The 288,358-nt window shown below is 43.8% G+C and overlaps 2 protein-coding genes and 1 long non-coding RNA gene across 19 annotated transcripts; 1 reads left to right on the forward strand and 2 right to left on the reverse strand.

Moving 5' to 3' along the window:
- The first annotated feature begins 1,499 nt into the window (after window positions 1–1,499).
- Window positions 1,500–7,410, forward strand: TMEM200B (transmembrane protein 200B). The gene is made up of 2 exons (XM_073666098.1): window positions 1,500–1,757; window positions 3,074–7,410. Exon 2 carries the CDS (start codon window positions 3,086–3,088, stop codon window positions 3,923–3,925), a length of 840 nt encoding a protein of 279 aa, XP_073522199.1. The 5' UTR covers window positions 1,500–1,757; window positions 3,074–3,085; the 3' UTR covers window positions 3,926–7,410.
- Window positions 7,411–30,543: 23,133 nt separating this feature from the next.
- EPB41 (erythrocyte membrane protein band 4.1) lies at window positions 30,544–206,764 on the reverse strand. Of its 17 annotated transcripts, none has more exons than XM_073666146.1 (23): window positions 206,624–206,764; window positions 139,195–139,654; window positions 138,096–138,296; window positions 126,074–126,178; window positions 117,361–117,403; window positions 103,079–103,154; window positions 92,567–92,785; window positions 87,316–87,403; window positions 82,703–82,855; window positions 82,322–82,419; window positions 81,119–81,291; window positions 79,701–79,811; window positions 69,378–69,562; window positions 69,125–69,184; window positions 66,562–66,603; window positions 62,730–62,792; window positions 56,681–56,860; window positions 53,745–53,795; window positions 33,985–34,113; window positions 33,543–33,644; window positions 31,484–31,564; window positions 31,261–31,367; window positions 30,544–30,595 (listed from the first exon to the last, which is right to left on the reverse strand). In XM_073666146.1, the coding sequence occupies exons 1-22, from the start codon at window positions 206,635–206,637 to the stop codon at window positions 31,269–31,271; spliced, it is 2,733 nt and encodes a 910-aa protein (XP_073522247.1). In that variant the 5' UTR covers window positions 206,638–206,764; the 3' UTR covers window positions 30,544–30,595; window positions 31,261–31,268. The 17 variants fall into 17 exon arrangements, with proteins under 17 accessions (XP_073522247.1, XP_073522211.1, XP_073522209.1 ...); XM_073666110.1 differs by lacking the exon at window positions 206,624–206,764 and adding an exon at window positions 182,782–182,888; XM_073666108.1 differs by lacking the exon at window positions 206,624–206,764 and adding an exon at window positions 182,522–182,667 and having other exon boundaries at window positions 82,322–82,416.
- On the reverse strand, window positions 120,008–122,489 carry LOC141252862 (uncharacterized). Its single transcript, XR_012314135.1, has 2 exons — window positions 122,427–122,489; window positions 120,008–120,281 (listed from the first exon to the last, which is right to left on the reverse strand). It is a non-coding gene; the product is annotated as an uncharacterized lncRNA (long non-coding RNA).
- Window positions 206,765–288,358: the final 81,594 nt, after the last annotated feature.

A 288,358-nucleotide genomic window follows, 5' to 3' on the forward strand; every position in this document is an offset into this window, starting at 1 on the left:
GGCATGACAACCCTAGGTCTGCAGCAGACCCCAGTGGTTGTCATGTAAAGATTGCTATGAGCACCACCTAGTGGTCGGGGTTGAAATCATTTTTCAAGCTGGTGTTATAAAGTATTCTAATTTGCTGAGATAATGACTTTTGTGTTTTCATTGGCTGTAAGCCATAATCATCAACATTAACAGAAATAAACAGAGCTTAACAGGCCATCACTGCTATAAACTTTCTTACATTTATCATCTCATAACTATTAATGCAGTTATAGAAATGTATAGATCAAATCACATGTTCTAGGTCAGTGTTTCCCAAACTCCAGTCCTCACGGCCCTCCAAAGGTCATGTTTTCAGGATCTCCTTAGTATTGCCCAAGTGATGAAATTATCATCAAGGCATCAGGAATTCTCTCACCTGTGTAATACTAAGGAGATCCTGAAATCATGACCGTGAGGACTGGAGTTTGGGAAACATTGTTCTGGGACAAAAGTCTAAAAACATCCGACCATGACAATTTAATACATTAGAAAATCCCATTCTCAACGTTTCTTCCGGCGGGATGGGTAAAAGCCTCCTAAACTACTACTCGATATGTTAATGACGGCTAGTTGCTTGATTGCTCTCCATTGGATAAAGAAGAAGAATCCCCCCTCTCTTCATGCCTTGCTCTACAGAATCTCTGATGTTCAGAGGATGGAATATAAGACGGCTATCATGAATGCAAGAGTTGAATTATTTAAGTCAATTTGGGCGCCTTGGATTATTTTTGGGCTCAATACATAATTTCCACCTTACCCTCATTCTCCCTGTGTGTCTGTGTCTTTTGTCTATAGTCAGCTGGTTATGTTATAGATTGGATATGGCGGAGTAATGTAATCTAGTAATAAGAATGGCGCCTTGGAGTACATTGCTTATGTTAAGGGTTTGCTGAGGTTTTGCGGTGGTTGTCTGCGGGATTTCTGCTGACTTTTCACTCCCTTGGATAAAAGTTTAATTGAGTGTTACTCTGCCATACAAACTACATGTGAATGTTTTTTCATTTCTCTATACATGTGATTTGTAACACTCAAAAATTTCAATAAAAATTACAGTTTAAAATAAAAAGAAAGTCCCATTCAGCTTGTTGTAATATGACAAGGGGAAAGCCTTCATTACACATCAAGATCTGATCCTTTTTCATCTCTAACTGTATCACACCAACAGCTGTCTGAATACGGCCCTAGCTGGTATATCTCCTGGAGACACTCTGAGAGTTCAGTATGTTTTCAGACACAGAATAGCAGTTTTTATAACCGATTTCAAGATTTTAATTTTATTTGGACCCGTCTTCATAGGTTCACTATTCTTATAAACTTTACTGTATATGATTATCAGGTCCAGATCCGACCAGGTTTAAGTGTTAAATTTTGGTGGAAACTGTAACACATTATAGTAGCATGAAGTAATTTACAGCAGAGAGGAAAAGCATATGTGTTTCTGTCTCTTTAACACTGCCCTCCTCCCTACTTCCCCATCTCTCGCCTCCTCCCAATTCCAGAAACTCTGATTCTTAACCCAAACCTTCAGTCCTGGGACAGTTACAACAAAAGCAAGCATCCATAAAAAAAGCTAAAAGTAATGTCTTGGTTCTGTCTGGATGGAAAGACGACACTTGGGGAAGAAGTAACAATATACAGAATTTCTAAATAAAATCTAATCTGGTCCTTTACTAGAGAACCAGCGGCTGGCACCCAACCTGGACGAGATTCATGCAGCGCACGCAGAGGTATGTGCGGTGTTGTGCAGTTTAGGCTTTCTGGATATGTAGACTGTAACGGGAGGACAATGCCCCCCACTGCATGTTCCTTCTTTGAAAGCTATTGATACTGTGGAGTATTATAAACTATTGATATACCATGGGTATATAGATTACATGTACTCACAGATCTCAACCTCTGGTTTGTAGGCGTAGGGGTCCCAAATGAATGGCCCCCTCTATGTTACAGGATGGAATAAAGGGAACCGACAAGAGCCATAGAACATTGTCCATCTCCGGCATGACACTTGTTAGCTGGGCTTCTCCTGTGATTACAGTGTTGTCCACGCAGGCCGCAAGGATGTGGAGTGAGACTCTCTCTGGGTGTATGTGACATCTGGTCAGACGGCATTTTTATGCTGTTAGCCGTTTTAGATTCTTCGTTTTTGAAGCTTTAATCCACATTTCTCTCTGTTTCTTTCACGTCCCAGTTCTGATATTCCCTCTCACTATACTGCCATATAAGGCCCTTTAGTGCTATTTCCCTGGACACCGCTGACCTTAGATGTGTGGGAATTGTTTTTTGCCCAAAGATGAATGGTTGTGGTAAGACAGAATTATTTGGCTTTCATCACTGAAACCATTTTTAACTTATAAGTGGACTACATATGCTCTCTACTGGATCTTTTAATCGGACTGGATATTAATGCCACAAACTACATATTAAATTAATATTCCCAAGTCTATACTATATATGAACTGATGGCTCTTCACAAAACTAGTTATAAGTAACCACCAGTGATGCCATTGTAACAGTAGAAAGAACTTTTCAGAACAACCAAGAATCAGACGCCAGTTTGATTTAAAACTCTCCAGATCATAGTGAAACGAGGGCTTTGTCTGGGAGTACACCGCTTATTGGATTTTGTTCTGACTTTCTTGTCATGGTTGCAGTACCCTTGGGGTCGCAAGAACTTGTATTGTGCTGCGATGTAGCAGCGACACCAAGCAGACTTTGGCCGCATGACTTGTGTTGTGGCCAAGGTCGCTGTGTAGCCCTTGCCTAAATGAAATGTCTCATTACTCAGTGACAATCCTTAATGACCTATTTGTTTTACTCGCATTATTAAAATACAGTATTCATGCCAAGGTACAAACAAAAAAACATTATGTGGGCCACAGCCAGTGCCATGGTGGTCTGATGGTAAACTGATCACTATCTACTGACATCTGAGCATCTGTGACAATCATCGCTTGATATAGGGTCACTATCGAGGTATATTCACGTCTCCTGTCTGCACATTAAAGTTGACTTTACAATTGGAATGTCTTTTATCTCTACACAGCTCTCCCTCATCATGAAACGCTTGACAACTCATCATCTCGATGTGCGCCTCTTCCCTCGTTTTTTGGGTTTGTTTAGAAGATGCCGATCCTCTCCTCAACCACTTGATGCACCTCCTAAGGGGCAGTTACGTCTTCGCTCACTTCCTGGAGCTTTTCTATTTGTAGGTATATTTCTTGTATTAATAGGTCTAACTGTGGCTGTCATTGGCTACTGGCCTCCCAAATCCAACAGCCAATTGCCATCAATGCCTCCTTCACAACCCCAGCAATCTGAAGAGAGACTGAAGCTGATTGGTCCTGTTATAATGGGATTTGGTCTTTTTGTATTTATATGTGCTAATACACTTTTGTATGAAAACCGGGACATGGAAACAAGGAGGCTCCTCCAAACCAGTGCCGTCACACAGGAACATGCTGACATGGCTTTATCTGCTAATAGTGGGGTGAAGGTGCAAGCCCAGCATACATGGAGTGACAGTTCTGGAGAGCTGGACAACAGGAGGAATATATTAATCAGGGCTCAACTTTTGTGTCCCCCCATGAATGACCTCTCTCTTTCTCTTGTGAGTATACACTCAGATCCATGTATTTCATCGCTGCCACAACTGGGCGAGAGAATCAAGCTCAAGGAGGAAGCAGAAAGGTGCTACAGCTCTGATGTCAAGTTAAATTTGAGTATGAGACCAGTAAAAGAAGGCGTTCTAGAGATTCCTCATAGAGGCCAAAAATGTCGTAGCTGGCCAAGACTGGAAAACGTTGATGATGGGAACACAAAAGTAAATGAACCTTCAGAGGAAGTGTTAAATGGAAGCAGGGAGAGTAGCCAAGAGACTGTACCTGAAGTGGTGTGAAATATCACCATTTGTAAGACGTTGATGAGTTCCCAACATTTATTTCTGATTGCTAGAGTAGGATGGCTTTATAGTGCTTAGGGTAAAAAATGGTCTGTTAACGTGAGGCTGTCCATGAATATGGGTATACCTGTATCCTGCCTGAAATGAAGCTAGAACAATGTGCCAGCAGAATTCTGTGGCTCCAGTGTATTATGTAGCATGTGCCATCATGATAAATCTTACAAAATGTGCACCAAATAAATGACAGATTTATATATTGTAAAGTTCCATTTTTACAACTTTATTAGATATTTTTTCTGTATGTACGGTATTCAATAAGGCCAAACATATTCCATCATTGAACGTGACTATCGAGTCTACCTTATGTACATGTGAATCACACTATAGCAGTCCCATGTTCATGTCCTTAGGCATCACACACATTTATTTCTGTATGGTGCCTTGATGAGGCATTCTTCCTTAGAAGCAATGTTACTAGGGTAGAATAAGGCACAGGATGGAACATGACATTATTTTTACCCTCATGAATTCTGGATGAGACAATAGATTTCCACCTGTGGTTGAGAGCAATTCACAAATTTTACTAGAATGAGCAAAGTAATGTTATCTGTAGGCGTTTGCAGTAATTTGATCTCATAGTATACATTATAGCTGTGATGTTTGTGACTTGGTGCTTTTTATCTCTTTGGATGTCACTACTATCAGGTAATGGTCTGCTTTCATGGCATCCCTTGCTTTGTGTGTGGTCACAGACATTAGAAGTCTGTCCACCAGACATGTTGGGAGAAGGCTTATCTCAGGAATCAGATATGCCCGATTATCATCTCACTCATCAATCAGTTGTCCTGGCTCCCATACACATTAGACTGTCAGATTAGCCCATCAATATCAGTGTGTTCTGCTGACTTAAATCTAATGTGTATGGGGGCCTTAAGAACCTGTTCACATGGTGGTAGTATTTTGATAAATATTTTCCATCTTTATCTGTAGGTCAAAACTAGGAGTGGGTTATAAATGTGGATGAAGTGCAAATGTTTTCATTATACTTTTTCATAGTTTGTTCCACTGCGGTTTTTGACTTACAAATGCTGATCAAATACAAACATGTAGAACATGGAGTCACTATAGGTTCATGATATTATTATTATTTTACTCACTTATATAGCGCCATTAATTCCACAGCACTTTACAGATATTATGGGGCACTGTCCCCATTGGGGCTCACAGTCTAGATTCCCTATCAGTATGTCTTTGGAGTGTGGGATAAACCGGAGAACCCGGAGGAAACCCACACTATATGAAGAGAACATACAAACTCCTTGCAGATGTTGTCCTTGGTGGGATTTGCTAGGCTGCATTGCTAACCACTGAGCCATGATATGGACCCATAACCATTCAGCGTGCCTCCATAAAACACCGTGTTCTTCCATAGAAGCAGTGCTTTATAGAGATAGTAGCTTTATAACATGACTTGAGTGGAGAAAGCCTTTGACCTTTTGTAGGACTACAATTGTATGAAGAGAGAAGTAAAGGTTTGTAAGCTAGTTTATCCACATGACTATGCTTAGTGGACACTGGCTGCATTTAAATAATTTATTATGAATAACAATAATAATCTTTTTATATATATAGCGCCAACATATTCCACAGCGATTTACAATTTAGACAATTTACAGACATTATGGACACTGTCCCCATTGGGGCTCATAATCTACATTCCCTATCAGTATGTCTTTGAAGTGTGGGAGGAAACTTTGTGGGCATGATGACATGATTTGCAAGAGCTGGCATAATCACTAGCTCTCTGCAAGACTCTAGCATGCACACAACTTTCTTTCATACAAGTCATTGTGCCTCTGAAGCCAAGAAGGAGATTGATGGGGTGCTACGCCAGATAACCTGGCCTCCACAGTCACCAGACCTGAACCCAATCGAGATGGTTTGTGGTGAGCTGGACCGCAGAGTGAAGGCAAAAGGGCCAACAAGTGCTAAGCATCTCTGGGAACTCCTTCAAGATTGTTGGAAGACCATTTCCGGTGACTACCTCTTGAAGCTCATCAAGAGAATGCTAAGAGTGTGCAAAGCAGTCATCAAAGCAAAAGGTGGCTACTTTGAAGAACCTAGAATATAAGACATATTTTCAGTTGTTTCACACTTTTTTGTTAAGTATATAATTCCACATGTGTTAATTCATAGTTTTGATGCCTTCAGTCTGAATGTACAATTTTCAAAGTCATGAAAATACAGAAAAATCTTTAAATGAGAAGGTGTGTCCAAACTTTTGGTCTGTACTGTATATGGTATAATTCGATCACTATGTAGTGGTAATGTGTGGTCTGGTCATGGTGTGGCAGTATGTGCCCCTTGTATGTGATATGATTCGGTCATTATGTGGTGGTAATATGTGATCTGGTCATGGTATGACGCTATTTGTCCCTTGTATGTGGTATTATTCAGTCACTATGTGGTGGTAATATGTGGTCCGTTAATGGTATGATGGTATTTGTCTCTTGTATGTGGTATTATTTGTCATTTTAAAAAATGTATATGACTCATTCCCTTAAAGAAAACTGAACAAAAATATACCTAAAAAGCGTATTGGATATTTTAAGAAAATTGTAAAAGGTTAGAGTAGAGTAGGGCCTGGCCAAAAGAGTCTACCTTGTCATGGTGGCAGCTTAAAAAATCTTTTGGCCAAAACAAAAGCTGATGGCTATGTATGTGATATGTTGTTTGATGGGAACTGTTAATGTGTGATTGGTGAGGATGTGGTGCAGAAGTGGAGTTTTCCAAGTGAGCGGTGGGACCATGGAAGGTTCGAGGGGTAGAGGCAGAGCTGCAGTGGAGCTTGGGCGGAGTCTCAAGGGGGCCTGAAAATTTTGCCACTATGGGGCTTGGAAATTACTGGTGGCAGCCCTGGGCCTGAGGCTCGAGGCAAGATCTTGCCTCATGGGGTAAGGATTCTAAGAAAGGTCAGGAATCAGCCCAGAACTACATGGGAGGACCAGGTCAATGACCTGAAAAGAGCTGGGACCACATTCTTAAATATAACCATTAGCAACACACTACGCCGTAATGAATTAAAATCCTGTATGGCAGGCAAAGTCCCCTGCTCGCACTAGCACATGTCCAGGCTCGTTTGATGTTCAACAATGACCATCTGGATGATCCAGAGGAGGCATGGGAGAAGGCCATTTGGTCAGATTAGACCAAAATCTAACTTTTTGGTATCAACTCCACTCGCCGTGTTTGAAGTAAGAAGAATGATGAGTATAACCCCCATTAAAACCGTCCCAACCTTGAAGCATGGTGGGGGAAACATACTTTGGGGGTGCTTTATGCAAAGGGAAACTGCACCATATTGAAGGGAGGATGAATGGGGTCATGTATCGTGATATTTTGGCCAACAACCTCTTTCCCTCAGTAAGAGCATTGAAGATGGGCCGTGGTTGGGTCTTTCAGTATGACAAAGACCCGAAACACACAGCCAGGACAACTAAGGAGTGGCTTCGTAAGAAGCATTTCAAGGTCCTGGAGTGGCCTAGCCAGTCTCCAGACCTGAACCCAATAGAAAATCTTTGAAGGGAGCTGAAACTCAAATGTTGCCCAGCGACAGCTCTGAAATTTGAAAGATCTGGAGAAGATCTGTATGGTGGAGGGGGCCAAAATCCCTGCTGCTGTGTGTGCAAACTTGGTCAAGAACTTCAGGAAACATCTGACCTCTGTAATGGCAAACAAAGGTTTCTGTACCAAATATTAAATTCTGTTTATCAAATACTTATTTCATGCAATAAGATGCAAATTAATTATGTAAAAATCATACAATGTCATTTTCTGGATTTTTATATTCTGTGTTTCACAGTTGAAGTGCACCTACGATAAAAATTACAGACCTCTCCATTCTTTGTAGGTGGGAAAACATGCAAAATCTGCAGTGTATCCAATACTTATTTTCCCCACTGTGTGTGTGTGTATATATACATGTAAAATAATATAATGATAACTACAATTTTAAGTACTAACCAATATACGTATAGAGGGGTCAGCCAATACAATGTGTTAACATAAATCCTCTAAAAACAAGTTTATTATTTATTTACCAGACCTATCTTGTCTAGTCACAGTTTGTGACGGAATTACGGAATTGGATCTTCCTTATCACATGAGATTATTTGGTGTTTTTTAATAGTATAATAATAAACTTGTTTTTAGATGATTTATGTTTACACATAACTACAATTTTAAGACTGAGGCTACCTGTTAACGTGTCCCGCTACAGCAGTTCTCAGACAAGTCATGCAAATTGTTATTTTGCAGTAAAATAAAAAAAATATTATCAGATTACAGATATATTGCTTGCAAGTCATAGTCGCATGTGACAGTCTTGTGCAACTTGCAACCAGTTACAGAAAACCCAATGCATTTACAACTCTGTTGCAGTAGCAGGAGAGCGCAGGTCATAGTGCAACCCAATAGGAAACCATACGTGCGGCGTTCCAAGCCCTAACCTAATACATCGTAACGTAAAGAATCGTGTTTGCTTATCCCATGTAGCAGCGATGTTACCAGTTTTAGATACTTTAGCCACAGCATAGTTTTTTATGGTTCCGGTAAGAGAATAAGAAACAGATGACATCCAGTAGTTATTTATAGTGACCTGTGAAGATATTCCTTAATGCACAAGATTTTATAGTGAAACATCTGTAAATGAATGATTCCGGATTTCTTTTCTTAGTCGTCTGCAGTGTAGGGTTGTTCATGGGTACTGCACGGCACTGGTTAACTGGCAAGAGTATTCAGTGCTGAGAGATTTAAGAACATTTCGTAGGCGCCCCATCTGGGAGGAAGTGATTGGATCCAGATGTGGAATCTGTGCTTCCCGGCTATATAGCCCTTCTGCAGGAGACATTGTGGAGTTTAGAGGTTTTCTTAACTATCTCAGTTCTGGATGTGGAAGTGGAATCTAACACCTAACTTTTTTTTACATAGGGAAGTAATATTATGGCTGTGCAAGGGCATGTTCCCAATAAAAATGATACAGTTCTAATGTGCCAGTCAGGCTGGAAATACACCGGAGCGTGCCAATGCACAGAAGAAGCAGCCCAAGTACATTGACACGGCGGCCCCTTTGTACATCCAGCCGGATTTGCATGTGGCTTCCACATTAGATTTCTCATGACTGCCACATCAGATCACTACAAAAAAAGTATCCATTTTATTGGGGGACAAGCGCCTATACAGCCATGCTACTACTTCCTTATCTAAAAAATGTGAGACAGGTTTCCTTCAAAGGGAAAAAGAAACTGCTACTAACTTGCAGATATGGGGTTTACCTGCAGATATAAGGTTAATATGCAGCCTGGCTGCTGGTAGGAAATTAACTTTAATTCTTCCAGAAGCCTCTGGCTTTGAGTTATACAGGTGCGGCTTCAGTCATAGTGAGCGGAGGCTGAAATCACACCCCAGCACTGACAGACAGCTAGCTCTAGAGTGCATCAGTGTAGAGCCGGCTGTCCATGAGCAGCACCTGTTACCATGCCCAGGCACTGACTGACAGCCGACTCTTTACTGATGCACTGTAGAGCCGTCTGTCAAAGAGTCAGCTGTCTGTCAGTGCCAGGGTGTGATTTCAGCCTCCGCTCACTATGTACTGAGCAGTGACTGAAACCATGCCGGCCCACCCCAATAACTGAGAGTCTGAGGCTGCCGGGAGGAATAAAGTTCATTTCCTCCCAGCAGACGGGCTTTCAGTGTGGCAGCCGGGCTTTCAGTGTGGCAGCCGGGCTTTCAGTGTGGCAGCCGAGCAGCTTCAGAACGCTATTGACCTGCAGACTAGCCCCATATATGCATGTTAATAGTGTTTATTCACATGACAGGTTTCCTTTAACAATATCTCAAACAAATTGGCTGTACCCAAAAGAACGTGCAGAAAATATAATAAAATCCCATAATGTAAAGAAAAATAGAATAAAAACATTTCTACAATCGGAAAATAAAAACAGATAAAAAATAATATGTATCGCTATCTACTTTAACCCCTTGATGTCACAGCCAGTCTTGGCTTTTATGACAAAATCATTTTTTTTACTTTTATTATCACATTCCAATAACCATCATTTTAGAGAACATATTTCTTATTACCAAACTTTTATCAATTCTTTATGGGAAAAAAATCTAAACAAAACTGCAAATTTTAATTTATTTTTATCATTGAGTTGCACAAATAAAGTCTAACTTTATTTTGTGGGTTAGCATGATTATGGCAATATTAAACGTTTATGCTTTAATTAATTATTTTTTTATTGCTTTTGTACAAAAAAAATACACTGACAATTTTTTTTTGTGTCGTCATAAGTTTTGCAATTATCTGTCAGCAGAACTGTGTTTTTTTTGTGTGATAAGTTATAGTTTTCATTGGTACCATTTTGTGGTACATGCAACTTTACCTCACTTTTGATTACTCTCCTTGGGATGCAAAATGAACAAAATAAAAACAGCAATTTTAGATTTATATCCTATTTATTTTTTCTAATCACCGTTGGTCGTTAAGTATAATTGTCAGGTTATCTTAATATGGGTTCGCTCACATCTGCGTATAAAATCGAGTGCAATGTGAGAAAAAAAATCACATTGCACTCACTCCAATATTGTTCAATGAGGGAGTGTTCATCTGCGAGTTTTTCCTCAACTGGAATTGAAAAAATCGCAACATGCTGCGTATGGCTGCGTAAAACGGCTAATACTCACCAATGCAAGTCAACGGGAGCAAGAAAAAAATCGCACGGCACATGGACCATGCGTTTGCCGTCCAAGTTTTACGCACCCATCTCATAGGAAACCCAACATTTCATCAACCAAGTACAGTAAATTCACAGCATGAACCATCAGAATAGATAGAAAGATGTCAGTGACATATATAATCAGTGCTTGTATATGTATTTTTGTATACTTGTATTTAGCTAATAAATAAATGGGGTGGGATCCCCCTTATTTTTACTTACCAACTGAAGGAAAGCAGACAGCTGCAAGCTGGTGTTATTATTCTGGGAAGGGGCCAATATCCATGGAGCTTCCCAGACTATTAATATCCTGCATCTGTCTGCTTAGCCGTTACTGGTTATTAAAAAGGGGGGACCCAAAAAAATGACGTGCAGTCTGCCCTATTTTTAAAATTCAGGGCAGCTTGGGGCTGATATTAATAATCTGGGAAGGGCCATGGACAGTGGCCCCTTCCCAGACTAATAACATCAGTCCTCAGCTGCCCCAGAAATGGTGCATCCATTACAAATGCTGTGAACTGCGATAACCTTACTGACATCACCGCTCATCACAGCCTCCGAATGTAGCAGAGTTGGGGATCGTCATGGGACGTCCATATTATGGATTGAGGTGGACCCTTTGAATTACTTTTTTTTTATGGTATTAAATGGGTAAATAGGGTAATTGTCAGGAGTGCTTTTTAAAAATAAAGGACTTTTCTGTGTTTTTTTCTTTTAAGTTAAGGGGTTAGTAATGGGGATGTGTGACTGACACCTCTCCATTTCAAACTCTTGGGCTTGATGTTAGCAGGCATTACAATGCTGACATTAACCCCAAAACCCATAACCTCAATTGCCAACACACCAGGGCAATCAGGACGAGCAGAGGCTAAGTGCCAAAATTGGCACATCTAATGGATGAACCATTTCTAGGGCAGCTGAGGGCTGATGTTAATAGTCTGGGAAAGGGCCAATATGCATGGCCCCTCCCCAGCCTATTAATATTGGCCCACAGCAGTATTCTTAGCCTTTGCTGGTTATTAAAAATATGGGGGACCCCACGTCATTTTATTTTGGGTTCCCCCCTTTTAAAAACCAGTAAATGCTAAGTAGACAACTGTGAGCTGATATTAATGGGCTGGGAAAATGCATCAATATTGGCCCCTTCCCAGACTATTAAGACCAGTCCCCAGCCATCTGATTTCCCTTTGTTGTTTATTAAAAATAAGGGGGACCCCACGCCATTTTTTCTTTATTAGCTGAAAGCTACACACGCAAAGCACTGATTACATATATCATTGACATCTATCTATCTCTATCTGTACATAAGATTGTTTTATTAATTAGAAAACTAGCTTGAAATGACAGAGAATTACTGTATGTAAAAGATGATGTTAAAAACGCATTGCATACGGATTGCATACACGCATAGGCGGATTATAATGAGTGCAATCTGGGCTACCGCCTGGGGCTCGAGGCTCCAAGGGAGCCCATGACCAGATTGTCCTCATTATAATGTTTTATGCGCCATGCCGCCGATGTGGCTCACATATCCCAGAAATTCAGGCAGGGGCGGGCTGGGCCGAGGGAGCCCTTGGCCGCTCCCCCAGCTCAGGGAGCCCTTGGCCGCTCCCCCAGCTCAGGGAGCTCTTGGCCGCTCCCCCAGCAGCTATGCACAGAATAGATAGCAGACACGGCTCTGTGCGCAGCCGTGTCTGCTGAAGTGACATCACGCAGTGTGCGCCTGGTCTGCACTGCTGCATGTTTACCACTGGAGAGGACCTGGACCGGAGACAAGCCCGGGGGATGGTGAGTGCTTCCCAATGTGTCCCCCTGTGCATTTATGATTGTGTTTATCTATGTATATGTGTGTTGTCTGTTTATATGTATTGTTCTGCATGTCTTCAAATATGATTTAGGCCTGTATATGTCTGTATATGTGTCTGTGTGTGTGCACATTTCTGCGACCCGTATATGTGCAAATCTGCATGTGTACTGTACCTAGTGAGCTACGTGCGGCCCCATACTATACCCAGGGAACTACGTGCAGCCCAATACTGTACCCCTTGAGCTACGTGCGGCCCCATACAGTACCCACTGAGCTACGTGCAGCCCCATACTGTACCCAGGGAGCTACGTGCGGTCCCATACTGTACCCAGGGAGCTATGTGTGGCCCCATACTGTACCCAGGGAGCTATGTGCGGCCCCATACTGTACCCAGGGAGCTATGTGCGGCCGCATACTGTACCCAGGTAGCAACGTGCGGCCCCATACTGTACCTAGTGGAGCTACATGCGGCCTCATACTGTACCCACTGAGCTACGTGCGGCCCCATACTGTAGCCATTGAGCTACATGCGGCCCCATACAGTACCCCTTGAGCTACGTGCGGCCCCATACAGTACCCAGGGAGCTACGTGCGGCCCCATACTGTACCCAGGGAGCTACGTGCGGCCCCATACAGTACCCCTTGAGCTACGTGCGGCCCCATACAGTACCCTTTGAGCTATGTGCGGCCCTATACAGTACCCAGGGAGCTACGTGCGGCCCCATACTGTACCCAGGGAGCTACGTGCGGCCCCATACTGTACCCAGGGAGCTACGCGCGGCCCCATACTGTACCCAGGGAGCTACAGTACAGACCAAAAGTTTGGACACACCTTCTCATTTAAAGATTTTTCTGTATTTTCATGACTATGAAAATTGTACATTCACACTGAAGGCATCAAAACTATGAATTAACACATGTGGAATTATAAGCTTAACAAAAAAGTGTGAAATAACTGAAAATATGTCTTATATTCTAGGTTCTTCAAAGTAGCTACCTTTTGCTTTGATGACTGCTTTGCACACTCTTGGCATTCTCTTGATGAGCTTCAAGAGGTAGTCACCTGAAATGGTCTTCCAACAATCTTGAAGGAGTTCCCAGAGATGCTTAGCACTTGTTGGCCCTTTTGCCTTCACTCTGCGGTCCAGCTCACCCCCAACCATCTCGATTGGGTTCAGGTCTGGTGACTGTGGAGGCCAGGTCATCTGGCGTAGCACCCCATCACTCTCATTCTTTGTCAAATAGCCCTTACACAGCCTGGAGGTGTGTTGGGGTCATTGTCCTGTTGAAAAATAAATGACGGTCCAACTAAACGCAAACCGGATGGAATAGCATGCCGCTGCAAGATGCTGTGGTAGCCATGCTGGGTCAGTATGCCTTCAATTTTGAATAAATCCCCAACAGTGTCACCAGCAAAGCACCCCCACACCATCACACCTCCTCCTCCATGCTTCATGGTGGGAACCAGGCTATTCGTTCACCTTTTTTGCGTCGCACAAAGACACGGTGGTTGTAACCAAAGATCTCAAATTTGGACTCATCAGACCAAAGCACAGATTTCCACTGGTCTAATGTCCATTCATTGTGTTCTTTAGACCAAACAAGTCTCTTCTGCTTGTTGCCTGTCCTTAGCAGTGGTTTCCTATCAGCTATTTTTACCATGAAGGCCTGCTGCACAAAGTCTCCTCTTAACAGTTGTTGAAGAGATGTGTCTGCTGCTAGAACTCTGTGTGGCATTGACCTGGTCTCTAATCTGAGCTGCTGTTAACCTGCGATTTCTGAGGTTGCTGACTCGGATAAACTTATCCTCAGAAGCAGAGGTGACTCTTGGTCTTCCTTTTCTGGGGCGGTCCTCATGTGAGCCAGTTTCTTTGTAGCGCTTGATGGTTTTTGCAACTGCGCTTGGGGACACTTTCAAAGTTTTCCCAATTTTTCACACTGACTGACCTTCATTTCTTAAAGTAATGATGGCCACTCGTTTTTCTTTATTTAGCTGCTTTTTTCTTGCCATAATACAAATTCTAACAGTCTATTCAGTAGGACTATCAGCTGTGTATCCACCAGACTTCTGCACAACACAACTGATGGTCCCAACCCAATTTATAAGGCAAGAAATCCCACTTATTAAACCTGACAGGGCACACCTGTGAAGTGAAAACTATTTCTGGTGCTAAGCATCTCTGGGAACTCCTTCAAGATTGTTGGAAGACCATTTCAGGTGACTACCTCTTGAAGCTCATCAAGAGAATGCCAAGAGTGTGCAAAGCAGTCATTAAAGCAAAAGGTGGCTACTTTGAAGAACCTAGAATATAAGACATATTTTCAGTTGTTTCACACTTTTTGTTAAGTATATAATTCCACATGTGTTAATTCATAGTTTTGAGGCCTTCAGTGTGAATGTACAATTTTCATAGTCATGAAAATATAGAAAAATCTTTAAATGAGAAGGTGTGTCCAAACTTTTGGTCTGTACTGTACGTGCGGCCCCATACTGTACCTAGAGGAGCTACGTGCGGCCCCATACTGTACCTAGAGGAGCTACGTGCGGCCCCATACTGTACCTAGAGGAGCTACGTGCGGCCTCATACTGTACCCTCTGAGCTACGTGCGGCCTCATACTGTATATAGATGGATATGTGTGGCTACTGTATGTAGGGATCTATATGGGGGCTCATACTGTATGTAGGGAGCTATATGGGGACTCATATTGTATATAGGGGGATTATGTGGGGGCTCATACGGTATGTAGAGGGCTATGAGGGAGCTCATATTGTACGTAGGGGGCTATATGGGGGCTCATACTGTATATAGTGGGATGTCAGCATACTTAATTGTGCTCAATATTAAGTCATGCAATTAATTACAATTAATATGATAATATTCATATTGTGCAGAATTAAATTCAGCCTATTGGTGTGGCCTCCACAACAGCTATGCGCGCCGCTTTCTGTCTTTTTCCGTCTATGGATATGCACCAAAGCACCTGTGTGTTGCTCACATGACCTATCACATGATTTGTCAAAGGGGATCATGTGACAGGTCACGTGATACATCAGATACCAGGGTGAGGGGGGCCTTCGTTTTCTAAAAAACCCAGGGCCCTGGCTACTCTTAATCCAACACTACGCATACGCGTGTCATACGGATGCTAGGTGAGAAAAACCGCATGACACTCTCCAACTTTTCTGGCTGAGAATCTTAGCGAGTTTATATATGCAGATGTAAGTGAACTCTTATGTGGGATGATACGATCATGGGAATACCAAACTTATATAGTTTTTTTATGTTTTTCTATAGTTGCACAAGAAATTACTTAATAATAATCAGTTTATTTTGATCACTATATTCTTATACCAATATCTTTCCAACTATTCTATAGACAGAGCTGTATAATGAATGGCTTGATTGTTTTCTATTTATTTTTATTTTTTTCATGATGCAAGCTGTACTTTTTAATTATATTTTTTTAGTAGTAAGCATGAACAAAAATCATTGATTTTATTTTTTGCAGAGTTCACCATGCACGAGGGCTTATTTTTATTTTTTACAAAATAATTTCTAGTTTTTATTTGTAAAAGTATAATTGTGGAGTATGGTAGAAAGCTAGGTTACAGTGGCTAGTTCAGACCTAGCACATATGAAGCCCAATAATAAAACTGGTATTTATGAGCTAAGCACCAAGATGATGGAAATTTTTAGAGAATATTAACAATACTATAAATTTGGACCTATAGTGGCACAATAGCAAGCGCACTAAGGTCACCCAAGACAGGAGACAGTTATCATTCCGCCTGATATTTTAACAAAATTACCACTATATATTGATTTAATTTATTAAATTTGTAAATAAGCAAAAATAGTCTAATATAAGACCTACCAATTGAAAAAGTGTGCAGGGAATGACTCGCTTACTAAGGGCGCAGTTAGACGGCCATATAACATGGACGACAATCGCATCGCAATGCACAAGACTGGCTGGCGGCTCTCCTGAACAGAGCGTGACAGCATGTATATATATGCAGCTGTCACAATTGGGTCAGCAGTGCTGCTAGCCAGTCCGAGCATTGCGGTGTGATCGTTGTCCGTGTTATATGGCCGTCTGACTGCGCCCTTAGACTGCTTGTGTTCTGCTTTCAGGTATAAACCTAATACTTAAGAAGCATATATATTCTAATATCCAACTATAGGTCCAATAGTTAAAATCCTCAGACAGTGGAGTTCCCTTTTACTTTTCACGGCTGGCTGGTAGTGCAGTCCACATTCAGCAAGTAACATGAGTCCTCAGCATGTGAAGTCACAGCTAACTCCAGGTGGCCCTCTAGTGTTCACAAGACAATATTATGCCGATGCGTTTCAAAAGAACATGGCTTTCTTCATCAGTGAATATCTGTATTATTGCCTTAGTCTTCCTCGGATGTGGATGGTTGTGCATGCATGTTTGTTACTCCACAGCTGATACAGCGCTTCTGTGGATCCCATCACGATTGTCTGTCATTACACTCGACCCAATGAACGGTTGCATACACTATATGTGCGCATTAAAAAATTTAATTTTATTCACATATTGAAATAAAAGGCACAATAAAAAATGTATTTTTAGATACTGTGTGTGTAAATGAAAACCTAAAATTTCAATTTATTACGTAAATACAAGCAGCCAGTAATACAGGTCTGCAAGGGTAAAATTGTTTGAAAAGAGGTGATTTTTATAGACTTCGCTGAACTCAGTAAAAATATCCAAAAAATTCCATCACGTACAGTTTTTTCACAAACACTGACTCCATAGGCTTTTTCTTGCACCATACTTTCACCCCTTGCTTGACCTTTGATGGATGATTTTGGTGTCAAAAATTGGTTAGAAATGAATGGATGCTGTGCTGCGATTGGCTGCTGTGGGCAGAGAAGATTTTCTTAACCCACTAAAGTTCTAAGCTTGGACTGATCAAGCAGTTTGTGAAAGCTCTACCCAAAGAAGGAGGAGGGACTTTTAATGACATGTGTACCAAGGTTCAGGGACTGTCCGAAGCAAAACTGAAGGAATGCATTTTTGTGGGTCCAGATATTCGGAGATTCATAAAGAACACCGTGTTCAAAACAAAGATGAAAGCTGTTGAGAAAAGGGCTTGGGATGATTACTTTCCTGAAAACCTTGGTGCTGTTAGTGAAGAGCAAAGAGAAAGATTTTATCAAGATATCAAGAAGATGGAACGATGATACCAAGGTAGATGAAACGTGAACATGATGGGAGACCACTGCTAGATGCGTTACAGAGAAGAAAGATATGCAGGCCTTCTATAAGAGAAAAGGGATCAAGAGAAGCTTTGAAGAGATGAGGAAAAGGCACAAGAATTATTTTCCAATAAAGTTGTAGAATGAATATTCAATACATTTTTATATATAACATTGTGTACATTTGTGCCTACAATAAAGATTTTTCTTGTTCATCTCGCTTGTACTTAATTTCACGCTCCTTTTGTGCAAAATCCATATATGATGATTAAAAATAGAAGGGTTTTCTGAAATCCAGGTATAAGAAAACATAAGAGTTAGTAATTGGATTTGAACCAATTTTCATAAACCCAAATTTTGCATATCTGTGTTATTTGTACCCTGGTTCATCAAGTTACCATCAAGATTGAGCATAATAAAGAATAATATAAAATTAGCTATTTATATGTTAATTTTCAAGTATGATACAATGGTTATAACCTCCAAGTTATCTATACCTTTCCACTATTAAATATTGAATAATATTATAAAAACAGCAACATACGGTATATATTTAAATGAATAAATATCCCCCCGGTAGAAACTAAACATGAAATGTACATTGTTTTTTATTCTATATCAACCCAGCTGTTTTGCCATTTACTACTCCATATTACTTTCTGTACTCACATTGAGCCATTTCTTAGCAATTTGCGTCTACACTTTGTTCAGCTGTCTGGCCTAATGGCCCGTTAGACTGAATATTGTGACTGGCCACTTGGCTTTACATAGGGATTCACCTATATTCAGCTGTCTGACACCTTTCTAACACTATTACCCTGCAGATTTACCCTACATCTGTAGGTTAGTAGTGTTATCCAACATGAGAGATTCCCTTTAAAGGGGTTTTCCAGTACTCAGACAACCCCATCTCAATCTGTGTGTTCCCCCCTTGTAAAACAGCAGCATGTATACTTACTGCCGATGCCGTACCAGCAGCACCGTTGGTACGGCACCGGCGGTGAGTATAAGTGCTGTTATTTTACAAGGGGAAAACACACAGATGATTGAGATGGGGTTGTCTGAGTAGTGGAAAACCCCTTTAAAGGAGTTAAAAGCAGCCAGTGCAGCTCAGCTGCACCCGTGGCTCTGAGAGACAGATCCTGGCTGTAACTGCGCTGTGGCACTGACAGCTGCTCTGCATTGGAGCAAGCTGTCAGTCAGTGCAGGGGCGCAGTTACAGCTGCCGATCAATATGCACTGAGCAGTTACTGAAACCGCCCAGCAGCACCTCTATGACTGAAAGCCTGAGGCTGCCGGGAGGATTAAAGTTGATTTCCTCCAGGCAGCTGGGCTCTAAGGGCTCGCTTCCACTTGTGATTAAATCGGACGAATGCAATCCAATAAAAAATCGGATTGCATTCGGTCCAATGTTAATCAATGATTCTGTGCTCATATGTGTTTTTTTTTCAGCTCTGATCAGATCAAGATCAGACTGAAAAAAACCCTGCAGCATGCTGGATTGAATGCGAAATTTGGATCGCACGCACCCATAAAAGTCTATGGGTACGTGTGAAACATCGCACTGCACTCGGATATCACACAAGTGCAGTGTAATTCCCCCGGATGCCAGCAACAGAGGAGATGGAGAAATTACTTTCTCCATCTTCTCTGCTGTGATTCTCTCATACGAGAGGATCGGAGCACGGAGCACTGACACTTGGCTCAGGCTCGCAGCAGAGCAGGAGCCGAGTGTCATTAGCATATCGCATCGGATGCCATACGCTAGTGCGTCTGTAGCCTAAGTGGTGGCCGCACAATTTCAGAACGCTATTAGCCTGCAGATTAACCCTATATCTGCAGGTTAATAGCGTATATTTTACTAGACAATTTCCCTTTAAAGGACTTCTCGTTTCCTAACATTAGTCCGCAGTCACTATGTGCCTGCAGACCATGAATCAGTGACAGTAGTATATTTGTGTCTGACAGCCTTGGGATTCATATGAAGTCAAAATACCATATTGGGAAAACTGGGGAGAAAAAGTTCTGAAACGAACCTATTGGTCAGGTCACTAGGCAATTTCTTGTACGTTTTCACATCAACAAATAGGTGTTATTGTGAATATGAAGGCATATCATAATGAGTATTAATAATTCCCTTACTTTTTTCAGAAGGGCAGATGATATTGTTCTCTTGTTGTAAAGCCATGATTTCATGGTGTTCATCATTCATTAAAGAGTGACCAAACTTTTATGCTTTTTTTCCCCAATATTTTGCAGATACTGTACATGCCTGCAAGTAGGTGGGGATTTGGTTAATAAGACCCCCACCAACACTTCAAAATATAGCAGAGAAGTTTGCAGGTGCAAGGCAAAAGCCGTACTCTGTTGTGTGTGCTCGCTCGGGTAGGACCTGTGCGCTCCTGTGCTGTACATTTCTCTGCGGTATTTTGAAATAACATTGATGTAAGGTAGCCAGATCCCTCCAGTCTTCATTCCAAGTACACTAACAGTTCAGTGTTGCATTTATTTGGTTGTGAACCAGTGGTACAGCCATTTCTCCAAAGTGTTCAAGGAGCTATTTTTCCAACATGACAATGCCAAGTTACTTGTTGCGACTGTGAGGAGCCTGTGTGGCCTAAATGTGCGACAATGGCCTGTAACATCTCTGGACTTGTATCCCATCTAGGACATTATTACAATTGCAAAAGGAGCTGCCAGCAGTGAATCTTGATGATTTGCGTGCCCACATGCATTCAGAGTTGGAGAACATTCCTCAGACAACTATTAACCTCATTAATAGCAGCGAAGCCATGTAAGAGCATGTATTTCTGCATGTGGTGCTCATACTCGATACTAAACAAATGGAGATGTTTTGAAAATTTTGTTCCCATTTTTTTCATCATTTTGCATATAATTAACATGTTTATCGATCCTGTGATTTCCAGAATGATGCAACTTTTGCTTATTGGCGCTGCAATTTCAATGCTGAGAAGTGTAAATACAGTTGAACATAACAGTGGAGCAGGGAGCAGTCTGATCCCTTGTCTATCGTTCACTCTATGTAGAGTCAAGTGAAATGCTCAGATCACTTGACGAGGCAGCGCTAATGAGCAGGACACACACACATTCAAGCTGTGGGTCTGTGTGTTGATGTAGCAGAGCTGTGTGTACAGTAGTGTTCAAAATAATAGTAGTGTGTTTAAAAACATGAGTTAAGCACAAAATCTTTATAGTAGATTGTATTTCCATGCATTGGGAACATTGCACACTGTTTTCTAATTCAAAACATGAAGACAAATGTATAGAATTTTTAACTACTTAATGTTCATTTTTTGTTGAGCTGTTCTAAAAAAAATAGCAGTGTCTGCATTTGTCTTTACAAACTCACAATATGTACTCTTTTTGAGGATTTAGCATTCCTGTGAATCACTAACCTAATATTTAGTTGTATACCCACAGTTTTTTAGAACTGCTTCACATCTATATTGCATAGAGTCAACCAACTTCTGGAACCTGTCAACTGTTATTCCAGCCCAGGATGCTTTGACTACATCCCACAATTTTTGGGCGTTTGTTGGCTTTGCCTCAGAAACTGCATTTTTGATGTCACCCCATAAGTGTTCTATCGGATTAAGGTCCGGGAATTAGGCTGGCCACTCCATAACCTCAATTTTGTTGGACTGGAACCAAGATTTTGCCGGTTTACTGGTGTGTTTAGGGTTGTTGTCTTGTTGAAACACCCATTTATAGGCAATATACTCTTCAGCGTAAGGCAACATAACCTCTTCAGCTATTTTAATATATGCTAACTGGTCCATGATCCCTGGTATACGGTAAATAGGTTCAGCACCATAGTAAGAGAAACATGCCCATATCATGATGCTTGCACCACCATGCTTCACTGTCTTCAGAGTGTACTGTGGTCTGAATGCAGAGTTTGGGGGTCATCTGACGAACTGTCTGCAGCCCTTGGACCCAACAAGAACAATTTTACTTTCATCAGTATACAAAATTTTTCTCTATTTCTCTTTAGTCCAGTTGATGTGGCAAATTGTATCCGCTTCAGTACATTATTATTATTTTTTTTTAACAGTGGGTCTTTGCGGGAACTTCTTGCTAAGAGATTAGCTTCACACAGGCGTCGAACTGTCACAGTATTCACAGGTAAAGGGAGAATGGCTTTGAAAACACCTCCTTTCAATTAATTATTCAAATACTCAGACTCAAAAACATGCCGATCATGAATGCGGAGTCTGTTGGTTTTCTTAGAATCTACTGCAACTGGTAACCAGTTTGATTAATCATATTGGACTGCTATTATTTTGAACACTACTGTATGTACATTGTGGAACCATCATACTGTGGGGGGTTGGGGTTGTGATAATATACTGTGTGGACATCCATGTGTGTGCGTGCATCAATGTGGGAGAATTATACTGTGTTGGGTAATGTTCTGTGGCGGCATCATACTGTATGTGGGGGACTGTATGGTGGGGACATCATAGCATATGTGGAGGAGTACAATACTGCATATGGTGGGCACTGTGGGGGAGGACTATGAAAGAAGGACCAAGCTACGTAGGAACAATAATGAGCTTCACTAGTAACAATATTTCTACGCATATAAAGCACTGAGTAAGGTTTGTGTATTGTGTGGCGGAAGATAAAAATAGCCAAGATATGTTCCTCTTTCAAAATTGAGAGGTACGATAGTAGTTCATATAAAGGTGGATTTCTGCATCCTTTTACCCAGGGCCATGTTTAGTGTTCATACTGCCCTAGGCACTTCAAATTGTCATGCCCCCTACTGGTAAGTCAGACTAAGTCTATGTGCACAAGACATCTTTTTCAGGTGGAGCCGCCCCCTAACGCACCTGAAAAAGCACTAAACTCTGAAAAGACTGAATATATGTGTTGCATTGTAAAGATGACTTGCTGATCATATGTTCAGCCTTTTGAGCTTCTTTTAACTGATTCAGGTTTTCAAAGATGCAAAGTGGTTAAACAAAGTGACCCGACCATTCCTCAAGCAACTTCAGCTTGGAAGCTGCACACCAGTTTATTTAATACGTGAGTAATACAGCAGGCTTATTAATTATTAATTAGCCATCCGTTTATCTTCCACTTGAACATGATCCAGTAAGCAACCAAAAAACGATCCTTTTAAAATGGAATAAAAACATATGGATAATTAACGGATCTGTTGTCCATAGACTTCAATGATAAAAAAAAAAACCGGATCCAGCTGAAATCAGTTTTCTAAAAACGGACAAAAAAGTTGCCTGCACAACATTTTTTGCCAACAAATTGCTGCTAGATCCCTTCTAAGGCCGGAGTCACATTACCGTATAACAGGGCCAAGTGCTATGCGATAAAACATTGTATAGCACTCGGTCAAGTGTTATTCTATGGGGCAGTGCAGATCACAGTTTGTTTTCTCAGGTGTATTCGGCGTGCGTGCAAAATCGCAGCATGCTGCCATTGTATGCGTATATTGTGCGAGACTCGCCAATGCAAGCCTATGGGTGAGAGAAAAAAATCGGGACGCCACACGGACCATCCGTATGCCGGAAGATTTTTACGGATACATTATCATTCTGTAGCATAGAACACTGTAAATGTTCCTGTAAATGATTGAAGAATAATAGTCGCAGAGAAAAAAAGCACTGCATACGAATGTCATATGGCTACATGGGCGAGAAAATATCGCATCATCGCATTACACACGGATTACCATACAGACAACACTCGTGCGACTCTCGGCACTGAGAATCGGAACGATTTAGTCTACGTGTAATGTGACTCCGGCCTAAGGCTACGGCCCCACTATCAGTATTTCTCCTCAGTATTTGTAAGCCAAAACCAGGAGTGGGTGATAAATGCAGAATTGGTGACTTATACCTTTTCTCTGATTGTTCCTTACCTGGTTTTGGCTTACACATACTGAGGAAAAATATTGACCAAATACTGATAGTGGGGCCGTAGCCTAACGGATGATTACTGGACATATGAACAAAGATTAGGCTATGATAAACCAGCAAGCAATTACACATAAGGAATAAAAAATACAGGACCACCTACTGCAACAGCCGCTGCACATAGCAGTAGTAAAGCTGCTGGACTTTATTAAAAGGAACCTGTCACCAGGTTTTCCCCATATAACCTACGGCCACCACCTTACAGCCTTGTGTTACAGCATTCTGGAATGCTGTATATAAGTCTCCAATCCTGCCTGCAAAAAAAAAAAAAAAAAAAAAAAACCTTTTACGTTTCTCACCTACGGGGTGGTCCAATCCAATGGGCAGCGCTGGTCTGAATCTGGCACCTCCTCTCTTCTTGCAATCATCCAGTGTTCCCCATCGCGCTCCTGCACAGGCGTACTTCTTTCCCTGCACATGCGCTGAACAGTACTTTGCTCTGCCTTCAGCAGGGCAAGGCCACAGAGTGCTGGCGCATGCGCCCTACAGTACTTTGCTCTGCCCTCAGCATGGCAGAGACAAGTATGCCTGCACGGGAGCTTGATTTGGAACACTATGTGGATGACATAGGACGCGTCATCGACACAAAGAGGAATATGGCGATCGCAAGAAAAGAGGAGGCGCCGGACCTAGACCAGCACGACACCCATCGGACTGACCCGCCCCATAGGCAAGTATAATAAAACGTCTTTTTTATGCTTTGCAGGACGGCTTGGAGACTTAAATACAGCATTCCAAAATTCTGTAACACAGGCCTGAAAGGTGGTGGCCGTAGGTTATATGGGAAAAACCCGGTGACAGGTTCCATTTAAAGAGGAGGATCAGGCTTGTAAGGACTTGCCCCCAATCCTGTAATCTGCTCTGCTTGTCTGTAACTGTGGATGGATTAATTTTATCAGGCAGTGTATACCCAAGCACCCATAACAATAGAGCAATTTTTTACTAAAGATAAAACCGAAACATCTTTTTGGTAATGAAAATATATTGCACTTTTGATATTAATATGCCAAAGCAGACGCAAAAAAAAAAAGTTTCAGGAAAGAACAGAATTTTGGTGTTGACGATCCAAGGGTTAGTTACTGTCGAGAAAGCTTTGGTCACTAAGCATTGTAAAACGTACTCTTGAATCCATTCATGGTCACAAAGATCTTGCTTCTAAGACCACGTTGTGACAAGACTTAAAGTGGGGAAAATAAGTATTTGATAGACTGCCAATTTGGCACGTATTCCCACCTACAAAGACTGGAGAGGTCTGTAATTTTTATCGTAGGCACACTTCAACTGTACAGAATCTAAAAATAAAAAAACAGAAAATAACATATGATTTTTTAAATAATTAAATTACATTTTATTGCATGAAATAAGTATTTGATCACCTACCAACCAGCAAGAATTCTGGGTGTCACAGACTTGTTAGTTTTTCTTTATGAAGCGCTCCTACCCTGCACTCATTACTAGTGATGAGCGAGCATGCTCGGGTGTTATGTTTGAGTCACTCTGTGCGCATGATTTGCGACAGTTTGACAGGCATTCTGCACATGTATTAAAGCTGTCAAACAGTCGCAAATCATGTACACGGCGTGGCTAACATAACACCCAAGCACGCTGAAGATACTCGGCAAGCACCCGAGCATGCTCGCCGAAAGGGTTAACAGAACATACTCGCTCATCACTACTCATTACTTGTATTAATTGCACCTTTTTGATCTGGTTACCTGCACAAGGCTGGGATGGGCTACAGGACAATAGGCAAGCAGCTTGGTGAAAATGCAACAACTGTTGGCACAATTATTAGAAAATGGAAGAAACACAAGATGACTGTCAATCTTCCTCCGTCTGGGGCTCCATGAAAGATCTTGCCTCATAGTGTGAGGATGATTCTGAGAAAGGTCAGGAATCCGCCCAGAACTACACGGGAGGACGTGGTCAATCACCTGATTAGAGCTGGGACCACAGTCTCAAACATAACCATTAGTAACACACTACACCGTCATGGATTAAAGTCCTGCAAGCCACGCAAAGTCCCCCTGCTCACGCCAGCACATGTCCAGGCCTGTTTGAAGTTCGCTAATGACCATCTGGATGATCCAGATGAAGCATGGGAAGAAGGTTAAGTAGTCAAATGAGACCAAAATAGAACTTTTTGGTATCAACTCCACTCGCTGTGTTTGGAGGAAAAAAAAGAAATGAGTACAACCCCAAGAAAACAGTCCGAACCGTGAAGCATGGTGGGGGAAACATCATACTTTGGGGGTGCTTTTCCGCAAAGGGGACAGGACAACGGCACCGTATTGAAGGGAGGATGGATGGGTTATTTGTAGCAATATTTTGATCAACCTTCCCTCAGTAAGAGCATTGAAGATTGGTCGTGGCTGGATCTTCCAGCATGACAATGACCTGAAACACACAGCCAGAGCAACTAAGGAGTGGCTCCGTAAGAAGCATTTCAAGGTCCTGGAGTGTCCAGACCTGAACCCAATAGAAAATCTTTCAAGGGAGCTAAAACTCAATGTAGTTCAGTGACAGCCCCAAACCTGAAAGATCTGGAGAAGATCTGTATGAAGGAGTGGGCCAAAATCCCTGCTGCACTGTGTGCAAACTTGGTCAAGAACTACAGGAAACATATGACCTATGTAATGGCAAACAAAGGTTTCTGTACCAAATATTAAGTTCTGTTTTTCTATTGTATCAAAATACTAATTTCATGCAATACAACGCAAATTAATTATGTAAAAATCATACAATGTGATTTTCTGGATTTTTTTTTTTTTTTTTAAGATTCTGTCTTTCACAGTTGAAGTGTACATACGATAAAAATTAGACCTCTCCATGCTTTGCAGGTGGGAAAACATGCAAAATCTGCAGTGTATCAAATACTTATTTTCCCCTTTGTATGTTGGAAAATATCAGTACTTTAGACAATAGAACATAATAAATAAATGTGTGCAGAATAGTGGCTAGCACTGTTGTGTTGAAGTACTGTTGTCCTACCAAGTTCAACAGCTGAAGGAGATTGCGTGTCCTCACTGTGCTTGGAGTGAGGGAGGAAACCGGTGTACTCAGAAAATCTACGCAAAGACATCCCGATAGGGAATTTAGATTGTGAGCCGTAATGGGGACAGGGACGATGATGTCTGTATAGCGCTGTGGAATATGATGGTGTTGTATAAGCAAAATAAATAAAAACAGAAGATTTTTACTCCTAGATATCCACTTGGACTCTATCATTCTGTGTGTAGAATAAATAGTTGAAGGGAGATCTGTTAATGTGGTTGTAGAATTTACGGTATGGTCTCATGATGTTTTTTTTTTTTGGAGACGAACCGCTTCTAAACCCCACTGCAAACGCCCTACGAAAACACTCAACAGAGTAATTCTAATCATTTCTATGTACTAAAGACTTGCTGTTCATATTTTCCAGCTTTTGAGTGCTTACTAGTGATGGGTGAGTGGGCTCTGCATTACTCGTTAGAGCATCGGGGTGCTCGATCGAGTATCAAGAAGTGCCGAGTATGGCGTGTTGTTCGAGTCTCCGTAAGAAGCTGATTTGATTCTTTCAGGAGTTTTCTTGTTGGAAGATGCTCCATACTTTACAACTGAAGTCAATGGGAAGGCAAAGATCAAGCCCAGAAGTTATATAACCATCTTTTGAAGCAAAAAAACAAAAAGCATTTTTTTTTTTGCAAAAAAAAATCAGATTTTTGATTGGTAACCTTTATGAAAAAAAAAAGAAAGCAACAAAAAAAAGTTTACAAACCGCTTCAGAAAAACCCTCGAAAAATGTGCAAAAAAAGGCATTTCCTCTTGAAAACCTTGCTGGTTTAGTCGGCCTGGAAAGTAAATTGCGTGCACATACAGTACAGACCAGAAGTTTGGACACACCTTCTCATTTAAAGATTTTTTTCTGTTTTTTCATGAGTTTGTAAATTGTACACTCACACTGAAGGCATCAAAACTATGAATTAACACATGTGGAATTATATACTTAACAAAAAAGTGTGAAACAACTGAAAATATGTCTTATATTCTAGGTTCTTCAAAGTAGCCACCTTTTGCTTTGATGACTGCTTTGCACATTCTTGGCATTCTCTTGATGAGCTTCAAGAGGTAGTCACCGGAAATGGTTTGCACTTCACAGGTGTGCCCTGTCAGGTTTAATAAGTGGGATTTCTTGCCTTATAAATGGGGTTGGGACCATCAGTTGTGTTGTGCAGAAGTCCGGTGGATACTAAGCTGATAGTCCTACTGAATAGACTGTTAGAATTTGTATTATGGCAAGAAAAAAGCAGCTAAGTAAAGAAAAACGAGTGGCCATCATTACTTTAAGAAATGAAGGTCAGTCAGTGCGAAAAATTGGGAAAACTTTGAAAGTGTCCCCAAGTGCAGTTGCAAAAGCCATCAAGCGCTACAAAGAAACTGGCACACATGAGGACCGCCCCAGGAAAGGAAGACCAAGAGTCACCTCTGCTTCTGAGGATAAGTTTATCCGAGTCACCAGCCTCAGAAATCGCAGGATAACAGCAGCTCAGATTAGAGACCAGGTCAATGCCACACAGAGTTCTAGCAGCAGACACATCTCTACAACAACTGTTAAGAGGAGACTTTGTGCAGCAGGCCTTCATGGTAAAATAGCTGCTAGGAAACCACTGCTAAGGACAGGTAACAAGCAGAAGAGACTTGTTTGGGCTAAAGAACACAAGGAATGGACATTAGACCAGTGGAAATCTGTGCTTTGGTCTGATGAGTCCAAATTTGAGATCTTTGGTCCCAACCACCGTGTCTTTGTGCGAAGCAGAAAAAGGTGAACGGATGGACTCTACATGCCTGGTTCCCACCGTGAAGCATGGAGGAGGAGGTGTGATGGTGTGGGGGTGCTTTGCTGGTGACACTGTTGAGGATTTATTAAAAATTAAAGGCATACTGAACCAGCATGGCTACCACAGCATCTTGCAGCGGCATGCTATTCCATCCGGTTTGCGTTTAGTTGGACCATCATTTATTTTTCAACAGGACAATGACCCTACACACACCTCCAGGCTGTGTAAGGCTATTTGACCAAGGAGGAGAGTGATGGGGTGCTACGCCAGATGACCTGGCCTCCACAGTCAACAGACCTGAACCCAATAGAGATGGTTTGGGGTGAGCTGGACCGCAGAGTGAAGGCAAAAAGGGCCAACAAGTGCTAAGCATCTCTGGGAACTCCTTCAAGATTGTTGGAAGACCATTTCCGGTGACTACCTCTTGAAGCTCATCAAGAAAATGCCAAGAGTGTGCAAAGCATTCATCAAAGCAAAAGGTGGCTACTTTGAAGAACCTAGAATATAAGACATATTTTCAGTTGTTTCACACTTTTTTGTTAAGTATATAATTCCACATGTGTTAATTCATAGTTTTGATGCCTTCAGTGTGAATGTTCAATTTTCAAACTCATGAAAATACTGAAAAATCTTTAAATGAGGTGTGTCCAAACTTTTGGTCTGTACTGTACATTTAGATAGTTGTTAATGATTAATTAGTCCTCACTAGCCTTAGCTAAGTTTGCATACTGGGGAGAAGTTAATAAGCCATTGCGAGACACCATTGGTGATGTTTTAAAAAAAAAAAACAGCAACCAAAAATAAAAATCCATCATGCCCGATTCATTAATTATGATGCTTCCCCTGATATCTGTACTTGGGTGGGGGGTCGGGGCCACCCCCAAAACATTAAAGTGGTTGGCCAGTCCTAAAAAAAAAAAAATCAGTTGGTCCAGCTTAAATTCATTTAATATTGTATTAGATAGAGAGAAATAAAGGAGAGAAAAAAAACAGACAACACAATTCAGAAGCTACAAATATTTACTTCAATGTGCAATCCTGCAACGACATGAGAACTTTACTTGTCACACCTCAAAAGCCAATAAAATGTGCTAAAATACGACCTATCACAACTTATATATAAAATTGAATTAAAACACATTTACAAATATCCTTCATTATTTAAAAGTAGAAAATAATACATCATGAGTTGTTTTATTTGTAAATTCCTCTGAATGAGAATCAATTATTGTAAATATACGAAAATGTTAAAAAAGCATATTTCGCACACAATTGTTTCATTGTAATGACCCTCACCCCTGTATCCTCATTACCATGAAAATCAAGATCGTTTTGAAACATTCATGAGTCCCATGGTCTCAGAATACAAACACGCAGGAGAAGATGGGCTACACCCCGTGGTACTGTGGAGTATGCTCGTAGTTGGAGTTGCCGACATACTGATAGTGACAGGTGGAAAGTGATAGACCCGTAATGTGACAGATGCAGGGAGATAATCTATATCCTTAGTAAGCAGTAATACAGGTGACTAATATTGAACTATGGTGAATCATTACCACCAACACGGAGTGTAAACTTATTGGTATATCATTTCCAAGAACTAAAAAAAGACAAAAATGATGAAACACAATTACCTCTCTATACCAGTTGTGGCTGCCTACAGAAGTACTTAGCAATTCAATATTTGTACTGCACGCTATAGCACCTGTGTGTCCTACAAATAATTCTGTGAAGACCTCAGACACATCAGTCTCTAAATTTCCATTGTAATAGTCACGTTCATTATTCACAGTATACAAATAACTTCCAGGTGTACTTTAATCTTCAATAAGACGTTCTAAACTCTCTAGATATGTGAAGGTCCCATTCATGTTATATTCATTTCACTTTAAAAACGTGAGGTTATAAAACTGGTTGTTATGTTAAAGCAATGGTCTTAACTAGTGAAAAGTTATCTTTGTCAGACTCTGAAAAACAGTCCAGGGGAGGGGGCATCTTTTGGAAAATGCTGGTTTTCTTTGAAGAAAAAAAAATATCTTTGTCCGTGGTCCCAATTAAAGGCTTGCAATGAAGACCTGAAAAGAAAACAACTGGAGCTTAAGCTATACCAAAAAGTAACAGTTTGACCATTTTTTGCTTTGATACAATTATAAGTTTTACTAGTACATGGATCTTATGTGTATAGGGACATTGAGAATGAGTCAATCTTTTTATTTGACATCTGCCCATTCTTTCTTTCTGCATGAGTGAAAGAGAGTGCAGAATTAGAAAATCATAGGTGTGCTTCAGTTTCTGAAAGAAACCGTGGTGTACGCATTGTGTTTGACATTGTAGCTGAAGTCCATTCACTTCTATACAATTTAGCTGCAATAACAATATACAACTTGTAGACAGGTGTGGAACTGTTAATGGAAGAAAGCAATGTTTTCTAATCATGCACAACCCCTTTAGAGTTATATAACCGCCGCCAACTTCCCTCCCAAATAAAAAAACACACTCAACCGAGTGACAATGTTAAGTCGTGTAACAGAATTACTGACAAACACATTCAGAAATTTCAGTCTAAATTCTGCACTCCTGCTTGGTCAACTGCACAACTGATCCGAATAGCTGACAATTAAGTGAGTACTACTGGAAAAACAATATTAAAAAAAAAATAGAAAACCCCCCATGATATTGGAAAAACAATATGCCTATGGAACGGGAAGCTGCCAACCAGGGTATGATACTTGCTGCCTACCTCTGTATTTATTCCTCGGCTATTTCGGTCTCCTGGTGAACCACCACCTTGGTCACTGACATGTCTGGGTGTTGCTCTTTTGCCTCTTTGATAGCTTGCACCAGGACCTGATGACATGTAAAACACAGAAATAACCAAAATGCTATAAGGCGTTTTTGAATTCTAAACCATGTCATTTTGAACTGTGAAGACTACTATAGCCACTGGTATGTGGCAGGATTACCTGATCATGATCCAAGTCTCCATCACCTGTAATAACTATCCTCTTCTCTATTCGGGTTTCTGAAATGCCTCCTTTCACTGTCTGAAGAAGAATAAAAGAACATTTAGAAAAGAAAAAGCAACAACCACACGTTAGTAACACTGGGTAACGTATTGCAACTTGTAAAATCATGCCAAATATCTAAAAGGATATTTAATTTAAACTGGCATTTATAGCACATACATTTATGATATACCCACCAGATATGGTATCAATGTCTAACCAATTAATGGTGGGGGGGAGGAAATGTTCAGAATGTGGAAGCCCATTTAATGAGGTGACCACCAGTTGACACATCCAAGCAGAAGATTAATAAAGAAGTGGCAGTGCATGTGCCAGCTGAACATGGATGCTGCTTGGTACAAGAATGACTTTTTGTTTTAAAAAAAAATTAAAAGGTTAATTGTACTTTCAAGTAACTTTCCAGAATAAGCTGTTGTGTGTGCGTACCTAAGGAATAGCATTAATTCTAGTCACTAAAGGACTAGTATACTGCATTTTCACCAGTTTTCCCCAATGCAAGCTCAATCTCTAATTTGCAATTGATTGAGCTGATGGGAAGACATGATCTGCTGCGATCTCTCCAATACATTTCACACTACACAAATTCCTGCCCTGAATTCCTTTTTAGCACACAAAAAAAATCAACAGCAGCATGGAGAATATACACCAGTCCTGAGATGTCTGGATGGGAGGTAAACTTGTTAGAAAACTCAGCAGTGTGTTTGTGAAAATCGGACCTCACTAGGATGTCATCCATGGACCCACAGACATGAACATCAATACGACAAATAGCACTCATCCAATTTTTACGGTTATGTGCACGAGCCCAAACCATGTAAACCATGGCAACTGGACAAGGTCTTCAAATCAAGGAACATTTCACTGCCGACGAAGACACTACTCTTACATAGTTTGGTCTTTTCTGTAGTAACATACAGATATGAAACTTGGACGATAAAGAAGCAAGACAGAGGAAGAATTGACGCCTTCGAAATGTGGTGCTGGAGAAGAATATTCTTAATACCATGGATTGCAAGGAGAACAAACAAGTCAATTTTGGAATAAATCAAGCTAGATATATATAATGATCACCAAGCTTTGACTTGCCTACTTTGGACATAAGAAGAGAGAAATCACTGGAGAAGGTCGGAAGAATAGAAGAAACAAGGCGAAGAGGAAGACCAGCAACCCGATGACTTGACACTATGAAGATAACGGCAGATAATACCCTGATGGACGTATCTAGGCTTGCACAAGATCGATCTTCTCAGAGAGCATTCATCCATCAAGTTGTCATGGCTTGAGATCAAGCCAAAGGACGTTAAATAATGCATGGTAAAACAGCATTTGTCAGAGATACCTTTCCGGGGACATGACAGCTGATCTGATCACGATCCACCCACGGCTGTTGACATGTTAAATGCTGCTGTCAATCTCTGTCATTACCGGGATGCTATTAGCGCTCATAGCAAGTGAGCATTTTTGCTAAACACAGCAGGACTGAAGCCCTGCTGTGTAGCACAGACGATCTGCAGCTTCTAGTTTCCCATGGAGACTGTTGAAGCCAGTGCAAAGTGAAAAAATCTATTTTTTTTAGAAATATAAAAAAATAATTAAAAAAATATAAAAGATCAAATCACCCATCTTTCGCCCCATTCAAAATAATAAAAAAAAATAAATAAAAAACGCCAGAATTAAATTTTTTTTGGTCACCGCAACATTGCAATAAAATGCAGTAACAGGCAATCAAAACATTGTATCTACCCCAAAATGGTATCAATAAAAAGGTTGTTGGCGTGCAAAAAATATGCCCTCACCCGGCCCCAGATCCCAAAAAATGGATCCGACCAACAGATCATGTTTTCACGATTTCCATTCACATTGCACAAGTGATGGAATTATCACCTGGGCAAAACTAAGGAATCCTGAAAACATGACCTGTTGGTGGGCCTTGAGGACAGGAGTGAGTAACACTGTTCTAGAGGATCTCCTTTTAGCTGATAATGCAATAGCTTACCTTGGTGATTTGGGTTGTTGTGGTGCTGCTGGTTGTTTCGGAGGTAATGGTATGTGCAGTAAGCAGGATGCCAGGTTCTTGATCATAGTTAACATCATCATTCTATAGACATAAAAGTTTGCATTTAAAACGTTTAAAATGTACAGTGGCACCTAATGTTTAATGGGAGAAATTTTATGAAAACGGGTCCATTTTGTTATAGAAAAGGTGCTCCCACTAGGCTTTTTGCATAAGGCAGTGTAAGCACATTATTCACATTTACTGGTGCATGACAATACATTTATGATGACCTCTGGTTGCTGCACATCACTTAGTTATGATGAACTATGCTCTTCTTATAGAATCAAGCATTAACACATGTTGGGATCTGCTGGGGAAGATCTTCTTTCCAAAGATTGTATATCAGAGAAACTTACTAACAGACAAGATGGAAAATACTAACTTTTGCAGCTTCATAAGTGATGGTCTTAGTCTCTGTGTGCACCAAGGGGACTTCTTTGGTGGGGATTTGCCCCTTCTCACTGGTCGAAGCATTAGATATGGTTACGGTTTGAGTTTTCACCAATGGGGGCTATTAAGAAGAGGAAAAATAATTAATGAAAAGACATTCAGTCAAGTGCTAGTTTTACTTGTGTTGTAGAATAGTATGGTATAACATGTATGCAGTGTGTTCATTTTGTAAAAAAATAGCTTATAACACTCAGAAGATAAAAAGATTAATTACAAGTAATATGGCCTGTAACCGCACATTAAAGAGGCTATATCATTTTAATATACGACTTATGTGAAGATAAAGGCCTACACCTGACAAATGCATTGCTACGAGGTTTTTATGAGAACATGTCTCTTCTGATTTGTTAGGTGAAGTATGGACGCCTACATCGATTGATATAATTCAAACCAGTAATTAGTATAGATTGATATAAGGCTACTTGCACACAATACTAGGCAATGTCTGCTTACTGTAAGTGATGGAAAAGTTTCCGATATCCATATCAAATGTAGCAATAGGCTGACATCAGATCGAGACAAAACGCAGTGTGATAAGACTTTTATCAAATACATCTTCCTACTTCCGGTCTTGAATTGCTGCAGTTATTGTCGTATCAATGATAACACTGCAAATGACAGAATTCAGCTCCGGAAATGTGATCAGACATTAGGCTTGTAACTTCAAGCCATCATATGTTCTCATTGTTTAGTTTTGATGTACATTAAAAAAACCCTTTTATTATAGGTTACAGTGCTTTTGGTCTTATTCGAATTTTGCATTGGTATATAATAATGCCAAAGTTTCAAAATTACAGTATTTCGAAGAAGTGTCCTTGTTGTCCAGAGTTTTTCCACCATAGATTGCAAAGCAAATCTACAGCAAAGTCCGATTTTGCCTAGATTTTTGTGAAAAAAATTGACCCATACATTTATATAAATATTAAAAGGGGGTGGGGGGGCATGAAGCAGATTTTGAAAGCCACACCCTCAAAGTACATGCAGATTTTTCCCTGTGTGCAGATAGAAATACTTAACATTTTCAACCTATTTAGCTTAAGATTTCCTCTTTGCAGAATCCGTCCCAATTTCTAGATTCACAAGGAAGGCTGGAAACAGGATATATGGCAGTTTTTGGAGACAAAAATCAGGAAATCTAAAAAGTACAATGCACAGACTGATTCCTCCCCTCCCTTGCATCCACTTATGCTTTGCTCAATCAAAAAATATGTGCGATTTCTGCCTTAATTACTCAATTCTCCAATGCAATTTAGAAAATAAAGGCTGAACTCTGATGGGTAATCTACTTAGAAAGATTGGACACATTTATAGGAATCTGCATTTTGAACCCTCATGAACACTTACCGACCGTGAACAAATCTTCAGTGCGTTTGTCAAGCTTTATTATATAAAACAGAGCAATCACTACAATCCTTGAGTAACAAGAGAACACAATTTTCCATACTTGGGTTTCAACTCCTGTTGTCAATCTCTGTCTTAGGTCAATGGATCATATTTCTATCCAGCGATTAGAGAGCTCTGATACACCTGAACCCAGCACCACAGTGATAAGCAGGATCAGGCAGGTCTCTCATGCTTTCTTGCGTCTATATTGTGGCCACATACCCTTGACTCCTTCCTGTAGAACCCACTAAACCGAAAACTTAAAAGGTGCTCTCTCGGAATATAAAAATAAAATAAAAAGGAAATTTCATTATAAAATTACTTCTTAAATACTTTTAATTAGCAAATCAGAGTGGTTTAGTCTAAAGACACAGTCACCATAGAATTAAAATGGCCACCACCTTATTACACTCAACGAGACCTGCTGTAGAATGATCGGACCGATGCCTGTGAGCATGTGCAGTAGGAAGCTTTTTTTGCTTTGACCTAGAAAGAACTATATCATGTTTAGTCATTCAGAAAGGCAGGGTGGACAGCAGTGTGAGCAGCTCCTTCTTACCTTAGCACTCTTGGTATCTTCAGTATCAGATTAGAAAAACAAAAGTTGACAGCAGCCCCTTCTTAACTCAGCCCACTTATCTCTGGATTACATCAAAAAGATATAGTGGAAAATAGTGTGGCTAGCTTCTTATTAAGTCCCCCCCCACCCTCTGCAGGATTAGATCAGAAAGCAGAAAGACATGGTGAAATGTAGTGTGAGCAGCCTCACCTTACCTCAGCACCTCTGGTATCTCCAGTATTACATCGGACTATCTACTGGAAAAACATCTTCACTCCATGAAGGGAGGAAGTAGAGCTTCTTACTGCACATGCTCACAGGCACTTGTCCTAACATTCTAGGATAGGTTTAGGTCTGTGTAAGGGTATGTGCAAATGTTAAGTATTTGCTGCTGACATTTCTGCACCCAAAAAAAGTGTCTCTTGGCAGGAAAAATGCATGATTTTTTGCTGCGTTTTTCCCATGCATTGAAATGGGTGAAAAACACTGCAAAAACACTGAAAGAATGCTGCAGATTTGCAACTGCTTCAAATCTGCAAAGAAAAAAAAAGGCAGTGTGCACATCAGATTTCAGAAATCTTATTCCCATTGTTGACAGTAGGAAAGGTTTCAGTTTCTGTGGCAAACGGAAGGTGAAAGAAAGCAGCAAATACAAGATGGTTATTTTAATTCTATAGTGATTAACTGCCAAAATAAAACAATTGTGATTTGCTAATTAAAATATTTAGGAATTTATTTATAATGACACTTACTTTATTTGTATTTGGTCCTGAGGATTTTATTCAATAACAGAGCAGACCTTTAAAAATTGTGAAGAATTTAAATACACTGTTCTAAAATTAATAATTTTATCGAGACGAGTTAATCCTTTAAAATCACGTAAGTGGAATGATAAATTTGGGACAACCTGCTAGACAGTTTATGATAAATATTAAACAAAGAGGGAGTAACAGAACTCATTCAGTACAATCTCATCATTTTTAAAAATTGGCAAGGTGTCGTAAACAAAAAGGTGGCGTACGGGGGGGGGGGGGTGTACAAAATTTATCAGGTGTAAATTTCCCCAAAGTACTCTCCTAAATGTAGAATGATGCAAAATTATGTGTTACAGTAAAAAAAATTAATCCAGGTTCATTGGGTCTGAAAGGTTACTAGACATTTTGGATTATAGATCACTCATATTATATTCATTTCAGATAGAATTGAAAACTTAGTTAATAACAATTCATGTCCAGACACCATCACAGAGTGAATAATTATTGGATATCTGTAAGAGGGTCGTATACTTTTTTTCCCTCACAATAAGAACAACATACATTGTTGGATAGATCTTAGACCTGATACTGCTGGTGTACTTAATTTCTGAAAGTATTTCCAAAAACCGCCCAAGAAAGATTTAATTCTGTTGTTGCTAGTATCTCTGCTGTGTATAAAAACATTATACATCACATTGGCTAAAAGTTTCCAATAAAGTTTCACATTTTTAATGGTTATAAAAAAGGAAATTTGGACACACTGATGGCTCTTTTTCTGATTTGGGAAGGACTAAAATGTGAGCCTTTAACTACACGTGAGAAAACATTCAACAGGGATTATCCAGACATTTTGAATGTTTTCCAATGTGATATTATGATGAGCATCAAAGTTAAAGGCCCACATTTTAGTCCTTCCCAAACTGGGAAAAGAGACATCCATCTGTCCAAATTTCCTCCCCAGATCATTAAAAATGTGAAACTTTAATCTGTATTGCAATGAGAATAGCCAATATGATGCTTAATAATCAGGTCAACTTTATACAAAGTAGAGGTGCCAGCAACACTATAATTAAGTATTCTTAATTCCTAAAAGTATTTCCGAGAAAATTCATGCCTTCATCCTCTCAGATGCTAAAAAGGCCTTTAACTGGGTCATTGCTTCAAAGTACTCAATCTCAAATAGGTCAAGACCCTATACTATTGCACAAGATCATGGTCTTATACCATGGGTCTATTGAAAAATACAAGCCAATTGGTTTCTATCTAGCTCCTTTTTTTATGGTCAATGGACCCCAAGTCCTTGTAATGAGCATGTAATGAGTCTGGCAACAATCCAATATCACAGGTATAACAGTAAAGTGCACACAATACACATTTTGTTGCATTTAACATTTCCATGCATAGACTACCTTAGATATTTAACCTTTCTTGCAGCAGCAGATTTTTTTTTTTGCTCTAACTTTTAATTTTTCCATCTACATAGACATATGAAGGATTGCATTTTTTGGTGGGACGATATGTAGTTTTGAATGACACCATTTATTTCATCAACGTTGTATTGAACAATGGGAAAAAGTCAGTGTTGTGAAATTGTAAAAAAAAAAGCAAAAACAAAAAAACAACCACAATTCTTACTGTTTTTTTGCATTTTTTTACATTCATTGTGTGGTATAAATAACCTGACAACATGATTCTTCACATCAGTTATATTTTGTAATAGTGAAATAAAAAAAAAAACAAAAAAACTTAATTCAGTTTAAATGTGCATTGAAAAAAAATTGGCTTGGGTTGCCATTCTCGGAGACCCGATAATTATTTTTCCTTCAACTGACCATTGTGAGGGCTTGTTTTCTTGCAGAGAAATCTGGACTTTAGACTTTTATAAAAGTTTAGCAACAATTCTCCAAAAAAAACTTTCAGAGACGTATTTTTTTTACGGGCTGATTCAGTTTTTAAGTGTCCAATATATTAGAAGCCCCACACATCACCCAATTTTAAAATGTGCAGGCCTTATAGTCTACAAAATAGTATTTAGGACGTTGTGTTCGTTCATGTGAAGCATCTAAATAGTTACAGTGGAAAGAAAAAAAATGAAAAATTACAACTTTTTTTTTTTTTTTTATTAAAAATTAGTTTTAGCCCTAAGGTTTTAATTTTTATTTATACAAAGAGTAACAGGAGAAAAGCCACCTCAAAAGTTATCCAATTTCTGCCGAATATGGCAATATATATGGACATACTGCACTGTCTGGGAGCATGGCACAGCTCAGAAAGTAGCACCCATTGGTTTTTGGAGTACAAATTTTGTTGAATTGGTTTCCGTTCACCATATTGCATTTGCAGAGCTCCCGAGGTATTAATTTAGAGGAAAACACCCAAAAGTAACTACATTCTGGAAATTACACCCCTCAATGAATACATTTTTACACCACTAACAAATTACTATTGGACTGTGAAAAAGAAAAATTGTGTTTGTTTCAATATTATGTAGACTAAGTATCTATCTATCTATCTATCTCTATATATATATATATATATATATATATATATATATATATATATATATATATATATATATATATATATATATATATATATATATATATATATATATATATATATATATATATATATATATATAAAGTTTGTGTTTCATAATATTGTTAGAGCCATAACTCTTCTTTGTATGACGAACTGTAGTATTTATTGGCATCATTTTGGGGGTTCAAAGACTTTTTGATTGCGATTGTTTTGATTCAAAAATGAATAAATCATAAAATATGCATATCCGGTTTTGTGGTTTTTTTATGGCAATTAGTAGGTGTTGTGGACACAGTGAAACCAAATATGTATAGTCTATTTATACTTCATATTTTAATATATAACTTATTTAAAAAAGAAATTCTTGAGCTCTGACTTATTTTAGTGGTGACGGACATACGAGGGCTTGATTTTTTCCCGCAGAACAAACATTTTAGTTGCTATAGTTTTTGGGCACAGGACTATTTGATTGCTTTCTCTGTAATGAGTAATGACCAAAAAAATATCAATATTTGCTTTTTTTATGGCGTTCACTGGGAAAGCCAAGTGACAAACCAGTTTCTTTATAGCTTCATTGGGGGACACCGGTAAGCATGGGTGTGTTCTGCTGTCGCTAAGAGGCTGACATATGACAAGAAAAAATTAGCTCCTCCTCATCAGTATACACCCACTGACAGGCACAAAGCTCATTAGTTTAAGCTTAGCGTCTGTAGGAGGCGGACCTGGATCTGATCCCAGATCTTTTCTTTTTTTTTCCCTTTTAGGTACCCTGTTTTGTTTTATTAATTTTTTTCAATTTCTCTTACAGATTCTTCTCTTCCGGGTAACAGGGTGTAATGTCTCACCCTGTTTTTCCCCACACACGAGCGACCGAGAGAGCAGTGTGATGTCGTCCACATCGCCCACTCTCGGAACCCGCTGGTCAGGACCCTTATTCCCTATAACCCAGGGTGTTTCAGGTTGAATCCCGGTGCCTGGTTCTGCCAGTTCTCCCATCCCCCTCCTCGGAGCGGCCTGGAAGGAAGACTATAGGCCCTTCCCCCTTCTTCCAAAGGTGACAGTCTTCTGCACGGTCTAGGACCGGACAGTGCGGGAAGGAGGAGTTCGCCAGGATTCCCCCTTTCACCAACGGATCTCCTGATGCTGCCCTAATGAAGCGGAAAAGAAGCAGTTGGGACTTACAGCAAGGTACTGTCCCTCTCTTCCCCACAGCTTCCGAAAGCAGGGTTGCAGTGGCGGTCTCGGCACCGGGGCACCATTTTAACCTTTCTGCCCCGTCCCACATACGTCCCTCCCCCTCCTAACTTCACGCGCGGAAAAAGCTGCGCACTCCTTGTTCTCCCCTCATTCGGCGCTGCGGTTGGCCACGGCCACACCCCCCGCCAGTTCACAGCAGCCAATCAGTGCGCGGGTAACTTTCCTACCGAGCTAACCACGCCCCCACCGACAATCTAGCCAATCAGCATGCGGGGCAGGACACGCCGCTTTCCCACTCCCATCCTACCAGAAGTCATGTTTCACTGTGTACCAAGCTCAGACACGCCCCCTCCACAGAATTCCTGTTCTTCCCTGCATCTCTCCGCCAGCCTGCTTTTGCTGACATCAGCTCTGTTGCTCAGCGTTCAGGACCAGCACCTCTTCTCCAGCAGTCACACAGGGCCGGGGAGGCTCTCTTCAGGCTGCGCACTGCCCTCCTGGGCCCGCTCCTCAGCAGTATCCCTAAGGCCTAGGCTCTTTTCTCAGCAGTAGCCCCCAGGGCCTGACATATGCCCAGACCCAGGGAGAAAACCTCTCGTCCCTCTCCCGCCATCATTCACTACGCCTGTGCGCTCTGTAAAAAGAAGTGGCCCACAGGTCAGTCATGGGCCTTCTGCTCTACTTGCAACCCTTCCACTACACCGGCATCTCAGGAGACCCCGCCGCCCAGGATGAGTGCACCCCCTTTCCTCCGGAGTGGGCTGTTGCCATTTCTCAGTCAGTATCTGACCTCACCAAGTTATCTCAGTCCCTGGTTCAGGTCCTGGAACACTTGCCTAACTTATCTAATGCCACCAGTGCCCTGAACGTTCCTCTGGACGATTCGCAGGCACCTCACCATACCCCCCTCAGAAGGGCAGATAAAGAATCCGTTCCAAGAAGAGAGCTCATGCAAGCTCCTCATCTAGTTCTCCAGTCCTGTCAATTTCATCCAGGATGCCCTCAAAAATCGCACGCCTCCTCTTCCAAGTTGCCCTTAGGGTCAGAGTCCAGAACGGATTCGGAGTCAGACTTTGATACGGATCAGACCTCTAAGATCCAGGACATTGTTGACAGCCTCATTTCGGCCATCAACCAAAACCTTAACATTAAGGAGCACGTGGGTCCTTCCCAAGACCACTCTGTCTCCTTTAAGAGGATTAAACGTCCCGACCGGACATTTTCAAATCATAGGGAGTTTGACGGTATTTTTCTTAAGCATTGGGAGCATCCTGAAAAACGCTTTTCGGGAAAAAAGTTAGATATTCTGTATCCCTTTAAGCAGGATCTGGTTAGCAAATGGACGGAGTCCCCAGTCGTTGATCCTCCTGTTTCCCGCCTCTCTGCTAGGACGGTCCTGTCTCTCCCTGATGGTTCCTCACTTAAAGATACTACAGATAGGCAGGTTGAGGCTCTTGCAAAATCAGTCTTTGGAGGCGGCTGGCGCCTCCCTCTGTCCAGCCTTCACTTCCATATGGGTGGCAAAGTCGGTTTCCGCCTGGGCAAAATTTCTCCAGCAGGGCATTAATCCTCGGCCCCTCCAGATGAACTTGCTGACCTGGCAGACCAGATCGCCCATGCAGGAAAATACTAACCGCTTCACTAGACACGGTCACCTGCTCAGCTTGCATCACTAGCAATATTATTGCTATACGCAGAATTCTTTGGCTTAAGGAGTGGAATGCGGATCCAGCCTCCAAAAAGTCCCTTACTAATCTACCCTTCCAGGGCTCAAGACTCTTTGGTTGTAAGTTAGACCAAATTATTTCAGATGCCACAAGGGGCAAAAAAGCACCTCCCTTCCCCAGCCCAACCCTAATCGTCTAGTTACAAAAAGACGCTCGCTTCCATTTAGTCCCTTTCGTCAATTCATTTCGCAGGGCTCTTCTTCCCAACAGAACTGCCTCCGGCGCAGCGGGAGAGGCGTAAACCATCGTTTGAGCCTACCCCTAACTGGCACACAAAAATCCGCTCTTCCAAGTCTTCCGGATCACATTCCCGTTCCAATAGATTCTCTTCAGCATGACGGGCCACTCCCACCTCTCTTCGCCCTATCCTGGACCTCAAATGCCTAAACCGACTAGTGCGCATCCGTCACTTCAGAATGGAGTTGCTCCGCTCAGCGATTGCTTCAATGGAAGCCGGGGAGTTTCTCTGCTCGGTGGACATTCAAGATGCATACCAGCACATTCCGATTTGCGCGTCACAGAGATTCCTTCGTTTTGCAGTTCAAGGGAAGCATTACCAATTTGCAGCGCTCCCCTTCGGTCTTGCGACAGAACCAAGGGTCTTCACGAAAGTGATGGCCACGGTCATGGCCATCTTGCGCTCCACGGGGATTGTTGTTATCCCTTATCTGGACGATCTATTGATCAAGGACCCCTCTCTCAGGACTTTCGCCAAAGCCTTCACATTACTCTTGACACTCTCGCCCGTCTGGGCTGGATAGTCAATGTTGCCAAATCTTCCCTAATTTCATCTCAGTGTCTGACCTTCCTGGGAATGCTATTCGACACGGCACGCTCCAGTTTTTTTTGTCCCAAATGAAATGATGTCCTCTCTCCGTCAGGGGATTCGTCTTCTAAAGAACCCATCTCCTCACTACCTCAGTCTCTCTCTGCATGAGCGATGTAGCAAAAATGATCACTGCCATAGCCCACTTCCATACCCGTCCTCTTCAGTTGACCCTCCTGTCTGCTTGGGAGAAGAGGGTCTAGTCTCTGGATCGACCCATCATCCTGCCCCCCCATCCCCGCGTGAGGCAGTCTCTGGCATGATGGATTCTGTCATCCTCCATTTGCCCCGGGAGATCCTTTCTTCCTCTCCAGTGGCAGATAGTTACGACTGACACCAGCCTTCTCGGCTGGCGAGCAGTCTTTCTTCACCACATGGTACAGGGTCGCTGGAACTCTCGGGAAGCTTCCCTACCGATCAATTTCCGAGAAATCAGGGCAATCTACCTCTTCTTAACCCATTGGCAGGATCTTCTCATAGGATCACTGGTCCGCATTCAATTGGACAACGCCACGGCTGTGGTGTACATAAACCACCAAGGCGGAACACGCAGAAAGCCAGTCATGAAGGAGGTCTCACAAATCTTAATGTGGGCTGAAGGAAGTGTCCCTGCTATCTCAGCGGTACACATTCCAGGAGTGGACAACTGGGCCTCCGATTTGCTCAGTCCCAGGGCCTCGCCTCAGGAGAGTGGTCTCCCAACCCGGACGTATTCCACCAGATATGTCAGCGATGGGGCATTCCCGACATTGATCTGAATCACAAAGTTCCCAACTTAGTAGCCAGATCCCGCGATCCTCTAGCGATCGATCAGGACGCTCTGATCATGTCATGGTCTCAGTTCCAACTACCTTACCTCTTTCCCCCTCTCCCATTGATTCCATGAGTCGTCAACAAGATCAAGACAGAAGGGGTACCCGTAATCTTGATAGCCCCAGACGAGCATGGTAAGCAGAGTTAGTCAACCTGCTCGCAAACCCCCCCTGGAAACTCCCAGAACATCCAGATCTACTCTCACAGGGACCGCTATTCCATCAGAATTCTCGGTCTCCCAATTTAATGGCATGGCTGTTGAAGCCGCAGTTTTGAAGGAAGCAGGTTTCTCTCCCAAGGTCATTCACACCATGATTAGTGCTAGAAAACCCGCCACTTCTCGCATTTATCATAGGACCTGGAAGGCATTTTTGCTCTGGTGTGAAGACAAACAACGGACTCCCTTGTCATTCTACCTTCCCCCCATTTTGGCCTTTTTACTATCAGGACTTGATGCCGGCCTGTCTTAGTACACTTAAGAGCCAGATTTCTGCTCGCTCAGTCCTTTTTTAGCGAAACTTAGCCTCTTGGCCACAGGTCAAGACCTTCATCCAAGGAGTTGCCCATCTGGCACCGCCATATCAGCCTCCTGTGGATCCGTGGGACCTTAACTTAGTCTTAACTTCTCCAGCAAGCTCCGTTCGAACCCATGCAGGACGCCTCATCGTCGCTCCTTTGCTGAAAGAAGTAATGGCTACAAGGAAGGCAACCTATCAAAAGAGTTTGAGCTGGCAGCACTCTCGTGTCATTCTCCTTTCCTCATTCTCCACTAGGACAAGGTGATCCTCAGACCTGTACCTTCCTTCTTACCCAAGGTGGTCTCCTCTTTCCACATCAATGAGGATATAGTTTTACCTTCCTTCTGCCCAGCTCCAGTTGCTCTCCTTGAGAAGTTGCTCCACAAGCTGGTCCTCGTCAGAGCCTTGCGCGTCTATCTTGCAAGGACCGCTTCCTTTCGGTGCTCGGACACCTTATTTGTCATTCCTGAGGGTCGTCGCAAGAGACTCCCTGCTTCTAAATCTACAATCGCCCGATGGATCCGTTCGGCCATACTGGAGGCATATCGCGTTAGGAATAAGCCTCCTCCGGGAGTAAGGACCCAACTCTACCCGGGCGGTGGGGGCTTCCTGGGCTGTTCGGCACCAGGCATCTGCGCCCCAAATTTGCTGGGCTGCGACCTGGTCCTCGCTTCACACTTTCACAAAGTTTTACAGAGTTCATACTTATGCCTCAGCTGATGCCAGTCTAGGACGGAAGGTTCTGCAACAGGCGGTCACCCGCCGTCCGGCCTAGGCTGTTTCTAATTACTCTGTTCCCTCCCTAAGGACTGCTTTAGGACATCCCATAGTTACCTGTGTCCCTCAATGAAGCGATAAAGAAAGATGGATTTTTAGTACTCACCGTAAAATCTTTCTTGGAGCCTTCATTGGGGGGACACAGCACCCTCCCTGGTTTTGTGCATATGTTGGGCCTATGGTCTACGTTGGGCCTAAGCCCCTGTTGGGCCTGTACATAGTTACGTTTTGTTGTAATTCCTCCTACTGCTTTTATCACTAACTGGTGAGCTTTGTGTCTGTCGGTGGGTGTATACTGCTGAGGAGGAGCGAATTCTTTTTTTGCCTAGTGTCAGCGACAGCAGCACACACCCATGGTTACCTGTGTCCCCCAATGAAGCGATAAAGAAAGATTTTACAGTGAGTACCAAAAATCCATATTTTCCAGTTTGGGTCTTCACCGACCCAACAATGTCAAATATGTCGTTTTTTGTTGGTCTTTCAACAATAAAATCTTTAAAAAAAAATTGAAAAATGTATTTGGCACTTATTTTTGTTTCTTTTTCTTTGGAGGTGTGATACTTAATACCTAGTGTTATAGAGGGAAAGGAGAACATTACACGTCTCTCTCCTGCCTGCAGCGTACCAGCTCCCCCCACAGCCACCCCTCTCCTCCTTCACGCTGGTTGAAAAAGTGAAAAGTGGAGAGGCGGATGTATGCCTATGAAGATGCATAATTCAGGTCATGAGACCCACAGCCTGTCCGTGTACATTCCACAAAACATGGATGGGTGAAACCGGCCTCAAAGTGAAAGTCGAGACAGCTGGCAGTTAAGACACTTGCAGCTCTCACTTGAACCCCCTGATATCTCTGGCAAGGTTGCGGCTCCTGTGCCCTCGTGATTACCTGGATGTATCAGTTCATTTGCGGGAACACTTTGGCATATAGGATATACTATTATGCCAATGTTGCGAGGGGTCAATTATCTCAAATCGTATAAATTAGGCTTAGTTTTCATGGACCGGCAGAATAAATGTCCTCAAGGAGGGTATCTGTATCAATCATTTTAGCAGTTTCTGGTCACTTCACTGGCTCTTCAGGTCCTAGTAGGACATGTCATTTTCTTTTTGGATGTGAAAAGGCAGCGAATTTTCCCTCTAGGATTGTGATCCCAAGGCTCCCTCCGTCTAACTGGGCTCACTCCCAACTGCTACAACTGAAACAGCAGCAGAGAATGAGTGGCGTTTGCAGTGGCTCCATTAACCAGTTACATGTCATAGTCAATAGCAATTGAAAGCAGCATGTAGAGAGTTTGACAGAGGGAGATCACTCCCTCTGACTCTCCATCAACTCCCTGGATGTCAAGACTCCTGTTGTGGCGGCTAGAACACAATGTATAGAGCCATAACACCATAGCTCTATACATGGGGCAATACTCTGAGACTGCAGTTCAGCTTCCAATGAAGTGAAAGAGGGTGTAACGGGTGTAGGGACTCCTACCAATCTGATACTGATGACCTATCCCAATACCATGTTCACACGTTCAATATTTAGGCTAAGTGCCCACGATGCAGAAATGCTGCATATCTTTTCCGCATCTCCCTGGCAGAAAAACACATGCGGATTTTACATGCGTTTTTCCTGCCAGGTAGAAGATTTTGTCAAGCGTTTTTGTATCCATTTCTGCAAGCGGGTTATAAAGTGCTTTTCCAAGCGATTTTAGCATCACTTGGAAAGTGCTTGACAACTTGGTCACACTATAAAAATCCATGCAACCGGCATGGATTTATATAGTGTGATCAAGTAATAGTTAAAAAAAAAAAAAAAAAAAAAGGTAAAACATAAAAAATAAAGATTATACTTACCTTTCGATGGCCCCCGGTCTCCTCAGCGATGCGTCCGATGTGTTGGGCGGCTCGCGATGGTCTAAAAGGACCTTCCATGACGTAATTTAGTCATGTGACAGGTCACGCGACCGCTGACGTCAGTGGTTGCGTGACCTTGAATCGCTTAATATCCGCATGTGCACATGTAGTCATGCGGATATTAAGCGATTCAATGCAAGTCAATGGAGGAAATTTCGCAGCGTGTCCGCAAAATTAATGGACATGCTGCGAATTTTTCCGCAATGGAAATTTCCGCAGCATGTGCACAGCACATGCGGATTATCATTGGGAAACCATGGGGCACGTATTACCAAGCGTTTTCGCTGCGGAAATTTCGCGGCAAAAACGCTTGAAAAACGCAGAGTGGGCACGCAGCCCGAGTCCGTATTTTACATCAGTATTTGTAAGCCAAAACCAGGTGTGGAACAATCAGAGGAAAAGTATAATAGAAACACCTCACCACTTCTGTATTTATCACCCACTCCTGGTTTTGGTTTAGAAATACTGATGGAAAACACTGACCAAATACTAAACATGTGAACATGACCTAAAAAGTCATTAATATATTGATCCTGAACAGTGTATGCAGTATCAGGTGACAGATACCCTTTTACACATAGGATAATCAATAAATGACTGCACAAACACCTATAATAACAAACAGTTTTTATTTCCCATTAGCATACATACAATTGCATATTCCAGCTTACTTCTGCTGTAGTGTCTTTAACACATACACTTACCTACAATTGTGATGAAAACAGAAAAAGAAATATCCGCAACAAGTATTAAAATTAAAGATTTAGAAAAGAAAATAGAAAAAAAATGGATAGTATTACTAAAAAGATGAACCACAAAATAAAAAAACAGGATAAATAGCAACAACACTTTACAAACTCACCGATTATACTCTCCCAAAAATAAGGAGCAATATGCAGAAATTCTATAACAATCATAAGAAAGAAAAGGCAAAGGATCAGATGCTAATTTTTAATCATCTATACAAATTTGGCAGGACCAATAAAGTGGTTTGTGGCTAGGCCAGTAAACAATGACAAACTACCTGAGGAATACTCTACTCTTACAAAGCCACTGACAAAGTTATAACCAGTAACGAAGTACTCTAACATTACCTTTATTATCAGGTCAGTAATGGACAGAGCTGAAGCATCTGGCAACTATCGTAACTACTGTACAACAGGTCTTATAAATAACGCCCATGATTATGTGAATGTGGGATCAGAACACGCTTTTGGTGAAGCAGTTTTATTTATTGTCTGTGTGCAAACCCACTTTCACTTAACACAATCCAATAAATGTAAAGAATTCAATAGCTACGATTTCCAAAAATATTGTTTTCACCATAAAGAATCCTACTGCTGTGGATATCATTTACAATCTGGCACAAAAAGCTTGTGGACCTTTTATATTATTCTGTAACTACACAACTTATGAACGGCCACACCGTACGAGCCAAACTCGCATTCACAGGATCACTCACATCACATACAAAAGGCACTACAGTTTATTAAAGTGTCCTTCTGAAGCCATGTTTTGTTACTTTAGTCATGTGCAGTGACTGCAGTTTTTCCTTCCCATTCTACTTTGTTAGACTTTCTAAATACGGTAAGTGTCAAATTTCCCAATTTCTATGTAGACTATAAAGAGTTAATATATTGCCGAGTACTTTTTAGCTACAAGAATGGATACCAACATGCATCAAACTAGCAGCTTTGTGTCCAATGAAATACACAATTCTTATAAGTATAAGGAATAACAAGAGACATCTAATACTGAGCAGAAACATGTGGCCTTTGTGTTTTAGGTTTGCTAAACTGTAGGAAAATACACAATATAACCGATTTTCATTAAATCTAATACTTCTACAGTTCTAAATTACATTAATGCACTTGTAGACTTCAGAAGAAAAAAAGGAGACTGAATTCAAAAGAAAAAAAAATGAGACTGAATTCAAAAGTGTTTTCTAAAAAGAGGAAAATGAAGACCACTTTGAGCACGGAAAAAGCAAAGTTCAGAAATGGGGGAGTACAAAGTCCATTATGCATGACAGGCAGTCCAATATTAGAGGAGTAAGTTGGTTTTAAGACCATGGTACATGTGGGAAGGCAGTGTAATGCAGAGGTGTAGTATTTAGGTGTCTTTATATAAATACACCTACTTCGGAAAAATCCTTATTTAGAAAAGAAACAACCAGATGCACAAAAACCTTTCAAAAATCACAAGGAAGAGTAAAAATGCAATAAAAGCAAAATAAGAGACAATTTATAGTCTATAGAAGAAAGGAATGTTAGAAGCCATCTCCTCGTGAGTGAAGTGGTGTTTTATACAGCAAAAAGGACTGGCTACTTAATACCAGATGTACTCAGCCATGCATACATTGAATGAGTTGGCTCTCCCATAATGTGAGAGATCATAAAAACACTAGCCACCAGAGTGTCACTGCCAAGAATATTACAAAAGACATAAGGAAAGGGAGTCGGGGGGTTGGCAGTAAAAGTGGGTGCAGGCGGCACTTTTCCATAGACTTCTCCTCTGGCATTGGGATGGAGACTTTCGGGAGGTTTCCCCGATGGTCTGTGCCAGATGGGTTTACAAAGTCTTCGCCCTGCCCTGGAGGCTCACCCCGAATCTGCCCACATAGGGATGGCAGAAGAGAAAGAGACAAGTGAAACCGAAAAAAAAAAAAAATACAGATGGCAAATGGAACAGGAAATCAGAAGTACGTCTTAGGTATGTGCAAAGGATCTGGCAGATTAGGTATAAGGGTTTGGTTTAATAATGTACAATAGGATTTATCTAACGTAGGCATATCAGGACCATTACGTATACAAATGGCAGTGAGATTTTAGGGATAACTATTAATAAGAAAATGTGGGCAGTAATGTTTGCCCTGTCCCTTCACTTTTTACCAGAGGCAGGTAATTTTATATAGACTTGTGTATTTTGGGTTAAGAAAATCTATGTGTAAATGAGGAATGTATCTCAATGTGGTGGAAAAGCTCATTAATAGGAAGATGTTACAGAATATTTTATTTCCTAGTACATTCTGACTATTCATGAAACCTCATATGGTCTCTAAGATAGAAAGAATCGAGCTCTCAGTTCCCGTAGGGGGGCAGCTGAATGCGGATTAGTTTGTGGACTATCGGTTGGATCTTTGCACATCCCTGAGTAACATTTCTCTGCAACGTCACAGGCAGACGGCTGAGCAGCACCAAATAATTGTGCGAGATCAGAATTAAATATGAAAAATAAGCAAAAGAAAACATTTAAAAATGGTGTCAAAATGTAAAGAAAAAAAAATAAAGATGACAGGGTAAAGAGTGGAAGAAAAAGAAGAGAAGGGTACAGTTAAACTTTGCGTTGCAAGCTGCGAGAACTTAGGAGATTCCCTTAAGTGTTGCAGAAGATGGTTTACCAACACAAAACTAAGAGGCTTCAAGAACGGACATTGCTGGTAACCCATCTCCTGAGGTCCTTAATGTGAAAGGGATTTTTGTGCAAGTATCAAAAGGAGGCCAAAAGTGTCAGTCTAAAATGCATCAGAAGCCCAAAGCACACAGGAAGATGATTGAGCTGGAGTGTCCTAAGCATACAACCAGAACTTTGGTTACTTTTATAGCGCAGGAGCCTTGTTAAAATGTATATTACATATTTACAGTTCTGCTCCAAAGTTTGCGAACTCTTCAAATTTTTCCATATTTCTGAAAAATTTGAGCTAAAACATCAGATTTTCACAGGAGTCACGTCCTAAAAGCACATAAAGTGAATCAAATAAAACAAATTTGCCGAATATTAGACAGTATTTTTTATTAATAAAAATGATCCACTATCACAAGTCTGCATGTATTTGCATTCAGCATCTGATGTGACCCCCTTGTATCAATAACTGCATTTAAATGTTTCTGATAATTGTTGATTAGTCTTTAACATCATCTTATAGGAATTTTAGCTAATTCCTCTCTATAAAACAGCTAAAAGTCTGTTATTTTGGTAGATTTTCTCTCATGTACTGTTCGCATCAGCTCCTTCCATAATATTTATACAGGATTGAAGGTGAGGACTTTGACTTGGCTATTCCAAAATTGTAACTTTACTCTTCTTAAATCATTCTTTTCTACAGCAACTTGTGTGGTTTGGTTGTCTTGCTATATGACCCATCTTTTTTGTCGTCTGGTTACATGACCCACATCAATGATGGCAAGCCGACCTGGCCCAGAAGCAGCAAAAAAGGCTGAAACTATAATACTACTACCAACAAGTTTCAGATATGGTATGAGGTTTTTATGCTGTAATGGAATGTTTTTGTTTCTCCAATTATAATGCTTTTCCGACAAATCAAAAAGCTCAATTTTGGTCTCATTCATACACAAAACATTGTTAAAGATGGCCTGGACAAGCCAAAGGTCTATACGAACAAACTGCAGATGGGTAGCAGTGTTCTTTTTGGAGAGCAGTGGCTTTCTCCTTGAAATCCTCCCATGCACAGAATTGTTCAGTGCTCTCCTGATGGTAGACTCATGAATACTAATGTGATAGAGGCCTTTAGTTGCTTAGGGTATCTGCACACGGTGCGTTTTTGATGCGGTAAATCCGTGCGGATTTGGCCCCAAAAACGCATTGCAAACCTTATCCCAGCAATTTCTATGAGATTTTGCAAGATCTGAGAACATGATCAGGATTTTTCCTTACAGAATTTCATGTGCGTTAAAAGTGGCATGTCCATTCTTTGTGCGTTTTTCCTATACAAGCATTGGAAAAAATGCATGTAAAATCCAAAGGCAAAAACGCATCAAAACCGCTGTGTTTTTGCTGCCAAGAGGTGCAGAACCTTGCAGAAACGCTGCAGAAATTTCTGCAAGCAAATCCTGATCGTGCGCACAAAACCTTAGAGGTTACTTTAGATTCCTCTGTGACCTCAGAGACAATCATAAGCTTTTCTCTTGAAGTGATCTTTGTTGGGCGACAACACCCGGAGAGGGTTATAATGGTCTTGCATTTCCTCCATTTATACACAACCTGACTGACTGTGGTTTGGTGGAGTCCAATTTTTAGAGAGATGTTTTGCAACCTTTTCCAGCATGTTGGGCATCAACATCTCTTCTGAAGTCCTCAGAAATCTACTTTGTTTATGCCATGATACACTTCCACAAACATCAAAGCATAACCACGGGCACTGAAAACAAGCCCAACAACCAAAGTATAATTAACCATAAATCTATTAATTACATAAAAATTCAAACAATGATAAAAAAAAGGGCTGCTGAAAAAAGACAGGGCTGCACACTCCTTAAATCATAGTATCTCTGATTGTAAACGCACATATTCTCATCTGTGTATATAGACAAAACTATACAGTGACAAATAGTCACTACCCACTCAAACCATACATTATAATACCCTAGTTATCCAATATCTCCATATCATAAATATAATATACAATTATATTATATACTCTGCAATATATATATATATATGCAATATACTCTGGTTGTTGGGCTTGTTTTCAGTGCAAGTAGTTATGCTTTGATATCCATGTGGAGTTATGGCCTTTTGAACAAAAGTATGTATTCTGGAATGAGTTAATTCTGTGATTAATACTTCCACAAACATGTTGTGAAGAGCAGACTTTGATACATCCCTGTTCTTTAAATAAAACAGGTCAACCTCTCTCACCTGATTGTCATCCTATTGATTGAAAGCACCAGACTAATTTCATCTTCAAATTGTCTGGTAATCTTAAAGGTTTACACACTGTTGCCACTCAGACATGCAATGTTGGATCATTTTTTTTTTTTTTTTTTTTTTTTTTAAAAGATGAAGAAAAAGTCTAATATTTTTTATTTTTTTGGTTCTCTTTATCTGGGACTTCTTAAAAAGCTGATGTATATTGTAGTTTTTGATTACATTTCTGCAAAAATATGAAAAATTCTGAAGGTTTCACAAACTTTCATGCACCACTGTACATAAGAATTCCACATAATTTCCAATAATGGAATATTTAACATAACATAATGCAAATTAATGAGTTGACTACAAAACCACCGACACCAGATTAAGAATAAAGGCCTCCATAAATAAAGTGGCCGGACTCGCTGACCATGAGAAATTAATGTCTGATTCTTTTCTCTGGGAAATAAGCTGCTGCCAAAGCCATGTGTCAGCAGATGACTTCACTTGCACATTTGGCTAAACATTTGTGTGTATGGCGGAGTTGATGGAACAAGTGCTTGTCTAACTGCTAACACATACACCTTTAGGCCACTAAAGCACTAAGTGTTGGCAATTCTTTTGAGATGAATGAATGTAAACTTCCTTTGGCTCCATGGCACCTAAAAAGACCATACGGTTGCTTGTGTTTTAGATTGTAACTGATGACTATATATCATTTATTAAACACAAAACATAGGCTCCTGCGAAAAAGCGTTGTGTTTTGGGTCCCATTAGCATTTTGCAGGTGATGAAACTGAACATGCAGCCGTTATCTCAGCCGCCAATACAAGCCTCCCCTTAGCAGTCCTCAATTCTTATGTGCCATGCAAATCTTCATTTTGTAACATTATTCATGTGAAATGGCAGCGGTACAGCACTAATACAGCCTTTATAATCTCGGCTTCTATTAGCAAAAAAAAAAGAAGCAAGGAATGGTTTGCACATTGCCAGTTTGTGTAAATGCCTGGCCAGAGCATGATCTTAGCATTGGCATTACCTCTGACCCGCATACTTTCCGCTCAGTAGGTAAAACAAGAGCACGTTTAACCTGCATCCACATAGGAACAATAAAAGAATACATGAATATAGATAGTTGAAGCGAGAAATTAAGAACAGTTAAATTAAGAAAGTAGTAAATTCACAAAAAATGTCCACAACTTCTGTGTTTTTTACAGATACACAATGAATATACAAATAAAACACAATGGGATCATCACTCTGCAGTTTACTTAGTGGGACATGTAGGTGTTCTAGATTGGATCTGTAAGGAGAGAACCCAGGCATCACCATCATAAAAATGGTGCCGCTAGTTGACTCCACCTTTAACAAGTTCAGACATCTCTTAATGAAATTCGACAAGATCACATTGGGGTGTGCGCGCCAGTCGGAAATCGCTTTTAAAATGTAAGTCTATGGAGCCTCATTCGAACGGTCCCCAGACTTACTATGTAAAAGCCACTTCCGGCTCACACATGGAGCCCTGTGTCATCCGGCAAGTCAGAATAGACATTATATGACCAAGCAGAGGACAAGTGCAGCATTGGGAAAGGGGGAAAACGGCGATTGGTGAGTATATTACAGCACCTACCCTACATATACATTTACACCGTTTTAGGCAAGACAAAGGGTGGTAGGAGTGCGTCTTTAAGATGCACACGCACTAATGAAACTAAACCACGTGTTACACGCAATTATATATTTCAGTTCTTACCTTGAATTTTATTATTAATAGGAAAAAATATAAATGGAGATTTATTTTTAGAAGTCCAAGTCCATTAGTGAAAAACTGGAAAATGAGAGAGACAGAAAGCCCCACTGCTGCCTTTATCCTTTTCAATTGCACTAATACAAAATTAATAAAAAAAAATACTCACTAAGAAATCCACTATCCATACATACTCGAGTATAAGCCGAGTTTTTCAGCACATTTTTTGTGCTGAAAAAGCCCCCTTGGATTATACTTGGGTGTATATGCAAGTATACACATATTCCGTTAGTGGATAGTGGTGGGGGGGTTGCGGTGGTGGAGGAGCGGGGCACACACAGTAGCCGCTGCTGCAGCTACCACATGTGCCCGCTGCTAAAGGAAAAAGAAAATTCTCTCTTCTCCACTCCCATGGGCGTGGAGAAGAATGAATATTCATTCTCTTTAGTAGCAGCCAGAGGAGCGCTGAGCCGCAGCTCCTGCTGACAGTGCCCGCTACTAAAGAGAATGCATATCCACTCTTCCCCACACACATAGTCCCAGCGTGGAGAGGAGTGAATATGTCGGCAGCTCACATCAGCGTCTGAGTGCGCATGGCGTCACATGGCAGTGACGCCATGCGCTGCTCAGATGCTGACATAAGCTGCTGCAGCAGAACAGAACACAGTGCTTGAGTAGAGGTGAGGAAAAAAGTTGAGTATTAGGCTATGTGCCCACGATGCAGAAATGCTCCGGATTTTTCATGAGCGTTTCTGCATCTCCCTGGCAGAAAAAAAGCATGCAGATTTTACATGCGTTTTTATCTGCCAGGGACAAGCGTTTGTAGCATGCGATTTCGCATGCTTTTGTCAAGCGCTTTTCCAAGCGATTTTAGCATCACTTGGAAAAAGTGCTTGGGAGTTGGTCACACAATATAAATCCATGCAACCGGCATGGATTTATATTGTGTGACCAACATAATGTTAAAAAAAATAATAAAAAAAGAATTAGAACGTAAAACATAAAAAATAACCTGATACTCACCTTTCCCGGTCTGCTCCTGGCATCGCTGCTGGCTCCGTGGCGGGTACCAGGAATGTAAAATGACCTTCCATGACGTCAGGGGTCGCGTGACCTGTCACATGACCGCTGACATCATGGAAGGTCCTTTCAAATTACCGGTACCTGCTACGGAGTCAGCAGCGACGCTGGGAGCAGACAGAGGCCGCCAGAAGGTGAGTATATGGTTATTTTTTATTTTAATTCTTTTTTTTTTTTTTTTTTTTTTTTTTTTACTTACAGGTACTATGGTACCCAGGTCTGGAGGAAAATCTCCTCTTCTCCAGACCCGGGTACCATTGAATCGCATAATATCCGCATGTGTACATGTAGTCATGCGGATATTATGCGGTCCAATGCAAGTCAATGGCGGAGATTTTGCTGCGATTCCGCACAATTAATGGTTGTGCTGTGGATTTTTCCGCAATGATAATCCGCAGCGGAAATTTCCGCAGCATGTGCACAGCACATGCGGATTATCATTGAGAAACATGGGAGACCTATTAACAAGCGATTTTAATGCGGCGGAAACGCATTAAATCTACATTGTGGGCATACAGCCTAAGTGTTTATTTTTTTTTTTTATGTATGCAGTGATGGGGGTGCCATACATACCAGGATTGGAGGGATGAGGGGGCCATACATACCAGGATTTGGGATGAGAGGTGCCATACATACCAGGATTCGGGTTTCCTACCCTAGGCTTATACACGAGTCAATACGTTTTCCCAGTTTTGTGTGGCAAAATTAGGTACCTCGGCTTATACTCGAGTATATACGGTGTATGGATTTACCCTATGGCTCATCAAACACTATGAAAGTTATAATGCCAGATCTTGGCCAAAGCATTATTCGAATAATTACAACAGGAAGTTCCATTTTTCACGGTCCTCAGTTAACGTGGGCTAACAGACCAGATTAATAACAACTACTAATGTTAGCACCTTGATGCTATCGTTTACCACATGGTAGCCCACATGAAAACGTGGTTAAAAATCTTAATTCTCGTACTAGACTAATAGCAACAAGACCAGACTTTGTGACAAATTAAGACCTAAATTAATAAAAAAAATGAAAAAAAAAAAAAAGAGGTGTAAACTTAAAAATTTTTATTTTACATAGGAAAACTTATGAAATTAACCTTACATTTTTCACAGCCATAATGTCTGCATTTGGGCATTAAGACTTACCCCGTCATTGCCCGTTTGAACCTGTCCATTGAAACTGAGAGTACGGAAAGGAGAGTGGGTAGAAAGGCGTTTATCCCACTCGTTGGGACGTGGTGCAGGAACAGACTCCATAAAACTTTTCTTCAGCTCACGAATACTGGCATGGTGGCGAATTATTTCATCTTGAGTTTTCTCCAGGTCCTAATAGAATTTGATGGTATAGTGGATAGTAAGATCAATACAATGAAAAAATACAAAGATTGGAGAATACTCAGCAGAATGAGCATAAAAAAAATTTGAGGCAGAAAAGAGAAAAGTAAGGAAGCAAAGAAAGAAGAATGTTAAATGTTGAAGAGCTGAAGGCCATAGGAACCAAGGAACATGGACTGTAAAATGTTATGATCAGTGCCAAGAAAACAGCAAATGTGCTAAGCAAGTCACACTGCAAATCACATAGGTAAGAAAGCAACATAGAAAGCCAGTGTTAATTACAAGAGGGGGAAATACATCCACTCCCCAGAGAAAGCAGAGCCTGAAAATTCACTCCGCTCAGGAAAGTGGTTTATGGACTATTCATAAATGCCTTAATGTCTAAAAATGGAATAGTGTGCAATGCTGACTTATTTTATACAGATGCAGGTTTACTAGAACTTTTGGTGTTCGTAGGGATAAATATATGCAACATACTGTATATAACTACCAGACAAAATCCTCATTATGTTCTCGCCTACTCCGAATATATTGGAGGCCAGTGGACTTTGACATAAAGGACAATTTCCACTAGTGCCATCGATAATGGCTAATCATATCATATAAAATGGAGGTCACTGGAGTTGGACATAAAGTAGTTTCCACTAGTCATATCGAATAGATGTCGACCCTATACTAAACACTACTAAATAGGACCTTTCACCAGTTTTAGCATGTTAAACTGACCACATCATGGAATAGAAATTAATGAAACCGTTTTTATTTCTCATCTCTGTTACAAGGTAAGAGCAAGGGGGCATTAACATAGATAGGTTTCTTGGAGAGTGTACTTTTTCACCTTCAGGATACTGACCAATCAAACAGGAGCATCATGCTGAAGATAAGAGTACAGTCCCCCAGAGATGCTTACAAACAGGCTCTGTATGAAATATGCATTGACACACAGCCTTGCTCCCCTCACTGATCTCTGCAGCACCTTGTGTAGAGTACCACAGAGCTATGTGTCATTACAAACAACTCCTGCAGATTCCAACTCAACGCACTGTCAGCTCTGCTGTACTTCTAACTCCCCACACACTGACTGATGAGAGATGAAAGCTGCAAGGAATATTTGTAATGACACATAGCTCTGTTCTACAGAGTAGATGTTGGAATTGAAATCAGGGGCGTGTGTCATTACATGTCTTACATTCTCTGGGGCATGTTCTTTTCCTTCTCCCTTATACTTATGATTGTTCAACCTCATGCAGGGGAAGAAGTACACGTCAGCAAAAGCAAATCCCTGTTAATGCTCAGTTGAGCTCATCATAAAATTATAACCTAAACTGTAGAAGCAAATATTTCTGCAGAGTAAAGGAGAAATTAAAAACGACATACATTTTATTCAGCTCTGCAGCCAGTATTGCATGATGTGGCCAGTTTAACATGATGGAACTGGTGAAAGGCCCTCTTTAAAAAAAACAAACAAACAAAACGCTCAGGTCGCATAACGCTAAACCTACAGATATTTGGTTAATATGTGGTTAATAGCGTTATGAAGGTGCTCATCCTCCATAATGAAAGGCCGGTACCTGAGAGAAAACTAACTTTAGTCCTTTAGTCTAGAGCTGCTGGCTTTCAGTCCCGCAGGCATGGCTCACAATTCAGTGACCGTCGGCTGTAAGTATGCCCTGGGACGGTGACTGACAGCTGGCTCAGCAGTGGATCACTGATGTATAACTTAATGCATCATTGCATAAAGTTAATTTTCTCCTCCCAGGTGCTGCAGCACTTTTAATACAAATGGCCTGGAACCTTTATAACACTATTAACCTAAGTTATGAAAACAAAATAATTGAAGTAGAAATGTAAAGTCATCGTACAATATGGAGGTAATACACCATATTTGCAAGTTAATACCGTTATATCACCAGACAGGTTCCTTTTAAGTGTAGAGTCAGTGACGGCAAATAATTTGCCATTACATTGCGATTCTGACTGACAGTTACAAATTAATTTAAGTCTTTGATTCTTAGAAACTGAACATGGTGGACAAGTCATACTTTTTCGGTTTTGTGTGCTACAGCTTTACAGTAAGCAGAATTATGATTGCCAGCAACTCTAAAAACAAATAATAATAAAAAAAAATCCTATGGGGGATACTCCAGATGATTAATAGCAACATACATTAGAGGACATCATAGTCTTCTGGCACATCTGTAATGTCCAGTGTCCCAGTGTAATGAAAAGTATGATACAAAGATACCAGCATGTAGTTCTGCAGTCTTGAGAAATTGCTATATTTTATTTGCAGTTGTATCAGCTGTACATGTTGCTACATGCAGGCTAGCTGACAGTATTTCACATGACATTTAGATCAAGTACTTTTTGTGTTCTCACCACAAATTAAAAAGTAAAGACGAATAAATTCACAAGTGTGATTAACTCTTTGCAAATATTTACCAGTGTTATCCTGACTTTTCAGCTCTAACCAGTAAGTATTCAGTCAAATGATGTATCATACAAAACAGTGTTCACATAATAATAATAATGACAGTTCTAGATAAGTAAATGCTCGATTCAGGAGATGGGCTGTAATTGGATGGATGAAAACATGAAGGATGGATCTTGCCAATATTTGGCATGGGCAATTGTACCAAGGGCATAGACAGACTAACAACCTATTCTGTATCTTTAGAACATTTTTCTACTGTTACAAACTACACAAAACTGTGGAGCCACAAATTTCTTGAGAGTCAAAGAAAACAAGAACGCCATAATTTTTTTAGCGACAGGTTACAGACAAAAGCCCTGTAAGATGACTTTAGTGCTGTTACAGGCTGTGTCTTATTGGCATGCATTAAAACTTCACATCACAGGTATACTAGCTGGCATACACACAATGAGCCTTGTTAAAACACGTATAAGCACAGAATTGCAAAACATAAAGTTATAACCAGCTTCACTGGTAACAAAATAGCAGACAACTCAAACACAAAACAACCTGAAGACAAATTATAAAACATTCTTTTATGGCACGTATAATTATGCAGCAGAGGTCCTAACATGAAGACAAGATGTACTATATCCCATCCTTAGCAGGTACATCAACTTAGGTAAATTTGCCTGCTCCGGAGCACCAAAGGTCTGGTATACAACTTTCAAAAGCATCAAATACACATATAGATGCGTTGCAAAGCCATTATTCTTATGAGCCCCATCTCCCATCTGTGATAGAGATGTATACCGTATATTAGGAAAGGATAATTATAAACAGTGGGGGAAATAAGTATTGAACAAGTCACCAATTTTCTAAGTAAATATATTTCTAAAGGTGCTATTGACATCAAATTCTCACCAGATGTCGGTAACAACCCATCCAATGCACACAGGCAAAGAAATCAAACCATAGCTATTCATAAATTAAGTTATGTGTAATAATGAGAAATGACACTAGGAAAAAATATTGAACACGCTTAATGAAATGTATTTAATACTTTGTAGAAAAATATCTGTTGGTGATGACCTCTTCAAGACTCCTCCTGTATTGAGAAACTAGTCACATGCACTGCTCATGTGTGATTTTGGTCCATTCTTCCACACAAGCACTTTTCAAATCCTGAAGGTTCTGTTGGCTCCTTCTATGTGAAGGACTTGAGATCGCTCACTACTTTTACCCATCATGAGATGTTTCTTGTCTGGAACCATGGTAATAAGATACCTTTTTATAGGCCATCAGTTGAACCAGTTGAAATTATTTTTCACTAAGTGGCTGGATTGCTTTCCAATTACTGATAGTTTTCGGCTGGTGTCATTTCTTTCCATGGCTTTTTGCACCTCTCTTCCCTCATGTGTCCAATACTTTTTCCCTGTGTCATTTCTTATTATTACACAACTTAATTTACGGATATCTATGGTTTGATTTCTTTGCCTGTGTTGATTGGATGGGATGTTACCGACATCTGGTGAGAATTTCATGTCAATATCAGCCTTAGAAATATGTTTACTTAAAAAATTGGTGACTTGTGCAATACTTATTTCACCCGCTGTGTGTAATATAGATATCACTGTGAAAGTGTTTGCCCCCTTCCTGATTTCTTATTCTTTTGCATGTTTGTCACTTAAATGTTTCAGATCACAAAACAAATGTAAATATTAGACAAAGAAAACACAAGCAAACACCAAATGCAGTTTTTAAAGGCAGCTGAAGTGCACTAAGGTTATGCAGCAGGACAATGATCCAAAACACACCAGCAAGTGCACCTCTGAATGGTTTAAGAAAAACAAAATTAAGACTTTGGAGTGACCTAGTCAAAGTCCTGACCTTAATCCAATTGAGATGCTGTGGCATGACCTTAAAAAGGCGGTTCATGCTTGGAAACCCTCCAATGTGGCTGAATTACAACAGTTTTGCAAAGATGAGTGGGCCAAAAATCCTCCAGAGTGTTGTAAAAGACTCATTGCCAGTTATCGCAAACACTTGATTGCAGTTGCTGCTGCAAAGGGTGGCCCAACCAGTGATTAGGTTTAGGAGGCAATCACTTTTTCACACAGGTCCCTGTAAGTTTGGATTTCTTTTTCCCTTAGTAATAAAGACATTCATTTAAAAATCGCATTTTGTGTTTACTTGTGTTATCTTTGTCTAATATTTACATTTTTTTGTAAGCTGAAACATTTAAGTGTGAAAAACGTGCCAAAGAATAAGAAATTAGGAAGGGGGAAAAACTATTTTTCACACCACTGTATATATATGCGTTCTTTCCTTACTCGGTCATCTGCTCACAGAAAGAACAATGGATTACATATTATGAATGCATTATTAAAGGTTATACTTTTAGCAACCAGTCTTTGTAGTCTCAGTGCATCAAAAACTAAAAATATAGCAACTTTGTATTAGGTCTTAATTTTACAAATTTTGTCTGTGCAGATACTTTGCAAAAGTATGTACCTCCATGGTAACCAAACAGACAAAGCAACCCTGCTTAGTCTGCCATTTAAAAGTGTAACAGTGGTTTTCATTTTTATTTAATTACTCAATAGAACATATGAAAATAAGCAACTTTGTAATATATTTTCAGAGAAATCTGCTTCCTCCTTCTCCTGGATTTATCTTTCATTCTTAATTCAAGGATAATATTTGTATTTTTTTAAAAACAGATTTTCCAATTACGGAGATAGGAGGAGATGCTAGTTGGTGCTTGTAAAATTCTATGGTGAGGGAAGAAGGAGGAGGAGCAGGAAACAAACATTTTTCTGAAAGTTCTCCTGAAATGACAGTTTTTCATAGAACTTTATGAGCACCAACCATCATCTCCCATCTTAGCAGTGGGAAAATCTGTGTCTACTGAAGACAGATTTTACCTATGATTTGAGAATTTTGAGAATGAGTCCAGTAGTAGAAAGAAGCAGATTTCTCTAATAAGATATATTATAAACTTTTGTAGTTTTCATGTGTACTATTGCTTTAAAAAAAAATAAAATATTAGATACTCCAAGTCATTGCTCTTCCATCTATCCCCTACAGAATATATAGGTTTGTATAACGTTGGCGACATCTAGAAGAAAATATGACTGCAGAAGCAGACTGCATTGGGGTTGCCTGTTTGTTGCCATGGATGTGCATAGGAGCTGTAGAACTAGAGTTGTAGTTTTATTTTGGATGCAAATGGAATCAAAGTAAAAAATGAAGCTCAGGAGCATTCAAATATCTTCTAGATGAAATTATTCAAACTGAAGACTCAGCTTTGGAGACATGCAACAACAAAACAAACAAATTGTAAAACATGCAAAAATAAATAAACACGCAGACAGTCGGCACAACAAAAAAAAAAAAAATAAATTACAAAAGAAAAAAGTGTAAACCGCATGATTTAATACCAACCTCCAACATTAAATTGCTATGTCTGATATATATGTTTTCACCCTCTAGTTTCTTTGCTCTTTTCTGTGAACGTGAACAAAAATAAATAGAAAAAAAAAAACAATGAAAATTAAAAATCGTTAATTCTACAGTGGGGAAAGTGACAAATGAAAGCCATAGTCAAAGGTATTTTATTTTTTTAATTTTTCCTCTTCCACTCATAATAATGGTGCAATTTTAGTGAAACTAATATGTAAGAAAATGTATTAGATTTCAATTTAAATTGTTCTCCATTACTTTGCCAGAGCAGAGTTGCAAAGAAAAAAAAAAAAAAGGGATTTAAAATCATAAAAGGGCCTCAAGTATAAAACTACTAATTATTGAAGATAATTCATAATGCACGTCATACAGTATATGAAATCTGCTGCAGACAAAAGTGGAGAATTTTGTGGTGCTTATTAATATGGAATAATTCCAGGTTTATCTCTAATGCAGCCTTCCTCACAGATCTGTTCTCAAAATGGCTGCACCAAGCCCTGCGTACCCAAAGCCCCCTAATTTACATAGTTAATCATACTGTTTTTATATAAAATGATATTACTAACATCTACAGTATCAGGAAGAATTCTATAGGGGCTAAGTCCCTTATGTGAATGTCTAAATAGTTCAATATCATTTTGGGTTTGATAGACTGCCTTTAAAATGATAAACTGGAGAGTGCAAAAGCAGGAGACAACGATCACATGGCCATGATATGAAAAACGTATATAAACTTTATTCAAACATTTATTTGCATACAAAAAATATAGAACAGAATGTCAAGAAGACAAATGAGTACCAAATCGACATACAATTTATAAAAGCATGAATAAAAACAAGCAGGTAACACATAAGATGCAGGTGTCATGTCTCACCACTACTTTCCTCTCCATTGTCAAGTGTTAAGAGACTATAACAAATGTATAAAGAGGGACACCCCGAGGAAAATCAATATATATTATAAATAGCCATATCTCAAGGTGAACATCTCATATCCTTAATGTCTCACATAATCAGCGATTAAACAGTTACCTAGGTGGGAGGCTGAGAACCCGCACGATACGTGCTTCCCCAACGCGCTTTTCGGCGCCGAAACGCGCGTCGGGGAAGCACGTATCGTGCGGGTTTTCAGCCTCCCACCTAGGTAACTATGTTTAATCGCTGATTATGTGAGACATTAAGGATATGAGATGTTCACCTTGAGATATGGCTATTTATAATATATATTGATTTTCCTCGGGGTGTCCCTCTTTATACATTTGTTATAGTCTCTTAACACTTGACAATGGAGAGGAAAGTAGTGGTGAGACATGACACCTGCATCTTATGTGTTACCTGCTTGTTTTTATTCATGCTTTTATAAATTGTATGTCGATTTGGTACTCATTTGTCTTCTTGACATTCTGTTCTATATTTTTTGTATGCAAATAAATGTTTGAATAAAGTTTATATACGTTTTTCATATCATGGCCATGTGATCGTTGTCTCCTGCTTCGGCACTCTCCAATTTATAGTTTTTCAACGATTGGCCACCTATGTATATATCCAATGAGTGGGTTGCACCATGGATGGTTCATGTTTACCCTTTTTGAGAGAGATATATATATATATATATATATATATATATATATATATATATATATATATATATATATATATATATATATATATATATATATATATATATATATATATATATATATATATATATATCTATCTATATCTATATTGTGCAACTCTATACTCTGCTCTAATTCACATCTTTGCTTTTAAAATGAGGCTGATGGACCGGTCTCATCACATGAATGGTTATTAATCGCCATATGTGCAGTGTGAGAAAGAGCGATGAAGGGGGAGAAACTCATTTATTGAGAAATGCAACAAAATCATGTCCCCTCCACGTTTGTTAAAATAAAACAAAGGATTTTTTTTAATGTACTTTACTTTAAATGCCTGAATTTACCTATTATGGAATCATTTCTCTTTCTTACTGAAGTGTATTAGTATATACATATTTTAATACTGCAAAGTAATTGTGATCAGTTTTGCATAACTGTTAAATAAAACTATAAAAACAAAACAAAAACAAACACAACATAAAATAAGCACATGCAAAGGTTTCTTCATGAATTTTGCATGTCTTCGTAAATGCAGAATAAGAACAGTATATAAAGTAAGCTGGTAAAGCTCCTGTGTTTTACAATGTCCATGCTTTAGAATGGCTGGCAATAGAAAACACTGGGCCTGGTTTATCTAAGATCACATAAAAACCAAGCACTCTGAAGCTTCAGTGATGTGCAGGAAATTAGCTTCACCAAGATTAGTTCCTGTGGGGCGTATGGTCACTTTTGATAATGGAGGCCCCAATCTTTCATGGCTTGGTTCTTATTTATATTATTGGAAGTTAAAAGGTTTTTTCCATCAAGTTTTAAATCCCAATTGGCTTGCTCTATCAAGATATAACGTTACCCACCTTGCCCTGTTCTCAGACGCTGCGCCCAGTCTTTGTGGACAAGCAGCTGTCATGACTACAGTACACTAGACCAAGACCACTGCAGTCAATCATTTGGCTCAGCTGTCTTGTGCCAATTACATCGGCAACATTGCTGAGCGGTGATGTAGTTACGACTACAGCCGGTCAGCGAATCTAGGGAGAATTCGGTGGAGAGACAGCTCTGGAGCATGGAAAACAGAGTAACCTACCTTAGTATATTATTTTGAACAAGAAAAGGCTGATAATCATAAGCAGCCTATTAATGGAAAGTCCACTTCAAATCTTCGGAAAATAAGTATTATAAGGAAGAGTCATAAAACGGTCTTAACACCCTCCACTCTGTCCGTCCCCCAAAAAGAGCCTGTCCTGCCCAAAGCAACCAATGTGTTATTTCTTTAATCAGCAGGAGACTGCAAGAGGGGTTCCACCTATCTTTGCTTTCAGCTTACAGTCTTGAGACCATGAGGAAAGCGAGTTTTTTAGCCCTTTCACTAGCTGTTGGTGCGGCCTGTAGTCTTGGGGCACAGCCTTGCTGCATGGGTGTGATGTGGCACCAGTTGGCGCATCATCTTTAAGGTCAGGGACCCACTGAGATTCGTTGTGATGTGGCAGTGGACTTCATACAGTCTGAACATGCAGTTCTTAGTTTAAACATTCTGATCAGTTTTGTAAATTTTTGCTTAGCCGGAATAGATCAACATACAAGTTTTGTATGTGCAGTCCATGCCTTTCTACAGCTATGATACAACTAGTTTCTTTCTTAAAGTGTTATAGAGAAATGAAAACAGCTGTTGGCTAATTGGCCATTGCTTTGACAATACTGGGTGAATATTAAGTTCATCAAACCTGCAGATTTTCTATTGGATAGCAATTCGTAACAATTGGGGGGGAATGAGACATTTTATAAATCTGTCACTCTTTACCTTACACTGTGTAGAAATATCATTTGCCCAGCTTCCCATCTTCTCTAGTACACTCCCAATAAACACCCACGAGGGATTAGGTCAAGATCACCAACTTCTTGTTACAAAGCCATGTGAGGATATTTGGTGAAGGGAAAAGGATGTTTGTACCTCAAGTCAGAGCTAGCAAGTTTCTATGCAACAATGTAAAGGTCTTTGCACCACTGTGGTTCGCATTACCACTTTTCTTGCTGTAGTTAATATAGAATAAACCATAATGTACACAGGCCAATAACACAACATTCACTTGCTAGTTACCGGTGAGTGCTTTCTAGGTACATGGTTGGAGGGTGTCTCCAATATGCACAGGACCAATTAGTAAAACACATAGTAATAGTAAAACCAACACTGTGCTAACCTTCCTCATGCGAACTATCTCTTCCTCTTTTTCAGCTGGTTGCTATAGAAAAGACATGGGAGAAAATTAAAAAGACAAATTAATACTTACAAACATTTAAAACCAGGCCTATGGAGTTGGTGTCTATTTTGGTGGAGTCGGAATAAAATGGACCGGCTCCAACTCCTAAAATATATAATAAATTGGGTAGAGTAGATAAATGCAGTTTGTGGGGAATATTTTTTCATAAGAATTTGGGAAAGTTATGAAATGTCCTATAAATGTCTGTCCTATTCCTGATCTAAGGGTCTAGACTTTTAGCTGAGATTAATCTGTGATACAGTAAATTTATCACTTAAACATGAGCCATGTATGAGGGAGTCGGAGTTGGAGTCGGTGTCATGGAAATTGAGGAGTCGGAGGTTTGGCTTACCGACTCCACAGCCCTGGTTAAAACTCAAATAAAAATGAACAAAAACATAATATACAGTAGAAACTAAGCAACTAAACTAACCATTACACATCAGGTCACTACATTGGCTCCCAGACAGAGGAAGATCTGAGCCAGGGTAAATTTTTGATCTTGTGACATTTAGTCTATACATTATAATTAAACATGGTTCGACCACTCCCAGCTGAGCAGGCGGGGAGAAACCGGCAGGGACCTTCCTCCAGGCCTAGTCACCTTGTCCCAGCTGTGCTTTCAAATATGTTTTTTATCCGGAAATGCTGCAGCGTTTCAGAGCAAAACACTAATGATTAGAAAGCAGGATTCGGTCTCTGATTCAAGCTGCACATCCCTCAGGCAGCAGGAATCAGCTTATAGTCATTTAATAAACTCTTGAAGGGAACCTACTTTTAAAAATGTTGTAGAGAACAAATGGGATAATCTCCTGCACGGTCCTGATCGGTTTCATCGGCTAGTGGCCAAATTAAGCTCTGCCTCTTTGTAGTAGGACAAAAGATTGCTAAGCCCCGCGCCCTTGACAGCCAGGGACAACAGCAGGGAGGTTTCTGCCTCAGACAGTTGTATTACAGCCAGACGCAAAAAAAACAGTAACGAGAAAGGAGGAAACATGACTAAGCACCAGAAAAGAGGCAAACAATTCTGTAATCCGAGATGAAACGACATTGAAGAAAAAGAAATTAAACCCTTCCAGACATGCAATGAAGAAATGAAATGGGATACAAGTGTGGAGCTCATTACACTGCACAGACTGAAGCAAATGGGGAACAGGGTTAAGTGAGAAGCTTTACTTATTTATTAGTACTTGTGGGAAATAGTTGTTGGCTTTGGGGACATCATACAACGTGAGGGGCATCCTACTGCATGGGGGGGTTGTGTGAAAAACATCATACTGTGTGTAAGGACATCATACTCTGGGGTGCTGTTGGGGACACCATACTATGTGCATCATATTGTGATGGAAGCTGTTAATCAAAATACAAAATGGGCCTACTAACAGGAGCGGTATGATTTACTTTGTTTCATAAACTATACAAAATAGCAAAAAAATTATTATTTTTTTATTAGCAGCTACAGGTAAGAAAACATGTTACTATAAGCTCTATGGTAACATGTAGTAGCAGTAGCAGCGAGTCAACATACTTAATTCTACTCATTGTTATTATTGATATATATTATTACTGCTCGATATTAAGTGATATTAAGTGATTGGTGATGAACATTAAGTTCAGCCTGTTGGTTCAGATACTGGAAGCCTGTGCTAGAATTTCTTCTGCGGTGTTGCTATCAGTGTGTCAAGAGTGGGAGAAGAGGGTTGCATTGACAATCCAACACTTTGCAGCACTTTGAACACATTTTATAAGTGGTCATAAACTTGTAAAAAACTCATGAAAGAATAAAGTTACGTTAAAACCAAGCACACCATTGTTTTTCTTATGAAATTCTCAATAACTCTGATGTCTCACATGACCCTCTTCCCATTGAAAAAAATAAAGTTGGATCCAAAATGGCCGACTTCAAAATGGCCGCCATGGTCACCACCCATGTGGAAAACTTTTCCCCCTCCCATATACTAATGTGCCACAAACAGGAAGTTGATATCACCAACCATTCCCATTTAATTTAGGTGTATCCATATAAATGGCCCACCCGGTATAATGGAAAGATTTACATCTCTTGTGTATTTTGGAGACACTTCTGATTCCAGCTTACTGATACAGAAAAGTGAAAATGTCTGAAGAATAAATGGATGTGTGGAGATATAAAAACATATTAGAAAGTCAGTCATTCATGTAGGAGACGGGAGGTAGACATGAAGGGGGAAAAATACCAAAAAACAGTTTCTTAAATAGTCTATTAAAACAACTTATTAATTGGCCCAGAGTGCTGTACAAAGGCAAATAAAAACAAAGAACAACAAGTCTAGAAGGAAAGTATACTTTTTTTTACTTTATGCAGCACTCTGGGACAATTAATAACTTGGACAACCACTTTTGAGAGGACCATGCATACATTACTTAGCAAAAATCACCTACTACCATCAATACGTGCACACATTCCTATTCCTCTTAATAAAATGTGGACATCATTCTGTATTAAGTATGCTGCCAAACTAACCTGCACTTGGTCGCCATTGACAGTGGGAGAAGCTTTATTCTGTGGTGGAGTTTTTGCACCCTAAATTAATAAAAATAACAAATATAAAATATAGACAAATATTGCAACTCACATTGAAAAGCAAGACTATTGTTAATTTGTACAACTAATTAACTAGCACAAAGTGGCACATGACTTCTAGTAAAGGATAAATGGCACTCTACGGTCTACAATGAACCTGAATGAGGGAGTACAGGGCGAGGAATGGACAGACCTTAGGAGAACTCTTGGGCTCTTTGACTTGGTCCTGTGGCTTCCTCTCCTCTCTCTTAGTGGAGGAATCCTCTACTCTGCGTGCTGCAGACTCTCTGGATGGGGTAGGCTGTACAACTACTTGGCTGTGAGTAATGACAGGAGCAGAGACAGGACGGGTATTGCGTTCTGGGGTCGCCACTGCAGCTATCAAATAAAGTAAAGAAGATTAGTGTGCCAATAAATGACATTACCTCAATGTTTTATTTTCTAGTTTAATGTAACCAAGATTGGCTGCACATAAAAGCACAATAAGAGAAGAATAAAAGAAGAACAGCTCTGGTTCTGTAAAAGCCAGTCTGCTCTGCAAGGAGCTCCCATTGAATCTGATACACAAGTCCAATACTAGCTCTATTCACAGTGTAAAGGCATAATGTCAGCATCATGGCTTAAAAGCAATGTGTCATCACAAAAGGAGCTATTAACTTTTTATCCTGAAATATTGGCAATTTCACTCTGGTCACTGGGCCTCATAATAGACTTGAGACTTCCTATAGAGATCACTGCTCCGCAGTTATCACCTCGTCACAGGTAGGATTACAATGACTGATAATGTCTCTATTATATGATGCAGCACTGACAATAAGCCTTGGTCACAGATCACATCCACCTTGCACAATGCAGAGCTGCAGCTCAAGCAAGATGTCTGACCTCATAATTATGTACAGAAGATGGAATATAACAATCTAATATTAAAAAAATATGCCTTTATTGTATCCCTAACACACATTACAAAGCAAAAAATGGCAGAGTAAGATCACTTCATTTTCGAACTCAGGCAGTTGTATTCCATTTAAAGAGAACTTGTCACATGAAAAAATTATTTTAACTCTTCAGATATGGGGTTAATCTGCAGGTTACTAACGTTCTGAACCTACCCACTGCCACTTAGACCCCCACTGCCAGGAGGAAATGAGCTTTACTCCTCCCTGGCATGGCTCTGGTTTCAGTCAGGAGGCAGAGCAGTCACGGGTTGAGTTACTGCTCTGTGTATAGAGAGCGGCGACTGGTACTGCACCCGCCAGCACTGACTGACAGCTCACTCAGCATTAGGGTCGGCTGTCAGTCAGTGTCAAGAGTGTGGTTACAGCTGCCGCTTCCTATACACAGAGCAGTGACTGAACTCAACCAGCATCGCCCCTGTGACTAAATGCCTAACACTGCAGGGAGGAATAAAATTAATTTCTATATGACAGTTATCCAAAAGTGACACTATTCTAAAAATGGAATCCCTCAAGTTGCTCAAAACCACATTCAAGAAGTATATTAACCCTTTAGGTGTTTCACAAGAATTGTTGGAATGTGGAAGAAAATGAACATTTAACTTTTTTTCACAAAAATTTTACTTTAAACCCAATTTTTTTAAATTTTCCCAAGGGTACTAGGATAAAAATGGACCCCAATATTTGTTGTGAAATTTCTCCTGAGCATGCAGATACCCCATATGTGGAGAAAAAACACTGTTTGGGCGCTGTCACGCCAGGTGTGGGAAAGACTTAGCGCAACACAGAGGGAAAGGGAGCCTATACACTAGGAAAAGGGGGAAGTGGAGACCTCCTAGACTGGCCTAGTGTCACCCTGTCTCAACTACTGTCCCTATATTGCTTCTTCAGCAATCGCTGAACGTGTGCCTCGCCTTGTCTTTCCCTGGTGTACGGCTAAGGCTAGGGATGGGAGGAGATGAGCACTAGTCGATCTCACTAAACTCTATAGACAAACAGGGGGAGAATGCTTAGCTTTAGGCGACTCCAAACAAATGCGAAGTCTGCCTCAAGCTCCAGAGAGGACGAAGTACTGCTCTTGCTAAGCCTTTCACAAGTATAAATGAATATAGCTGGCACCTTCCTCTCAGACACACCAGGTACATACCCAGGCCAGGGAGCTAATTACCAGAGGGAGGTAGCCGCTAAGTCCTAGAGACAGCCTCTCATCTAAGAAGATGTCTGTAATGCCAAACAGAGATCTCCTGCAACCAACTGCAGGGCGACTGTCACCTCTGATACACCAGTGACAGGCGCATGGCAGGGCTCGGAACGGAAGGAGCGCCATTTGACTTTTTGAATGCAAAATTTGCTGAAATAATTAGCGGACGCCATGTTGCATTTGTAGAGCCCCTGATGTGCCTAAACACCACAAGTGACCCCATTTTGGAAACTAGACCCCCCTCAAGGAATTTATCTTCACAGAACGTTGAACTGTGAAATTTAAAAAATATTTTTTTTTCACAATAATGTTGTTTTAGCCCCCAATTTTTTCATTTTCACAAGGATAGTAAGAGAAAATGGACCCCAAAATTTGTTGTGCAATTTCTCCTGAGTATGCAGATACCCCATATGTAGTCAAAACTACTATTGAGGCACAGGGGAAAGTTCAGAAATTAAGACGTGCCATATAGAAGTTCATATTTTGCTGCACTGGTTTGACGGTGCCATGTCACATTGGGAGAGCCCCCGATGTGCCAAACAGCAGACCCCCCAGACGAGACCCCATTTTACAAAATACACCTCTCAATGAATTGATCTAGGCGTGCAGTGAACATGTTGACATCACACGTGCCTCAAAGTTTTATACAAATGGGCAGTGAAGAAAGAAATTATATTTTTACCACCAAAGTTTTGTTTTAGCCCCAGATTTTACATTTTCGCACTAGGAAATGGTCAAAAATGGCTCCAAAATTTGTCACACAATTTCTGCTGAAGGTAGAAATACCCCATATGTGGCTGTACAGTACTGCTTAGCCATACAGCGAGACTCGGGAGGGATGGAGTGCTATTTGCCTCCTGGAGCACAGATTTTCATAGAATAGTTTGCGGACTCCATATACAGAGCCCCTAAGTGCTAGAAGAGCAGAAACCCTTAAGTGCCCCCACTTTGGAAATTATACCCCTTTAGGAATTTATCTACAGGTGCTGTGAGGATTTTAACTACATGGGTGCTTTCCAGAAACAAGCAGCAGTGGATGTTGCGGAGTGAAAATTGCAAACTTCCGTTGTTGTGACCAGTACATTATGGCCAGCTCATGCTTCTGGAGACATGCACCCTTAAATATGGCGGGTTCGCATCGCTACAGAAATGCCAAATATGTGGATGCTAACTGCGGTTTAAGCACACTGTGGGGCTCAGAAGGGAGGGGGGGCCATTTGGATTTGGGAGCACAGAATTTGCTGAATTTCTTTTGGAGGGCACAGGCCATTTCGCTTTTCCAGAGCCTTTGTGCTACCAGTAACGAGGAAGCCCCCTATATTTCCATCAACAGGTGATGGACCTGAGTGGGGACTTGCTTTTTTGTGATCCAAAATGTAATGTAAAATGTTACCATTTATCTTGTGCTCTACGCTGAGCACTGGGTATCGGGGTTTCCAGTTAAATCTACACGTGATGTAATTCAGATGAAACCCCCCGAGGGATCCATTCACTATAATGAGGCAGCAGAGTTACTCTGGACTCAGTCTGGCCTCTGTTCAGCGGTGTCCTTATTTTCAGAGGTGCACAAAACTGTGTCTGACGGCACTTTTATGCATACCTAAAAAGACGGACACTGCCGGCTCATAGACCAGACAGCATCCACAGAGCCTCCATCTGCCTCATTATTGGTACTCTTCTGCCAGGGGTTCTGTCTGAATTACATATTTCAGAGATTTACATGGAAACCCCGTTGTAAGCGCTCAGCACAGAGTGCAAGATAAATGTGCACCGAGCCATGCTGCGATCTTTGGGAGGCAGAATGAACTAATCAACAGGAGGTGAAGAATAGGTTTTATTTATTGTTTACACCGTTCCTCGTGCGGTATAAGTAGACTAGACTACTCTGTGCGATACCAGATTTATATCGGGTTTTAAGGTTTGGCTGCTGTCACACACTAAAGACGCTTTTTTTTTTTTTTTGCAAAAACTAGTTTTTGCATCACCATATTTGAGAGCTATAATTTTTCCATATTTCTGCCGACAGTCATGTGAGGGCTTGTTTTTTTGCGGAACGAGTTGACTTATTTATTGGTACCATTATCAGGCACATTATATTTTTTGATCGCTTTCTATTGTGATCTTTGAGAGGTAGAATAAACAAAAACCAACAATTCAGGAATCACTTTATTCTGAGAGCTATAACTTTTATTTTTCGGCTGATGGAGCTGTATGGAGGCTTGTTTTTGCGAGACAAGATAATATTTTCAGCGGTACCATTTTTATTTACATTCGTCTTTTTGATTGCGTTTTATTCCACTTTTAGATCGGAGGTATGATGATAAAAAAAAAAAAGCAAAAAACTATGCTTTAACAGTGTTCACTAAAGGAGCTACATAGTGAGACAGTTTCATAGGTTGGGTCGTTCCGGATGCGGCGATGCCAAACGTGTACTTTTGTTTATTTTTTCCATGATATTTATTCATGGGTACAATATAGTTTGTTTTTTTTTATTATTATTATTTTGTGTTTTTTTTTTAAATATATTTGTACAAATTTTTGTTGACTGTTTTTTACTTTGTCCCACTACTTTCAGCTAGCTGATCAGTGTTATGTTGACCCGGATGTCGTCAAGTCATCATGGCAATGATAATGATAAGTCTCCCGCGATGACGTCGCAGGGGAGCCGATCCATGAGCAGAGGGGCTTCTGTCCCTCTGCCTGCTCGCTAAATTCTGTGATCGCTGAGTCAGAATCAGCCGACACCCGGAGGCAATCCTGCGTGTGCGCAAAATTGCCTAGACGTATACATACGTCCAAGGCCGGTAAGTAACAGGCGATCGGAACGTATGCATATGTCTAAGGTGGTAAAGGGGTTAATATCACCCATAATCTGTATAATCCAATTCAAATACAAAAAATCTTTTCAGGTAGAAAAACAAAAATAACTAACTAAAACTAATGTGGTTGCATAAATACGCACACCCTTAAAGTAATACTTTGCTGAAATACCCTTGAATTTATAATAGCAGTCTTTTTGAGTAGAAGTCTATCAGCATGGCACATCTAGATTTGTCAATCTTTGTCCACTGTTCCTTGCAGTAGCCTCCAAATCTGTCAGGTTGTGAGGACATCACCTGTGTACTGCACTCTTCGGGTCAATCCACAGATTTTCAAGTGGATTCAGGTCTGGGATATTCCAAAACATTCATCTTCTGACAAAGCCATTTTTTTAAAGGTATGCTTAGGGTCGTTGTGGTGATGAAAGGTGAAATTCCTTTTCAGCTCTTTTTTTCGCAGAGGCCTGAAGGTTTTGGTGCAAAGTTGAACGATATTTGGAACTGTTCATAATTACCTCTATCTTGACTAAAACTGTGAGAGTTTATTCTTGATATTTATGCAGTGCTAATGTATATTCAACTATAAGAGTTAGTGGAAACTTCTAGGTAAGTTTGGAAAAATTCCAGGAGTCAGATATCTCATGTGTAAATGCACAACTAATATAAATGGCCTAGATTTATCATCGGAATGACTATATTTCATGGTGTTAAAAAAAAATTAAAAAAAAAAAAGTGAAAAAATTTGGACACCATTATATTTACAATGTTTATCCCCTTGTACACTTTCTACCAATCTGACAAATATTCTATTCTTGTCCTGGGCTGTGTGTCTAAAACAAATTTACCACCTATATTCAAAAACCCTCTCTCCCCCAATTATTGTTAAAAAATTACATCTTTATTTCAATTTATTAAAAATCCACATTACAAAACAGGGACGATGAATGAATGAATGAAGCAATAATATAAAATACAGTTACAATATAACAGTCACAGTAACAGTCACATTGGTATTAATTACTGGGCATTACTACTGTGACTATTATTATGCCATGGCTGTATTCTATGCTACCATTTCTCCCATTATGGCAGCTACTTCATTGTGATGCACCTTCCCTGTCTATTGTAATTTAGTATAAATTTTCCAAAAATTGTTGTGTGCTAGAAAATACCATCAGCTACAGTTTATAGCAAGCTTTTATACTACATTTTTTGGTGGGGTGTTTTTTTTTCCCCCTTTTTTATTTTCAATGTAACATCTATATTTTTCACATTGGTCACTCACTGGTCCTCAAAATAGATTTTTTCACTCCCTGTTCTGTAGACATCACTTAATAAATCTTAAAAAAAAAAAAAAAAAAAAAACCCTAACTTTGCTGAAGCCACAGCCAATTAAGAAATATCCCTGCAGCAAGGTAAAATGTAGGAATTACATGTCTATATATTTAAAAAAAAGTAAAACTTGAACATTTTCACTGTGGCCAAAGGGCCCAATATTAACATTGCTAAAATGTCTTCCGTACAAATCAGGAAGTACAATCTCATTATCATAGCAGACAGCATTAGAATGACAGAAACACCTCCTCCATACACCAGCTAATACAAAATCTATCATTCAATATAGGTGATGTCACAGCTCACCTCCTCCTCCCTCCTTTCACAATGACCTTTGCCATGACGAGCGCATGTTCATGAACCACTTTAGGCAGTGCACACGGTGCATTTTTAGTGCGTTTTTGCGGCGCGGAAATTTGCCAAAAACGCTAATTAATCCTTGTGCTAGCTAATACAACGACAATCCCGAAGTGCTGTGCACATGATCAGGAATTTTCTGGTCAGGATTGTCGCTGCATTTAAATCTGCAGCATGTCAATTCTTTGTGCGTTTTTAACCCACTGACTTAAATTGAATCAGTCAAATCCGCAGCAAAAACGCAGGTATAAAAATATTTGCGGATTAGCTGCGGATGTTTGCTTATGGCCTCACTTATGGCACTGGCGCTGCCTGAGAATTTTCTCACGCCGCACCGTGCTGTGAGGTCACCAGAGCTCTCAGCTGATCATTAGCTGTTTGAACTCCAGTGACCTCACTCCCGGCAGCTCAGCGTTACACACTGACAGGAGTGATTACACTCCTGTCAGTGTATACAGTGCTGTCCTCTACAACAGTCACACCAGTGATTGCTGATGTGACTGCTGTAGAAGTGATCCAGATCTTCGTGGGACACTGGATTATGTCATCACGGCGGACAGGTGAGGGATATGGTTGTTTTTTACTTTTGGCTTCTTACAGGTGACAATGGCTTCAGTGGATTAGGCATTAAGTGAGTATATGGTGTTTTTTATTTTTAAATAAATGATTAAAATTGTGTGGAATTTTATTTAAAATGAAAGACTTTATTCTGACCATGTTTTTATTTCAAAATCTTTACTACAGGGTTAGTACTGGGGGCGTCTTCTAGTCGCCCACCATTACTAACCTGCGCTTCAAGTCAGCTGCCAATGCAAGGCTGACATGAACCTCAACCCTATTACCCCACTTGCCACCGCACCAGGGCAAGTGGGAAGAGAGGAGGCTAAGCGCCAGATTTGGCGCATATTATGGATGCGCCAGTTCTGAGGCCACTGAAAGCTGATATTATTAGCCTCGGAGGGGGCCAGGATCCACGACCACTTTCCTGGCTTTTAGTATCAGCCCGCAGCTGTCTGCCTAACCTTTACTGGTTAGATTTTATTGGGGGACCCTACGTCAATATTTTTCTGGGGTCCTAGTAATCTAGCCAGTAGAGGCTAAGCAAACAGCTGTGGGCAGTTATTAATAGCCAGGGAACATTTGGCCCCTTCCCTGGCTAGTAACATCAGCCCCCAGTGGCTGGCTTTCCCTCTGCTGGTTATGAAAATGAGGCAGGAGCTTATGACATTTTTTATTAAAAAAAATGTTAAGCTTTTGCCCACGATCCAGACGTAGCAGCGCTTTGGACGCAGCATATTTTTGCTGTGTCCAAAATGCTGCGTTCTATTGAACACAGGAAAATCCGCATGTGTTCACTGAACCATGCGGATTTACAGTATTCAATATATTCTAGTGGTCAAATTTCTGTTGCGAAGACTAGCGACTCCGCAAGTGAATTTCACATGCTGTGGTCCTGAAAAAAAGAGCCGCATGTCAGTGTCCGAGCGTGATCCGCAGCCTTAGATGCATACATAATGGACATGGGATTTCTAGAAATACCATCCACTATGCTGTAACATCTTGCAGCTGCGGGTTTGATGCTGCATAAATACACAGCTTTAAACCCGCAGCATTTCCTGATTATGGGAAAGTACTTAAACTCACCCACAGCATGTCAATTTCTGTAGCGGACACGCTAGTCTCCGCTGCAGATTTTGACCGACTGAAATGTCAAAGCGCTGCTAGTTGATGATCGTGGTGATGTAGCGGCTAACCAAACAGCTGTGAGCTGTTATTAATAGCCAGGGAACACGTTGGCCTAATGGCCCCTTCATAGGGTAAAAATAGAAGCTCAAAGCTGCCTCAGAAATGGCATGAATGGGAATTAGGGCTAATGGGATTAGGGTTTATGGTATTAGGTGTCGCTGACACCAAGCCCTTTGTTTAGTGATGAAGAGATGTCAATCAGACACCCTCATTACTAAACCTGTAAGTAAAGAGTTAAATAAACACACAGAGTAAAACACTTTATTTGAAATATAAAACACATTCTTTAAATCATTTAAATTAACCAATATACTGACCCCAGGTCCGACGGTAATCCAAGGGTTAAAGCGATGTCCCACGTTTCTTTTTTCAAATAATTTAGCTCCAAAAAGCATTCATTGCTTTTTGAAGCAGCGTTTTTACCGCCAAGAGATGCAGAAACCTTGCAGAAATTTCTGCAATCAAATCCTGAACATGCGCACATACCCTAAGTGTCATGTCTAATTTAGCCTAAAGGTCACACTTTTTTTTTTCGATTGTCACATCTCAGGAGAGATCACTTTTTTTTTTTTTGTTCATTTATATAGTGTTTTTTTTCTTGGATGAGTTGTTGTATTTGTCAGCGATTCTGCTATTGTTTTTTGAAATTTTAAAATAAAGTGTTAAATTTATTCTGTGAGTCAGATTCATTAAGGCGATACCAAACTTATTTAGTTTTATTTAAGTTTTATTTCTTTCAGACAATACTCTGAAAAATTATCATTTGTGTCATCATATTTGGAGATTAACATGTTCCTTCTTTTTTTGTGATAAGAAGAAAGATATAGTTTTATAGTACAGGTTGAAATGATTACAGTAATACATAATTTGTAACTTAAATGCTATGTGCCCACGATCCAGAGCTGCTGCGGGTTTGATGCTGCGGACTTATGCAGCGTCAAAACTGCAGCGGCCAGATGTTACAGCATAGTGGATGGGATTTATACAAATCCCATATCCACTATGTGTCTGCGGCTCACTCGCGGAAACAGACATGCGGCGTGTCTTTCCAGACCGCAGCATGTTAATTTCTACGGCGGGTCCGTATGTAGGCTTTCCCCATAGACCTAACCTCTATGAGGAAAGTCCGCATGTAAAAAAAAATGGTGCCACTCATTTGCATAGATGAGCAGAAGCAGCCGGCGGCTCTTTCGCGTCGGGCTGCATTGTAGGCACATACCCTAATATTTACCACTACTACTGCACAAGAAAATCACTTAAAAATGTTTTGTATCATATTCTGAGAACCATAACGGTTTCATTTCCGCCGGTCTTGAGGAATATCAAGTTTGAAAGTTATCCACTATCCACGGGATAAGGAGTGACTTTCCAATCACTTGGGAGTCCACTCACTGTGATCCCCACAGATCCAGAGAACCGTGGCTCTGAAGAGCCCTGACAATGGAGTGAAGGTTGATCATGCACATTGCCTCCGCGATCTATAGATGGGATCAGTGCTGGAAATGTGAGAAGTCAAATCTGTCTATTGTAAACTTTGCAGACGAGTTGTTGGTGGAAGAAGTTGTCATGGAGGTACGGGCCAGATGAGAAAAGAAAAGAAAATACCTCCATCAGAAAAAATGGCACCTGTAAGTAACTATATATAACTATACTGTAATCTCTTTATATATTCTGTGGGACTGCTATCTACTACTATATAGTAATATCCGTGTCGGTCTTTGTATAAAAATTTATTTTCAGTAACAGCATGGTCATCTGCTGAGGTTCTCCTACATCCATGATTAGGGTGCGCAACTGCAGTTGTAAGTAGGTTTACCTGGTTATGGGCCCACTCAGATGTGTTTTGCGCCCCCTGCCTATGCTGAGCCCCTAGCCAAGTCCCTTGCAGTGACATTATTTTAGCTTAGAAGCAAAACTGTAAAACAGAAAAATATATACGGTATTTTCTTAGGAAGATGTTAATTTAAAAAGCTGGCTGTATAATTAGTGCAGCTTTACAGCAGGGAATATATTAAAACACAGCAAAAAGAAGTGGGCAGAAAAAAAGAAAAGCAGCAGGAGCAAGATAAATAATACAGCTACGCAACAATGAATAATTAATATACCTTCATGTTGCATAGTTCCTGGTACAATACGAATTGGTATCTTTAACTCAAGCACTTCATCATTATCCTCTTCAGGAGAAATGAATTTAAATGAAGGGTGCCCTTTTTCCACTAAGGCAAAAATTAAGAAAAAATTGGAAGTTGTACAATTTTAATTACAACACGATAGTGTTGAAATGACAGATAACGCAGAAGAAAGAAAAATCTATAAAAGGCTCTGTGCACACCATATTACCTTTGGTGTTTTAACTTGAAAGCACTTGCAAAATGATGGTGTTTTTAAAACCTAAGCAGAGAGTGGGTGGTAGAGGAATTATACATGAAGGATTCTACTTTTCATTTCTTTTAATTCACTCCCAGGTTTGTATAAAAAACAAAAAAAAAAACTATCAATGGTAGATGTGCAAGTCCAATTTTAGGGAATGTTCTGCTGCTAAATTAAAAATTGCAAATGAGCTTTTTTTGTGTCTTTTTAAACTGCAAGCAGATTGGTGGGAGTCAAAGTCCTCCATGTAGAAGCTGTTCTCTCCTGCTTATTCAGCATGATGTGAAAGTTACTGTTTACACCCGCAGCACAAGCTGACATGCTGTAGGCTGCAGACTCTCGACAGTGTGTGAATGAGCTTTAGGGAAACCTCATTCATAATTACACTTCTTAAATATGCAGCGATTTTTCAACAAGCAAACCCACAGTGGGAAATCATCTGTGCATGCGCTGCATGAAAAAGCTAAAAGGATTCGTTTTTATTAATATGGAATAAAGTGAAGCTCCACAAATGTTTAACCGTAATAATAAAATTCTTATTTCCTCATTATTTTCATTGAATTAAGTTAGCCATTATTGTAAGCTGTATGTGGGGTGATAAAAACTCTTGCGGCTATATCCAGGGATCCATGTTGCTAAATTGTACAGTTCTAGCACTAATGTGATTGCGTTAGTTCATCATATGATTTTGTGTATAATGTTTCCCTTTCTATAGGTGTACAAAGAATACTGTATTTGAAGAAAAAAAATAACAGTATGAACATGGAAAATTGGATGTGATTACTCTCCCCATAGGGTTCTGTAAAAATTGTAAGCATATCATTTGCTGTGAAGAGGCTTTGTATACCATCACAGTAGATGACTACTGTGGCCCTAAAGGTGGCTCAGTGGTTAGCACTGCAGCCTTCCCACACTGGGATGCTGGGTTCAAATCCCACCAAGGACAACATCTGCCAGGAGTTTGTGTGGGTTTCCTCCCACACTCCAAAGACATACTGATAGGGAATTTAGATTGTGAGCCCCAATGGGGACAGTGCCGATACTGTCTGTAAAGCGCTGTGGAATTAATGGCGCTATATAAGTGAGGAAAATAAATAAATGAGATAAGAGCCACCCAATACAGATATGTCCAGAGAAGCTGAGGCTCACTCACCTCCATCAAGGCTGCGCGTGGCTCTCTTGCTGGCAGTTCGCTCAAACTGGGGAGCAGGACGATCTATGAGAGCGCTGGCATGCCTTGTCTGTGCCTGAGTGCGCCCACTGTAACGAAATTTGGATCCCAGTGACAGGAACCTGTGTTTAGGAATGGTCTCTGTAGATGTTAACCTATTAAAATCAAAGAAAATGTTACGTTTTTAATGGACTATTGAGAAATCAATTGGTGTAACTCAGGGCACAAGCTTTACCTGTCTAAGGCCTGCATTGTCACAGACATTCTAATGGGTCGCGGCAAAACATTAAAAGGGCTATTTTACTCTGCAACATGTAAGCAATATTGCCAGAATAAAGGTATGAAAGGTGGAGCTTTCACTTTTAGAACTCCAGACCTTTTGAGAGAAAATGGAAACAGGTTACAAGTGTTTTGTAACTGGAATAGAAAGCGAATACATGGCTACCTCATCTTTGAAAAGCTGAACACGGGAGCAGGGGGGAAACCATTAGCTTGATATATGGGGATACGATATGCATATGCCATACATTTCTCAGAGGAGTATCCCTTTAAGATCAGTGTGGGTAAAACGGCCACATTGTGTTCTGCCTAGTACAGGTTGTGTAGCATGACACAGGAAGTTAGAGGGCACCGACATGAGAACTCCAGTCGTCATCTACCGCTCCTCAGGGCTTGCACTCGGCATAACACATTAACAGTTTGGGTTTGTATGAGGTTTATTTTAAGCAACTCAAAGAGCAATCCAGACTACTGTCCGCTCATTGGTGCCAGCTCTGCACAGCACTCATCAGCTGCCTCATAACCGTGCAAGCCACACAGTGTCCACCATAAGTCCCAGACAGACTGGATCCCTTCATTACCATTATCCCTCCTTATGTCCCCCTTCCTGTGTTACGCACAGCTCCATTTCCTTGTGACATGGATGATACAAGCAACAAGTCATTACAGGTAGTATCATGTATTTCCCAATACCTGCACTGATCTCCATGATACTTTAGGGCGTCTAGGGATGAGAGAACTGTGCTGCCATGTAATAACACGACTTCATTTTATGAATAAAAGGGATGCAGCGGTGGCTTTCAGAATTGTTGGGTTACGCAGAATGACATGAAGAGCTGAAAGTGCCTTCAGGGCCGCAGGTTTTCTACTTTGTGCATAAGAGTTCAAATGTAAATTATAACTTACCTAAAAAAGGTATGATGTTCCACACAGACCTTCCAAAGTTTCTTTGCTGCTCGATAACTTGGCAACTTAAACCCTATTGTACTTTCGTATTGCTCCTGCTACAGAAGAAAAGCCAATTAGGGAGATTTGATAGACCTATTCAAAGTCCTTTCAGCCATACAAAAGGATCCTAAAAGCTCACAATGGATTAAATATATCTTGATGAATAATTATCTGTCATATTTCCTGCCCGACCCAGGGTCAACAAAGCCTTAAATAAGGAACTTCGTTTGCATACAATATTATATCTACACTAGGCTATTTAGTGAAATAAGTAAAACTGATTCCTAATATATGGTACGTGTTCAAAAAAAAAAAATCAAAAGAAAGTAGTTTTCATACCTCACCAGGGCGAATCTTAATGAAAAAACTGCTTCTTTTATATGAGATTTTCAAGACTTTGGGCCATGGGAAACGATTAATCCTTAGATTGTCTTTAAAGACCATTAGACCTCCAGAGCAAACTCCAAGTTTTATGTCTACGCCTTCCAAGTCCTGGATAAAAGTAGAGGTACACTATTTATAATATACACACACAACATTAATGCAGAAAAGATAATTATTAATACCAACAACAACAATATACCAGTACACAGCTAGTCAGGCACAAAACTAGCTACTCTATTGCCATCAGTAGATCCTTGAAAAGTATTGCTTAATTTAAATGCACAGACTGCTTTGGACAATGCCTTTTAGCCAATAGGATCCTGTTATATAGGTAATCCCATTATTGAGACCCCAACGATAAGCTGTAAACTGATCAGCATAGTATTAGAGCTTGCTCACACTGGAAGTACCAGCGTATAACTCGGATGAGTGCTATATGACGTTTCATCGGACAGCACCAATGTTATACTATGGAGCAGTGCTGACTAGTGTTCATTTTCACATGCCGAGTCGACATGAGAAAAGAAACTCGCTTCATGCTGCGGTTGGCAGCGTATATCAGAGGGTGCGCACCCATACAAGTCTATGGGTGTGTGAAAAACGTCAGACTGTACTCGGATGTTATCCGAGCACAGTCAGATACACAGACTCATAGAATGGAGAAGATTGAGAAATTAAGTTCTCCGTCTTCTCCGCACTTGTGATCTGATTCTCACATACGAGAAATTTGAATCACAGTAAAAGGACACTCAGCTCATGCTCGCAGCAGTTTAAGCGAAGGGTCATTTGCATATAGCATCCGATTCTCTCACATGAGAAAATCATGTATGCTACTCGCAAGTGTGAGCGAGCCCTTACACTCTTCTTACTGAAATTAATTGGCGATCCATGTATCAGGACATGCTAGCTCCCCTTAGCAAGAGAAGCCAATCTCTACACTAGCTACTCGATCAGGGTCATGACAGAAGTATCAACTATTACACTCAAAATTTTCAAATTTAGTCTCAGAATGTTTGGCGTATAGTCAAGAGCTCCTCGTGCATACATCCAACTAATCAAAAGGTCAAAATTCACACTATTGTAGGCCTGTACTAATGTCATTTTGGCTTCTATCGGGTTGGTATATCTGCTGAATCTACAGTACAGACCAAAAGTTTGGACACACCTTCTCAGTTAAAGATTTTTCTGTATTTTCATGACTATGAAAATTGTACATTCACACTGAAGGCATCAAAACTATGAATTAACACATGTGGAATTACATACTTAACAAAAAAGTGTGAAACAACTGAAAATATGTCTTATATTCTAGGTTCTTCAAAGTAGCCACCTTTTGCTTTGAGGACTGCTTTGCACACTCTTGGCATTCTCTTGATGAGCTTCAAGAGGTAGTTATCGGAAATGGTCTTCCAACAATCTTGAAGGAGTTCCCAGAGATGCTTAGCACTTGTTGGCCTTTTGCCTTCACTGTGCGGTCCTGCTCACCCCAAACCATCTGGATTGGGTTCAGGTCTGTTGACTGTGGAGGCCAGGTCATCTGGCGTAGCACCCCATCACTCTCCCTCTTGGTCAAATAGCCCTTACACAGCCTGGAGGTGTGTTTTGGGTCACTGTCCTGTTGAAAAATAAATGATGGTCCAACTAAACGCAAACCGGATGGAATAGCATGCCGCTGCAAGATGCTGTGGTAGACATGCTGGTTCAGTATGCCTTCAATTTTAAATAAATCCCCAACAGTGTCACCAGCAAAGCACCCCCACACCATCACACCTCCTCCTCCATGCTTCACGGTGGGAACCAGGCATGTAGAGTCCATCCGTTCACCTTTTCTGCGTCGCACAAAGACACGGTGGTTGGAACCAAAGATCTCAAATTTGGACTCATCAGAGCAAAGCACAGATGTCCACTGGTCTAATGTTCATTCCTTGTGTTCTTTAGCCTAAACAAGTCTCTTCTGCTTGTTGCCTGTCCTTAGCAGTGGTTTCCTCGCAGCTATTTTACCATGAAGGCCTGCTGCACAAAGTCTCCTCTTAACAGTTGTTGAAGAGAGGTGTCTGCTGCTAGAACTCTGTGGCATTGACCTGGTCTTTAATCTGAGCTGCTGTTAACCTGCGATTTCTGAGGCTGGTGACTCGGATAAACTTAGCCTCAGAAGCAGAGGTGACTCTTGGTCTTCCTTTCCTTGGGTGGTCCTTATGTGAGCTAGTTTCTTTGTAGCACTTGATGGCTTTTGCAACTGTACTTGGGGACACTTTCAAAGTTTTCCCAATTTTTCGCACTGACTGACGTTCATTTATTAAAGTAATGATGGCCACTCGTTTTTCTTTACTTAGCTGCTTTTTTCTTGCCATAATACAAATTCTAACAGTCTATTCAGTAGGACTATCAGCTGTGTATCCACCAGACTTCTGCACAACACAATTGATGGTCCCAACCCCATTTATAAGGCAAGAAATCCCACTTATTAAACCTGACAGGCACACCTGTGAAGTGAAAACCATTTCCGGTGACTACCTCTTGAAGCTCATCAAGAGAATGCCAAGAATGTGCAAAGCAGTCATCAAAGCAAAAGGTGGCTACTTTGAAGAACCTATAATATAAGACATATTTTCAGTTGCTTCACACTTTTTTGTTAAGTATATAATTCCACATGTGTTAATTCATAGTTTTGATGCCTTCAGTGTGAATGTACAATTTTCATAGTCATGAAAATACAGAAAAATCTTTAAATGAGAAGGTGTGTCCAAACTTTTGGTCTGTACTGTATATTACAGTGGTCCACAGCAAAAAATGTGTATGCCTCACAATATGTTTAGCAATGTGGCCTATAAGCGACTAATGGCATGGTCATATACAATTCTTGTCTGATCAGTGCTTGGAGACCATCACAATTTCTGTGACTTTGTCCACCCATCCGTTTTTTGAAGATCGACCACAGGTTCTGAATGGGAATGAGACCCGTAGAGTTTCTTGACAATGGATTCAAAATGTCAATGTTTTCACTACCGAGCCACTTAATTATTACTTTTGCCTAGTGATATGGTGCTTTAAGTGGCTTGGTGAACAAAACATTGAAATTTTGGATCCATGGTCAGCAAAGTCCCCAGATCTCAGTTCCATTGAATACCTCAAAACACAGGTGAACAAAGTCACAAAAATTTACAAAAATTGTGATAAAAGTCCAAGCATTGATCAGACTGGGTGGCCATCAGTCAGGATTTGGCCCAGAAGCGGACATAAAGCATGGCAGGGCGAAGAGCAAAAGTCTTGAAAAATAAAAGGTCAACACTGAAAATATTGAGTCTTTAAACTGTATTTGCCAATAAAAGTGTAAAAAGTTATAAAATGTTTATAATTGTACTTTAGCAACCATAGAAATATCTGTCTAAAAATCTAAAACCACTGAAGAGGCAAACTTTGTGAAAAACAATATTTGTGTCGGTCTCAAAACTTTTGGCCACAAGTTTATGTTTGACAAAGTGCTGAAAAATTCTCTTTTTACTTAGACTGCCTGCCAGGGCTTTCACCTGAAGTAGGTACAAAAGGTAAAATCCCAACTTATGCCACTGGAAATACCATAGAAACATCTGACTAAAAGATTTAAAAAAACAGAAGCCGCAAATTGTGTGAAAAACAAAGCTTGTGTCAGTCTCAAAACGTTCGATCACGACTGTAGAACGCATCTTTAGTTCATTTTTTGGCCAAACTGCAGTGTGAGGTCAGCATAAAAATAAGACTAAGCAGTGCTTCATTGGCTTGTAGAAGGTATGCAGACTTGCTCAATCAGTATGTTTTGCATATCCAATAAGTACATTTTGGCACTATAGAGGGAATTTGTTAATGGCTGTATGCCATTTCCAGTTGAAAAGAAAGGAGCAAATTACAATGAACGCCATTTTTGAACATTATTTTGGAATCTATTTCTGTTTTTCCACGGCCCTAGCCAATATTGAAAAGTGGTCGAGGTTAATTGGGAGTGGCAGGGTCACTGAAGCCCGCCATATTTACTATAATTAGTGCCAGAAATGTATGTAAATTATAGGGAAAAGCTACACTAGCTCATAGTTAGCGGAGCCTATTAATAGAATGTCATCAAAAGAGAAAGATCAGCCTTATTAATAGTGAAAACTTGACCAATCTTAACACATCTCCCCAATGGTTTATAAAACATAAGAATGTGCTTCCTACAGTTTGATTGAACTTCGGATTAAACAGATGTGCCATATCTTTTTAATGTGCTTTGATAGTAGTAGATTGGAAAGCCTATTTGATGTGTATAGAAGTAAAGAGCCTTAAAGAGTTGTCCAGATATGGCATGAAAGTCAGCTCTCACCATAACTTCAGACTGGTGGATCCTAACATCACACACAGTGCACGCTGTGAGGATTCTCCGCTGCTGGTGGACGGCATGAGTCTGCAAAATGCGTACGGCAGATCACAATCTGACTAGACGTGCACGGCCTCGCTCAATTCACTTGTATTGCAGACTTTCATACCTGGATAATCCCTTTAAGAGTTTCCCTAGACTACAATATCAAATTGGAAAATAGTGACATTTAGAAACCTACCTTGGCTTGGTGAATATCTACACCGTACATCGTTAATTTCTTGGCATTTTCTAGAAACTCCAAGTCAGCTTGGGCTGGAGTCATTGATCTGAATAATACAAAAAAATGGAAAGGATTTTAAATATCATGTTTAGGCATTCTGTTAGCGATCGTAAGGGATTATTAGCAGTCATCTATTCATCGTTAAGGTGATAACTTGTGGATCAGTAGGGGTCCGACTACTGGGACCACCACACACCCTGAGAAAAACTTCCCAAAAAGCTCCACTGTCTATTGGTCTGCAATAAATAGCCAAGTTTGGTGCTCAGTTATCTCACAGTCCCATTGATAAAGTGATCATGGTCACGGCATGTCATTACACTCCATTTTTTATGAATCAGCTCTGCAATCACCACATCAGTTGTGTCCATGATGATTATTGTAATATTTAAATTATATTAAGTATTTATATAAGTAAATATTAATATTATGATGTATTCTAGTAATACATTATTACTAACTTATCCCTATAATTTCATAGCTTTCGGTTTGGTGTCTATTTGGTCTTTCTGCTGTTATGCTTGTGATGGGGTATCAGGTCCTGTGATACAAGTGTAAAACCATTTCTGTGTAGAGATATTACTATGTGTATTCGCAGGGGTGTAATTTCTTAAGGTGCAAAGGTTGCTGTTGCCATTCCACAGCTGTGGTAACAATTGACAAAACGTTTATTTAAAAATAGTGAAAACATTACACCAATTTTTCATGTATAAAATATTACATTTATTGAATGGAAAAATAAAAGTAAAACTACCACAATACATAATAAAATAAAATATTCTAAAACAATCGGAATCCAGATGATAGAACCGTGGACACGTGGGACTCTCATGTGGTCTCAGAAAAAGGTTATTCATAATTAGCTGTCATCTTCTAAATATAAATATAAAGTACCTGTAATTTATATGAACAATGAATACAATTATGAACATAATTAACAAATGTATTTTTTATGTAGGAAAAACGTAATTCCTTCACCTACGTGTTTTTGTTAAATCTGTTTTAGATCTTTGCATATTAATGATATTATAGATTGTGTTCTTGATTCAAGGTCAACAAATAGGGTTATTAGTTTTATTAATTTAGTTTATTAACACAATCTATAATACAGTTAATATGCAATAACCTAAAGCAGATTTAAGAACAGATTTAAAAGCATTAGTAAAGTGATTGCATTGGCGTTTTTCCTACATAAAATGCAGGTCTTTGGGTTTGTTCAGAATAGTTATAATTATACCTCCTGGATTTCCATTGCTTTAGAATATTTTATGGAATTTAGTAGAACACATTTTGGCAGTGTTTTTTTTAAACTATTTACAGACTGCCCACAGACTTTAAATATCCGGATGGTCTACATTTTACTATGCAGTGAAGTTTTAAAGCATCATTGCAGAGAAAGAAGCTGCTCAAGATCGTGCAACTGGTTTTCAGACACAGCCAGACCTAACTTCCCATAAAAAAGCCAGAGAGGGTTTATTACCATATTTGCATTCCCACTCACTTTATGAGGGCTGTGCATACAGTATAGGAAGCACTGACAGTGCTTCCCTCTCCAGACTCGACAATCATGTGAACATAAAGTGTCTGGAGGGAGCAGGAGCTGCTACAGGAGGTTAAATTTGCTCTGTAACTGGGGCTAATATACAAGAAGACAAATTTACATTTCTTTTTTAGTGGTTACTGGTAATCGTAAATGTAAAATTATACACTGATCAAAAAAATAAAGGGAACACTCAAATATCACATCCTAGATCTGAATGAATGAACTATTCTCATTGAATACTTTGTTCTGTAAAAAGTTGAATGTGCTGACAACAAAATCACACAAAAATGGAAATCAAATTTATTGACCGATGGAGGCCTGGAGGCCTGGATTTGGAGTCACCCCCAAAATTAAAGTGGAAAAAAACACTACAGGCTGATCCAACTTTGATATAATGTCCTTAAAACAAGTCAAAATGAGGCTCAGTATTGTGTGTGGCCTCCACATGCCTGTATGACCTCCCTACAACGCCTGGGCATGCTCGTGATGAGGTTGCGGATGGTCTCCTGTGGGATCTCCTACCAGACCTGGACTAAACGCATCCACCAACTCCTGGACAGTCTGTGGTGCAACGTGACGTTGGTGGATGGAGCGAGACATGATGTTCCAGATGTGCTCAATCGGATTCAGGTCTGGGGAACGGGCGGGCCAGTCCATGGCTTCAATGCCTTCATCTTGCAGGAACTGCTGACACACTCCAGCCACATGAGGTCTGGCATTGTCCTGCATTAGGAGGAACCCAGGGCCAACCGCACCAGCATATGGTCTCACAAGGGATCTGAGAATCTAATCTCGGTACCTAATGGCAGTCAGGCTACCTCTGGCAAGCACATGGAGGGCTGTGCGGCCCTCCAAAGAAATGCCACCCCACACCATTACTGATGCACTGCCAAACCGATCATGCTGAAGGATGTTGCAGACAGCAGATCACTCTCCACGGCGTCTCCAGACTCTGCCACATGTGCTCAGTGTGAACCTGCTTTTATCTGTGAAGAGCACAGGGCGCCAGTGGCGACTTTGCCAATCCTGGTGTTCTGTGGCAAATGCCAAGCGTCCTACATGGTGTTGAGCAGTGAGCAAAACCCCCATCTGTGGACGTCGGGCTCTCATATTACCCTCATGGAGTCGGTTTCTAACCCTTTGTGCAGACACATGCACATTTGTGGCCTGCTGGAGGTCATTTTGCAGGGCTCTGGTAGTGCTCCTCCTGCTCCTCCTTGCAAAAAGGCGGAGGTAGTGGTCCTGCTGCTGGGTTGTTGCCCTTCTACGGCCCCATTCACGTCTGCGGGTGTACTGGCCTGTCTCCTGGTAGCGCCTCCAGCCTCTGGACACTATGCTGACAGACACAGCAAACCTTCTCGCCACAGCTCGCATTGATGTGCCATCCTGGATGAGCTGCACTACCTGAGCAACTTCTGTGGGTTGTAGAGTCCGTCTCATGCTACCACGAGTGTGAAAGCACAACCAACATTCAAAAGTTACCAAAACATCAGCCAGAAAGCATTGGTACTGAGATGTGGTCTGAGGTCCCCACCTGCCGAACCACTCCTTTATTGAGGGTGTCTTGATAATTGCCAATAATTTCCATCTATTGTCTATTCCATTTGCACAACAGCATGTGAAATTGATTGTCAATCAGTGTTGCTTCCTAAGTGGACAGTTTGATTTCACAGAAGTTTGATTTACTTGGGAGTTATATTCTGTTGTTTAAGTGTTCCCTTTATTTTTTTGAGCAGTGTATTAAATTATACATGTACATACACACACACAGTGGTGTGAAAAAGTGTTTGCCCCTTCTTGATTTCTTATTCTTTTGCATGTATGTTACACTTAAATGTTTCAGATCACAAAACAAGTTTAAATATTAGACAAAGATAACACAAGTAAACACAAAATGCAGTTTTTAAATGGTCTTTATTACTAAGGGAAAAATAAATCCAAACCTACAGGGCTCTGTGTAAAAAAGTGATTGCCCCCTAAACCTAATAACTGGTTAGGCCACCCTTAGCTGCAGCAACTGCAATCAAGTGTTTGCGACAACTGGCAAGGAGTCTTTTACAACGCTCATCTTTGCAAAATTGTTGTAATACAGCCACATTGGAGAGTTTCCGAGCATAAACTCGGTCATGCCACAGCATCTCAATCAGATTAAGGTCAGGACTTTGACTAGGCCACTCCAAAGTCTCAATTTTGTCTTTCTTAATTGAGTCAGAGGTGGACTTGCTGGTGTGTTTTGGATCATTGTCCTGCTGCATAACATAAGTGTGCTTCAGCTTGAGGTCATGAACAGATGGCCAGACATTCTCCTTCAGGATTTCTTGGTAGAAAGCAGAATTCATGGTTCCATTTACCACACCAAGTTTTCCAGGTCCTGAAAGCAAAACAACCCAAGACCGTCACGCTACCAACACCATATTTTACTGTTGGTATGATGTTCCTTTTCTGAAATGCTGTGTTACTTCTATGCTAGATGTAATGGGACATACACCTTCCAAAAAGTTCAACTTTTGTTTCGTCAGTCCACAGAATATTCTCCCAAAAGTCTTGGTGATCATCAAGATGTTTTCTGGCCAAACTGAGATGAGCCTTTGTTCTTTTTGCTCAGCAGTGGTTTTGGTCTTGGAACTCTGCCGTGCATGCCATTTTTGCCCAGTCACTTTCTTATGGTGGACACTTACCTTAACTGAGGCATGTGAGGCCTGCAGGTTTTTGAATGTTGTTGTGGTGTCTTATGTGACCTCTTAGATGAGTCGTCGCTGCGCTCTTGGGGTAATTTTGGTTGGCCAGCCACTCCTGGGAAGGTTCACCAATGTTACATGTTTTCACCATTTGTGGATAATGGCTCTCACTGTGGTTCGCTGGGGTCCCAAAGCTTTAGAAATGGCTTTATAACCTTTTCCAGACTGATGGATCCCAATTACTTTGTTTCTCATTTGTTCCTGAATTTCTTTGGATCGAGCATGAGGTATAGATTTGAGGATCTTTTGGTCTACTTCACTTTGTCAGGCAGGTCCTATTTAAGTGATTTCTTGATTGAGAACAGGTGTGGCAGGAATCGGGTGTGGGTGTGTGTGTGTGTGTGTGTGTGTGTGCGTGTGTGTGTGTGTGGGGGGGGGGGATGGGGGGGCGAACGCAATCACTTTTTCACACAGGGCCCTGTAGGTTTGGATTTCTCTTAACCTTTGTGTTTACTTGTGTTACCTGTCCTAATATTTAAATTTGTTTGGTGATCTGAAGCATTTAAGTGTGACAAGCATGCAATAGAATACACACACACCACAGCAATAATAATAATAAATAAATATTATATTATATATTACACATACATCTATCATTTTTTTCCTCTATGCCCCTTTGCCCACAAAGAAAAAAATATTTGGATACGCAAATGAGAATATTTTTTTTATAGAGTTAAGTCCACATGTATGAAATAACCCAAAATTGTACCTGTTGAGGAAAAGGGCAAAATGGTACTAAACTTCTTAAATATAAATCATCTTTTTTGTTTAGGTTTTATCTGTGACTTTCTTTTTTTTATTCTCTCTTTAGAATTTCTTATCATCTTAAGATATTAGAGATCACCGAATTGCTCAATTCCATTAGCCAAGTAGTAGCATGTCATCTAAATAACAAATATATAGGGAATGGGTCAAATTTTTGCAGGTTTACCTGTAGGACTTATGTAGCTCTGCAACTTTGACCTCAAGATCCTTAGTCTGATTGGGACTCAGTTTAAACTCGCTGACATATTCTGTGCCATGAAGATCTTCATCATAATCTCCCACTTCTGACTGGACAGTGTATGAACCCAAAAGGGCAAGAGTAGCAAAAGAGCAGGGCAAGCGGCCACCGAGTATATCTTTACGAAGTTGGAGGCAAAGATAATACCTGTAAAATATCAAAGTACCAAAGTCAGAAAGTATATATGATGGTGTTCATTTATCAGAACAGCAAAGACAACTCCTACCCCCATGCAAACAGTAAGAGTCAACATGATCTCACAAATGCATATAAAAGTAGTCTGGCGCAAATCAAGCAACACAAATTACTTTTTATCATTTCTGTGGTTACATACAGTTAGTGTAATTATGCAAAACATACAAGCCATGGCCACCATTTTTTTTACCCATTTTGAGTATTTAAACCATTAAAAAAAATTATAATTTTGTTATTTTAAAATATATAAAAACACTGTATTTGTATCTTCAACTCCTAAGCAAAAATACATTTTAAATTTAAGTCTAATCCTAAAGTCAAATTTGCTCCTGTTGGTCCACAGTTTTTGCTAACCCTCTGAATCTAGGTCTGCAGTACAATCATGGAAATTAATGAAGCAAAGTACAGTATTTTTTTCCTTCAAAAAGTACTGCAACAGAGATAGACTTCATTAAATAGAATCTGTCACCAGGTTCTTCCATTCTAACAAGTTGCCACCACCTTTTAGTGCTTTGTAGAAACATCCCTACAACCTCTTTACATAAACTTGGATGGCTCACATCACGTGTCAAACTGTCGCCCGCAGGGTGAGTATATTTGGCCCGCGATGCTGAGCGGGTCATCCGCCTGGCATTGCACTTTCAACTGTATCGGCATCCTAGAAGCAGAAGATATGAAAATACCATGAAGACAAGGGAGCAGAGCGGGAACCAGCAGAGGTGAATATATTATACAATATAATATAGTATAATGGGCCCCCACATTAAAAAATATATTATATATATTCTTTTTTAATGTGGGGGCCCACTATACTGTATGGGGGGGGACTATGTGGGGCCCACTATACTGTATGGGGGGGGGGACTATGTGGGGCCCACTATACTGTATGGGGGGGGACTATGTGGGGCCCACTATACTGTATGGGGGGGGGGACTATGTGGGGCCCACTATACTGTATGGGGGGGGGGACTATGTGGGGCCCACTATACTGTATGGGGGGGGACTATGTGGGGCCCACTATACTGTATGGGGGGACTATGTGGGGCCCACTATACTGTATGGGGGGACTATGTGGGGCCCACTATACTGTATGGGGGGACTACGTGGGGCCCACTATACTGTATAGAGGACTACGTGGGGCCCACTATACTGTATAGAGGACTATGTGGGGCCCACTATACTGTATAGAGGACTATGTGGGGCCCACTATACTGTATGGGGGGCCCACTATACTGTATGGGGGGACTACGTGGGGCCCACTATACTGTATGGGGGGACTACGTGGGGCCCACTATACTGTATGGGGGGACTATGTGGGGCCCACTATACTGTATGGGGGGGGACTATGTGGGGCCCACTATACTGTATGGGGGGGGACTATGTGGGGCCCACTATACTGTATGGGGGGACTATGTGGGGCCCACTATACTGTATGGGGGGACTATGTGGGGCCCACTATACTGTATGGGGGGACTATGTGGGGCCCACTATACTGTATGGGGGGACTATGTGGGGCCCACTATACTGTATGGGGGGACTATGTGGGGCCCACTATACTGTATGGGGGGACTACGTGGGGCCCACTATACTGTATAGAGGACTATGTGGGGCCCACTATACTGTATAGAGGACTATGTGGGGCCCACTATACTGTATGGGGGGCCCACTATACTGTATGGGGGGACTACGTGGGGCCCACTATACTGTATGGGGGGACTACGTGGGGCCCACTATACTGTATGGGGGGACTACGTGGGGCCCACTATACTGTATGGGGGGACTATGTGGGGCCCACTATACTGTATGGGGGGACTATGTGGGGCCCACTATACTGTATGGGGGGACTACGTGGGGCCCACTATACTGTATGGGGGACTACGTGGGGCCCACTATACTGTATGGGGGACTACGTGGGGCCCACTATACTGTATGGGGGACTACGTGGGGCCCACTATACTGTATGGGGGACTACGTGGGGCCCACTATACTGTATGGGGGGACTATGTGGGGCCCACTATACTGTATGGGGGGACTACGTGGGGCCCACTATACTGTATGGGGGACTACGTGGGGCCCACTATACTGTATGGGGGACTACGTGGGGCCCACTATACTGTATGGGGGGACTACGTGGGGCCCACTATACTGTATGGGGGACTACGTGGGGCCCACTATACTGTATGGGGGGACTACGTGGGGCCCACTATACTGTATGGGGGGACTACGTGGGGCCCACTATACTGTATGGGGGGACTACGTGGGGCCCACTATACTGTATGGGGGACTATGTGGGGCCCACTATACTGTATGGGGGACTATGTGGGGCCCACTATACTGTATGGGGGACTATGTGGGGCCCACTATACTGTATGGGGGACTATGTGGGGCCCATTATACTGTATGGGGATTACAGTTGGAAAATCATACTTGGGTCACCATTCTTTTTCCGGGGGATTGAGGTAGGGGGGTACAGTGAGGTCATAATACCGTGCATGTGGAGGGTACCGTGGGGGTATCATACTGTGTTTCGGGGCACTTTTGTTTGCATCATACTATATTATTCAAGTTTTTTTTATCCTTTGTTATTATACATTTAAATTATGCCATTGGGTAATATGCTTTTAGCTGCCCTTACATAACATATTATTCCAATATTTTAGTCTAAGAACTATTAATTAAAATGTACTTTGTTCGGGGGAAAACCCATCCCCTTTAAGTTTATTTCCATATGAAATGGTTCATCATTATATTTGTTAAGGAAAAAGTTTCTCAATTGTAGACTTTTTTTTTAAATAAATATTCAAGCTGGCCCATGACTTTGTCCAAGCTTTTAATTTTGACTCATTTTTATAGCTGTCCTGCAGTGTTTGGTAATGGACCACGAATGCTACTATGGTCTAGTAGTCGTCTCTTGACCATGCTCAGCACTCCTTAGTCTTTGATTAACATGGATGACATCTACTGGACCATCCGCACAGCTCGAAAAAACCTTGTTCCTGCGCAGATGTAATCTAGCCCGGCGCATGCACGATTTGCTCTTTCGTATTGAGGGCAGAGCAACCATTTCATCTGTGCACGAGCAGGACGGGCTGCGTGGATGATGTAGGAAATGTTATCCACATCAATAAAAACCAAAGTGGTGGCAATTGCATGGACACAGTCCGGAGATGCCCATCGGGCTGCTCAGTGCCCCTTATATAGCATAGCATAATTCTAAAAGACATTTTATGAGGTTTTCAAGGCTACTGGATTTATACAAAAGGGTTGTAGGGATGTTAATAAAGATAGCCAAAAGATGGTGGCAACGGATTACATAAGGAATACCTAGTAACTAGCTCTCTTTAAAGTCAGTAGAAACTTTTAATGTCTCTTTGTATCTGTCAAAAAAAGGATGCCACAGGGGTTATAACTCAGATATGATCACAATCAATGACACTAATGTCACCAGAACCTTAAAAAAAATAAAAAAAAAAGATATAAGAGCATGGGGGGCAAGTCACTGCACTTGGAAGAAAAAGTACAAGTGCAATGACTCACCCTCGTCCAATTTAATTTGTATTTGGCTTCTACGTTTGATGTCTCATGACTAGCACATCTGATTTCTAAAAAAGGTATCTTCTATTGTGGGACAAGCACCAAAACCTTCATTTACATATGGTTAAAACATGGCTCCGTGCAGTCTCCATCCCCTCGATGTCACCAAGGGAAGGGGTTAAAGGGAATGGGTCATCAGAAATTTCCTTTTGCTTTAATCCCTTCCCCCCCTACAAGACTGTTTGCACATTAATGACCAGGCCAAGTTTTACAATTCTGACCACTGTCACTTTATGAGGTAATTACTCTGGAACGCTTCAACGGATTCAGTGATTCTGAGATTGTACTTCATGATAGTGGTAATATTTCATCGATATGACTTGCGTTACTCTGTGAAAAAATTTGGTGAAAATGTAGCAATTTTCAAACTTTGAAATTTTAAGCCCTTAAATCAGAGCGATGTCATAAAATAGTTAATAAATAACATTTCCCACATGTCTATTTTACATCAGCACAATTTTTTAAACAATTTTTTTTATTAGGAAAGGTTATTATAAGGGTTAAAAGTTCACCAGCGACTTCACATTTTTCCAAAAAATTTACAAAACTTTTTTTTTTGTTAGGGACCACATCATATTTGAAGTGACTGAGGGGCTTTTATGACTGAAAATACCCAAAAGTGACACCATTGTAAAAACTGCACCCCTCAAGGTGCTCAGAACGACATTCAAGAGGTTTATTAACCCTTCAGGTGCTTTATAGGAATTTATGGAAAGTGAAAGAAAAAAAATTAACATTTAAGCTTTTATTCACAGAAATTTTACTTTAGAGGCAATTTTTATTTTCGCAAGGGTGCCAGGAAAAAATGTACCACAAAATGTGTTATGTAATTTCTCCTGAGCATGCAGATACCCCATATGTGGGGGAAAACCACTGTTTGGGCGCACAGCAGGGAAGGAGCGCCATTTGACTGCAAAATATGCTGGAATAATTAGCGGACGCCATGTTGCATTTGGAGAGCCCCTGATGTGCCTAAACAGTGGAAACCCCCCACAAGTGACACCATTTTGGAAACTAGACCTCTCAGGGAACTTATCTAGATGTGTGATGAGCACCTTTAACCCCCAGGTGCTTCACAGAAGTTTATAACATTGAGCCGTGAAAATAAAAATTTCACATATTTCCCACAAAAATGTTTATAACCCCAAATTTTGCATTTACATAAAGGTAACAGGAGAAATTGCATTGTACAATTTGTTGTTCTCTTGAGTACGCCGATACCCAATATGTGGAGGAAACTGTTTGGGCGCACAACATGGCTCGGAAGGGAAGGAGCGCTATTTGACGTTTTGAATGCAAAATTTGCTGGAATAATTAGCCCCTGATGTGCCTAAACAGTGGAGAACCCCCACAAGTGACCCAATTTTGGAAACTTGACCCCTCAAGGAATTTATTTAGATGTGTGGTGAGCACCTTGAACACCCAGGGTGCTTCACAGAATTTTACAATGTTGATCTGTGAAAATGAAAAAAAAAAAATGCTGTTTTAGCCCCCAATTTTCTCATTTTCACAAGGATAGCAGCAAAGAATGGACCCCAAAATTTGTTGTGCAATTTCTCCTGAGTACGCAGATACCCAATATGTGGTCGAAAACTACTTTTGAGGCACAGAGGAAGGTTCAGAAAGGATGAAGCCCCATATACAGTAAAGGAAATAATTATTTGATCCCTTGCTGTTTTTGTAAGTTTGCCCACTGACAAAGATATGAACAGTCTATAATTTAGTCTATAATCATTTAGGCGTGCAGTGAGCATGTTGACACCACATATGCCTCTCAGAATTTTATACCATTGGACGGTAAAGAAAGAATAATTACATTTTTATCAAAGTTTTGTTTTAGTCCCAGATTTTACATTTTCACACTAGGAAATAGATAAAAATGGCACCAAAATTTTTTGTCAAACAATTTCTGCTGAATGTAGAAATACCCCCTATGTGGCTGTACACTACTGCTTTGCCATACAGCGAGACTCGGGAGGGATGGAGCGCCATTTGCCTTCTGGAGCACAGATTTCCCTAGAATAGTTTGTGGACTCTATATACAGAGCCCCTAAGTGCTAGAAGAGCAGAATCCCCCCTCAAGTGACCCCACTTTGGAAACTATACCCCTTTGGGAATTTTTCTACAGGTGTGGTGAGGATTTTAACTACATTAGTGAAGACTTGCTTTTTTATTGGATTGAGTCTATGCTTTTATTGTGATCCAAAATGTTAAGTAAAATGTTCCCATTTATCCTGTGCTCTACGCGGAGCACTGATATTGGGGTTTCCATTTAAATCTCCAAGTGACGCAATTCAGATGAAACCCCAAAGGGATCCATTCACTATAATGAGGCAGCAGAGTTACTATGGATTCAGTCCAGCCTCTGTCCAGCTGTATCTTTTTTCCAGAGGTGCACAAAACTGTGGCCGACGGCACTTTCATGCACGCCTAAAAAGACGGACACTGTCTAATCATAGGCCAGACAGTGTCAACAGTGCCTACATCTGCCTCATTATAGAGAATCTTCCACCAGGGGCTTCTATGATTCAAGTATTTCAGAGATTTACACGGAAACCCAGGAGTAAGTGCTCTGACTAGAGCACAGGAAAAATGTGCGCCGGGCATTACTGCAATCTTTGGGAGACAGAATGAACAAATCAGCAGCAGGTGAAGAATTGGTTTTATTTATTTTTTACGCCGTTCCTTGTGTGGTATAAGTGATTAGAAGTCTTTATTCTTCGGGTCGATGCGATTACAACGATATCAGATTTATATCGAGGTTTTATGTTTGGCAGCTGTCACACACTAAAAGACACTTTTTGTTGCAAAAACTCATTGCCATATTTTTGAGAGCTATAATTTTTCTATATTTCTGCTGACAGTTGTGTGTGGGCTTGTTTTTTGCAGAATGAATTGACGTTTTTATTGGTATCATTTTTGGGCACATGACGTTTTTTGATCGCTTTCTATTCTGATTTCTGGTAGACGGAATGAACAAAACCCATCAATTCTGGAATGGTTTTGTTTTTTTTTAATGCTGCTCCGAGTGTGGTAAAATTGATAAGACCGCTTTATTCTTCGGGTCAGTAGAATTACAGCGATACCACTTTTATATCGTTTTATGTTTTGGCGCTTTTACACAAACACTAGCGTTATTCTTAGAGCTATAACTTTTTTATTTTTCCGCTGATGGAGCTGTATGGTGGCTGTTTTTTTCCAGGACAAGATGACGTTATCAGCTATACCATGTTTTTTTACATTCATCTTTTTGGTCGCGTTTTATTCTACTTTTTGTTCGGTGGTATGAGGATAAAGCATCTTTTTTTTTTTTTTTTATGGTGTTCACTAAAGGGGCTAACTAGTGGGACAGTTTTATAGGTCAGGTTGTTCCAGAAGCGGTGATAACAAATATATGTACGTTTATTGTTTTTTTTTTCCCATAAAATATATATTAGACCCATAAATATTATGTGATTATTTTTTTTTAAATATATATTTGTACAATTTTTTTTTTAACCTTGTCCCACTATGGCATTTTCACTTTCTGCTGTGTGATTGCAGTTATAAAGCATTGCAGTGCTCCTGCATTGCTATGCCTTATAACGGTCAGCCCTACAGACACAAGTTAGTTAGATCATGTGTGGCGCCCCTGAGGGTTCGGTCGCCACAGAGGTACTGCATCTCACCCAGAGGTGTGGCATCTCACTCTCAGGTAAGGAAGGAGTACAGCTCGGGACCCTAACACCTGCATCCAACACGTACCAGCAGTGGGGGCAGGGCAAGATTGCTCCTAAGGGAGAGCATAGTCCCGGGTCCCTAGCTGTTGGGAGTAGCTATGTACTGGGTGTGGGTGGAGGAAGTAGCTTAGGGGAGCACATGAGAGGAAGGTATAAATAGAGAAGCCATCTTGTTTAGAGGAGAACAGAAGAGATCAGTCTGAGAGGAGAAGTGGAAGGGGCAGAGGCTTTGCAGGAGCTCTGCTCAGGCGGAGGGCCTGAGGAGAGGCCCAAGACTGAAGGAGAAGGAGAGAGGAGCAAGAAGGGCTCCAGGAACGAAGAAGGGACCCCAGGGGTACGGGCAGTGCTGGAGGCCACCCGTACGCCCAAATCCACCAGGAGGTGGAGGGGTCAGGCCACCCAAAGGGGACCGGTCCCTCAACTAGCAGAGTACTCTATGTCTCAACTAGAAACCGGAGGCTGCAGTATTTCAAGTCCTGCAGCCAACAGTCCATATCAGTCTCACCAAGAAGGTAGCTATAGAGGACCCAGGGGACGGAACAGACGTCGCCCGACAAGGCCCGCAGGTACTGGATTGGGACACTTGGTATGAGGTGCAGGGAAACGGCCAGAGAAAGAACACACAGAAGGGGTTCCCGCTAAGTACTCTGGAGATATCTGAGGGTGGACTGAACCCCTCCCTGAGTAAGCGCAGCACGACGAGGGAAGTTACCCTGGTACCTGTAACTTGGACTGCAACAACCGTGAGTAAAGACCTTGAGGACTGCTCCTACTATCTCTGATTATTAGCTGTGCCATCACCCCTGCACTACAACGCCCAGCATCATCTACTTCATTACCTATAACATCTACACTGCCCTGGAGCTAAGCTCTACCTGTGGAGAGCCACACCAGCTTTGCTGCAGTAACATCAGCTCCAGAGGACCGGCTCTGCAGTGGCGGCTCCCTTTAGCCGCATACCACAGGTGGCGTCACGAACTTTGTACATAAATCCCCTGTAAATATTCCCCTTTTGAACGACCGCCCTGGGTCACTGCCACTGTGACATCTCCCCAAGCAACAACCGGCCCGGCACCGAGTACCCCACGGCCCAGGGGGCGCGTCACATGCCCTGCGCAACTACCTTGATGCAATCACGGGGTCTCCGATCCAAGAGCAGAGGGACTTCAATCCCCCTGCCTGCTTGCTAAATGCTGCGATCGCAGCATTTAGGGGGTGAAAGTGCAGGGAGTGGAGCGGGCACCACTCCTCGCACTGAGTGCCGGGTGTCAGCTGCCAGAATCAGTGGACACCCAGCGTCAATCACGAGCACAAAAATCGCCTGGATGTACTCAGTACGTCCAAGGTCGGTAAGTATTTACTAACCAGGATGAACTGAGTACTTCCAAGGTTGGGAAGGGGTTAATAAGGTTTTTATGCCAAATGTTTTTTCTTTTTTTTTTTTTTATTCTATTCTTGTAATGTACTATCATTCCAGTTATCACAAGTTTTTTCTAATGTTTCTTTGATATGTTCACACTGGCCATTGGGGCTTTTTTAGATTTCAACTTCCTGTGTCAGGAACCTACACATTTTCATTTGTCACAATGTACAGATTCCGGCATATCTTTCGTATTGAAGCATCAAATGAGCATGTGCAAATGTCACTGAAGAGAGAAGGAGCAGAGTCCGCTATGACATCGCCTATCATTAATGGTGGATCCTGTATTAATAGCTGTGTATACAGGCATCATCAGTCACGGTAATTCTGCCTCCGATAAGGAAACTGCTGGAAACTTTCTAAAGTGACAGGAAGTAGGAGTCTAGTGGGGCATTAAGCCTGAAAGATAATCGTGAACGATCATTGTTAATTCTTGTTTCACAATTATCTTGCGCGTACAGTAAAAGAATAATTCTCGGCGGCGCATCATCCTATGTAAACTCTCAGTGCCGAGAACCATGGCAGCCTATGCAGACTGAGCCATCTAGTATAGATGGCTAAGTGCACATTGTTTGCTTTGGTCTACCTGTGTAAAGGAGCATTCAAACGATCACCGATTGGCAAGTTTACTGATCGGTGGTCATATCATGCCGCTGGTCAAAATTCTTATGGTCAGCATTGCAGTATAAGCTCCCTGATACATCCAGGCCAAGGTCCACAATGTCTGAAAAATTGGTCATTATACATATTGTACTTTATGCTGACACTAATAATAATAATAATAATCTTTATTTTTATATAGCGCTAACATATTCCGCAGCGCTTTACATACATTATCGTTGCTGTCCCCATTGGGGCTCACAATCTAGATTTCCTATCAGTATGTCTTTGGACACTACAATAAAGCCAAATTTGATTTTGTGATTGCATCTCCTCAAGTGTCGTGGTTATTTTTCATGTGTGAAAACGACAAGATTACTAATTTTACGTTTAAATAAAGATCGCTATACTGGAGGGAAAAACAAAACTGTGCCAACATTTAACAAAAAATAAATAAATGGAACACAAAAACCTCATTTCAACGAGTCATTTTTTAATGACAAATTCCTTTTAAATTAATTGACACAAATTATAATATTGCATTGTGGCACTTACTTGCAATGGTTTAAACAGGGTTGTCCAGATGTCCATGTGACTTAAGACTTATGAATCCTCACATCACGCACCATGAGTGCTGTCAGGATTCTCCAGTGCCGACAGCAAGACTGGGTGGTCATGTGACCCCAAGTATGTGATACGCATATTTCCAGCCACATTTTGACTAGACATGGAGTCTAGTCGCTCTCTCGCGCTCATCTAGTCGGAATGTGGCCAGGAGTATACATAACGCATTCTTCCAATCACATTGCTGCCTGCTCCTAGTGTCAGTAAATCCTGACAGTGCACGCTGTGGAAATTGAAAACACACTATTGTTGGAGCCGAGCATATGACAATAGCATAAGAGACTTTACCTGGTTATATCTTCTGTCAGCTGAGCAGGATCAGGAGGATAAAATTTCACATTAAAGGTGAAATCCCATGGGGCTCCTATAAATTAACCAGAAATTTACAAATTACAAATTGAGGGGGGAAAAAAAGTTAATATTGAACCTTTTACTATTATAAGATGTGACATCTTGCTGAGGCTAATCAAGAGTTAAATGGAAAATCGCATATTAAAAGCCAGACTTACAGCGCAAAATAATACCAAAGTAGTGAGGGGGCACGAAGCTGTATGTGACAGAAGGATGATCACACAAAGGTAAAGAATCAATTTTTCTTTGTTATCAAACAAACCCCTTTCACAGGATGCAAGTGAAGATACTCAAAGTTGTAGAAATAGCAGATAAGGAATAGTACAATGAAGAGTTCCAAGAAAAGATGCCCCAGAATTATTATTACATTGAGAATAGTTAGTTGTTCACTAAAACAGACAAGTCAGAAGCTGACAGATCCTCTAAGTTCAAGGTGCGGTAATTTCCCCCTTGATTGATTGGGCATGATCCACTATTAAGTTAATAGACTGTTTATACGCTTTAGCTGAATACCTGCTCCTTGCGATTCTGTGAGGAAACCGCTCAAGAGCAGCTAAATGTGCTGAGCTGCTCTGGCCACCGCCTACAATTGCGGCCTAATGGCTTTGCAGTTATTTTGCACTTGACCCATGATCAATGGACATCTGAATTTGGCCTAATGCTCAAGTTTGGGGCTTTGAAATGCTACATTAATTGTCAATGGAAAAAGATAAGTGCTGTTCTCTGCTATCTTACAATACATTTTAGAGCCCTGTTCACAAGGATCAGTGGGGATCCAAGCAGTTAAACTCCACCGACATGTAGCTCTTTGAAATACAAGACCAGCAAAACCTTTACATAGCCAGTCCTTTCTCCATTCCTGAGAAATCAGTGTTTGAATGGATATGCAAATGATGCTATAGCGCTGAAGCCTCTGTCACTCCAGCTCTATTGCCTGCCCAGTGCCGCCTCCTCTGGCTTGACTGACTGCTTCTTTGTCCTAAGTCACACAACATAGAAGCTGGCAGTCAAGCAAAAGGAAGCAGCGCTGGGAGGGAAATAGAGCTGGAGTGACAGAGGCTTCAGATCTATAGCGTCATTTGCGTATCAATTCAAAAGCTGATTTCTCAGTAACAGAGGAATGTTCTGACCATGTAAAAGTATTGATGGATTGGTCTTTGAAAGCGCTACATGCACATATAAATAGTTTGGGGGTGAAATGCTTCTGACAGATTCCCTTTAAGTAGAGTGCTGTGTATTTAGTGAAAAATCTAATGCATAAATGTAAGTTGAGAACTGCATTGCTTTCAGCTGTCTAACGGTGCCAGAAAAGTTTATCTTTTTTGCCATTTCAGAATAACACTTATAAACGCCATTTCAGAAATAGCTAAACAACTAAAACGCTTTCTTTGGAAAAGACTTTAAATGAAGGCCACATAAAAATTGCTGGTTAATAGCTCAGATTTCTTCTTACAGGCAAATAAACTAGAAATATTCCCGATTCTTACTCTCTAATCACAGCTCGTTTACTTGGTACTCGGTTTTAACCCACTTTAATGTGGCAATTTTCATACTCTTCCTGCCCTTCTTCCAAGAGCCATAACTTTAATTTTCCTGTCGGGGGTTTTTTTTTTGCATGACAAGTTAGGTTTTTAATGACACCATTTATTGTACCATACAAATGTACTGGAAAATGGGTAAAAAATTCCAAGTGTGGTGAAAGAAAAGCAATTCCTTTACAGTTTTTTGGCTGATGTTTTTCCGGCATTTAATGTGTGGTAAAAATGACCTGGCAACATGACGTTCCAAGTCAGTATTATTATGGCGATGGTTTTATGAAGAAAAATAGAGATATAAATGAGCATTACAGTAGAAGTAACATTTCATCCACAGGTTAAACTGACTGGTGCAATAGGATTCACCCCTTAGAGGAAACACTTCACCTTTGTCTGGAGAATAAGGGCTTTGGGAACTTTTAGGGCATGTGCACACATTGAGTATTTGAATGCACCATTTCGAAATCTCTTGGTAGGAAAAACGCAGCATACAATACGCGTGAGCTTGATGTGCTTTTGGACAGCAATGAATACTATAGAGATAGATATACTGACTGACAGACATGATTGCACAATCTCGACATAAAATTGCACCCTGTGGAGCTTATTAGACATTTTTTTATGATTAAATAAATGAATGATTGAATAATGAAAAAAAATAAATGACATAGGCCCCCATTTTTTTGTAACCAGCAAAGGTAAAGCAGACAGCTGAGAGCTGATATTATCAGGTTGGGAAGTTTCCCTGGTTATTGAGCCCTTCCCAAACTAAAAATACCAGTCCGCAGCCGCCCCAGAAGTGGAGCATCACATTACATGCGCCAACTGTGGCGCTTTGGCTCTTCCCAATTGTCCTGGTGCGGTGGGAATCAGGGTAATGGTGCTTGGGGTTGATGTCAGCTGCGTAGTGTCCAAAAACACAGCTTGGATCAAGCCCTGATCCTAGTAATGGAGAGGCATCTATCAGACACCCCCACTGCTAACCCAGAAAGAAAAACAAACATAAAAATACTTTATTGAAATAAACCTTGTCCGACAATCCCTGTCTGTCTATATCTATTATCTATCTCTATAGCATTCACTGAGGTCTAAAAACAAAATAGAAAACATGCAGCAAACCCACAATCATTTTTATAGTGGTTTTAACTGCCTAAAAGTATATATTGTGTTAAGCTTCCTGCTTAAACTTTAGGGTACATGTGCACACACACAGTCCAATAATTCTTACTTAGATTCTCACAGGAATCTGGATGACAAATTATTAATCTAGTTTTGATAAATTAACTCTCTATGCATACTGAAACTGTTGTATACATGCCATGGTATTAACAAGTGAATAGCATTTTTTATCATATTTTTTATATATTTTTATCTATTCACTATCATTTGTGCATTACCCAAATCAAATCTGCCATGCTTGAATACCCTGAGAACACTGAAGAAAAGCCATACTAGTTTTCTTTAAATGACATATGAAAGGCCACTAGGTGTCAGTATAATCTTCCTGCAGACTTGCCTATCAAAATATGAGGGTAAAAATCCATATTCAGGTGATCAACTGTCCAAACGATAACGTATATTACCAAAAAGGTGGTTGGAAGAAACCAAAGTAGGAAATGTTGAACAGCAATTGCCAAAGAAAAACATGTGAAGTAATGGCCAATATTTCTATTTAGGGCAATAACAAAAGAAATTCATAAAATTCAAGCGTCAGTAGCAATGCAAGCAGGAATTAACTATTCCAGGAGATCTCTTCTACAGGAGCTGTGATTGACTGCAGTCACTAAAGCTACACATCACAATCTGCAGCCAACTTTATCTCCGGAGGCTTGTTTTTTTACTGAATGGCAATAACTGCAAAGGAAAAAAAAGACCCAAAGCAAAGATTCCACACGTTCTTAAAAAAAGGAATATATGAATGAATACAGTAGCTCTTCAATATTACATGCAATTCCGAGGAAACTTTGAGATGCATTACATGCCAATTCAGACCACATATATAATCACCTTGAGCTTTGTCCACAATGTGGAGGAAAATCACACCAAACTTACTCTGGTGACACCCTTATTTGAAAGTACACCCTATTTAAGTCTGTACAAGCAGTTGTATCTCTAGCTTGTTCCTAATGAAAAAGTCGGATGACTTCGAAACGCGTTGATAATAAAATGCATCGCTACCAATCCGCTCTCCCGCAATCTTCCTTTGGATTTTTATTATCAGCAGAGGAGAAGATCCACTTATTCCATCTTGGCATGTAAATCATGAGAGCAAACTGTCAGTCATTACATGTTTCACAATGGTAACGCACCCTTTAATTTAAAACAAGCTCTGGAGGCAGACTCTCCGGGAGATCTATGTCTCGCCCATAGATCTTCACATTTACATATAATAAAAAAGTGGATTTCTCTGTAAGATATCAGATTGTAGATATCAAGGTACTATTATATTCAACTTTCTATGATGTACATACCTACAGAGACAGCTTAGGAAGGTTGATCCTACTGACAGATTCACTTGAAGGGCTTAAACATTCTGGACTGCTTAGAAATGCCGTGGTACCTAAATACACCCAACCACAGCTCAAGAAGACCACTTCTGGCCAGACTTCTCCGTGTAAAACCATACTGTCGACTTGGAAACAAGACCAAGTGTCTCAACTATGCACAAAAACAATGGAAGGAGGTGAGAAAAAAAAGTGGCCTGATGAGTCAACTGTTGAAATATTTGGATGTAACATAAGACAGCTTGTTCACCAAAAGACTGAAGAGTAGAACAATGAGGGCATGCAGACAACAGAAGCATGTTGGAGGTTTATTGCGAGTTTATTGCTGCATTTCAGCAAATTAAGTCAGGGATTTGGTCAGGATTAATGACGTCCTCAATGAAAGGAAATACAGGCAGAAACTTATATATCATGCAAAACCATCAGTGAGGCATATGATTGGCTCCAATTTTATTCTGCAGCAAGACAACGACCCAAAACAAAAGGGAATCTGTCAGTAGGATCAACCCTCCTAAGCCATTTATATGGGCATGTAGGACATAGGAAGCTGAATAAAACGATACCTTGATATAAGTGGTCCGGTGTCTTTTTCCAGTGAAATACACATTTTTATTAATATGTAAATTAGTTGCGATCTATGTGCAGGACACTGATCTGAATGAGAATCTGCCTCCAGAGATGATTCTAAATGAAAGGGGGCGTTACCAATGTGAGACATGTAATGACTGACAGTCTGCTCTTCTGATCCACATGACTCACACCAGCAATGCCCCCTTTCATTTATCCCTATCCCACGCGATCAGCACACCCGCACACCGGATCGTAGTCATGACAACCTATGGGTCTGTAGGCTACAGTGGCCCGTTTAGACCATGCTAGGAGCACGGTCTGATAGGCGTCCATTAGTGTAACACTGACAGGTACAATAGCAGTGCTGGTGCATTCCAATGCATTATACCAGTGATCAGTGTCCAGAACGGCCCAACCTACAAACTAGTTAACCCCTTCAGTGAACACAGTTAAAATAAATAAAAAAACTAGGCTTTCAGTATACTACCGAACAAAACACGATTAAAAAGTCGTATAGAAATAAAAATTGCACTGCTGAGAAAGTCATCTGGTCCCGCAAAAAACAAGCTACCATGCAGCTCCATCAGTGAAAATAAAAGTTATAGCTCTCAGAATATAGTGATGCAAGAACAATTATTTGTTTTCTATAAAAACGTTTGTGTTAAAGTGGCAAAACATAAAACAATTAAAAAAATGTGGTATCGCTGTAATTGTACTGATCCAAAGAATAAAGCCGCCTTATCACTTTTAGCAAACAGCGAACAGCATAAAAAATATATATTACTGAATTGCTGTTTTTTTGTTTGTTCTGTCTCCCAAAACTCAGAATAGAGAGCAATCACAAAATGTTATATGCCTGAAAATGGTACCAATAAAAAAGTAAACTTGTCCTGCAAAATTATTAATCCTTAATTAATTATTAGCCTTAATCTCTGAAACATGAGATTCAGACGGAAAGCCTGGCGGAAGATTCCCTATAATGAGGCAGATGGAGGCACTGGATGCTGTCTGACCTATGATCGAGCCGTGTCTGTCTTTTTAAGCATGCAAAAATGTACAGTAAATATTCTACGCAAAACGTTCAAATTTGCATGGAAGGACACTAAGCTTAAATATCTTGGTATCTTTATAACTGAGTCATATGACTCCTTATATAAACATAACTTTCCAGACTTTTTTCAAGAAATCAAGCTGTTACTCTCTACATGGTCAAAGCTTCCCCTCTCAATTTTGGGGAGAGCAGCTGCTGTAAAAATTACAATTTTGCCCAAATTTCTTTATATGTTGGAAACCCTACCTATACCATTTCTAGTTTTAAAGAAATTTCAAGCTGATCTTCTCTATTTCTTCTGGGGAAGGGGCAGACGCTATCGCATTGCAAAAACGGTCCTCTTCTCCCCAAGATCACAGGGAGGTCTTGCTTTTCCAGACATATGGCATTACTATTTGGCGGTTCATGTTCGTAGAATCCCAGCTTGGGCCTCACTGCGAGCCTATACTAAGTGGTCTGAAATTGAAAAACTTTGGATAGCCACTATACATCCCAATTCAATATTATGGTCAACTGCACGAATTATAAACCCTACAACACCCTTGCTAGCACCTAGTTTGTGCAAAACATCTGGAAAATAAGTAGTAAGGTTTTTCCCCTGATATCACCCAGATCTCCCATGATTCCCTTCCTCTTTACACCTCTGATACAAGAGAGTTTCACAACAAATGTGATAAAACCATGGTTCCAAGCTTATTTATTCTACTATGCAGATATAGTGCACAAAGGGTCTGATTACAAAAATATATAGTCTTCTGCCTTCTCGCTCCTCGGATACACCTGTTAGACATACTTATATGGACAGATGGGAGACATATTTGGGCAGGGAATTGTCTATCACTCTCTGGCAGATTATTTGGTCTAGGGAGGCTAAATCGTCTCTATGTGTAACACAAATGGAAAACCAATATAAAATATTAATGCATTGGAACCATACACCAGAGGTCCTGCATAAGTTTTCCCCTCTGTATCTGATCGTTGTTGGAGGTGCGGAGGGGCAGAAGGCTCATTAACACACATGTTTTGAGATTGCCACCAAGAGGTGTATTTTCCAAAATGGGGTCACTTGTGGGGGTTTCTGCTGTTTTAGCATGTCAGGGGATCTTCAAATGTGACATGGCATCCACAATCTATTCCAGCCAAAATTGCGCTCCAAAATTTAATAGGCACGCCTTCCCTTCCGACCCTGTTGTGCACCCAAATAGTAGCCTTCCACTACATATGGGGGTATTTTTGTACTCCGGAGAAAATCACACAAGAGATTTTGGGGTCCATTTTCTCCTGTTACCCTTGTGAAAAGGGAAAATTTGTGGCTAAAGCAAAAATTTTTGGGGATAAGTGTGATTTTATATTTTCATGGCTCAATGTTCTAAAATTCTGTGAAGCACTTGCAGGTTCAAGTTGCTCAACACACCTCTAGATAAGTTCCCTAAGGGGTCTAGTTTCCAAAAAGGGGTCAATTGTGGTGGGTTTCCACTGTTTAGGCACCTCAAGCGCATTGCAAAAGCAACATTGTGCCTGCTATTCTAGACAATTTTGCACTCCAAAAGTTAAATGGTGCGTCTTCCCTTCTGAACATGATGCCGATGTGAAGTAGACATGTTGTAAATGTTATTTATTAACTATTTTGTGTGGTATAACGGCATAAAAATTGAAAGTTTAAAAATAGCAAAATTTTCAAATTGGAAAATTTTCCATATTTTCATACACAAACGCAAATCATATTGACCTAAATTTACCACTAATATGAAGTAGAGCATTGTCATGAAAAACAAAAATTCAATCACTGCTCTGTTGAAGTGTAATAACCTCAAAGTAACACTGGTCAGAATTGAAAAAAGGCTTGGGGGTGGAGGGTGGGGTGAAAGAGTTAATGGCAGTTGAGACTATATTTTTGTTTAACCCCTTTGCAATCTTGCGATTTTCTGTTTAAATTTTTTGCTCCCCTTCTTCCCAGAGCCATAACTTTTTTATTTTTCAGTCAAAATGGCCATGTGAGGGCTTGTTTTTTTGCAGGACGAGTTGTACTTTTGAACACAATTTACTTTTCCGTATAGTATACGGGAAAAAAAAATCAAAGTGCTGTGAAATTGCAAAAAAAAGTGCAATTCCACAATTTGTTTTCTTTTATTTAACATGTTCACTAATTGCTAAAACTGACCTGCCATTATGATTCTCCAGGTCATAAGGAGTTTGTAGACACCAAACATGTATAGGTTCTTTTTTATTTAAGAGGTGAAAAAAAAATCCAAAATTTGTAAGAAAAAAAATAGTGCCATTTTCCAAGACCTGTAGCGTCTCCATTTTTGGGGATCTGGGAGCTGGGTGAGGGCTTATTTTTTGCGCACTGATGTTTTTATTGCAATGAAATCCTCTAGGTCTTGATTAATGGTGTCCATTACACTTAAGTCACAATGCAGCCACTTTCAGTTACAAAATCGGAGAACATCCGTACAATTTTGTTGCACCAGTTTACAATTAAAAAAAAAACAAAAAAAACAAAACACACACACACACTAAAAACTTAAGAGTTTAGCCAAGTTCTTGCAGTCTACACATAAAATAATTACTTGTTTGTACAACAGGATAATTGCATATTGCACTCACTAAAGCCTCCGTCACACTAAGCGAGATCGCTGCTGAGTCACAAGTTTTGTGACGCAACAGCGACCTCAGAAGCGATCTGTAGGCGTGCATCGCTATACAGATCGTTACGGGTCACCGTATCATTGCTGTGTCGTTGGGAAGATTGACTGTTTGACATCTCACCAGCGACCACATAGCGACGCAGCAACGATCCCTGACAGGTCGTATCGTTGTCTGGATCGCTGTAGAGTCACTTAGTGTGACGGGGCCTTAAAGGAGAAGTGGAAACTTAAGACACTAGGCAAAAGCAAATGATGCATGAGGCCAAATATAAGCTTTGTGTGCCTCTGCGTTCTGCCACATTTCATGTAGAAGCTGTGGCGGCTTTGATGGCAGGAGCTTCATGAGCTTTCTAGGCAAAACCACATTAATGTGCTTTTGCAATAATTCAGTTTTTCCTGTATGATTACAGTGTGGCTTTGAGCATTAAGCTACAAACATGGCCTAGGAATGTGATCAGTACAGAGATCAAAGAACTTGAGTCTGATTTGGTGTCGGCTGAACCGTTATGCACCATCTATGTGCAGTATTTTAACAAATAATTGTAAGTTCCAATACCATTGTGAAATACAACAACTATAAATATAGAATTTTAATCACATGATTTAAAACAACAACAACAAAAAAAAACGGACATGAGAATAACAATATATCACTGGCAGAAAAGGGGGCATAGACAAAGGGAAAGGAGGCCAGCTTATGGTGCAAACTCATCTTGAAACAACACAACACGGACGACTGATCAGCTAAAGAGGCTTAAATCTAGAGGCCGTTGAGCCATCTGGAAAGGGATCAGTGCTGTCCGCTCCCTCCAAGCTAACCATTTCCACTGAGATCTGTGCCAAAGGTTTAAGCAACCCCTCCCATCCCATCATCACTAAGCTGCATCATGCTGATTACAAAGCCGAAAAATGAGAGCACAACTACTAAACTAAAACTAGTTTTATTACTGATATGTGGGCATGAGGACTTTACCCTGGCCATGACAATCTAGTTAAAAGGCTGATTTCATACATATGTGTCTCTCTTTAACATTTCTCTAAAGCTTGACAGAATTTCAATTTATGGTGAGGATGTGGATGGCTATTTGTCACCCATAGGATCCGAAAGAAAAAAACAACAAAAAAAAAACAAAACACAAGTTTAACATGTTTTTACTCCTGTATAGCATGAGGCTTGGCAACAAATTGTATAAGGCAAGATGGTTTAAGAGAACGCACATCTGTGTAATGCTGCAGTTTTGATAAAATAAGGAGCTCTGCATAACCCCGTCCACAGAACGGAGTGACAGCTTTATGCACGGAGTGACACATCATGCTGCCCTCAGAGTAGGTGATAAAACCTGGTGACAAATTTGCTTTAATTGGGCCTACAACGTTGGTGTTCACATTAGCGATGGAGAGTATTGATAGTGAAGCATTGTCTAGGAGAGCCTACAAAATACGCAGCGCACATGGAGCAGTAGGACATATTTGACATCTGCACTGTTTCAATTTATCCTGAAAATTTTTACCATCAGTTGCACCCATTGCAAAGCAAAAAGGAAAATCTGTGGCAAGTCTACAGCATTTCTGATACCAAACCTGTACCATTTAGTATGGAAATTCCACAGCAGAGTTTTCTTGTGTGGCCATATCCACAGGCTACATAAGCAGTAGACTATGTAAAATAGCATGTGGAAAATCCGCTGTGGATTAGAGTAGCAGCAAAGTAAATGAGATGTAACTGTGTACATCCATGGTTAGAGAGCAAGGACAACCTATGGACTGCCATTGTGTGTCAGATGTTCTGTGCTGCCATTTTTAGAGGTGGTATATCATTCCCCGTGACACTATTAAAATGCTTGAGGCTTGTTTAGGCCTCAGATATACGGACAGTGATTCTCCTATTGGAAAAACAAAACTACCTTGTCATGCTTAGAAGGGACTGAGACTTGGCTAAAACTGACAAGAATGGTGTTCCAGCTTTGCGGACAAAAGGGCGTCTTGGAGAGAGCAGTCAAGTAAGCGTTGGCTGTAGACCCAGCCCATGCTGTATGAGCATAGAGCCAGCGATGGATGTTGTGTGACACAATTACATCAGTTTTAAAAAAAAAAGCGGGGGTTTAATTCGGACAGGGCGCATTTTTTTATTTTCATTTTTTTCCTAGTCCCACTAGAAGACTTTGAGACGTGAGCTCTTGATCACGTTTATAATGATATATGGTGATTCACAAAGTGAAAGTCTTTAGTGCTCCTGTAACGCAGTAGACATAGCTGTAAAAGACAAAATAAGTCTGGGATTAAAGGTCTGAACTGACCATGGGTCTCTGGAAAACAGTGTCCACATGATAGTAAGAACATTGCACTCCATATTACTGTAACAAGACCCCAATTACCTGAAGAGTATGCCCAGCAATTGTTCTTCCTTCCTATTGGAGACACGGTTTACATCAAGATATATATATATATTTTTGCTTAACTAAAGACTTGCTGGATAGTTCTCGCTGGATCAGATCTGGAGAATGTTTGTTGGCTTATTAAATCGGTTAAAGAGGTGTTTTTTTTTTGTTTGTTTTTTTTTTCATTCTCTTGAATTAACCTCTTTGTCTCCACAGCCAATATGGTTTTCAGTTCATTTTTTCATCTGCCTCCTAAGAAAGGTGAATTTATTTTCCAATCAATAAAGCTGTATGAGGGCTTTTATATATTTTTATTTGCAGGTTGAGTTGTAGTTTTGAATGACACCATCACTTAATCAGGGCTGTGGAGTCGGAAAGCCAAACCTCCGACTCCTCAATTTCCATGACTCCGACTCCGACTCCCTCATACATGGCTCATGTTTAAGTGATAAATTTACTGTAGAACAGATTCATCTCAGCTAAAAGTCTAGACCCTTAGATCAGGAATAGGACAGACATTTATAGGACATTTCATAACTTTCCCAAATTCTTATGAAAAAATATTCCCCACAAACTGTAATGAACTACTGTAGCCAATTTATTATATATTTTAGGAGTTGGAGTCGGTCCATTTTATACCGACTCCACCAAAATGGGCTCCGACTCCCATAGGCCTGACTTTTACCATACAATGTACTGAAAAATGGTAATAAATTCCAAATGTGATTAAATGGAGAAAAAAAAAAAAAAAGAAATTGACAAAACACATTTCTGTGTTTTTATTTTTTGGGTTAATTTTATATCTTGATAGATTGAATTTTTACCAATGCTGTGATACCAAATATATATTTTTATTTTTAGTCAGGGAAAAGGGTTTGATTAAAGTTTTTTTTTACTTTTTAAAACTTAGTTTACTTTATCTTTTAGTCCCCATAGGGAAAATCATGGCATGCGCTACATAATCGTTCCAACACTGCAGTGACGGAGGCATTCAACAGGTCTCCGGCTGCCATGGTAATCCATCGATGCCCCGGTATCGCGTCGTGAGTGGCCGATGTGCTCGAGCACCAGCGAGCGTTCCAATTAAACACAATTGTCTGAGACTGACAGCAGCATTTAAACTGTTAACAGCAATCAGAGCTCCACTTCAGAAGCTGCTTTTAGACACATATGACGGCCATAGCCAACATATAACATGTGTGGATGGAGCTTGGCTCCTGAGCCCCCTCCACACATGGGCACCCCTGCTATGATGCACAGTTACATTAATTTGTCTTAAAGGGTTAAACTGTATGTTTTTTAGCTGGGGCAGATAGTGGGCCCTCTAAACATTTCAAGATCCACTGTTCACATTCACTTTTCTTAAATAGGTGCTGGTTTAAATCATATGATCATCAAGGTTTGGTAAGGTGTGTGATGACATTGGATGCAGACTCCTAGTTATAGGAAATATTTCAACAGACAATTACCCGCCACTTGACCCATTTATTTTTGTTACAGACAGGCATTGTGGATAAGGCTTAGCAATTTATTAACAAGCTTTACAAAACAAACTTCAGGCTGACAGTCGCACATCACTTTCCCCTAACAAAAAATAATCAATGGGTCTAGTCAAGTCCAAGAAAGAGTAAACAGGAATATTGACTTGTGAGTACCCACTACCCACGCTGAATGAATAACATACCCTTTGTGTAATATAATGCCATTCACAAAAAAAAAAGTTCATCCAACAGCTGTTTGATGTCTTGTGACATTTTTCGCCGTGGTTTCATGTGAGTTTATATTTTTTTAACAATTATTATATGTCGTTTTGTATTAATGTGACAAAGGTGTCAGTTTGATGCCAAGGTGCATTGCCCACTAAAAAAAGAAAATTAGTTCACTATATTGCGGGTTCTCATTTATTCTGCAACCGCTATTCTATAAAATCGGTAGTTTTTTCCTAATTTCTATGAATAAAATATTATATATAATATATATTATGGTTTGTTTCCAACACCTTCACTACATCCGTCGTGCATGTGTGATGCAAGTGAGAAGGCAGGAGTATGAAGCAGGCGCTCAGGGTGAGCTAACCCCATAACCTGCAAGTAATGGCTGTGTGTTAAAGCGAAGCGCTGCCAGCGATGGTTAACCTGTTAAATGCCACTGTCAAACTGACTGCGTCATTAACAGCACGCAAGCATGGGGACGAGTCTGATGTGATCGTGGGTCGCCGTGACAGCAGGGAGGTCTATTGAAGACCTCTGTACTCGTTATTACCGAGCTCCCTTGAAACCCACCTCAAGGCCAGGATTCAAGAGAGATGGTGATTTTTGCTATATAAAAGCAATGCTATGGCTTAGCTGCACATAGCACAAATCGATGAGGCTTCAAGCCTAACAAAAACAGTGATAAGTATAATATATATATATATATATATATATATATATATATATATATATATATATATATATATATATATATATAAAACAGACAAAAGTTCAAAGTTTTTAAAATAAAAATGTCAAAAAGATACACGTGTGGTATCATCATGTTCAGAAAAGTCGGATCAAAGTATAAAAATTAGTCCTATATAGGTAAGCCATGAAAAAAATAAAAAAAATATCAAGAACAACAAAATTCAGTTGTTTTTATTGAATCTTGCAATACCACAAAACAGGGCTGTGGAGTCGGTAAGCCAAACCTCCGACTCCGACTCCTCAATTTCCACGACTCCGACTCCCTCATACATGGCTCATGTTTAAGTGATAAATTTACTGTAGCACAGATTCATCTCCGCTAAAAGTCTAGACCCTTAGATCAGGAATAGGACAGACATTTATAGGACATTTCATAACTTTCCCAAATTCTTATGAAAAACATATTCCCCACAAACAGCATTGAACTATTGTACCCAATTTATTATATATTTTAGGAGTCGGAGTTGGTCCATTTTATACCGACACCGACTCCACAGCCCTGCCACAAAATATGTTCTAACAAGCAATCAAAAAGACATATCTATCCCAAAATGGTGTCAATAAAACGTAGACTAGCCCTGCAAAAAATAAGCCACCACACAGCTTCAAAAATGAAAACATTACAGGTCATTACGGGCGACAACACTCAAAACCCTTATTTGAGTACATTATGTGGTACAATGAACGATGTCAATGAAAAGTACAACTCACATTGTAAAATACAAGCCCTCACATGTCTATGAGAGCAGAAAAAAAGTTAGGCTTTGGGAAGGTGAGGAAAAAGCGGAAACAAAAATTGGCTGCATTGTGAAGGGGTTAATAAGATGAGAAATTGATGTCTCATGTTTCTTTTAATTCCAAGTTGTACCATGTGAACCAGACCGAATCGGCAAACCATACAAACTTCTATCAGAAGGTGCAATGGCGTGAAACCAATTCAAGGTAATTAATAATGCTGCAGCGTTAACCAACATCAATTACTTGAATCAATATACAAAAGCTTGGTGTTAGTTCTATGATCTCAAACCAGCCATTAACAAGAGGACCTCAACCACACAAGAGTATACTGACCATGCACTTGTTTCCTGATGTCCTTCAGTGGATCTATCCATATCTGAAAAGGAACAGATTATTAGTGGGTTTTATTTATTCATATTATTTCTATTTATTAATGTAAATCAAACAATTTCTTTAGGCATAACATGGTAACAAATGATGAGAAACACACCAGCCCACATATTGAGATTCACGGAAAGGCGGTGTGGAGGACATACAACTCACACCCCATATCCGTGTTGCCAACTCAAACAAAGTATATATATAAACAAGAGGAGAAACGAGTATATTGGCATGAAAAAACTTTATTAATAATTCTTATAAAACTCCATATATAAATGACAGAGTATGTAATGTAAAGTGCAGACATACAGATCAAAAACCCCACTTTATCTTTAGCCCAAGAGAAGGTAATATAAATGTATTAAAAAAATACATAAATGGCCTGAAACATACAAATGGTACACACAAATCCTCCTAGAATAGAAGGAATGCAATAAATACTAAGTGTAAAAGAGAAAACAATAAGGGCAAAAAAGAAGAAAGAAAAAACAGGGCAGGAAGAGGTGGTATATATGGACATATCAGTGTGATATAAAGTATATGGGGATCCCATCTATCCCAGTCCTGTTATATCAGTCAGCTGCCATAGTGCATATCATTGACAGGACAATGGTGACTCACCACAGGATAATGTCACATGTAGAAAGGGGACCACAGGAGGGCAGGTGTCTGTCGTGGAGGACAGCCTTGACGTGCGTTTCGCGGGTGCTTTTTCAAGAGGCCCCATATACTTTGTTAGAACCAAGCACAGCATTGTGCAGGGGTCTAGGAGCCTCTTACACGCAGAAGCAAAAATGAAGACAAACCCCCTTAGAAAGTGTTGACAAAGCTTCATAATATTTCATGATGGACAAATAATTAAAATAAAAGTTGAAAGGTTACTTTAAGTCCTGTCTGAAGATCTGAGCAGGTATATACTGCTGCTTATTTTGCGGTGTTTTTTTTCTTGAATCTGGGGGGAATTTTAATTCTTCTTATTGTGGCTTTGCTTTTTGTATTTAGCATAGGTACTCGTAAGTATGAGGACCCTTGACCCGGGTTACGAGCGTGCTTATTTTGGCCAAAATATCGACTAATACCTCGTATATTATAAATATGAATTTTTGCACTTTTTTTCCATGGTGCAGCCAAGCCCATTAGTGCTGGCATTGTAAACTGGGGTGTCTGCTCCCATGGGGTGCGCTTGGATAGTACCGGGCAGCCCACCTAATCTAATATTATGGGCGTAAATAGTCACTGTCACTTCCCGGCAGCTGCGCAATAGAACCCTGCAGCACAGTGCACAGGCAGACGGGGCCGGGATGAAGCAAAGCGCGCTCTATGTGAGCTCTATGTGAACGGCGCTTTGCGCATGCCCCAGAAGTCAGGGAGGACAGTGCACGTCACAGGGGAATGGGGGGAGGGGGATATGATAATTAAGCATATAGGCGGGGATTTGGGGGAATAATAAGCACATAGGTGGGGATTGCTTGGCATCCCCCGGACGCCAAGCCTGTACAAAATAGAATTGATTAAAGCGCTTTTCTCTGCAATCAGACGTCTACCATGGGCCATACAGGTATGTATAGATTTACTTTTCTATACCCTGTATGGCCACAGTAGAGGTCTGATAACTCCAAAGTGGTGACAGATTCCCTTTAAAGGGTTTATGGTTCTCAAACGGAGTGTGGAATACAATAGGGACAGAAACCCAGATTCCAGCGCTGTATCACTTACTTAGCTTCTTGTCATTTTGAGACAAAACAAAAACACACTTATCTGCTGTGGTCCCATTGTCCTCTCAATGCTTAGCTCTGTATAACCTCAACCGCAATTCGGATTTAAAGCTTTCTGTTTCTTCTGTGGATAGGCAGAAAGCTGTCAGTCAGTGTGGGGTGGGTACACCCAGAGCACATGATTATTCTGGACTACATAGCAGGCGCTCAACATTGAGGGGACTCACAGAGCTGTTGCAGATAAAAGAGTGCTTTATTAAAAATAACAGTCAGAAATGTATTAAAAAGGGACCTAGCATTAAAATCAGGGACTCCCGTCTCTACTTAACACTGCTCTCAGATGGGGTAACAAAAACGGTGACAGATTCATTTTAATAAAATTTTACTTCATTCCTGCTGCTCCCCAGATTATGCCTGTGCTTTGTTTTTTTTCTAAACCCGATATATGGTTCCAGAGATATGGGCCTTATTTAGTGCTACTTTTATGGTCGTTACCAAGGGAGTGGATTTAGACTAAAAAAAAAAAAAAAATAGATTTCTCAGGGGAGCAGTGAGGAAAAAAAGAAGAGTAAAAACTGACCATTTGGTGCTCTTTAAATATCAGGATGCTATTATTGGCTTGTTGAATCCAACTGATCATTGACATAGGTAGTTTTACACTATAGAGGATATGGAAATCTTTTAACTGACCGAAGCTTTTTCCACTCCAGTCAATGATGGCACTTTTAACATAAATCATTAACATCTTCAGACAAACTTGAACCGTATCCCTTAACAGCGCCTTAAAACAAAAATAACCTACTAATTTCCAATATAAAACAGTCTCTTATGTATGCTGAACAAAAGAAGAACCTAGTGCATCATTATTAAATGCCACTCAATGATTAATTCTTTGGGAATGTTTATTTAACATTAACACGCTCAACAAAACATTTTTTCAGCATTACATGGGGCTGAGGCTTTTAAACAAGATGTGCCAGGAGGTCAGTATCTGTTAATCAATGTCTGCCGAACAGAGCTATACAGACAGAAGGGGTCTGTGCCTGCTGCAAAAGTGCGCTCAACCGTTCGCAAGCTCATCCTGTGCAGATTAAACTGGTGGACAATGAGGTCTGAAAGGAAGTACTGGTGGGAGCTAATTAAAAGGACACTGGCTCTCTGCAAATAAACAGACAATGAGTTAACATTGAAAATACTACACAGCATCAAGGTTAATACAAGAGTGTAACATAATTTGACCCAAAAAGACTTGGAGGTCCTTTTATAGAGGCAGATAAATTGCTTGTAAAGAGTGATGCCCCATGATACAGCAAGTCGATCCGCATTAAAACTTGTATTCATATGTTACAATAGTGGATAGGTCATTTCATAAATGCCACTGTCCAAGCAGCTGTTTATCCCCCTCATACAGTTTTCATTACACAGAGTTGTGCTGAAGATAAACTATGAAGTCTGCATAAAAGATGCTATTAGTGACAAATGAGCGAATTATGATCAGGGATGGCATAAATTTTCCAGCAAATTACCACTCCATCGTTTGTTTTTTATTTCCCCATCCGTCAACCATAGGTAATGTATCTTGTATGTTCCTAGCCATGCTCCGATCCTCTCCTGGATCACCAGACCTCAGCTGTGACCAGCCAGCTCACAAGTGCGCTTCTGTGTGGACCGGAAGTCCCTTTCTCAATGTAATTCTATGAGACTCAGGAATAGGCTCTCAGACTTTAAAAAAAAAAAAAAAGGGTCCATCGGTCCGCTGTGTGAGCTGGCAAGAGAGAGCTGTGGTCACATGATGCAGGAGAAGACTGGAGCAGTGCTGGAAACGGCAGGCAGAAGGTCGCAACCAGTAAGCATTTTAATTCACACACTGAACATGCATTATTGATAGCTAATAATGAAGTTAAAAAAAAATACTGAAATGGTACTTTAGACATCACCTGCTTACCCTAGCAGGCAGTAAGGTGCAGCCTCAAAAACACTAAGACAAATCTCCAGGCTAAGATAGCATACATTCCTGAGTACACCAAGTATTTCTAATATTCAAGGTATCTATAGTAACTGCGTCTGTTCTTCAGGACTGGCTAGTGTGGTGTCTGTATTCAAAAGTTGGTCAAAAACAGAGCCTGGAAACTAAAGAGAAAGTATTTTAAAGAGATAGTATTCTGGAGTTTCTCAAAAACAACCTCATAATACAGCGCGGACATGGTTTATGAGGGATCAAACTAATCTAATCAGAGTCTTTGAGGAGGCAAGCTCCAGACTGGACCAAGCTAAGGAAATGTTCTCATCTATCTGGAGATTAAAAGGAGTTTAATACAGTGGCACATAAAAGTTTAGTACAAAATGTAGAGAAAAATTGTAAAATTCATAAAAGACATCTCCGTAGAGTGGACATATCACCCACATATTGAACATATGGAATTAATTATAACTGGGTAAGTAAAAAAGAGCAGACACTTCAACATTCATTGAAGTAGAACCTTCTGCCATAAACAGGTAATTAATTACCAAAAGGGATCTGATTAGAACCAGCCAACAAGTCTAGGCTTCGTATACACAGTGGCAGAGACATACAAGGGCATCCTCTGTTAAAAGGAATTATCTAAGAGTCTCTGGTGCCAGTGGCTAGTGATTAATATTAGGATTTGCATTTACCCGATATTTATGGGAGGTGTATTTTCAGCGTTGTAGCGAAGGAACAAACATAATGCATTCACTCGCATCACTGCAAGGCCGGCCGAACCCCTCCAACTTAATATCTGTCAGGTGCATGATGGTAGGTTTCATCTCTATAGAAAAGTAGAATTGTGATAGGAAACAAGATAATATCTCCCACCTGGGACCTCTAGGGACGAAGATATTCTGAAAGTTGGGGATCTCAAACTTCTAAAAGACCTAGAACATCCCACAACCAGCCCCCAATATGAGCTCACCCAGGGGAAGTATAAGGGCGTAACCTCAATCTAATAAAAATCAGAGATTGGGTTTCTGTTGTCAGTTCTGGAAGACCCAGTACTCTGTGGTTCTGTCTGTTGCGCTTGATAGTTTTTGCAACTGCACTTGGGGACACTTTCAAAGTTTTCCCAATTTTTCGCACTGACTGACCTTCATTTCTTAAAGTAATGATGGCCACTCGTTTTTCTTTACTTAGAATTTGTATTATGGCAAGAAAAAAAGCAGCTAACAGTCTATTCAGTAGGACTATCAGCTGTGTATCCACCAGACTTCTGCACAACACAACTGATGGTCCCAACCCCATTTATAAGGCAAGAAATCCCACTTATTAAACCTGACAGGGCACACCTGTGTAGTGAAAATTATTTCCGGTGACTACCTCTTGAAGCTCATCAAGAGAATGCCAAGAGTGTGCAAAGCAGTCATCAAAGCAAAAGGTGGCTACTTTGAAGAACCTAGAATATAAGACATATTTTCAGTTGTTTCACACTTTTTTGTTAAGTATATAATTCCACATGTGTTAATTCATAGTTTTGATGCCTTCAGTGTGAATGTACAATTTTCATAGTCATGAAAATACAGAAAAATCTTTAAATGAGAAGGTGTGTCCAAACTTTTGGTCTCTACTGTATGCGTGCGCATATATATATATATATATATATATATATATATGTTAGTGCTCGAAAAAAATAAAAGGAACGCTCAAATAACACATCTTAGATCTGAATGAAATATTCTCATTGAATACTTTGTTCAGTACAAAGTTGAATGTGCTGACAACAAAAACCCACAAAAATCATCAATGGAAATCAAATTTATTAACTAATGGAGGCCTGGATTTGTAGTCACCCCCAAAATTAAAGTGGAAAAACACACTACAGGCTGATCCAACTTTGATGTAATGTCCTTAAAACAAGTCAAAATGAGGCTCAGTATTGTGTGTGGCCTCCACGTGCCTGTATGACCTCCCTACAACGCCTGGGCATGCTCCTGATGAGGCTCAGTATTGTGTGTGGCCTCCACGTGCCTGTATGACCTCCCTACAATGCATCGGCATGCTCCTGATGAGGTTGCGGATTGTCTCCTGTGGGATCTCCTCCCAAACCTGGACTAAAGCATCCGCCAACTCCTGGACAGTCTGTGGTGCAAAGTGACGTTGATGGATGGAGCGAGAGAAGATGTCCCACATGTGCTCAATCGGATTCAGGTCTGGGGAACGGGCGGGCCAGTCCATAGCTTCAATGCCTTCATCTTGCAGGAACTGCTGACACACTCCAGCCACATGAGGTCTGGCATTGTCCTGCATTAGGAGGAACCCAGGGCCAACCGCACCAGCATATGGTCTCACAAGGGGTCTGAGGATCTCATCTCGGTACCTAATGGCAGTCAGGCTACCTCTGGTGAGCACAAAGCGGGCTGTGCGGCCCTCCAAAGAAATGCCACCCACACCATTACTGACCCACTGCCAAACCGGTCATGCTGAAGGATGTTGCAGGCAGCAGATCGCTCTCCACGGTGTCTACAGACTCTGTCGCGTCGGTCACATGTGCTCAGTGTGAACCTGCTTTCATCTGTGAAGAGCAGAGGGAGCCAGTGGCGACTTTGCCAATCTTGGTGTTCTGTGGCAAATGCCAAGCATCCTGCACGGTGTAGGGTTGTGAGCACAACCCCCATCTGTGGATGTCAGGCCCTCATACCACCCTCATGGAGACGGTTTCTAACAGTTTGCGCAGACACATGCACATTTGTGGCGTGCTGGAGGTCGTTTTGCAGGGCTCTGGCAGTGCTCCTCCTGTTCCTCCTTGCACAAAGGCGGAGGTAGCGGTCCTGCTGCTGGGCTGTTGCCCTCCTACGGCCCCCTCCACGTCTCCTGGAGTACTGGCCTTTCTCCTGGTAGCGCCTCCAGCCTCTGGCCAGTACGCTAACAGACACAGCAAACCTTCTTGCCACAGCTCGCATTGATGTGCCATCCTGGATGAGTTGCACTACCTGAGCAACTTCTGTGGGTTGTAGAGTCCGTCTCATGCTACCACGAGTGTGAAAGCACAACCAACATTCAAAAGTGACCAAAACATCAGCCAGAAAGCATTGGTACTGAGATGTGGTCCCCACCTGCAGAACCACTCCTTTATTGAGGGTGTCTTGATAATTGCCAATAATTTCCATCTATTGTCTATTCCATTTGCACAACAGCATGTGAAATTGATTGTCAATCAGTGTTGCTTCCTAAGTGGACAGTTTGTTTTCACAGAAGTTTGATTTCACAGAAGTTTGATTTCACAGAAGTTTGATTTCACAGAAGTTTGATTTCACAGAAGTTTGATTTCACAGAAGTTTGATTTACTTGGACTTATATTCTGTTGTTTAAGTGTTCCCTTTATTTTTTTGAGCAGTGTATACACATACACACACTTTTTTTTATAAACCCTGCCTACCTTTCTGGATTAAATATAAAAATATTGTATAGCTCCGTTCCTCTTGCTCTGTGAACCGCACCCCTGAAGCCATACGCTACCTGTAACAAGTGTCCAAATCGGCCTGTATAAACGATTGGTGGTAGCTAGTAGTTCCTCTGGTTATTGTGGAGTTGGCGGTGATCGTATCGGGGTATAAATATATTTCATGCGTTGGAATTAGAGGTGTATATACCATACACTCAGTGCAAGCTCCCCAATAACTGGCCTAATAGTGGAAAAACAGCCGTGGCCTCGTTCACCACTCACCAGTCAATTGCTTAACTGTCCGAATGATTGGAGGCAGCGGAGTTGAGTTTCCTAACAAATTGGTGGCAGCAGTGGGATATGCGTTGTCTCTCTGGTGTTTTCCTTGACACAAACAAAGTGAGCAATGGGAATAGGGGAAAATGTGTAATTGTATTAACTGGCTCTGTGATATTAAACAGAGGGTGGTTATTAATGGAACACATGGAGTCAGAGTTAAAAGTGCAATAACACACTAGTCTGTATTGGGCCCTTTACTTTTTAATATCATTTATTAATGACCTCACAGAGGGCAAACAGAAGAATTTCAATATTTGCAGATGATTCTATACTAAATTCTACAAGGTTATCAACAGAGAAGGATAATTTAATATTACAGAGGGACTTCTATAAGAGTTTAATGTACATAAATGTTAGGTCATACTGTACAATTGTGTACTAAATGGTAAAACTGTCCCTGAAAAAGACTTAGGTATATGGGTGGATGCAAAGTCAACTTTATTGACCAATGCCAGGCAGCTGCTGCCCAGTCAAATAATATCATGCGATGCATTAAAAGAGGCATACCTGTACAAGCTCATGACAAGAACATAGTTTTGCCTCTATACAAGTAACTTGTCAGGCCACATTTAGAATACCAAGCACAATTTTGGAGTCCAGGTTATAGGAAAAAAGTAGCTAAACTAGAGCAGGGGCAGAGAAGAGCGGCCATGGTTATTAAGGGAATGGGTGGACTGTAGTACCAAGATAGGCAACAAACTTAGGGGTGATTTTTTAATGCAATGTACAAATTTATTACACCGACAGTAGAGATGCCTGCAACAATGACAAAAGGACATCCGCTATGCACGTTTAATCATCATCACAAAAAGTGATTTTATACAGTGTGAGCAGCGAGACTATAGAACTCTCTCTGACACATGATGTTGTAATGGTTGATTCCCTAAAAAAGATCAAAGAGGGCCTGGATGCCTTTCTTGAAATATATGATATTAGAGGCTGTGTTTACTATACTCTATGATAGAATCCAGGGAGTCGGGAAGGAATTTAAAACGAGTTAATTCCTTCCTCTGGGTCAATATGTTAGCTTGAAGTTTGAAAGAAGACCAGTTCATCAAATTCAATTTAGAATCTATGAAAGTATTGTTAAATCACGAGACAGGTTTAGACTAGTCACTGATTATGACTGATTGTTTGTATGGATGATTATTACCCCCATAAAGGCTCCTTGAACCCAAGAATAATAGTATAATCCATTATTCATACCCCTCTTACCTTGATTAAAGGAGATTCCCATACGGCGAGGCAAAAATAATCTTCCTCAAGAATGTTCAAGTGACTACAAACTTTCTTAAAAAGATCCTGCCCCTTGGCATGTTTCTACAGGGAAAAAAAACAAAGGTCATTTAGTGAATGTCAAGTAATGCAGTTCTGTTGAAGATGTCTGTAGGCAAATCAGTTTAGAAGAAAGTCTATTTATATTTAGTAAAACCATTATGAATAAAAAGAACATTTTTTAAAAAAAAAGTGATAAAAGTTACATTATGTGCAAGTGAAATTTAACCTTACACAAATGCATTTAAAGGGAATCCGTTATCTGATTCATGCTTCCCAAACCTCAGGAAGCATGAATCAGAGCTTGGCTGTACGATTGCAGCTATATATAATTTTTCTCAGGACTGCTCCGGCGTTTCAGAGAGAGTAAACTTTAATCAGTTGGGCACGGACGATAGCCAGCTCTATAAAGTTGATATAGCGCTTCTAGAGCAGGTTGACAGGTCTCTCCCTTGTGAGTACATAGGAGAACCCTATCAATCTATTGGAGCAGGGCTGGACTAGTCTGGCCTACAGCTATGGTTCCCGGCCAGATCTTTAAAGTTTAAAAGTCTCCTCTGAAATTGTCAAGAGTTTCAGAGAGAAAAAAAAAAAAGATACGGTTCCTGGTTTCAATCGTACAGCCAGTCTTTACTTCAACCTGCGGTTTTGGACAGCATGGATCAGATGACCTTTAAGACTGCTCAAATTTTAACAATTTCTGGTTCTCTGCTATAAACCTTTACTATACTATCAAAACTGTTCTGCACACTATATATTATATACACACACACACAAACTCCACCATCAGCTTGAGGCTCAATGTCATATAATGTGCCATTCAGAAACTGTGTGAAGCAAGCATAGAAGTGAAGCCTGAAACAAAATGAGCAAGGAAGTGTAAACGCAGTGAGAAAACACCCTCTATAGTCCCACAACCTATATAGCAATATTCACTTTATAAAGACACACCAAAGTGAAACCAGTGAGTACTTACTAGTACCTCGATTTTCTAGCAGCCATGTATCCATGGTGCCTGAAACTACATGAATTCCCCAGTTTATTGCTCTTTAATAGTAACATTAAATATATGTTCTAACATATGCATTCCTCAATGAATGCAGAATCCTCTACGGAAAAATAACCAAATAAAAGACATGATACATGGACATACACATTCAAATACAGAAATAACCAAAGGCTATTTTGATACCAATAAAAATAGACAAAATGTTCCACAACCATCGGATTTTCTTTTTTGCGTGTATCAATACATAGTGTTCTTTTCCGTAGACACAAATCAGCATTTTCTATAGTACGAACAAAAAAGGAAATTTACACATTGCTCCCCGACACTGAAAGGAAGCACCTGCCTTCTCCATCTGCCTGAAGGGTAGCAGCTGGATTGCCAGGGGATATTAGGGACTAAATAGCTTGCATTTTTATTTAACCTCTCTCATTTTCCACCTCTTGGAGACAGAGATTAATTGAGGCAGTCGGAATATTGAGTAGTTTAAGTCACAAAACCCCAGCAAGACAAAAGAAAAAAACATAACAGTTTGATGTGACACAAAAAATTATACATATATAAAAAGTCAAAATAAATAGATTAGTAAATGGAAGGACAGCTGTTGCCTGACTTAAAGGGATTTGCAGCCTCGACAAGCCAAGAGAAAAATCATTTGGACATCAGAAATGTTTAGACATTAGGTTTATCAGGCCAGGACACAGTACCTAGCTCTTCCGGATGGACAGAGAACAATTTGATTTTCAAGCGGTAATTGCACTGTCGGAAGATGTAAATGTGAGGGAGTGACGAGCACATCAGTGTCATAAGGAAATACAGGAGTCTTTGGTAGATAAAAGTACAGACGGTCAGAAATCTCAAGTAAAAACTCAGCAGGGAATATTTATTTACTGGTGTCCATCCTGCTGAAAACAGATACCAGAGGTAGAAAAAAATAAAAATACAGTGCATGCTGCAGGGTCCTCTTGAAGCCACTGCAATGATGCTCTTTATTCTGAAATCTAGATGGAGTAGGACAAGTCTTCTACCCACCGTCTCGTTCCTTTCAGGCTACACTGGTCTCAATGAGTGCCAATCAACAATGGACCTAGCGAACACATGATTGTCAGGCATCCATGCCAAATGATTTGGTCTGCTCAGTGTAACACATAAAAAAATAGTTCTATATCCAGGTTATTAAATTTATATTATATATATATATATATATATATATATATATATATATATATATATATATATATATATATATATATATATATATATATATATATATATATATATATATATATATATATATATATACACATACACACACACACACACACACACACACATACATACATACATATATATATATATATACAAAAAAGCAATGGAAAATTTGCCTATCAGTAAAAAAATAAATAAATAAATAAATAATTTGGCTTTCTGGCATCTACAAATAAGCACGAATGGAAAAAAAAGTCATTAAAGGGGTATTCCCATCTCCAGGAACCAATCCTATAGCTCAATCGACAGAAAAATGTTGTGGGTCTCAAAAAAAACTTTCTTTCACCATCTAAAAGGTAATCTGTCACCAGGTTTTTGCTACCCAATCTGAGAGCAGCATAGTGGGAGCGACCCAGATTTCAGCCATGTATCACTGTTCATCTGCTGGAGATACCCCTATTCTCTGAATGCTGGCTGAGATCACCGATAGACAGCCATCTACCCATGTACAGTGTACACAAAAAGCTGTCACTCAGTAGTGTGGGTGAGGTTATAGCTCAGCATTCAGAGAACTCCTAGATCTGCAGCAGATAAAACAGGAATTTTAATCAAAAGATAGAAGGCTTCTAGAAACCAAATTACCGGTAAGGACTAATTCTATTTTCTCAATATGCCTTCCACGACAGCATTGGAGGAATACCAATGATATTTTACTAAGGAGGGACAATAGCTTGTAGGACTTTCCTACCAAAGGCTAAATCCCTAATGGACAATAAGTCTAATCTATAATGTTTAGAAAAAGGTGTGAAGGGAAGACCATGTACAGTACAGACCAAAAGTTTGGACACACCTTCTCATTTAAAGATTTTTCTGCATTTTCATGACTATGAAAATTGTACATTCACACTGAAGGCATCAAAACTATGAATTAACACATGTGGAATTATATACTTAACAAAAAAGTGTGAAACAACTGAAAATATGTCTTATATTCTAGGCTCTTCAAAGTAGCCACCTTTTGCTTTGATGACTGCTTTGCACACTCTTGGCATTCTCTTGATGAGCTTCAAGAGGTAGTCACCGGAAATGGTCTTCCAACAATCTTGAAGGAGTTCCCAGAGATGCTTAGCACTTGTTGGCCCTTTTGCCTTCACTCTGCGGTCCAGCTCACCCCAAACCATCTCTATTGGGTTCAGGTCTGGTGACTGTGGAGGCCAGGTCATCTGGCGTAGCACCCCATCACTCTCCTTCTTGGTCAAATAGCCCTTACACAGCCTGGAGGTGTGTTTGGGGTCATTGTCCTGTTGAAAAATAAATGATGGTCCAACTAAACGCAAACCGGATGGAATAGCATGCCGCTGCAAGATGCTGTGGCAGCCATGCTGGTTCAGTATGCCTTCAATTTTGAATAAATCCCCATGTGTCACCAGCAAAGCACACCCACACCATCACACCTCCTCCTCCATGCTTCACGGTGGGAACAAGGCATGTAGAGTTCATCCATTCACCTTTTCTGCGTCGCACAAAGACATGGTGGTTGGAACCAAAGATCTCAAATTTGGACTCATCAGACCAAAGAACAGATTTCCACTGGTCTCATGTCCATTCCTTGTGTTCTTTAGCCCAAACAAGTCTCTTCTGCTTGTTGCCTGTCCTTAGCAGTGGTTTCCTAGCAGCTATTTTACCATGAAGGCCTGCTGCACAAAATCTCCTCTTAACAGTTGTTGAACAGATGTGTCTGCTGCTAGAACTCTGTGTGGCATTGACCTGGTCTCTAATCTGAGCTGCTGTTAACCTGCGATTTCTGAGGCTGGTGACTCGAATAAACTTATCCTCAGAAGCAGAGGTGACTCTTGGTCTTCCTTTCCTGGGGCAGTCCTCATGTGAGCCAGTTTCTTTGTAGCGCTTGATGGTTTTTGCAACTGCACTTGGGGACACTTTCAAAGTTTGCCCAATTTTTCGGACTGACTGACCTTCATTTCATTTAATTTTTCTTTACTTAGAATTTGCATTATGGCAAGAAAAAAGCAGCTAACAGTCTATTCAGTAGGACTATCAGCTGTGTATCCACCAGACTTCTGCACAACACAACTTATGGTCCCAACACCATTTATAAGGCAAGAAATCCTACTTATTAAACCTGACAGGGCACACCTGTGAAGTGAAAACCATTTCCGGTGACTACCTCTTGAAGCTCATCAAGAGAATGCCAAGAGTGTGCAAAGCAGTCATCAAAGCAAAAGGTGGCTACTTTGAAGAACCTAGAATATAAGACATATTTTCAGTTGTTTCACACTTTTTTGTTAAGTATATAATTCCACATGTGTTAATTCATAGTTTTGATGCCTTCAGTTTGAATGTACAATTTTTCAGCTGCTCTAGCCGCGATGCGGACTGACTCAGCCGAGAAGTCCGCTAAGAAGCCCGTGGCTTTTTGAAGGAGAGGGATGGAGTCTAGCAAGTCTGCCCTGAAGGTGCCCTGAGACAGATGTTCCTGTAGTTGGGCCAGCCACTTGAAGAGGGATCTGGCCACACAAGTCGATGAAATATTCGTCTTGAGAGAGGCAGAAGAGGTTTCCCATGATTTTTTAAGTACACTTTCCATTTTTCGGTCTAATGGATCCTTCAATTGTGAAGAATCCTCAAAGGGAAGTGAGGTTTTCCTCACTACCCTTGCCACCTGGATGTCCACCTTAGGGACGTCCCAATCAAATTCTTCACCTTCCACCGGAAATCTATGCTTTAATTCCGAAGGGGTGGTGAGACGATTTTCAGGGGGTTCCCATTCCTGTCGGATGAGATCTCTAATGACCTCATGAACAAGAAACCCAGTCTGCTTTTTTGATCTAAGGCCCCTAAACATTTCATCTTGAACGGAACAGGAGACCTCGACTTCCTCCAGCCCCATAGTGCCTCTAACTGCGTCCAGTAATTCTTCTAAGTTGTCCGAGGAAAAATAGTATCTTCCGGTTTCAACTTTTTTGGCAGGCCCTAAGGATGCTATTTCATCCAAATCGTCAGAGGCAGAGCTACTAAAATAAATAGAGACTATATCTGAGTCTAACTCTTGGATCTTCCTCTTCTTAGGTGGAGATGGCCTGGAGGAGGAGTAGACAGGCAGCGCAGGAAAAGAGGCTTGGACCTCCTGTCTAACTACCTGGACCTCCATTTTAACAAGAGATCTAAGCTCCTCAGTTACAGAGGGATTTTCTTCTTTAATTATTCTATTTGTACAGGGCCGGCACAACTTCTTCTTAAAGGATGAGGACAATTTTTTAGTGTAGATGCCACATCTACGGGGCTGGTCTTTATCCTTCTTAGAAGCGGGGGCCTTATCTTCCTAAGAAAGGGGAAGAGAAGGGGACCCATGTAAGTAGAAGGAGGGGAGATCTAGTGTCATCTAAAGGAGAGGCTAAGATAACCCCTTAGTGACCACCCAGGTACTACTCACTGTAGCCGAGGGTGTGCTGGGCTCTGCAGATGCAGGGATACTGGATCTGTCACCTTTCATGGTGGAGATAGCCTTACCTCTGGCGTCTTCAGGCGGGTTTTTATAGGGAAAAACCGTGCCTCCCAGCAAGGAACCTCAGGCCCCTCCCCCTTCCGGTCACTTTGAGGGCCAATCCAATTCGATATGGGCCTTGCCGGCCCTGGGACGCGCTCAATCTCAGCGTCCCGGCATGGAGCACACAGGCCGGAAGCAGGACCTGCGGTGACGTCACCCTGGTGCGCGCGCGCCCAGACCGCTCCTGCCGGCTCTGGGAGCGCCCATACCGTGCGTCCCAGCGTGGAACGCACAGGCCGGAAGAGACAGGACCTGCGCTGACGTCCCTTCCGGTGCGCGCGCGCCCAGAACGCCGGCGGAAGGAGGAGATGACGGGGAGCTGGAGCAGGCCCCCGGCATGAAAACCACCTGGCTTGCTTTACCCTCTATGGGAAGCCAGGAACGGTCCCAATGGGAGTAGCATAGAGGGAGGAGGGAGTGTCCCGACCGACCACTGCCCGGCCAGTATAGCCTGATACAATGCTGCCTGCCGGCCCGACAGCACTGCAGGACCTCTCCATGCCCCCAAGGGGGGACAGGAAAACACTTGGGATTGATGGTGGGGAGGGGCTTTTAACCTCTCTGTGTTCCTGTCCCCAGATAGGGTGTGGACAACATCCTCCAATGCTGTTGTGGAAGGCGTATTGAGATATAAAAATTTAGTAAACCCATGGAACACAAAAACCTGATTTAAACAAAAGGTAATTTTCCGATCATAGCTTCCCTTTAAAAAGAACCAGTGACTTTACCAAACATTGTCTGTTTTAGTACAAAACTGACATGCCAGAAAAGATGCCAGGTCTGCTTTAAAATAAGTATCTAAACCTTAAGGCTGTGTGCCCACGATGCGTTTTTTTAAGCGTTTCCGCAGTGGCAATTCCGCCACAGAAACACTTAAAAAACGCTTGGTAGGAGGTCTGCAATGTTCCCCAATGATAATCCGCATGTGCTTTGCACATGCTGCGGAAATTTCCACAGCACTAGCAATTATTGCATTGAATCGCTTAATATCTGCATGACTACATGTGCACATGCGGATATTAAGCGATTCAATGTGCGGATGGAACCCGGATCTGGAGAAGAGGAGACTCTCCTCCAGACCAGAGTACCATAGTACCTGTAAAAAAAAAGAATTTATAAAATAAAAAATAAACATTATACTCACCTTCTGATGGCCCCCGGTCTCCTCAGCGATGCGTCCTGGCTCCCCGGCGGCTCGCGATGGTCTTAAAGGATCTTCCATGACATAATTTAGTCATGTGACCGGTCACGCGACCGCTGACATCAGCGGTTGCGTGACCTGTCACATGACTAAATTACATTATGGAAGGTCCTTTTAGACCACCGCGAGCCGCCCAACACACCGGATGCACCGGAGAAGGAGACCGGGGGCCATCAGAAGGCGAGTATAAATGTTTAATTTTATTTTTTACCATTCTTTTTAACTATTAACTTGGTCACACTATATAAATCCATGCCGGTTGCATGGATTTATATAGTGTGACCAACTTGTCAAGCACTTTCCAAGTGATGCTAAAATCGCTTGGAAAAGCGCTTGACAACCCGCATGCGAAATTGCATGTGAAAAAAGCGGGGCATACGCTTGTCCCTGGCAGAAAAACGCATGTACAATCCGCATGTACAATCCGCATGCGTTTTTTCTGCCAGGGAGATGCAGAAACGCTCAGGAAAAAATACGAAGCATTTCTGCATCGTGGGCACATAGCTCTTTAGTATTTCAGTGCCCTTATAGTTACAAGCAGATCTATTAAATCAATTCTCTGCTCTATGTGCTTGTGTGTCACGGGTGTATCAGAGGTGACAGACTAGTCGATCTCCACAAAACTCTATAGACAACAAGGGTAGACAAACAGGGGGAGAATGCTTAGCTTTAGACGACTCCAGACAAATGCAAACTCTGCCTCAAGCTCCAGAGAGGACGAAGTACTGCTCTTGCTATGCCTTCACAAGTAGAAATGAATATAGCCGGCACCTCCCTCTCAGACACACCAGGTATATATACACCAAGGCCAGGGAGCTAATTACCAGAGGGAGGAAGCCGCTAGGACCTAGAGACAGCCTCTCATCTAAGAAGATGTCTGTAATGCCAAACGTAGAGCTCTCCTGCAACTAACTGCAGGGAGACTGTCTGTCACCTCTGATACACCCATGACACTGTGTCTGCCAAGCTGTGCAACAGTCAAAGGGTGGGGGTGGTGACGTACTAAGCGATTGGTAGAGATCCAGGGCCTAACTATAAAAGGCACTGAAATGTTAAAAACCTTCTAAAAAAAACAGTTTAGGTACCCTTTAAACCTAAAAACTATCTAACAAATCGGAATGGAGCACACAACGAATGCAGCCAAAGGTTCTTGGTGTTGCTCATCTACCTTTGCTATGGTTCTGCTCTATTTTCCTCTGCAGAAACATTTGCAAAACTAAGTTTAACATTCCCATAGGAAAAGGGGGAAATTACAGTTTAAAGATATGTTAGAGAGACACTTCCTAGAATATGCAGTCCATGGTCTACAATAAATGCTTATGTAGGCCCTGCACCTCAGTCTACTCTGCAGATATACTGCATTTGCAATGGTCAGCCTTTCCTAGATGCGAGTGATGCGATGTGTGTCAGAGGCAACGTCCCGGGAGGCAGCCTTCAGCTCTATTTTATCAAAACCTAGTTTCTTATGGCACAGAAACCAAAGACAAAAGTTGTTGGATATCTTTCTTATATGTTGGAGCACTTTAGGAGTCTCATTTCCATTAAACAAATGTGCATTGGGACCTAAATATATCTTATTTTATAGTATGGAATATTTTATTAACTAGCATGCAGTTTACCTCCCAAAGTTTGCAAACTCCTCAGACTGCACATATTAGAAAAGTAAAGCAGTCGTAAGTTGTACACAATGTAACTCATTTCTCATGTGCATACAGGCAAGAAATGCTTTTTAAACTGGCAGTGTGAACATAGGGAAGCATCTAAGGGGTAACATTTCTCCTTGCGGAGAGCGACATGTTGAGCATGTCACAGTGAGGAGACTTTTAAAGCCACAATGCTCCTCTGGAAAATATGCAAATTGTCTCTTCAGAGAGGAAGAGGACCAGAACTCTAGTGCCACCTACTGGAAGAAGCAATTCTAAAAGTCAATAATGACCCTTTAACGAGCCTTATCACAAGCCTTAGGATATAAGCCAAAACCAGAAACTCAATTTACAGACATTGAAGTTTCCACTGATGAAGAATGGCCCCACTATCTTTGTACCCCATATACCACACCATACCATCAAGATACGAGATGTGCAGCATCTGAAACAACGGATACTGGAAGCCTGTGCTAGCATTTCTTCTGCGGTGTTGCCATCAGTGTGTCAAGAGTGGGAGAAGAGGGTTGCATTGATAATCCAACACAATGGGCAGCAATTTGAACACATTTTATAAGTGGTCATAAACTTGTAAAAAACTCATGAAAGAATAGAGTTACGTTAAAACCAAGCACACCATTGTTTTTCTTATGAAATTCTCAATAAGTTTGATGTGTCACATGACCCTCTTCCCATTGAAAAAAATAAAGTTGGATCCAAAATGGCCGACTTCAAAATGGCCGCCATGGTCACCACCCATGTGGAAAAGTTTTCCCCCTCCCATATACTAATGTGCCACAAACAGGAAGTTGATATCACCAACCATTCCCATTTAATTTAGGTGTATCCATACAAATGGCCCACCCGGTATAATGAATATGGGCATATATAATGACTATGGGCTTAAAGTGCAAACTCTCAGCTTTATTTTGAGGGCATTCACATCCTAATCGGAGTGGGGGTTTAGGAATTACAGCTCTTTAATTTGTAGCTGCTTATTTTTAAGTGGGCCAAAAGTAATTGGACAATTATCTCAAAAGCTCTTTATTGGGCTGCATGGGCCATTCCCTCGTTAATCCACCATTAATTAAGCAGGTAACAGGTCTGTGGCGGATTCCAGTTGTGACATTTGCATTTGGAAGCTGTTGCTGTTAGCCCACAACAACATGTGGTCACAAGCTCGCAATAGAAGTGAAATAGACCATCATTTGACCTAAAAAAAAAGAAATTCACAAGAGAGATGGCAGAAATGTTAGAAGTGGCCAAATCAACAGTTTGGTACATTCTGAAAAAAAAAAAAAGAAAGAAGAACGACGCACTGGTGAGCTTGGGAACGCAAAAAAGCCTGGAAGTCCACAGAAGACAACAGTGGTGGATGATAGCAGAATCCTTTCCATGGAGAGGAAAACCCCCTTCATAACATCCACCCAAGGGAAGGACATTCTTCAGGAAGTCGGTGTCTCAGTATCTAAGTCTACCATAAAGAGAAGACTTCATGAGAGCAAATGCAGAGAGGGTCCACCACAAGGTGCAAACCATTAATCAGCCTTAAAAATAGAAAGGCCAAATTAGACTTTGCCAAAAAAACATCTAAAGAAGCCAACCCAGTTCTGAAAAAGCATTCTTTGGATAGATTAAATCAATATTAACCTGTACCAGAATGATGGGAAGAAGAAAGTATGAAGAGGGCTTGGAACAGCTCAGGAACCAAAGCACTCTACATCTTCTAATACTCTGGTGGAGGCAGTGTGATGACATGGCCATGCATGGCTTTCAATGGCACTGGGTCACTACTGTTTATTAATTAGTGATCTGACTGAAGACAGAAGCAGCCGCAAGAATTCTGAAGTGTACAGGGCTACAGATTCACCAAATACAATGATAATAAATATGTCACTTCACAATACAGATGGACAATGTCCCAAAACATACTGCGAAAGCAACCCAGGAGTTTAAGGCCAAGAAGTAGAATATTCTGCAATGGCCAAGTCAATCACCAGATCTCAACCCCATCGAGCAGCATTACACATGCTTAAAACAAAACATAAAGGTAGAAAGATCCACAAACAACAACTGAAGTCAGCTGCAGTAAAGGATTGGCAAAGCATCACAAAGGAGGAAACCCAGCGTTTGGTGATGTCCATGGGTTTCAGACTTCAGACAGTCATTGCCTGCAAAGGATTCTCTACAAAGCATTAAAAATTAACATTGTATTTATAGTAAAGTAAATTTGTCCAATTACTTTTGAGCCCCTGAAATGTGGAGGCTGTGTAGTAAACTAAATGAAATTCCTAAATGTTCCACCGGATATTTTTGTTCAACCGCTTTAATTAAACCTGAAAGTCTACACTTCAATTGCATCTCCGTTGTTTCATTTTAAATAAAAAATAATGGCATGCAGAGCACAAATCACGAAGATTCGGTCACTATTCAGGTTGAGAGAGTATGAATTGTTAACCCCTTCAGCGAGCACGCTCGGGTGCTCTGCATCGATGAAAGTGTCGCCACGGCTGCATGTGTCACATCTGTCAGACACCTGTGACACATGCAGGAATTTCCTGACAATCAGGCAATCTTTGCATGTGTTACAGGTGTCTGACAGATGTGACACATGCAGCCGTGGCGACACTTTCATCGATGCAGAGCACGCCGCAAATACTGGGCGAGCACTCGCCGCAGGGGTTAACAATTCATACTCGCTCAACACTAGTCACTATACAAATATTTCTGGACCTAACTGTAAGCAGAGTACTAATATTTCTGTCTCATAGGTTAACAATGTTCTACAAACTTAAAAATGCATAAATAACCCAAATATTCTACCCAAAATAATCATTTAATATTTAAAAAATATATTACTTATAGGATTCAAAATGCTGCAAGGAAACATTAAAGGCCTAAATAAATCGTAAACATTTTGCAGTTCCGGTAACATGGCACTCACAAACTTAGGTCAATTATGTTTTCACATACATTAGTTAAAATAAGTACATAAAAGGTACTTTTCCAAACAATTTTTTGTATTGCTCCAAAGAAGATCGAAATAAATAAGGTCTGCAGTCTTTGTTAGAAATGCTCTACATATTTGTCTACATCTTCAATGCAGACCCAGAGCATAGTTACATTATGAAAAGGAATCAGCGATTCACCATAATTATGAAAATCACTGCAAAGAAAAGGTTGGAAATATACTGTACTCCAACATATGTTCATAATTACAGACTGCATTTATTTGTGGATGTATTGGAGTAATACAGGAAAATGGATACAAAAGTGCACGTAATCTCGAGCCTCTGAAATCCCATCACCTTTGAATAACAACCTGAAAGCCCCCTTACCTCCAATTCACATTCATACAGTGTATCATCAAGAAGGGAAACTTTACAACGCATGTTGGCTGATCTCCTGACCACCCTTTGAGGGTTCTTAGCTTCTTCAGTTTTCGGGAGCTTTTGTTCTGAGGTGCCTTCAGCCGTGTCCTCTTCGTCCTCAGGATTGACTTCAGTGTCTTGATCGTCTTTCCTATCCTCCTGCGCAGGCTAGGAGTACACAAAATGAAATTATAAAGTTCAACATCATACCGGACAAAACGCTATAAAACCACTGCAAGATATTCAGCAGACACATAACTTTTCATCATTTGTATATTTTTTCTGTGATCTATCAGTACCATACGATAATGCCTTAGCAGGGCATCACAACAGCAGCTAAAATTCTCAATATTTTCCGAAATAAACTGAGAGACCATTAGAATATAGTTAGGGGGGCTGAATACTCATCTTTATAACTGTGTGTCAGGAGTCTGTATAATCATGAGCATTAAAGGGGTTGTCCACCACTTTTACATTGATGCCCTATCCGTAGGATGTATGATCGGCTGGGGTCCCGCACGCGGCACCCCCGCCGATCAGCTGTTATTGGTGCTGGCGGCGGCGGCCGGCAGTGCTCACATGCGGGGATCCGCCGTCAAGTGGTAGTGGCTGCCGCAATGTACTGCAGATCCGCCTCCCATTCAAATGAATAGGAGGCGAATGTGCAATACACGGTGGTGGCCACTACTACATCATTGCGGAGCCCCGCAGGTGAGCACTTCCGACCAGCGGCCCCTGCCGCCAGAACCGATAACAGCTGATCGGCGGGGGTGAAGCGTGCAGGACCACGGCTGATCATAGACTGATGCCCTATCCTAATGTAAAAAGTAGTGGACAACTTCTTTAACTTCGATAGAAGTTACTGTTGGAGATTCCCTTTAATTCAGAAGTTGTGGCTAGTCTTCCATATTTCCATATATGTTAGTATTTTGGAAAAGTCAGGTAATGGTAAAATATATTGTCTGTTCACGATCTACACCATACTTAGTGTAAAAAAAAATAAAAAAAAGCAGATTTAACCATAAAAGCAGTTGCAAGCACTAGCTACTCAGACAATATACATCACCTGGGTTTCTGCACTGCTCAGAGAATGTAGGTCAAGAGATGGGTCAGTTCGCAGCTCAGGTTCTGGAGCTGCAATTGGAGCCTTCAGAAATACTTCATCATCCAAATGTTCTCCCAAATCTTCATCTAATTCCTTTTGGTCTGCATCTCTTTTTTCTGAAGATGACTGAATGTCTTTGTCTTCCTCAGTCACTTGAGATTTTGGCCTTTTAAGAAAGGAGGAGAAAAGTCTTGACAAACCCTTGCCTTCAGAATTCCGGTCTTTATTTTTACGGGTGCTGGGTGAAGCTGTGGTAGGAGAACCCTGAGTTTCTACAGTTTGCTGTTTATCCCCAACGACGATTTCCTCCGGGGCACTTTTGCATGCCCCTTCTTCCTCTTGATCTTTCCCTTCCTGCTTTTGGTCCTGGGGAGGACTTTCTGCCTCAGCAACTACACTCTTCTCGGTTGTCATTTTTAGACTGCAAAAAAAATTGAAAGCAATGAATTAAGAGATAAAGTTCAAGCCTTAGCCATTTGTGCTAAAGGACACAATGCAAAATAAGCACATTTCTTTCCAGATGAGTATATATAGAACAGTAAGAAAAGAGAAGTATGCAGGGTTTTACTCAACTGCAGAAAGAGGGTGGGTAAGGCAAGACGAGGGTGGAGAGGGCAAAAAATATAAAAAATGAGAACATCTTATTGGAAACAAAAGATGACTTAAAGAGGACATGTAGCCAGATGGAAAGTGGCCAGTTTTGCTCTTCTTTTATTCTCACTGCCCACAAGTATGACTTTTTTTTTTTTTTTTTTTAAATTTTGCCATACGGTTTCAGAGATCTATAATTTGGTGCAAGTTTTTCTGATCTTTACCAAGGGGGTGTTGCTCACAAGATTCCTTGGGACGTGTCTTCAGGCTGCTCTGTATTACTACCCTTTAAGTCACGCCCCCTTGGTAAAGACCATGAAAAATAGCATGAAATAAAAAGGTCCATATCTCTAGAACCATATGACAAATTTTGAAAAAAACAAAAAAACTGGATGCTTCATGTATGAAAATTAAATTTCAGCAATCAGGTAGAAAAATATGAGTCTCAATTCATTTAAAGTACAGTACATAGATTGGACAGGGAATGATAGCATATAGCCATAGGTTCGGATTTACTCCAATCTATGTGTATCTACCCTACCTGGCTAATGCAGCAACTGAATTTCTCTGCATTAAATATTTCTAAAGACTGTAACCATTTCTGGGCAGCACTGAAGATATTTGTATGATAGTTTGTGTGTACCATTACCTCTATATGAGGACGGTGAAAAAAAAGGTAGATTTAAAAAAAAAATTAAAAAATGGAATTTAGTGCTAATTTTTATGGTTTTTAACAATGGGGTTGTTGATTATAGGATACTCTGGGGACGAGTCTTTAGGCTGCTCTGGATTATTATCCTGTGATAAATCCCCCTCAGCAAAATCCATAAGAAGAAGCATTAAATAAAAAAGTCCCATATTTCTGGGACCGTATGGCAGACTTAAAACAGAAAACTCAGGGCAGCAGTAGTAATACAACAAGACTGAAAACTGACAACTTCAATTGGCAACAGAGACTCTTTAAATGTTCATTCTGTGAAGTTGTGCAATTATAACTTGTAAATAGTTCGACCTGTAACAAATTGTCAGATATGGAGAATCTGCAGCAAAATGTGAATTTTGACTTGGAATAAAAAAATTTTGGTTGAATGCCCCAAAATCTGTTTAGATGTTTTCCACTCTTTAGTCCTCATTTAAAAGTTATTATTTTCTTTTTTTCATCTTTTTTTTCATCACATTAGTGAAAAAAAAAAAACCAACTACCGATTTTCATCAGAGTCCATTTTTACCATCTGTGCTTAAATTGAAAATTTACTCATATGGCAAAAAATAAACAAAACCGCAAAGCTTCTACTCATTAGAACCTTAAAAATCAGACAGCGCGCTAATTGCATATGGATATGAATCTATGGGCCCATGAATACCATGAATGTGCGATGTTGATTCAGGGACTCGAATCAAAATTGAATACGCTGCCAGGACTTGGATCTGTGAGCAGCCCTATAGCTTCGAAAAACATGAAGGAAAGCCTTTTGTGAATCATTAATGTCTGTGACATGACACTTGTCTGTAAAAATTTTAAAAAAACAAAAATAAACAACAAAAAAAAACAACAACACATGACACTAGTATTATAGAACAATTTGTTACAGATTTTCACACCAATTTTCACTGCCGATTTGATGCATTCAACAAGTATTGTACTGCTTTATGATCACAGAATGGCAAACACACATGTCTATGAAAGTAGCAGGGGACAGCAGCAGGGCTGTGGAGTCGGTAAGCCAAACCTCCGGCTCCTCAATTTCCATGACACCAACTCCACCACTCCGACTCCCTCATACTTGGCTCATGTTTAAGTGATAAATTTACTGTAGCACAGATTCATCTCAGCTAAAAGTCTAGACCCTTAGATCAGGAATAGGACAGACATTTATAGGACATTTCATAACTTTCCCAAATTCTTATGAAAAAAGATTCCCCACAAACAGCATTGATTTACTGTACCCAATTTATTATATATTTTAGGAGTTGGGAGTCAGTCCATTTTATACCGACTGACTCCACCAAAATGGGCTCAGACTCCACAGCCCTGGACAGCAGTGAAATGTCACTTATTGGATAGTTCCAGATTAATTGTCTATTTCTAGGTTGAAATACATTAACGTTGCCAAGTCCACCAAATTTCCACAAGATCAACAACCAACTAGTGTGTATGGTATTAAGAACAATGCCAAAGTCTACACAAGTGTCTATGATAGAGTTCAATGTTAAAAGGAAACCAGTCATATACAGAAACACCATTTACCTGCATATAAACATGTAGCTTAACCATAGCAGTTAAATCCAATGTAGCTAGTATACTGGAGAAAATGAGCAGGCTGTCAACCAATGTGCTCACTGTGTAGTCAGCAGTGACAGTAACCACTCCCTGCATCGCCCCCAATGACTGGAAGTGAACTAGATCACTGGTAGGTTAGTTGGTAATGCCAACATGCAAAAATTAAGGTCCAGATCCATCAAGACCTTTGAAGGGGGTGGCGTGGAGAGCGAATCTTACACCAGTCAGAAATTTGGAGAGGTGTTGCCATACACCAGCTCGGCATTGCGAGAAAAATTCTGACTTTTCAAATTTATTGCCCCAGTTTTCCGGCCTAAGCCTTGATAAATCTAGGCCTTTGTGTATAGACGTGTTTTATAACATTAATTCACTAAAGGAGACTAAGGGCCTGATTCATTATTGAATTTGCGCTTGTTTGTCCATTTTTTGATTTGTGCCAATTTCTTCTCATGTGTGTTTTGTTTTTTAGCTCTATTTTATATGGGTTTGCTTGTTTTTTGTTCTTATTTAAGGTTCACCATTATTGGAGTGGTTTTGTTTTGCAGCCAATACAACAACTTTGACTTTAAGAAGTTTTCACAATTTTTGACCAAATTTACTCTACTTTACTCACTCCCACCCGAGGTGATTTTGTTTGTCAGCCAGAAATTTTTGAGGAAATGGTAATCTGGTTTTGACATTTTTAACAGAACATGCAGGGGTTTTTTTTTAACAAAAAAAGAAAAATGTTTTTTTTTTTATTTTTCACAAAATTCATAAATACATGACATTTTTAAAATGTTATATATACAGTACAGACCAAAAGTTTGGACACACCTTCTCATTTAAAGATTTTTCTGTATTTTCATGACTATGAAAATTGTACATTCACACTGAAGGCATCAAAACTATGAATTAACACATGTGGAATTATATACTTAACAAAAAAGTGTGAAACAACTGAAAATATGTCTTATATTCTAGGTTCTTCAAAGTAGCCACCTTTTGCTTTGATGACTGCTTTGCACACTCTTGGCATTCTCTTGATGAGCTTTAAGAGGTAGTCACCAGAAATGGTTTTCACTTCACAGGTGTGCCCTGTCAGGTTCAATAAGTGGGATTTCTTGCCTTATAAATGGGGTTGGGACCATCAGTTGTGTTGTGCAGAAGTCTGGTGGATACACAGCTGATAGTCCTACTGAACAGACTGTTAGAATTTGTATAATGGAAAGAAAAAAGCAGCTAAATAAAGAAAAACGAGTGGCCATCATTACTTTAAGAAATGAAGGTCAGTCAGTCTGAAAAATTGGGAAAACTTTGAAAGTGTCCCCAAGTGCAGTTGCAAAAACCATCAAGTGCTACAAAGAAACTGGCTCACATGAGGACCGCCTCAAGAAGGGAAGACCAAGAGTCACCTCTGCTTCTGAGGATAAGTTTATCCGAGTCACCAGCCTCAGAAATCACAGGTTAACAGCACCTCAGATTAGAGACCAGGTCAATGCCACACAGAGTTCTAGCAGCAGACACATCTCTTCCAACAACTGTTAAGAGGAGACTTAGTGCAGCAGGCCTTCATGGTAAAATAGCTGCTAGGAATCCACTGCTAAGGACAGGCAACAAGCAGAAGAGATTTGTTTGGGCTAAAGAACACAAGGAATGGACATTAGACCAGTGGAAATCTGTGCTTTGGTCTGATGAGTCCAAATTTGAGATTTTTGGTTCCAACCACCGTGTCTTTGTGCGACGCAGAAAAGGTGAACGGATGGACTCTACATGCCTGGTTCCCACTGTGAAGCATGGAGGAGGAGGTGTGATGGTGTGGGGGTGCTTTGCTGGTGACACTGTTGGGGATTCATTCAAAATTGAAGGCATACTGAACCAGCATGGCTGCCACAGCATCTTGCAGCAGCATGCTATTCCATCCGGTTTGCGTTTAGTTGGACCATCATTTATTTTTCAACAGGACAATGACCCCAAACACACCTCCAGGCTGTGTAAGGGCTATTTGACCAAGAACGAGAGTGATGGGGTGCTACGCCAGATGACCTGGCCTCCATAGTCACCAGACCTGAACCCAATCGAGATGGTTTGGGGTGAGCTGGACCGCAGAGTGAAGGCAAAAGGGCCAACAAGTGCTAAGCATCTCTGGGAACTCCTTCAAGATTGTTGGAAGACCATTTCAGTTGACTACCTCTTGAAGCTCATCAAGAGAATTCCAAGAGTGTGCAAAGCAGTCTTCAAAGCAAAAGGTGGCTACTTTGAAGAACCTAGAATATAAGACATATTTTCAGTTGTTTCACACTTTTTTGTTAAGTATATAATTCCACATGTGTTAATTCATAGTTTTGATGCCTTCAGTGTGAATGTACAATTTTCATAGTCATGAAAATACAGAAAAATCTTTAAATGAGAAGGTGTGTCCAAACTTTTGGTCTGTACTATATATATATTCGATTCTCCAAGACACAAAAAAACAATAATGCGCTCTATGCACCGTGCACCAAGTATAAAGACATGCACACTAGTTCACATTCACACTTCTACTCTGACGAGTTTTATACTCCCTTGGCATTGTCTCAAGCAGCGTCATCAGGTAGTCACAAGGAATGACTTTCCAACAGTCTTGAAGGAGCTCCCACAGGAGCCGAGCACTTGCTGGCTGCTTTGACTTCACTTGGCAGTCCAACTCGTCCCAAACCATCTCAACTGGGTTGAAATGGGATAATTCTGTAGGCCATGTAATCAGATGCAGCACTCCCGCCTTCTCCTTTTTGGTCAAGTAGCCTGGAGGTATTTTGGGGCACTGTCCTGTTGTATCACAGATGAAAATCCTGCTAAGGGCAAACCAGATGGGATGGCAAATCCTTGTAGAATGCTGTGGTAGCTGTGCTGTGAAAGTGTGCCTCGAGTTTGGAATAAATCACCACCACAACATCTCCTCCATGCTTCACTGTGGGCACCACAAGTGTACAAACTATCCACTCACAATTTCTGAGTCTTATAAAGACATGGCACTTGGTACAACAAATTTCACATTTTAACTCATCTGTCCACAGTATAAGATTTGCACTGATCTAATGTCCAGTCCTTGAGTTGCTTGGGACAGTTAATGTTCAGATATGTCTGCTACTTGATGTCTGTGCATCACTTATGAGTAGCCATTATCTGAGGTGCTGTCAATTTGTCATTTATGAGATTGAGAATGCTGATAACTCTTGCTCTTAAGGCCCCGTCACACTTAGCGACGTTGCAACGATCCCGACAACGATACGACCTGTCAAGGATCGTTGCTGCGTCGCTATGTGGTCGCTGGTGAGCTGTCAAACAGGCAGGCTCACCAACGATCAGGGGAACAGCGACATCGTGGAAAGAATCTTTCCATGATGTCCTGCTCCTGGTTACCAGCCTGCTGAAGCAGGAGCAGGCTGGTAACCATGATAAACAGCGGGTTACTAGGGGCGGGTTTATCATAGTTATCACTCTGCTACAGTGAGCGGGAGGTTACCGCTCACTTTACCAGGCTCGTAACCATGATAAACAGCGGGTTACTAAGTGCGCGTGTGCCCCTAGTAACCCGATGTTTATCATGGTTACCAGCCTGATCGCTGCTCCCGCTGGTCACACACAGCGATGTGTGCTGGCCAGTGGAAGGCCAACGACCAAAAAATGGTCCAGGACACTTTGCAGCGATCAGCGACCTCACAGCAGGGGCCTGATCGCTGCAAAGTGTCACACATAGAGACATCGCTGGTGAGGTCACCAAAACCGTGACACAGCAGCGATCTCGCTAGCGATCTCGCTATGTGAGACGGGGGCTTAACTTTCCTAATCAGTTCTCCCAAGAGTCAGTTTCCATTATAGCGATTGATTGTTTTCAGGACTGCAATTCAGGATACCTTCAAGGTTCTAGCAATTTTCTGGATTGATTGACCTTCATGTCTTAAAAGTAATGGGCTGTTTAGTTGAGCAATTCTTGTAATACTCTGGCATACAACAGTTGTGGAACATAGCTGAGCAGTGTATGGAACTGGTAAAACATGGTCTCTACAAAAAACACCTGATGGTCTAAAAACACTTTGAAGGCTAGCGATTCCAAAAATTAACTCTTGGCGACACGTAACTCTTCATTGGAAGCCCTTCTAGGATGTTACCTCATTAAGCTGCTTCAGAGAATGTCTGTGGTGCATTGAGCTGACAGTTTTTTCTTCTTTTTTTTTTAAACAGAAAAGGGGGGGGGGGGAGCAGGAAGTAGGGTAATTTGGGGAATCCAAGGTGTAACAAATTCTAGTTTGTTTCACATGTTTCTGTAATCCTTTTGTTTCCATAGGTGTTCCTTTGTGGTTCTGCTGCTGTCAATCTGAATCGACAAGGTGCAGGGAAGAAACTGGGGTTAAAGTACAACTTTACCACCATTGTGTGTGTGTGTGTGTGTGTGTGTGTGTGTGTGTGTGTGTGTGTGGTCGGTTGGTGCCACAACCATACATAAGGCAGCAGATTCTTTTGACATTGCTGCGATCTTGAGACTGCCTGACAGTGTATAGAGAACATACTAGATGCAGGAGGCAGAGGAATTGATTTCAGCAGTATGGGAGTCTCAAGGTGGCACTTTCAAGATGGGGCGGATACAGCTCTGGTATGGAAACAAGAGCATAATGATTCTAGAGAAATGTATAAAGCACCTGTGGGTGGATAGACTGGCAGAAAGTACAAAAACACACACACACACACACACACATACATATACACATACATACACACATACAGTGCCTACAAGTAGTATTCAACCCCCTGCAGATTTAGCTGGTTTGATAAGATGCAAATAAGTTAGAGCCTTCAAACTGCAAACGAGAGTAGGTTTTATGAACAGAAGCATAAATCTTACAAACCAAAAAGTTATGTTGCTCAGTTGAATTTTATTAAATTTTAAACATAAAAGTGTGGGTCAATTATTATACAACCCCTATGTTTAATATTGTGTGGAATAACCCTTGTTTGCAATTACAGCTAATAATCGTCTTTTATAAGACCTGATCAGGCCGGCACAGGTCTGTGGAGTTATCTTGGCCCACTCCTCCATGCAGATCTTCTCCAAGTTATCTAGGCTCTTTGGGTGTCTCATGTGGACTTTATTCTTGAGCTCCTTCCACAAGTTTTCAATTGGGTTAAGGTCAGGAGACTGACTAGGCCACTCCAACACCTTGACTTTTCCCTCTTGAACCAGGCCTTGGTTTTCTTGGCTGTGTGCTTTGGGTCGTTGTCTTGTTGGAAGATGAAATTACGACCCATCTTAAGATCCTTGATGGAGGAGCGGAGGTTCTTGGCCAAAATCTCCAGGTAGGCCGTGCTATCCATCTTCCCATGGATGCGGACCAGATGGCCAGGCCCCTTGGCTGAGAAACAGCCCCACAGCATGATGCTGCCTCCACCATGCTTGACTGTAGGGATGGTATTCTTGGGGTCGTATGCAGTGCCATCCAGTCTCCAAACGTCACGTGTGGTTGGCACCAAAGATCTCGATCTTGGTCTCATCAGACCATAGAACCGTGAACCAGTCTGTCTCAGAGTCCTCCAAGTGATCATGAGCAAACTGTAGACGAGCCTTGACATGACGCTTTGAAAGTAAAGGTACCATACAGGCTCGTCTGGAACGGAGACCATTGCGGTGGAGTACGTTACTTATGGTATTGACTGAAACCAATGTCCCCACTGCCATGAGATCTTCCCGGAGCTCCTTCCTTGTTGTCCTTGGGTTAGCCTTGACTCTTCGGACAAGCCTGGCCTCGGCACGGGAGGACACTTTCAAAGGCTGTCCAGGCCGTGGAAGGCTAACAGTAGTTCCATAAGCCTTCCACTTACGGATGATGCTCCCAACAGTGGAGACAGGTAGGCCCAACTCCTTGGAAAGGGTTTTGTACCCCTTGCCAGCCTTGTGACCCTCCACGATCCTGTCTCTGATGGCCTTGGAATGCTCCTTTGTCTTTCCCGTGTTGACCATGTCTGAGTGCTGTTCACAAGTTTGGGGAGGGTTTTAAATAGTCAGAAAAGGCTGGCAAAAGAGTTCTTTAATCCACACATGTGAAGCTCATTATTCTTGGTGCCTGAACTACTTCTTAATACTTTAGGGGGACCAAACAGAATTCTTGTGGTTTGAGGGGTTGAATAATAAATGACACTCTGAATTAACTTTTAACATTTATAAAAAAAAAAAAAAAAAAAAAAAATTTGCTGCAGTGCATTTCCCACTTCCAGGCTGATCTACAGTACAAATGTCACAATGCCAAGTTAATTCCGCATGTGTCAACCAGCTAAATCTGCAGGGGGTTGAATACTACTTGTAGGCACTGTATATACACACACATATACATATATACACACACACACACACATATATATATATATACAGTACAGACCAAAAGTTTGGACACACCTTCTCATTTAAAGAAATTTCTGTATTTTCATGACTTTGAAAATTGTACATTCACACTGAAGGCATCAAAACCATGAATTAACACATGTGGAATTATATACTTAACAAAAAAGTGTGAAACAACTGAAAATATGTCTTATATTCTAGGTTCTTCAAAGTAGCCACCTTTTGCTTTGATGACTGCTTTGCACACTCTTTGCATTCTCTTGATGAGCTTCAAGAGGTAGTCACCAGAAATGGTTTTCACTTCACAGGTGTGCCCTGTCAGGTTTAATAAGTGGGATTTCTTGCCTTATAAATGGGGTTGGGACCATCAGTTGTGTTGTGCAGAAGTCTGGTGGATACACAGCTGATAGTCCTCCTGAATAGACTGTTAGAATTTGTATTATGGCAAGAAAAAGCAGCTAAGTAAAGAAAAACGAGTGGCTATCATTACTTTAAGAAATGCAGGTCAGTCAATGCGAAAAATTGGGAAAACTTTGAAAGTGTCCCCAAGTGCAGTTGCAAAAACCATCAAGCGCTACAAAGAAGCTGGCTCACTTGAGGACCGCCCCAGGAAAAGAGGACCAAGAGTCACCTCTGCTTCTGAGCATAAGATTATCCGAGTCACCAGCCTCAGAAATCGCATGTTAACAGCAGCTCAGATTAGAGACCAGGTCAATGTCACACAGAGTTCTAGCAGCAGACACATCTCTTCAACAACTGTTAAGAGGAGACTTTGTGCAGCAGGCCTTCATGGTAAAATAGCTGCTAGGAAACCACTGCTAAGGACAGGCAACAAGCAGAAGAGACTTGTTTGGGCTAAAGAACACAAGGAATGGACATTAGACCAGTGGAAATCTGTGCTTTGGTCTGATGAGTCCAAATTTGAGATCTTTGGTTTCAACCACCATGTCTTTGTGCGACGCAGAAAAGGTTAACGGATGGACTCTACATGCCTGGTTTCCACCGTGAAGCATGGAGGAGCAGGTGTGATGGTGTGGGGGTGCTTTGCTGGTGACACTGTTGGGGATTTATTCAAAATTGAAGGCATACTGAACCAGCATGGCTACCACAGCATCTTGCAGCAGCATGCTATTCCATCTGGTTTGCATTTAGTTGGACCATCACTTATTTTTCAACAGGACAATGACCTCAAACACACCTCCAGGCTGTGTAAGGGCTATTTGACCAAGAGGGAGAGTGATGGGGTGCTACGCCAGATGACCTGGCCTCCACAGTCACCAGACCTGAACCCAATTGAGATGGTTTGGGGTGAGCTGGACCTCAGAGTGAAGGCAAAAAGGCCAACAAGTGCTAAGCATCTCTGGGAACTCCTTCAAGATTGTTGGAAGACCATTTCCGGTGACTACCTCTTGAAGCTCATCATGAGAATGCCAAGAGTGTGCAAAGCAGTCATCAAAGCAAGAGGTGGCTACTTTGAAGAACCTAGATTATAAGACATATTTTCAGTTGTTTCACATTTTTTTGTTAACTATATAATTCCACATGTGTTAATTCATAGTTTTGATGCCTTCAGTGTGAATGTACAATTTTCATAGTCATGAAAATACAGAAAAATCTTTAAATGAGGTGTCCAAACTTTGTCTGTACTATATATATATATATATATATATATATATATATACACACACACATACATATACACACACACACATTATATATATATATATATATATATATATATATATATATATATATATATATATAGTTATATGAAAAAGTTTGGGCACCCCTATTAATCTTAAGCTTAATGTTTTATAAAAATTGGTGTTATTGCAACAGCTATTTCAGTTTGATATATGTAATAACTGTTGGACACAGTAATGTTTCTGCCTTGAAATGAGGTTTATTGTACTAACAGAAAATGTGCAATCTGCATTCAAACAAAATTTGACAGGTGCATAAGTATGGGCACCCTTATCATTTTCTTGTTTTAAATACTCCTACCTACTTTTTACTGACTTACTAAAGCACTTTTTTTTGGTTTTGTAACCTCATTGAGCTTTGAACTTCATAGCCAGGTGTATGCAATCATGAGAAAAGCTACTTAAAGTGGCCACTTGCAAGTTGTTCTCCTGTTTGAATCTCCTCTGAAGAGTGGCATCGTGGGCTCCTCAAAACAACTGTCAAATGATCTGAAAACAAAGATTACTCAACATAGTTGTTCAGGGGAAGGATACAAAAAGCTGTCTCAGAGATTTAACCTGTTAGTTTTCACTGTGAGGAACATAGTAAGGAAATGGAAGAACACAGGGACAGTTCTTGTTAAGGCCAGAAGTGGCAGGCCAAGAAAAACATCAGAAAGGCAGAGGAGAAGAATGGTGAGATCAGTCAAGGACAATCCTCAGACCACCTCCAGAGAGCTGCAGCATCAACTTGCTGCAGATGGTGTCACTGTGCATCGGTCAACTATACAACGCACTTTGCACAATGAGAAGCTGTATGGGAGAGTGATGCGAAAGAAGCCGTTTCTGCAAGCACGCCACAAACAGAGTCGGCTGAGGTATGCAAAAGCACATTTGGAGAAGCCAATTTCTTTTTGGAAGAAGGTCCTGTGGACTGATGTAACCAAGATTGAGTTATTTTGGTCATACAAAAAGGCATTATGCATGGCGGCAAAAAACACAGCATTCCAAGAAAGACACTTGCTACCCACAGTAAAATTTGGTGGAGGTTCCATCATGCTTTGGGGCTGTGTGGCCAATGCCGGCACCGGGAATCTTGTTAAAGTTGAGGGACGCATGGATTCCACTCAGTATCAGCAGATTCTTGACAACAATGTTCAAGAATCAGTGACAAAGTTGAAGTTACGCAGGGGATGAATCTTTCAGCAAGACAATGATCCAAAACACCGCTCCAAATCTACTCAGGCATTCATGCAGAGGAACAATTACAATGTTCTGGAATGGCCATCCCAGTCCCCAGACCTGAATATCATTGAACATCTGTGGGATCATTTGAAGAGGGCAGTCCATGCTCGGCGACCATCAAACTTAACTGAACTGGAATTGTTTTGTAAAGAGGAATGGTCAAAAATACCTTCATCCAGGATCCAGGAAATCATTAAAAGCTACAGGAAGCGACTAGAGGCTGTTATTTTTGCAAAAGGAGGATCTACTAAATATTAATGTCACTTTTCTGGTGAGGTGCCCATACTTATGCACCTGTCAAATTTTGTTTGAATGCAGATTGCACATTTTCTGTTAGTACAATAAACCTCATTTCAAGGCAGAAACATTACTGTGTCCAACAGTTATTACATATATCAAACTGAAATAGCTGTTGCAAAAACAACAATTTTTATAAAACATTAAGCTTAAGATTAATAGGGGTGCCCAAACTTTTTCATATAACTGTATATATATATATATATATATATATATATATATATATATATATATATACACACACACACACACACACACACACACACACACACACACACACACACATTTTTTTTATTTTTTTTTTTATTTATATATTACAGCCATGCTGCAGAGGACGGAGTAAGCTAGAAATTAAAAAGGTAATAGGGTTTTCGGGACTCATTACAGGGATGACTTGACTTTTTTGTGCCCGGAAAACCCCTTAAAGTTTTCATTAAATGCTTGAAATGTACATCATAACATGCATTCTATATAGTAGCAATACAATTCTCAAAATAATCATTACACCAGTTGACATGTGTCAAACATCAATCAGTGGAATACCTGTAATGGTGTGTCTACCTATGCTAGTGAGATTTAATCTGAAGAATGGTATTACCTACAATATTATTTCAAAAAAGGTTATGTTTCAACGGTCTTCTCTCCATTAACCTCATGGGATAGATATAAAATGACCCCCTGCTCCAATTTCGCGCAGACAGGCACTACTAGTGTGTATCGCAGTGCCCTACTCAAGCTGTTGAGGGAGAAATGGATCAGGCAGTTGGATTTTAACATGCCTTAACCTTTTGTTCTCAGGGAATAAAAGCCGCCACCAGATTTTTCTGGTGGCTTATACCAGTCTAGCCATTCAGAACAATTTTTGGCAGTCAAACATATGATTGGGTAAGGGGGCAAAGGAATAGCCGGCTTCCTCAAACTACCATCTATTTACTTGTGTGTCTTGTTGCTGCTTACTATAGGTGGCTGCTCACCCCCACTAGGTAGGTCAGTGTCACCAAACTTCGTGTTTATTTAAATATTTTTTTGCCAAGATGATGTATTACAGCACCCATAGAGGTGCATCAGGCATTTACAATACTGCAAACTGCATATGGCAACATAAATGTTTGATTGCTGGAAAGAGGCAGATGCACTTGTACAATTTGTTGACCGTGAATTTGAGAAATGGAAAAATCTGCACTCTTTCCTATAGACTTAAGGACCCCATACTTAATAGATAACTGTTGCACAAACAATTGTTTGGCTGGTAGTTATCACTCTGATTGCTCCGTACAAAGGAGCGCTTGCTCTGCTGAGCACTTTCATGTTATTCACAAGAGTCGCTGCCACACACTTCTGGCAGTGGCTCATCTCCCCAAGAACAAATGGATCAGCAGTCAGACATTGAGCATGTCGGATCTTTATGTCCCCCTGGCATCATCTGTTGGTGAAGAATCAATAAACTGTCGCCTGAGCCCGCCTGTACAGACACAGCTCCAGCCGACCTTAGTCTATTGAGTATGAGGGCCTTAAAAAGGAATGTGTCACCCCCTGGGAGAGATCAGACCTCTGCTATGGGCATACAGGGTAAAGAAAAGTAAATCTATACATACCTGAGGTTTGATTGCAGAGAAAAGATCTTTAATCAGTTCTGTTTTGTAAAGGCTTGGCGTCTGGGGAGATGCCAAGCAATCCTCGCCTATATGCTTAATTATCATATCCCCCCCCTCCCCTGCACGTCACAGGGCCCTGTGCTCCCCGACTTCCCGGGCATGCGCAAAGCGCGGCTCACAGAGCACACTTTGCTTCCTCCCGGCCCGTCTCTCTGTGCACTGCGCTGCAGGAATCTATTGCGCAGGAGCCGGGAAGTGACAGTGACCACCCCGGCGCCTGAGCAATAGAACCCTGCAGCGCAGTGCACAGAGAGCTGTGCCGGGAGGAAGCAAAAGCACGCTCTATGTGAACGGTGCTTTGCACATGCCCGGGAAGTCAGGAAGCACAGTGCACATCACAAGACCCTGTGACGTGCAGGAGAGGGGAGCAATATGCTAACTAAGCATATAGGCGGGGATGTCGGGCAATAATAAACAAGAGGCGGGGATTTCTTGGCGTCCGCAGGACGCCAAGCCTAAGGAAAACAGAGGTGATAAAACACCAAGGTTACTTACCGGTAGCCGGTTTTTCCTGAACCCATGACAGCACACCCTGAGAGAGGGATCTGCCCCACCAAGGAGAGGAAACCGTCTGAAATAAAAGGGCGGTACCCCTCCCTCGCTTCAGTAGATTACAGAGCATTGAGAGGACCTCCAGAAAAGGTTAGACACATAACCAACATACATATATAACGACTACGGGTGCTGTCAAGGGTTCAGGAAAAACCGGCTACCGGTAAGTAACCTTGGTGTTTTCCCCTCACCCATGACAGCACACCTTGAGAGAATTTGGACACCCTAGGGAGGGACCACCGCCTGAAGTACCCTTCTCCCAAAGGTGAGGTCAGAGGAGGATAGATCCAACCTATAGTGCTTGTAAAAGGTGGATGGTGCAGAACAAGTAGCAGCTTTACATATCTAGTCAAATGAGAAGTCTGCTCTCTGTCGGTGCCGTTACTCCTGTAGATATGCAAGCTAGACAAATGGCATCCCTAAGCCACCTAGAAATAGTTCCCTTTGATACCCCGTGACCTTTCCTACTCCCCTGAAAGGCCAGAAACAAGGAGTGGTCCTTCCTCCACTGACTAGTCATGTCTATGTACTGTAGTAAAGCCCTTCTAACATCTAGATTGTGGAATCTAACCTCCCCAGGGTTTTTTGGGTTACTGCAGAATGAGGGAAGCACAATCTCTTGATTACAGTGGAATCTGGAAACTACTTTCAGAAGGTATGCTGGATCTGTACGTAGGACGACCCGGTCATCATGAATTTGGGTGTATGGGGGAATCGACAAAGGGCCTGCAGGTCACTCACCCTACGGGCCGATGTTAGGGCCACTAGGAGAATGGTTTTGAGAGTGAGGAACTTTGGAGAGATAACCTGCAGGGGTTGAAATGGGTCGCCAGAGAGTGTGTTTAAAACCAAATTCAGGTCCCAGGGAGGAACTCAGAGCCCGAACTGGCTTAGCTCTAGAACAGGATTTAATGAATCTAGAGATCCACCCGTTCCCCGCCAGGTTGCAATTATAGAGCGCCCCTAGGGCGGACATCTGAACTTTAAGTGTTTCCGTAGCTAACCCCAGATCACGTCCCTTCTGTAAAAAACTGTAGGGCATCTTTAATTGGAGGTTTCAACGGGGAGTCTATAAAATTCAGGAATTTTCCCCAGATTCTGCTATAAATCTTAGTTGTTATGGGCTTCCTACTACCCAATAAGGTGGGAACTAGGCCCGGTGAAAACCCCCTATTACTCGGAAACATCCTCTCAAATTCCAAGCCGCCAGATGGAAACCTTTGGCTTGTGCATGAAACATCAGCCCCAGGATGAGAAGGTCCGGCCCGTCCGGCAGCACCCAGAGATCAGAGACCGATATTAGATGAAGCAGGGAGAACTAGGGTCTTTTTGGCCAACAGGGGGCTATCAGAATTATCCTTGCCCCCTCCTCTCGAATTTTCCTCACAACTGCCGGGATCATTACTATCGGTGGAAAAGCATAGGCCCTCCTGAACTTCCTGGGTATCTGGAGAGCGTCTACAGAATAGGGATTCTCTGTCGGATCTAGTGAACAGAATCTTTCCACCTTCCTGTTCGCCCAGGTGGCAAACAAATCTATGTCCGGTGACCCCCCTAGTTGGATAATCTGCTGGAAGAAGAATATCGGGTTTAGAGCCCACTCTCCCTGTCTTAAAGTGTGGCAACTGAGAAAATCTGCCTTTGAATTTTCCACCCCCAGGAAGCAAAGAGCACTGAGGGATGGGAGATGCTGTTCTGCTAGTTGCAGGATTCTGTTTGCCACTACCATCAGGGAGCGTGATCTTGTTCCTCCCTGGTGATTTATATAAGCCACTGTTGTCCGATTGTCGGACCTGATCTGGACATGGCGACCCTGTATGTGGGGAAGGATTTCTCCACCGCCAAAAGCTCTTTTAGGCTAGATGATGTCCCTATTTCGTGACGTAGCCAGAGTGCTTAAACCGAGAGATCTGCTAGATGACCCCCCCAGCCGGAGCCACTTGCATCTGTTGTAATTGTATGGTCGACTGGTCTGGACCACTGCAAGCCTGAGGTCAGATTCTCCCTGTTTGTCCACCATGAGAGGGAGTCTACCGTCTCTAGGGAAAGAGATAGTCCTCTTTCTAAATGTTCATTGAAGGATTTTTGCGCTGACAGGACCTCCCACTGAAGAAGCCTCATTTGACCTTGGGCCCATTTGACTGCTGGGAGACAGGACGTCATGGAGTCCAGTAGGGACATTGCTCCTCTCAGGGACATCACTGGAGACTCTATGGCCCTTGAGACCAAGCTGATTATTTTGAAAACCTTGTCCTCCGGGAGGAAGCAGGCTTGGAGTTGGGAATTTAGGGTCAAACCCAGAAAGATCTGTGTCCTTGAGGGGGATAGTTTTGATTTTTGAATATTTATCAACCATCCTAGCTGATGTAAGGCTGTCCTGACCTCTGAGAAGTTGAGAGGAACAGTGGTCGTCCGATTTCCCTATTACTAGAAAGTCGTCTAAGTAGGGAACAATCACCACGTTTTTGATTCGGAGAAAGGCTGTCACCTCCGCTATAACCTTTGTAAACACTCTTTGTGCTATCGAAAGCCCAAAGGGTAGGGTAGTAAATTGGAAATGCCTCAATTTCCCTTGGATAAATACGGCTACCCTTAGGTACTTCTGGTAGTCTGGATGGATTGGGACGTGATAATAGGCATCTTTTAGGTCGATAACTGCCATGAAACAATTGTGGTGTAGGAGTTTTACTGCAGAGTTCACTTATTCCATCTTGAAAGTCTGGTTCTCTTTCAGCTGATTTAGACTTTTGAGGTTGATAATGGTCCTTAGGGGTAACGTTTCTCCTTATGGAGAGTGACACACCAGCTCTGGCACGTCAAGGTAAGGGGGCTTATTCGCCATGCAATGCTCCTCTGGGAAATTTAATATGCAAATTGCCTCTTCAGAGAAAAAGAGGACTTGTACTCTATAGTGCCACCTATCGGAAGCAGCAACCGCTGCTCCTGGTCTGCCATAGCTGCTATACCACAAGCATGAGTATAGGCAGCGTTTACCAGGACAACCCCCCCACCTAAAATAGGGCACGTCCAAAACCTCCTCCAGTTCAGGTGTCCTCCCCCCTTCTTGACGCCAGCCGGCAGAGTTTCCAAAAGTCGGCCGGCAAGCTCTTACAGGGCGCCGCCATGATGGATCCGGGTGCCGCCCCCGATGTCATCGGGCACGCCTCTCCCAGCGTGCACCACGCCATCAGGCGCGTCACACCCGGAAGATGCCGCTTCCGGTGTGCGGTCAGCCAGGAGCCTGCGGCAGGGAGAGGACAGCGCACCGGTCTGCGGGGAGCTGGAGCCCTCCTCACCGCCTGCACACGCTCGGACACGGCTCCAGGGAACCGCGGACGGTGCTTCTGGAGCCTGGAACCCAGGGCACAGGTCGGCGCCCTCTCTTCCACACCAGAACATGCCCAGGTACGTATGAACATCTTCTTCCAGACAGGTTCCCATCAAGGACAGGAAAGCCACTGCCCTTTTATTTCAGGCGGTTTCCTGTCCTTGGTGGGGCGGATCCCTCTCTCAAGGTGTGCTGTCATGGGTGAGGGGAAAAAACACATTTCTCTGCAATCAAACCTCTACTCTGGGCCATACAGGTATGTATGGATTTACTTTTCTATAACCTATATGCCCATATTAGAGGTTTGATATCTCCCACGGGGTGACAGATTCCCTTTAACAGATCGTGGTTGAATATTTGCAACCAACTATAATGCAAATAGAAGATGCAGGAGGCTGCATGTAATGAGCTGCCATAAAACCAAGTCATGGGCTTGATACTAGGCTCAGAGAATGTAGGAGGGTAATGACCAGCAAACATGCCAAGTGATAGCTTAGTATAGAGAAACTGAGAAAATGTTTTTATTCTAATACACAATCCAACCAGTTCTATGTTCATCTCAACTGTTTCTTTAAAAAAAAATGTAATACACAAGCAGAGTCCTAATTGTCAATAAGTGCGTGCTTCCTCTGTGGGCCAGATACATGACTGGATGTTTATGCCCACACCCTGTCACAGTAAAGACCAGTCTTCCTGCAAAGAATAAGTTTATCTCTGTTTATTAAATGATGCTCATTAGGCACGGATATCCGTTGTCCTTTTAACAGATACAGGCATATTTATTAAAGGTCCTGATTCTTAAACGTGCATTGTCAGCTGTGTTAGGCTGCGCCGACGTCATCATCCAATGGAGGAAAGGGGAATGGGGGATCATAAGCAAACACACAGCAATACACTATTTGAAGGGCAAGGGCTTGTTCACACAGCATTTTTGAAAATATGCGCCATAAATTTGAAGCTGAAAAGCAGCAATAATCAATGTGCAGTGGATTTTTAAATCTGCCATGTACTATTCTTCATTCACCCCCCCCCCCCTCCCTCGACATTATGTGAATAGGGCTTAAAATGCACTCATTTACTTCAATGTTAATGAAAAGCTAAAAATTCTATGAAGAAAAAAAAGAAGAAATTGTACAGTGCATTTCAATGGCATGAATGTGCTAAAAATAGCTACAGACAGAAGCAAATCTAGGAAGCTTACTACATTATTTATGAGCATACAAATAGCCAAGACTAGCGCTGCCACCGCCTGCTGCAAGGAGCACATTTAGGGCAATTTCACACACCCAGATTTGTGGCAGAAAAGAAGTCTGAAAAGAAGTTCCAAACAATTGAATGTTTATATATATTTTACCTCTAAAATGTTGCTTTAGCCCCAATTTTCTCACTTTTGAAAAAGGTAGCACCAAAAAAAGTGGACCACACAGTTTGTTTCCCACTTTATGAGTGCAGCGATACCCCACATGTAGTGAAAAAGTTCTGTTTGTACAATCGGCAGGGCTCGGAACGGAAGGAGCAATATTTGAATTTTGGAACACAAATTTGGGCTGAAATAGATTACGGGCGCCATGTCGCATTTGCAGAGTCCCTAAGGTGCCTAAAAAGCAGAAACCCTCAAGTGACCCCATTTGGAAACTACACCCCTCAAGGATCTTATCCAAGGGTGTAGTGAGCATTTTGAACCCACAGGTACTACACAGAATTATAGGCCCAACCCTAACCCCAACCCCCAAGTCCAACCTCTAACAAACCCTCACTGCAACTCTAACCCCAACTCCAAGCCCAAGCCCTAACCCCCAATCCTAACCCCGAGCCGAACCCCAAACCCAACCCTAAGCACAACCCCAATTCTAAGCGCGACCCCAACCCTAAACAAATCCCAACCCCCACCCTAAGCCCAATTGTAACCCCAACCCCTATCCCTAACAAACCCCAACCTCCTAATCCAACCCCACACCCAGCCCTGTCCCCAAGCCCAAGCCCAACCCTAAGCCTAACCCCAATGACAAAGAATGAGGGAAATACTAAAATGTAAACTGATGTGATCACAGTTATTCGTTGAAAAACCGTCCCTGATCGTGTTCTCCAGGGTCTCAGCTACTCCCAAGAGCTGAAATCCCGGAGATTTACTGACACTGGACGGGCACTATACACTTATTCCCGATCCCAGTTTTAAAACGGCCATGAGGGAATAAGGCCCCTTATCGGCCTCTGTTTTAATGCGTATGAGCAATGAGCGTCACGACCACAGCGATGTCTGTCATATACCACAGTGAGCCAGCAAGTGTATCCTTCCTCTCCTTTCTGATGATGGTCTGGATGGTAAACCGAAAAGTCAATTGTTAGATCAAGTTGCACTATTTTGGATTGCACAAAATCAACTTTTTGCCTACTTAACTTGTGTAACCACAATTGCCGAGCCTTTCATAATAATAATTTAGAGAAAAGTTATCCAAACCCATCCATTTCTGTCACTCATGTATTGGAGTGTCAACTCTCTCCGAATGACAAGAGTTGGGAAAAGAATAGTATATAAATGATTTTACATGGCAGTGTCTCACAGGTTTACAACACTGAGAAAACATTCATAGACAGCTAATCTGATGCAACACCTGCCCATCTATATGGGTAAAATACCAAGAATCCAAAGGGTGTGCACCCAATGGTGACCATCTATCTAATGGAGTAAAAAGTGGAATAAATTTACATAAAGGAAAGCAGAGTCGACTATTTTATAAACAGGCTTCTGAAAAAAAAAATCTGCACAGTGTATAGATTTTAAAATTGACATCAAATTACAAGGATAGCCAACAATTACTCGGGATTTTTGGCACACTCACAGATTCTAAGAATGAAAGGCCGGCAATGCGGATTTAGTGCTTTCCCACCTTTCACATTTGCTCTGCAAAGAACTCCCAGCTGTACAGTGTGCTGGATCTGGAGTTATTCTGTGGTTTCCTGCATTGCATGTGGCCATTGGCCACTGTGGAGGAAAGAAAAAATTTGAAGTGCACTGTGGCCCCCACATTCTCATGTTCAATAAGGGTTTCAGTCAGATCGACAACAATAATGTGTTGGCATATCCCAACAGTATACCAGCAATATGCAAGTTGGGACTATCGCTTTATAGTGGTGCTAAAGAAACCGCACTTCCCCTTCCCAAAAAATCCTTGAGAACTATATACAGCTGACAAAAATTAAGAGACCACTGCAAAATTTTCATTTTCTCTTTATAGGTATATTTTTTGAGTAAAATGTACATTGATGTTTTATTCTATAAACTACTGACATGTCTCCGAAATTCAAAGCTAAAAATTTTGTATTTATTTGCAGCAAATGAGAAATCGTCAAAATAATAAAAAAGAAACCGTGCTTTCAGACCTCAAATAATGCAAAGAATACAAGTTATTATTCATTTAAAAACAACAATACTCATATTTTAATCCAGGAAGAGTTCAGAAATCAATATTTGGTGGAATAACCATGATTTTTAATCACAGCTTTAATGCGTCTTGGCATGCTTTTCACCAGTCTTTCACACTGCTTTTGGGTGACCTTATACCACTCCTGGCACAAAAAAAATAAGCAGTTTTTCTTTGTTTGATGGCTTGTGACTATCCATCTACCTCTTGTAGTTCAGGTCTGGAGATTGGGCTGGCCATGAATGGGTCTACATGGTGCTCCTTCATCCACGCATTGATTGACCTAGCTGTGTGGCATGGGGCATTGTCCTGCTGGAAAAACTAGTCCTCAGAGTTGGGGAACATTGCCTGAGCAGAACGTAGCAAGTGTTTTTCAAGGATAGCCTTGTATGCGGCTTGACTCATACGTCCTTCGCAAAGATTAACCTGCCCAATTCCAGCCTTGCTGAAGCATCCCCAGATCATCATCGATCCTCCACCAAATTTCACAGTGGGTGCAAGACACTGTGGCTTGTATGCCTCTCTCCAGGTCTCCGTCTAACCATTAGACGACCAGGTGTTGGGCAAAGCTGAAAATTAGACTCATCAGAGAAGATTACCTTACTCCAGTCCTCTATGGTCCAATCCTTATGGTCTTTGGCAAACTTCAGCCTGGCTCTCCTTTGCTTCTCATTGATGAAAGGCTTATTTCTAGCTTTACATGACTTGAGGCCTCTAGGAGCCTGTTATGAACTGTTCTTCCCGTGCACTTAACCACAGCTGCCATTTGCCATTCCTTTTGTAGGTCACTTGATGTCATCCTGCGGTTGCCGAGTGACATTCGAATAAGATGACGGTCATCCCAGTCATTGGAGAGTCACTTTCGCCCTCTGCTGGTAGCTTTGTTATCCCCAATGTCTGCTGCTTGACCTTGTTGTAATGAACTGCCGTTTTCGAAATTTTAAGGATGGAGGCAACATGACGCTCACTGTATCCCTCTGCTAGTAAAGCCAGAATTGAGCCCTTCTTTTCCTCCCTCAAGACTTTTCTTTTCAACTCCTTTGGCATGGTTAAAAGTTATTTTTTTCATTCAAATTACTTTTGGGCTCTTCCTAGCACTTGTTTTGCCATCCAGCTTGTCCTATTGCAAGAGGATTGTGAAGACCACAGCAGTGTTTTTTATACTAATCAGAAGCACATTAAATAAAATGAGGTGGACTTTGGTTGGAATTCAACTGACACTGGAATGGAATGGCTGTCAGACATGTAGAGATGGGGATTTTTAGAAAACTGTGCAGTGGTCTCTTAATTTTTGCCAGAGCTGTGTGTGTTCTCAGTTTTTATGAGGCTGAAAAATCCGATTAGTTTTATAAGAGAAATCCACTTTTGGGGATGTGCACAGAGTTTTTAGAGTAGAAACCCTCCAAGTCCACTAGAAAAATGTAAAACTCTTCAAAAACTCATTAGAAAGACTCAGAATGCACATAATTAATATTCGGTGGGGTCATAGATGTGCACACCTCACAACTCTGCAGCCTTTACAACGTAATTTTCCTCCTATTCAAGCATTAGATTCCCCTTTCATTGCACCCATAAAGAATGATGCCAACAAAAGTGCCCCAAACTGTATGATACCTACACAGTGAAATCCTCCGCAGTTTCCTCCACACGCACACAATTAGATGACCCTACCTTAACTTCCCAGGCAAAATATGGTGGCCCCGACAGTATGATCCCCCAACTGTGAGCCCCACATAGCCCTTAATGCAGTATAATGGGCCTACATACAGTATAATGGTCCCCACTAGGCCTCCAAACAGAATGATGGATCCCACACAAACCTTCACACTGTACAACTGCTTGCTTACAGTATAATGCGCTCCCCATAGTCCTCCATACAGTATAATGCGCTCCCCATAGTCCTCCATACAGTATAATGCGCTCCCCATAGTCCTCCATACAGTATAATGCGCTCCCCATAGTCCTCCATACAGTATTATGGCCACCACAATGTACTCGCGGATTAAAAAAAATAAATTCAATATTCATCTCTCCTCCTCATTCCCCCGCAGCTCCGGTCTCTGCAGCAAGCGTTCTGAAACGCCAGCACATCTTAGGGCAGCAGGCGCTGTGTAGTGACACTTGCTGCGCTTAGACATCAGATGCCATGGGAGAATGATTGAGGAGGAAGAGTCACCTGACGCTCCCTCTTTCATCATTGCTTTCAATTGTATTGGCATCCAGGATGCCAAAAAAGTTGAACTTGCGATGACAAGCACGGCTTCGGTGCTGTCCGTATTCTAAAACTGCATCGGTGGTACCTGTCTGCTACCCTGGGGGCTGAATGCACAGGCCTGAACCTGCATCGGCGGTACCAGAACTGTTACCCGAGACCAGTGTGTCTGAGCCTGCACAGTCTGAGCCTGCCCCAGTGGCCGTCCTGTCTGCACAGTCTGAGCCTGCCCCAGTGGCCGTCCTGTCTGCACAGTCTGAGCCTGCCCCAGTGGCCGTCCTGTCTGCACAGTCTGAGCCTGCCCCAGTGGCCGTCCTGTCTGCACAGTCTGAGCCTGCCCCAGTGGCCGTCCTGTCTGCACAGTCTGAGCCTGCCCCAGTGGCCGTCCTGTCTGCACAGTCTGAGCCTGCCCCAGTGGCCGTCCTGTCTGCACAGTCTGAGCCTGCCCCAGTGGCCGTCCTGTCTGCACAGTCTGAGCCTGCCCCAGTGGCCGTCCTGTCTGCACAGTCTGAGCCTGCCCCAGTGGCCGTTCTGCCCTGTTGAAAATCAGAATTAACGTTGTTGACCCATGGGGTCAGCTGCTACGCAGACGAGCCCTGGAGTGGCACATGCCAGCTACTTGCCACAGAAGCCTGACCTCACCACTAGAGGCTCCAGCTAACACCAAGATAGCTGCTTAGTCACACCCCTCCAGGGTAAGTCCGGTCTGTGGTACAGTGGGTCCACGAACCACTTGCACCACCTAGGAGTGTAACAATATCAAGTCTTAGACAACTGCTTTAAGTTTAAGAAGCTGCATAAATCATTCTCAGACTGTCAGGCAGTTGGTAATGCACTCTAAATATCAGACTTCTCTCTTGTGGGAATATCCCTACTAGCAATGCATGCACTGTGTCCAGGGTGTTGCTGTCTTCATTAGCACATGTATTAGAAAAGTTTTTGTTTGCATGAGTAGGAAAGATATCTTGGACTGTAGACAATAAGGCATGTGATTCCTCTTCCTTAGGGTATGCACATGATGTTTTTTTCAAGAAGGTACAATCTAATGTGCCAGAAAAAGCGCTAAACAATCACTATAAAGAATGAAATCTGTATAGCAAGTATGGTTAATGAAACTTGTCTATTAAATTTAGGTCATGCAGTCAAAGAATGTAGGTTTGTTTATTCATAACTGCACCATTTGATCTTACCCTTAGAGCATACAGTACAGACCAAAAGTTTGGACACACCTCATTTAAAGATTTTTCTGTATTTTCATGACTTTGAAAATTGTACATTCACACTGAAGGCATCAAAACTATGAATTAACACATGTGGAATTATATACTTAACAAAAAAGTGTGAAACAACTGAAAATATGTCTTATATTCTAGGTTCTTCAAAGTAGCCACCTTTTGCTTTGATGACTGCTTTGCACACTCTTGGCATTCTCTTGATGAGCTTCAAGAGGTAGTCACCGGAAATGGTCTTCCAACAATCTTGAAGGAGTTCCCAAAGATGCTTAGCACTTGTTGGCCCTTTTGTCTTCACTCTGCGGTCCAGCTCACCCCAAACCATCTCGATTGGGTTGAGGTCTGGTGACTGTGGAGGCCAGGTCATCTGGTGTAGCACCCCATCACTCCCTTTCTTGGTCAAATAGCCCTTACACAGCCTGGAGGTGTGTTTGGGGTCATTGTCCTGTTGAAATATAAATGATGGTCCAACTAAACACAAACCAGATGGAATAGCATGCTGCTGCAAGATGCTGTGGTAGCCATGCTGGTTCAGTATGCCTTTAATTTTGAATAAATCCCCAACAGTTTGACCAGAAAAGCACCCCTACACCATCACACCTCCTCCTCCATGCTTCACGGTGGGAACCAGGCATGTAGAGTCCATCCATTCACCTTTTCTGCGTCGCACAAAGACACGTGGTTAGAACCAAAGATCTCATATTTGGACTCATCAGACCAAAGCACAGATTTCCACTGGTCTAATGTCCATTCCTTGTGTTCTTTAGCCCAAACAAGTCTCTTCTGCTTGTTGCCTGTCCTTAGCAGTGGTTTCCTAGCAGCTATTTTACCATGAAGGCCTGCTGCACAAAGTCTCCTCTTAACAGTTGTTGTAGAAATGTGTCTGCTGCTAGAACTCTGTGTGGCATTGACCTGGTCTCTAATCTGAGCTGCTGTTAACCTGCGATTTCTGAGGCTGGTGACTCGGATAAATTTATCCTCAGAAGCAGAGGTGACTCTTGGTCTTCCTTTCCTGGGGAGGCCCTCATGTGAGCCAGTTTCTTTGTAGCGCTTGATGGTTTTTGCAACTGTACTTGGGGACACTTTCAAAGTTTTCCCAATTTTTCGCACTGACTGACCTTCATTTCTTAAAGTAATGATGGCCACTCATTTTTCTTTACTTAGAATTTGTATTATGGCAAGAAAAAGCTAACAGTCTATTCTGGTGACTACCTCTTGAAGCTCATCAAGAGAATGCAAAGAGTGTGCAAAGCAAAGCAAAAGGTGGCTACTTTGAAGAACCTAAAATATAAGACATATTTTCAGTTGTTTCAAACTTTTTTGTTAAGTATATAATTCCACATGTGTTAATTCATAGTTTTGATGCCTTCAATGTGAATGTACAATTTTCATAGTCATGAAAATACAGAAAAAAAATCTTTAAATGAGGTGTGTCCAAACTTTTGGTCTGTACTGTATATCCAAGATGGGCGTCCCCCCAAGCCCATGTTCCAACTGAACACAGTGATAGAGGTGGCCATGGATATGCTGGCTCTCTCTATTCACTGCTCAGCTGTGTGTAAGCTAAACATAGCAGTCTGGAATTTGAGTTGTAACTATAAAATGCCTTATTTCTTGCACAATTTAAAGAACAGAAAGTTGCATAACGAATTCCAGAATTCTAAAGCTTTATTTATTAAAAAAAAAAAAAAACCTTGACAGATGCTTTAACAAAAATCCAACTACCAGAAGGGGTCCTACCAAAACATAAATTGAAGAATGAAATCCTCCTTCAGCGTTTTTTTTTTTTTCTTGCAGTTTTCATCAAAATGATGGCCTTCAAAAAGGTCTCCTACATACAGCCATATTCTAGTGCATATGGGAGCCCTATTAAACCCAAGTTCCCACGATGAATAGTTGGCATTTCTGATGCATATTTTCTGCAGCATTTTTGCACCAATTAGCTAAATTAGGTTACTTTCATTTTTTCACTGCACTTTCGAATGCATTCTTAGTGCATTTTCTCAGCTGCAGTTTGTCTCTTCTTTGAGTGTCTTTATTTAAAAGGGAACCTGTCACCAGGTTTGGCCGACATGAGATACGACCACCACCTTTCAGTCCTCAAATAGAGCATTCTGTAATGCTGTATATAAACCCCCGATCCCACATGCAAGACAAGAAAAAGACCTTTAATTATACTCGCCTCGAGGGCAGTCCGGTCCGAGGGGTGTCGCTGGTCCTGGTCTTCTCTTCTTTTGATGCCGTCCTGCTTGCTTCATGTGGATGATGCGTCCCATACGTCATCCACACAGTCTCCCCGGCAATGTGCATCTGCGCAGGCATACTTCTCCGACTTGAAGAAGGCAGAGTAAAAGTGCTGCAGTGCGCATGTGCCAAGTCTCTTTGGCAATTTCCTGGGCATGAGCACTGCAGTACTTTACTCTGCCCTAGTCACGGTAGAGAAGTACGCATGTGCAGGAGCATGATGACGGGGAACACTGTGTGGATGACATATGGGATGTGTCATCCACATGAAGAAGATGGAAGATGGCATCGCAAGAAAGGAGGCGCTGGACCAGCGACACCCCTCCGACCAGACCGCCCCATAGGTGAGTATAATAAAAACTCTTCTCTTGCAGGTCGGATCGGGGACTTATATACAGCATTACAGAATGCTGCATATGAGGGCTGAAAGGTGGTGGCCGTATCGCATATCAGCCAAAAATGGTGACAGGTTCCCTTTAAGTAATACTGCTGTTTTTTGGAAATTTCTTGTTACTTGGCTTCGGATTACAGGCGTTTTTACTGCATTTCCACACACATGCTTTTTCCATGCATTTCATTCAAGTCTATGGAGAAAATATGTACGTATATTTACTACAGGAGGTATTGATTGTTGCATATTTCAAAACCACATCCTATGCAATCTTATGCAGCCCAAGAAAAAATAAATAAAGTATAGTGGGAATGACAAATTTTGCTGGAACACACTGCGTATTTTACAGGCAAAAATTACACAGAAAAAAAAAACACCAAATACTCATGATGGGAACTTAGTATGCGCTAAGGCTAAGTCTTTCCAGAGCAAAAACGCAGTTTTTTTTGTTTTTTTTAGAAGGAGATTTGAGATCTGGAGAGCTTCTGGTCAGTATTTCCTCCAAAAAGCTATGTGCACATGCTAAGGGGAGGTACACACAAATGGTAAAAACAATTGTGGCATGATGAAATGCTGCATGTATGGAATATGGGGTTTATATATAGCTCTGTACTGGAGAGCAGTCTACGTGCAATATAAAGACTCATTGTGTACATCTCAGAATCCAGTTTAAAAACGTGCCATCCATTATTTTTTGCATTCCTTTTTTTCCTTAAAGGTTTATTGTACATCCCTATCTAATAATTTCCTTCTGAAGTTCCAATTCTCTTAATTTTGTCCTGCGTTACATTGTAAAGATGGCATTTTCTCTCAGTGGAGTTGTTATTTTGTATAACCATCTGCTTGATGGAGAGAAGTCTCAAAGATGTTGCGTCTGTCTCAGGTGCACGATCTGCCTAAACATTCAGGCATCTTATTACGAGACGTACACTCCAGCTGCGAGAAACGTAGGAAAGATCTCTGTCCTAGGAAGACAAATGGATTGGTACACAAAGGAGGGGGACAATAACTCTGCTGGACAAATAAAGGGGGTAGACTTTTATGCCAGTAAAGACTGGATTAAAAAGATTATGACATTATGCTGCCAGTAGCATTTCACATCTAAAATCTGTACTAAATACAATATGTTTAACTACAATATGTAAAAATAATTAATGCTCACCACATTACAGCATTTATATTAGACACATGCGATCCTTTTTTCAATGCACACAGAAATTAAAATGGTAAAATATGCAGCTTTTCTATTTTACTTGTATTAAAAAAGTTTGAAGACAGAATACAATTTCCTTTGTGAGAAAACATGACAATTCTTTTTCAACTGAAAAACAGCAACAACCTAAGTTCCTACACAAAGTTTAGGAGATTATGTAAAATAATTACACCTCCTGCTAAGTAGCTGGATATAACATGGTCATAAAAAGTAACAAAAAAAAAAGTGTAAAGAGGCTAGGCTTACCTCTTCATACAGCACAATATTCGCCTTGGGACTACAATTTTACTCAAGCACTGAAAAGTGCAATCAGGCAATGAGAAGACTGTAATACTCTGCTAAACCCACACCCAGAGAAAAAAAGCCATCCCCTCCCTGAACAATAGCTCACCCACATTGCAAAAAGCCTTCTCTAGCAAATATTTTATCATGTCACCTCCGGTACTGAGACTTCCTATTTTTTTCCACTCTGAAGCACACATTTATTTTGAACATGTGCACATAAAAACTAATATAAATAACTTTTCAAAATGAGTATCTAATATAAGAAAAAACAACCAAGTGATAGAACTGAAGATCTGCTGGAAATCAGAAATCTGTTATCAGACATCAGTTAGATGCCGCCAGAAGATCAGACCACCGCTACAAAAAGAACAAAAAGTGGAGTTACTCGTGGCACTCAAAGCAGGAAACAGAAAAGATAATCGCGACATACAAATTAATCTACTGAGACTTTCCATTTCTACCAAACATTGCAATAAAAACTAGTAGTACTGAAATCTACCTCCATTATAACAAAAACTATGTGGTTTGTTGCCAATAATATGATAGCCATTTCCACCGGCAAATCCACCAAGTTGACACTCACAAGAGGCATGCCCTAGCCAGAAGTGCCTTGTGTCAATGTCACTACAAGCCGGACAAATGTCGCTACAAGCAGGTCCAACTGTGCCAGGTGTGTCTAGTTTTTGCTCATGTTATTCTCAGTTCTCCAGAGTTTTCTTTTTATCCATCTTACGTGTGCAGAGATGAGGGCTTTTTTATGTAGTGCTACTTTCGTTATTAATAAGGGGGCATTGCTCTGGGAGCACTCTCTGCTTTAGATTTCTTGCCAATATCACCCTGTGAGCACTCTCTTGTAGGGATGGGCAGACCCATGGATGTTTGGGTTTGGCCAAACTTTATAAAAAAAGTTTGGTTCGGGTACCAGAACAGTATGCGGACGTGATCCCGAACCCGATTCAAGTGAATCCTGCGATTCTCATGCTGTCCTCTGTGTGGCAGCGTGGGAAATACTGGCTCTGACCAGTGGTAACCTTACTGAAGTCACCGCCGGTCACAGCCTCTGGGTATCACGGACCGCCAGGACATTACTGATTTCACCGCTCATCTGGAGGTAGCAGAATTGGGGATCGACATGGGATGGATTTACGGCGGACCCCCTTTGGATTATTTTATGTTTTAAATGGTGTGTGTTTATTACATTTGACTACAGTGGTTAGTAATGGATGTGCCTTATGGACACCTCTCCATTACTAACCCCTGGGCTTGATGTCAGCGGACATTATATAGCTGAAATCAACCCTAAAATATTACCCCGCTTGCCAACGCACAAGGGAAAGCAGGAAGAGCCAGGCAAAGAGCCATAATTGAAGCATTTAATGGATACGCCTTTTCTGGGGGTGGCTGTGGGCTGCTAGTTCTAGGCTAGGGAGGGCCAAATATACATGGACCTTCCCAGCCTGAGAATACCAGCCCCCAGCTGTCTGCTTTACCTTGGCTGGAGCCTTCTTCTCCAGTTCCTACATCACCGAGGCTTGGCACCTCGGGGACACATACCAGCCGTCCACAACCTGTCCAGCTGCCACCTTACACCTGTCAGTCAAAGACTGAAGGGGGGGTTAAGAAACAAGGGGACAGTTATGAAAGTTGGGAGTTTTTTAACTAAATACTGCAAGAATGATAGGCATTTATTAAGCAAAAAAGGTTCTTTACAAGCATGCCTTTGGTAAGATGTCCAATTTCCAGATGATAGGTTCCGTTTAACTGGCATGCATTGACAACTATACTTAAAAGGGAATTGGTCACCAGAAATAACGCTGTTAGTCTGCAGATATGCAGTTAATCTGAAGGTTAACAAAGTTATTATGCTGCACGTAGCCAAATGCAGCGAGGAAAAAAAAATTATCTTTATTCTCCCAGCTAGCATTTGTTGTTCAGTCATGGGGGCGGGTGCGGCGCAGGTCCAGTCATTGCTTCGAGTACATAATCGCTGTAACCGTGCTCCTGACATTAGGGCCGGCTGTCAGTCGGGGCCGGGGGTGCAGTTACAGCGGCTGCTCTGTATACTCAGGATGGTGACTGAATCAGCGCTACAACCGCCCCCATGACTGAACGGTGAATGCTGGCGGGGAGAATAAAGTTAAGTTTTCTCCCCACTGCGTGCAGGTGCTGGGGAGCATAATAATGCTGTTAAAAAGGGAACCTGTCATGTCCTATGTACTATCTACACTGCCCCCATAGCGTTGTTCGTGACGCAATGTGTATCACTAACACGCTTTTTTCATTAAAACTGGTGGTATTATCATGAGGCTATAACATCTTATACACTTATATCCTACCTGCTCATTTTAGTCATAGGGGTGTGATCCTGGTATTCAGTCAGGGGTGGCACCGCCCAAGTATTTAAATTTTGCTCCCGGCTAGCGCTGATATAAGTGGGGCGCTTGCGCAGTTTTACATCACTGGCCGCGGCTCGCCAAGTGTGTGCAGTGAGGCTGTGTAGTTCCCAGCTTCACTGCGCATGTGCTATGAGCTGCGGCTCACCGCACGTACACCACCCCCATTGCATCACTAACAACGCAATGGAGGCAGTGTAGATAGGACATGACAGGTTCCCTTTACCTACAGATTAACAGCGTTATTTCTGGTGACCGGTTCTCTTTAAGTAAAAAAGAATTTCACATTCTGGCACATTTGATACTTCACTGATGTGACTGAGGCAAGAATACTACACAATAAATGCCATATATTGCATTTTGTGGTGTAAGGTGCAACAGAACACTGCCACATTTTGATTAGTAAATCTCATTCATTCTGAAACTTGATATAAAGTCATGTTTTTGTTTTCTTACATGCATGTTTCCATTAGAAAATGTTTAGGAGAGCACATTCTGTCAGAATAACCTTATGGCAGTTAAAAGCCACCATTTGTTTACATGTTGTTTTACAATCCTCTTTATCTTGATTCTGACCTATTATCAGCCATTCCAGATGTCTTTGGTTACTTTAATGATGTATGTAATCCAGCATTGACAAGCTTTACTACATACACTACAGCAAACAATACAGAGTCATCGGAGTTGCATATATATATTTTTTATTATTATTATTTTGGTTTTTGACCATGATCTTAATTTTGTGTTTTGTTTTTTCTTGTCTTTGGAGCAAGACGCAGTCAAGAACAATTTCAGAATAATAATTCACCCAGCAGAATAATGTGAATACTTAAGGTTTTATAAAACAGTTGAGTGATCGATGTCTCTAAGACCTTTCAAATATACATACATCCTGTTTTAAAGGGAAACCCAGCAGAAGATGATCTACTGTTCAAACAAAGTGTTTGTGTTTTTATTTATTTTTTTTTCAAATATTTTTTTTTCAGATCCTTATCTTTATTAAAAAAAAAATTGGCAACGTTGTAATTTTCATACTCTCCATTGGGGCTGTTTTAGAATAATCTTTCCTGAAAGGACAAGCAGAGTTTTCAGCAAGACTTCTTATCAAAGGCAGGATTGCAATAACAGGTAACACCTCTATTCACAGCTGATGACACTGGGTCCACAAGAGGCAGTCACAGCTGACCCTGCTCCCCCTCCCTACACAATGAACTTTGCACAGGCACATTAGATGCCCCAATACAAAATACAATAGGGGACTGCTCACTGTGGCCATGTACTTGTGGTGTTCCCTAAAGAGGTAGACTCTATATATATAAAAAAAAAAAAAAAAAAAAAAAAAAAAAAAAACACCCAGGGGCAAGTGTGAAAATTGCAAGAATTCTATGTTTTGGGAGAGGGGGTTTACATATCACAATGTACACATTACAATAAAAAAAATGAAATCTTGCAATTTTCAAACTGGCCACTGGGGCTTTTTTTATACCCAGTTTCAAGAAACAACACCTGTACATAGCCACAGTGAGATAGACCCTGACCCTATATTTTGTATTAAAGTGTCTAATGAGCCTGTGCAAATGTCATTGTGAAGAGAGGAGGAGCAAGGGCATCTGTGATATCGCTTATTGGGATTGGTGGATACTGTGTTTATCAACAGTGCATAGAGGTGTTATGTCATTGCAAAAAAAATGTACATTTGGTACCGCTGCGTTTGTAAGGGTGAGATTAAAAATTTTTAACTAAATTGATACAAAATCGGTAAACAGCTTAACAAGAAAAAAAAAAAATACAAATTTAAAAAATTATAAAATCGACCACCAGAATTGTGTTTTTTGGCTGCTGCAACATTGCAATAAGAGGTGATCAAAACATTGTACCTACCCAAATGATATCAGTAAAAACATCAGTTCAGAGAACAAAAAATAAGGTCACGCAGCCCCAAATCCCGAAAAATGAAAACTGTGACATTAGCAAATTTTTTTTTAATTTTTACAAAATTTCAGAATTTTTACCGCTACTTTAAAAAAAAAAAAAACACGCACACAATACATGTTTGAAATCTGTGTACTGACCTGGGGAATCATATTGCCAAGTCAATTTTACCATATAGTGAACATGGTAAATAAAAAAACAATAGTGGAATTACACTTTTTTTTTACTGCTTTCCTGTGCATCACATAATAAAATTAAAGATGCAAAAAACAAGCACTCATATGGTTATGAGGCCAAAAAAAGTTATGTCTCCTGGAATAAGAGGAGGAAAAAAACAAACAAGTGCAAAAACAGAAAATGGCATGGTCGTGAAGGGGTTAAAGATATTAAAAAAGCTAAATATATTCTAAGAATTGATCAGAAAATGACCCATTGTTTAATTCAGGTTTTTGTGTTACATGATCACTTCCCTTTAATCAGATTAGGAGGTGATCTGGGTCTGAGATAACTGATTTGATAAGATTTACCAACATGCCTCACATACTGCAGTAATACTTACACATTGCACTAGTAATAACTTCTATGCCAATGAAGCCGTTTACCAACCACAAAACACTTCTCAATCACTAGACTGGCCGCTCTTAACAGGAAGGATAACTACTAGTGTTGAGCGAGTATGTTCTGTTAACCTTTTCGCAGAGTAGTACCGAGTATTTACAGCTGCTCAGTGATATGGTTGATTTGCAACTGTTTGACAGTTTTATTACATGTGATGAATGTGTAAGAAATAGACATTCCTCACATGTAATAAAGCTGTCAAACAGTTGCAAGTCATGCACACGGGAGCGATTCAACCATATCACCGAGCAGCTATAAATACTCAGAGCTCGGCCCGAGCATACTCGGCAAAAGGGTTAATAGAACATACTCGCTCAACACTAATAACTACGCCAGGCAAACAAAACTTTGCTCCAAACTGACCCTAAGGCTATGTGCCCACGATGCAGAAATGTTCTGGATTTTTCTCTGAACGTTTCTGCATCTCCCTGGCAGAAAAAAAAACACATGCGGGTTGTAAATGCGTTTTCCTCCCAGGGACATGCGGATGTGAAGCGTTCTTCACTTGCATTTCTGCATGCGGGTTGACAAGCGCTTTCCAAGCGATTTTAGCATCACTTGGAAAGTGCTTGGCGACTTGTTCACACTATATAAATCCATGCAAACGGCATAGATTTATATAGTGTGACCCCAAAGAATGGTAAAAAATAAATCTATACTTACCTTCTGATGGCCCCCGCAGTCTAGCTTCGCTCTGTCCTGGCTGCCGGAAGATCGCGGTACACTGAAGGACCTGCCGACGTCAGCGTCGCGTGACCCGTCACATGACTATGACGTCAGCGCAGGTCCTCCAGTCCATCGCGATCTGCCGGCATGAGAGGACGAGCACACCGGGGGCCGTCAGAAGGTAAGTATAACATTTATTTTATTCTTCTTTTTTTAGTTTCTATGGTACCCGGGTCCGGAGGAGAGTCTCCTCTTCTCCACACATTGGAACGCATGTATTCTGCATGTGCTTATCTAGTCAATACATGCGTTCTAATGCAAGTCAATGGCGGCGAAAACACAGCGCTTCCGCAAAATGATTGGTGGTGCTGTGATTTTTTCCGCAATTAATCCGCAGCGGAAATTTCCGCAGCATGTGCACAGCACATGCGGATTATCATTGGGGAACATGGCAGACCTTCTACCATGCGTTTTTGCCGCTGCGGAAACGCTTAAAAAACGCCTCGTGGGCACACAGCCTTAAACACGCAAACATGGAGAGAACATACAAAATCCTTGCAGATGTTGTCCTTGGTGGGATTTGAACCCAGGACCCCAGTACTGCAAAGCCGCAGTGCTAACCACTGAGCCACGCTTCATGTTGAAGACAATTTCCATTATTTCTTCCCCTCCTTCCAAGAGCCATAACTTATTTTTCAGTCCACAAAGCTGTAGGAGGGCTTGTTTTTTGCGGGACGAGTTGTACTTTTGAATGACACCATTCACTGTATCATGTGATGCACTGGAAAGCAGATAAAAAAAATTCCAAGTGCGTCAAAAATAGAAAGAAAAAAAAGTGCAATTCCACAGTTTCTTCTCTGTTAAAATTAAAAATTTTGGTAAATAAAATTTTTTTTTTGCTTGTGTCACCATTTCCCAAGACTCGTAATGTTTTCAATTTTCGGGATGAGGGCATATTCTTTGCTCCCTCTGCTGACGTTTTTTCATCAATACCATTTTGGGGCAGATACGATGTTTTAATCGCCTCTTAGTGCAATGTTGTGGCAGCCAAAAAAAACAAAAACAGAATTCTGGTGTTTCGATTTCGCTCTCGTTATGCCAAATATCTGTATTTTTTTTATTGATTTTTAATGGTGCAAAAGGGGAGTGATTTAATCTTTATCCATATTTTTAAGAACTTTTTTTTTTTTTTTTTCACTTTTTACTGTATTTCACAGTCCCCTTAGGGGACTGGAACCTGTGATCATGCTATGCTATACATAGCGAAAATCACGGTATCCTAGGATTGCCAGCTACAGGCTGGCTTTCACAGGAGTACTGTAATGACAGGCACGGGGGTCTTCAGCAGACACCCGGCTGTCATGTCAATCCATCAGCGCCACGTGATGATGTCATGGGCGCGCCAATGGGCACATAGAAAGACATGCCCCCTTGACAGTGCGCGTTAAATGTCAGATAAGACAGCGGCATTTAATAGGTTAAGAGAGGCAGGAGGAGCTCTGCTCTACCCGCGGCTCTTAGAGGAGGATGACTGAATAATTCAGAAGTCATCTGCCGGGAAAGATGTGGGCTAAGCTCGCATGCCTGCACAGTCAGGGACCAAACATATGACGTAACTATACATCATATGTCGAGAAGGGGTTTTTTTTGGGCATGAAACTAAGGAGTAATACCTTTACTGGCTAATCTGAAAAATTATATCTGCAAGTTTTCATAGCAAAAAAGCTCCTTCATCAGGAAAGTGTTCAAAATATTCATTGAGTCAAGAGCACACCATTGAAGAGATTGTTAAAACAGGATACTTGTTCATGGGGTGGAGGCGGTGATGCCTTGTAAAAGATGAGACAGGATTAAAAGGGGTTGTCCAGTCTAGTAAGTTCTGCAGCCACTATGTGACTGCAGACTTGTCACTCCTCATAGCGCACACACTGCGGGGACTCTCAGGTGTCAGCGCCGGGAAAGCTCTTTTTGGAGCGCTCAATTCCAGTGTATAGTGCAAGGTCAGAAGCAGTCTTTTTGGATTTTGGCGGGAGTATGCATATCGCATACTTTTGCAGTCATGTGGCAGCCGGGCTTGGCGCTGATACTGGAGAATCCCCACAGCATGCAGGGCATGAGCTGCGAGGATTCACAAGTCTGCAGTCACAGAGTAACTGCAGACTTGTCGTTTTAGACCGGAAGAACCTTTTAAAAATGGTTATGAAAAGAGATCAGTTTCTAAACCACCAAAGCCATAAACTTCAGTTTACAATATTCTTGTAAAAACATTTTTTATAAAACCTAAAAAAGTACACACACTAAAACACAATAGCTTTCAAACACCTGTGATGCAACTTCTGGATCAAAAAGAATACCCTAAATAGTGGTCACCCATCAATGACCGCAATAGTGAAACCTGTAGAGTGTGGTGTACACTAAAATAAAAAAAAACACCACACACAATATACAGATCTAAAGTGTCAGTGTGAGTACAGATCAGCAACCAACATTCCCCAAAGCCAACACATGGCTCAAAGGGCTGCATTGTTTAAGGGGAGAAATGTTCCTGTGACTGAGAATCTTATTCAGCTATTCTCCTTCAAAAGGGCACCAGCTTTTGTCTAAGATAATTCCAACAATAGTAGACAGGAGAGCACTGTGGACACAGTTGTCCTACAGCAGCACTTTTTGTTTAGTCACATCTCTAAATGAAGTTGGTCATCCCCATCTGCAATTTGAAGTGCAAAAGACACCAATATGTTTACATGTGATCTACGTGGGTTCCAATTTAAAACAAAAGCTCTGTGTAATTTGAATGAAATGAAGGATACATCCAAGGAACATCATCAGCAACATGAAAATAAAACGTTAGTTTGCTTTATAAGAGCAATGTACACACAACAAGTGGGCTGGCACTTACTCTACTTATTGTACGGATCATAAACAGCAACAATTCATACAACATGCACAGAACAGTTACATGTCAACCAACGCTGAAAACGGACAATACATCTAGAAATAACACTGACCTTTAAACACCGAGCATCAGCAATGGGTATCTTCTATTTGCCAGCTACACCCCAGGTGCCAGCTGCTCCATCAGCTAATAGGTTATCATACCTCTACTAACGCCTCCTCTCCACCTCTCTGGATTGAATGTCTTGATGCCCCCAGGAAAGCAGAGGGGAGGAGATGATAAATTTATTCCTGAAACCTTGCAGATAAACAATAAGAAATCTCTTCCATACAAACACTCTGGAGTCTTCACACTATTAGCGCCAATAGAGTCCCTTTCCAGCTATTGTCCTGCTGCTTTATTTCCCATACTATGGGAATATTTTACAGGAATACAAAAGAGGATCCAGTGCGAGACAGTGTTATGGAGGAGTAAGGGGCGTATCAAAGTGGGGGAGGTGGCTGAGGAGGCTTTGTTTACGATGGATAAAGGAGGGTTTATTTATTTTGATGGAGTTCAGGCTCAGCTGTAACCTGCAATCCCCAGAGAGGTAAAGGAGGGAGGTGAGAAGGCAAAGAATGATAGTGCCATACAAACACAATAAGATGGATTGGTGACAGACGACATGATGAAGATAAGCAAATCTGTTAGATCATTAATGATAATGGAACAAATAGGAATGTGTTGGTGTCAAATTAGATACGGTGACAAAGGGAGGAGAGGCAAGTATCGCTCACTGTACTGTCATAGAATAAAAATAAGATACACATGCTGGTCAACTTGAAATATTTCCCTCTAAAATCTGAAAATTAGCTGGAAAAAATATTAAAAAATAAAAAACATAAGGAAAATGTAGTAAGTCCATTAATTTGAACCCAAGACAGATTCTGTAAGAAAACTATGTCAAAGGCTTGGAAAATATAGTTTAGAAAATGAAAGTTTTAACCACAGTTACGAAGTATAAAATATCCTTATTATTGCTGAGACACTTTTAAAAATGAACAATCCATTTTTTTACCCTCATCTAACTTCGCAGTCATTTGGGAGTCTCTAAGGAATAATCAGAAACCTGAAACTTGTACCATGACATATTAGTGCATATATATCAAGCAGCAGCATATTTTTTACTGCATCAGAAAAAAAGTAGCAGGTTTTGTACTGGAAACTGTTTCAGAAGGTTTGTTTTAGGCTGTGTGCCCACGATGCAGAAATGCTCAGGATTTTTTCCTGAGCGTTTCGGCATCTCGGCGGTCGCGTGACCTGTCACATGACTAAATGACGTCATGGAAGGTCCTTTTACACCACCGCGAACCGCCCAAGACACCGGACGCAACGGAGAAGGAGACCAGGGGCCATTGGAAGGTGACTATATTGTTTTTTTTTGTTTTGTTTTCTTTTTAATTCTTTTTTAACTACAGATACTATGGTACCCGGATCTGGAGGAGAGCCTCCTCTTCTCCAGACCCGGGTACCATCCGCACATTGAATCGCTTAATATCTGCATGTACACATGTAGTCATGCGGATATTATGCAATTCAATGCAAGTCAATGGCGGCAATTACGCCGCGTTTCCACAAAATTAATGGACGTGCTGCGGATTCTTCCGCAATGATAATCCGCAGCGGAAATTTCCGCAGCATGTGCAGAGCACATGCGGATTATCATTGGGGGACCATGGGAGACCTTCTACCAGGCGTTTTTTTAAGCATTTCCACTGCGGAATTGCCACTGCAGAAACGCTTAAAAAACGCATAGTGGGCACACAGCCTTAAAGTAATAAATTTACCGTAGCACAGATTCATCTCAGCTAAAAGCCTAGACCCTTAGATCAGGAATAGGACATTTCATAACTTTCCCAAATTCTTAGGAAAAAAATATTCCCCACAAACTGCATTGAACTACTGTAGCCAATTTATTATATATTTTAGGTGTTGGAGTCAGTCCATTTTATACAGACTCAGATTCCACCAAAATGGACACAGACTCCGACTCCATAGCCCTGATCTACGGGGTCTCTTTTCATCCTGAGGAGTGGGATCACTCACAATTTTACTTACCATTCTTTATTCATGGTGGTGTTACCTGTTCATCCTCCAAGAGCAACTTCTCACGACTCCGGAGTAGGGATGAGCAGACCCGTGTAAGTTTGGGTTCTGGTACCCGACCGGAACTTCATTCCAAAGTTTGGTTTGGGTACCATAACTTTACCCCAACCCAATTGAAAACAATGGGAACCCGAACTCTCAATCTCTACTTTTCCCGAAACCCTTGAACATTGCAAAGGACTTCTAGAAGTCCGTGTTCACTCTTCTCTACCAGGAGTATTTGGAGATGAACAATGCTTTTCCAGTATGATGAAGCACCATTTCACAAAGCAAAAGTGGCTCGGTGAACAAAACATTGAAATTTTAGGTGCATAGGAAACGCCCCAGATATCAATCCCATTGAAAACCTGTGGTAAATCTTCTAAAAGCAATGGACAAACAAAAAAAAAAAAAAAAAACACAGAAATTGTGATCAACTTCAAGCATTGATTAGTTAGAATCGGTTGCCATCTTTTGAGATTTGACCCAGAAGCAGATATCCAACATGCCAGCATGAATTGCAGGAGTCATGAAAAGGAATAGTCAACACTAACAGCAAACTTTGTGAAAACCATGAATTGTGTCAGTCTGAATTTTTTTTTTTAACACAAATCTATATGGAGGCACTGACTGTAAACAGTCAGATATTGGAATGCACCCTGGCCCAATTTCCAGCTTCGGAGGTTATCTGCATCCTGCTTCTTACAGCAGTGTCCGGACTCCACAAGGACGACCACCAAAACATCCCAGAACATCTTGCAAGTTACAAGGTGAGGCCTCCATGAATCAAAGTTTTTTCGCCAGCGCATTTGTAGCTGAATTAACACCCTAAACAATTTGTCATGTCATTTAACCATTCCTGAACAATTTTTGCAAAGAGGCAGGACACCATAGCCAGCTACCAGTGGTCACTATCCTTATTAAATACTGTTGCCATGAAAGGGATGTACGGTATTTGTCTGCTACTATGTACAAGGTAGGTGGTACACTTCATTTGTTCAATTAGCCGTGAGCTTTAAAACTGCAGAGTTAGTACAAACTCACATATAGTAAGTAGATTGCTAGAAATGATTAAGCATGCCTATACCAGTGTCAAAAGCAAGTAATGAGAGATGACATGAGGTCACATCCCCCCAAAGTGACTACATACTGATGAACAGATGGAATAACAGATTTTCTAGAAAATATCCCTACTGTAATCAAATACGTACTGTTAATTGTTTTCAGACAGAACAGAGTATTAGGAACATTTCGGCTACATTCATACAGTGGAGCTGAGTCTATAAATTCTGATTAAAAGCCATAATCAGTGTATACAGTGGAAAAAAAAAAAGATTCCAGATTAATAGGTGAAATGTAGGTAATTGTACAGTACACAGTGGAACATAATCGCTCAGCAATGCCTACAGCATTAAAACAAAAGTCATTTTTTTTCAGAATTTCTGTGTTTTAAAAAGAAAGTCAACTTGATAACTTGTTAATTGGTGGAGGTCCAACCACTGAGACCTGCACCCATCAGCCGAATCGGGGAGCTTTTAACCACATTGGGATGAAGCAGCGGAGTGCATGCTCGACCTGCGCTCCCCTTCATTTCCTATGGAGCTACTGAGAGCTGCGCTCGCCTTTTACTGGCTGCCATACAGGGAATGAATGAATCGGGAGTAGGGTATCCCTCCTACCGTCCCATTTTGTAACTGGGATAAAATTCCCCGATCGGTGGGGTTCTAGCAGCTCATCACCTATCCTGTGAACAAATAGCTTGTTTAGCTTGACGACCCCTATAACTATAAGATACCATTCAGATATCGAAAGAACACTCATATGTATGGATACATATAGCATCTACAGTGCACATTCAGCATATATTCTAGAAAATTATCCTGATATAGCATGAACACAGGGCTGCACATCAGTGACAACACCACAAAGGGTAGTATGTGCTAAAATGTGCCAACACCGAACCTCCATTCAGAGAAGACCAGGTGAAAAGTGAGCAGATTTTGCCCTCGTTTCATTCTGACCACTGCCTATTTCATGCCCCAAAAAATACAATGTGTTAACATACCCCAAAAGGTGACATTTTTTTGCTGCAACATTTTAAAGGTCCTGCTTCTCTGTGCACATCACTGTTACAACAGGAAAGACGTTTGCACAATGTTTGTCATACAACCTTGTGACATCTACTTATGCAGGCATTTTTTGTGACAGTTTAAGCATTAGTTAAAAGACTTTGGTTTATCAATATAATGCTGAGATGCCAACAGGGGGTTAAAGCCACCTTAGTCCAAGTGCTTGGGGGTACACATTTCAGCTGTCCTTATGAAGAACCCCAGGAGTGACACACTTGGGGAAATGATCATTGTTAGGGCACATTCTGACGTCCATACAAATCGGACTGCACAGACTGGCTGCGAGTCTCCGGACCCGAGTGTGGCAGCTTCCTAGAATATAAAGTCTAAGTGCGCATTTAGGCTATGTTCACACTGCTTTTTTCAGCAAGTCTGCTAGAAAAAAAAAAGTGCCAGAAAAGCGCTAACAAAACAATTAAAGTAAGTTCAGGCTCTCAAAGACACCAAGCATTCAAAGTAACATACATTCTTCAAAAGGTTTCCATTAAGAAGGCGCTCCATACTGTACATCAGAAAACAACGGGAAGGCTATACAGATGTCAGGACGTCTGGCGGAGCAATTTTGATTGGAAAAAAAAAATTATATGGTTTTCTCCATTGTGTAATGGAGTTAAAATAAAAATAATGACACTTCAGGTTTACAAAACTTTATAGAAGAGGAGCCATCCCAGAAGGGTCTCCTGCTTGGAAACAGATGTTTGTAACGGTTGGAAAGAGTGTGAACATGTCCTTACCAAGTATAATATTAGAAATAGCAGATTTAAAAGGTATTTCTCTACATGAGGCAGAGGAGGTTTCCTAAGAAAAGTCTGATTACAACCAAAGGTTACAACAATCCATAAGCGGCCAGACCGGGGCCACAATGCACAATCCATAAGCGGCCAGACCGGGGCCACAATGCACAATCCATAAGCGGCCAGACCGGGGCCACAATGCACAATCCATAAGCGGCCAGACCGGGGCCACAATGCACAATCCATAAGCGGCCAGACCGGGGCCACAGTGCAGGACGCTGGGTACACTCCTAACAGGCAGATTTACCACAACAGCGGAAATCAGCACACAAAATACTAGCCGCTAGCAGCCAAATTAGCCTCCATGTGCCAAAAGTTGGCTGAAGCTTGGTAGCTATGGCCACTGCGCCCTCCAGGCCACCAGTATAAGGCACCGCATAGTCTGGCTACAGGGAACTACAGCTAGAAGCAGAACGTTACAGAGAAACTACACTCAGTCACAAGCCTGGCCACTAGGTTCCTATTCTAGCTCCAGCCATAACGAGGCAGGTGTAGCGGTACCGCATGGCGCCCTCCCAGCAGCGGTACCGCACCTCCACGCACACACGGATACGTACGGCTCGGCACTGCCCGGCGCTTCTCCGCAGCACACGTGATCTCCGCACCTCTACCTCCACCGCCAAGCAACAAGCACTTCGCGCCCCCGGCCAGTAAACACTGGAGTAGCCGCTTATTGGCCGGCGGTGTGCACATTACTAGGGGGGCGTTACTACCGAGCCATTGTGTGAAGCGGGGGCGTGGGCTTCAACACTACCTGCAGCAGCCATGTTTCGCTGCCGTGTACATGAGCTTGTGTGGCAGTGTGAAGCTGTATGGACGGTGACGCTCTGGGATGACATGTCGGCTACAGAAAGGCTTCATATACAGCGGCGCTCCGCCGGCAGCACAGAGCCTTGTCCTCTGCTGCCGCCACTCGGGGGGTTCCGGAACTGCTCCGCTCTGCGTTCTCTCTAGCAGCTGGCGCCATTACACAATACCTAGCACAAGCGGGAGGGCAATGGCAGAAGTACTCACCGGCAGGAGGGATGGCGGCCACAGGGTCGGGTCAGGACCGGTGCATGAAATAAAGGAGACAAAAATAGATTAGTGACATTAGCTTTCTGCATAGAGATATTGTCACATCTGTGCAGCAATCAGGAAGATGGTGTAAGACAACACATAGGTGTAGGAGCAGCACAGTATCCGAGCCTTCCTCTGCCCCCCTAATAACAGCTCATCCTCAGACAGGGCTGTGGAAATGCTATGGCGGCCATGTAGCCTCACAATGGCCCCAATTCACCACTGTCCTTGCACCTCCATATGGCGCCATTAATTCCACAGCACTCACAAGCTGGAGTCCATACAATATGTCTGGGGGGGAAGCCGGCGTACCCGTAGGAAGGCTCCACGCTGGGGTCCTGGGCTCAAATCCCACCAAGGACAACATCTGCCAGATGTTTGTATGCTCTCCCCATGTTTGTGAGGGCTTATTCCCAAAACCTGACAGGGAATCTAGATTGTGGCCCCAATGGGGACTGAGATGACAATATATGTAAAGCGCTGTGGAATTAATGGCGCTATATAAATAATAGGACACCCACGCAAACACGGGGAGAACATACAAACTCCTTGGAAGGCCACTGTGCTGAGCCACTGTGCTGAGCCACTGTACTGAGCCACTGTACTGAGCCACCGTGCTGCCCAGTGGAATGGTAATGGGTGGGAGAGAAGGATGCCGCACGTCTGATTTCGGGCTGCGGATCCGTTTCTAGTAGTAAAATACCGTCTTTTGCTGTTCTCGACGCCTCTCCGGTCCCGTTTTGCTAGCTCTGACTAGCCAGATGGCGCCAGTGTTGGCTGGGCGAGTCAGAAGTCACTTCTCAATGTAAGACTATAAGAGCCAGAATGAAGCTGTGAGACACTCCTGGTTTTGGCATACAAACACTGTGGAAAAATGACCGACATCTGTATGAGCCCTTCCATTTTGCACTTGTGACCGTTACCTCGGGCTTTGTGTCAGTCAAGAGCTGCGGTCACAAGATGGCACTGGAGCAGTGCCGGGAACAGCAGAAGACAAGTCTAGTAAGCATTTTACTAGGGGCAGGGAAAGACATTAGTGACCCCACTTCAGGAAAATAAAAAAACAAAAATCGCTGGAGTGGAGAGTTAACACCTTCACAACATGTGCTGAACATGTATAGCACAAGTCAGGAGTGGTGGTATGTTACATCCAGGACTTGCCTCTAACAAAGGAGGATGGAATGGAGCTCCAACCGCAATTGTCAACCTGTTAAATGTCGCTGTCAAACTTTGACAGCGGCATTTAACATGCGCCAGCATGGGAGCACGTTATTCCATACACCCATCGGCTCCTCACCGATGGGTTGCTATAACCGCAGGCGGTCTGTTGAAGACCTCCATAAGTGCAATTCCAGAGGTCCTTTTAAACCCAGTATGTGGCCAGGCTTCCAAAGAGAATGTAATTTTGACTATATACAGCAATACTGTGGCTTTGCTGTATATAGCACAAATGATCAGAGGATCACATCTTTATAGTTCCCTTAGGGGATTTGAAGAACTGTGAAAAGTTTAAAAAAAAAAAAAAAAAACAGTTTTAAGAAATATGTAAAAAAAAAAAAAAAAAAAAGGGTTCAAATCACCCTCATTTTCACCCATTAAAAATAAAGAAAATTAAAAACATACACATGTGGTATCACAGAGTTCATAAAAGTCCAATCAAAATCTAAAAGTAATTGACCCCATCGGTAAGCACCGTAAAAAAAAAAAAAAATCCACCAAAATTAAAGTTTTTTTTATTGTTGCAATACCACAAAAAATGCTGTAGCAAGTAATCAAAGCGTCACATCTATCCCAAAATGGTATCAATAAAAACGTCTCGCCCTACAAAAAATAAACCACCACACAGCTCCATAGACCAAAAAGTGAAAATGTTACGGGTCTCAGAAAATGGCAACATGACCCAAAAGATTTTTTATTTTTTTGCAACTTGCGATTTTTTTTCACCACTAAAATAATATAAAAAAATTGAACATGTTTGGTATCGCCGTAATAGTACTGATGAGGAGAATCGTACTGCGTGGTCATTTTTGCCACAAAATTTGCACTGTAAAAACAATGTCAGAATTGTGTTTTTTCACAATTTTTCCCCATTTGGAATTTTTTTTCCCATTTTCCAGTACACTATGTGGTAAAATTAATGGTGTCATTCAAACGAACAACTTGTCCTGCAAAAAAACAAGCCTTCATATGTCTACGTGGACAGAAAAATAAAGTTATGGCTATGGGAAAAAGGGGAGGAAAAAACGCAAAAACATAAATTGGCCGCAGTGTGAAGGGGTTCAAGGTACGTTCCCACGATCCGGTGCCACCTGTGGCCCAACGCTGCTGAACAGCCGCCTGGCTACCAAAATCATTTATGTAAATGAGCAGTGCAATTTTTTATTTTATTTCACCTGCGGACTTTCCTTATAGATGTTAGTCTATGGGGAAAGTCCACATGCGGACCCGCAAGAGAAATTGACATGCTGCAGGTCTGAAAGAGACGCCGCATGTCAGTTTCCGAGCGTGATCCACAGGTGCATAGAGACACATAGTGGACATGAGATTTCTAGAAATCCATCCACTATGCTGTAACATCTGGCTGCTGCGGGTTTGATGCTGCATAACATGGAGCTTCAATCCCGCAGCGGCTCCGGATTGTCTGCACATACCCGAAGGCTATGTGCCCACGATGCAGAAATGCTGCATATTTTTTCCGCTTCTCCCTGGCAGGAAAAATGCATGCGGTTTTTACATGCGTTTTTCCCACCAGGTAGAAGCGTTTGTCAAGCGTCTTTGCATGCATTTCTGCATGCGGGTTATCAAGCGCTTTTCCAAGCGATTTTAGCATCACTTGGAAAGTACTTGACAACTTGTTCACACTATATAAATCCATGCAACCGGCATGGATTTATATAGTGTGACCAAGTAATAGTTAAAAAAAAGAATAAGAATGGTAAAAAATAAAGTTTATACTCACCTTCCGTTGTCATCTCTGCTGCGTCCGGTGTGTTGGGCGGCTCGCGCTGTTGTGAAGGACCTGCGGTGACGTCATTGAGCCATGTGATGGGTCACATGACTCAGTGACGTCATGGCAGGTCCTTCACAACAGCGCGAGCATTGCAAGAGACCGGACGGAGCAGACAAAACACCGGGAGGACATCAGAAGGTGAGTATAAACTTTATTTTTTATTTTAAATTATTTTTTTTACAGATTCTATTGTACCGAGATCTGGATGAGAGTCTCCTGTCCTCCAGGCCTGGGTACCATCCGCACATTAGAAACGCATAATATCCGTGTGTACAAATGTACTGACATGGATATTATGCGTTTTAATGCAAGTCAATGGCGGCGATTACGCTGCGTGTCCGCAAAATTAATGGACATGCTGCGGATTTTTGAGCGCAGCATAAACGCTGTGGAAAAATAAGCAGCATGGGCATTGACATTGCGGCTTGTCATTGGAGACCATGGGGTGCGGATTACCAAGCGTTTCCGCTGCGTAAATTCCGCAGCATATATGCTTGAAAAACGCATAGTGGGCACGCAGCCTAAAGGGTTGTCTTTTGAGCTGGTAAAAGCGCCTTACTTTCTGCTCACTTCCTGTTATCTTGCAGGACCAGTATGCCTCCTCCAGTGACGGTTCTGGAGAGTAGCAGAGCTGTAGTATTAGGCCATGTTCACATGTTCAGTATTTGCTCAGTATTTTCCCATCAGTATTTGTAAGTCAAAACCAGGAGTGGGTGATAAATACAGAAGTGGTGACGGGTTTCTATTATACTTTTCCTCCGATTGCTCCACTCCTTGTTTCGGCTTACACATAGTAAAGGGTAAAAACCTAATCTAATACTGAATGTGTGCACGTGGCCCTAAGCTTAGCACAAGTTCTGCTGTAACACGATCAGCTCTCTGGCATGTTCTGGAGTCTACACTACTATCACTATAAGGCCAGAGACAAATTAGCGAATCACATCCGATGCAGAGTGTCAGCGCTCTGTGCTCCCGTCCTCTCGCATGAGAGAATCACAGCACAGCTGCGGAGGGGACGGAGAAAGGAATCTCTCCATCTCTGCTGCTGACATCGGCAGGAATCGCACTGCACTTGGGTGATATCAGAGTGCAGTGCGATGTTTCACATGCACCCATAGACCTATATGGGTGCATGCGATCCGAATTCCACATGCAATTGCAGCATACTTTGCTTTTTTTTTTTCTCAGTCCAATCGGAGCTGGAAAAAAAAACACAAATCAGCTCACCATCATAGGTTATCGTTGGACCGAATGCAATCTCATTTTTTATCGGATTGCATTCGTTTGATTTAATCGGCAAGTGGGAGTGAGCCCTAAGGGTATGCTCACATCTGTGTATTAAAAATCTCTCCGATGTTTGAGTGCCTGTGTATGTCACTCGGTATGTCATGCGTGTGCGATTTTTCCTCGCCTAGCATCCGTATGCAATGCGTTTTTAACATCATCTAATACTCTATGTAACTTAAAGCTAGTTTACAAACTAATAAAGCAATCCTATATACAGATATAGTTAGATGATAGATATCCTGCAGATATGTAATTTCAGAACCCCCCTACATATTATAAACTTGTACCCTTTAATAAAAATATTTAATAAAAAGAAAAATGTCTAGAATAGAGGAACTTTTTCCACATCATCAAATATAATGATGAACCTTTTCATATGGAAAAACTTAAAAAGAGGTTGTCCCACAAAGAAAATCTTTTCAATGAATACCGTAGAACTTAGTATAAAATATTAGAATAACATAATATGTTATGCAAGAGCAGTAAAAAGCATATGGCTCAATTTAAATATGTAAGGATAAAAAAACCTTGAATAATTATTGTTATTTATTTATATAGCGCCATTGATTCCATGGCGCTGTACATAAGAAGGGGTTACATACCAAATACAGATATCACTCACAATAAACGTACTAACAATGATAGACAGGTACAGCGGGAAGTGGACCCTGTCCTTGCAGGCTTACATTCTACAGGAATGGGGAAGGAGACGGTAGGTTGGGGGGAATAATACAGATAATAAAGTATGATGCAAACCAATGTGCCCTCAAACACAGTATGATACCCCCACAGGGAATTCCTCAACACGCACAGTATGATGACCCTACTGTACCGCCCTCCCTTAATCCCCCCGACAAAGAATGGTTACGCCATCACAGTATGATTCTCCAATTGTAATCCCCACACAGCCCTCCATACAGTAAAATGGGCCCCACACAGCCCTCCATACAGTAGAATGGCCCCACATAGCCCTCCATACAGTAGAATGGGCCCTACACAGCCCTCCATACAGTAGAATGGGCCCTACACAGCCCTCCATACAGTAGAATGGGCCCCACATAAAAAAAATAATAATTCTGCCCGTTCCCCAGCTGCTCTGGTCTCTTCATGGTGTCTTATGATCCTCTGCACACCTTTTTAAAGCGGGGGGTGTTGTAATGACATTATCGCGCCGGCTGCGCTGAGATGTCAGACGCAGAGGGGGAATGATGGGAGAGGGAGAATCAGCTGACGCGCTCTCTCCATCATTGCTTTCAATTGTATAGGCATCCAGGATTCTGAAATAGTTGAAAGTACGATGCCAGGCAGGCCAAATATATTCGGGGGACCCGCCCGGCGTTGTGGGACAAATATACTCACCCTGCGGTCCAGAGTTTGATATGTGCTTTAGTGCCCTTCATGTAGAGTCTATTGTTGAGCGTTTTAGGCTTGTTTAACCAAATAAATAATTAAATGGAAAAAAAATGATGTGGGTCTCCTCTATTTTATGAAACCAGCAAAAGGTAAAGCAGACAGCTGTGAGCTAATATTATCAGACTGGGAAGGTCCATGGAGCAGCAGCCATTCCGGGCAGCTCTGAACAGCAGTGACATCAGTAACAATAATGCTCATCAGAGTTGCAAAGTCTCAGGGTATGTGCACACGGTGCGTTTTTGATGCGGTAAATCCATGCGGATTTGGCCCCAAAAACGCATTGAAAACCTTATCCCAGCAATTTCTATGAGATTTAGCAAAATCTGAGAACATGATCAGGATTTTTCCTTACAGAATTTCATGTGCGTTAAAAGCAGCAGCATGTCCATTCTTTGTGCGTTTTTGCCTGCGTTTTTCCTGTACAATGCATTGGAAAAAACACATGGCAAATCCGCAGGCAAAAATGCACAAAAAACGCATCCAAAACGGGTGGAATTTCCGCACAACCTGCCAGAAACTTCTGCAAGCAAATCCTGATCGTGCGCACATAGCCTCACAGAGAGAAGCGTAACTTGGCAACTCTGATGAGCGTCATCGTATGTGACATCACCGCTGTTCAGAATCGCTGGGTCTTAAGGAGCGCAGCGGGAACCAGGAGTGGCTGCTGCTACAGTCTCAGAAGGAGTCTCCTTAGGCTTCTAACAGAATCGGGTAAACGTCGTCAGATTCCCTGGATTACTTCGGATTCGGTGGACTACGTCAGACCTGCATGTGTTTTTTTTTTTATAAATTGGTGAGACAGGCAAAGTGTATTTTTTGGAGTGTGTGTATTTTTTTTTTGATTACTGGGTTAGTAGTGGGGGGGGGGTCTGATAGACACCGCTCTATTACTAGCACCAGGGCTTGATCCAAGCTGTGATTTTTGATAATTCACAGCTGACATCAACCCCAGGCACCATTAGCCCGATTGCTAAAGCACCAGGGCAATCAGGAAGAGCAAAGATGATGTGCCAAACTTGGCGTATCCCATGTGATGCTCCACTTCTGGGGCGGCTGCGGACTGGTATTTTTAGGTTGGGAAGGGCTCAATAACCAGGGAAACTTCCCAGCCTGATAATATCAGCTCTCAGCTGTCTGCTGGAACTTTGTCGGTTTCATAAAATATTGGGGACCCTACATCGTTTTTTAATTTATTAGGTTAAACAAGCATGAAACAAACAATGTAGAATAAACTCCATATACAAGGTACAAGTTTATAATATGTAGGAAGGTTGTGAAATTATATATCTACCGGATATCAATCTATTCTCTATTCTGTCCATTCTGAGGGTTCTGGCTGTGAACTTTCTGTTCCTTTGAGATGTGTGCATAAAAATCGGACGGCATATGGATGGCCTGTATGCCGTCTGATTTTTTTTCTCGCACCCATTGACTTGCATTGACAAGTCTCGGCTGATATAAGCAGCCATACGCAGCATGCTGTGTTTTTTTTCCTCATCCTGATTCCAGCTGAAAAACTTGCAGATCTTCACTGACTCATTGATTAACATTGGTGCGAGATTTTTTTTCTTGCATTGCACTCATCCGGTTTATACACTAATGTGAGCGAACCCTCAAAATTGATTTTAAAAACGGATGCAATACAAAGGACATGATAGAAAGATGGTCTTTTTTTTTAAATGGATGTGAAAATAGACATCATGTGAATGTAGCCTGCTCAAATGAGCGTATAAAAAAATCTTTTGTTATGCAATCTATATGGCATCCTTTTTATACTTCAGCAGTTACTAAAATTTACCAGACTAATTAGTTTCCTGCCACAGAATTGTAATGCATCTGTAAAAAAAAACGCTATACGGATGATCCATATGATATCCGATTATTATTGCGCACTCATAGATTTTAATAGGCGAGTTATCTAAAATATGGAAAAGCATAGTTGATGCTGCACTATTCTCTCATGCGTTTTTCAGAAGAGCGAAAATTAAAAAAAAAAGTCATTGGACACATTGACTGACAGCCAGTTCTGTATTTATGAGGCGGCTGTCAGTCAGTGTCAAGTTGTACTTACAGTCGTTGCTCTCAGCGCTGTGAGCGGTGACTGTAATTTCTCTGGGCACACCTGCATGACAAAGCTGGCGGCTCACAGGAGAAATAACGTTCATTTTCTCCCATGTGTCGCACACCTCCATAATGCTATTACCTGTAGATTAACCCTATATCTGCAGGTTAATAGAGTTATCGGACCCGTCAGTTTTCTTTAATACAAAATTTGTAGGATTCTAGTTCCCCCATCCTGTATTATTTCATATTCGCAGGTGCCCGGACACATGAGCATGTACAATCATAATATAGAATACAGTATTAAATAATGTCAGGTTTTTTTTAGTTTTCTTTATTATTTATGGAAATCACTTGGATTGCAAAATACGCTCGTGTGAACTTCATTTGGGCCTTATTCAATATTTAATTTGCTCCCTTTTTAAGTTAACTACTTGCATTCATCTGGCATTTTTTGTTTTGACAATTTGGACGTGGTTTTCCTTATCCATATGCTTTAGCCTAAGTGAATGTGCACACTGGATTTTTGAAGTAGAAATTGAGTGGAAAATCTCCAAATCCTCTTCAAAAACTTGTGGTTTCTGCTGCAAAAACTCAGCAAAAAGACTCAGTGTGCATCCACCTCAATTCATCATTTGCAAAGTTTATTTTCATGCACTTAAAGATGAAGGTTTGACATTTTAAAGGATCATGATTAGTGTTGAGCGAGTATGTTCTGTCCGAGTATGCTCGGGCCGAGCTCCGAGTATTTACAGCTGCTCGGTGATATGGTTGAATCGCTCCTGTGTGCATGATTTGCAACTGTTTGACAGCTTTATTACATGTGAGGAATGTGTAAGAAATAGACATTCCTCACATGTAATAAAGCTGTCAAACAGTTGCAAATCATGCACACGGAAGCGATTCAACCATATCACCGAGCAGCTATAAATACTCGGAGCTCGGCCTGAGCATACTCAGCGAAAGGGTTAATAGAACATACTCGCTCAACACTAATCATGACCCTTTTTGCTCTAAAAAAGGTAAAATCTTTTATTTTGTGCAAAAATGATCAACATGTATGCGCCATTGTGAAAAATTTGGTACAATAAACAGCAAATACCACAAGACAAAAAAAGAAGCCACTTAACACAAATGATGAATTGGGCCGTTAAGACCACGTGTGCACGTTGAGTATTGGGTGAGTTTTTTACGTCAGAATTTGTAAGCTAAAACCAGGAGTGGGTGATAAATACAGAAGTGGTGACGTGTTTCTATTATACGTTTCCTCTGATTGTTCCACTCCTGGTTTTGGCTTACACATACTGAGGTAAAATACTGAACGTGCAAGTGGTCTAACCTCCACAAGCGGCTTAATATATTACCTAACCCTTTTATGAAGTGGTACGTAATAGTAGGCACCACGTCATAACCCCCTGTTCAGCGCGGGCTCTGGCGCTGAGCCCGCAGTAAACCGGGCACATGATAGCTGATCTATACAGCTGACATGTGCCCGTAACAGCCGCGGGTGAAATCGCGATCCACCCGCGGCTGTTAACTAGTTAAATGCCGCTGTCAATCTCTGACAGCGACATTTAACTCGCGCAAACCGGATGAGCATCACTTACCCCGCCCATCAGTGACCATGTCAAATGATCGCGGGTCACCGATGGGTTGGCATGACAACCCGGGGTCTGCAGGAGACTTCTGTGGTTGTCACTGCCAGATTGCTATGAGCGCTGCCCAGTGGTCAGCACTCATAGCACAGGAGCATTTCTGCTACATAGAGGTGATCTGTTCATCACCTCTATGTAGCAGAGGCGATCAGGTAATTGCTGCTTCTAGTCTCCTATGGAGACTATTGAAGCAAGAAGTGTAAAAAAAATGTTGTTAAAAATATTAAGAAAAATAAATAAAAAAATATTAAAGTTTAAATCAACCCCTTAAAAAAAACAAAAAAAAACCAGACATACACATATTTGGCATTGCCGCATTCAGAATTGCCCGATCTATCAATATAAGAAAAAATTAATCCGATCGGTAAACGGCGTAACGAGAAAAAAATTCTAAACGCCAGAATTACGTTATTTTGATCGCCTCAATATTGCAATAAAATGCAATAACAGGCAATCAAAACATCGGATTTACTCCAAAATGGTATCAATAAAAATGTCTGCTCGGCATGCAAAAAATAAGCCCTCACCTGGCCCAAAACCCGAAAAATAGAGACGCTATGGGTCCCGGAAAATGGCGCCACACTGGATTTTTTTTTTCACCACTTAAATAAAAATGAACCTATACGTGTTTGGTGTCTATGAACTCATAATGACCAGGAGAATAATAATGGCAGGTTTAGCATTCAGTGAACGTGGTAAAAAAAAAAAAAAAAAAATACAACAATTGTGGAATTTCACTTTTTTTTTGCAATTTCACCGTACTTGGAATTTTTTCCCGTTTTCCAGTACACAATATGGTAAAACCAGTGATGTCGTTCAAAAGTACAACTCGTCCCACAAAAAATAAGCCCTTACACGGCCATATTGATTGAAAAATAAAAATAAAGAGTTATGGCTCTGGGAACAAGGGGAGCAAAAAACGAAAACACAAAAACGGAAAATGCTCCAGTCATGAAGGGGCTAAATGCAGTACATCTTACCGGGCTGTTCTCAATGCGATTATGCGTTAGGTAGTCTATTCATGACTTCATCCATTGCTTTGGTCTAAATCCATGAAAAAGTTTCAGTCACACTCCTTCAGTCACTTAGTTGAATAAAGCAAACCGGTACAAAGTATGGAACTTTGAATACCATTTGGCCAAGTTTCCAGCAATATCTACTTTTCTATACAGACAGAACAGCATAGTCTACTGCTGGGAAGAAGGCCTCATTGGCAATCATTTAATGGGGTCACAATCCGCTGACCATCTAATGTGTATGGGTGTCTCCCAACAGGTCACCAATATATAAATGTAGAAGGATATAAGGCTCAGGCAATTTGAATTCAACATACCTTTCTTTTTACTTCCTGGTGATAGACATCCCTGGCTGTAGTTTAATAGTGGCTTAGTCCCATAACCCCATTGAAAGCACAACATATGTATATTCATTAGAACAGGGGTGGGCAATTAATTTTCCCCAAGGGGCCACACGAGAGACCATGACTGTTGCGGAGGGCCAAACTTAATTCTGCTCATTATTATTTTTATATTAATTCTGATCGATATTGCTTGATAAAAGTTAAGTATTGTGACTCACTGCTACTGTAGCGTGGTGCGGGGCGGTGACCACAGGCGAGGCACTTATCACTTTTTACGCCCCAGCGCGCTACATGAAAGTTTGGGTCCTGGCTGAGTGTGTGGACATCACGTCCGTGCAGGCTGCATGTAGCCAGTGGTGTGGACCGGCCAGGACCGCGTGTTTTACAGTTCATGGAGGTAGACTTCCGTCCCAACACAGATTCTTTACTGGGTGCTAGCTTGACAAGGGTTATATACAAGGGATAGCGGGTACAAAGCCTTATGGACATTTCCTTCACAGTATAAAGCAGTTTCACAACCAATGTTCTTCCTCTTCAGTTCTACTCCAGGGCTAGTGAGGCACACTGTTTCGTCCTACTTCGCCACAACCCAGCTCTAACTAACTATCAGCAAGTTTCCTTATTTGCTCTTTGGTTCCGCATCCTATTTCTTCCACTATTGGCGCCCTGGAACCGTCGCACTCATGACTCCCACTAGTCCGTCATACTCAGTCCTGCTTAGGTCCATTAACTTCTGCATTGCAAGCTCGGGGGTTCGTGATTCGGCGTCCTATCCGAGGACACCTCACAGAAGGCCACTGTCTCGTCAGTCACTTCTCTTTAGGGTCATGCTATCCCTCGTCCTTTTGTCTCCTCTGAACTTAGGGTCACCCTTTCATGCAGCTCTGCTCTCTTTACTCTCGATACCCTATTTGACTACCTAACAGGAACTCTTTCCCTAACACTAATCCCCTTCCACTAAGGGGCTAGTCTTAAATATTAACTCTATCTTACCCTAATGTTACTACCTAAACCACAGTCAAATATCTATCCTTATACTACCCATCTTATAATACCTTACATTATCACATCCTATTAAAGTACTAAAGTAACCTGTGACGTACAGTACAGACCAAAAGTTTGGACACACCTTCTCATTTAAAGATTTTTCTGTATTTTCATGACTATGAAAATTGTACATTCACACTGAAGGCATCAAAACTATTAATTAACACATGTGGAATTATATACTTAACAAAAAAGTGTGAAACAACTGAAAATATGTCTTATATTCTAGGTTCTTCAAAGTAGCCACCTTTTGCTTTGATGACTGCTTTGCACATTCTTGGCATTCTCTTGATGAGCTTCAAGAGGTAGACCATCTGTGGACCAAGCCAGTGGTGAGGAGGAACAGTGGATGATTGATAGATGATTATGTGCCATTTGCTGGCCACTCGGGCCACGTGTTAACTGATTAGCTGGTTTATCACGTCTGACATTTGCAATTGGAGTATGGACCACGGTTCTTCTGACTAACTCAATAGCCTCATAAGCATTTATGAGGCTGTTGAGTTCAGGTCAAATCTGTGCCAGGTCTTTACTCTGACTGTGAAGGCCAGATGTGAATAACCTGCCTAACATTGATGCCTTATCCTTAGGAAGGACCGCAGTGCTCAGGCAAGTGCTGCAAACCCTTTGTTGACCAGAACAGATGTGTATGTTTTTTTGTAGTGGATGTACCATGCACATTTATATGAACTGGACTGAGCTGTTGCGAGCGGCATAATCTAATTGTGGCCAAAAGTTTTGAGACTACAACAAATTTTGTTTTTCGCAAAGTTTGCTGCTTCAGTGTTTTTAGATCTTTTAGTCAGATGTTTCTATGGTTATTGAAGTACAATTATAGGCATTTCATAAGTTTTCACACTTTTATGGACAAATACATCAAGTTTATGTAAAGACTCAATATTTATTGTTGACCCCTCTTTTTTTCTCCCAAGACTTCTGCAGTTACCCTGGCATGCTGGAAATCAGCTTCTGGGCCAAATCCTGACCGATGGCAACTGATTATTGCCTAATCAGTGCTTGGAGTTTATCACAATTGCTCTGCTTTTGTTTGTTCACCTGGTTTTAGATAGGATCGAGATCTGGGGAGTTTCCTTGGCATGGACCTAAAATTTCAATGTTTTGTTCACCGAGGCAATTCGTTATCATTTTTGCCTTGTGACATGGTCTCCATCAGGCTGTAAAAAACATTGTTCATCACCAAATTGCTCCTAGATTGTTGTTAAGCCCCCATCTCACATAGCGAGATCGCTAGCGAGATGGCTGCTGTGTCACGGTTTTGGTGACGCAACAGCGACCTCACCAGCGATGTCGCTATGTGTGACACTTTGCAACGATCAGGCCCCTGCTGTGAGGTCGCTGATTGCTGCAAAGTGTCCTGGACCATTTTTTGGTCGTTGCCCTCCCGCTGGTCAGCACACATCGCTGTGTGTGACCAGCGATCAGGCTGGTAACCATGGTAAACATCGGGTTACTAGGGGCACACGCGCACCTAGTAACCCGTTGTTTATCATGGTTACCACTCTGCTACAGTGAGCGGTAACCGCTCACCGTAGCAGAGTGGTAACCATGATAAACAACGGGTTACTTGGTGCGCGTGTGCCCCTAGTAACCCGATGTTTACCATGGTTACCAGCCTGCTCCTGCTTCAGCAAGCTCGTAACCAGGAGCAGGACATCGTGGAAAGATTCTTTCCACGATGTCGCTGCTCCCCTGATCGTTGGTGAGCCTGCCTGTTTGACAGCTCGCCAGCGACCACATAGCGACGCAGCAACGATCCCTGACAGGTCTTATCGTTGTCGGGATCGCTGCAGCCTCGCTAAGTGTGACGGGGCCTTTAGGAGAAGTTGTTCTTGGAGGAAATTTAGATACCATTTTTTATTCATAGCAGCATTCTTATGCAAAATTGTGAGCGAGCCCACTGCCTGGATGAAAAGCCTCACATATGAATGATCTCAGGATGTTTTACTGTTGGTATGACACAAGGCTTATGGTAGCGCTCATCTTTTCTTCTCCGCACATTCTTCCAGATGTACCAAACAGTTTGAATGGGGCTTCATGAGAGAAAATACCTTTTCTCATATTCTCTGCAGTCCAATACCTGTACTTCTTGCAAGATGTCAGTCTGTCCTTAATATTTTTCTTGGAGGATAGTTGCTTCTTTTTTGTCCTTCTTGACACCAGCCCAGCCTCCAAATTCTTCCCGTCACTGTAAGGCTGTGTGCCCACTATTTGTTTTTTAAGTGTTTCTGCAGCAGCAGTTCCGCTGCAGAAACGCTTAACAAACGCATGGTAGAAGGTCTGCTATGTTCCCAAATGATAATCCACATGTGCTGTGTACATGCTGCGGAAATTTCCGCTGCGGATTATCATTGCGGAAAAATCCGCAGCACTACCAATTAGTTTGTGTAATCGCGGCGCTTAATATCCGCATGACTACATGGGCACATGCGGATATTAAGCGATTCAATGTGCGGATGGTACCAGGGTCTGGAGAAGAGGAGACTCTCCTCCAGACCCGGGTACCATAGTAACTGTAAAAAAAAAAAGAATTTAAAATAAAAAAATAAATTACATCATGGAAGGTCCTTTTAGACCACCGCGAGCTGCTGGGAAGCCAGGACGCACCGGACAAGGAGACCAGGGGCCATCAGAAGGTGAGTATAGTGTTTATTTTTTACCATTCTTTTACTATAACTTGGTCACACTATATAAATCCATGCCGGTTGCATGGATTTATATCGTGTTACTAAGTTATCAAGCACTTTCCAAGAGATGCTAAAATCGCTTGGAAAGCGCTTGTTAACCCACATGCGGAAATGCATGTGAAGAACGCTTCACATCCGCTTGTCCCTGGCAGGAAAACACATGTACAATCCGCATGTACAATCCGCATGCGTTTTTTTCTGCCAGGGACATGCAGAAACGCTCAGGAAAAATCCGGAGCATTTCTGCATCGTGGGCACATAGCCTGCCCTGAATGTAAATACAGGGACACCTTCCTGCTGCCATTCCCGTGCAAGCTCTGCACTGCGTTGCACTGAACTCATAGCTGAAGCCTCTTTAGGAGACGGTCCTGGCACTTGCTGGACTTTCTTGGGTTCCCTGAAGCCTTCTTCGCAGCAACTGAATCTCTCTGAAGTTCTTGATGACCTGATAAGCGTTTAGTGGAAATCATACAAGCAGCAATGTCCTCGTCTTTGAAGCTCTTTTTATGCAAAACAATGATGACTACAAGTGTTCCCTTGGCGGTAACCATAGTTAACAGAAGACAATGATTTAAAGTACCAGCTCCCTTTTAAAGCTACCAGTCTGCTCTTACAATTCAATCAGCGTGACAGCGATATCAGCGGTCTTGTCCTCATTAACACTTTCTCCTGAGCTAATGAGAAAATCACTGAAATTATGTAAGCAGGTCAATTGTGGCAGGGCTGAAATACAGTGGAAAAGGCATGTTACTTTAATTTTCATCACAAGGAATGCTTTTGCAATTCATCTGATCACTCTTCATAATAATATATAGTTAATGCAAATTGCACTTGTGAGAAATGAAGCAGCAAACAAATTGTTTCATAGTCTCAAAACTTTTGGTAACAATTGTATATCAGTGAAATGTATCTCCATAATGCAAGTTTCACATATCAGAGTTTACAGTATATGTAAGGCTGCCGAGTTCGTGTCAGGAGACCCATGGCTGGACCAGACATTGTGTTCTGTGCTTTACTCTGATTGCGAAAGTCAGATGTGCGAAGCTGGGCTAAGGATAAGCTTACGGCTCGTTCAGATGAGCATTTTTATGCTTATGTGTGCTGTGTGTTAAAATCAGATAGCACATGAACCAATGTTATTGAATAAGGCTGTTCAGATAACACCGTCCGTGTTAAAAAATAAAAAAAAAAAGTGTTGTGCATAGAACAACCAAAAAAATCAATGCATTAAAGGGGTTCTCCAGTCTCAGGTGAAAAGTCTTCAGCCATTCTACATGGCCTATGTGACTGCAGACTGCCAAATCGTGAGAGATGCGCCCACTGTCATGGATTCCCTGTATTCCCTGGTTGGGATTTGCAGTGAATCATCTGTATTACTATACTTTTTCTGGATACATTACACTTATTAAAAGGGTATACCAAGAGTGGAAGTTATCCTTTATCCAATTTCCTTTAACAAAGGAAACTGTATTTGGTCTTGTATATTTTTTAAAAATTTTGAATTATTAAATAGATATGATAGAAGTGAAAAAAAGAAAAAACAGACTCACGGATGACATGGATGGAATAAGAATGACAATACAAATGAAAATGGTCAGTTATTTCTGGATGAAAAGCAGACGATTTTCATGCGTTCGAATAAACCTGCTAGCAGAGTTAAGAATAAGTAAAGGATCACAAATGTACTGGCCTAAATAAGGAATGTTAGGAGCAATGCAGAACTCGGCAACACTGCCATTCAGTGTTTGTCTTAGGCTCTGTGCACACGATGCGGATTTGGTGCGTTTTTTGTAAGGTTTTTTTCCATGCGGAAATGCAGCAGAAACGTATTGCACATCTTATCCCATGACTTCCTATGACATTTTGCAAGTTTTGTGCACATGGTCAGGATTTTTTCTGCGCGGATTTTAGGTGCGGAAAAAAACGCAGCATGTCCACTTCTTGTGCGTTTCCGCATGTGGATTTGCCTGTACAATGCATTGGAAAAACACATGGCGAATCCGCAAGTAAAAGTGCTTAAAAACCGCGTGTAAAATCAGCATGCGTTTTTTTCTGCCAAGGACATGCAGAAATGCTCCGGAAAATTTCTGCATCGTGGGCACATAGCCACACAAATGTGAACATTGCCTAAACAATAAGGCTATCTGCAGCTAGATCAAATTATATATCGATCTAGTAGTTTTTGGGCTTCCAGCATTGAACTTAGCTGGTGGTAGCCCCATACCATTGTGCCCTGCCACACACCATTGTGCCCTGCCACTCCAGGGTAGCTGGAGGGGAGAAGCCGCCGGAGAGACATCTGTCTCTAGTGCCGCTTGGTCCCCAATGACAGTATGTTTTTCTCTGAATTGCCGCAGCGTTTCAGAATCAAGTATACCTGGTTGAGAACATACAGCCAGTGCCTGATAAATGCAGCCAGTGGATCAGACAGTATGTGTCCGCTGTCCGGTTCACCTTAAAGCATCACTCCAGCTGGGTTTTTATATTTTTATTATTTTATTTTATAGTGCTGGAGTGGTGCCACTAATGCAAGCTCACTGCCCCTAGAAATAATCTTATCAGTCGTTGTTTTCATCTGTTATCAGCGCCGCTGCAGTCGTCTTGTCACCTGCCGGATTGCTCCAGTGTTTTCTGGGCAAACCAGAAGTCACAACTCAATGTAAGTCTATGAGAGCCAGAATTGGGCCAGAACACGGCTCTCATAGACTTACACTGAGAGCTGGTGACTGTTACCTCTGATTTCTGGTCAGTCAGAAGCTGCAGTCACAAGATAGCAGCATGGGACCAGAGCGGCGCCAAGAACAAATGAAGACAGGGGCTGGTAAGGTTATTACTAGGGGCAGAGGAGATGGATTAGTGACACCACTCCAGAGCTGAAATAAATAAAAATGCTGAAGTGCTGTTTTAAGTCCAAATCACTAGCAGGGAATACTAAACGGAGTTCTACATGCCTGTCACACCTTTCCTACACTTCTTTCCATTTACTGTCTAGAGCAGTGGTCCCCAACCTTTTTTGCACCAGGGACCGGCTTGAAGCAAGATCATTTTTCCATGGCCCAGCAAGGAGGGGGTGGGGTGGGCGGGGCTTTGGTCATATGGGGGCGGGGTAATGGAGGGATTTGGAGTTTAGTGCATACTTATCATATAGTGTAGACCAAGTCCCCGCCAGGAGCTATGCCAGGAGCCCCACATAATGTGCTGTGCCAGGAGCCGCATCACTGAGGCCCCATCACGCCCTGCAGCAGGACAGGGCAGCTGTCCTGACAGCTGCTGTTCAGCTGCATTTACTTCATCCCAGGGGCGGACACAGACTGTAGTGGGCCCCTGTGCAAGAAATTTTTGGGGGCCCCCCCCGCCCTTCATAAGGCAACAAAGTTATGTAAACATAACCCCCCCATGTGCATCTCTCACCCCCCCCATGTGCAGCTCACCCCCGTGCATCTCTCATCCCCCTCCGTGCATCTCTCATCCCCCTCCGTGCATCTCTCATCCACCCCCCGTGCATCTCTCATCCACCCCCCGTGCATCTCTCATCCCCTCCGTGCATCTCTCATCCCCTCCGTGCATCTCTCATCCCCCCGTGCATCTCTCACCCCCCCCGTGCATCTCTCATCTCTCCCCTCCCTCCCATGTGCATCTCTCATCTCTCCCCTCCCCCCATGTGCATCTCTCATCTCTCCCCTCCCTCCCATGTGCATCTCTCATCTCTCCCCTCCCTCCCATGTGCATCTCTCATCTCTCCCCTCCCTCCCATGTGCATCTCTCATCTCTCCCCTCCCTCCCATGTGCATCTCTCATCTCTCCCCTCCCCCATGTGCATCTCTCATCTCTCCCCTCCCTCCCATGTGCATCTCTCCCCTCCCCCCCATGTGGATCTCTCATCTCTCCCCTCCCCCATGTGCATCTCTCATCTCTCCCCTCCCCCCCATGTGCATCTCTCCCCTCCCCCATGTGCATCTCTCATCTCTCCCCTCCCCCCATGTGCATCTCTCATCTCTCCCCTCCCCCCATGTGCATCTCCCATTCCCCCCACTCCTAGTTAATTGTATTTAAAAAAAAATAAAACTTGTTATACTTACCCCCATGCGATCCCTGCAGAATCCTGGCGCTCGTCCAAATCGCTGACACCAGGTTCTCCTGACTTCCGGCCATGTGACGGCGCCGTCACATGACCGGAAGTCAGGGGAATCATGAAGGTGCTGCCGCAGCAGCGCAGCGCTAAGATGTCCCGGACCCGGCGCTTAGCATGCGGCCGGGGGCCCCATGAGGAGAGAGACGCACAAGAGGGGGGCTCCGAGGGGGCTCCTACCGGCCGGGCCCCATACTGGAGTCAGGGCAGTCATGCCCTGATGGCGGCCCTGCTGGAGGCTGGAGGGGCCCCCTCTCCCCGCGGACCGGCTGAAAAACCCCAACGGCCCGGTCCTGGTCCGCGGACCGGCGGTTGGGGACCTCTGGTCTAGAGTAACTCAACACTACCTGTAAGCAGTGTGTTAAAAAGAAAAATAAACTATACATATAATGTTTTTTTTGCATATAACACATGCACACACATACAGTCAGAATGCAGCTTTTAAAATTTTAACATGGGCAGCACGGTGGCTCAGTGGTTAGCACTGCTGCTTTGCAGCGCTGGGGTCCTGGGTTCAAATCCCACCAAGGACAACATCTGCAAGGAGTTTGTATGTTCTCCCCGTGTTTGTGTGGGTTTCCTCCAGGGTCTCCGGTTTCCTCCCACACTCCAAAGACATACTGATAGAGAATATATAGACTGTGAGCCCCAATGGGGACAGTGATGATGTCTCTAAAGCTCTGTGGAATTAATGGTGCTATATAAGCAACACATAATAATAATAACATGCTATGTCCTTGTTAAGTAGATTCCCCAGTTGCCGCCTCCAACTTCCTTAGTAGTGATGACAAGAGTTATCCAGCAGTCCTGAGTAGTCACAGCAGCAGTAAATCCCAATATAAATTGGGATTTATTAAAAAAGTTTATTTATATGCTGTCCACAACAGAAAGTTGGTGGACTCTCAATCCAACATACAAAAAGTGGAGATGGTTTTTGAGCAGAGGGCCTAGCAACTGAGTTATAGTGCTCGCTCACACTGGTGTGTAACACAGATTTATCGGATAGCACTTGGCCCAATGTTATACACTGCTCAAAAAAATAAAGTGAACACTCAAATAACACATCCTAAATCTGAGTGAATGAAATATTCTCATTGAATACTTTGTTCTGTACAAAGCTGAATGTGCTGACAATAAAATCACACAAAAATCATCAATGGAAATCAAATTTATTAACCAATGGAGGCCTGGATTTGGAGTCACCCCCAAAATTAAAGTGGAAAAACGCACTACAGGCTGATCCAACTTTGATGTAATGTCCTTAAAACAAGTCACAATGAGGCTCAGTATTGTGTGTGGCCTCCACGTGCCTGTATGACCTCCCTACAAACGCCTGGGCATGCTCCTGATGAGGTTGCGGATGGTCTCCTGTGGGATCTCCTACCAGACCTGGACTAAAGCATCCGCCAACTCCTGGACAGTCTGTGGTGCAACGTGACATTGGTGGATGGAGCGAGACATGATGTCCCAGATGTGCTCAATCAGATTCAGGTCTGGGTAACGGGCGGGCCAGTCCATAGCTTCAATGCCTTCATCTTGCAGGAACTGCTGACACACTCCAGCCACATGAAGTCTGGCATTGTCCTGCATTAGGAGGAACCCAGGGCCAACCGCACCAGCATATGGTCTCACAAGGGGTCTGAGGATCTCATCTCGGTACCTAATGGCAGTCAGGCTACCTCTGGTGAGCACATGGACGGCTGTGCGGCCCTCCAAAGAAATGCCACCCCACACCATTACTGACCCACTGCCAAACTGGTCATGCTGAAGGATGTTGCAGGCAGTAGTTCGCTCTCCACGGCATCTCCAGACTCTGTCACGTCTGTCACATGTGTTCAGTGTGAAACTGCTTTCATCTGTGAAGAGCACAGGGCACCAGTGGCGACTGCCAATCCTGGTGTTCTGTGGTAAATGCCAAGCGTCCCGCACAGTGTTGGGCTGTGAGCACATCCCCCATCTGTGGACTTTGGGTCCTCATACCACCCTCATGGAGTCGGTTTCTAACCGTTTGTGCAGACACATGCACATTTGTGGCCTGCTGGAGGTCATTTTGCAGGGCTCTGGCAGTGCTCCTCCTGTTCCTCCTTGCACAAAGGCGGAGGTAGCGGTCCTGCTGCTGGGTTGTTGCCCTCCTACGGCTCCCTCCACATCTCCTGGTGTACTGGCCTGTCTCCTGGTAGTGCCTCCAGCCTCTGGACACTACGCTGACAGACACAGCAAACCTTTTTGCCACAGCTCGCATTGATGTGCCATACTGAATGAGCTGCACTACCTGAGCAACTTCTGTGGGTTGTAGAGTCCGTCTCATGCTACCACGAGTGTGAAAGCACAACCAACATTCCAAAGTGACCAAAACATCAGCCAGAAAGCATTGGTACTGAGATGTGGTCTGTGGTCCCCACCTGCAGAACCACTCCTTTATTGAGGGTGTCTTGATAATTGCCAATAATTTCCATCTATTGTCTATTCAATTTGCACAACAGCATGTGAAATTGATTGTCAATCAGTGTTGCTTCCTAAGTGGACAGTTTGATTTCACAGAAGTTTGATTTACTTGGAGTTATATTCTGTTGTTTAAGTGCTCCCTTTATTTTTCTTGAGCAGTGTACTATGGGGCAGTGCAGATCAGTGTTTTTTTTCTCATGCTGATTCAGCATGAGAAAGTAATAGCAGCATGCTGGGGGTGGCTCTGCAAATCAGAGCATGTGCACCCATTCAAGTCTATGGGTTTGTGTGAAACATCGGACTGCATTCGGATGTCATCCCAGTGCAGTCCAATGTGCGCCCACAGAGACAATGGGGAAGATGGAGCAATTTCAGAGAATCGGATGACACTCATTAAATTCTGACAGAGTTTGAGCCAAGCGTCATTACCATAATCAACCAGATTATCTCACATGAAAGAATCTATGCTAGTGTGAGCGATCCCTTATTGCCATCACTGCCATTATATCAGCGGCAGTACTCCCATTTTCATGCATGGTTGCAGTTTAGGGTGTAGCATTATTCACAGAGTGGCTCAGGACATGAAGAAACTTCCAGCATGCCATGTCCTTATTTTGTCTTTTAGTGCATTCCATGGACCTCATCTTGATTTGTAAATTTCCATTTCTATTAGTTTTGGAACATGAAACTGAGTCTTGTTAGCCACTAACAGCTTTGACAAGTTACAATATCAGTGATGACATGATCAGTCCGGGACTGACTTGGGTATAACAGAAACAGAAGTGACCCCCCTGTACAATTCCTTGTGAGCATAAGGCAAGTACAGTATATTCCATGGAGTAATACCACCATGTATTTACAGCCTGTGGCACGTCACAGGTAAGCTTACCTTCACATCTAATGTTCTATTTTTCTGTTACCTGCAAAATTTGCCTTCAATGGATGTTGTGCCGGACACTAGAACGGGTCCCTTTTTGCTGTTCATTTGGCTGGCAATTTACAGAAAAAGGTGCCGCCTGGAGGCTCCCACACCTGTGTGAACTTAGCTGAATTGTGTTGTTTTGTGATGTTGTTTAGTGGAGTCTGACTGGTATTTTTGTGTTTTTACCACTGAGAGGACTTATACCTCACAGTGCATAGTATCATCTTATCAGACAGGCCTCCCCAAAAGGCAGCAGCGAGAGCTGGCACCTTACAGCAGGGATTGCCTACATCAACCTTTACCTCCATGCTTGGTAGAAGTACAAGCAGGGCAGTGGTCAGATGTTGGCCTTGCTGTTCAGCCAGGATTTTGTTTATTATTTTAATTCACTTTGAACTGATTAAAACTAAAGCTAATGATACTCGCCTTACATTTCCCCTGCCCTCCCGTTCCAGCACTTTCCAGCCCTGTGATCGCTGTACCCAACTACTGGCCGCAGCAGTGTCCAGCTACAGCCAGTGACTGGCTGCAGTGATCACAGGTCCGCGTCCAGCTACAGCCAGTGATTGGCTGCAGTGATCACAGGTCCGCGTCCAGCTACAGCCAGTGATTGGCTGCAGTGATCACAGGTCCGCGTCCAGCTACAGCCAGTGATTGGCTGCAGTGATCACAGGTCCGCGTCCAGCTACAGCCAGTGATTGGCTGCAGTGATCACAGGTCCGCGTCCAGCTACAGCCAGTGATTGGCTGCAGTGATCACAGGTCCGCGTCCAGCTACAGCCAGTGATTGGCTGCAGTGATCACAGGTCTGTGTGGTAGGTAGTTGGCCAGTGACCGAAAATAAAGCACACTATGTAGGTGCATTTCATGGTGGCTCTTGGAAAGTGAGAGCTATGATTGGCTGCTCTGGGCGACCAAACCAGGTTCACCTTCCAGCCACTGGCCATTCCCACTCTTTTGCACCATCCTTTTTCAATAGCCCTATAGGACATCAGAGGGAGTCTAGAAAGCAATGGCACAGGGCAACGGTTAGGCAAGCAGGACGTACTAATATTTTATCACACTTTGAGCTGCCATCCCCGCTCCAAAAGAAATTAATGAATAATATTCTTGGCTTGATAACCCCTTCAGTGACAAATGACAGAATGCTTCTCCTCCCCTACACACATTGTTATGGGGTCCTTCCAATATCAAATGGGGAAATGGCCTTGGCACTGTGGGGCACTCACGAGCCAGGACAGCAGGCGCTCTAGCCCTGTGCCAGCACACTGTACCCCAGGCCCAGTGACCAGATACATGGAGGACCAGTGGCCAATCATCCACCATCACATGCCCACTACAGCCTGCAGTAGCTGGCCACCGGAGAGGAGCACAGGACTAGTGGAAGCGATGTGTGGGATTAGCAGATCTGCCTCCCAGAGGTGGCCTCAGCACAGCGGGAGAATGCCCGGATCCGGCGGCGGATAATCTGCAGATGGCACGGTCATGGGCACAGAGCAGGAGCCGGCCTGGAGATAGTTCTGATGGGCTGCAGCTAGCCAGGACACGCACGATCACCTACAGGACTGACATTACACACAGGACTACTTCCAGCAGGTGACAGATCACTCCCCTCCAAACTACACACAAGAGGGGGCGCCATACCGTTCAAACTCCAGGCACTCTGCACCGTGTGTGAGTTCCGACTTCCCGATCCCCCAGTGACTGCACAACTTGGGCCACACACCTCACCCCGGAGAGCGCCGAGCCCGGCTGCGCACCTACCTGACTGACGTCATCAAGGTGTTTCTAGGGTCACCAGAAGCTGACAGCTCAGGCCCCTTCCACCTGCACTGAAGCCGTCCTTGTCTGACGTCATTGCTCCGCTCCGCCCCCTCTGAGGGGATGCCCCGCCCACCAAAGCTTTGCTCCGTTTAGATTTGCTGGGTCTAGGAGGGGCTCGACAACCGCGGCTATCCGTTGATTGGCTGCACTCCGATGTGGGCGGAGCTATATGCAGCTCTTTGCTGCAGTAACTTTAGCTGTTAACCCGTAAACTGCAGGTAGAAAGGCGAAGAATTTTAGACTTGTAGTTTAGCAGCACAGGGCTGGTCCGGCTCGTACAGGCGGGACTGGCGCCAGGACGGCTCCTCCGGGCTTATAGTGTGCTGCTGATGCCTGGTGTAGGGAAGTAGATGGCGGGCATCACTCTGACCATCGCCGGGACATAGTAATCTGCGGATCATGATGAGGTGTGTTACCGGAATCTGCCGCTGTCTGATGTTTATGCCCGCAGATCACAGCACGTATAGCTGCCTCTGACCGTGGTCTGCAGGTAATAGCTCTCGTCTATGGCCAGCACTAGGGCTCCTTCACAGTCTTCAATGCTGTCATTGGCTTCTATGTGTAACAAGCACTGGCGGACACGGAAAAGGGCCCCTGTGCAAGAACAGTATATGGGCCCTTCACTGGCGGACACAGAAAAGGGCCCCTGTGCAAGAACAGTATATGGGCCCTTCACTGGCGGACACAGAAAAGGGCCCCTGTGCAAGAACAGTATATGGGCCCTTCACTGGCGGACACAGAAAAGGGCCCCTGTGCAAGAACAGTATATGGGCCCTTCACTGGCGGACACAGAAAAGGGCCCCTGTGCAAGAACAGTATATGGGCCCTTCACTGGCGGACACAGAAAAGGGCCCCTGTGCAAGAACAGTATATGGGCCCTACGCAGGCGGACATGGAAAAGGGCCCCTGTGCAAGAACAGTATATGGGCCCTACGCAGGCGGACACAGAAAAGGGCCCCTGTGCAAGAACAGTATATGGGCCCTTCACTGGCGGACACAGAAAAGGGCCCCTGTGCAAGAACAGTATATGGGCCCTTCACTGGCGGACACAGAAAAGGGCCCCTGTGCAAGAACAGTATATGGGCCCTTCACTGGCGGACACGGAAAAGGGCCCCTGTGCAAGAACAATATATGGCCCCTTCACTGGCGGGCACAGAAAAGGGCCCCTGTGCAAGAACAGTATATGGGTCCTTCACTGGCGGACACAGAAAAGGGCCCCTGTGCAAGAACAGTATATGGCCCCTTCACTGGAGGGCACAGAAAAGGGCCCCTGTGCAAGAACAGTATATGGCCCCTTCACTGGCGGGCACAGAAAAGGGCCCCTGTGCAAGAACAGTATATGGGCCCTTCACTGGCGGACACAGAAAAGGGCCCCTGTGCAAGAACAGTATATGGCCCCTTCACTGGCGGACATGGAAAAGGGCCCCTGTGCAAGAACAGTATATGGGCCCTACGCAGGCGGACACACAAAAGGGCCCCTGTGCAAGAACAGTATATGGGCCCTTCACTGGAGGGCACAGAAAAGGGCCCCTGTGCAAGAACAGTATATGGCCCCTTCACTGGCGGACATGGAAAAGGGCCCCTGTGCAAGAACAGTATATGGGCCCTACGCAGGCGGACACAGAAAAGGGCCCCTGTGCAAGAACAGTATATGGGTCCTTCACTGGCGGACATGGAAAAGGGCCCCTCTGCAAGAACAGTATATGGGCCCTTCACTGGCGGACACAGAAAAGGGCCCCTGTGCAAGAACAGTATATGGGCCCTTCACTGGCGGACACGGAAAAGGGCCTCTGTGCAAGAACAGTATATGGGCCCTTCACTGGCGGGCACAGAAAAGGGCCCCTGTGCAAGAACAGTATATGGGCCCTTCACTGGCGGACACAGAAAAGGGCCCCTGTGCAAGAACAGTATATGGCCCCTTCACTGGCGGACACAGAAAAGGGCACCTGTGCAAGAACAGTATATGGGCCCTTCACTGGCGGACACGGAAAAGGGCCCCTGTGCAAGAACAGTATATGGGCCCTTCACTGGCGGACACAGAAAAGGGCCCCTGTGCAAGAACAGTATATGGGCCCTTCACTGGCGGACATGGAAAAGGGCCCCTGTGCAAGAACAATATATGGCCCCTTCACTGGCGGGCACAGAAAAGGGCCCCTGTGCAAGAACAGTATATGGGTCCTTCACTGGCGGACACAGAAAAGGGCCCCTGTGCAAGAACAGTATATGGCCCCTTCACTGGAGGGCACAGAAAAGGGCCCCTGTGCAAGAACAGTATATGGCCCCTTCACTGGCGGGCACAGAAAAGGGCCCCTGTGCAAGAACAGTATATGGGCCCTTCACTGGCGGACACAGAAAAGGGCCCCTGTGCAAGAACAGTATATGGCCCCTTCACTGGAGGGCACAGAAAAGGGCCCCTGTGCAAGAACAGTATATGGCCCCTTCACTGGCGGGCACAGAAAAGGGCCCCTGTGCAAGAACAGTATATGGCCCCTTCACTGGAGGGCACAGAAAAGGGCCCCTGTGCAAGAACAGTATATGGGTCCTTCACTGGCGGACATGGAAAAGGGCCCCTGTGCAAGAACAGTATATGGGCCCTACGCAGGCGGACACAGAAAAGGGCCCCTGTGCAAGAACAGTATATGGGCCCTTCACTGGCGGACACAGAAAAGGGCCCCTGTGCAAGAACAGTATATGGGTCCTTCACTGGCGGACATGGAAAAGGGCCCCTGTGCAAGAACAGTATATGGGCCCTACGCAGGCGGACACAGAAAAGGGCCCCTGTGCAAGAACAGTATATGGGCCCTTCACTGGCGGACACAGAAAAGGGCCCCTGTGCAAGAACAGTATATGGGCCCTTCATTGGCGGACACGGAAAAGGGCCCCTGTGCAAGAACAGTATATGGGCCCTACGCAGGCGGACACAGAAAAGGGCCCCTGTGCAAGAACAGTATATGGGCCCTTCACTGGAGGACACAGAAAAGGGCCCCTGTGCAAGAACAGTATATGGGCCCTACGCAGGCGGACACAGAAAAGGGCCCCTGTGCAAGAACAGTATATGGGCCCTTCACTGGCGGACACAGAAAAGGGCCCCCGTGCAAGAACAGTATATGGGCCCTACGCAGGCGGACACAGAAAAGGGCCCCTGTGCAAGAACAGTATATGGTCCCTTCACTGGCGGACACAGAAAAGGGCCCCTGTGCAAGAACAGTGTATGGGCCCTTCACTGGCGGACACAGAAAAGGGCCCCTGTGCAAGAACAGTATATGGGCCCTACGCAGACGGACACAGAAAAGGGCCCCTGTGCAAGAACAGTATATGGGCCCTTCACTGGCGGGCACAGAAAAGGGCCTCTGTGCAAGAACAGTATATGGGCCCTACGCAGGCGGACACAGAAAAGGGCCCCTGTGCAAGAACAGTATATGGGTCCTTCACTGGCGGACACAGAAAAGGGCCCCTGTGCAAGAACAGTATATGGGCCCTTCACTGGCGGACACAGAAAAGGGCCCCTGTGCAAGAACAGTATATGGGCCCTTCACTGGCGGACACAGAAAAGGGCCCCTGTGCAAGAACAGTATATGGGCCCTTCACTGGCGGACACAGAAAAGGGCCCCTGTGCAAGAACAGTATATGGGCCCTTCACTGGCGGACACAGAAAAGGGCCCCTGTGCAAGAACAGTATATGGGCCCTTCACTGGCGGACACAGAAAAGGGCCCCTGTGCAAGAACAGTATATGGGCCCTTCACTGGCGGACACAGAAAAGGGCCCCTGTGCAAGAACAGTATATGGGCCCTACGCAGGCGGACATGGAAAAGGGCCCCTGTGCAAGAACAGTATATGGGCCCTACGCAGGCGGACACAGAAAAGGGCCCCTGTGCAAGAACAGTATATGGGCCCTTCACTGGCGGACACAGAAAAGGGCCCCTGTGCAAGAACAGTATATGGGCCCTTCACTGGCGGACACAGAAAAGGGCCCCTGTGCAAGAACAGTATATGGGCCCTTCACTGGCGGACACGGAAAAGGGCCCCTGTGCAAGAACAATATATGGCCCCTTCACTGGCGGGCACAGAAAAGGGCCCCTGTGCAAGAACAGTATATGGGTCCTTCACTGGCGGACACAGAAAAGGGCCCCTGTGCAAGAACAGTATATGGCCCCTTCACTGGAGGGCACAGAAAAGGGCCCCTGTGCAAGAACAGTATATGGCCCCTTCACTGGCGGGCACAGAAAAGGGCCCCTGTGCAAGAACAGTATATGGGCCCTTCACTGGCGGACACAGAAAAGGGCCCCTGTGCAAGAACAGTATATGGCCCCTTCACTGGCGGACATGGAAAAGGGCCCCTGTGCAAGAACAGTATATGGGCCCTACGCAGGCGGACACACAAAAGGGCCCCTGTGCAAGAACAGTATATGGGCCCTTCACTGGAGGGCACAGAAAAGGGCCCCTGTGCAAGAACAGTATATGGCCCCTTCACTGGCGGACATGGAAAAGGGCCCCTGTGCAAGAACAGTATATGGGCCCTACGCAGGCGGACACCGAAAAGGGCCCCTGTGCAAGAACAGTATATGGGTCCTTCACTGGCGGACATGGAAAAGGGCCCCTCTGCAAGAACAGTATATGGGCCCTTCACTGGCGGACACAGAAAAGGGCCCCTGTGCAAGAACAGTATATGGGCCCTTCACTGGCGGACACGGAAAAGGGCCTCTGTGCAAGAACAGTATATGGGCCCTTCACTGGCGGGCACAGAAAAGGGCCCCTGTGCAAGAACAGTATATGGGCCCTTCACTGGCGGACACAGAAAAGGGCCCCTGTGCAAGAACAGTATATGGCCCCTTCACTGGCGGACACAGAAAAGGGCACCTGTGCAAGAACAGTATATGGGCCCTTCACTGGCGGACACGGAAAAGGGCCCCTGTGCAAGAACAGTATATGGGCCCTTCACTGGCGGACACAGAAAAGGGCCCCTGTGCAAGAACAGTATATGGGCCCTTCACTGGCGGACATGGAAAAGGGCCCCTGTGCAAGAACAATATATGGCCCCTTCACTGGCGGGCACAGAAAAGGGCCCCTGTGCAAGAACAGTATATGGGTCCTTCACTGGCGGACACAGAAAAGGGCCCCTGTGCAAGAACAGTATATGGCCCCTTCACTGGAGGGCACAGAAAAGGGCCCCTGTGCAAGAACAGTATATGGCCCCTTCACTGGCGGGCACAGAAAAGGGCCCCTGTGCAAGAACAGTATATGGGCCCTTCACTGGCGGACACAGAAAAGGGCCCCTGTGCAAGAACAGTATATGGCCCCTTCACTGGAGGGCACAGAAAAGGGCCCCTGTGCAAGAACAGTATATGGCCCCTTCACTGGCGGGCACAGAAAAGGGCCCCTGTGCAAGAACAGTATATGGCCCCTTCACTGGAGGGCACAGAAAAGGGCCCCTGTGCAAGAACAGTATATGGGTCCTTCACTGGCGGACATGGAAAAGGGCCCCTGTGCAAGAACAGTATATGGGCCCTACGCAGGCGGACACAGAAAAGGGCCCCTGTGCAAGAACAGTATATGGGCCCTTCACTGGCGGACACAGAAAAGGGCCCCTGTGCAAGAACAGTATATGGGTCCTTCACTGGCGGACATGGAAAAGGGCCCCTGTGCAAGAACAGTATATGGGCCCTACGCAGGCGGACACAGAAAAGGGCCCCTGTGCAAGAACAGTATATGGGCCCTTCACTGGCGGACACAGAAAAGGGCCCCTGTGCAAGAACAGTATATGGGCCCTTCATTGGCGGACACGGAAAAGGGCCCCTGTGCAAGAACAGTATATGGGCCCTACGCAGGCGGACACAGAAAAGGGCCCCTGTGCAAGAACAGTATATGGGCCCTTCACTGGAGGACACAGAAAAGGGCCCCTGTGCAAGAACAGTATATGGGCCCTACGCAGGCGGACACAGAAAAGGGCCCCTGTGCAAGAACAGTATATGGGCCCTTCACTGGCGGACACAGAAAAGGGCCCCCGTGCAAGAACAGTATATGGGCCCTACGCAGGCGGACACAGAAAAGGGCCCCTGTGCAAGAACAGTATATGGTCCCTTCACTGGCGGACACAGAAAAGGGCCCCTGTGCAAGAACAGTGTATGGGCCCTTCACTGGCGGACACAGAAAAGGGCCCCTGTGCAAGAACAGTATATGGGCCCTACGCAGACGGACACAGAAAAGGGCCCCTGTGCAAGAACAGTATATGGGCCCTTCACTGGCGGGCACAGAAAAGGGCCTCTGTGCAAGAACAGTATATGGGCCCTACGCAGGCGGACACAGAAAAGGGCCCCTGTGCAAGAACAGTATATGGGTCCTTCACTGGCGGACATGGAAAAGGGCCCCTGTGCAAGAACAGTATATGGGCCCTTCACTGGCGGACACAGAAAAGGGCCCCTGTGCAAGAACAGTATATGGGCCCTTCACTGGCGGACACGGAAAAGGGCCCCTGTGCAAGAACAGTATATGGGCCCTTCACTGGCGGGCACAGAAAAGGGCCCCTGTGCAAGAACAGTATATGGGCCCTTCACTGGCGGACACAGAAAAGGGCCCCTGTGCAAGAACAGTATATGGCCCCTTCACTGGCGGACACAGAAAAGGGCCCCTGTGCAAGAACAGTATATGGGCCCTTCACTGGCGGACACGGAAAAGGGCCCCTGTGCAAGAACAGTATATGGGCCCTTCACTGGCGGACACAGAAAAGGGCCCCTGTGCAAGAACAGTATATGGGCCCTTCACTGGCGGACATGGAAAAGGGCCCCTGTGCAAGAACAATATATGGCCCCTTCACTGGCGGGCACAGAAAAGGGCCCCTGTGCAAGAACAGTATATGGGTCCTTCACTGGCGGACACAGAAAAGGGCCCCTGTGCAAGAACAGTATATGGCCCCTTAACTGGAGGGCACAGAAAAGGGCCCCTGTGCAAGAACAGTATATGGCCCCTTCACTGGCGGGCACAGAAAAGGGCCCCTGTGCAAGAACAGTATATGGGCCCTTCACTGGCGGACACAGAAAAGGGCCCCTGTGCAAGAACAGTATATGGCCCCTTCACTGGAGGGCACAGAAAAGGGCCCCTGTGCAAGAACAGTATATGGCCCCTTCACTGGCGGGCACAGAAAAGGGCCCCTGTGCAAGAACAATATATGGCCCCTTCACTGGCGGACACAGAAAAGGGCCCCTGTGCAAGAACAGTATATGGCCCCTTCACTGGCGGACACAGAAAAGGGCCCCTGTGCAAGAACAGTATATGGGCCCTTCACTGGCGGACACAGAAAAGGGCCCCTGTGCAAGAACAGTATATGGGTCCTTCACTGGCGGACACAGAAAAGGGCCCCTGTGCAAGAACAGTGTATGGGCCCTTCACTGGCGGACACAGAAAAGGGCCCCTGTGCAAGAACAGTATATGGGCCCTACGCAGGCGGACACAGAAAAGGGCCCCTGTGCAAGAACAGTATATGGGCCCTTCACTGGCGGGCACAGAAAAGGGCCTCTGTGCAAGAACAGTATATGGGCCCTACGCAGGCGGACACAGAAAAGGGCCCCTGTGCAAGAACAGTATATGGGTCCTTCACTGGCGGACACAGAAAAGGGCCCCTATGCAAGAACAGTAAATGGGTCCTACGCAGGCGGACACAGAAAAGGGCCCCTGTGCAAGAACAGTAAATGGGTCCTACGCAGGCGGGCACAGAAAAGGACCTCTGTGCAAGAACAGTATATGGGCCCTACGCAGGCGGACACAGAAAAGGGCCCCTGTGCAAGAACAGTAAATGGGTCCTACGCAGGCGGGCACAGAAAAGGGCCTCTGTGCAAGAACAGTATATGGGCCCTACGCAGGCGGACACAGAAAAGGGCCCCTGTGCAAGAACAGTATATGGGCCCTTCACTGGCGGGCACAGAAAAGGGCCCCTGTGCAAGAACAGTATATGGGCCCTTCACTGGCGGGCACAGAAAAGGGCCCCTGTGCAAGAACAGTAAATGGGTCCTACGCAGACGGGCACAGAAAAGGGCCCCTGTGCAAGAACAGTGAATGGGTCCTACGCAGGCGGACACAGAAAAGGGCCCCTGTGCAAGAACAGTAAATGGGCCCTTCACTGGCGGACACGGAAAAGGGCCCCTGTGCAAGAACAGTATATGGGCCCTTCACTGGCGGACACAGAAAAGGGCCCCTGTGCAAGAACAGTATATGGGCCCTTCACTGGCGGACACGGAAAAGGGCCCCTGTGCAAGAACAGTATATGGGCCCTTCACTGGCGGGCACAGAAAAGGGCCCCTGTGCAAGAACAGTATATGGGCCCTTCACTGGCGGACACAGAAAAGGGCCCCTGTGCAAGAACAGTATATGGCCCCTTCACTGGCGGACACAGAAAAGGGCACCTGTGCAAGAACAGTATATGGGCCCTTCACTGGCGGACACGGAAAAGGGCCCCTGTGCAAGAACAGTATATGGGCCCTTCACTGGCGGACACAGAAAAGGGCCCCTGTGCAAGAACAGTATATGGGCCCTTCACTGGCGGACACGGAAAAGGGCCCCTGTGCAAGAACAGTATATGGGCCCTTCACTGGCGGACACGGAAAAGGGCCCCTGTGCAAGAACAGTATATGGGCCCTTCACTGGCGGGCACAGAAAAGGGCACCTGTGCAAGAACAGTATATGGGCCCTTCACTGGCGGACACAGAAAAGGGCCCCTGTGCAAGAACAGTATATGGGTCCTTCACTGGCGGACATGGAAAAGGGCCCCTGTGCAAGAACAGTATATGGGCCCTACGCAGGCGGACACAGAAAAGGGCCCCTGTGCAAGAACAGTATATGGGCCCTTCACTGGCGGACACAGAAAAGGGCCCCTGTGCAAGAACAGTATATGGGCCCTTCACTGGCGGACACAGAAAAGGGCCCCTGTGCAAGAACAGTATATGGGCCCTACGCAGGCGGACATGGAAAAGGGCCCCTGTGCAAGAACAGTATATGGGCCCTACGCAGGCGGACACAGAAAAGGGCCCCTGTGCAAGAACAGTATATGGGCCCTTCACTGGCGGACACAGAAAAGGGCCCCTGTGCAAGAACAGTATATGGGCCCTTCACTGGCGGACATGGAAAAGGGCCCCTGTGCAAGAACAATATATGGCCCCTTCACTGGCGGGCACAGAAAAGGGCCCCTGTGCAAGAACAGTATATGGGTCCTTCACTGGCGGACACAGAAAAGGGCCCCTGTGCAAGAACAGTATATGGCCCCTTCACTGGAGGGCACAGAAAAGGGCCCCTGTGCAAGAACAGTATATGGCCCCTTCACTGGCGGGCACAGAAAAGGGCCCCTGTGCAAGAACAGTATATGGGCCCTTCACTGGCGGACACAGAAAAGGGCCCCTGTGCAAGAACAGTATATGGCCCCTTCACTGGAGGGCACAGAAAAGGGCCCCTGTGCAAGAACAGTATATGGCCCCTTCACTGGCGGGCACAGAAAAGGGCCCCTGTGCAAGAACAATATATGGCCCCTTCACTGGCGGACACAGAAAAGGGCCCCTGTGCAAGAACAGTATATGGCCCCTTCACTGGCGGACACAGAAAAGGGCCCCTGTGCAAGAACAGTATATGGGCCCTTCACTGGCGGACACAGAAAAGGGCCCCTGTGCAAGAACAGTATATGGGTCCTTCACTGGCGGACACAGAAAAGGGCCCCTGTGCAAGAACAGTGTATGGGCCCTTCACTGGCGGACACAGAAAAGGGCCCCTGTGCAAGAACAGTATATGGGCCCTACGCAGGCGGACACAGAAAAGGGCCCCTGTGCAAGAACAGTATATGGGCCCTTCACTGGCGGGCACAGAAAAGGGCCTCTGTGCAAGAACAGTATATGGGCCCTACGCAGGCGGACACAGAAAAGGGCCCCTGTGCAAGAACAGTATATGGGTCCTTCACTGGCGGACACAGAAAAGGGCCCCTATGCAAGAACAGTAAATGGGTCCTACGCAGGCGGACACAGAAAAGGGCCCCTGTGCAAGAACAGTAAATGGGTCCTACGCAGGCGGGCACAGAAAAGGACCTCTGTGCAAGAACAGTATATGGGCCCTACGCAGGCGGACACAGAAAAGGGCCCCTGTGCAAGAACAGTAAATGGGTCCTACGCAGGCGGGCACAGAAAAGGGCCTCTGTGCAAGAACAGTATATGGGCCCTACGCAGGCGGACACAGAAAAGGGCCCCTGTGCAAGAACAGTATATGGGCCCTTCACTGGCGGGCACAGAAAAGGGCCCCTGTGCAAGAACAGTATATGGGCCCTTCACTGGCGGGCACAGAAAAGGGCCCCTGTGCAAGAACAGTAAATGGGTCCTACGCAGACGGGCACAGAAAAGGGCCCCTGTGCAAGAACAGTGAATGGGTCCTACGCAGGCGGACACAGAAAAGGGCCCCTGTGCAAGAACAGTAAATGGGCCCTTCACTGGCGGACACGGAAAAGGGCCCCTGTGCAAGAACAGTATATGGGCCCTTCACTGGCGGACACAGAAAAGGGCCCCTGTGCAAGAACAGTATATGGGCCCTTCACTGGCGGACACGGAAAAGGGCCCCTGTGCAAGAACAGTATATGGGCCCTTCACTGGCGGGCACAGAAAAGGGCCCCTGTGCAAGAACAGTATATGGGCCCTTCACTGGCGGACACAGAAAAGGGCCCCTGTGCAAGAACAGTATATGGCCCCTTCACTGGCGGACACAGAAAAGGGCACCTGTGCAAGAACAGTATATGGGCCCTTCACTGGCGGACACGGAAAAGGGCCCCTGTGCAAGAACAGTATATGGGCCCTTCACTGGCGGACACAGAAAAGGGCCCCTGTGCAAGAACAGTATATGGGCCCTTCACTGGCGGACACGGAAAAGGGCCCCTGTGCAAGAACAGTATATGGGCCCTTCACTGGCGGACACGGAAAAGGGCCCCTGTGCAAGAACAGTATATGGGCCCTTCACTGGCGGGCACAGAAAAGGGCACCTGTGCAAGAACAGTATATGGGCCCTTCACTGGCGGACACAGAAAAGGGCCCCTGTGCAAGAACAGTATATGGGTCCTTCACTGGCGGACATGGAAAAGGGCCCCTGTGCAAGAACAGTATATGGGCCCTACGCAGGCGGACACAGAAAAGGGCCCCTGTGCAAGAACAGTATATGGGCCCTTCACTGGCGGACACAGAAAAGGGCCCCTGTGCAAGAACAGTATATGGGCCCTTCACTGGCGGACACAGAAAAGGGCCCCTGTGCAAGAACAGTATATGGGCCCTACGCAGGCGGACATGGAAAAGGGCCCCTGTGCAAGAACAGTATATGGGCCCTACGCAGGCGGACACAGAAAAGGGCCCCTGTGCAAGAACAGTATATGGGCCCTTCACTGGCGGACACAGAAAAGGGCCCCTGTGCAAGAACAGTATATGGGCCCTTCACTGGCGGACACAGAAAAGGGCCCCTGTGCAAGAACAGTATATGGGCCCTTCACTGGCGGACACGGAAAAGGGCCCCTGTGCAAGAACAATATATGGCCCCTTCACTGGCGGGCACAGAAAAGGGCCCCTGTGCAAGAACAGTATATGGGTCCTTCACTGGCGGACACAGAAAAGGGCCCCTGTGCAAGAACAGTATATGGCCCCTTCACTGGAGGGCACAGAAAAGGGCCCCTGTGCAAGAACAGTATATGGCCCCTTCACTGGCGGGCACAGAAAAGGGCCCCTGTGCAAGAACAGTATATGGGCCCTTAACTGGCGGACACAGAAAAGGGCCCCTGTGCAAGAACAGTATATGGCCCCTTCACTGGCGGACATGGAAAAGGGCCCCTGTGCAAGAACAGTATATGGGCCCTACGCAGGCGGACACACAAAAGGGCCCCTGTGCAAGAACAGTATATGGGCCCTTCACTGGAGGGCACAGAAAAGGGCCCCTGTGCAAGAACAGTATATGGCCCCTTCACTGGCGGACATGGAAAAGGGCCCCTGTGCAAGAACAGTATATGGGCCCTACGCAGGCGGACACAGAAAAGGGCCCCTGTGCAAGAACAGTATATGGGTCCTTCACTGGCGGACATGGAAAAGGGCCCCTGTGCAAGAACAGTATATGGGCCCTTCACTGGCGGACACAGAAAAGGGCCCCTGTGCAAGAACAGTATATGGGCCCTTCACTGGCGGACACAGAAAAGGGCCCCTGTGCAAGAACAGTATATGGGCCCTTCACTGGCGGACACGGAAAAGGGCCCCTGTGCAAGAACAGTATATGGGCCCTTCACTGGCGGGCACAGAAAAGGGCCCCTGTGCAAGAACAGTATATGGGCCCTTCACTGGCGGACACAGAAAAGGGCCCCTGTGCAAGAACAGTATATGGCCCCTTCACTGGCGGACACAGAAAAGGGCACCTGTGCAAGAACAGTATATGGGCCCTTCACTGGCGGACACGGAAAAGGGCCCCTGTGCAAGAACAGTATATGGGCCCTTCACTGGCGGACACAGAAAAGGGCCCCTGTGCAAGAACAGTATATGGGCCCTTCACTGGCGGACATGGAAAAGGGCCCCTGTGCAAGAACAATATATGGCCCCTTCACTGGCGGGCACAGAAAAGGGCCCCTGTGCAAGAACAGTATATGGGTCCTTCACTGGCGGACACAGAAAAGGGCCCCTGTGCAAGAACAATATATGGCCCCTTCTCTGGAGGGCACAGAAAAGGGCCCCTGTGCAAGAACAGTATATGGCCCCTTCACTGGCGGGCACAGAAAAGGGCCCCTGTGCAAGAACAGTATATGGGCCCTTCACTGGCGGACACAGAAAAGGGCCCCTGTGCAAGAACAGTATATGGCCCCTTCACTGGAGGGCACAGAAAAGGGCCCCTGTGCAAGAACAGTATATGGCCCCTTCACTGGCGGGCACAGAAAAGGGCCCCTGTGCAAGAACAGTATATGGCCCCTTCACTGGAGGGCACAGAAAAGGGCCCCTGTGCAAGAACAGTATATGGGTCCTTCACTGGCGGACATGGAAAAGGGCCCCTGTGCAAGAACAGTATATGGGCCCTACGCAGGCGGACACAGAAAAGGGCCCCTGTGCAAGAACAGTATATGGGCCCTTCACTGGCGGACACAGAAAAGGGCCCCTGTGCAAGAACAGTATATGGGTCCTTCACTGGCGGACATGGAAAAGGGCCCCTGTGCAAGAACAGTATATGGGCCCTACGCAGGCGGACACAGAAAAGGGCCCCTGTGCAAGAACAGTATATGGGCCCTTCACTGGCGGACACAGAAAAGGGCCCCTGTGCAAGAACAGTATATGGGCCCTTCATTGGCGGACACGGAAAAGGGCCCCTGTGCAAGAACAGTATATGGGCCCTACGCAGGCGGACACAGAAAAGGGCCCCTGTGCAAGAACAGTATATGGGCCCTTCACTGGAGGACACAGAAAAGGGCCCCTGTGCAAGAACAGTATATGGGCCCTACGCAGGCGGACACAGAAAAGGGCCCCTGTGCAAGAACAGTATATGGGCCCTTCACTGGCGGACACAGAAAAGGGCCCCCGTGCAAGAACAGTATATGGGCCCTACGCAGGCGGACACAGAAAAGGGCCCCTGTGCAAGAACAGTATATGGGCCCTACGCAGGCGGACACAGAAAAGGGCCCCTGTGCAAGAACAGTATATGGTCCCTTCACTGGCGGACACAGAAAAGGGCCCCTGTGCAAGAACAGTATATGGGCCCTTCACTGGCGGACACAGAAAAGGGCCCCTGTGCAAGAACAGTATATGGGCCCTACGCAGGCGGACACAGAAAAGGGCCCCTGTGCAAGAACAGTATATGGGCCCTTCACTGGCGGGCACAGAAAAGGGCCTCTGTGCAAGAACAGTATATGGGCCCTACGCAGGCGGACACAGAAAAGGGCCCCTGTGCAAGAACAGTATATGGGTCCTTCACTGGCGGACACAGAAAAGGGCCCCTATGCAAGAACAGTAAATGGGTCCTACGCAGGCGGACACAGAAAAGGGCCCCTGTGCAAGAACAGTAAATGGGTCCTACGCAGGCGGGCACAGAAAAGGACCTCTGTGCAAGAACAGTATATGGGCCCTACGCAGGCGGACACAGAAAAGGGCCCCTGTGCAAGAACAGTAAATGGGTCCTACGCAGGCGGGCACAGAAAAGGGCCTCTGTGCAAGAACAGTATATGGGCCCTTCACTGGCGGGCACAGAAAAGGGCCCCTGTGCAAGAACAGTATATGGGCCCTTCACTGGCGGGCACAGAAAAGGGCCCCTGTGCAAGAACAGTAAATGGGTCCTACGCAGACGGACACAGAAAAGGGCCCCTGTGCAAGAACAGTAAATGGGCCCTTCACTGGCGGACACGGAAAAGGGCCCCTGTGCAAGAACAGTATATGGGCCCTTCACTGGCGGACACAGAAAAGGGCCCCTGTGCAAGAACAGTATATGGGCCCTTCACTGGCGGACACGGAAAAGGGCCCCTGTGCAAGAACAGTATATGGGCCCTTCACTGGCGGGCACAGAAAAGGGCCCCTGTGCAAGAACAGTATATGGGCCCTTCACTGGCGGACACAGAAAAGGGCCCCTGTGCAAGAACAGTATATGGCCCCTTCACTGGCGGACACAGAAAAGGGCACCTGTGCAAGAACAGTATATGGGCCCTTCACTGGCGGACACGGAAAAGGGCCCCTGTGCAAGAACAGTATATGGGCCCTTCACTGGCGGACACAGAAAAGGGCCCCTGTGCAAGAACAGTATATGGGCCCTTCACTGGCGGACACGGAAAAGGGCCCCTGTGCAAGAACAGTATATGGGCCCTTCACTGGCGGACACGGAAAAGGGCCCCTGTGCAAGAACAGTATATGGGCCCTTCACTGGCGGGCACAGAAAAGGGCACCTGTGCAAGAACAGTATATGGGCCCTTCACTGGCGGACACAGTAAAGGGCCCCTGTGCAAGAACAGTATATGGGCCCTTCACTGGCGGACACAGAAAAGGGCCCCTGTGCAAGAACAGTATATGGGCCCTTCACTGGCGGACACAGAAAAGGGCCCCTGTGCAAGAACAGTATATGGCCCCTTCACTGGAGGGCACAGAAAAGGGCCCCTGTGCAAGAACAGTATATGGCCCCTTCACTGGCGGGCACAGAAAAGGGCCCCTGTGCAAGAACAGTATATGGCCCCTTCACTGGAGGGCACAGAAAAGGGCCCCTGTGCAAGAGCAGTATATGGGTCCTTCACTGGCGGACATGGAAAAGGGCCCCTGTGCAAGAACAGTATATGGGCCCTACGCAGGCGGACACAGAAAAGGGCCCCTGTGCAAGAACAGTATATGGGCCCTTCACTGGCGGACACAGAAAAGGGCCCCTGTGCAAGAACAGTATATGGGTCCTTCACTGGCGGACATGGAAAAGGGCCCCTGTGCAAGAACAGTATATGGGCCCTACGCAGGCGGACACAGAAAAGGGCCCCTGTGCAAGAACAGTATATGGGCCCTTCACTGGCGGACACAGAAAAGGGCCCCTGTGCAAGAACAGTATATGGGCCCTTCATTGGCGGACACGGAAAAGGGCCCCTGTGCAAGAACAGTATATGCGCCCTACGCAGGCGGACACAGAAAAGGGCCCCTGTGCAAGAACAGTATATGGGCCCTTCACTGGAGGACACAGAAAAGGGCCCCTGTGCAAGAACAGTATATGGGCCCTACGCAGGCGGACACAGAAAAGGGCCCCTGTGCAAGAACAGTATATGGGCCCTTCACTGGCGGACACAGAAAAGGGCCCCCGTGCAAGAACAGTATATGGGCCCTACGCAGGCGGACACAGAAAAGGGCCCCTGTGCAAGAACAGTATATGGGCCCTACGCAGGCGGACACAGAAAAGGGCCCCTGTGCAAGAACAGTATATGGGCCCTTCACTGGCGGACACAGAAAAGGGCCCCTGTGCAAGAACAGTATATGGGCCCTACGCAGGCGGACACAGAAAAGGGCCCCTGTGCAAGAACAGTATATGGGCCCTTCACTGGTGGGCACAGAAAAGGGCCCCTGTGCAAGAACAGTATATGGGCCCTTCACTGGCGGACACAGAAAAGGGCCCCTGTGCAAGAACAGTATATCGGCCCTTCACTGGCGGGCACAGAAAAGGGCCCCTGTGCAAGAACAGTATATGGGCCCTTCACTGGCGGACACAGAAAAGGGCCCCTGTGCAAGAACAGTATATGGGCCCTTCACTGGCGGACACAGAAAAGGGCCCCTGTGCAAGAACAGTAAATGGGCCCTTCACTGGCGGACACAGAAAAGGGCCCCTGTGCAAAAAACAGTAAATGGGCCCTTCACTGGCGGACACAGAAAAGGGCCCCTGTGCAAGAACAGTATATGGGCCCTTCACTGGCGGACACAGAAAAGGGCCCCTGTGCAAGAACAGTATTATGAGCCCTTCACTGGCGGACACAGAAAAGGGCCCCTGTGCAAGAACAGTATATGGGCCCTACGCAGGCGGACACAGAAAAGGGCCCCTGTGCAAGAACAGTATATGGGCCCTTCACTGGCGGACACAGAAAAGGGCCCCCGTGCAGGAACAGTATATGGGCCCTACGCAGGCGGACACAGAAAAGGGCCCCTGTGCAAGAACAGTATATGGGCCCTACGCAGGCGGACACAGAAAAGGGCCCCTGTGCAAGAACAGTATATGGTCCCTTCACTGGCGGACACAGAAAAGGGCCCCTGTGCAAGAACAGTATATGGGCCCTTCACTGGCGGACACAGAAAAGGGCCCCTGTGCAAGAACAGTATATGGGCCCTACGCAGGCGGACACAGAAAAGGGCCCCTGTGCAAGAACAGTATATGGGCCCTTCACTGGCGGGCACAGAAAAGGGCCTCTGTGCAAGAACAGTATATGGGCCCTACGCAGGCGGACACAGAAAAGGGCCCCTGTGCAAGAACAGTATATGGGTCCTTCACTGGCGGACACAGAAAAGGGCCCCTATGCAAGAACAGTAAATGGGTCCTACGCAGGCGGACACAGAAAAGGGCCCCTGTGCAAGAACAGTAAATGGGTCCTACGCAGGCGGGCACAGAAAAGGGCCTCTGTGCAAGAACAGTATATGGGCCCTACGCATTCGGACACAGAAAAGGGCCCCTGTGCAAGAACAGTAAATGGGTCCTACGCAGGCGGGCACAGAAAAGGGCCTCTGTGCAAGAACAGTATATGGGCCCTATGCAGGCGGACACAGAAAAGGGCCCCTGTGCAAGAACAGTATATGGGCCCTTCACTGGCGGGCACAGAAAAGGGCCCCTGTGCAAGAACAGTATATGGGCCCTTCACTGGCGGGCACAGAAAAGGGCCCCTGTGCAAGAACAGTAAATGGGTCCTACGCAGACGGGCACAGAAAAGGGCCCCTGTGCAAGAACAGTGAATGGGTCCTACGCAGGCGGACACAGAAAAGGGCCCCTGTGCAAGAACAGTAAATGGGTCCTACGCAGGCGGGCACAGAAAAGGGCCCCTGTGTCAGAACAGTAAATGGGTCCTACACAGACGGACACAGAAAAGGGCCCCTGTGCAAGAACAGTAAATGGGCCCTACGCAGGCGGACACAGAAAAGGGCCCCTGTGCAAGAACAGTAAATGGGTCCTATGCAGGCGGGCACAGAAAAGGGCCCCTGTGCAAGAACAGTATATGGGCCCTATGCAGGCGGACACAGAAAAGGGCCCCTGTGCAAGAACAGTATATGGGCCCTACGCAGGCGGACACAGAAAAGGGCCCCTGTGCAAGAACAGTATATGGGCCCTACGCAGGCGGACACAGAAAAGGGCCCCAGTGCAAGAACAGTAAATGGGTCCTACGCAGGCGGACCCAGAAAAGGGCCCCTGTGCAAGAACAGTATATGGGTCCTACGCAGGCGGACACAGAAAAGGGCCCCTGTGCAAGAACAGTATATGGGCCCTACGCAGGCGGACACAGAAAAGGGCCCCTGTGCAAGAACAGTATATGGGCCCTACGCAGGCGGACACAGAAAAGGGCCCCTGTGCAAGAACAGTAAATGGGTCCTACACAGGCGGACACAGAAAAGGGCCCCTGTGCAAGAACAGTATATGGGTCCTTCACTGGCGGACACAGAAAAGGGCCCCTGTGCAAGAACAGTATATGGGTCCTTCACTGGCGGACACAGAAAAGGGCCACTGTGCAAGAACAGTATATGGGCCCTACGCAGGCGGACACAGAAAAGGTCCCCTGTGCAAGAACAGTATATGGGCCCTACGCAGGCGGACACAGAAAAGGGCCCCTGTGCAAGAACAGTATATGGGTCCTTCACTGGTGGGCACAGAAAAGGGCCCCTGTGCAAGAACAGTATATGGGCCCTTCACTGGCGGACACAGAAAAGGGCCCCTGTGCAAGAACAGTTTATGGGCCCTACGCAGGCGGACACAGAAAGGGGCCACTGTGCAAGAACAGTATATGGGCCCTTCACTGGCGGGCACAGAAAAGGGCCCCTGTGCAAGAACAGTATATCGGCCCTTCACTGGCGGGCACAGAAAAGGGCCCCTGTGCAAGAACAGTATATGGGCCCTTCACTGGCGGACACAGAAAAGGGCCCCTGTGCAAGAACAGTATATGGGCCCTTCACTGGCGGACACAGAAAAGGGCCCCTGTGCAAGAACAGTAAATGGGCCCTTCACTGGCGGACACAGAAAAGGGCCCCTGTGCAAAAAACAGTAAATGGGCCCTTCACTGGCGGACACAGAAAAGGGCCCCTGTGCAAGAACAGTATTATGAGCCCTTCACTGGCGGACACAGAAAAGGGCCCCTGTGCAAGAACAGTATATGGGCCCTACGCAGGCGGACACAGAAAAGGGCCCCTGTGCAAGAACAGTATATGGGTCCTTCACTGGAGGACACAGAAAAGGGCCCATGTCCAAGAACAGTATATGGGCCCTTCACTGGCGGACACAGAAAAGGGCCCCTGTGCAAGAACAGTATATGGGCCCTTCACTGGCGGACGCAGAAAAGGGCCCCTGTGCAAGAACAGTATATGGGCCCTTCACTGGCGGACGCAGAAAAGGGCCCCTGTGCAAGAACAGTATATGGGTCCTTCACTGGAGGACACAGAAAAGGGCCCATGTCCAAGAACAGTATATGGGCCCTTCACTGGCGGACACAGAAAAGGGCCCCTGTGCAAGAACAGTATATGAGCCCTTCACTGGCGGACACAGAAAAGGGCCCCTGTGCAAGAACAGTATATCGGCCCTTCACTGGCGGGCACAGAAAAGGGCCCCTGTGCAAGAACAGTATATGGGCCCTTCACTGGCGGACACAGAAAAGGGCCCCTGTGCAAGAACAGTATATGGGCCCTTCACTGGCGGACACAGAAAAGGGCCCCTGTGCAAGAACAGTAAATGGGCCCTTCACTGGCGGACACAGAAAAGGGCCCCTGTGCAAAAAACAGTAAATGGGCCCTTCACTGGCGGACACAGAAAAGGGCCCCTGTGCAAGAACAGTATTATGAGCCCTTCACTGGCGGACACAGAAAAGGGCCCCTGTGCAAGAACAGTATATGGGCCCTACGCAGGCGGACACAGAAAAGGGCCCCTGTGCAAGAACAGTATATGGGCCCTTCACTGGCGGACACAGAAAAGGGCCCCCGTGCAAGAACAGTATATGGGCCCTACGCAGGCGGACACAGAAAAGGGCCCCTGTGCAAGAACAGTATATGGGCCCTACGCAGGCGGACACAGAAAAGGGCCCCTGTGCAAGAACAGTATATGGTCCCTTCACTGGCGGACACAGAAAAGGGCCCCTGTGCAAGAACAGTATATGGGCCCTTCACTGGCGGACACAGAAAAGGGCCCCTGTGCAAGAACAGTATATGGGCCCTACGCAGGCGGACACAGAAAAGGGCCCCTGTGCAAGAACAGTATATGGGCCCTTCACTGGCGGGCACAGAAAAGGGCCTCTGTGCAAGAACAGTATATGGGCCCTACGCAGGCGGACACAGAAAAGGGCCCCTGTGCAAGAACAGTATATGGGTCCTTCACTGGCGGACACAGAAAAGGGCCCCTATGCAAGAACAGTAAATGGGTCCTACGCAGGCGGACACAGAAAAGGGCCCCTGTGCAAGAACAGTAAATGGGTCCTACGCAGGCGGGCACAGAAAAGGGCCTCTGTGCAAGAACAGTATATGGGCCCTACGCATTCGGGCACAGAAAAGGGCCCCTGTGCAAGAACAGTAAATGGGTCCTACGCAGGCGGGCACAGAAAAGGGCCTCTGTGCAAGAACAGTATATGGGCCCTATGCAGGCGGACACAGAAAAGGGCCCCTGTGCAAGAACAGTATATGGGCCCTTCACTGGCGGGCACAGAAAAGGGCCCCTGTGCAAGAACAGTATATGGGCCCTTCACTGGCGGGCACAGAAAAGGGCCCCTGTGCAAGAACAGTAAATGGGTCCTACGCAGACGGGCACAGAAAAGGGCCCCTGTGCAAGAACAGTGAATGGGTCCTACGCAGGCGGACACAGAAAAGGGCCCTTGTGCAAGAACAGTAAATGGGTCCTACGCAGGCGGGCACAGAAAAGGGCCCCTGTGTCAGAACAGTAAATGGGTCCTACACAGACGGACACAGAAAAGGGCCCCTGTGCAAGAACAGTAAATGGGCCCTACGCAGGCGGACACAGAAAAGGGCCCCTGTGCAAGGACAGTAAATGGGTCCTATGCAGGCGGGCACAGAAAAGGGCCCCTGTGCAAGAACAGTATATGGGCCCTATGCAGGCGGACACAGAAAAGGGCCCCTGTGCAAGAACAGTATATGGGCCCTACGCAGGCGGACACAGAAAAGGGCCCCTGTGCAAGAACAGTATATGGGCCCTACGCAGGCGGACACAGAAAAGGGCCCCAGTGCAAGAACAGTAAATGGGTCCTACGCAGGCGGACCCAGAAAAGGGCCCCTGTGCAAGAACAGTATATGGGTCCTACGCAGGCGGACACAGAAAAGGGCCCCTGTGCAAGAACAGTATATGGGCCCTACGCAGGCGGACACAGAAAAGGGCCCCTGTGCAAGAACAGTATATGGGCCCTACGCAGGCGGACACAGAAAAGGGCCCCTGTGCAAGAACAGTAAATGGGTCCTACACAGGCGGACACAGAAAAGGGCCCCTGTGCAAGAACAGTATATGGGTCCTTCACTGGCGGACACAGAAAAGGGCCCCTGTGCAAGAACAGTATATGGGCCCTACGCAGGCGGACACAGAAAAGGGCCCCTGTGCAAGAACAGTAAATGGGTCCTACACAGGCGGACACAGAAAAGGGCCCCTGTGCAAGAACAGTATATGGGTCCTTCACTGGCGGACACAGAAAAGGGCCCCTGTGCAAGAACAGTATATGGGTCCTTCACTGGCGGACACAGAAAAGGGCCACTGTGCAAGAACAGTATATGGGCCCTACGCAGGCGGACACAGAAAAGGTCCCCTGTGCAAGAACAGTATATGGGCCCTACGCAGGCGGACACAGAAAAGGGCCCCTGTGCAAGAACAGTATATGGGTCCTTCACTGGTGGGCACAGAAAAGGGCCCCTGTGCAAGAACAGTATATGGGCCCTTCACTGGCGGACACAGAAAAGGGCCCCTGTGCAAGAACAGTTTATGGGCCCTACGCAGGCGGACACAGAAAGGGGCCACTGAGCAAGAACAGTATATGGGCCCTTCACTGGCGGGCACAGAAAAGGGCCCCTGTGCAAGAACAGTATATCGGCCCTTCACTGGCGGGCACAGAAAAGGGCCCCTGTGCAAGAACAGTATATGGGCCCTTCACTGGCGGACACAGAAAAGGGCCCCTGTGCAAGAACAGTATATGGGCCCTTCACTGGCGGACACAGAAAAGGGCCCCTGTGCAAGAACAGTAAATGGGCCCTTCACTGGCGGACACAGAAAAGGGCCCCTGTGCAAAAAACAGTAAATGGGCCCTTCACTGGCGGACACAGAAAAGGGCCCCTGTGCAAGAACAGTATTATGAGCCCTTCACTGGCGGACACAGAAAAGGGCCCCTGTGCAAGAACAGTATATGGGCCCTACGCAGGCGGACACAGAAAAGGGCCCCTGTGCAAGAACAGTATATGGGTCCTTCACTGGAGGACACAGAAAAGGGCCCATGTCCAAGAACAGTATATGGGCCCTTCACTGGCGGACACAGAAAAGGGCCCCTGTGCAAGAACAGTATATGGGCCCTTCACTGGCGGACGCAGAAAAGGGCCCCTGTGCAAGAACAGTATATGGGCCCTTCACTGGCGGACGCAGAAAAGGGCCCCTGTGCAAGAACAGTATATGGCCCTTCACTGGCGGACACTGGGCCCTCAGAGGTGGATTAAGAGTAGCAAGGGCCCCGGGCAGTTTAGAAGGCGCGGGCCCCCCCCACCACACACACACCTGATGTATCACGTGACATGCCACATGATCCCCTGTGATAGATCATGTGATAGTTCACGTGAAATTAATTTGGCACAATATTAATATATTATAATAATTTTTTTTACATTAATTGTATGACTTAATATTGAGCACAATTAAGTATGCTGACATCTCCTATATACAGTATGAGACCCTACACACAATATGAGCTGCCACAATCCTCCCATACACAGCGGGAGGCCGCACGGTGCCATCTATACACAGCGGGAGGCCGCACATAGCCATCTATACGCAGCGGGAGGTCGCACGGTTCCATCTATACACAGCGGGAGGTCGCACGTAGCCATCTATACACAGCGGGAGGTCGCACGGTGCCATCTATACACAGCGACTGGCCGCACGGTGCCATCTATACACAGCAGGGGGCCGCACGTAGCCATCTATACACAGCGGGAGGCCGCACGTAGCCATCTATACACAGCGGGAGGCCGCACGTAGCCATCTATACACAGCAGGAGGCTCCCCGCCTCTGACTGCCGGTATGTGCCACAGCGCCGCACATATTATAATGAGGGCAATCTGGCCACAGACCCCCCCGGGCGGTAGCCCAGATTGCCCTCATTATAATCTGCCTATGTGGAAAAGGGCCTATGTGCAAGAACAGTATATGGGTCCTACTCAGGCGGACACAGAAAAGAGCCCCTGTGCAAGAACAGTATATGTGCACTTCACTGGCAGACACAGAAAAGGGCCCCTGTGCCAGTGGCCGGAGGACTTTCCCTATTTAAAGCACCTCCTCCAATATGGAGGTGCCCGTGCTAAGTTGTTGCTCTGTTATTCTTACTGTTGCTTCAGCCCTCAGGTCCCTCTGCAAGTCAGTCGTGTCCGCCAGTCTGTTCTTCAGTCCAGCCCACCAGTCTGACTACTATCCAGCCCGACAGTCTGTCTACAGTCCAGTCCGCCAGTCTGTCTATGGGCTCTGCCCGCCTGCTTACCTGGAAGCACGTGCCTGTTACCTGCCGTGCCCGCCAGCCTGCTTACCTGGAAGCACCTGCCTGTTACCTGTTTTGCCCGCCAGCCTGCTTACCTGGAAGCACCTGCCTGTTACCTGCCGTGCCCGCCAGTCTGCTTACCTGGAAGCACCTGTCTGTTACCTGCCGTGCCCGCCAACCTGCTTACCTGGAAGCACCTGCCTGTTACCTGCCGTGCCCACCAGCCTGCTTACCCGGAGCACCAGTCTGGCTATCGGCCGAATCAGCCTGCTTGTCTACCCGGACGACCCGTCAGCCTGCCTGCCGTGCTCATCCGCTGTACCGGTCAGTTCCTGCCATCTGACCCGTGGGAGTCACCTGCTCTCATACAAGGTCGGTCCCAGAGTGGCACCTGGTCCCCCTGCTCGGTCCCTCCCTTGTTCACGGAGTCGATTGAGCCGCCGTGCGACCTTGGTCAGGCCGAGTAGGTACTTAGTCACGCCCCTCTGGTCCCTCCTTGCACCGCAGCACAGAGGTTCCACCACCCGGACCCGTAACACCTGTTACTGCTCATACACAGAACTCAGGAATAACTTCCAGTCTTAGAACCACAGTAGTCTATTCGATATAGTAGCCAAATCTCCTGTACGGTTTGGATCACACTACTGAATCTTCAGAGTGTATGTTTGGCTGTTTTAACTTCAAAGTGCATTCTTTTTTATCTTGTGGTCTTCATTGACATTTTTGCACCTAAGACCACGGCCCCACTATCAGTATTTGGTCAGTATTTGGTCAATATTTTTCCTCAGTATGTGTAAGCCAAAACCAGGTGAGGAACAATCAGAGAAAAGGTATAATAGAAACAAGTGCACTAATTCTGCATTTATCACCTACTCCTGGGAAAAATACTGACCGAATACTGATAGTGGGGCTGTGGCCTTAGGGCTCTTTCACACTTCAGTGTGTCCGGTACGTGTCGTGACAGTTTCCGCACGTGCCGGAGACACTGACACACGCAGACCCATTCAAATGAATGGGTCTGTGCACATCTCAGTGTGTTTTCATGGAACGTGTGACCGTGTGCTCCACACGATGACATGTCCGTTTTTGGACGACAGCACGGATCACACAGACCCATTCAAGTCAATGGGTCTGTGTAAACACGTACCGCACACGTGCTGAACACTGCCGTCATCATGGTTCCGTGCTGGCGCTGTGATTAGCACCAGCAGGGACATTGATGAGGGTAGTAGTGTCTGCTCACGCAGTGTCCACCTGTGTAAAAATAAGAATAAAATAAAAAATCCTTATACTCACCTGTCCTAAGTGTCTCCAGCTGTAATCCATGCAACCAATCAGCGGAGGAAGCGGGGACAGGGCCGCCATCAAGGCATTACTGCCCGTACTGCTGTATGGGGCCCGGTGACCAGAAGCAAAAAGGGGGACCCCGCAAGCCCGGGCCCCAAGCCCACGGCCCGGTCCCCCCCTCTCTTTGCTTCTGCTTACTGGGCCCTTATGGACAACGGTTTGGCGCATGATGCACCCGGCGGACGGAAATGAGCGCTGTACCTTTAATCCGCGGCCGGGTGCAACATGGTCCTGGTCATGTGTTGCGGGGACGGCGACGGGCGGTAAGTGTGTGTGTGTCTGTGCGCGCGCATGTGTGTGTGTTGTGCTGTGCTGCTGAAGGAGGGGACGCTGCTGAAGGAAGGGAGGCTGCTAAAGGAGGGGAGGCTGCTGATTAGGGAGGGGAGGCTGCTGAAGGAGGCAAGGCTGCTGAAGGAGGTGAGGCTGCTGAAGGAAGGAAGGCTGCTGAAGGAGGGGAGGCTGATGAGGGAGGGGAGGCTGCTGAAGGAGGGGAGGCTTCTGAAGGAAGGGAGCTGCTGAGGGAGGGGAGGCTGCTGAAGGAGGGGAGGCTGGTGAGGGAGGGGAGGCTGCTGAAGGAGGGGAGGCTGACTAGGGGGGTAGGCTGCTGAGGGACGGGAGGCTGCTGAAGGAGAGGAGGCTGCTGAAGGAGGGGATGCTTCTGAAGTAGGGGAGGTTGTTGAAGGAGGGGAGGCTGCTGAAGGGATGCTGATGAGGGAGGGGAGGCTGCTGAGGGGATGCTGGTGAGGGAGGGGAGGCTTCTGAAGGAGGGGAGGCTGCTGAAGAAGGGGATGCTGCTGAATGAGGGGATGCTGCTGAAGGAGGGGAGGCTGCTGAAGGAGGGGAGGCTGCTGAAGGAAGGGGAAGCTGCTGAAGGAGGGGAGGCTGGTGAAGGAGGGGAGGCTGCTGAAGGAGGAGAGGCTGATGAGGGAGGGGAGGCTGTTGAGGGGATGCTGGTGAGGGAGAGGAGGCTGCTGAAGGAGTGGAGGTTGCTGAGAGGATTCTGGTGAGGGAGAGGTGGCTGCTGAGTGGATGCTGCTGAAGAAGGGGAGGCTGCTGAAGAAGAGGAGGCTGCTGAAGGAGGTGAGGCTGCTGAAGGAGGGGAGACTGCTGAAGGAGGAGAGGCTGATGAGGGAGGGGAGGCTGCTGAGGGGATGCTGGTGAGGGAGGGGAGGCTGCTGAAGGAGTGGAGGTTGCTGAGAGGATTCTGGTGAGGGAGAGGAGGCTGCTGAGTGGAGGCTGCTGAAGAAGGGGAGGCTGCTGATGGAGGGGAGGCTGGCGAAGGACGGGAGGCTGCTGAAGGACGGGAGGCTGGTGAGGGAGGGGAGGCTGCTGAAGGAGGGGAGTCTGCTGAAGGAGGAGACGCTGCTGAGGGAGGACAGGCTGCTGAGGGGATGCTGGTGAGGGAGGGGAGGCTGCTGAAGGAGTGGAGGTTACTGAGAGGAGGGAGGGGAGGCTGCTGAGTAGATGCTGCTGAGGGGATGCTGCTGAAGAAGGGGAGGCTGCTGAAGGAGGGGAGGCTGCTGAGGGGACGCTGGTGAGGGAGGGGAGGCTGGTGAGGGAGGGGAGGCTGCTGAAGGAGTGGAGGTTGCTGAGGGGATGCTGGGGAGGGAGGGGAGGCGGCTGAGTAGATGCTGCTGAGGGGATGCTGCTGAAGAAGGGGAGGCTGCTGAAGGAGGGGACGCTGGTGAGTGAGGGGAGGCTGCTGAGGGGATGCTGGTGAAGGAGGGGAAGCTGCTGAGGGGATGCTGCTGAGGGGGAGGCTGCTGAGGGGATGCTGGTGAGGGGAGGCTGCTGAATGGAGGCTGCTGAGTGGCTGCGGAGCGGGGGCGCCAATTTTGTTTCAAGAGGTTGCCAACCTCCGCAGGCAGGTAAGGACGAGTAGTTGCTAAATGGGGTGCCCCCCCCTTCCCCCTTGACTACTTGATAATTTTTTTATATTATCACTTTGTATTTGTATTTATAGTCTAGAATTTATAGTTTTTTAATGAATACCAATAAAGATATTTTTTGTAGTGTATAATCGGTGAATATATATGCAATAATATACCCTGTTTACATTTATTAATCCGGTGATCGCAGGCTGCGGCGGTGAGCAGGCTCAGGTGGTGGGTAGGCTGCGGCGGCAGCGGGCAGACTGAGGCGGTTGTGGTGGGCAGGTGGCGGCGGTGGGCAGGCTGAGGCGACCAATAGATTCTTCTTGACCGGGCGGCGGGTGCGGCGATGCCACTGGCTGTGTGAGTAGCTAACTTAAGTCCATGTATTAATTTGCCCACCTTTTCAGTACTTGATTGTATGATGCAATCATTCCCTCCCCCCCTACCTTCCAACCTCCAACCAAAATTTATAACCTACTGGATGATCCTGAGCGATGCTGCAAAACCAAATGCCGAATTACAACATCAGGCGGCAGCGCTCAGGAGCTTATACATTTTGGTTGGGGAGGGGATGATTGATGGAATCTGTAATCAGAAATACAGATTATAAAAAAAATTGTCACAATCTGGTTACAATTAGTTTAAAAAAATGTAGGTGACATTCCCTTAAAGAAAAATAAATAAAATATACCTAAAAAAAGACTATTGGGTATTATAAGAAATGTTTAATAGGTTAGAGTAGATTAGGGTCCGGCCAGAAAAGTCTCCTTGTCGTGGTGGCGGCTTAAAAAATCTTTTGGCCAAAACAAAAGCTTCTGGCTATGTAAGTGATATGGTGTTCGATGGGAACTGTTAATATGTGATTGGTGAGGACGTGGGGCAGTGGAGTTTTCCCAAGAGTGGGCGGTGGGGCTGTGGAAGCTTCAAGGGGTGGAGGCGGAGCTGGGGTGGAGGCCTGGACGGAGTCTTAAGGGGGCCCGGAAATTCCTACTGGCAGCCCTGGCCGGGGAGAATGAGCCGCTGCAGCGAGCGGCTTCAGAGCTGAGCTCAGTGAGTGACAAGACACTGCTCCTGAGCTCAGCTCCGGGGCCCGCTCGCTGCAGCGGCTCATTCTCCCCGACTCCTCTGCTGATCGGTCGCATGGATTACAGCAGGGGACACTTAGGACAGATGAGTATATGGATTTTTTATTTTATTCTTATTTTTACACAGGTGGACACTGCGGGAGCAGACTACTACTACCCTAATCACTGTCCCTGCGGGTGCTGATCACAGTGCGTGCAGGGAACCTATGATGAGGTTAGTGTTCAGCACCCGGCGCTTGGGAACAGCACTAACTGTAGCGTGGATTCTCAGGCGCCGGTCCGTGTGATCCTGATGAGGCACACGTGTGAAACACTTGGACACATGGGACACGCATATCTCCGGTACCACTTTTTCTGGTACCGGAGATATACAGATGTGTGAAACCGACCTTAGTCTTCAAAATTCTCTCCAGGGGAGTATATTTGGAGTACACATGTGCAAATAGTTTGGAATCTTCAAACCCTGCCCACTATAACAAACTAAAAAAAAATAATAATAAAAAAGTGACTTTAAAGGTGCAAATTAAAAACACTTGTAAAGGACAAAAAAATAGACAAGAAAAGGCGCAAAAGCAATAATGAAATGGGTCCATATATTTTAAAGAGTTCTCCATGATTAAACAATAAAAAAAATTACTAAAATGAAAAAAAAACACATCAGTTGCTAACTCTCCTGCTCCAGTGCCAGAATCCTTGCTGCCTTCAGTGATGAAGTGTCCACCATGACTTGCGCAGCCAATCACTGGGCTAAGCAGTCACCTATGAGGGACGTAATTGGCAGCAGCAGTCACATGCCGATGGTTAGCAGGTCATCACTATAGGAGAAGGCAATAATCTTGCGGTGTGGCAATAGAGCAAAACGTTAATTGGCAGGTGAGTAAATGTGTTAATTTCAGCACATTTAATGCCTTTAGTTATTGATAATCCTTGACAACCTCATTAACTTTCAATTAAAATAACTAGAAATTGTAACATCTCTGAGCACCATCTTCTGAAGATTCTTTCATTTCAGCTGTGCTTCACCAAGTATATTTTAACAATGGGAAACAAAATCCGCTTGTTCTGTAGATTATGTGGGCACAAGCTGCTAAACGAAAAATTATACCGACTACTTGTTTAGTGTAGACTCACAAGACGCAAATTTTATTCATTGCAACCCCTGGTGCTTGTTGCATATATTCCAGTGGGCGGCGCTATTCAGAGATTGCCAGTCACCCCGGTATGACTGTACATGCAGAGATAGCTGTCAGTCTCTAGTAGGACCGCCCACTGGACTCATACATATAAACACCAGTGATTTCAATGAATAATATACAAGTTCTACTGAGTCTTTTCCCACAAGCCTGTGTATAATTCTGCTCAGCTTCTCCTGCTCTATATTATCCTGTCCACACATCAGACTGCATGTGCAATGGGACAGGCTCCCTTTAAGGATGCAGTGACTTTTTCATACAATTGACATTGGTTCAAACTGTGCTGTAATGTTACTCAGGTTCTTTATTTCACAGTATTTGTATCATACTCTGCTAGTCGGTAGATAGTGGATTACTTAAAGGGGTTGTCCGGCCTTGGGGTACAAGTCTGCAGTGACTCTACGTGACTGCGGACTTGTAAATCCTCACAATGCGTGCTGTGAGGACTCTCCAGTGCTGGCGCCAAGAGTGTGGTCAGTGACCACAAGCAGGCGATTTGCATACTTCCGGCCACATTCGATTAGACGTTTCCAGCCTCGCTCAATACACCTCATTGAGTGAGGCTGCGCACGTCTAGTCAGCACATGAGCATGTATGTAAATCACATTCTGGTGCTAGGGAGCGCATGCTGTGAGGACTCACAGGTCTGCAGTCACATTGAGTGGCTGCAGACTTGTACCCTAAGGCCGGCAACCCCTTTAAGCATACTAAGCAACTAATATAGTATCCACTTTTCACCCAAAATGCATGGGCATGTGAGCCATCTTGGTGCTCCTTACAGGCCGTGGGGATGTCACATAGGGCGGTTTTAAGCTGCTCAAAGTAGATAATCCAGAGGGCTTCATATACAGTGGAAGTATTCTTATAACACCCAATCCCAATCTGTTAGGTGGGTGTAGGTGCACATATTATGTTATTTATCATGTGTTTCTTATATAGCGCCATCTTATTCCACAGCGCTTTACAGACACCACAATCTATATTCCCTATCAGTATGTCTTTGCGTGCGGGAGGAAACCGGAGAACCCGGGCTCAAATATGGAGAGAACATACAAACTCCTTGCAGATGTTGTCCTTGGTGGGATTTGAACCCAGAACCTCAGCGCTGTAAATGTGCTATCCACTGAGCCACCGTGCTGTCCATGTTCCCTTTGCAAAGCATTTTATAAACGCCTCTTAAAGAGGTTTTAAAATTTTTTATTGTACCATAGGGTTCTAAAATAGCATCAGCAAAACCAATGAGCCCAGTGATTGGCTGCATCGGTTATAAGCGCTGCGTACGTGACATCACCTGTGCAGCCAATCAACAATGACCAGAGCATCAGCAGAGAGGCAGTGCTGGACTCGGGTGGGGGAGTGTTTAACAGCTCCATTTCTTTGTTTTGATCTCCGCTACCCTATGGTCCAATAAGATTTTTAAAGGGGTTTAATGAAAAGCTTAGTCTTAGTCTAGTGAATAACAAAATATATGAAGTGTGACAAATATGCGCTTACAGGAGCACAAGCAACACTTTTTAAACTTACAACAAGTGAAAAGATTCTTGTGGTGATGCTGCAATTTCTATCCTGTAGCAAGACTAATATGTGGAACAATTCTCTGACGCCGAGCATGTAGCATATTACCCAATTTTATAGCTATTCTGGCTAGCTCCTTCTACAGTGCATATTGTACAGGAAATGGCCATAATTGTACCTTTCATAGTGATTGTTCAGCTTGGTTTATTACCTCTTTATTTATGATCAGACCTGTTTAAGAGGGTAATACACCCCATATCGGGACGTTTTACAGAGCGTTTAAGTGCTGTTTATCCAGTAGTGATCGCACATCACCCAGTATTACCCCACCCTTCTCCTGGAAAGAGTTATCTGTATGTAACACATATAGCTGACTCATTGGCCTACGTACTGACTAATGCTTAACCCGCTCATGCCTGATATATATCACCAATAAAATATCCACGCAACACGGCATTTCCTAATTATACACATGAATTAGGGTGTATATAGATAAAGAAGTTTACTGTTATTACATCAAAATATGTTCAATTATGTATGTGTGCAAATATATATAATATATACTGTATATTATAAATGTGTGTGTATTCAATTTATAGATGTATGTACATATACAAAAGTATTTGTGCTAAAACTGCAAAAGCAATCTGTTATAGTGCCTCGCTGTACAACAGCATGCACCCATCCCCACCACAGCATGAGAGATAAGACTTTGGTCATAGTATCCTAATGTGAAGGCCAGCGACCCAGTCAGGGCTGGAGTCCTGAGATTAGGATTCTACATGACAACTATTTGTTATGTGGTTATGCATCTGCTCCACCAGCGGACTCTACTCACAGGGTCGAATTCAGCAAACTTTCTGCGTCAGAAAACCGGCATAAAACTATTACAAGTGGCGCAAAATCGTCCAAAACAAGTAGTTGCTAAAAATTTTGGCTACTTTTGCCTTTTTATTCGACACTGTTTGAAAAGTAAGTGGAGCTTAGTGGTAAGAGACATGATCTACTGCGACCTAACAAGTTCATTAACATTTGTGCCACAAAAGTGGAGTAAATTGCTCCAGTCCGCAATTGAAGGTTGTGCTAAACACATTGAGAGGCTACATTGCAGCGATGAGCTTTTGGTGTGCTTTTGATTTTGCTGAATTTCTGCACCTATTATTTAAAGGGGTTGTTTTTGATGCGTTTCCACCACAAAAAATGCACTTAACATGCATGTGCATTTTTTACCTGTGGAATTTCCACACCTAATGTAAGTCTATGGGAAATTCCACACAGAAAACTCAGCGTACCCACAAGAGAAAGTGATATGTTGTGGATTTGAAACATGCAGCACAGGTGAGTTCACGCTGAGTAAAAAAAAACACAGTGGGCATGACATCTCTATATTTCCCATCCACTTTACTGGAACTGTAAGGCGCTGCAGTTTTTATGCAGCAAAAATACTTAGCGTCAAAAACGCATCAAAAGCTCATCGTGGGAACGTAGCCTAAGGGTTTATTCACGCTCCGGTGATGAGCCCGCACCTTTCCGGGGGCATGACAGCTGATCGGGTCAGCTGTGTTGTGCCCCTAACAGCCGCGGGTGGAATCGCGATCCACCCGTGGCTGTTAACATGTTAAATGCCGCTGTCAATCTCTGAGAGCGGCATTTAACATGGCCGCGGTGGAGGGACGTCACTAGTGCCGCCCATCGGCACCTGTGTCACATGACCGCAAGTCGCTGATGGATTGGAATGACAACACTGGGTCTGAAGGAGACCCCTGCAGTTGTCATTGCCAGGATGCTATGAGCGCCGCCCAGTGGTCAGCGTTCATAGCAAGTGAGCATTTCTGCTACACACAGGCGATCAGATGATCATAGCTTCTAGTCTCCCATGGAGACTATTGAAGCATGTAAAAAGTGAAATAAAAATGTTTTTAAAAATGTTAAAATTAAAAAAATATAAAAGTTTAAATCACCCCCTTGCAGCCCCATTCAAATTAAAACAATCCAAAAATCAAATATGCACATATTTGCTATCGCCACGTTCAGAATCAGCCAATCAGTATATACAAATAATTAATCCAATCAATAAACAGTGTAATGAGAAAAATAATCAAAACGCCAGAATTATGTTTATTTGGTCGTCGCAACATTGCAATAAATTGCAATAATGGGCAAGCAAAACATCGCATGTACCCCAAAATGGTATCAATTAAAATGTCAGCTCAGCCCGCAAAAAATAAGCCCCCTTCTGGCGCCAGATCATGAAAAATGGAGATGCTACGGGTCTCGAAAAATGGCGATTTTTTTTTCTTTACCCAACTTAAGTAAAAAAGAACCTATACATGTTTGATATCTACGAACTCATAATGACCTGGAGAATCATAATGGCAGGTCAGTTTTAGCATTTCACGAACATGGTAAAGGAAAAAAAAACAACTCTGGAATTGCACTTTTGCACTTTTTTTTGCAATTTCACCACACTTGGAAAAATTTTCCCATTTTTCAGTATACAATATGGTAAAACCAATGGTGTCATTCAAAAATACAACCTGTCCTGCAAAATATAAGCCCTCACATGGCTATATTGACCGAAAAATAAAAGAGTTATTGCTCTGGGAAGAAGGGGAGCAAAAAACAAAAGCGCAAAAATGTAAAATGGCCCAGGGGTGACGGGGTTAAAACCGAGGCTAGAAGTAGATCCGGCAGGAAGGAGAAATATACCGTAATCCCTTCTTTTCTATTTTCCCATTACTTCTGATTCTAGAAATTGCACAAGAACAACAAAAACACAATAAGCACATTGCAGCACTTTTCATATTACCTTACCATAGACTAATATCTGACCACAATGATTTCTTCTGCAAAAAAAAGAAAGGTAACTGCTTTTTCCAAAAGCCAGTATGAAATATGATGATTATGTATGCATATATTATTGATGAGCGAGCGTGCTAGGCACTGCTCAATACTAGAGTGCCATGCTCGAGTCCCCGTTTCGCATGTTAAATTAATAAGCATGCAACGTTTCCCTATCATACACAGTAATGCCGTAGCCATGTTGGCATTACTGTGATTAGCCGGCTGCATCGTGTCTTCGGTGACGCGATGCTCGGCACACTCTCCTCCCGCCCGCCTCTCGTCGCCTGAGAACATTTTCACTATCACTGGCCCAGCGTCGAGAGGTGGGTGTGGGGAGCAGTGAATATTCATTTTCAATTTACATCTGATTAAATGGGCAGCGCGCAGCTCTCACTTCTCTGGTGCTGACAGAAGAAATAAAAGGGAAAGCAGACAGCTGAGGGCTGATATTAATAGGTTGTGAAGGGTCAGATATCCGTGGGCCTTCCCAGTCTGATAATATCAGCTCACAGCTGTTTGCTTTGCCTTTGCTGGCAATAAAAAATGATGTGGGGTCGCCCCATTTTTGATAACCAGCAAAGGCAAAGCACAAAGTAGTGGCCTGATATTAAAAGGCTGGGAAGGTCTATGGATATCTGACCCTTCCCAGCCTAAAAATACCGACCCTCAGAAGCCCCATGAATGGCGCATCACATTAGAAACTTATAGCCTCGGCTCTTCCCGATTTGCCCTAGTGTGTTGGCAATCGGAGTAATGGATTTTGGGATTGATGTCAGCAGCTGTGAACTGCAGTAACCTTACTAACGCCAACGCTCATCAAATCCCCCTGGTCTCGCGGAGTACAGCGTGAGACCCGACATTGGCTTTTACTCCAGTCTATGAAGCTTTGTTCTCTGCATGGGGCTCCATATACTGAAGGACGGAGAAGGGGATCGTCGTGGTACCTCCATGTGAACTACGGCAAAACGACGTGGGACCTCCTTGTGGATTACAGTGAACTGGTGTTTTGGTTTTTTTTTATTATAAATTGGTGAAAGAGGGAATTTGTCAGGGAGTGCTTTTTACAAATAACAGGACTTTTGTGTGTGTTTGTTTCTTTTTATGCATCTCCATTACTAACACTATGGCTTGATGTCAGCACAAGCTGCTGACATCAACTCCATCAACCCGTTGGCTGTGATGAGCGGTGACGTCAGTAAGGTTACTGGAGTTCACAGCCGCCAGCTCACACAGAGGGCAGCACGAGAGCCGAAAAGATTCACGATGACGTCACCGCTCATCATTCTGGCTCACGCGCTGCCATCTGTGTGACCTGACGACAGCTGTGAACTGCGATAATCTTACTGACGTCACCACTCATCATAGCCATCGGGTCTCACGGAGTGCAGCGTGAGACCCGGCAGTGGTTGCAGCTCCAGCCTATGGAGCTTTATTCTCTGAACGGGGCTCCATATGCTGGACAACAGAGAAGGGGATCGTCGTGGAACCTCCATGTGGACTACGGCGGACTGGCATAGGACCTTTATGTAGACTATGGCAGACCAGCATGGGATGTAAATTTAAGATGAATATTCACTGCTCCCCGCGCCCACCTCCCAGCGTCGGGCCAGTGATAGTAAAAATCTCCACAGGCACCAAGAGGTGGGCGTGGGGAGTAGTCATCCATTTCAGTGATTTTCCGGCCCCCCTAGCCCTCCGGGTAGGGTGTGGCGGAAAAATGCTCAAATTTCCCATTGACTTGCATTCTACTCGTTATTATAATCGAGTGGGTCCAAGCGTTCGACCTGCTCAATTTGAGTACCAAGCACTTACGCATTTTAGTGCTCGCTCATCACTAGTACAGTTATATGAAAAAGTTTGGGCACCCCTATTAATCTTAAGCTTAATGTTTTATAAAAATTGGTGTTTTTGCAGCAGCTATTTCAGTTTGATCTATGTAATAACTGTTGGACACAGTAATGTTTCTGCCTTGAAATGAGGTTTATTGTACTAACAGAAAATGTGCAATCTGCATTCAAACAAAATTTGACTGGTGCATAAGTATGGGCACCTCACCAGAAAAGTGACATTAATATTTAGTAGATCCCCCTTCTGCAAAAATAACAGCCTCTAGTCGCTTCCTGTAGCTTTTAATGAGTTCCTGGATCCTGGATGAAGGTATTTTTGACCATTCCTCTTTACAAAACAATTCCAGTTCAGTTAAGTTTGATGGTCGCCGAGCATGGACAGCCCTCTTCAAATGATCCCACAGATGTTTAATGATATTCAGGTCTGGGGACTGGGATGGCCATTCCAGAACATTGTAATTGTTCCTCTGCATGAATGCCTGAGTAGATTTGGAGCGGTGTTTTGGATCATTGTCTTGCTGAAAGATCCATCCCCTGCGTAAATTTAACTTTATCACTGATTCTTGAACATTATTGTCAAGAATCTGCTGATACTGAGTGGAATCCATGCGTCCCTCAACTTTAACAAGATTCCCGGTGCCGGCATTGGCCTCACAGCCCCAAAGCATGATGGAACCTCCACCAAATTTTACTGTGGGTAGCAAGTGTTTTTCTTGGAATGCTGTGTTTTTTTGCCGCCATGCATAACGCCGTTTTGTATGACCAAACAACTCAATCTTGGTTTCATCAGTCCACAGGACCTTCTTCCAAAAAGAAATTGGCTTCTCCAAATGTGCTTTTGCATACCTCAGCCAACTCTGTTTGTGGCGTGCTTGCAGAAACGGCTTCTTTCGCATCACTCTCCCATACAGCTTCTCCTTGTGCAAAGTGTGTTGTATAGTTGACCGATGCACAGTGACACCATCTGCAGCAAGTTGATGCTGCAGCTCTCTGGAGGCGGTCTGAGGATTGTCCTTTACTGATCTCACCATTCTTCTTCTCTGCCTTTCTGATGTTTTTCTTTGCCTGCCACTTCTGGCCTTAACAAGAACTGTGCCTGTGTTCTTCCATTTCCTTACTATGTTCCTCACAGTGGAAACTGACAGGTTAAATCTCTGAGACAGCTTTTTGTATCCTTCCCCAGAACAACTATGTTAAATAATCTTTGTTTTCAGATCATTTGACAGTTGTTTTGAGGAGCCCATGATGCCACTCTTCAGAGGAGATTCAAACAGGAGAACAACTTGCAAGTGGCCACTTTAAGTAGCTTTTCTCATGATTGCATACACCTGGCTATGAAGTTCAAAGCTCAATGAGGTTACAAAACCAAAAAAAGTGCTTTAGTAAGTCAGTAAAAAGTAGGTAGGAGTATTTAAAACAAGAAAATGATAAGGGTGCCCATACTTATGCACCTGTCAAATTTTGTTTGAATGCAGATTGCACATTTTCTGTTAGTACAATAAACCTCATTTCAAGGTAGAAACATTACTTTGTCCAGCAGTTATTACATATATCAAACTGAAATAGCTGTTGCAAAAACACCAATTTTTATAAAACATTAAGCTTAAGATTAATAGGGGTGCCCAAACTTTTTCATATAACTGTATATACAAGTGCTTCTCACTAAATATCATCAAAAAGTTAATTTATTTCAGTTCTTCAATACAAAAAGTGAAACTCGTATATTATATAGAGTCATTACATACAGAGTGATCTATTTCAAGTGTTTATTTCTGTTAATGTTGATGATTATGGCTTACAGCCAATGAAAACACAAAAGTCATTATCTCAGTAAATTAGAATAATTAACAAAAAACACCTGCAAAGGCTTCCAAAGCATTTAAAACTGTCCCTTAGGCAGTTTCAGTAGGCTCCACAATCATGGGGAAGACTGCTGACTTGACCGATGTCCAGAAGGCAGTCATTGATACACTCCACAAGGAGGGAAGCCACAAAAGGTCATTGCTAAAGAAGCTGGCTGTTCAGAGAGGCCTGTATCCAAGCATATTAATGGAAAGTTGAGTGGAAGGAAAAAGTGTGGTAGAAAAAGGTTCACAAGCAACCGGGATAACCGCAGCCTTGAAAGGATTGTTAAGAAAAGGCCATTCAAAAATTTGAGGGAGATTCACAAGGAGTGGACTGCTGCTGGAGTCATTGCTTCAAGAGCCACCACACAAAGACATATCCAGGACATGGGCTACAAGTGTCACATTCCTTGTGTCAAGCCACTCATGACCAATAGACAACGTCATAAGCATCTTACCTGGGCCAAGGAGAAAAAGACCTGGACTGTTGATCAGTGGTCCAAGGTGTTGTTTTCAGATGAAAGTAAATTTTACATTTCATTTGGAAATCAAGGTCCCAGAGTCTGGAGGAAGAGCGGAGAGGCACACTATCCAAGCTGCTTGAGGTCTAGTGTGAAGTTTCCACAATCAGTGATGGTTTGGGGAGCCATGTCATCTGCTGGTGTAGGTCCACTGTGTTTAATCAAGACCAAAGTCAGTGCAGCCGTCTACCAGGAAATTTTAGAGCACTTCATGCTTCCCTCTGCCGACAAGCTTTTTGGAGATGGAAATTTCATTCTCCAGCAGGGCTTGGCACCTGTCCACACTGCCAAAAGTACCAATACCTGGTTTAAAAACAACAGTATCACTGTGCTTGATTGGCCAGCAAACTCGCCTGACCTTAATCCCATAGAGAATCTATGGGTTATTGTCAAGAGGAAGATGAGACACCAGACCCAACAATGCAGACGCAGACGAGCTGAAGGCTGCTATCAAAGCAACCTGGGCTTCCATAACACCTCAGCAGTGCCACAGGCTGATCTCCTCCATGCCACGCCGCATTGATGTGTAGCACCCTGAGGACTCGGCTGCTACAGGGGTATTGCACCTCGACCCAGAGGTGTGGTATTCCACTCCCGGGTAAGGATGGAGTGTGGGACTGAGCTCAGTAGGCTGCATGCACTACATACATCCCATTTCCGGGGGACAGAACTACGGTACTCCCACCAAGTATATGTGCAGGTACGACAGCGTCTGTCCCTGGCTGGAGTGGGAGGGGGGTGGAACATCCCAGTAGTGTAGGGGCAGATAGGGGGAGTACTCTGGGTAAAGCTAGGAGCTCATTGGGTGCTAGTCACCTGGGCTCACACATAGAGGGAGTATATAAGGTGGGCACCATCTTAGAAGAGGGTCGAGTTCAGCCTGAGGAGGAGCAGAGCAGAGGAGCTCAGCCAGGAGGGCTGACTGGGAGCTGTGGCTCCAGTTGGGCCCAGCTCCAGAGCCAAGCCTGCAGAGGAGAGAGGAGAAAGAAAGGTCCAGAGTGGAAGACCAGAGGGAACCCTAAGAACCCAGAATCAGACCAAAAAGGGTGAAGGGTTGGCGGACACGGGTACCGGAACCCGAACTGGTGGAGGCCACTTATCCTCAGCCAGGGACCGGAGGTCATGGTCAAGATTTGCTACGACCCTCACCAAATCCACCAGAAAGGCACACCAAGTATAGGGTCAGGGAACCCAGAGGAGGTTTGACCACCAAGAGACCCGAGGGAGCCGGCCAAAGGTGGATCCCTGGTGGGAACGGCCAGAGACAGAGAGAGAGAAGGGAGCTCAGGACCACGCTCCGGAACTGCCTGGGGGTTAGCCGAGTCCAGGACCTGGTGGACGCAGCACGGCTCGGGTGGTCACTCAAGGCCAGAGTGACTGAGAGAACACCCGTGAGTAAAAACCCTGAAACTGCATCTCCTGACTCTGACTCTTCTTACTGCACCGTCACAACCCCCATCATCTTCACCTGCTGCCCTGAGGCCATACCCCTCCCGTTGGGGGTTATCCCATCATCGCTGCACCCATACCACCGGCCTCAGCGGACTGTTCTGCAGCGGCGGCTGCAAAGCCGCACTCAACGGGTGGCGTAGTCGACATCCAAGTTAACATCTACTGCCATAGACTGCCACTTAGTTTGACACCCTGGGCACGGACCGGGTCACCGCCACAAGGACTACTACCCCTATCCAGATCCGGCTCCGGGTATCCCCTGAACATGGCCCAGGGGGCGCGTCAGATGCAGTAACTGATGCAAAAGCAGCCCCAACCAAGTATTGAGTGCATTTACTGAACATACATTTCAGTAGGCCAACGTTTCGGATTTTATAATTGTTATAAATTATTCTAATTTACTGAGATAATGACTTCTGTGTTTTCATTGTCTGTAAGCCATAATCATCAACATTAACAGAAATAAACACTTGAAATAGATCACTCTGTAATGACTCTATATAATATATGAGTTTCACTTTTTGTATTGAAGAACTGAAATAAATTAACTTATTGATGATATACTAATTTAGTGAGATGCACCTGTATCTCCTATCTATCCCTCTGGAGTCTGGAGTAAATGCTTTTACTACACATTGCTTTTGAAATGTGCTTCCTATTCCTGTTCTTCTATTTTATATCTACGCAAAAACTTATCTGGGGTTCTATCAAAATAATTTCAAATATGCAGCTTTCTTCTCTAAAAAAGTATGCCCTGACTCTACTGCAATATGTATATGTTAATGTACTTATTACAGTGTGTCTATCTATCCATCCATATCTATCCTTATCTTATCTATCTATCCTTCTATCTATCCATCTATCTATCTATCCATATTTATCAAAATCTATCTATCTATCATATCCATATACATATCTAAATATCCATATTTATCCAACCATATCTATCTACAGTGGGGGAAATAAGTATTTTGATCCCTTGCTGTTTTGTAAGTTTGCCCACTGACAAAGATATGAACAGTCTATAATTTTAAGGTTAGGTTAATTTTAACATTGAAAGATAGAATATCCCCCCCAAAAATCAAGAAAATCACATTGTATAAATTAGATAAATTTATTTGCATTTTGCAGTGAGAAATCAGTATTTGATCCCCTACAAACCATTATGAGTTCTGGCTCCTACAGACCAGTTAGACGCTCCTAATCAATTCGTTACCTGCATTAAAGACAGATGTATTACATAGTCACCTGTATAAAAGACCCCTGTCCAGAGACTCAATTAATCAGTCAGACTCTAACCTCTACAACATGGGCAAGACCAAAGAGCTTTCTAAGGATGTCAAAGACAAGATCATAGACATGCACAAAGCTGGAATGGGCTACAAAACCATAAGTAAGACGCTGAGTGGGAAAGCGACAACTGTTGGTGCAATAGTAAGAAAATGGAAGAAACACAAAATGACTGTCAATCGACATCGATCTGGGGCACCATGCAAAATCTCACCTCGTGGGGTATCCTTGATCTTGAGGAAGGTGAGAGATCAGCCTAAAACTACACAGGGGGAACTTGTTAATGATCTCAAGGCAGCTGGGACCACAGTCACCAAGAAAACCATTGGTAACACACAGGGCCGGCGTCAGCACCCGGCACACCCGGGCAAGTGCCGGGGCCCTGAGCAGGCGGGGGGCCCACTCACGGTCGGGCACCCTGCCGGGCGATGGGCGGAGGAGAGCGGTGCCAGCGCCTGCCCTTCTCCCCCGCTTGCTCAGGGCCCGGCAGCTGGATACTTACCTCTCCCCGTGCCTCCGCAGATCCGCTGTCTTCCTGCTGTGCGCTCTCTGTGACATCTCAGGTCAGAGGGTGCGGTGACGTCTTTCCACCACGCCCTCCCCTGAGCCGTCATAGGCAGCGCAGAGCAGGACGACGCCGGCGACGCTGGAGTCCGGACCTGAGCAGCGGCAGCAGGTGAGGATGAGTGAGGTGAGTATTTTATTTTAATTTTTTTATGTATGGAGGCATGGGGCATTATATGGGGGTTGACATCCTGCATGGGGCATTATATGGGGGGGGTGACATCCTGCATTGGGCATTTTAAAGAGAGGAGGGTGATATCCTGCATGGAGCATTATATGATGGGGGAAAGGGATATCCTGCATGGAGCATTATATGATGGGGGAAAGGGACATCCTGCATGGCGCATTATATGGGGTGGGAAGGGACATCCTACATGGGGCATTATATGGGGGGAGTGACATCCTGCATAGGGCATTATATAGGGGGGGAGAAGTGACATCCTGCATGGGGAATTATATGGGGGGGAGGGACATCCTGAATAGAGCATTATATGGGGGGAGAGGTGACATCCTGCAAGGGGCATTATATGGGGGGGGAGGTGACCTCCTGCATAGGGCATTATATGGAGGGAGAGGTGACATCCTGTATGGGGCATTATATGGGCGGGAGAGGTGGAATAGTGCATGGGGCATTGTATGGTGGGGGAAAGGGACATCCTGCATGGGGCATTATATAGGGGGGAAGGGACATCCTGCATAGGGCAGTATATGGGGGGGAGAAGTGACATCCTGCATGGGGCAGTATATGGGGGGTGACATCCTGCATGGGGCATTATATGGGGGGTGACATCCTGCATGGGGCATTATATGGGGGGAAGGGACATCCTGCATGGGGCATTATATGGGGGGAAAGGGACATCCTGCATATGGCATTATATGGGGGGGAGAAGTGACATCCTGCATGGGGCATTATATGGGGGGGAGAAGTGATATTCTGCATGGGGCATTATATGGGGGGGAGTGACATCCTGCATGGCGCATTATATGAGGGGTGACATCCTGCATGTGGCATTATATGGGGGGGGAAGGGACATCCTGCATGGGGCATTATATATGGTGGGGGGACATCCTGCATAGGGCATTATATGGGGGGTGACATCCTGCATGGGGCATTATATGGGGGGAGTGACATCCTGCATGGGGCATTATATGGGGGGTGACATCCTGCATGGGGCATTATATGGGGGGTGACATCCTGCATGGGGCATTATATGGGGGGTAACATCCTGCATGGGGCAATATATGGGGGGGAAGGGTTATCCTGCATGGGACATTATATGGGGGGGGAAAGGGACATCCTGCATAGGGCATTATATGGAGGGGAGAAGTGACATCCTGCATGGGGCATTATATGGGGGGGGGAAGGGACATCCTGCATAGGACATTATATGGGGGGGAGAAGTGACATCCTACATGGGCATTATATGGGGGGTGACATCCTGCATGGGGCATTATATGGGGGTGACATCCTTCATGGGGCATTATATGAGGGGAGAAGTGATATCCTGCATGGGGCATTATATGGGGGGTGACATCCTGCATGGTGCATTATATGAGGGGTGACATCCTGCATGGGGCATTATATGGGGGGGAAGGGACATCCTGCATGGGGACATTATATGGGGGGGAAAGGGACATCCTGCATTGGGCATTATATGGGGGGGAGTGACATCCTGCATGGGGCATTATATGGGGGGTGACATCCTGCATGGGGCATTATAAAGGGGGCAACAGCCTGCATGGGGCATTATAAGGGGGGAACAGCCTGCACAGGGCATTATGTGGGGGGAACAGCCTGCATGGAGCATTATATGGGGGCCAGTATCCTGTATGGAGCGTTATAAGGGGACCAGTATCCTGTACGGAGCGTTATATGGGGGCCAGTATCCTGTATGGAGTATTTTATGGGGGCCAGTGTTCTATATGGAGCGTTATATGGGGGCCAGTATTCTGTATGGAGCGTTATATAGGGGTCAGTATTCCGTATGGAGTGTTATATGGGGGCCAGTATTCTGTATGGAGCATTTTATGGGGGCCAGTATACTTTGTGGAGCGATTTGCCAGTTTCTGAGCTATTGTGGAATTTACAATAGATATCACTCATGTAATGTAAGAAGTGAAATCTTTGCATTGTACTATACCTATATTTCTCTGCGGTATCTGTGCATCATGAATCGTGGTATGTGTTAAAGGGGCCCTCTGAGATTCTTTCGCCCGGGGCCCAGAAAAACCTGGAGCCAGCCCTGGTAACACATTACGCCTTAAAGGCTTAAAATCCTGCAGAGCCTGCAATGTCCCCCTGCTCAAGAAGGCTCATGTGCAGGCCCGTCTGAAGTTTGCAATGAACACCTGGATAATTCTGTGAGTTATTGGGAGAAGGTGCTGTGGTCAGATGAGACAAAAATTGAGCACTTTGGCATTAACTCAACTCGCCATCTTTGGAGAAAGAAGAAGGATGAACATCGTCCCAGCCCTGAAGCAAGGTGGGGGAAACATTATACTTTGGGGGTGCTTTTCTGCAAAGGGGACATGACGACAGCACCGTACTGAAGGGAAGATGGATGGGGTTATGTATCGCGAGATTTTGGCTAACAACCGCCTTCCCTCAGTAAGAGCATTGAAGATGGGTCGTGGCTGGGTCTTCCAGCAAGACAATGACCCAAAACATACAGTCAAGGCAACAAAGGAGTGGCTCAAAAAGAAGCACAGCGAGGTCATGGAGTGGCCTAGCCAGTCTCCAGACCTTAATCCCATAGAAAACTTATGGAGGGAGTTGAAGCTCCGACTTGCCAAGCGACAGCCTCAAAATCTTAGTGATTTAGAGATGATCTGCAGAGAGGAGTGGACCAAAATTCCTCCTGACATGTGCGCAACCCTCATCATCAACTACAAAAAACGTCTGACTACTGTGCTTGCCAACAAGGGTTTTGCCACCAAGTATTAAGTGTTGTTTGCCACAGGAATCAAATACTTATTTCTCACTGCAAAATGCAAAAATTTTTTTATCTAATTTATACAATGTGATTTTCTTGATTTTTTGGGGGGATATTCTATCTCTCAATATTAAAATTAACCTACCCTTAAAATTATAGACTGCTCATGTCTTTGTCAGTGGGCAAACTTACAAAAACAGCAAGGGATCAAATACTTATTTCCCCCACTGTATCTATCTATCTATCTATCTACAGTTAGGTCCATATATATTTGGACAGAGACAACATTTTTCTAATTTTGGTTCTAGACATTACCACAATGAATTTTAAACAAAACAATTCAGATGCAGTTGAAGTTCAGACTTTCAGCTTTCATTTGTGGGTATCCACATTAAAATTGGATGAAGGGTTTAGGAGTTTCAGCTCCTTAACATGTGCCATCCTGTTTTTAAAGGGACCAAAAGTAATTGGACAGATTAAATAACTGTAAATAAAATGTTCATTTCTAGTACTTGGTTGAAAACCCTTTGTTGGCAATGACTGCCTGAAGTCTTGAACTCATGGACATCACCAGACGCTGTGTTTCCTCCTTTTTGATGCTCTTCCAGGCCTTCACTGCGGTGGTTTACAGTTGCTGTTTGTTTGTGGGCCTTTCTATCTGGAGTTTAGTCTTTAACAAGTGAAATGCATGCTCAATTGGGTTGAGATCAGGTGACTGACTTGGCCATTCAAGAATATTCCACTTCTTTGCTTTAATAAACTCCTGGGTTGCTTTGGCTTTATGTTTTGGGTCATTGTCCATCTGTAGTATGAAACGACGACCAATCAGTTTGGCTGCATTTGACTGGATCTGAGCACACAGTATGGCTCTGAATACATCAGAATTCATTCGGCTGCTTCTGTCCTGTGTCACATCATCAATAAACACTAGTGACCCAGTGCCACTGGCAGCCATGCATGCCCAAGCCATCACACTGCCTCCGCCGTGTTTTACAGATGATGTGGTATACTTTGGATCATGAGCTGTACCACGCCTTCGCCATACTTTTCTCTTTCCATCATTCTGGTAGAGGTTGATCTTGGTTTCATCTGTCCAAAGAATGTTCTTCCAGAATGCTGGCTTTTTTAGATGTTTTTTAGCAAAGTCCAGTCTAGCCTTTTTATTCTTGATGCTTATGAGTGGCTTGCACCGTGCAGTGAACCCTCTGTATTTACTTTCATGCAGTCTTCTCTTTATGGTAGATTTGGATATTGATACGCCTACCTCCTGGAGAGTGTTGTTCACTTGGTTGGCTGTTGTGAAGGGGTTTCCCTTCACCATTGAGATTATTCTGCGATCATCCACCACTGTTGTCTTCCGTGGGCGCCCAGGTCTTTTTGCAATGATGAGTTCACCAGTGCTTTCTTTCTCTCTCAGGATGTACCAAACTGTAGATTTTGCCACTCCTAATATTGTAGCAATTTCTCGGATGGGTTTTTTCTGTTTTTGCAGCTTAAGGATGGCTTGTTTCACCTGTATGGAGAGCTCCTTTGACCGCATGTTTACTTCACAGCAAAACCTTCCAAATGCAAGCACCACACCTCAAATCAACTCCAGGCCTTTTATCTGCTTAATTGAGAATGACATAACGAAGGGATTGCCCACACCTGTCCGTGAAATAGCCTTGGAGTCAATTGTCCAATTACTTTTGGTCCCTTTAAAAACAGGGTGGCACATGTTAAGGAGCTGAAACTCCTAAACCCCTCATCCAATTTTAATATGGATACCCACAAACGAAAGCTGAAAGTCTGAACTTCGACTGCATCTGAATTGTTTTGTTTAAAATTCATTGTGGTAATGTCTAGAACCAAAATTAGAAAAATGTTGTCACTGTCCAAATATATATGGACCTAACTGTATCTATCTATCTATCTAAATATGCAAAATATATACAGAGGTCAACTTTTTATTTTCATTTTGCTTCTTGCAGGTTTTTCTGATTCATGGCCATTGTGAAGCATGCATTTATGTGCTGCATGTATACCATTTTAAACCAAGCTCAAATTTTGTGTTTTTTCTTTGTATATTTTGCATTCTGTGCAAACCTGGGTGTGGCCTCCCTTCCTAGAACTGGACAACACATTTAAAAGCTTCCCTTGGCTGGTGTTCCTAGTTTGGGACCGGGGCTTCAGTCTGCCATTATTCACACAGAGGTCAACTTTGACACATGGTAAGGTTTTTAATATCAGACAGAGTAGGTTCTATCCCGAACTGGTGCACCTTGTCGCTGGTGGGATAGCTTTCATACTATTTTTGATGAAAAACAGTGTTACTAAGAATCCTATTTTATTTAAATGCACTTGCTTTTTATTTACTTACAGCAGGGTTTATTTTCATTTTTCTTCTTGTAGGTTTGCCTTACATATTGTGGAGAATGTGGGCTGTGTGAATTGAGGCATACCCCGAAGAAAACCTCCCACTCTAGCCCGGGCACAGGAACGGATGATAATGATAAATGGGATGGCCCCGCAAAAGTTGCCATACTGGGTTGACAAAATCCAGGACAAAGTAATAGAACAGCTGGTAGTGCCCCAATCTTACCGCCGGGTGGTGCTTGAGATGGCCCACAAACATGTGCTGGGTGGCCACCTATGGTCTAAAAAGGCGCAAGAATGTATTCTGCAGCAGTTCTTTTGGGCCAGGATTTATGCTGAGGTTCAGAGATTTTGTGAGTCTTGCCCAGAGTGTCAGCTGACGACACCCACAAATTTCTGTAGTCCACTTGTTCCTCTTCCTATTACAGAGGTACTTTTTGAGCCGATTGCCATGGATCTGGTAGGTCCAATAGTAAAGTCAGCCCATGACCACCAAGATACAGTGGAGTGAAAAAGTGTTTTCCCCCTTCCTGATTTCTTATTCTTTTGAATGTTTGTCACACTTAAATGTTTCAGATCACAAAACAAATTTAAATATAAGACAAAGATAAGACAAGTAAACAAAAATACAGTTTTTAAATGAAGGTCTTTATCATTAAGGGAAAAAGAAATCCAAACCTACAGGGCCCTGTGTGAAAAAGTGATTGCCCACCCCCTTAAAACATAAATTAACTCTTGTATCTTCTTTGGACCCTCCGACACCAGCCCCTGGAGAGGCCGGGAATTAGGTAAAGATAAGCGACACTCTCTCAAAACAGCAGAGTGTTTAGGCTCGGAAATTAGAGTAGCAGATTACGGATGTAGTCTGCCCGGTCGTACATCTGTGATCCGACATGACATTGTCACTGAGCCTCAGGTAAGGGTACGAATGAAACCGTACCGTGTGCTGGAAGCCCAAGGGCGAGCCATTGCGGAAGAGGTAGAAAAAATGCTCTAGCTAAAAGTCATTGAAGAGTCCAGGAGTGAGCGGGTTAGTCCCATTGTACTGATTCCAAAGCCATAAGGATCATTACGGTTTTAAAACTATTTCCGGAAATTGAATGAAGTGTTAAAATTCGTGTCACACAGTGACTCTGGGACTATGGGCGCTAACCAGGTCACTAGAACTAGGGGCACCCTAGTCGATCCCTGTCCCCCAGATTACTCCTGATGGTGGAGACACCGGATTCACATGTGTTGTTATGCTCCTATATCAACCCTTATATGTCCCCTCCCCCACCCAGGGTAATGGAAAACAGCAGTGTATAGGAACACACTAATCAGACAAACAAGGGAAGACGAACAGGGATAAATGAAAATGCCAACCATACAAAATACACACACCAAACAACAGAGTGGGACACAGATGAGTTAAAGGAAGGAGAAACTAAATAGGAGAGGATGAGGATGTGCACACAAACAAACTCCAAGAAGCAATCTCCTTAACAAATTTCCAAATGCCAACTCCAACCACGAACTACACCTCCAACTCCAGAACCAGGTAGAAAGAACTAACACTGGCAATCACCAGAGGTGAGCATATATAGCAGAGGGGAGTAGCCAACACTGAACAGCTGAGACAATCCAGGTAGGAAAGCTCCAGGAGCTTCAACTGAACAGATTACCCTTTCACAGATAGCAAGGAAAAAAACTGCACTATTTAATAATATAGTGAAGTACTTCTAACCAGTGCAGGAGTTCGTGAAACCAGACAGCCTTCTGACCCCTCTCTGTCGCGGTATCAAAGTGACCGTACCCCCCCTCTAAGAGGCAGCTCTGGAACCTCAGGGCCAGTTTTATCAGGGTGTGCCGCGTGAAAAGACAGGACCAATCTGACCGCATGGACGTCATATGCTTGTATCTATATTCTCTCTTCAAGACCGTAACCCTTCCAGTGTATCAGATACTGAAGAGACCGACGAACCAAGCGAGAATTGATCTTAGCTATCTGAAATTTCAAATTCCCATCAACAATGACCGAGGAAGGTGGTGGTGGCAATGGTTCAGAGGAAGCATGTATTTTTTGAGTAGGGATTGGTGAAACACATTATGAATTTTAAAAGTGGGTGGCAAAGCAAGGCGAAACACTACTGGATTGACGACACCCACAATCTTATAAGGACCGATGAACCTGGGTCCCAATTTCCAAGAAGGAACCTTCAACTTAATGTTCCTCGAAGACAACCACACCAAATCACCAACACACAGGACCGGACCCACCAAATGTCTCCGATCAGCCACACTCTTATATTTGGACCCCATCTTCTCTGTTACGCACACGCCTGGACTTACTGGCATGAGCATGATTAGTGATCCCACTGGACCATGAACCGAGGAGTGCCTGGAGGGGCGTAACTAAGTATCAACGCGGTCTGACCAAGGTCACACGGCGGCTCAGTCGACTCCGTGAACCAGGGAGGAACCGAACAGAGGGACCAGGTGCTACTCCAGGTCAGACCCCAGTCACAGCTGTTGACCCAGACAGGGGAATGCAGGAACAGGCAGGTTAGGCTGGAATACAGACAGGTGGATACTGGCAGGCACGGCTGGTATGCAGACAGGTGGGTATTGGCAGGCATGGCTGGTATGCAGACAGGTGAACACTGGCAGGTACGGCTGGCATGCAGACAGGTGGGCACTGGCAGGCACGGCTGGCATGCAGACAGGCGGGTACTGGCAGGTAGGAACACAGGTAGGATAGAGATCACTACAGACTGGGACACAGGAACGGAGCCACAGGTGCGGTAGACAAGCAGAGCAGAGCAAAACCTGCAGATGCGGTAGACAAGCAGAGCAGAGCAAAACCCGCAGATGCGGTAGACAAGCAGAGCAGAGCAAAACCCGCAGATGCGGTAGACCAGCAGAGCAGAGCAAAACCCGCAGGTGCGGTAGACAAGCAGAGCAGAGCAAAACCCGCAGGTGCGGTAGACAAGCAGAGCAGAGCAAAACCCGCAGTTGCGGTAGACAAGCAGAGCAGAGCAAAACCCGCAGGTGCGGTAGACAAGCAGAGCAGAGCAAAACCCGCGGTGCGGTATACAAGCAGAGCAGAGCAAAACCCGCAGATGCGGTAGACAAGCAGAGCAAAACCCGCAGATGCGGTAGACAAGCAGAGCAGAGCAAAACCCGCAGGTGCGGTAGACAAGCAGAGCAAAACCCGTAGGTGCGGTGAACAAGCAGGGCAGAGCAAAGCCCGCAGGTGCAGTAGACAAGCAGAGCAAAGCCTGCAGGTGCGGTAAACAAGCAGAGTGGAGCAAAACCCGCAGGTGCGGTGGACAAGCAGAGTGGAGCAAAACCGCAGGTGTGGTGAACAAGCAGAGCAGAGCAAAGCCCGCAGGTGCGGTAGACAAGCAGAGCAGAGCAAAGCCCGCAGGTGCGGTGAGCAAGCAGAGCAGAGCAAAACCGCAGGTGCGGTGAACAAGCAGAGCAGAACGAAACCGCAGGTGCGGTGAACAAGCAGGGCAGAGCAAAACCGCAGGTGCGGTGACATGCAGAACCAGATACACACAAGGTACTTACAATGAAGTAGCGAGTGTACACAAAACTCACAAACAGAAGTTAAGAGACAACGAGTTGGACTTACTGGCATGAGCATGATTAGTGATCCCACTGGACCATGAACCGAGGAGTGCCTGGAGGGGCGTAACTAAGTATCAACGCGGTCTGACCAAGGTCACACGGCGGCTCAGTCGACTCCGTGAACCAGGGAGGAACCGAACAGAGGGACCAGGTGCTACTCCAGGTCAGACCCCAGTCACAGCTGTTGACCCAGACAGGGGAATGCAGGAACAGGCAGGTTAGGCTGGAATACAGACAGGTGGATACTGGCAGGCACGGCTGGTATGCAGACAGGTGGGTATTGGCAGGCATGGCTGGTATGCAGACAGGTGAACACTGGCAGGTACGGCTGGCATGCAGACAGGTGGGCACTGGCAGGCACGGCTGGCATGCAGACAGGCGGGTACTGGCAGGTAGGAACACAGGTAGGATAGAGATCACTACAGACTGGGACACAGGAACGGAGCCACAGGTGCGGTAGACAAGCAGAGCAGAGCAAAACCTGCAGATGCGGTAGACAAGCAGAGCAGAGCAAAACCCGCAGATGCGGTAGACAAGCAGAGCAGAGCAAAACCCGCAGATGCGGTAGACCAGCAGAGCAGAGCAAAACCCGCAGGTGCGGTAGACAAGCAGAGCAGAGCAAAACCCGCAGGTGCGGTAGACAAGCAGAGCAGAGCAAAACCCGCAGTTGCGGTAGACAAGCAGAGCAGAGCAAAACCCGCAGGTGCGGTAGACAAGCAGAGCAGAGCAAAACCCGCGGTGCGGTATACAAGCAGAGCAGAGCAAAACCCGCAGATGCGGTAGACAAGCAGAGCAAAACCCGCAGATGCGGTAGACAAGCAGAGCAGAGCAAAACCCGCAGGTGTGGTAGACAAGCAGAGCAAAACCCGTAGGTGCGGTGAACAAGCAGGGCAGAGCAAAGCCCGCAGGTGCAGTAGACAAGCAGAGCAAAGCCTGCAGGTGCGGTAAACAAGCAGAGTGGAGCAAAACCCGCAGGTGCGGTGGACAAGCAGAGTGGAGCAAAACCGCAGGTGTGGTGAACAAGCAGAGCAGAGCAAAGCCCGCAGGTGCGGTAGACAAGCAGAGCAGAGCAAAGCCCGCAGGTGCGGTGAGCAAGCAGAGCAGAGCAAAACCGCAGGTGCGGTGAACAAGCAGAGCAGAACGAAACCGCAGGTGCGGTGAACAAGCAGGGCAGAGCAAAACCGCAGGTGCGGTGACATGCAGAACCAGATACACACAAGGTACTTACAATGAAGTAGCGAGTGTACACAAAACTCACAAACAGAAGTTAAGAGACAACGAGTTGGAGTTAGGTGCAGGTTCAGACACTGCAGGAAAAGGGAAGGTTCGGATATAGAGAGAAACAGGTAACGGGCTAGGAGGCAGTTCAGACAGGAACTGAACCAGGAATAAGATACAAGAACGAGCCTGGGAACTCAGCCACCAGGGTGGCGGAGACAGACTAGAAGTCACAGATACAGGTAACAGGCCTGGGTATACAGCCCCCAGGGGCGGAAACAGACAAGATACAGGACAGGACCTGGCAACTCAGTTGCACAGAACACACTGAATGAAAGTGTTGCTCAGGCACCCCCTACTGGGTGGAGGGGGTTTAAGTATCCAGTGACTCACAGGAATACGCTGGGGAGGCATTAGGAGTGCGCACACAGTAACTATAAGAATCAGGCACTAGCCACGTCCCCGCCTTAAGCAATCAGACAAAAGACACAGCAGGTACTAGAGCAAAGTGTGCAGCCTGGATTGATAGGTAAGATGGCGGTTTTGCATGGTGGGAGGTGGTAAGCCATGCCAGCACGCCACCAGGGATGTTACATTCTCCAAATTATCAAGAACACCTTGCCATACTGATCTAATAGATGAAGAAAACATTCCTCCTCAGGTGCTCCTAAACAACAATTCCTATTGAAAGAGCAGAACTAAGCATGAAATCCGTATGCCCCGAAAACCGGGGACTTGCCAGTAGACTCATGACAACGGTTATTCACCATGAGCTCAGCTAGAGGTAAGTAAGTAACCCAATCTTCCTGAGTCTCAGATACAAAACACCTAAGATAAGTCTCAAGATTCTGGTTTACAAGTTCAGTTCGCCCATTAGACTGTGGATGAAAGGCTGAAGAAAAGGAAAGCTGGATCCCCAAACGATCACAAAATGCTTTCCCAAATTTGGAAATAAATTGCACCCCCCAATCGGAAACAATTTCAGTAGGAATCCCATGTAACTTCACGATTTCTTTGAAAAAAAATTGTTCTAAGGTCTTGGCGTTAGGTAAAACGGGTAGGGCAATGAAATGGGACATCTTGCTGAATTTGTCCACCACCACCACCAATATAACAGTATTACCTGCCGACACGGGTAGATCAGTGATGAATTCTACCGAATTGATGAGGCCAAGGTTTACTGGGAATCGCCAAGAGTTGAAGAGCCCCAAACGGACGAGTATGAGGGGTCTTAGAACACACACAAACACTTCAGGCAGCTACATACTCCCAACCATCCTGGTGCACCCCAGACCACCAAAAACACCGAGTAAGGAGATCTGTGGTGGCTTTACTACCAGGATACCCGACCAAGACCGAATCATGATGTTCATTTAAAACTTTAGGAAGGAGATTCACAGGGACGAACAGATTGCCTAAAAGACAGGAAGCAGGGGCATCCCCCTGAGCCACTACAACCTTAATGTTCTTATTCCCCGGTCTATACGTCACAAAAAAGTTGAACCTGGTGAAGAACAACGACCACCTTGCCTGTCTTGGTGTCAGATGCTTAGCAGATTCTAAATGTAAAAGATTTTTATGATCATGATTACCATGACCGGATGTACTGCCACCTTGAAATAAAGTCGCCACTCTTCAAAAGCCCACTTTATTGCCAAAAGTTTCCTATTACCAATGTCATAGATTTTCTCATCGAACGACAGTTTCTTTGAAAAGTATGTAAAAGGACGCCATTTACTTGGAGATGCGCCCTGCAGCAATACAGCCCCACCCCCACTTCAGACGCGTCAACCTCTATAATGAGAGGCTGAGTGACGTCAGGCTGTATAAGAATCGGCGCGGAAGGAAAACATTTCTTTAAAGTATCAAATGCCTCACTGGCCAGACTGGACCATTTGGAAAAGTCTGTTCCTTTCCTGGTCATATAAGTCAGAGGTTTGGCCACTACCGAAAACATTTTGATGAACTTACGGTAGTAGTTGGTGAAACCTAAAAACCTTTCCAAAGGCTTTAAGCCCTCAGGATGATCTAAATCTAGTACCGCCCGGACTTTTGCCAGATCCATACGAAAATCGGTGGATGGTAAGTAATAACCCAGAAAAGAGATCTCCTGAACCGAGAACATACATTTCTCTGGATTTACAAATAATTTATTGTCTCTGAGTATGTGTAAGACCTGCCTGACATGTACCTGATGTGACTTGAGGTTTGCCGAATAAATCAATATGTCATCAAGATAGACCAATACAAATCTACCCACCAGGTGACAAAAAATGTCATTTACAAAGTGCTGAAAGACGGTGGGGGTGTTAGTCAACCCGAATGGCATCACAAGGTTTTCATAGTGTCCCTCAGGCTGTCTGTCACGCAAGGTGTGGGAAAGACTAAGTGCAACACGAAGGGAAGAGGGGAAGTGAGCCCAGACACTAGGGAAAGGGGGAGTGGAGATCTCCTAGGCTGATCTGATATCACCCTGTCTCCCCTATCGTCCCTGTATTGGTTCCTCACCAATTGCCGCACAGGAGCCTAAACCCTGTGTTTCCCTAGAGCTTGGCCCTGGATAGGGAAGAGGGGGATGAGCACTATCAGTCCCCACTAACAACTAAAGACAACAAGGGAGACAGACATGGGGGAAAGTATGTTAGCTTGAGCTGACTTCAGAGAGATAACACCACACGTCCTCCTAGCAAATGAGAGAAAGTAAGCAGACTGCAATAGCTCCGTGCCTTCACAAGGGAAAATGTGAATATCAATGGCACCTGCCTGTAGCAAACAGAAGGTATTTAAACACCCAGGCCTGGGTGTCAATTAGCAGGAGGGAGGTAGCCGCTGGGTCCTAGAGTGAGACAGATCTAAGAAGGTGTCTGTAATGCCAAATGAAGAGATCTTCTGCAACCAACTGCAGGGCAACTGTCTGTCATATCTGACACACCTGTGACACTGTCTTCCACTCATCCCGATTCTTAATTCGAATTAGCTTATTTGCCTATGATCTGATTAAAGATGTCCGGAAAGAGAGGGAGCTGTTATGGATCCCGGACTGTGATACGATTAAGTTTGCGGAAATCTAGGCAGGAACGTAACCCTCCATCCTTTTTCTTCAAGAAAAAAACTGCAGCAACGGGAGATGAGGAAGGTCTGACATGACCCTTTGCCAGACTTTCCGCGATATAGTGCTTCATGGCCTGCCTTTCCAGACCAGAAATATTATATAACTTGCTCTTAGGTAGCTTGACCCCTGTTCCGAAAACACATCGCCGAAGTCACACAGGTATTCCGGCAGAGACTGGGTATCCATCCTGGCTAATCGGGTGTCCAATCAGTGTCCTTAACAGTGTGGCGCCCCTGAGGGTTCAGTCGCCACAGAGGTACTGCATCTCACCCAGAGGTGTGGTGTCTCCTTCTCTCAGGTAAGGAGGGAGTGCTGCCCAGAACCCCAACACCTGCATCCAACACTACACTGCTCCAGGCCGGCTGGAGGGGCAAGACACAATGTATGTTTTCTGCTGAGCCCTGACCCTGGCTGGAGTGGGGGGAACCAAAGGTGGGGGGAACCAGTAGTGGGTGTGGCTGGAGGAAGTAGTTAGGGGGAGCACTTTGGTAGGAGTATATATAGGGAAGCCATCTTAGGGTGGCAGATCAGATCAGTCAGTGGAGAAGACAGTTCAGAAGAACAGTCCAGGAGCAGAGTCTCAGTAGGAGCTCTGCTCCACAAGTGGGGCCTAGTGTCAGAGGCCCAGGAGGGGAGCAGGGAGTAGGCTCTGTTCTAAGAAGGGATCCTAGGGGGTACGGCGAGTGCAGGAAGACACCCGTACGCCCCGCACCTGTCAAAATACAGGGGGATCGTAAGCCGCATTCTAATCCCCAGGAGGGTCAAGCAGGTCCGGGATCCGACGCACAGGAGGGACTTCAGAGCACCCGAGCGGGATTGAGAGTGGGCAGCGCAGGGCAGGAGGGAGAAAGACCCAGTGTGAAGACAGTCTAAATAGGAACACATGAAAGTGGGGTTCTGCCAGGTACCCCTGATCTACCTGAGGAAGCACTGAACCCCTGCCTGGTGAACGCAGTGCGACGCGGGAGGCTGTAAGCTGACAGTGCACCCTGAGGAACTAAAGATCTGTGAGTAAAGACTCGGATGACTGCATCGCACCGCCTCTATCCATTATTTCGTCTGCGCCATCATTCCCTCCCTGTACTGCAACGCCCAGCGCAACCCATACCACCTTCCACTGCCCTGGAGCTAGCTCTACCTGTGGAGAGCCACACCATCCCTGCTGCCGTAACACAAGCTCCAGAGGACTGCTCCACAGCGGCGGCACCCCTTAGCCGCATTCCACAGGTGGCGTCACAAACTTTCCAAAAACCCCGTATAAACGTATCCCCATTTTGCACTGACCGCCCTGGGTCACGGACCGGGCCAGCCACCGTGATATCCCCCGGCAACCAGAGGCCCAGCTGTCGAGTACCCCACGGCCCTGGGGGCGCATCATGCTCTGGTGTCACGAACAGGATGCGTGACCTGCCCGTACCGGCGGGTGAAGTGTGCCTAGAGAATTGTATGATGTTACTGAATGTGGCGCCCGCCCCAGAAGAACGGGCGCCATTATGTGCGTGATCAAAGACAACAGTATGGAACCTCCCATTGTGGGCCGGGTCACAGAATGGCGCCAAAAGCCAACCCTGCCCCTTGCAACAGTGACTGTCCGCACAGATGTGTCCGTCAAGGCAGGGAGGCCGTCACAGGGAGTGACCGACAGCAGATTGCCATGGGACCGCCCCCAAAAGAAGAGAGGAGGAGGAGAAAAGGAATGGAGACAGGGTGTGGTCTTAACCAGTCTAGACAGACCGCACCCGGCAGCCAGCATGGACGGACGCGAAGACGAAGCCTCCACCCCTGGCCTGCTGCAGTGTCAAGCAAATCCCCTCACCCAGGAGGGAGCGACAAGCAAGCTGTCCCTGGAGGATGCCGAATTCCTCCAAGCAGAGGTGCAGGAGCTGAGCCGCAGAGTCAAGGAGGAAGAGGACATGCCCCTGCAGCCTGAGGCTGACGACCCGGCCAGGTCAGTTGGCAAGAACCAGGCCTACCCCAGGCAGGGACCCCACTACTAGTCCAGTAGGTGGGACTAAGAACTGTACATAGTCACCCGTAAGGGTACATTAGTTGAAAGTTTAAAATAGTGTTTTCTTAAAGTGAAGTGCCTCCCATAAAGGGAAGAAATGTTGCGTTTATGATCTTCTATGTAATGCATTCTAAAAAAATTTGCATGTCAAATATACCCATGTTTTACTCTGTTCCAGCCCGTGGACGTGCTGTGTTTTACCAGGCAGGAGTGTGGCGCCCCTGAGGGTTCAGTCGCCACAGAGGTACTGCATCTCACCTAGAGGTGTGGTGTCTCCTTCTCTCAGGTAAGGAGGGAGTGCTGCCCGGAACCCCAACACCTGCATCCAACACAACACTGCTCCAGGCCGGCTGAAGGGCAAGACGCAATGTATGTTTTCTGCTGAGCCCTGACCCTGGCTGGAGTGGGGGGGACCAAAGGTAGGGGGAACCAGTAGTGGGTGTGGGTGGAGAAAGTAGTTAGGGGGAGCACTTTGGTAGGAGTATATATAGGGAAGCCATCTTAGGGTGGCAGATCAGATCAGTCAGTGGAGAGGACAGTTCAGAAGAACAGTCCAGGAGCAGAGTCTCAGTAGGAGCTCTGCTCCACAAGTAGGGCCTAGAGTGGGCAGCGCAGGGCAGGAGGGAGAAAGACCCAGTGTGAAGACAGTCTAAATAGGAACACGTGAAAGCGGGGTTCTGCCAGGTACCCCTGATCTACCTGAGGAAGCACTGAACCCCTGCCTGGTGAACGCCGAGTGACGCAGGAGGCTGTAAGCTGACAGTGCACCCTGAGGAACTAAAGATCTGTGAGTAAAGACTCGGATGACTGCACTGCACCGCCTCTGTCCATTATTTCGTCTGCGCCATCATTCCCTCCCTGTACTACAATGCCCAGCGCAACCCATACCACCTTCCACTGCCCTGGAGCTAGCTCTACCTGTGGAGAGCCACACCATCCCTGCTGACGTAACACCAGCTCCAGAGGACTGCTCCGCAGTGGCGGCACCCCTTAGCCGCATTCCACAGGTGGCGTCACGAACTTTCCAAAAACCCCGTTTAAACGTATCCCCCTTTTGCACTGACCGCCCTGAGTCACGGACCGGGCCAGCCACCGTGATATCCCCCGGCAACCAGAGGCCCAGCTGCCGAGTACCCCACGGCCCTGGGGGCGCATCAACAGTACTCACTCCACCTTACCATCTTCCGAGTCTGCCAGTCCACTATGGGATTATGCAAAGTAAGTCAAAGTAGTCCAAGAACCACAGGAGAGGGCAAGCCCTCCTGCACATAACAATCGATTAATTCCAAAATGCATGGCCCCAACCTGCAGATGTATCCCTAGAATGACCTGAGTAAAATACCACTGGCTCAAGAGTGCTGTGTCAATGGTGATTATGGCTATAGGTCTGGACAGTTTATGTGGCTGGAAACCCTGATCCTGGATGAACCGGACGTCAATCAGATTAAATCCTGCCCCACTGTCCAGCAGAGCTATAAAAAAAAACACCTTACTTTTGCCAAAATGGATCTCGGCTGGTAAAAAATAATTGTGACCTGCCCACTTAGGAAATATGTACACCCGGGTTGCTAACCTTTCCGCAACCCGGGCTCCTTAGTTTTCCGGCAGCTGTTTGCGGTTAAGTATGGAAGAGCAAGTTCCCACAAAATTACCCTTCTCACCACTGAAAAAAACACGCTCCCCTTTTAGGCTGAACTACAGGAGGACAAGTAAAATGAGTCGTCCCTCCCAACTGCATGGATTCCTTGGTTGGCTCAACCTTAGGTTCCCTTAACCCCAGGCCACCCGAAAGCTGGAGTGTCTCTTTATTTTTCTGACGAAAGCGGCGGTCCACACAGATAGCCAGAGACATTGCCGCCTCTAGGGATACTGGGGTCTCAAACAGAGCAATGGCATCCTTTACCATCATAGAAAGCCCCTGACCGAACTGACTATGGAGCGTGGAATCATTCCACTTAGTATCTGTGGACCACCTACGGAATTCGGAGCAATACTCCTCTGCTGGCTGGTTTCCCTGCTGAAGCTGACGTAGTGTAGATTCGACTAGAGAGACGCGGTCGTGGTTGTATATATGACCCAAAGCCAGAAAAAATTCCTCAACTGTCCGAAGCGACTGAGAGTCTAATGAGAGAGAAAATGTCCACACTTGGGGGGTCACCCTGGAGGAGAGAAATTACGATCTCCACTCGTTGCTCCTCGGAACCTGAGGAGTGAGGACGTAATTTAAAATAGAGTTTACAGGCCTCCCTGAAAACAACAAACGTATCCTGACCCCCAGAAAACCTATTCAATAGAGCGATCTTGGGCTCCACCAGGGATTGTCCGAGATCCACGGGCCCTAAACCTAAAGGTGTTTGGGTGCTGAAAAACAACGATGTGTAAGTTTATCACTTACAGCCTGAGTTGCCGCAGTTGCCCCGCCAGAGCAGCCACCAGATCCATGATTGATCAAAAAAGGTATGGGCCAGTGTTAATGTCATGCAGTGACTTTGGGACTATGGGTGCTAACCAGGTCCCTAGAACTAGGGGCGCCCTAGTCTATCCCTGTCCCCCAGATTACTTCTGAAGGTGGAGACACCGGGTTTACGTACTGTGAAGACCCGGGGTATTCCGGCGTAATACTACTCAGACAACACAGGATGAGAGTAAAACAGTGTGGCAATAGTTTATTGAAGCACCAAACGGACAATAAACAGATAGAACAGTCCCAGCAAATACCCAAGATGGTGCAAAATTACACAGTCTCACCCTTCTGCTGGCCTGTTGGGAATAGAGCAGCTGCGTCTTTGGGACTTCCAAGGCCAACAAAACAACCTCAACCAGTGGCCCCCTGCGTTTGGCAGGCATCCAGAGAGGAGATAGGCAATCTTACGAAGCTGACAGTCAATCGAGGTACAAGGCCAGGCCTCTCCAAAAGTTTCCATGGGGCCAGATGACCGGCTCGTTCCAATCTGGCTTCTCCCAATGTCTCCATGGGTTCCAGGTGACCGGAGGGTCCCACCTGGCAACCCCAAACAACATATCCATGGGGCCAGGTGACTTCATCGTCCCAACCTGGTCTCCCCAAATGTACCCATGGGTTCCTGTATTAATGGATCAGATCTGTATCCTTCCAGTCAGGGCAGTATACCCTTAGGCCATAATCATGTAGAATCTAAATCTCTGTCTCTCTGGATTGAGCCATGCTACTAAGCTGAAGTCCTAAAGAGTTTGTCTGATCTTTGATTCTCTCTTTTAATTCTCACTCCTACAGAGGCATATGTCCTTTAAATAGTTACAATCGTACTTTCAAGTACCCATCCACAGGTCAAGGATTAGGGATGATATTATTCAACAGGTCTCATTGTTTGTGCATTTAATCAATTTACATAGTTGGTATAGCAGGGGGCTCTTTAAATCAACAATTAGCTGGCTTTAGTACAATATGTAATTACCATGTTAACAAACATTATTGTTTCCAAACCAAGAGAAGTCAATATTCAGGTTTATACACATAATAGTATGTCCTTTTGACCAGCCACAGAAATACACATACATTCACAAGTCAACACAAACACAATAGTGTATTTCTCTTGGCCTAACAAATCTAGACGTCTGACTGATTAAGATAAGAAGCTGTTTCGTCACACGTGCCTTGCTATGCTCCTATATCAACTCTTACCTGTCCCCTCCCCCACCCAGGATAGTGGAAAACATCAGTGTATGGGAATACACTAACCAGACAAACAAGGGAAGACGGACAGGGATAAATGAAAATACCAACTATACAAAAACCACTCACCAAACAACAGAGTGGGACACATAGGCGTTAAAGGAAGGAGAAACTAAATAGGAGAGGATGAGGATGTGCACACAAACAAACTCCAAGCAGCAATCTCCTGAACAAATCTCCAAACGCCAACTCCAATCATGAACTACACCTCCAACTCCAGAGCCAGGAAGCAAGAACTAACATTGGCAATCTCTAAGTGCCAAAGGCGAGCATATATAGCAGAGGGGAGTGGCCAAAACTGAACAACTGAGAAAATCCAGGTAGGAAAGCTCCAGGAGCTTAAACTGAACAAATTAACCCTTGCACAACTAGCAAGGAAAAAACCTGCACTGTTTAATAATATGGTGAAGCACTTCTAACCAGTGCAGGAGTTTGTGAAACCAGACACCGCGGTCTTCTGGTCCCTCTGTCGCGGTATCCCCATGATAATTTGACCTTCATCCAGTGCCTTGGGTGGATGAGCTGATTGAGAGACTGGGACAGGCCCAGCACTTCACGATGCTCAATCTGACCAACGGTTACTGGCAGATGCTTCTGACAGAGTCTGCAAAACAAAAGACCGTCTTCATAACACCGGAGTGTCTCTATCATGATGCCGTCTTGCCTTATGGGTTACATCGAGCCCCAGCTACGTTTCAGAGGCTGATGGATATTAGTTTTAGAGCCCCATCAGAAGTATGTATCAGCGTACCTGGATGATATTATCATCTATAGTAACGACTAGCCTACCCACTTGGCCCAGGTGCAAGCGGTAGTGGATTCGCTCAGAGCCGTGGGCTTGACGGCGAACCCAAAAAAATGTGCAATAGGTCTCGAAGAAGCCTGTTACTTGGGGTACATGATTGGCCGTGGTATTATCGAACCCCAAATAAACCAAATTGAGGCCATTCACAACTGGCCCTGGCCTCTTACTACGAAACAGGTAAGAGCATTCCTCTGTATCATTGGGTATTACCAGAAATGTATACCTAAATGTGCTGGGAGATTGGCACCTTTGACCGATCTCTTAAAGGGAAGAAAGTCGATCATGGTTCGGTGGAACCCTCAGGTGGATGAAGCATTCCAATCCATGACGTTGGCGTTGTGCAGACAGCCCGTCCTCACCAGTCCCAACTTTAGGAACAGTTTTATCGTTCAAACGGATGCCGCTGAAGTAGGCCTACGAATGGTTCTGTGGCAGGAGGTGCATGGAGAGGAACATCCAGTCACCTACTTGAGTAGGAAACTCACCACTTCAGAGAAAAATTATAGCGTAGTGGAGAAGGAGTGCTAGGCCATTTCTACAACAAGAAACATAGACATGATAGTCTATAAGACACAAAAAATCAGTAATCTCCTTATGTGGCAATATAAGTGTCATATGGGTACAAGTAAAAGATGTTAAATTGATAGTGTTCAAAATACGTACACCTCCACAAAATAGATAAAAAGTAGATAAACAACCAGCCGCACAAGTATAACAGCGTATCTCAATCAAAATAACTCGATAACCTGTGAAACGGGGTACCTGTCACGCTAGGTATGGAAAGAACCCAGCGTATAACGATTGGTAACAGGGGAGAGAGCCCTACAACTAGGGAAAGGGAGAGTGGAGACCCCTAAGCACCCTGACTCCCTTATTGACCCTAAATAGGTTCTGCACCTATCGCCGAGCAGGATGCCTGTGTTAGAACCCTCCTGTTAGTTTTTTCTATCTTGTGTTTTGCGGTCACGTGACCATCTGTCTATTTATTCCAGCTCCGCCCTTCTGGCCTTGCTGGACTTCAGTGTTGTTTGACTGTCTCTCTAGCCAGGTGCTTCGGTGCCTATCTCTGTCTAGTTCGCTTGGTCCTCTTGGACCTCCGGTACTTTTGTCAGTTTGTCTTTTGTGTTCTGCAACAATTTCTGTTTAGGAGGTGTCCCATTTTTGTCCCAGTCATTAGGTTCTTTTAGGGACCCCTCCCTTATATCTATAGGTCTTTGTTCAGACTAGCCGAGGACGAAGGTGGGTCTGTTCACTAGGAATAGGCAGCCCGCTACATCGTAGGGATTCAGCTTAGTCTTACTGTAGGGACAGCTTTCCCCTATCTTTCCTTAGTTCTTGTTGCAGATCATAACAGTAAGTCCAGCCCAAAAAAAGACTAAAAGGAAAGAAATTCGGGGATCAGTATGGTTTCCATCCAGTAGTTGGCTCAACGCCTGCAGGGATTGCCTCTGGAGGTGGCCGAGCTTCAGCAACACGTGAGTAGCTGTCCTGGAGCGCATTTTGTGGAACCAAAGGTAGGACTGCCTGATGTTTTTCATGGTAAACAGCAAGATTTTTTTTCCTTTAAAAATGCTTGTTTGTTATATTTTCGTTTGAGACCAAGATCCTCTGGGAATGAATCACAGCGCATTGGTTTTATTATGTCACTTTTGCGCAAAGAACCACAGGGTTGGGCCTTTTCTCTCCAGCCTAATGATCCTTGTTTAAGTTCTGTTGAAGAATTTTTTTCTGCTATGGGGCTATTATATGACGATCCTGATTGAATCTCATCTGCTGAATCAGAACTTAGACATTTGAATTAGGGGTCTGATGATGTTGAAAATTATTGCACACACTTTAGAAGGTGGGCTTCAGAAGTTAAGTGGAATGATTCGGTGCTGAGATGTTTATTTCTTGCTGGTCTGAGTGAAAGGGTTAAGGATTTGCTAATTGCATTCCCTGCACCTGAGACTCTGCAGGAAGCTATGCAATTAGCTGTTCGTATAGACAGGAGACTGAGGTGCAGGCTCAATGAGGTAAAGACTCCTGTAATGTCAGGTCCTAGTCCCCAGAAAATCTGCTCTGACGGTGGGGAACCGATGGAGGTTGGGGGGATGTCACTCCGCTCTCAGGAAAAAGACCGGAGGTTCGCTGAGGGATTGTGTCTTTATTGTGGTAAAGGTGACCATTTGATTAAGTATTGTGAGCGTCGTTTAAGTAAAGAAAAAAAAAAGGTCAGCTACGCCCGTATAGCTTGTTTACGCTCTGCAGGAGTATTCCTTTCTGGGAGTACTACTCTGCAGGGAGATTTGATTGAATTTCAGGTATTTGTGGATTGTGGTTCAACACTTAATGTGATAGATAAAGGGTTTTTGGAAAACCTTAAATTGAAATCCAAACCTTTGTCATCACCTATTTCTGTGGTTGCAAGTGATAGCACTCCTTTGAAATGTATTACTCACAAGACTGCTGCATTTCCTCTCACTATCAATGGAGTTCACCAAGAAATTTTGGACTTGGTTGTTTTGGATAATTTACCCTCTCCAGTTGTTCTAGGATTGCCTTGGTTAAAACTGCACAATCCTTTATTAGACTGGTCTACTAATGTGATTAAGTCTTGGAGTCCGAAGTGCTATGATAAATGTTGTAATGGTCGCATTGCGGCTGTGGAAAAAGCGGAATTACCTGTACCTATTCAAGATTTTTGGAGGTTTTTTTCGGAGGAGGAGTCGCAAGTTTTACCTCCTCATAGGGATTATGATTGCGCCATTGAGTTTGTTCCGGGTGCTACTCTTCCCAAAAGTTGCTTGTTTAATCTGACTATCCCTGAAAGAAAGGCTTTGGAAGAGTACATACAGACTAGCCTGGCTGCTGGTCACATTAGACCTTCTAAGTCTCCTGTGGCCGTTGGATTTTTCTTTGTTAAAAAAAAGGACGGCAGTTTACGTCCATGTCTGGATTTTCGTGAAATTAATAAGATTACCATACGCAATTCCTACCCATTACCGTTAATTCCTGACTTGTTTAACCAGTTAGTGGGGGCCAAGTGGTTCTCCAAAATTGATCTCCGGGGGGCATACAATTTGTTACGTGTGAAGGATGGTGATGAATGGAAAACTGCTTTTAACACTCCAGTAGGTCGCTTTGAGAATCTGGTGATGCCTTTTGGTCTTACCAATGCACCTGCATTTTTTCAGAACCTTATTAATGACGTCCTGAGACCTCTGATTGGTAAAAATGTGGTTGTGTATTTGGATGACATTTTGATTTATTCACCAGATCTGGAGTCCCATTGGCAGAGCGTACGTGAAGTTTTGCAGTTATTGAGTGATAATTCACTCTTTGCTAAGCTGGAGAAATGTGAGTTTGCTGTGCAGAAAATTAGTTTTTTGGGCTACATTGTCTCCAGCGCGGGCTTTGAAATGGACCCTGTGAAGGTTCAGGCTGTGCAGGAATGGCCTAGGCCTATTGGTTTGAAATCTATACAGATATTTTTGGGTTTTGCCAATTATTACAGGAAATTCATTAAGAATTTTTCTGTGATTGTTAAACCTCTAACCGATCTCACCAGGAAAGGAGCGAATACGGCCCAGTGGACTACTGAGGCCATTGAAGCGTTTGAGTATCTCAAAGAGAGGTTCAGTTCTGCCCCTATCCTTATGCAGCCTGATGAGACCAAGCCTTTTTGGGTCGAGGTCGATGCTTCATCGCTGGGGGTCGGAGCAGTTTTGTCTCAGGAGAACAAGGGTGGAGTACATCCTTGTGCCTTCTTTTCGAAAAAAAATTCGGAAACCGAACTGAATTATGATGTTGGAAATCGGGAGTTGCGGGCTATTAAACTTACGTTTGAACATTGGCGTCATTTTTTGGAAGGCGCTAGATTTCCTATTCAGGTTTTCACAGATCATAAGAATTTGATCTATCTGGATGCTGCCAAGCGCTTGAATGCCCGTCAAGCTAGGTGGGCACTTTTTTTTTCTCGGTTTCATTTTTCTGTTACCTATATCTCTGGTACTAAGAATGTTAAAGCCGATGCTTTATCTCGCAGCTTCTCTCCTACGGTCGGTGCCGAGGAGGAGAGCATTTTCCAGAAAGGAGTTGTGGTGGCGGCTTTGGACTCCGTTTTGGAGAATGGGATTCTGAAAGCTCAAGATGATGCTCCATCTAACACTCCCCATGGGAGGTTGTTCGTGCCTAGAGCCTTTAGGAGAGATTTGTTTGTGGAGTGTCATGAGTCTCTGTTGGCTGGTCATCCAGGAATTTCGGAGACTAAGAGACTGATCAGTCACAGTTTTTGGTGGCCTGGATGGCAGAAGGAAGTCATCAAGTGGGTGCATCAGTGTACTGTGTGCGCTAGGTCAAAGGCTTCACATACTCCTGCTGCAGGGTTGCTTTTCCCTATGGATTTTATTACTGATCTTCCTGTGTCCGAGGGTTTTACTGTCACCTGGGTGGTCGTGGACCGTTTTAGTAAGATGTGTCATTTGGTTCCATTCATTAAGTTGCCCTGCACCAAGACACTCGCTAAGGCGTTTGTTAAGGAGATTGTCAAGCTCCATGGCGTTCCCACGGATATTGTTTCTGATAGAGGACCTCAGTTTGTGGCTCGCTTTTGGCGTGCTTTTTGTGACAGGTTGGGAGTCCATTTGTCATTTTCATCTGGTTATCATCCTGAGTCTAATGGACAGACTGAAAGAAAGAACCAGGATGTTGAACAGTTTTTGTGTTGTTTTGTGGCAGACAATCAAGAGGTGTGGTCTGAGTTTCTGCCTCTCGCAGAATTTGCTGTTAACAATCATGCATCCTCCTCTGCTGGGTGTTCTCCTTTTTTTTGTTGTACTGGGAGACATCCGTCTTTTGGTTCGTTCTCCAAATTAGGGTCGGCTGTGCCGGAGGAGGAGAATTTTTCCGGTGATTTGGAGAGAGTTTGGACTAATGTACGTTGCAACCTTCAAGAGGCTAACAAGAAGTCCAAGAAGTATTTTGACAGGAAAAGTAAAGAGGATTTGTTTACTGTGGGTGACATGGTTTAGTTGTCCTCGAAGAACCTGCGGTTGAGGATTCCCTCTAAAAAACTGGGTCCTAAGTTTGTGGGTCCATTTAAAGTGCTTCAGGTTGTTAACCCGTCTGCTGTTAGGTTGGATTTCCCTACTTCCTGGAAGATTAATCCTGTGTTTCATGTTTCCTTGTTGAAAAAGGCTGACGTATCTGATAGGGACGCCACTGTCACAGCTCCCCCTGTGGTGGAAGACGGCGAATTTGAAATTTCGCGTATCTTGAATTCTAGATGGCATAGAGGGAGATTACAGCATCTTGTCTCCTGGAAGGGTTTCGGTCCCGAAGACAACTCCTGGGTAAGGACGGATGATGTCTCTGCTCCTAGGCTTGTTAAAGCTTTCCACAGGAGGTTTCCGGATAGGCCTGAGCCTGACCATTTGCCTATTTATTCCAGCTCCACCCTTCTGGCCTTGCTGGACTTCAGTGTTGTTTGACTGTCTCTCTAGCCAGGTGCTTCGGTGCCTATCTCTGTCTAGTTCGCTTGGTCCTCTTGGACCTCTGGTGCTTTTGTCAGTTTGTATTTTGTGTTCTGCAACAATTTCTGTTTAGGAGGTGTCCCATTTTTGTCCCAGTCCTTAGTTTCTTTTAGGGACCCCTCCCTTATATCTATAGGTCTTCGTTCAGACTAGCCGAGGACGAAGGCGGGTCTGTTCACTAGGAACAGGCAGCCCGCTACATCGTAGGGATTCAGCTTAGTCTTACTGTAGGGACAGCTTTCCCCTATCTTTCCTTAGTTCTTGTTGCAGATCATAACAGCCTGAGCCCTAGCTGACCCTAGAGCTAGGCCCTAGGCAGGGAGGGGGAAGGGTGAGCACTAGTCAGCTCCACTGCAAACTAAAGTACAAACCAGGAAAACAAACAGGGGAATACACTTAGCTTTAAGATGACACTGGAGAGAGCAGAGAGCTACAATCCACAAAGGAACTCCAAAGAAATTCTAGCCGACTACTAGAATTCCAGGCCTGAATAGAAGAGGAAACTCTATCACCAGCAACTCTCTGGAGAAACTGAATGTATTTAAGGATCCAGCAAGGGTGTGGTAATTAGCAACAGAAGGTGAGGATCACCGCTTGGGTCCTAAAGGTATAATCCCCAAGCAAGCTGAAGATCGCCACTGGTTCCTAGAGAGAGAGGGAAAATGAAAGGATCAGGAAGATGTTTGCAAGGCCAAACACAGCGACCTTCTACAGCCGGATCCCGTATGACTGTCTGTCAAAGCTGACACACCCGTGACAGTACCATACATGTGTATAAATGCAGCCTATTCAAATGCTATGGTTTTAGACGCATATGCAAAGTTTACAGGTGGCTATCACCATATGGAGTTGACTAAACTGCATTGTAAAACAATTGGAGAAATAGCTGTACTTCCCTTAATAGCTGTCTATAATCTTGGCCAGTTATTATTAATTCCACACCTTTGTGTTCTACAGCCAAATTGGTTCGGAGACAAAAACAGTTGAAAGCAACCAATTTTGTGATGCTGAAAACTAATATGATGCTTAAATTGGCTGATTGGCTCTAATTTTCAAGATTCAGAGGAGGTTGTAAATACTTATGACTCCTTTCATGCAGGCTTATAGAAAAATTGTGTCTTTATTATTTCATCATCATTATTGCATTGTTAGTTTATAGTCTATTACATCATCTATGAAGGAGTTAAGCCGGCACCAGTACTTATACATACAGAGCAAATGTCCTCAGGAGACATTTACTGCAAGGTCAGCAGCCTAGGGTCCGCGGTGCTAATACCAAGTATCCATGTATATGTAGTAAGTAAATAGAAGGTAGCACTCACCATGGGTCTGCGGGATCTGCAATCTTTATTTAGATAAAGACATACTGGAGCAGCAGTGTAGGAGGAGTGCTGTGGAGAGCGTTACTGGACTAAGGCCGTTTTGCACAAGATTGCGCTTTTATGGATCCACAATGAGATGAGGAGTATCTCCGTTTGTTCCAGGGCAAGTAAAAGGCTGTATGAATAGCATTGGCATTAGTGGTAACTATTTTTTTGGGAAACTCAAGAGCAGATAACTATGAAGAGTTGGTGGAAAATCTCAAAACATATAAGGATCTTGGCTGTAACATGTCCTTAAAGATTCATTTCTTACTTTTGCATCTAGACTTTTTTCAACTAACTGTGGAGCAGGGAGCGACGAGCACAGTGAGAGATTTTACCAAGATATTGCGGTTATGGAGAAAAGATATCAAGGAAAATGGAATCCATCAATACTTGCACATTACTGTTGGACAACTGTAAGAGAAGATCTGATGCAGGAGTACAAGAGACAAGCAAAAAAGAGTTGTCAATGAATGAGGAACAAATTTTGTAGTGCAATTTCTGTAACTGTTTATAAATCGCAATAGTGTTTAGACATGTTTTAGTTATTTGAATTGTTGCTAAGTTTCCTCTAAATAAATATCAGAAAATTGGCATAAAAAATATTCTGCATATTTTGCAATATTTGCAAAAATAATATTGTTCAAAGTACTCAAACTTTTATGCATTAATTACACTGAATTTTCATGAATTCTTTGTAAATGCATTCAAATGAGGATATTAACATTTCTATGACCGTAAACTAGTTTGGTAGTCTACCAATCAATTGAATATGTACGATCAGCAAGGTAGAAAGTATTACTATAATATAACTTTTACTTCAAATACTAAAAAGGTAAGGCTCATAAGGAAAACATATAAAGACACAATATAAAATAATAAAATAACAATGACCTGTTTGGTCTCACAAGAAATATGTTTGAACAGATAATACCTATATGAATAAATTGGGTATATGCAAAATGGAACAATCTCACCAAGTAGTTGTCGCATACATTTAGATCCAGATCAATCCCGGGTAGAGCAACTCCTAAATGCCTGGCTGGGAAGAGGGAGGGGGTATTGTCATTAAAACACCTCACATTTCCCCAAATCTCCCATTAATCATGGATATAAACGCCACTCGGTGCTCCTGACTCGTCTCGTCATTCAGTCATCAGGGGAGATGGATATAATAATAGCCGCCAAAACTGGAACTTCAAAATTGCCGCTCCAAAATGATCTCCTTCCAATAATATTTGAGCGGCAATTTTGAAGCCCTAGTTTTGCACCGGGCACTGAGGGGTGTTTATATCCATGATCAATGGGAGATTTGGAGAAATGTGTAGTGTTTTGATGACAATACCACCTCCCTCCCTCCCTAGCCAGGCATTTAGGAGTTGCTCTACCCGGGATTGATCTGGATCTACCTGTATGGGACAACTACTTGGTGAGATTGTTCCTTTTTGCATATACTGATTTATTCATATACAGTGGGAGAGATAAGTATTTGATCCCTTGCTGTTTTTGTAAGTTTGCCCACTGACAAAGACATGAACAGTCTATAATTTTAAGGGCAGGTTAATTTTAACATTGAGAGATAGAATATCCAAAAAAATATCAAGAAAATCACATTGTATAAATTAGATAAATTGTTTTGCATTTTGCAATGAGAAATAAGTATTGGATCCCTCTGGCAAACAACACTTAATACTTGGTGGCAAAACCCTTGTTGGCAAGAACAGCAGTCAGACGTTTTTTGTAGTTGATGATGAGGGTTTCGCACATGTCATAAGGAATTTTGGTCCAGTCCTCTTTGCAGATCATCTCTAAATCATTAAGATTTTGAGGCTGTCGCTGGGCAACTTGGAACTTCAACTCCCTCCATAAGTTTTCTATGGGATTAAGGTCTGGAGACTGACTGGGCCACTCCTTGACCTTAATGTGCTTCTTTTTGAGCCACTCCTTTGTTGCCTTGGCTGTATGTTTTGGGTCATTGTATTGCTGGAAGACCCGGCCACGACTCATTTTCAATGCTCTTACTGAGGGAAGGAGGTTGTTAGCCAAAACCTTGCGATACATGACCCCATCCATCTTCCCTTCAGTACGGTGCAGTCGTCATGTCCCCTTTGCAGAAAAGCTCCCCCAAAGTATAATGTTTCCCCCACCATGCTTCACGGCTGGGACGATGTTCTTATGGTTGAGCTCAATTTTTGTCTCATCTGACCACAGCAGCTTCTCCCAAAAACTCACAGAATCATCCAGGTGTTCATTGGCAAACTTCAGACGGGCCTGCACATGTGCTTTCTTGAGCAGGGGGACCTTGTGGGCACTGCAGGATTTTAAACCTTTAAGGCGTAATGTGTTACCAATGGTTTTCTTGGTGACTGTGGTCCCAGCTGCCTTGAGATCATTAACAAGTCCCCCCTGTGTAGTTTTAGGCTGATCTCTCACCTTCCTCAAGATCAAGGATACCCCACGAGGTAAGATTTTGCATGGTGCCCCAGATTGATGTCGATTGACAGTCATTTTGTATTTCTTCCATTTTCTTACTATTGCACCAACAGTTGTCTCCTTCTCACGCAACGTGTTACTTATGGTTTTGTAGCCCATTCCAGCTTTGTGCTGAAATGATATGGACTGGCAAGGCTTCAATGATGGGCACTGTTCAGACTGCTTTGATGGGCAGTGCAGTCTGTATGTCTCTATGTGGGCAATTTTATTGCTGGCATATTGTTTTTGTAGCGCTGTATATATATTCGTATTTTACTAATAGCAATTTGGAATCCCTAGGAAACAATGATATCAAGAAAAAGAAAAATTGACTCGGAGTGTAGGATATTTAAAGAACAGTGGACTTATGATTACTTTTTCATGCAGTACAAGGAAAGAGCTGTGTGATTGATATGCCAGAATATAGTGCCTGTGTTCAAAGAATACAATTTGCGTTGACACTATCAAACTCAACATAAAGATAAATATGATTGTTTGGTCGGAGAAAAGATAAAATATTAAAACTGAAAAATACATTGACAGCTCAGCAAAATACTTTTGTGAAGCAAAAGCAGCTAAATATTTCATCACTGCGAGCAAGTTTTCAAGTTGCCAAGCTAATAGCGGGCACTGGCCGACCATTCGTGGAGGGGGAATTTGTTAAAGGATGCCTTCTTTCTGTTGCCAAAGAGATGTGTCCAGAGAAGGCCGATTTATTTAGTACAGTGAGTCTTTCAAGACCTACAATTACACAAAGGATTGAAGAAATGGGAGTTCCAATATAGATTTAAAGAGCTTCATCTCCATGAACACAGCTTTTCTGTAACCCATTTTCTATTGACATTGAAAATGTGGATACAATTTACCAAATGGAACTGGCTGAACTGCAGAATTGTGACTCTCTGAAAGATGCATTCAAGTCAAGCGGCCTTCCTAATTTCTATGCATCTCTCCTAACCTCAGGAACCATGCACTCAAAATGGCAACCATCTTTGGCAGCACTTATGTCTGTGAACAGACTTTTTCCAGAATTAAACATCTGAAATCTCCACCCAGATCCAGACTAACTGATGCACACTAGCAATGACAAATATGGAACCGGACATTGACCATCTCATTAGCCCAAAGCAGGCCCATAGTTCCCATTGAAATACGGGTAAGTTTGTTGATTGAACTTTACTTGTTCTTCATTTTAAATATTGTATTTGCTCCCGTTTTGTTATTTTACTTCAAAATAAGATATGTGCAGTGTGCATAGGAATTTGTCCATAGGTTTTTTTTTAAACTATATTCCGGCCCTCCAATGGTCTGAGGGACAGTGAACTGGCCCCTTGTTTAAAAGGTTTGAGGACCCCTGGTCTAACTGGTCTGTATGAGCCAGAACTCATAATGGTTTGTTGGGAATTTCTATGACAAACTATCATTACATGGGTCAATGTTCATAATAAATAAGTACATTTATTGCAATTTCCAGTTGGCGCTTTCTCTTGGCCTGCAGTTTGTAGTGTAGCTCTGGAGCCTCCCTCTTGATTGTCCAGCAGTAGTCTCCTGCTGAAGCCCTGCTATGTGCAGCACAGGCGATTGGATGACCGCAGCTTCAAGTCTCCTAAAAATATAAAAAAAAAATTTTAAAAACACAAAAAGTCAAATCACCCCATTTTTTTTCCATTGAAAATAAACTATTAAAAAATACACACATTTGGTATCGCTGCCTTCAGAAATGTCCGATCTATCAAAATATAAAGTAAATTAATCCGATCAGTAAACTGCATAATGAGAAAAAAAATTGAAAACGCCAGAATTACATTTTTTTGGTTGCCACAACATTGCAATAAAATGCAATAACCAGTGATCAAAACATCATATCTACCCCAAATTGTTATCAATAAAAATGTCAGCTCAGGGCGCTGCGGGTCTTTGAAAATGGCGACATTAGCACTTTTTTTCTTTTTACTTACAAGTTCCGGATTTTTTTTTTCACCACTTAAATAAAAAAAAGAACCTATAGATGTTTGGTATCAGTGCACTCGTACTGACCTGGGGAATCATATTGCCAGGTCAGTTTTAGCATTTAGTGAACACGGTAAATTAAAGACCCAAAAAACAACTGTGGAATTGCACTTTTTTTGCAATTTCACCGCACTTGGAATTTTTTTTCTGTTTTCCAGTATACTATATGATAAAATCAATGGTGTCATTCAAAAGTACAGCTCGTCTTGCAAAAAACAAGCCCTCATACGTCCATATTGACGGAAAAATAAAAAAGTTATAGCTCTGGGAAGAAGGGCAGCAAAAAAACAAAAGCGCAAAAATGTAAAATTGCAAGGTGGTGAAGGGGTTAAAACTTCCACGCTGCCTTCACCACTAGTGTTGAGCCACACCCGTAGTGTTCGAGTTCGGTTCGGTTCGTCGAACACCCGTGTGTTCGCCGAACTGTTCGTCGAACACCTTCGAACACCGTTAAAACCAATGGCAGACAAACAAAAACACATAGAAACACATAGAAAACACCTTCAAAGGTGTCCAAAAGCTGACAAACTGCTCAGAAGACACAACTAACACATGGAAAAGTGACAAGTACATATAGTCATGCGAAAAGAAAAGAGGTGGAGGAGTAAAAGGAGGGGGAGACACAGATATAGGCATGTCATGCCCTTCTAAAATCCAAAAAGTGAGAAGCCGACACGTTCAGTCCGCTCCTGCCCGTGCCACCTCCGTATCGCCGGGTTTGTGCCAGAGCCCGGGTTTGTGCCAGAGCCGCGGTGAACCCTGACGGCCAGCCCCCCTCTCCCAATACTGGTGCCTGTCCGCTGGTGGGTCGAGCGAGCCCCCCTGTGGTGGAGGCAGCTCTAAGCTTTTTAATTTTAGCGTCCACTAAAGCTGCTGCAGTTAAAAAGCTTTTATAAGGATCGAGCTCGGCTGTCCACTGCAAGGCATCCTACTGCCAGTCCCAGCCCCTATGCCTTCGGGTGCCTCCTGATGCTCTTCACTGAGTATCCCGTGGTCCCGAAGCATTTCCTTTGAAAAAATTAAGTGTCCAAACTACAGGTGGTGTAGCTTGCTTAACAGCCGGGATAATCCGCTGACTAGCAGACACTGCTACTAGGCACAAAGTATTTCCTGGGCTAGATGCAGTTAAAAATTTGTAATTAGATACTCTCGTTGGATGCTGAGAAAGCATTCCATAGAGTCTCCTGGCACGCCATATATGATTCTCTTAAAAAGCTTGGGGTAGGGGTCTAGGGGACCCTTTTATAGCCAAAATCACGGCCCTGTATCACAATACGTCACCTAGGCTGAAGATAAATAGAACTGTAGCACCCTGAGGGCTCGGTTGCTTCAGAGGTATTGCACCTCACCCAGAGGTGTGATATCTCACTCTCAGGTAAGGATGGAGTGTGGATCAGGACCCGACACCTGCATGCATTACACCACATTGCCGTGGGCCAGGGCGACCAATATGCCTCTGAGATGGGCACGACAGTCCCTGTCCCTGGCTGGAGTGGGGGGAGGGAACACTGAGGAAGGGGAACCCTGTAGTGCAGGAGCAGGGAGGAAGCAGTTCCTGGGTGCATTGAGAAGGGAGTATAAAAGGTGGGCACCATCTTAGTTCAGTGCAGAGAAGTCTGAGCAGAAGTGGCAGGGAGCAGGGGCTCTGCATGAGCTCTGCTCCGGAGGCGGGCCTAGTAACAGAGGCCCAGGCCTGGAAGAGGGAGAAGGAAGGAAGAGGAGCGGAGAAGGCTCCAGGAACGAGGAATGAAGGGATCCCAGGGGTGCGGACGGGCGAGTCGCCACCGCACGCCCGAATCCACCTGCGTGGAGGGGTCAGGCCAAAGGGGGAGACCGGTCCCCGAAACTAGTGGAGGCAGGAAACGACCCTCAGCTAGAAACCGGAGGCTGTGACATTTTATGTGGCGCAGCCCCTCGCTACACCCGCTAGGAAGGCACCACATAGGGTCAGGGAAACTGGCGCCAAGTTTACCAAGAGGAGGCCCGAGGCAGCCGGACAGAAGGGTTGGTAAGAAAGGCCAGACAAAGGACACACAAAGGGGGTCCTGTGAAGCGCTCCAAAGTTATCTGGGAGTTGTCTGAGCCCCTCACCTGGTGAGCACAGTACGACGTGGGCAGCTGTTACCTGCAGACGTGGTCTGGATAATAAGAACTGTGAGTAAAGGCCCTGGACTGCATCACTGACTCCGTGTCGTTACTGCTGCTGCCCTGCACCATCACCCCCATCCTCCGCATACACTGCCCTGAGGCTATACTCCTCCCGTGGGGAGTTATGCTACGCTCTGCTGCACCCACAACACCAGCCTCAGCGGTCTGCCCTGCAGCGGCGGTTCACTCTGACCGCAATCCACGGGTGGCGTAGTCGGACATTTAAACATCAAAACCACATAAATAGTTCCGCCACTGGTTTGACCACCCTGAGCCACGGAACCGGGTCGCCGCCACGAAGACTACAACCACCAGCATCCACCAAAAAGGGTCCGGCTCCGGGTGTCCCAAGGCCCAGGGGGTGCATCAGAATATTTTCATCACCTTTCACAATCACCAATGGGACAAGGCAGGGATGTCCTCTGTCCCCTCTCTTATACATCCTAGTGACGGAGCACCTGCTCTCATCAATTCGCCATAACCCCAATATTAGGTGGATTGAGGTGGGAGGCACCGAGTACAAGTGCTCTCTATTTGCTGATGATGTCCTAGTATATATCACTCAATCACATATATCCATCCATGCTGTTATGGCTGAAATAGATCACTTTGTTACATGGTCAAATTTTAAAATCAATGCAGCGAAGTCTGAGGCCCTCGATGTCTCCCTCCCCAAATCCATATAGGATTCCATCCAGTCCAACTTTCCCTTTGCCTGGCCCTCACAGGGTATCAAATACTTAGGAATTCCTATTCATAGAGACTTCTCCCATCTATGTTATCTTAATTTTGGGCCCTTTATTGAACAACTCCATACAGACCACGGTTGGCAAGTTAGAACTGTAAGATTCACTACGTGAACCACTGGTGTTTTGTGGAAAAGCACATGTACACTGTGTTCCAAATTATTATGCAAAAAGTGTTTAGGAGTGATAAGGGAAGAATTTGTTTGTTTGTCAGTTAAACTCATTGATGGTGATGTGTGTCAGGGCTCTTTATATCACTGTAAGCAATTGCAGACACCTGTGCTAATTAGTTTGGCAGGTGTGTCCAATGAAAGGCAAGACTACTTAAGAAGGCTGTCTCACATTATTAAGCAGCCTACATTTTCTGCCAAAATGGGAAAGAAAAAGGATGTGTCGGCTGCTGAGAAGCAACAAATTGTGGAGTGTTTAGGTCAAGGCATGACTACAATCAACATTGTGCGATGATCAGGATGAAGTGTCTTGGCAATCAAGAAGTATGTAGCTGATTCACAGTACACACGTGTGCGTGCTGATAAGGGCAAATTGAGGACTCTTTCCTACAGGCAATTACGTCAGGTTAAAGGAGCAGCGGCAAAAAAGCCTTGTCATAGCAGCAGACAAGTTTTTGAAGCTGCTGGTGCCTCCAACGTCCCCCGAACAACAAGATGCAGGGTCCTTCAGAGGTTTGCAGCTGTGCATACGCCATCCTGTCGACCTCCTCTATCCACTTCACACAAGCAGAAACGGCTCCAGTGGGCTAAACATTACATGAAGACTGATTTCAAAACTGTTTTGTTCACGGATGAGTGCCGTGCAGCGCTCGATGGTCCAGATGGATGGAGTGGAGGATGGCTGGTTGATGGACACCCCACGCAAACATGGCTACAGCGCCAACAAGGAGGAGGTGGAGTAATGTTTTGGGCTGGAATCATGGGGAGAGAGATTGTCGGCCCCTTTAGGATCCCTGAAGGCGCTAAAGATGAACTCCATAATGTATGTGGATTTTCTCAAACAGCACTTCCTGCCATGGTTCAAGAAGAAGAACCGTGTATTTCACAGCAAGATCATTTTTTTGCATGATAATGCACCATCTCATGCTGCACATAAAACATCTGCATCTCTGGCTGATATGGGCATAAAAGGGGACAAACTTATGGTGTGACCCCCATGCTCCCCTGACCTCTACCCCATTCAGAACCTCTGGAGCATCATCAAAAGGAGTGTCTATGATGGCGGGAGGCAGTTCACATCTAAGCAACAGCTCTGGGAGGGTATTCTGTCCTCATGCAAAACAATTGAAGCAGAAACCATCCAAAACCTGACAAATTCAATGGACGAGAGAGTTCAGAAGCTCCTTTCGAACAAGGGGTCCTATGTGAAAATGTAACATCACCTAGAATAAAGTTTTGAGTTGAAAACTGTTTGATTTCAGTTTCTAATAACCTGCTAATGCTTATAATTTCAAAAATGACAATTTTTTTGGTCTTTATTAAAATGAAAAGGTTGATCGAAAAGTTTGGGGGATCTAAGAGTGTGGCAACCCAGTAGTCATGATTACTTCGAATTCTGACAATATGAGGGTCATGTTGCAGGTAGTGCAGCAAGAAGGCACTTATGTGTCTTGCGCATCTCGGAGCCCCAAAATTATTTTCCGGGCTAGATGCAGCTAAAAATTATTATTAATTTTAAATCTGGTGGAGCTTAGTATAGATGGCCTAATAGGATCAGTGCTGCACACTGCTACAAAGTCCAAATTATTTTCCAGCCAAGATACAGATAAACATGATTAGTAATTTTAAATCTGGTGGAGCTTATTATAGATGGCCTAATAGAATCAGTGCTGCACACTGCTACAAAGCCCAAATTGTTTTCCAGCCAAGATACAGATAAACATGATTAGTAATTTGAAAGCTTAAAACGGTTGGTAGGGTGATTTTAACCAATCATCAAGCTTTTACTCTCCCCAGGATGACACAGGGGTAGAAAAGTCGTTTCGGATCCATGATTTGTTCATCTTTATGAACGTGAGTCTGTCTACATTATCAGTGGAGAGCCGCGTGCGCTTATCTGTCAGCACACCACCAGCAGCGCTGAACACATGTTCAGACAGAACGCTGGCTGCGGGGCATGACAAGATCTCCAAGGCGTAAGTGGCTAGCTCCGGCCATTTATCCAGATTGGAAGCCCAAAAAGAGCAAGGGTCCAGTGACACAGTCATGGCTTCAATGTTTACTTGGAGATACTCCTGTACCATCGTCTCTAGGCGTTGACTATGTGTCAGACTTCTTGTCTCCTATGGCCTTGCAAAGGATGGGCTAAAAAAGTGGTGAAATGATTCCGCAAAATTGATGTTACCAGCAGATACTGTGGTTCTGTTACGGTTTGAGTGCTGAACACTTGACGGTCCCACGGTTGGCAAGTTGGAACTGTGAGATTCACTACGTGCACCACTGGTGTTTTGTGGAAAAGCACATGTAAGATTCTGCAACAGTCTCTGCTGATACTCCTGCATGCATGCATCCCTTTCTATGGCAGGAATAATTTCGGCAAATTTACTTTTGTACCGGGGATCTAACAGTGTGGCAACCCAGTAGTCAGGATTATTTCTAATTCTCACAATTCGAGGGTCATGTTGCAGGTAGTGCAGCAAGAAGGCACTCATGTGTGTTGCGCATCCAGGAGCACCAAGTCCCTGTTGTGTTGGTGGCGAGGTAACAATCATGCTTCCTTCCTCTGTCCTCTCCCCCCAACCTCGCACAACAGAAATGTGATCAAGGTCTCCCTCATCTGATGAGTCTTCCATCAGTTCGTCCTCCAATTCTTCCTGGGCTCCTGCACCTTCCTCACTAGTTTGGCTGCTACCATGCGCCCTGGTAAAACCATCTCCCCCACCCTCACATGCCTGCCGCCTTGGTGCTGCCGACCGTCTGGACCTTGCAGATGTTAGCCCTTCCGCATACAACTCCTCCTCCTCTACTTCCTCCACCTCCTCTTGTGCCACCACCTGACTCCGAATTCTGTTTAACATGTGCTCCAGCATGTAAATCACCGGAATAGTCATGCTGATAATGGCATCGTCAGCACTAAACATCTTTGTCGCCATTTCAAAACTGTGCAGAAGGGTGCAGAGGTCCCTGATCTGAGACCACTCCTCCAGCGTGATTTGCCCCACCTCTGGATCTCGTTGGCCCAGGCTATACGTCAAAACGTATTGCACCAGGGCTTGTCGGTGCTGCCACAGTCGCTGCAACATGTGCAGAGTTGAATTCCACCGGGTAGGCACATCGCATTTTAGCCGGTGAAGTGGCAGGCCCAACGACTTCTGTAGAGATGTAAGTCGCTGAGCTGCGGGATGCGAACGGCGGAAGTGAGCACACAGCGACCGTGCCCTCTGCAGAAGGTCATCTAGTCTGGGATAGTGGGCTAAAAATTGCTGGACAACCAGGTTCAACACGTGAGCCATACAAGGCACGTGTGTGACATTGCCCCGGCGAAGGGCCGCACCCAGGTTTGCAGCATTGTCGCACACGGCCTTCCCTGGTTTCAGGTCCAGTGGAGACAACCATTCATGAAATTGGTTCTCCAGAGCTGACCACAACTCCTCAGCTGTGTGACTCACATTTCCCAGACATTTCAAAGTAAAAACCGCCTGATGACGTTGAGCCCTACTGCCAGCATAGTAAGGAGGTGTGCAGGATCCCTTCTGCGCAGTTAGAAAGCTTGTGGCATGACCAGACAGGCTTTGGGTGCAGGTGGAAGACAGAGTTTCTCAAAGAAGCGGTGATGTTGTGTGCGACATGCTGGTGGAGCGCAGGCACACCTTTCTTTGAGAAGTAGTGCCGACTGGGCATCTGGTACTGGGGCACTGCGACGGACATAAGGTCTCGAAAATCCTCTGTGTCCACCAGGCGGAAAGGCAGCATTTCTGTAGCCAAGAGCTTGCAGATGGTGAAATTCAACCTCTTAGCTTTCTCATGGCTAGGAGGAAATGGTCTTTTACTTGTCCACATCTGAGGGACCGAGGGCTGGCTATTGTGCTTAGACGGGGTTGAGAAGGGTGTCCCCGGCAAACTGCCGGTCTGTGAGGAAGATGCAGGCGGACATGTTAGGTTGCCTTGATCCAAAGGTGGTGCTATCGATGTCGGACAGCGCTCAACACCAGCTGGTGTTACCACCTCCAAAGAAAATGATGACCTGCCAATCACGCTGGCTGTTGCGGGTAAAGAGGTGGCAGGTCTGCGCCCCAAAACAGGTGTGACTGCTGTCCCCCCAGTCACAGAGGATGAAGAGGCCGCGGATGCACAAGATATGGCAGACGGTGGTTGGCCCGGCCGGCTAGGCCGCATTGTAGCACACTGAGCTTCCCACTGCAACTTATGCTTCATGTCCATGTGCCGGTTCATGCATGAAGTACTCAAACTATGTATTTTTTGGCCTCTACTTAGCTTTTGCTGACAAATGTTACAGATAACACGAGTTGGGTCATCTTTATCGATCTGAAAAAATGCCCAGGCTATGCAAGGCTTAGCACCCATGCGACCTGAAGAGCCACCACGACTTGTGGTGAGAGGCAGAGTTGTGTTTGAGGATGCAGTTGTTGACGTGCTTCCAGTACTACGTCTCTGTCCAGGAAGGCGCAACCTGACCTCGTCGTCACTAGCATCTTCCTCCACCTCCTCTGCTGACCTCATCTCTTGGCTGACTGTGGGTTGACAGTAAGTGGGATCTCCAACCTCATCATCATCACCCTGTGCGTTATCACACCCGTCGTCCTCAGAGCCAACCTGTTCCTGCCCTGACAAAAAACTAAAGTTGTCGCTCCAATCAGGTATTTGAGTCTCATCATCGTCTTCCTCATTGTCTCCACCAACAGGAGTTACAGTTTGGGAATGAGGGTCTACATTATGCTCAGAACCTTCTGCGTCTGGTCCTGGATCCGACTCATAAAGATTCTGGGCATCAGTGCAGATCATTTCCTCGTCTGGATTCACAGAAGCGCTGGAGTCGACCTCTGATTCCCAGGCTATAGTATGAGTAAACAGCTCTGCAGACTCAACCATCTGTTCTACCTCATACTCAGACGGGCAGCTGGAGATTTGGGAGCTGTGAGGAAGCAAGTGCGATTGGGGTGACACCTTTGAGGACTGGAGTATTTGTGATGTTGAAGTTGATGTGGAGGAGAGCCCACTTAAAGGAGCACTTGATATCCGTTGAAGCACCTGCTGTTTTTGTGCCTCATCTGGAATTTGTAGCGATTGACGTGGCCGTAAGAAAGGGATCTTATCACATTGTCCGCTAAAAGAAGTAGACATTTTAGTTTGGCTGGAAGATGGTCTTTCTTCTGCAGATGTTACTGTTGCTTTAACACCTACCCCACGGACACAACCTTTTTTCCCCTTCCCAACACGCCTATTCCCCTTTCCACCAGCAGCAGGCCTTTTTCCACTCATTTTGGTGGTTAACTAATTCACAACTCTGGAGTTGTTTGCACAAAAAAACAATGGATGGGAACCGAGCAGAGGTGAGTGGCCAAACTGTGGTATTAGGCCAAAACTATTGGCTGGGTTAGATGCAGAAAAAAATTATATTCGATTTGCAACCTGATGGAGGTCAGTATAGATGGACTAATAGAACAAGTCCCACACACAGCTAGAAGCCCAAAAATTTTTTCAGAGGTAGATGCAGAAAAAAAATATATTCAGTTTGCAACCTGATGGAGGTCAGTATAGATGGACTAATAGAGAAAGTCCCACACACTGCTAGAAGGCCAAATATTTTTTCAGAGCTAGATGCAGATAAAAATTATTTTTAATTTGCAACCTGATGGAGGTCAGTATAGATGGACTAATAGAGAAAGTCCCACACACTGCTAGAAGGCCAAATATTTTTTCAGAGGTAGATGCAGAAAAAAATTATATTCAGTTTGCAACCTGATGGAGGTCTGTATAGATGGATTAATAGAACAAGTCCCACACACAGCTAGAAGCCCAATATATTTTCAGAGGTAGATGCAGAAAAAAAATATATTCAGTTTGCAATCTGATGGAGGTCAGTATAGATGGACTAATAGAGAAAGTCCCACACACTGCTAGAAGGCCAAATATTTTTTCAGAGCTAGATGCAGACAAAAAATTATTTTTAATTTGCAACCTGATGGAGGTCAGTATAGATGGACTAATAGAGAAAGTCCCACACACTGCTAGAAGGCCAAATATTTTTTCAGAGCTAGATGCAGATAAAAATTATTTTTAATTTGCAACCTGATGGAGGTCAGTATAGATGGACTAATAAAGAAAGTCCCACACACTACTAGAAGGCCAAATATTTTTTCAGAGCTAGATGCAGAAAAAAATTATATTCAGTTTGCAACCTGATGGAGGTCAGTATAGATGGACTAATAGAACAAGTCCCACACACTGCTAGAAGGCCAAATATTTTTTCAGAGGTAGATGCAGATAAAAATTATTTTTAATTTGCAACCTGATGGAGGTTAGTATAGATGGACTAATAGAGAAAGTCCCACACACTGCTAGAAGGCCAAATATTTTTTCAGAGCTAGATGCAGATAAAAATTATTTTTAATTTGCAACCTGATGGAGGTCAGTATAGATGGACTAATAGAGAAAGTCCCACACACTGCTAGAAGGCCAAATATTTTTTCAGAGCTAGATGGAGAAAAAAATTATATTCAGTTTGCAACCTGATGGAGGTCTGTATAGATGGACTAATAGAACAAGTCCCACACACAGCTAGAAGCCCAAATATTTTTTCAGAGGTAGATGCAGAAAAAAATTATATTCAGTTTGCAACCTGATGGAGGTCTGTATAGATGGATTAATAGAACAAGTCCCACACACAGCTAGAAGCCCAATATTTTTTCAGAGGTAGATGCAGAAAAAAAATATATTC

The sequence above is a fragment of the Phyllobates terribilis genome, unplaced genomic scaffold (genome assembly GCF_046119375.1).
Source record: "Phyllobates terribilis strain yellow unplaced genomic scaffold, ASM4611937v1 Scaffold_2__4_contigs__length_985480577, whole genome shotgun sequence".
Classification (NCBI taxonomy): domain Eukaryota; kingdom Metazoa; phylum Chordata; class Amphibia; order Anura; family Dendrobatidae; genus Phyllobates; species Phyllobates terribilis.

What these genes read in the sequence shown, in the direction of transcription:
- TMEM200B (XM_073666098.1), top strand. Translation starts at nt 3,086, where the DNA reads ATGAAACGCTTGACAACTCATCATCTCGATGTGCGCCTCTTCCCTCGT.
- EPB41 (XM_073666101.1), bottom strand. Translation starts at nt 182,628, where the DNA reads ATGAAGCCTTTCTGTAGCCGACATGTCATCCCAGAGCGTCACCGTCCA. An exon ending in GCGAAACATGGCTGCTGCAG is followed by an intron (nt 139,655 to 182,521) that starts GTAGTGTTGAAG and finishes TTTTTTTTGCAG; the next exon opens with TCTAAAAATGACAACCGAGA. An exon ending in TGAGCAGTGCAGAAACCCAG is followed by an intron (nt 138,297 to 139,194) that starts GTGATGTATATT and finishes GTGTACTCCTAG; the next exon opens with CCTGCGCAGGAGGATAGGAA.